This window comes from Python bivittatus, unplaced genomic scaffold (assembly GCF_059951505.1).
Source record: "Python bivittatus isolate LINGU-HERP-01145 unplaced genomic scaffold, Pbiv_v1 ctg000570_np1212, whole genome shotgun sequence".
NCBI lineage: Eukaryota > Metazoa > Chordata > Lepidosauria > Squamata > Pythonidae > Python > Python bivittatus.
This window is the reverse complement of record NW_028277097.1, coordinates 11,450,767-11,719,432: the sequence shown is the minus strand read 5'-3', so window position 1 is coordinate 11,719,432 and position 268,666 is coordinate 11,450,767. Positions and strand designations below refer to the sequence as shown.

The following is a 268,666-nucleotide window of genomic DNA, read 5'->3' as shown; positions in this document are numbered from 1 at the left end:
ATGCGAGCACATGAGCCCCATGAGCTGTGGGCTGGATCATAACGTAGCAGCCGTTGACACGAGCAGAAATGTTTTAGGACGGATCGCTGTTCATCACGCTGCGAGGAAAGTTTTGGTTAGTAATGTCCCCGGGGCAGAGACCTCCCTTTTCGACACCAAGTACCGGGCACTTAATGAGAATGCAGTATCCATTGGGGCAGATTTCCCTGGAAAGGGCTTTTTAAGGTGATTTCATTTGGCTTTCTGCCGGAAGAGCAGCGCGGGGCGACGCTGCGCTCGGATCCAAAGCAGCTCAGCCCAAGGCGCGCCTCTGCTTTGCGCCTCTCTGGAAAGGGAGATCCCCTTCCAGAAAGAGCACCTGCCTTTACGCAGCTTCACCGGCGCGGTTGTTTGCCGTAGGGATTGTTGGAGGACCCGGCCAGCCCGCGTCCAGCTGGAAGGCGGGCACGGCGCGCTCCGGCGGCTGTACGCGGAAGCGAAGTTGGGCGAAGTTCGGCGCCGCATCCCTTCCAGCTGCCGCGAGGAAGGCGCAGCCGAGGGAGACGGCGGGGCAGCGCTGCGCAGCCCCGGGCCGCCCGCCCGCCAGCCGCGACGCCTGCCCAGGGAGGAGAGCGCGCCCGCACTGGGTGGCCTCGGCGGCCCGCGGGGCTGAGCGGGGGACGTCGCCCGCCGACAGGCCAGGGTTACAGACTCGCCCTTGGGCGGCCCGTGGAGAGAAGGCGAGCGGGGAAGAGGAGCCCGTTTGCCACAGCGGCCAAGATACGGCAGAAGGAACAACTTCCGTCCGCCTCCCCTCACGAGAGGCAAGTCTGTCGAGACCCTGCGAAGCGATTACTGCTACTACTACTGCCATTATTATTAGTAGTAGTATTACTATTTAGCTCCGGGGCGTGGCTCGGCCGCCCCTCCACGATGCCACCGTCTCCCTCGCCTCCTTTGTGCGAGACACGCGTCCTGCTTGTGCCCAAGCGCGGGCGACCTCCGGACCCGCCACCAGTCAGAGCCGGAGGGCGCTGCATCTTTAAATCCTCTCGCGCGGCTTCTCCGGGGCGTTTGATACCAGTGCCTGGGAATCTTCAGGCAAGCTTGAAGCCTCCCGTCGCCGGCCCCTCCCCTGGCGGCTCGCCATTGGCTGGGCCGCCGCAGCTGCCCCCCTCTCCACGGCCGGCGGCTCGGAGGGCTTCCGCAGACTGGGCAGCAGGCTCGTCAATCGACCCGGAACGCCCGCCCCCTCGCGCGCGGGGGCTGGGCTAGAGGGGTGGGTGGGAGGCGAGGCGCGAGCGCAACTCTGGACAGCTCCCGCTAGCCCAGCAGAAGACGGAAGGGCAGGCGAGGGCTCGGACATGGCGAGGAGGCAGCCGCGGCGCTGGCCAGGCTGAGGCGCGGCAAGGCCGGGGGCTTCCTCCCCCCCCCTCCGCGGGTACAACTGAGAGGCCTTAGAGCGACCCCCCTCCCTGCGCGCCCCAGCCGTCAGCCAAGAGGCGGCGAGAGCCTCGCTCGGTCGGCTGGAAAGGAGCCGCCGCCGCCGCCGCCGCCGCCGCCACCGCGCGCCCGGAGCGCTCCCTCTCCCCGCCCCCGCCCAGCACACCCCTGGAGCCACGGCCGCCGCCGCCGCCACCGCCGGCTCGCCCCATGGACTGAATGAAGGCTGCCTGCACCCCCTATCGATGCCTCACCAAAGAGCTGGAGAGCTGCGCCATGAACCCAGAGCTGACAATGGAGAGCCTGGGGCCCTTGCACGGGCCGGCCGGCCCTGAGCAGGAGTTGATGGGCAGCCCCAGCCCGCACCACCACCCGCCGGGCAGGAGCGCCGGCCCGCTCCGGGTCCACCCGCCGCCGCCGCCGCCGCCGCCGGCTCCGCCAGGCCCGCCGCCTTCCCACCAGGAGCTGGCCTCCGCCTCCTCGCGCTCGGCCATGGTGAGCAGCATGGCTTCCTTGCTGGACGGGGCAGGGGACTACCGGCCGGAGCTCTCCATCCCGCTGCACCACGCCATGAGCATGCCCTGCGACTCCTCGCCGCCCGGCCTGGGCATGGCCAGCACCTACACCACGCTGACGCCGCTCCAGCCGCTGCCGCCCATCTCCACCGTCTCGGACAAGTTCCACCACCCGCACGCCCACCACCACCACCACCACCACCCGCACGCCCACCACCCGCACGCCCACCACCCGCACCAGCACCAGCGACTCTCGGGCAACGTCAGCGGCAGCTTCACCCTGATGCGCGACGAGCGGGGGCTCCCGGCCATGAACAACCTCTACGGGCCCTACAAGGAGATGCCCGGGATGGGCCAGAGCCTCTCGCCGCTGGGCAACGGTCTGGGCTCGCTCCACAACCCCCAGCAGGGCCTCCACAACTACGGGCCGGCCGGCCCCGAGAAGATGCTGAGCCCCAACTTCGAGGCCCACCCGGCCATGCTGGCCCGGGGCGAGCAGCACCTCTCGCGGGGCCTGGCCACCCCGCCGGCCCCCATGATGGCTCACCTTAACGGGATGCATCACCCCGGCGGCCACCCGCAGTCCCACGGGCCCGTCTTGGCCTCCAGCCGGGAGAGGCCGCCTTCCTCCTCGGGCGGCCAGGTCAGCAACCCGGGCCAGCTGGAGGAGATCAACACCAAAGAAGTGGCGCAGAGAATCACCGCCGAGCTGAAGCGCTACAGCATCCCGCAGGCCATCTTCGCCCAGCGGGTGCTGTGCCGTTCTCAGGGGACCCTCTCAGACCTTCTAAGGAACCCTAAGCCTTGGAGTAAACTGAAATCGGGCAGGGAGACCTTCCGAAGAATGTGGAAATGGCTGCAGGAACCCGAGTTCCAGAGGATGTCAGCCTTAAGACTTGCGGGTAAGTGGCTCGCCTTGGGGGGGAAAGGAGGTCGCCCGCGGCCCCCAACTTCCAGAGGCGACGCTCGAGGGGAGGGGGGCTCGTGTTCACGTGCTGCGGGCTGGCGAGGAGGGCGCCCTGCACGTGCGGACGGGCGACTTGGGTCCTCCTTAGGAGAGCGCCCAAGCGAGCGTTTGAACTTGGCTGCGTATCCCGTGACCCTTGTCTCGCGGGTTCCGCTGGGGATGCTAACAAGACAACGCCTTGGTGGCTGCCCCGCTTCACGTGCCTTCCTTTAACCTGTCCCCGATCTTGGCTTAGCGGCTGGTGCTTGTTGTTCCGGAGGGGGACACCTTCTCTCCCGCTGTATCCCTGGGGGTTAAACCTTCGAGCCGCCTCGGTCCGAAGGCAGACATCTCCGGAGGAGCGAGGGTTGCGCTGCGTGAAAGGTGTGCGTGTGTGTGCATTGTCCCAATTCCCCCTCCGCAAACTTTTTGAAGGGGGGCGGGTGGTTTCTTTCCTTTCCTCTCCTCGCAGGGCAGAGGGAAGGCACGTCTGCGCGTGCTTTAAAAGGAGCGCACTTTTCTCCCAGCCTTCGCGATCCATCCAGCAGCGCGTGTTTACGTGTGCACACTTAGACACAGATGCAGTGTCACGCTGAAGTCCAGCTTCACCTTGGCTAAACATGAGTACCGTGTTTGCAAGATTAGCCGGGACGTCTGAGGTTATGCGGATAGGTGTGGGAATGTATATTTCCCCCAACGACTCCCTTTCCTCTTTGTCCCAGGTATTTGTGTGTATCGTTTCAAAGTCACGGGGGCGGGGGGGGGCGAATCAATTAAAATTCGCGGTTGGGCTGTGAAGAATGAGGCGTTGAGCGTTTAAGCCGCCAAATAAATGCTCCAGAGGAAGGGCTTTTAGGGAAGGGGGGGAGGGAGGAAGAAACGAGCGCTATTTTCTGCAGAACAGATTGAATATATTGGAAGCGGCGGGGGAGAAGAGTGAGAGAACAATCACTTTTGTTATTGTGGGCACTGTATATTGTTCTTTTGATGTGTGCCGAGTTGTTTGCGAGCGCCCTCTAGTGGCAGCGGCGGGAAGTCGTCTCTCTTTCTATTGTTCTAGCCCGGCAAGACGTTTTTCGATCATTAGCGGCTGCTCTGTGTGTCTAGCGAAAAATACCGCCGTACCAGTTTCTGACAGTGATCTGTTTTGAGAAAGAGTGACTTAGCGAGGCTACGTGGACTCGGCGACCGGCTGTCTTCCTAGCGTGATGATGCGGAAAGGTCCAACGCTGGGAGACGCCGTTCACTCGACCGCTATTTGGCCTCTCTCTCGCCTGCTCGGAAAAAGCAAATAAATAAATAAAATAAACGGGGGAGGGAGGCGGCAAGAATGCACGCCGATATAGCTACAATTCTTCCACCGCCTTGTCTTCCTAAGAGGGTCGCCGCTGTCAAACTCAGCGCGTTGCCTTCTAAATCCAAGGCGATCTTTTGTTTATATCAGTCCCAGTTCCTGCAGAACGAGGCGACCCTGGAATGTTTACAAATGTATTTAAGGAAATGCGGACGGGGTGGGGTGGGGGGGAATCCCGCCTATTTCTGACAATTGCTTCATTCACCTGCGTTTGATGGATTCTGGCCTGTAGCAATTAATCGTTGGCCGATATTGATTAGTGGGGGCAGGGGAGAGAAAGCGAGCGAGCGGCTTCCAGCGATACCTTTCGCTGAAGCGAGCTGAGCTTCTAAATCTTTCTTCGCCTTCCGTCCTCATCATACCCCCTCCCTAATTATCTCTCGTGCATATGTAGGGTACTTGCCCATCGGCTGCCTTGATTGGTCTTTTCAGGCGCTTGCAAAGCCTGCCCCGGAGGGAGGGAAGAGGGGAGTTTATCTGGCACGTCTACAGTGATTTATTATTAATTAGCATTCCTGCTCGTTTAATTATGAGCCCAGTCGCTCGCTTGTGGGAAACTTACGCGGGTGGTAGAGAGATGGAGACGCCGAGTTTTGCTAAGCTGTAAGCGTGAGCGTTAAGGGATAGATGTGGCTAGATAGACGTCCTTTGTTCGGGGGTGTGTGTGTGCACGCTTGTCACCCTTTTCCTAACTAGACAGTTTGGAAACACCGAGTGTCCACAGATAAGCTCCAGTCTCCCTCCCTCCCTCCCCCTCCCCCCCCTTTCCGCTTTCTCATTCAGTCTTAGTGATGATAATTAACGTGAGAAACGTCTGAAATGTCTATCGACCAGACTTTTGCATGGTGTTATCACCAAGCCTAATAAACCAAGCGCGAGGACGAGGAAGCAGATCCTTTCCCCCCTTTATATTCGGTCCCTCGTTGTCAGGTTAACACCTGGTTTTCCCCCTGCGGTGCGAGCTGGGATAAGGATGTCCAGATTTTATCTGATTTCTCGAAAAGCCACCAATAAGGGAAATGGAGCGGGAAACACACACACACGCCTATTCCTTTTTAGGGTTCCTCAAACATTCCGGATTAGAAGTCGGGGTCTTCGGTGGGATTAGTTACAATTGAGAAGAAATCGTCTCGGTTTGCTTTTTCGGAACAGCTGACCTTCAAACGGCCTCATTTGAAGGCTGAGGAAAAGGGGGGGGGGAGTGGATCTCGCGGCTGCAGGTCAACCATTTGGGGCTGCGACGTGAGGTTCCCTGGAGTAAGCGCCGCGGAAGACGGCTCCATTTATGGCGGAGGGTTGTGTGGCTCGGCGGCCTCCACCTCCAACTTCCTTAGGCCGAAGTAGGAAGGTTGAAATCCATCAGGAACCCCCACTTTGTCTGCTGGGCCAAATGTCTGGGCTCAGACGGTTTAATTTTTACCGCTGCAATTAAAGTCATGCTGTTTGCTCCGTAGAAGACACTGCGGCCCTTAATCGATTGATGAGGGCCAAGGTCGTCCGCTCGATCCGGATTGTAGATTCGGCGTGCTATTCGAATTAGCCTCGGCCCACTTGTTCAGACGGCCAATGCTCTCCAGTTCAGGGTTGCCATCCTGAGGGCAGAATCTTCCTTTGTGCCCCCTCCCGCCCCCATTCCTGTCTAAGTCAATATGTGGTTTGGATCCCTTGTCGCCGTGGCCCAGAAAACAGGTACGTCCAGGGACCGCTGAAATCACTCTTCGGAGGATATTTGAACGGAAAAGGTTTTCTGCGTTGCATGCAAAGCCCTCTGCCATCCGATGGTCTCCTGGGACCATATGGTGGGGTCCCTTTCTTGTGGGGCCCGGGACATCTGCTCCATTCTTCCACCCCGCTGTCATCCACGTAGTGAAATTTGCAGAACCGATTCAGGGCGTAAATAAATAGCGTCGTCTGAATATAGTCTCTGCGAAGATCAGCAAAACAGGGAGGAGAAGCTGCGGCGGGGTTGGGGGGGAGAACCAAAGCCCTTTTTCTATGAATTATTAAAAGAAATCTCGGTGATTCTGGCGAGCTGGGCCGAAGGGGGACTAATTGGAGGGGGGGTGAGCGCGCGTGCTGGTTTGGATTGGAGTTGGCACCAAACTGGAGCATGACAGCCCTAAAGGTCGAAAGTAGGTCGTGCCTTGGGGGAACCCATCTTTGGGGCTAGTCAGTTTCCACATTGCTTCGCCCTTTGGCGAGGGCTGGGGTGGGGCAAGGTTGCCGGACTGATTCCATTCAGCCGCCGCTTTGGGGCGCAGCGTTGAAGAAGGGAGCCTCGCTTTCTCTTCCTCTCCTCCTCCCGCCCCCCCCCCCCGGCCTTTCCTGGAGCCATTAAAAATGCATGTTCGAGCCCCACAGGGCGAGAAGAGCCGCTTAGTTGGGGCTGGTTTCTTTTCATATTTAATGTCGATTTAGGCTCTGAGCCCGGACAGAAATCGCCCTTTTTAAAAATGAGAGCGTCTGGTAGGTGTCATTTTAATAATAATAATAATAATAATAACAGCAGCAACAACAAGATAGTGCAGCTTTATAGCCGCCTTGTAGGAGGGGGTGGTGGTGAAAGGTCCCCCGAGCCTCCAGTCGCTCTGAGAAAAGGCCAGTTAATTGTTTTCACCTTTGCGATAAATAACACTTATGCAAAACTAGCCCCGCCGCTCTCCCCGTCCCGGTCCTCCCCTCCCCACCCCCTAAATTTAACGATTTTCAATTAGAAGGAGAAACATCACAAGGGGAGAGGAGGGAGGGAGGGAGAGAGAAAGAGGGTCATATAATCACAGTAAGGTACGCACAAATTATATATAAGTGTGGGTGCGTGGGCCTATAAGGTAATAAGGTAAGGGCAAATTCCCTCTCCATTATCCCCAACTTCGGGGATAGCGAGGAATACGAAAAGAATCACTCAGAGGGAGTCCCTCACCTCCGCACACACGTACACGCGAGTCCTCCCACACTGCTGGCCCACGCTGATTATCAAGGAGTGCCACCTCCTTTGCAAGAACGACGCATAGTATCTGCGCCCTTAAGAAGCTCTGGCTTCGATCAACACCGGGGGTGCCTCAATTATCGCCGTCTCATTAGCCCTCCCCTTCTCCCTCGAGGGAGGCTGCGGAGCGGCAGAAAGGCTCTCCTCTCCTCTCCTCTCCTTCCGCGGCGCAATTCCAGGGCATTCAGATGGGCGCTTAATTCGCAGACGAACCCCCGGTCCCCTTTTGACCCACGCAAACGCAGAACGTCTGCCGTCAGGACGCTAGCCTCCTCGGCTCCCAGCGTGCAAACTCGCGCATACTTCGCACCCTCCGCGATGTTTACACTTTATTCTAATTATTTTCTTTTGCCCGTGTTTAGCTTATGGACTCTTAAACTGTGGTCTCGGATTACCGTGTGGAGTTGAGAGGCAGAGAGTGCTGTGCAAACGCTATGTATATATAGATGAATGCGCTCACGTAATAATGCATGGCACAGTTTCGGTCGCAATTAGGCGCGTCTAAGTCCCATTGATTGTGATGGGAGGATTTAAAGGCACGCTTCCGTCTTCCCCATTGAAATCAATAGGACCTGAAAGTAAATAGTAACTGAACCGTGTCTGGGTTTGTTTATAGCATTTGTTCCCCTGAACCCCGATAGCGCCCTTCCAACTGGCTTCTTTGGGGGATTTTGTTATAATATCTGCATCGTAGTGCAATCTGATACCATCCGCTCATCCAGGGTCCTTCAGACATACATACATACATACATACAGCGCAGCGCAGCGTTAGGCACAAGACACGAGTCTTTTTTGCTGTCTGCCACTTTGAAAGTAAAGGGCAGCTGGCAAGAGCAGCGTGAGAATACTCACTAAGACACACACAGATCTGTTTGTATACAGAGATCCATTAGCGACACATAATCTTATGGGAACCTATGTCGGCCATCCACTTTTGCAAAGCAGTCCAGAATCCTTACACACTCATTTCCCTGGGGTTTGGGCAGAAGCAGCTATCAAAAATGCCATTTTAAGAATGATTACAAAACAAGTTTTCTTTGCTAATGCTAATCTGGATACTGCCCCCAGAATCTAGATTTAGATTTGTGTTATCTTCCAGTTGCAGTTGAACAACACTTTTTAAAAAAATAGTCACAGAAATTGTCCTTAATTAAGGTTTAAAACTAAAGCACACTTCCTTGCTACCAATTTCTGAGCCATTTCAGAAATGGCCACAGCCCAATGAAATTTTAAGCTGACCTGGGTGCAGTTCAACAGGGTGTTTAGAAACAAAGTTCTAACATTGTGTCCTCCAGCTTGGTCACTGTTAGGACTGCCACACTAAGCTGACTTCACTGCTTGATTGGAAAGGAGACCTCAAACTATCCAAGTTACAGCATTAACTATTGTATCTGCTTAGTGAAGGTGTAGCTGAGTGTGATTATGTCTGTCCAAGATCTTCAGTGTACATATGTATACACATTTCCAGACCCCTTTCCCTTTCTGTGGCTATATTAGACAGACCGCTGCAAAATCTGTGTAGGTGATTGTTTTTCATTCATTCTTCAGACTCTCATAAGAACCTTTAAATATACGTAATCAAAATATGATGAGAGAGAGAGAACTTTAGAAGTACCTACTTATATTAACATCTGTATGTGTCCACCTCTAATATTTTTAGAATATTGCATAGAAAGAGCCCCTCACCGCCCCCTAACAAAAGTCTTGATATACCATACTGTCCAATGTATATTTTGCCTTTTTGTCAAGGTGTGAAAAATTAATTTCTTTTCACCATAGAAAGTGTTTCCCACAGTATCTATGTGTATTGTAGAATTACACTAACTCAAGCAGCCAAGTGATGGTTGGTGATTATCCCACCATGGGAGAGGTGCTGTTAACAAATAGATCAGCTTGTTCTCTGGATGTTTGCCCTATCTGTGAACATTATTTGCCATCACACTATCTAAGCTAATGGATGACAGAAGATTCATTGCCATGTATAGTCGAATATTGATACTTGTTGTAACTACCTTTTGTTCATGGTCCAATGAGGAAAATATTTTAATATATCAACAGCTGCCTTTAAACAGATTGATTGAATACATTAAGTCAATGGGTACACTACCCAAAACTCAGTATAGATATTTTTGATTTCTTGGAGATTGTGAAATAAGAAACAAAGCAACCACTTATTATCAAAATGGACATTATGGCTCCAGAAATCATAATGCATAGACTGAAGGCCAAGATGGTGTAATTTCTATTCCTCACCTAGTTGTTAAATGACAGCAATAATGGAACAACCCCATACCTGAGAACACCTTAGGGCACTCGGAACAGAGTTACCTGTCTTTGTCCTCCAGTGCCTAGCATCTGCTTCCTGAAAGAGCTGGTTCATTTTGGTTCATGGTAGGGCCTAATCTTTTCTTTATCCTTGCCCGATCCAATAACTCACCAGTATCAGAAACAGTCTGGCATGGAGAAATAAACAGATGTGCCTTTAACTTTCAGTCTCAGGCATATAAAAATGGTCCATCATTAACAATTAATTATCTGGAGCGCCAATGAAAGAACACATAAGGTTTGTTTTGGGGGTTGGGTTTCCTTGTTTTTTGTTAACTAATCTAATGATGAATCTGATGAAAACTTGCAGTTTTTCCATAGCTGAAAGATTTTGTTTTACAGATGCCAGTGCGAAGTTACATTAAATATGTCTTCTTACATATTTTTACAGTGTATTTTCTTCTTACAATGTATTTTGAAATATACGTTACCCATGTATAATAATAATGAAGGTGATGATAATGCCCCTTGGTTATTATTTTTCTTGTCTGTTATTGATTAAAAAGCAATAGCATAATTAACTAAAAAAAAAGAATTACATCAGCGCAAGCCTTTAACTTTCAAAACTTGTATTTTATAAAAGTGACCACAAATGGGAGGACCTTGGGTATCCAATATCTTGCCTCCCTCTAGTCACCTAGAAGGAAGATTAATAATAACAATAACAATAATCCACTCTTGCTTTTATTTCCCAGCAATTGGCACTCAAAGATGTCTGTATCTACAGTGAGCCACAGTAATCACGGATAACCTCTTCTTGCAGGAGAATAACTCTGCAATATTATACGATTCCGTTCCACGTGGTGAAATAATTGGAAGCAAATGCTTAATCCCTTTCCCCAAGTCAATTTCCTTGTTTCTGATTCTGAGCAATTCTTCTAATTATGTGGGGAGGGGCATACGGAAGATGGAAACTGGAAAATGATTTAATACATGCTTCCAAGAAAAGCTGCTGCTTGAATTAGGGCCATAGGTCAACAGCTGAGCATCCATGTGTATGCAGATGCTCCCCAGTGCACACTCCCGGTAAAAAGAGGCCTGTGAACAGCACAGTAGGACCACTGCTGCCTTCAAAATACTGAATTAGGTGTTTGGCAAGGATTCCTAGTGGTCAGAATCAGCTTCACTGGGATGCATTTGACTGGGGGTGATGATTCTTAAGGATGGCACTTCATGCATGTAAACCCATTACCTCAGTGGGAAACATCTTTCACAGCAATAATTCCAGGTAATTTCCATGGGAAATTATGAAGGGCTGCTGCGACAATGTCTCTGCATATGCGCCTGTTGTGATTTGTCTGGGAATAAGGGTTAAATTCTTAACTCCTTTTTGAACAAGGGCCTGTTTCTCGCCCTTACCTCTCCTGCTGTTGCTGCTGTGTTTATGGTTTCCTTACCCAGTCCTAGAAAACGTTTCTACTCAGGCTTCTGAGTTTTGAGGAAAATGGCATCTAAAGGTCCCAGTGAGGAAATTTTGAAACAGTAACCTTGTACAGGTCTGGCTTTTGTTTTCTGCTGGGGGAGGGGGGAGAGGTTGGCTAATTTTTAAATATGAGTAAACATTGCCCATGTCTGAGTTGCAATAGTGACTTTAATCTATGTCAGTGGCATCTGCGTAACTCCCATGTCAAGATAAGGGGCTCTGCTCATGAACCTTGGCTAGCTTGCATCCTGTGTATTTTCTCTCCTTCTTCCTTGCGGCTCTTCTAAGGCTCTAAATCAGTGTTCCTCAACCTCAGCAACTTTAAGACGTCTGGACTTCAACTCCCAGAATTCCCCAGCCAGCTTGGGGAACTGGCTGGCTCGGGATTTCTGGGAGTTGGAGTCCACACATCTTAAAGTTGCTGAGGTTGAGGAACACTGCTCTAAAGGCACTAATTCACGAACCGACAAGGAAGCTCCTGGAGTATAAATTCGTGCAGGGCTTAGGCGTTGCAGCTAGAGCCCTTGGCTTCGTTCACGGGGGAGGGGGTCACTTTCTCACAGCCCCGTCAAGATGGCAGCCACAACTGTGCTTCTGGCAGCAGTCCGATTGCATCTTTGTGCTGCCATTTTTGACCATGCCCTGCAGAGCCCCCCCCCCCCCTTCCAGGGAAAGGCAATAATGTAATTAATGAAATAATAGAAGACAAATATGCCTGCGGGTCCCTGATTCTTCTCGGAGGTATTTTTTTCCGCTGGTGGCTTAAAACTCCCGGAGCTAAATTAGTGAGAAATGGACTGAACTGGTAATCTCGTTCTTTCTGATTCTCCTAAGTTGCTCCAAATCAAAGCACAATTAGCCAAGAGTAAACAAACCACGGCTTAGCGTGATGCCTGAAGCCACCCCTTGAGCTGTTGGGGCAAGGCCACACTTAGCGCGGTACGGCAGCCGCCGGCGCCCGCTTTCTCCGCAGAAAGTTCGAGGTGCGAACCCCACCTTTGGCATTTGAGGGGAAAATAATGACCGCTACGCAGAAGGGGCGAGGTGGAAAACCCCTCCCCGGACGGACAGCGCTGGGCTAGGCAGAGAAACCGCCGAGCGACTGCCTTTTAAGCCCCCCTGTCGGAAAACAGGTTTTTGCGAATGAACCTTGCGGGGGGGGGGATCTCTCCGGGCGAGCGCATTTGCGGATCCCTTGACGGAAAGAAGGGAGAAAGCAAGCAGATCCTCTGGCTGGACGACGCAGACGCACTTCGGCTGGAGAAAGTGACACAAGCGCAGGGTGCAGAGGCGGACGAGAATAAATAGAAACAAATGGGGGAGAGCCCTTTATTTTCTTGGCTTCCCTCCTCCCCCCCCTTTGCTTCTATTTATTCTCGTCCGCCTCTGCGCTTGTGTCACTTTCTCCAGCCGATGTGTGTCTATGGAGGCGGATCGATGCTGATAATGTTGCGAAGATTAAAAGCGCATTAATGCTGGCAACAACAGAGGAACGTGCGGGTCTCCGCTCCCATTGATCGGCAAAACGGAACCCGAGAGCCCGGCGCCTTTCCAGGAAGAGCGAGCGAGCGGCCGGGCGCGCGCAGCAGCCGGCGGCGCGCGCCTTTCCCAGCAAGCGCCTCAGAGGTCTCCGCCGCCCGTCTGGTTCGGCGGCGTGGCTGGCCGGCCCCGGCCCCGCCGACCCCTTCTCCGAAATTCGCGCGCCTACAGCGGAGCCTTCGCTGCGAAGGACCCTAAGCGCGCTCCAGAGGCGCCCGGCGCCCCCCCCCCCGGCAGTCTCTCAAGGCGGGTTGGGGGTCTTTAGAACAGTCCCGGGCCTCAGACATAGAGGGGCCGCCTCGGAGGCAGGGACGGCCCTCTCCTTCCCTGGGCCCTCGACATCAGTGGGAGGAAAAGCGACTCGGATGCCGCGAGAAGACACCTGGGAGGAGGCTCAAAAGGAGCAGTCTACCCGGGGGCCTCTCAACGCCTTGAAAAGGCCGCGATGCCAGCGGACTCATTCCCCACCCCAGCTGGTTCAATAATATTAACGCGTAAGAGAAGCGATTCTTCAGCATAAGCCACTGAGTTCACATATCACCTTAAGCCATGGCTTATTTAACTGCAGTTTATAATAGTGTAGCCTTCCGTACCTGGACTGCCTGCCCACGCAACTCCTTAGTTGCCATTGCAGGACATGCTCTGCCATGTTGATTTATTTAGAGCTTAGCGTGATGGTGAATCCAGGCTTTATGGAAGAGTTATGTATTTTCAAAAGGAAGCAATGAGGTTTCCAAATCGTAGCATCATCTCTCTTTCCTCTTAACTGATATCCAAATTGCACAATCCTCCATCTCTCCTCTTAATCATTAGCTAAGCTGCTAGTCCTTTTAAAGCCGTCTTACTTTCTTTAGGTTTTATTGAGATGTGGCACTGATTCAAAAGTAAATTGTATTGTAATGTGCGAATCTGGTTTATGACCGAAAGCTGATCCCTACTACTACTAATACCAAAAAAAATTCTACAGAAGGAAGATGGAGTTCAGTGCCATTTATTTTCAGATTCGCGTGGCAGAGATGGAAGACTTAATTGCCTCTGCAGCGTGTCATAATATGAGTGGTTCAAATCCAAAATCTCCAAGTAGCTTTCCCCAAACAGATTCTCCCAAATGCGCCCAGACCATCGCTTTTGGGAGTTCTAGCCAGCGGTTGGCCAAGCTCAAGCTGGCTGGGGATTCTGGGATTTGAAGTCCCTGCAGACCCGGGAGCCCTAACAAAGAGACACCAGGAGAAAAGAGAGTGTGATACTGTCCCATTTCTTAGAAATCACTTGGCTTACCTCAGTTGTGTGCTTGGGCAAACCTCAGATGTGTTTCGGGTGGTAATCCCCACTGTGTATGTGGGAATCGTCTCCCCAGCATCATGCTACAGGCAGGCATATGCAGCTCTTCCTACACTAGGTAGTAGGGGTGTGTTGCAAAACTGCAGACAGTCATGAGATGGCAGCAGAGAAAAGACTTTGCTGCCACCTAACAGTCCTTTGGCGGTCTGCAGTTCTGGTCTGGTAGCCTAGACACACCATTTTATTGAGTCAAGGAAAGATGAGTTCCCATTCAAGCCAATGAGAGTGAGGTCTGCTTCAGATCCAGATGATATGTCCCAATGGGTCAGGGTAACTTACCTCTTTCAGTCCAACTCCACCAGTTGAACTGGCTGAATGCTTTCCTAGAAGCAAGGGCCTGGGAGCTCAGCATCAGAGATTGCCTCCAAGCCGGGCTGATCCCCCTCTAGTCTCTTCTAAAGTGAGGTTCTTGCTCTGAAGAAAGCATAGTAGACCAGGGTTCACACAGCCCAGAAGACCAAATGCATTTAAGGCATTTATGGCGTGTGAAGCCAGGTGTGTATGGGAATGTGGAGGAGGTTCATTGCTAAGTTAAGCCTATTCAGAATGGGGGGGGAGGGGTGGTAATGGTGGTGAAATTCACAAGTGTAAAGCTGCAGTGTGTGTGTGTTTTACAAAACCTTCAATCGTAAAGGGACAAGCAGTCAAGAAATGTGCTGCAGACTAGCACTTGGTAGAGCAGTCATGAAGGCCTTGGAAAAGATAATTAAAGGCCATGATGGGTCTATACCTACAAAGATCAGAATCATGCAAGTCATGGTATTCCCTGTGACACTCTAAGGAAGCAAAAATTGGATTTTGAAGAAGATAGGAAGGGTATTGACTCTTTTGAACTTTTGGTGTTGGCGAAGACTCCTGAGAATACAGTGGACAGCCAAGAAAACAAACCAATGGATTATCCAACAAATCAACCCAGAGTTCTCACTCAAGGCTCAAATGACAGGCTCAAATTATCCTACTTTGGACACATTATGCGAAGACCCAGCTCTCTGGAGAAGGCTCTAATGCTGGGAAAAGTGAAGGAAAGAGAAGAAGAGGACAACCAGCAGCAAGGTGGATGGACTCAGTTACAGTAGTGATGAGCGCAGCATTGGAGGACCTGAAAGACCAGGTTAGGAATAGACTGTCATGGAGAAAATCCATCTATGTGGTTGCTAGGAATCAAAAATGACTTGATGGCGCATGATCAATCAAACAATCAACCATAATATATACTTCTCAGGGCAAGTGTAGTTCAGCCTTCCTCCTCCTAACGTGAATTCCTGGGTTTGGAGGAATTGCAGTAGGGCTGCCAGATGTGGGCAGCAGAAATCCAAAGGACTGTTAGATGGGAACCAAAGGGTCAAGTTTCCTGTATTGCCTTGCTGCCATTTAGAGGGCACCTGGTTCTGAGAGCTCCAAAAGGTAGTACACTGCATTTGAAGGCACCTGGATTGGAGAGAGCAAGCGGAGCTACCTGTAATGCCCCATAAAATAGCAGGATGGGGAGTCAACCAAGCACCCTATGATAGCTGCTCTTCATGGAGGGTGGGTTCTGTTACAATGACACCCAGCAGTTGGGACTGGGATTGGCCTTAAAGAGAAAGTCAAATGTTTGCGTGTCTTGGTCTGTCCCTTTTAGCAGCTAGTATTTCTCAGCTGTTCAAAAGGAGGGCATGAAAGATTTCCCATCCAAGGCTCAGCCCCATAATTTCTGCCCCCAGGTGGTGGCTGGTATCTTCCATGATTGGCTATGTGCTTACCCCATGACCTGACTTTCCACCTGTCTGCAGAAGTGGTCTGAAAGGGGAAATTATTTCAGGGCATGCACAGAACCCTTTTCACTCAACCCCGCATTATTGCACTCCTGCACTAAATATTAGATGCTGCAGCTTCCCAAATTACGGTTAAGTATTTCATCAAATAAAGCTTCGGTTTTAGACAACTTGAGCCATAAAATCACTATTTATTAAACAAAATATGAAACACGAGGCGGGGGAGAGAGAAATGGGAATAAGGAAAGCATATGATACAAGTTCCCCAATCAAAAATACCCCACGTCTCTTTGTATAACTCAAGCATCGTCATCATCATCACTATTACTACATTTCTTCCTTGTATCCCAGCTGTTGAGAATGTAAGTGCGCTGCTTTACTCAGGAGGACGGTAACGATCCTCTGGAAGGTCAAATAGGTTAGAAAAGAGCAGCAGAAAAAGCGAGAACGCTTTGGTAAATTTCAGCCTGCCCTTCGGAATTGATTACTTTGTGTCACGTGGGATATCCTAGTCCAGTTGCACCTACAGCAGGCAGCTCTAGCCTCCTCCCTCCAACTGACTTAAATTGAGGGGTTTGGAACTGAAATCATACCTGGGAGTAAATCCTATGTAACAACCACCCCCCTACACACACACATTTTGAGTAAATATGGCACAAGGGAAGCGGCAGGATTCCTCTGATTTCCAATAGGCATCTAATGGGGCTAGTAGAACCCAGACCCAGGAAACAAATGTAGGCTGGGCAACGTCAGGCTGCAGTGAAGAAGTCATGTTTTTAATCCATTGGGTTATGTAAGCCTTCCTAAATATAAGAAACTAGCATATAAAGGAGAAATTATTTTTCTGGACTAGCCTTCTGTTTGCAGGCAAGAGTTATAACTTCAATGAAACTTGAGTATAGGTCTTACTGAAGGTCCTTTGGGAGTTTCTTCTAAGTAGACACATGTATAGTAGATTATATAGAACTGTGATGTAGGTGGGAGAGAATTCACGTTGGTGATCTTCTACTTTAGGACTCAGAAACTGACATGTAGCTGAATTTGGTTTCATCTAAATTTAAGCAGCCACCCTAAATGTGCTCAACTGGAAAGGTAATTTTTCTCTGAAAACCAGCCTAAAGTGGGTTTAGTAGGGGTGTCCGTAGGATATGGTCAAAAAAGTTGAGATAACAACCACAATGTAGCAATCAAAGTTCTGCCTTTTTTCTGTATGCATTGCATGTTTTAGAGATGCCAGTTTAACTGAAAAGCTGCAAAAGGCAAAGTCAATTAAGAGCAATTATTATTTAATAGATAATTCCCAGTGCATGTCAGCAATCTTCATTATGGGGATTAACTCCACATGTTAGTCATGTTCAGCAGAACAGCTCTTCCACTCACATGTATTCTATCTGAAGGGCCTGCAGTCAACTAACTGCTAAATAAATTCTTAGTGACGGGCAGCTGTAATGTGTTGAGAATTATCTATTTACTAATTATAACACTTGATGGCTTTACCTCCTGCGTCTTTCATTTGATTAGCAAGTACTCTTTTGGTAGGTCTCCTGGGGAACTAAAAGGTAAAAATTTCCCTAAAAGGCAAACACCCAAGAAGCTGTGTATACACCACACTGTCAACCTCTTGCTAGAGCTCACTCAGAGCATGTAAGAGTATGAAGCTCAAAACACGTGCTCCACAGCTACCTCCATGTGTACATCTACCATACAGCGTACTCAAAAGCAGCAATACTATCTACCAAAAAAGCATCTATCATTATCATGATCATTAGCTTTAACTTTGTCTAGGTTTAGGGGTATTAATAAGTTGTGTGAATCCTTTGTGTGAGTATGACTCATGAGTTAATTCAAGAAGTGGGTTAAGCATGTTGTCTGAACCCAGCATCATTCCTGGTTAGGTAAAATCCTCTCTTTGGCCACAAGACCATACAATGTGTCCCAGATCTTAGATAAAGTCCCACAGGAATCCTGCAAAAGTTGACTCCAATTTTTAATATGAAATTAAATTAAAATAGGGAATAAGTAAATGAATTCCTTTCAATACTTTTTTTTTGGTGGGGGCGTCAACCTTGCTTTTTGTTTGCAAATGACATGGATAGCACCAGTGAGACTTGGGAGTAAGTCTTACTGAACATCATTTTGGAAATTTCTAGACCAGTGTTTCTCAACCTTGGTAACTTTAAGACGGGTGGACTTCAACACCCAGAATATAGCTGGCTGGGGAATTCTGGGAGTTGAAGTCCACCCATCTTAAAGTTACCAAGGTTGAGAAACACTGTTTTAGACAGTAGCATTGTAGACTTGATGGGGCTGTACCATACGTAGAAAAGCATTCTGAAATGTCATTTTCCACTGTAGGAGACAGAAAATATATTTGGCACATTACTTTGTCTTGACCCGGCTTGTTTTTATGAGTGCCACTTCTGGCATGTCCTTCAAACTCCAATTGTGGCCCTTGAACTTTGCAGGGTTTTTTGGTAAGTCTTTCCCATGATGTGACCACAAGCACATCGACAGAATAAGCATAAGTCCTTGTAAAGATGTTGAACTCCGGCAGCTGTGACTGGACTTCATATAGCGGTGCAATCTGAATAGCGCATTCTATCATGTGTTGTGATATTACAAACTCTGATCAAGTTCACAATCATGTTAGGTTATGGTCTGCTAAATCATGGTTTACAGAAGAAACCACAATCAGTTCCATTCATACACACTGCACTAAGTTGTTACCATTAACAAGCCACCCTGGCTGAGTTCTCATGACACAATAGGCCAAACCCAAATAAAGTACACTATGCCATACTAATCCATGTGTATGGTGATTGCACACCTCCTGATAATCTGTAATCAGAAATAGACACTTGGGTTGCTTACGCATTTGAACCCATTATTTAAAAGCAGCAACCATAAGCACATTTATTAGACAGCAAATCCCAATATGTAAAGATTTCTTTAGGAATAAACTCGTTTAATTTTGGGCTACACCAATTCTCTTTGAGCCTGTGAACAATATGATTAGATGAAGATGATAAATCCCAATTTCAAAAAATGCATTAGCTCTTTTTTTCAAATATAGTGAAGTCCATTTATCATTGCCCTCTGGTGTGTACCTGTATTTTAAATTGGATTCAACATTTTTCACTTTTAATGGGCATATTAGAAGCTTCTACTTTTGCACTAAAGATTTATTAAACTAAATAAATGCAGAGATAGACTCCTAAGTCTTCTCTTACTTAGAGAGTAAGACTTAAGACTCTTTCTTTTAAGCAGTTTATTTGAATACCCTAATCCATTTAATAGATTGCTTACTGATGGATATTGGGGGAGCCACTGGGAACTCAGTCAGAATGGTTAGTTCAATGTGCTATGCACATCCAGAAAATTGGCTTATCTAGTAAGCCATGGTGAAGTGAAATTTTTGTGAATGTGAATTGTTGTAGGTTTTAATTGTATATTTATTTATTGTTTTAACGTGTTGTGAGCTGCCCAGAGTCCCCCATTGGGGGGAGATGGGTGGGGGACTGACTAAATAAATAAATAAATAAATGGTGAAGTTAACCATGGATAAGCATGTCCTACAAATGCTGTTATCAAACAAATACTGTATTTCCATAACTGCACATTAAACCTGTGTACCCCTGTAACTTTCAGCAATGTGCCAGTGCTATTCCTTGTATCTAGTTCTGTAAATAAGGCCAATATCTCCTGTATTAACAGAACAGTACGAAGGCTTTAGTTGGACAATCAAATGAATCTGCCAGACCAGCAACAGGTAGTAGGTGGTAGTTCAGAGAGCTAGAGATAGTTAAGTTCAAACTGGTTTTAAATAAGGCATCTGAAAGACACTCCAATTGTTGCATTAGAACAAGATGCAAAATTAATAATAAGACTGCCAGTTTGGTCTAGTGGTGAACGCTCCAGGCTAGAAAGCAGGAGATGGTGAGTTCTAGTCCTGTCTTAGGCATGAAAGCCGGTTTAGTGACTTTGGGCCAGTCCCTCTCTCTCAGCCCAACCCACCTCACAGGGTTGTTGTTGTAGAGAAAATAGGAGGAGGAAGGAATAGTAGGTATGTTCGCCACCTTGAGTTATAAAAATAATAAAGGCAGGATAAAAAAAAATCTAAAAAAATAAGTATGAGACAATTTGCTTGTGCGATGCTTTCCCTGATGTTCATCACTAAATGAATTTTTCTTACAATGATATTACAAAGTAACTTTTCCCGTCTTTCTCCCAGATGCTTTGAGACTGCAAGTCTTAGAATTCCCAGATAGAATAACAATTGCAAAAAAAAAAAAATTGTTATCAGCCTCCCAATCAGTTAAAATTTCCACAGATGCTTTGAAGGCTTATTCTCTAAGTAAATTACATTTTAAAAATGTGCAACCAAACTGAACACTTTAATTCCTACTGATTTCCCACCTCATCCCACTTCTTAGTTCTTGGATTTTCCTCCTTCCTGAAACTCAGGTCTCATTGCATTTTTTTTTTTTTTTTTACATTTTCATTTTTGGAGCAGGCAGTTCTTCATGGATAGGAACTCCCTCCTCATCCTCCATTTGATTTCCCTCTCTTGAAGCCAGGGTGTTATAATGCCTTGATACCACCCCTCCATTTTTTTTTTTTTTTTTGGTACATAGACTGGAAAGGTGGCATTGCTGCTTCTCTGCACCGTTCTCAAGTTTACTCTTCCTCACTGAGAAAGCAAATGGAAGGAGGAAGCAACAGGGTAGGGTGGGACATTCAGGCTTGCATTCCCCAACTGGGGAGATGGATGCCCTTTCTATCCTTATCCAGCCTCATCCTCCCAGCCCCAGAGAGCAGCAGTCGAGACCCCTGGAAGATTGTGTGCATCTCTGAGGTTTTGCACAGTGGAAACGGAGGCCTGTCCTTCCCATAAGCAGCTTTTGGACTTGGGCATCTTTGGAGAAATTACAACTGTAATAAATAGATATGCCTTGCAAGAAGGCCAAAGGAAAATTCAATGATAAAAATTGAGGATAATTAAAAATTAAATATCCTCAGTGACTGGATGAACCTTCCCAATGAAAAGTTTTAGTTAGAAGACCAATAATGTTACAAATGTCTTAAGGCTCCTGTCCCCAAGGGGTTGCCTTCCAGATGTGTAAGGACATCTCCATGGGAATATGATGTTCAGTACTAGTTGACCCATATCATTCATAGATACTGTGAGCACTGAACAAGATTAGAAATAATAATAAAAACAATCAAGGGGTTGGAACATCTTCCCATTGAGGAAAAGCAATCCATTTGATGAATTTGATTGGAGAGAGAGAGAAAGGGAGGATTGAGGTAAGACATGGTAGAGAATTGTAACATTGTGAATGGAAAAAGTGAAGTAGAGAAGACATTTTGTTCCTCTTCCATAATATTAAAAAGTGGGTGCCTCCAACAGAAACTGAATACAACAGTATATTTGGGGTCTGCAAAATATAGTACTTTGAGTTCACAAAGTATAGTAGTTTGTTTCACAGTATAGAATTAATTTATGGAACTCAGTGCTGCAAGATGCAATAAGATTGGAGAAGATAGTTACAACATACTTAGCCAGATCAGTTAAAGACTAGTGCCTACATGTCTTTACCGTTGTAATCTGATTAGTTTTAATCTTAATTAAACTGAGTTTGTCCTTGGCTTGTTTTTTGCTTAGTGAGATGCACAGACTCAGCCCATTTGGTTATTTCATAGTGTAGCATATTGGGCTAATCCAGAAAACAGATTCTGTAATCAAGGAAAGTGTTTTGTGTGAATTAGCCAATAGGTTTGCAAGGCCAGCAAAAAACAGGCGGCTGCCTCAGAGAAGATAATGTCTTCTTTCATATCTATAAAATGCAGAATAAACTGTGTGACTCTTACATAACTCTGTCTTCTTGAGATGCAGTAAATTGTCCATGGAATTCAGGAAGAATAGTCAAGACATATACTATTGCTGTCTTCTAGCATCTGTTACCTAAGGCACTTGTCTGCTTTACCTTATGCTAAGGCTGGCCACATAGATTTGAGACGATGAGAGCCTGGTTTGTTTGTTTATTTTGATTTATGTAGCCTCCTCTTTTGCCAAAGTGACTCTGGGCAGGGAACAGAATTTAAGATTAAAACAACCGTAAGTGCATTTGAGAGCTGAGTGCACTTGGGAACCCAGCTGGCATTCAGGCTCCAAGACTGTCTGGAAGTGGGAATGTTTAGAATGTGCCTGAGAAGAATATGATAGTGCTGTTCAAATACTTAAGAGAAGAAGACGGTGAAGGCCTCTTTCTCTATCATTTCAGAGTGAAGGTCATGGAATAATAGATTTAAGTTTTAGCAAGGCTGATTCTATTTGTTAGGAAAAACTTTAAGAAAAACTTCCAGCTGTTAAGAGCTATCCAACAATAGAAACAATTACATAGAGTGGTGGGCTCTCTTCCAATGGATATATTAAACCAGAGGCTGGAGAGCCATTTGTTGGGGTTCATCCAATATATGGCAAAAATACTAAGGTGCCAAAAAAAAAACCAACCCCTAACCAAAATTAACACTAACTGAGTGTGACATGTTCTGTGACTGCCATCACTAGGTACATCTCTCCTGGTGGAATGTGTTAGTGAACTTGGCCCATGATTCTAATTTTCTTTGTCCCACCAAAGTAATGAGATCCTTGTTTGGTGATTATTATGGTGGAACATCACTGACAGGTCTTCCTTTCCTGGAGTTGCCTTCTCTACTGTTTGGTTCAGAATCCTTAAATTCCAACTGCTGAGCCTGGTTCGCAAAAAGTCCCAAAGTAAAATTCTGAATCCAAAAGCATCTTTTTGATAAAGGTGGTTCCCCCCGCCCCCGCCCACCCCCACCCTTGGTTGTGCCATGTATGTATGTATACCTCAATATTTTTCCATTTTGGGAAATGCAGTTGATCATGTTTGAGGACATAGGCAGAAAGTTAGGGCATTTCCCACCAGACTGAGATGGATGCCACATTCCTGCATTCTCATCTCAAAGCTCGTCAGTAGCACTTCTGTAGTTGAGCCAATTAAGTTCCCACACAATTGTGGCACAGGAGAAAACAGTGTTATTTGCAGTGTTAATGCTAATGCTGAGGGATGCATAGTTTCCCACCAGGGATAACTCTTGCTTCACCCTCTTTCCAGGTTCTTGGGTTCTCTGTTGAAGTGTGTGTGTGTGTGTGTGTGTTTTTCTATAATGTCTCTTTAAATGAGTGGCTTTTTATTCCTCACTAGAAACATACATGCAAAGGGGCAATAGCAAAAATTGCTAACTGCATGCCAAATTTCCCTTTCCCCAAATGTTGGCTGAAGGGACCTCTGATCAGCTTGTGGAGAATGCTAAGCACTGGGAAGATAGCAATGGAGAGGTCGCTCAGGGAAGGCAGGGAAGAAAATGATTATGGGGTGAAAATGGTGTCTGCACAGAAGTGGCCTTAGTTTTTAAACACAGCTCAGCTCAGTAGCTATACAGTACAGTAGCATCAAAGAAGAGGCATCAGAATAATTATCTTTTGGCTTCTTCTCCACATTGCCTTTTAAAATGTCCCTTTCCCTTTTTGTTTCCAATGAATGCATTTGGTTTGATTGTTGAAATACTCCTACTATTGTCCTTTAAGTTAATCCAGATGCATGAATTACTAAGTTGATTTGATGAGAGACAGCTGAATGAGATCATGTATAAATTGAGTGAAGGTCACAGACTTGGGTCTATGATCCTTCCTTGGAAAGACAGTCCTTCCCACATCAGTGGCTATGGTGGTGGAAAGACAATGGCATGTTGGAAAAGGCTGGGATAGATTAAAGGGACTTATTAGTAGCAAAATCTCTTTATGACAAATTAAATAATAAGATTTTAGATCAGAACTGTTAAGCCTTAGGACAAAAGAAGGTGATTGAAACTTGTCTGGTTATCATACCCATGACTTTGGGGTCTACAGTAATTGGTTTCTCTCCACTGGTGGAAGGTTCTGATCCATCTGTCAACTGAACAGGGAGGGAATTGTCTGATGGAGAAAGGGAGCGGGGAGGACTTGTTCATTAGTAGAGCTGGGTGGGAATTATGTAACAATGCAAAAGACTCTTCCCCATAGCCGAGCCTATAACCTCTCCAGGGGTCTCCGTGTGGGGAGCTTCAGGAGTTGGCAAAAGTCACTCTCTTCCCATCCCACCAAGAGAACCTTAATTCAAGGAGCTTTCACTAAGTGGAAAGACACCATGGGATATTACCCATTATGAGCCTTGATTGCTAAATAAATATCTGTGTTCCAGGATGGTATCTCTAAGAAGCTAAGAACAAGCATGAGGTAGCTGTTGCCTTCTTATTTGACTTGTAGGTTTTCTTGAAACTCGTGCCTTGTCATCTGCTATAGGACACTTTTTAGACTTTCACAAAGCACTGTATAGAAAATCATACTAAATAATAGGGCAAATGGCAGTCCAGCAGTTTTTTAAGGATTTTATAAAATATAGAGTGTAATAGTATTTTTACTGAGTGCTTGAGGAATTGGCCAAAGTATTAATATGGGGGGGGAGAGAAGGGAGATATTAACATTCATGCCGTGATGCACTATATCATGTTTAAGATGAATTATTCTCATGAAAACAGGCAGACTTTGTTGAGGTTATAAGCATACCTCCACCATAATTTAATCATATTTGGACTTTGGTTCCAGTAATTGAATATATATAAACATTCTGCTTCAGGAAGAGAATAATTTAAATGTATATAGCCAGTATTGACTTTGGAGCATGTTGTAGGTATTAATCATATGAAATCAGGAAGGAGCAAAGTTATATTAAGGGGAGGGGAATAACTGAAGACATTTTGCCGAGGACAAATGGACTACATTTCCCCCCTGCTAACAAGGCAGAAGTGATTATTTCTTGATGTGTGTTCTCCAAACATGCTATAGTATGATCCTTCACAAAGTCCACTTTCAAGGCTTCCAAAGTTGTTGTTTTTTTTAAAATCACATCTGAAACCAAGCTGCCTTTAAAAAAAAGGTTATATCCTTTTGTTCAGTCCAGTCCCAGCTTCCAACTTTGAGCACATAACTCCTCAGGTAAAGTTAAAATATATGCTATAGCTTGGAAGAAGCAGGGCTTAATACTTGACCATAAGATATCTTCAAGTACAGCTACCATCAAATTAATTGCTTCAGACAACCAGAGAACTAGCTACGTGTGGTCCTTTTATTTATACCCCTTTTTATTTTCGGCCCCCATGGTCCAGTACAATTGCAGTTGCCCCCAAATGGCTATAATGTACTTCCTCAAACAAACAGAAGACTAAACAGAGGAAAAAAAAAATCCAAATTCAGTGTGTGATCCAATCTTAGTTGATCCAAACTGGGATTTACTGTTCCACCTGAGATATACAATTTGGGCAGTTCTTCACACACAGATTTGGGCTGAACTTGATATCATTTTGAGCAACATCATACCTAAAGTGTCCATCGAGTAACATCTATTTGAGTCAGCTCTGTGGTTTATCTTCTGATAGAATAGATAAGGTTCTTGGACTTGTGTGTACCACTAGTATGTTAAAGCTTGGCTTTAAAAGGTCTCTAAAGACTTCTGCCTGATGACTGACCAGGTAATTAATTCTTCTTTCTTCTATGTGGAATTTCTGAAGCCTTAAAGGAGGCAGGGGTGAGGCCCCTGCTTAAGAAACCATCTTTGGATCCAAACAGTTTTAACAACTTTCAGCCCATGCCCAATATTCTATATTTGGCAAAGTGGGTGGAGAAAGTAGGGCTGCTGCTGCTCCAAGAACTTTTAGATGAAATGGATTGTATTGATCCCTTTCAGTCTAGATTAAGACCTAATCTTCACCTTGGTTGCCCTAATGGATGATCTATACTAGGAGAGAGACAGAGTGCAACCCTTGTGTTTTCTGGCAGCTCTTGGTACAACAGACTACTGTATGCTAAAATGTTTGGGAGAAATGGGATTTGAAAGACATTCATCCCCAATCATTCCAGGGAATTAAGTAGAACTTCCCCAGTGTTGCTCAGGAGATGTCCGCTTTATTCCCTGGAATGATTTTCTGTGAGACTCCTGCAAAGTTGTCTTGTCTTCTATGTCATTTAGCACCTAAATGAAGCCACTGGGGAGGATCCTTCCCAGGTTTGGAGCTAAGTGCCACTTTGTGTGTGTATTTGTGCCTTCAAGTCAGTGTTGACTCCTGGTGACGGCCTGGATTAGTCCCTGCAGTTCTCTTGGCAAGATTTCTGAAGTGGCTTGCCATTGCCATCTCCCTAGGGTTGGCCCAAAGTTACCCAGCTGGCTTCATGCCTAAGGCAGAACTCATGGTCTCTCAGTTTCTAGCAAGTGCCTTAATCACTACACCAAACTGGCTCTCTTTGTCACTTCCATGCTGATATTACTCAGTTATACTTCTTTTCTGCTCTATTAGATGTCTCAAGAGATTGGTTGTGGGAGAATAAACTGACACTAAACTCAAACAGTTGGAGCTGCTACTGATTCTGAAGGTTGGACTTCAGGATTTAGGAGATATGTTTGTTTTGGATGGAATTGCACTCTCATTTAAAGAGCATGTTTTCAGTCTCTTCATTCCAGCATTGATAGATAGCCACCATGGCAAGGATAGCCTTTTTCAGCTTTAGTGATAAATCACCTGTGTCCCTATCTGGAAAAGAGAAAGTTGGCTGTGCTGTCTTATGCACTGGATTAAGACTGGATTACTGCAGCACTCTCTTCCTGAGACAGCCCTTGAATATTATTTGGATTCTGCAGCTGACCCAGAATATGGCAACATTATTCTTGAGCTGTTCTCTTTAAAGTCCCAAGTAACTCTCATTTTGAAATAGCTTCACTGCTGGTTGTCTTCTGAACCATTCACTGTATTCATGATTGAATGTAAAGTCAACTATTGCTTATGTCCAAGCCAATTACAAAACCACCTCTTTCCATACCATCCACTCTGTGCAATCAACAGAGTGCCTTTTCAATGCCTCATACATATCAGATTTCCCATATATAAACCTAGACTTGAAATGGTTAATCCAAGATTCTCAAAGCTCTGATCAATAACATTTATTAGAAAGAAGGTTAAGGAACAGCACAAGAATTTTAGCAAGTCCTCTACTTTTAAATGAGAAACTATATATAAGCAAACTAGGGTGGCCAAGTCTTCTCAGGCTCTTTCTATGTAAGGGGTGGAGGGCAGATATTTGTCTGAATCTGTTGTTTTGGAAATGTCAACTTGACTTCTTATCAATTTGAGAACTAGCTGTCACACCATAAATACATTTGTACTCAACAGCCAGTTTGGCTCTTTCCATAGTTGGCTCTATGTAACTACTATTAGAGTTGAATATTGTTTAGAAGAGAGCTGAAATCATATTTATTTACCCAAGTATTTTAATATTGTTGTCATTTTCATTGTTTAACAATTAATAGTTGTTAATTGATCAATAGTTTAGTGGATTGATACAAGGTTGCCAAGATGTAAAAAATATGGGCAATGTATAAATCTTTTAAATAAATAAAACACTGTGACTCCTAGCGTTACACACATGTGTGCAACATGCCTCTGCGGCTTTGCATCATTGCCTACTATGGCTTCAGTCATCTCCCAAAATGTAAAATGCAGCCCCTGGCCATCAAAGGTCTGCCCACCCCTGCCTTAAGGAAAGATTAAGCACTATTGATAGCCTGTATTAGTCTCATGATGTCTCTCTGTAGGAGCTATGTTGGCCCAAGATAGTAAAGATAATTGGTGGATATGATTCATCCCTATTTTTCCCACTAGGGCAGGTAGAAGTGGGAAGTGAGGAAAACAATAAACTAAAGGACATGCCAGCAATCTGGGAGTGAGGCTGGAAGAGACAGAGGTGAACTGAATTGCCCTCTATAAAAAGGCTCTGGAGCTGTTTTCCGTCACTGAAACTCTGTTGCAGTGGTTGAGGCTGTGGATCTCATCTTACATTCAACCAGTACATCTGTAAATAGACACATATTACCAAATGCCAGTACATCTCCAGTTATTTGGAGGAAGCCAAAGCTGTGAGAATATATATTCACATCTACTATGTTAAGTGTCTGGAGGATTACATATTGAGAGGGTAGCATTGCTTTATTTGCTGAGAAGCTCGTATCATGCTCTTCTGAGAAGAAAATCAAAATACAGCCTAAACTCCTAGAAATGTCTTTCTGAAGCACATATTTCTGTATTAATGGATTACTTAGTAAGCTTCCAGAATGGCCTATCCTTATTTTCAGCCGACCTTGAACCAATGCACGTATTTTTAAACCAAGTACAATTGTTTATTTCTTTCTCTGGTTGAACCACTGGGAATGTTGCCTGACTAAACAGAGTAGGATAGGTTGGTTTAATAATTAAGAACTGATTGGCATATTGTCATGGTCCAGTCATACTGCAGACCATAGTTTACCACCACCCATCTCCTTCCATCAGTATCAGCTTCTATTAAAGTAGATTCTCTAAACCAAATTCTGCATTTAAAAGTAGAATAATCAGATCAAAACTGAAAAAGTCAGTACCTTACTCATAGGGAACATGACATATTTGCTATAAGGATTCAGCTGAAAATAATGCTCTTAGAAAAACTGATCTCAGTCTTGACCACAATATTTGAAGTTTTTACCATGTGGGCTTGTATAGAGTCACCAAATTTTTATAGGAAAATTACTGATATCCAGAATGAGGCTACATTCAAGGGATAGAGCTAAGATAATATGTTTAAAGGATAATCTGGCTGGCGAACTTGGTGGAAGCTGGTGAGTTAGAACAAAATCAAGAGGATATTTTCCTTTGGTTCAAGGTTCATATTTGGACTTCAAGTGGTATGCTGGGAGCTGGTTTCCATAAAGCATGGGCCAAACTAAACAATTACAACCATTACCAGTCCTTCTAATCAGTACAGGTATTCCCCATGTATATAATCATTTCCTTTTTGTGTGCAAATTTAAACATTTGGCAGCTATTTTGGAGGCACACAAAAACCCAACATTTTATGGCCAGTAGAAGTCCATTCCAGAGAACAGAGAATAAGGGATGTGGGGAACACTCTAAACTTCAGGGCTAGGAAAATCTGGTTCAAATCTCTGTTTATTCAGGATCATTTATGTCAGATCTTAACATACCTCCCAGGGTTGTCATAAAGAGAAAAAATGAGGAAAAGCTTATAGTTCCTTGGACTTAATGAGGAGAGGGAGTTACATAAATTAATAAAAATAACATACTGAACTTGTCATGAAATAGTTTTAAAATAAGAATTGTGATCCTTTTCTTTGACTTTTCCAGTTTTTCTGGGGAGTTAGCTCCTCCTCCAAAAATATTTAGACAAACAATTCACTCAGTGTCAGCATCTGCAAAGAAGGGTGATCATCAAAGTTGGAGATCCATTCCTAACGTCATTTAATATTATTCTAATATTGTTGAAGGAAGTATCAGCTTGGCTCTTGTTCTGCCCAGTTCTCTCTCTCTCGTAATCATTATATTAGTATTCCATCTTTCTTTAAGAAGCTCAGGATGCCATACTTAGGGTCAATTGTCATTTTATCCTTATGACAACATTCCTTAAGGTAAGTTGGCTGAGTTAAGTGACTTACCCAGTCAGCTGGTGACCCTTTTGGCTGAATGGAGACTTGGACTTGGGGCTCTTTTGCCCCAACATGCTAACTACTAAATCATACTTGCTGTCTTGACCCATTGTATGTTTGCTTCACCAGTATGACTTGACAATAGAATTTCATTGAATTAAATTTTTCCAGAAGAGAATTTTCAGTAAAAAGATTGGACTGTTTTTAGTGATTCCACCAACACAGTTGAAGAATCCTGCATCTCCAATAAGAACATTCAGCAAAATCCACAGTATGTTTCTGTTGGCAGATAAAGTAGAGAATTGGGGGATGCCATTTTCAGCCAACTGCTACTAAACAGCCTAAGTTGGTTCAGAACAATAAAATACTGACTGGTTTGCCACTCTAGAGATGCCCCATTTCAGAAGCTTTACGGCTTTTGGCTAAGTTTGCTGGGAATTGAAATTTGAGTTGAACTGAAGCTTGAGATACTAAGTTGGGATAGGTTGATATAATAATAGTTGTAGCAGGTGCAATTTATTCCATCACATCTGTCGCAGTTTATTTCATCATAGAATCATAAATCTACATCCAGATTTCCTCTTCTATATCAATAGAGTTTTAAAACCAAGAGCATCCTTGCACTTTCCCCCCCTTTCTAAATAATTCTCTACAACTTTCAAGCCGTTAAAGCATATTCTGCAGCAATTCCCATATTTCAGGGTTTCACAGCATAATCCAACGTCAATGCTATTCTGTGACTGCACAATAGCTTAGCCACTCACAGCCACCTGGTAGAGACCATGACGATGTCATATGCATCATGTCGTCATGCAGATGGTGCAACTCATATCATTTGCACTATCACATCATAATGCATGCAGTGTCATTCCCCCATCCCATCTTTTTATTTATGTATTTATATGGCTCTAAAACTCAAATTATGTGACTCTAGGCAGCATTCAAAGATTTAAAAAATCCCAAACCCATAAACAATTAGTACAAAATAGCATAACGCATTAAAACATACTAAGCAAAAAATGGTGTACAGGAATCAAAACTTCTACAACTTCAACAGCTCATGCGGGCATCTCTTCCCATAAAATTTCTTCAGACTTCACAAAGTGGCTAACCAGAGTCATAAGATCTTCTTAATATTCTTCCAGCTTTCTCATGAGACATTTAATTTTTAGGATTTGGGGGCAGTGTTTGGGGGCAATGAAACCCTTGGCACCTGCTAAACGCCGCCATGTTTCATAGCTGTACCCTTAGAAAGTCCATTACAGTGAGCTTCTGTTAGCTCCTGCACTCTACATATGTTGTCTACAACTTCCATCATCTATGACCAAAGACCATGCTGATTAGGGTTACCACCCAGCTATGAATCATTCTAAGTTTCTAACAATGAAACTTTGGCCAAATTCTGACCTGCTATTATGATTTGAAATCTGGCCAATCCTACTGAACAGCAAAACAGATGTGTGGAATATAATGGAATTAGGAAGCAGTGAAAGGTTGGCATCTGTGATACAACCGTATCTTCCCAGAAAATCTGTCCTCTTTTTTGGTAAAGGACCAGTTCTCTCCAGAAAAAGAAAGATAGCGATTTATCAGTCATAATGCTAATGCTGACTTGCTTGTAATAATATACTGTGAGTTCTTTTCTATGGTGAAGAGCTAATAATAAAGGCGACCTCATCCATACAATTTTGAGTTTCCATCCATATGGATGGTCTGCTCTCCACTGATGAGTATTTTGCATATAAAGATCTGCTTGTTTTTCTTAAGCACATTAATGGCATGAGTGCAAATTGTTCTATGTATGCATCTGTTTTGGAAAATCCAGATTGACCCATTGCCTACTAAATGCTTTGGAGTTGGGTCAGGGGGGCTTTTCTCCTCTCTCCCTGGAGCCTGGAGCTTCTACACTTTCCATTTTATGCAAATTGGCTGTGACCCAAAGGCTTCTGGCAATTGTCCAGTGCAATTGTTTTTCCTGGGCTTCCCTCCCCTCCCCCTCCCCCTTTGTTTCTTCTTCCAGCCATTGGCTTAAGTGATGGCATTCTCTGTTAGAAGGATCTGTTGTAAACACACATTCATTGATTTGCATTTGTTGGAGAGAGAAGTTAAAATGAGCGAGAAGGTCTCCTTGCTTTTTTTTTCATGCAGAGCCAGGGAAACCTTTTCTATTGATCCTATTGATCCAATCTTTCCCTTTAAGGAAACAGCCTAGTTAAAAGGCACCCCTCCCCCTTAACCCCTCCCCTATGTTCAATAACTTTAGCCTTTATGCCTGCAATATTCTTTTAAGTGGTTTCATCCTAGTAACAATGAATGGTATTTAAACAAGCAACTGAAAGAGAAGGATCTTGATAATATTCAGCATGGCTTCCTGAAAAAGAATGGTGATATATCAAAGTCAACATCATGGTGCCCATGGATGCGAGTTTGCCCCTGGCCACTATCCATGATGCCTTTTTGATCCTGTTGATTTTTTTAAAATATTCTTTTAATAGAAACAAACTAAGTCAGAGACAGCAGATATGCAAAATACCATTCTCAAGTTTTAGCCTTATTCAAAAGAATCCCTTTGGGCTCACAGAGACCCTATAGGCAGTCTTAAGAAATAAAAATGGAGGGTTGCAATGTCATTTTTTGCATCCAGAATAAGCTGTTCTTTCTCATCAGTTGCTAATCAAGATAACAGTTTTTCCTTATTTATGGACAGGAGTGTGGCTGTCAGAGGCTGAGTTAAAAGCTGGTGGGGTAGAGGTTTAGTCCCCACAAATCAGCTAAGGTCTGCAGCCCAATTGCATCTTATGCCTGCTTAAAAACAGCACATACTTGACAGGCAAAAGAAATAAACATTTCTTTTTATCAACCAGGAAAACACACACACACACACACACACACACACACACACAGCTAAAGAACAGGGAATCCATGCTACGCAATGGATTTTTTTCTGTATTATTGGTGCAGGTACTGAGAAAATTCTGGGTTTAGGCTCCAACAGCCATGCCTTGTACTGGGTAGGTAGCAAATTCTTGACAGCTATGTCCACTCAAACCAAGATTCTCACAGATGTTTCTTTAACCAAAGTTATTAAAAGAGACAAGGGAATAGATTACATAAATCTCAAGAACTGTATAATTTCACCTCTAGCACCCAATTTATCCCTGAATTTGCTAGGGTGGAGCTGTTTTTATTCTTATCTGTAATAACCCTTTGATGAACAGGAGATATAGCTCTCCATTGTCCAAACAGTGGAAAAATGTGCTGATATTCTGAACTTGCAATACTTTCTGCCTTCCTCTTTCTCAGGCACTGAAAAGACCAGAAGGATAGAGAGAAGTGTTTCTCTTGAACTTTGGCTAGCAGAAAAACACCATTTTGGTTTATAATCAGTCCCAGCCATTTAGTACTGTAGAGATCATCGCCAAGCTTTTGAATGGGTTTCATAATACCATAATTTCAGCACTTCGTCATGGGTTTGCACTCTGTAATGTCCTATTCTGGATCATTTGCAGTTTCCAAAGAAGCAGTAATCTTTCATGGACAGAGCACCTCAGCCAATCAGAGGCCTTTCCAATTGGCCAGATTCTCTGCAACAGGCAGACAGCTGAGAGGACAGATTTGACAGAGGAAGCTTGATTCCTGCCCCTTCTTGTTTCAGAATCTTTCCCGGAAAATTTTCTAGAGGAATCATTCTGGGAGAATACTAATAAAGAAAAACATTTAATCTGGCTGTATTGTGGAAGATGCTTGACCTTGCCAGGTATTTTAAGTCCATGTTTTAACAACAAAAAATACTTAAATTTCTCTGGCAACAAGCACTTGAAAATACAGCTGGAATAGAGGAAGAGACCACACTGTTCTAGTACAACAGGGAAAGGTTTTTGAGCCCCTCTTCGTTGAAATATCTCTGCTCCTGACTGCTCAGATTGCTGGGGGTGGGGAGGAGAAGGAGGAGGAGGGAGTGTTCTTCTGCAGCATCTCTTGATACTTCCTCCCCTCCCACTTTCCAACAGCTGGCATTGTAGCAGTTACAGCCCCACCCCCCAAATATGTTGGAACTTCACAACCACAGGTGGCAGCTGGCTCTGAGAAGCTCCCAAACTGGCACCATCCACATTTCTGTTTTCTCAGGATCTTTACCCTTCTGAATCAGGATTAGTCACTGGAAGACCAGTACAGTCCAAGGTCTCATTCCAGAAAAGGGCTACTCAAAGTTAGAGACAAACTGGAGAGAATAGGTACATCTGTCCAAAAGTCAGCAGCCAAACCTGGTTGAGGTTCTAGTGGGCAAAGACAAGAAAACTAAGATATTGGATTGAAACAAACATGTTATACCAAGGACATCTGCCAGGCAGTCAGGATTCAAGGCAAGCTTGCACACACTCATAAATGTATTGCTTCCATACTGGAAGCATTGCTTCCATATTGGAAACTGAAACTACCCTGCCCTTACTTAACTGATGCTCATTAAGCTTGATTTGAGTGCAAGGTCATTGAGATATGTTGGAATAGTCTTCAGTACACCTGTACTAATGAGCACTTCATTGCCTCCTTCTGTTCTGATATTCAGTTCAGCAGCAACACTGATTACATGATTAGATTGGCGAGGATTGATCCAGGATCAATGTGCTAGAACTTGGGTAGTAGGGACTGATTCCGGCCCAGGTCCTATGCTTGGTTCATCTTGTAGAGTGGGCTCAGTGGATTGTTGAACCCCTCTTCTTCACCTAGGTTTTCCGTAACAGTGCTAAAACTGCATGGCTGTTCTTTGTAAGATCCCCTTTCCATTAAGTGTTCAAATAAGAGGAAAACTATTCACCAAAACCTGGAGAAGCATCTTATTCCTGAATTAAATGAGTATGTTCCTATTTGTAAAATCTAAATAGTTGCTTTTATCCAGATTACTTAATTGTTCAAACAGAAGAGCAAGCTGAGTCCCGTTGAATATTCCTGAGCTAACAGACCAAGGGAGGTTCACCCCCAAACGAATATATGAAATGGAGCCTGCATTATTGCTATTCAGCCTCCAGTTCTTGGCTCCACCTCTTGACTCTGTGCTTCAATTACCCTGTCCTATATTCCAAGCCAGATATCTCTACTCTGGGTAAAGTTACAGGGCAATATTTACTTGATAAACAGATCTTTCATACACAACCTGCCCATTGGCTTCCCACAGACTTTGTAGCCACCATCCAAGCCAGGTAGTACATGAACCTGCAAGAAAGAGAGGAGCAATGGTGGGGATCTATTGTGGCTGTAGCAGAATCCAACTGCAGGAGACAAAGACCTTACCAAACCAATCTAACTTCTGGGACAAATAGCCAGGTCAGACAGAGTCAGCTAGAGGGTCTTGAATGATAGGCATCCTGTCTGCCCTGTGAAGTCCTTGCAGTACAAGTCAGTGTGAGATAACTTGGTCAAAAAATGATGTATACATGAATCTGCCCAGCTTCTGGTAAATAGGATTGGTAGGAGATTTTTGCTTGAAAGGCCCATAAAATCAGCTTAAACAGAAAGAAAATAAGAGCACTATTCCAGTAAGACACAGGATCCCAGGAAACATGGCTGTGCATAGAAGCTCTACTCCCTCACATGCCATTGCTATGCTAACAGTGCAGGCTTTACAGAATTCACGCCATGCTTGTTTGCAAATTGAAACTTCAGGGCAAAATCTCTGATTGAGTAGCAAGTTCTACTCATGATCGAGTGAATGAGCTATCTTGCAGAGACTGCCATTTAATGCAGCAAGGTCAATATTTGAACGCCCATGCAGACATCAGATTTGGACCAGTATGCACATCCCCATTTTTAATGTGCATGCTTTCAAGATAAAATATGAACAGACTTATAAGAAGCATGTATCGGGGTAACAAGTACCTTTAGCTGGACTCAGAATCAGGGTGGAAAATATATGAGCACCCCGCAGGGCCATTACAGTTGTTTGCACTAGGAATCCTTTTAATTTGTGTTAAATAAGCATGGAGTCTAGAAGGCCATATTTTCATTTCCCACAATGAGCCAGCACTGCAGAGCTCAATGCAAAATTAAAATAGCTGTCAGTCATTTTTTGCCCATTTTTCCCACTCATGCTACACTGAGTCATGGTATCCTATTCAGTGGCAACTGTTCAGATATGGAGCTCTGTCGCATCACAGCCACCTGACTTGTCAATGATACCCAAGACATGCTCAGCCAACATGCCTATCCCTCCTATTGTTATCGCCCAGGACATTTTCTAATCATGATGTTAAAAATCAGCTATACTGGGTATGGGAGGAGAGAAAATATTCTCTGGGGAAGGGAGAGGATTCATTGTATGAATGGCTGGTTCTTTTCTCCCCAGGTTTTTCCTTCATGAAAAGGAGAATGCAACCTAAGAAGACAGTACATAGTTAGCTAGCACATCCAAACTTGCATGTGTACAATGAGAAACACACACACACTCACAAAACCTGCTTCTCTGAGGGATTTTGTGATGGATCAGTGCTGGCTTCCTTGTGCTGTCTTGAAATAATGAGGAGCACGTCCTAGGGTATGTGTAGTATAGTATCAGCCTTTCACAGTGGGCCGGGTCAGGAGACATACACCACAAGGACTACTCAAACTTTATTTATTGTTGTAGGGCAGTGTTTCTCAAAGTGTGGTCCGAGGGTGCCTGGGGGTCCTCCAAGACCCTTTTGGGGGTCTGTGAAATCAAACTTACTTGCCAGCCTATGTTGAAAAATAATACAATATTAAAATCCCATAAAACAATTATGAGAAGGGGTAGAGGTGGCATCAGCGGCAGAGGAACAGCAGAGCCCTGCCTAGACCTAGCTGAGGAGCGGCAGATTGACAAGCGGCATCTTGGCATCAGCAGCATGAAATTATGTGGAATGGCACAGCAGGCTGGTGGTGGAGCCTGGTGGGGCTACGGATTGGCTGTTTTTGGTGCAGCTGACTAGGGGTGTTTGGCCAGCCTCTGAAGGTGCAGTGGCACAGTGAAGCAGAAGTCGAGTGGACTGAGGCCTGTTTTCCATCCTCTCTTTTGTGGCCCACTCTGGAAATAGGATGGCAGTTGGAGGGACTGGCTGTCTGTGGTAAAGTGGCTGTAGCTATAACCCCAGGAGCAGGAGTGCTGGCTGACTGGAGGACTTGGATGCCCAGGTGGACAGCAGGAGCGGGGAGTCGTGCTGCAGGAGAACCCACCTGCTTCCTGTGGCTGCCAACTGGCCAGCCAGATGGTCCAGCAGCCACCTCACTGGCTTCTTCTTCCCTCTTTGTGGGACTCAGGACTTGGATGGACTGTTTTGATTTGATTGTGGTGGCTGGTGGCTTGAAGGGAAGACTGGACCAGCAAGGATACTGTGGGTTTTGGACTGTTTTGTTGGAGTGGGGCCAACAAAATGAAATGTGTCCACATTTGGAAGATCTACAGAACTCAGTGAACCACTTTTTTCCCAATAGTCAAAGCATGATATTACGAAGTCATGCATGGGTAAAATATCCATTTAAAGCAGGGTTCCTCAACCTCAGCAACTTTAAGATAGGTGGACTTCAACTCCCAGAATTCCCCAGCCAGCCATGCTGGCTGGGGAATTCTGAGAGTTGAAGTCCACCCATCTTAAAGTTGCTGAGGTTGAGGAACCCTGCTTTAAAGTACAAAACAGACCACTAGGTTTTAGTGTAACCAAATACAAAAAGTTCTCTGATATGTCAGATTCCACATTGCACCTAACATTTGAGAAACTACCACTTGTCGAGTTTTGGTGTAGTTCAAAGAAGAATATCCACAATTATCTGAAAAGGCTGTCAAAATACTTCTCCCCTTTCCAAGTACATATCTGTGTGCAGCTGGATTTTCTTCATACACAGCGGTACCTCGGTTCACGAACTTAATTCATTCCGTGACTCTGGTCACGACCCGAATTGGTCATGACCCGAATCAAATTTCCCCATAAGGTTCAATGTAATTACAGTTAATCCGTTCTGAACCATATGTATTTTTTTTTTTAAACCACAAAAATATGACACAAAGTACAGTACGAAGAGAGAGAACGCCAACCTTGCTCGACGCGACTTCTGGTGTGGAGGACAGGAAGGTGGGTGGGGAGGCGGTTATTGCTTGGAGGGAGAGTCCCCCTCCCTACAGGAAGCCACGACCACATGTCACGGCAGGGAAAATGGCCGCGGATCCTGTTCGTCACCCGATCCGGCGTTCACGAACGGAGGCAAAATTTTGCGAACGGTGCTGTTCGTGACCCGAATTGGTCGTGAACAGAAGCGTTCATGACCCAAGGTACCACTGTATTTCAATTAAAACAACTTATTGCAATAAGTTAAATGTGAAACCAGATATGAAAATCCAGCTGTCTTTTATTAAGCTGAATATTGAAGATATTTGCAGAAATTTTAAACAATATCACTCTTCTCAATTCTTTTATTTGTTAAAAAATATAGATTTTTCATGAAAAATATTTATGTTAATATCTAATAGGTTTAATATTGTTTTACATGATTCAATAAGTAAATTTTCTACAAGTGTATCAATTTTAATTTTTAATATGGTAAATATTGATAAATATAACCCATACAAACAAAAGTTCTTTTGGAGTCCTCCATAATTTTTAAAAGTGGGAAGGGGTGCTGAGAGAAAAAAGTTTAAAAAATGCTGTTCTAGGGCATAATAACAAAACCTTGCCAGAGTTTCCCTCTGTCCCTTCTTACACCAAACAGAATCAAAGTGGGGTTATCTTTTGATACTTTCTCACTCCTTCTTTCCCAGGACTAAGTTCACATTCACTTAATGGTTCTTGCATTCTGTGATTTCTGCACTTTTCTACAGATAGTCTAGGACTCATTTACCTTTAAGGCCATCAGGTAAGGCTTGCCAAGAGGGCCTCTGATGTAGAAAAGCCAAATAAGTCCACCTAAGGATTGTAGCTGACTCCAGTCTCTCTCGTACCACCTTTCCCTAGAAGTAGTCAATACTTTGCAAGAGGTGGGAAAAGATTTGAGTGACTCATTTCCCACGATGTAAGATGCACTGAAGGCAACTAGGAGTGGCTCAGTATCTATCACATCTCCTGATGGCTCCACAGAACCCACAAATTCAATTAATTTTTTAATGGTCCAAATTTCGCAAGACTACCTACTCTGATGAGTACTTTCACCAGGAATCCCATGAGATTTTGAGTGAAATCACCAGACAGCCATGCAATTTAACATGAGAAAGTGAAAGTCGTGAGAGAATTTGAGCCAGAATACCATAGTTGTGGAGAATTTGGTCCAGAACCTCAGAACTCATGAGATTTCAACTCTCTTTAAAGCATTTGCATTTTTATCAGATTGAAGACTGATTATTTTCTTTCACTTTTCCATCATCTTTGATTAAACATGGGGTGTTTTTTGCTTTGTTTTGCTTTTTTTTGGTGTGTGTGTGTGTGGGGGGGGGGGAAGAGATTAAAAAAAAAACTTGCAAAGGATGGTAGACCAAAGCAACAAATCAAGCCTATGCTGCCCTCCATGCAGTCCAACACTCTTATACTTCTTCCAGTTCTCTGTGGAAACTGTTGTTTCTCTCTACCTTTCTTTGATGTGGGTTTGTTTGCTCCATTTTGGTTCATTTTTCTCCATTCTTCTGAAAGTGGACAAAATACGGTTGCTCTCTTCCTTGGTCAATGCATTGATGGTGTTTGTCCAAAGAGTTCAGAGGCCAGGGTTCAACTGTGGTTCAGGTTAATTACACAGAAAGCCATTTCCTAAGGTCAGCATGCTGTTGCCACAAAAGCATAAAGAAATATTCAGGTTGAAGGAGTTGTACCAAATCAAGGCCGAGCAAATGTTTCCTTATTGGGCAATGCCATAAGGAATTCTGTTTATAATGAATTGCACTGTGAAACTAGTAAGCCTGCCTTCTTCTGCTTACTTTTGCATTTTATGCTTGACTTTGTTTGGTAATTGTGTATCTGGTACTCAGTAATTACTTTTCTGAAGGGCAGAAGCAGAAATTGGAACAGAGAGAAGAAATTAAAGAGATAAATAAAAGTATTTCTGAAATAAACCAAGTGTTTTGTTTGTACAGTTAGTGGTTCCAGCTAGTGTAGTTAACTGAGGGACCATTTTGCAACAATAAAACACTGAGTGATCAACTGTACAAACAACTGATAGTTCATCAGAACTGCCAAAGACAGCAAGTTCCTGTTCTGCAATGTACAAACACATCTTCCGAACTTAGTTCTTCTCTGGTTGATGAGCAAAATGCTTGCATGATCTATTTACATCACTTGATGGCAAAACATGTTTTTGGATTTGAAGAAAATCTCCAAAGGTGCCTGTCAACCTTGAAATGTTCATGCACCATGCTAAGTGTGTGAACCAATGACATCATTCTAGATTTTAAGTATAAATTGTGAGCAAAGGGGTTTTTTTTGTTTTGTTTTGTTTTGTTTCTTGTGATGTTGTAGTTTTGTAAATTAAGTTGGAATTTAGGGAGATTCAGATCCTGGAGGCATTCAGGGTTAAACTGGGTGAAAATAGGATGTTTTAAGAATATATTTGGGTTTCTATATGCATTTGTACACGTCCCAATAAACCCTACAGTGTTAATAACCCCTACAGTGAAAGATAGAAATTTGTGTATGAATGTGAACTTATCAAGTTTTGCATTTTTGAACCAACACATGAGCCAGCATACAATTTTCATTTAAAATTAGCACCTTTCCAAATGTTCCAATTAACCAATTTTTTAAGAAATGTTTATTAAAATAAACCCTACACAAAATTGCATTGATTCATGGAAATACACAAATTCTATCAATTGCATTAGGGACAACTGTTTGCAAAAACTGTGTATATGAGACAAAATCGCATATTTGTAGAAATGAGACCAACAGGACATAAAAATAAAAAATGGTAGACAGCTGTGATTCATTCTGAGTATCTTTTCCTACCCAGGAAAAGGGAAAAGATAAGTTGGTGAAAAAAATGGGATTACAATTAATACTGTATTAAAAAGGCAAAACTAATGACAACAGATGCAGTAGCCAGTCTTAGAATTGATGATTTAGCTATTGAAGTGGTGGACAGCTTCTGCCTTTTAAGAGAAATACACCCAGACCAGCACTCGGTAGTGTAGCAATGAAGGTTTTTAAAAAGATATTCAGATGCTGTGATGTATCTATGCCTACAGAATCATGCAGGCAATGGCTTTCCCTGTAACACTTTATGGAAGTTAAAGTTGGACTTTGAAGAAGCAGGGCAGAAAGAATATAGATGCTTTTGAACTTTGTGTTGAAGAAGGCTCTTGAGAATATCATGGGCAACCAAGAAAATGAACAAATAGAACATAGAATAAATCGCTTGAGGCACAAATAACCAGACCCAAATTATATTTTGGACATATTATAAAAAACCCTACCTCCCTGGAGAAGATAGCTAGGTCTTCTTATAATGGTGGGATACAGAAGAAGAGGACAACCTGCAGCAAAGTGGATGAACTCAATTACAGGGATGATGGGTGCACCACTGGAACACCTGAAGGGCCAAGCTGGAAACAAATCATCCTGGAGACATGTGGTTGCTAGCAATCAGCACCAACTTGATGGCACATAATCAATAAAACTTAGTGGGAGGAATCTTGAAGAACTAGGAGAATCAGCCTGAGTAGATGGAAAGAAGAGAAGAAGGGTACTTGTGTTTAGCTATTTTTGGTTTTCATGTCATGATGCCTTTGCATGTTAGTTTCTTGTAATCTGATGTTTGCTTTGGCTAGTTTTCTTGGTTTGGTGTATTTTTATGAACACCACCAGCTTGCTTTCAGTGAGGTATTTTGTTGAGCTTCATTGGGGGATATATAAGATTTGACACTGGAGGCTCAGAACTTGTATTCAGTTTCTTGAGAAGGTTAGAGTTTACAATACCTTCTGTGAAATGGCCACTGGAGTAGAAAGCGATGGATACACATGAAGCGTGTCTTGGAGGTCCAGTTCTCCCCTAAGCCTTGAGCTTAGGTCCTCAAACACATTGCTTTTGTTTTACCTTTTGTTCTTTAACACCAATGTTTCCTTAATACAAGCTATGTGTGTGTGAATAAGAGGTTACTGGTGTAACCCCTTATTAAAAGGGTGTGTATGCAACATTTAGACAGCTTTCTCAATTCAATGAATTATTGAAGTAGTAAATGTTGGGCTTGGCATCCATCTGTTAACTCCTAACTTAGTTTGGACTGTCATGAGCAGGTTGTGATGGTATAGGGTTCTGTTGAAATACTAGTTTGCAGTCTTACTAGGAATAGTTGCGATAGCTTTATGGAATCCTGTTCTAATGGTTTAACGGCCAGTCTCTCTAAATTCCTAGAGAGTGTTCTGCAATCTGGTGCTCTCCAGATGTGTTGCACATCTAGAATTCCATAAGTCTCAGCCCAGCTGGTCAAAGGTCACCTTTCCCAATCTTCTAAATGTATGAATTCAACTCAGGAGAACTCATAGAAGGGGCTGGGAAATACTTTGATATTGCATCTTGACCCAACTGAATTCTCAGATTTCTTTGGGGAAGAGGACTACTTTATATACAGTAGTATTAATCCAGTATGGTATCTGTGTCTGCACCTACATTAGTCTTCCCCAACCTGGTATCTTCCAGATAGGTTCAACCAACTCCCAGAATTCCCAAACACCAGCTTGCTTCCTGGAAATCTGGGCATTATAGTCCAATGTATCTGGTGAGCATCACATTGGGGAAAGCTGATATGTAGAATGACTTGTTAAGGAAATCCTGCTGAGCTCAGTGTTGTTGTAATCATCCTGGAAGTCTGCAGACTCAAGACAGACTTCACTTTTGCTAGGAAGCAAAATAGTGATGTAATAGGGAGGACTAAGCAAGTCCTGAGAATGGAACAGGCCTGTGCACCTTAGAATGGGTTCTTTCCTTTCAGCCTCTTTTTTCTCTCTTTTTCTCTCTTATTGATTTCTGGTTGAGATTTGCATGTGAAATGTGTCTGGCACTGCATTCTTATCTCAAATAGCTCCAGTAATAAGGCAAAATATTGAAAAGTCAACTGCTGTCCATTGATTTCAACTGTAACAAGAATGATTGCTGGTTATTTGGGACAGAGTGGGAGATATGGACTGAAGCTGCTAAGCTGTTAAAATATGGGATAGCCAACCCATCAGGCTAATTGTGATGTACACATTATATAGAGGCGGAGCAAGGAGCAGGAATCTGCCCCTCCTTACCAGCATCAAAAGTTGGCTGTATTCACATATCATGCTTGATGTGGGTATTGAGTGAATCCATCTTCTAATGTTCATACTGAGCCATGAATGAATGGAATGGGTTCACAGAATGCCCTAAACCATAAAAAGACTAAATAAAGTTCACACTGGGAGTCAGTTTGATGTAGTGGTTAAGGCACCAGGGTAGAAACCAGGAGATCGTGGTTCTAGTTCCACCTTGGGCAGAAAGCCAGCTGGGTGACCTTGGGCCAATCACTCTCTCTCAGCCCTAGAAAGCAGGCCATGGCAAACCACTTCCAAAATCTTGCCAAGAAAACTGCAGGGACTTGTCGAGGCAGTCACCAGGAGTCAAGACTGAACTGAAGGCACCAAAAGAAGTTTATGCTAGCCAAACTTAACATGTGTAAATATATCTGCTCTGTTTGTAAGTGAACTGGTTGTTGGATGAACACAGCTATTCAAAGGTGTCCACAGGGGCACACAAACTCCACCCCTTTAGTACATGTGCTGTGATGTCACAGACATATACAAAGGGGACAGAGCTTGCATTCCAACAGTACAATGCAGATTTTATCATTTTAATGAAAGCACTGGATCCTGCAAGTACTTCTGCAGCTATTGTGTCATTGCTGTGCAAAACACTCTCAGAGCACATTCAGTGTTGGACATTCCAAAAGGAGATGGATGTGGAACTACAATTGATTTACACTTCCTGTCTTTTCACTTGTGAAAGCACCCATATCAGGAATTCCATATATTGTTTCAATGTGAAGGGTCATAACTCAGTAATATAATAAAAACCATCACTACCACCCCCAAAAAGTTAACCACTACTGGAAAGAGTTAGGAGAATTTTCCTTCTGCAACTCTGGAGACCCATAACTTACGACATTGCACCAAATCATACTGTGGTCTTTAGCTTCATGTGATGTATGAATCTAGCCAATATAGTTTATAACCACTGGGTTCATGGGTTACAGTTGTGTGAATCATAGAATCCTAGAGTTGGTAGGTGCCAACTGGTCTATCAAGCCCAGCCCCCTGCCCAGTACAAGAATCCAAATTAAAGTATCCCTGCCAGACAGCTGTCTAGTCTCAGCTTGAGCACATCCAGGGAAGGAGAGCCTACCTCCTCTGAGTAATTGCTTCCTATGATTTAGAAACAAGAGTAGTAGTCTAAAATTAGATTTTAGCAGCCACATCAACTGATTATTCATATTCAGTATGATCAACTTTGATTCCAAGATCCTTTTCATAGATACTATTACCAAGCCTCAATGGCTTATTCAACAAACTATGGCTTACTGTGGTATGTGACCCTGCCAATGAAAGGTTGCATCTTTGGCATTTATTACTCACAGTCCAGGGGCTGGTTCCCCTATCACACTTTGTTTAACCATGGTATGTTGAATAAAACACAATTGGCTAGGATTCCACAGCACACTATGTCATAAACAATTTTTATAAACCACATTATGATTAAAGGTTCCCACCACATGCTGAACCAAAACCTAATGACATAGGAGCAATGGCTGATTCAACTGCCCAGGATTTCAGCCACACAACAAGTCTAGACAGGCATGAGGGGGTACAAGCAAGTCAAACTAAGAACTGACCACCACTGATGTCCTGCTGTGCACTGTGCATGGTAGCATTATTGGATAAAGATTTTTAGCTTAGGGGTATTTCAAAGCTCTTAGGGACTAAATAGTCTGGATTCAAGCCATGTAATGGAAAACAGGAACATTTGAATCATACCCAGGTAAAACTGGCAACCAATGGAAATGTTTCAACCCAAGGATGAGAAATGTCCTTGGTGCTGAATTATACTTTCCATAATCACGTAAAAGATGGAACTTTGTGGAGTGCATTGTGATAATCCAGCCTGACTATCATTATGGTATTTTTCACGGTGGCCAGCTCATACCTTTCAAATCAAGGAATATCCCCAAACTGCAAATCTTATTTTTTCAAAGGAAATATTGCCCCTCCACAAAGGGTTTCAGGAGCACCTCTTACCTGGATTTCACTCATCATCATTCTTCAGGATTCAGTTAAATTAGTCACATAGAAAAACATGGATGCATTTTGTTTTATTTATTTAATTTGTCCCCGCCCATCTCCCCACATGTTTGTAGTGAATATGTCTTACAAATGCCACGCAGTGGGTAGAATTTGTACAGGGTAGGGGTTGTTAGACGGAGCTATGAATTGAAGGGCCTGGTTGGGAGCCGAGGAATAATAAACACTGACTAGTCTTACAAAATCTTTGCAAGGATTGCATGCATTTTCAATGCTTTACTGATGTTAACACTAATGATAATTTGTATTATTATATAAAACACAGCCTGCCAATTCACATATTGAAACTATTTTGAGCAGGTATCATATTCCCAATATACATTTTTTCAAGTATATAATCAGCTAAACCCCATATTTTGGCTTCGAAACTTGCAAGAGGAAGGCGACTAGTTTAATCAAAGACATACAGTCGTGTGAAAAAGAAAGTACACCCTCTTTGAGTTCTATGGTTTTACGTATCTGGACATAATAAAAATCATCTGGTCCTTAGCACTTCTCAAAAGTAGGTAAATACAACCTCAGATGAACAACAACACACAACATATTACACCATGTCATCATTTATTTTACAAAAAGAAAGCCAAAATGGAGAAGCCATGTGTGACAAAGTAAGTACACCTTATGATTCAACAGCTTGTAGAGCCACCTTTAGCAGCAAAAACTTGAAGTAATCGTTTTCTGTATGACTTTATCAGTCTCTCACATCATTGTGGAGGAATTTTGGCCCACTCCTCTTTACAATATTGCTTCAGTTCATTGAGCTTTGTGGGCATTTGTTTATGCACAGCTCTCTTGAGGTCCTGTCACAGCTTTTCAATCGGGTTGAGGTCTGGACTTTGACTGGGCCATTGCAACACCTTGATTCTTTTCTTTTTCAGCCATTCTGTTGTAGATTTGCTGGTGTGCTTGGGATCATTGTCCTGTTGCATGACGCAACGTAGGCCAAGCTTTAGCTGTAGGACAGATGGCCTCACATTTGACTCTAGAAAACTTTGGTATACAGAGGAGTTCATGGTCGACTCAGTGACTGCAAGGTGCCCAGGTCCTGTGGCTACAAAACAAGCCCAAATCATCACCCCTCTGCCACCATGCTTGATGGTTGGTATGAGATGTTTGTGCTGATATGCTGTGTTTGGTTTTTGCCAAATGTGGTGCTGTGCATTATGGCCAAACATCTCCACTTTGGTCTCATCTGTCTAAAGGACAGTATTCCAGAAATCTTGTGATTTGTTCAGATGCAACTTTGCAAACCTAAGCCATGCTGCCATATTCTTTTTAGAGAGAAGAGGCTTTCTCCTGGCAACTCTTCCAAACAAACCATACTTGTTCAGTCTTTTTCTAATTGTACTGTCGTGAATTTTAACATTTAACATGCTGAGACCTGTAGAGTCTGAGATGTAACTCGTTTTGCAATTTCTCTGAGCATTGCATGGTCTGACCTTGGGGTGAATTTGCTGGGACATCAAATCTCCTGGGAAGATTGGCAACTGTCTTGAATGTTTTCCACTTGTGAATAATCTTCCTGTAGAATGATGGACTTTCAGTTGTTTGGACATGGCCTTATAATCCTTCCCAGACTGATGGACAGCAACAATTACTTCCCTAAGATCATTGCTGATATCTTTACTCTTTGGCATTGTGTTAACACACACCTTAGTGCTTGAGACCAGCAAACTCCTAACACTTTGGCTTTTATAGAGGTAGTCACACTTGCTGATGATCAATTGATCAAGGGCATTTGATTAGCAGCACCTGGCTGCTACTTAGCCTCTTCATACCTATGGAAGCAGAAAGGGTGTCCTTAGTTTTTCACACATGGCTTCTCCATTTTGGCTTTCTTTTTGTAAAATAAACGATTCCATAGTGTAATATGTCATGTGTTGTTGTTCATCTGAGGTTGTATTTACCTACTTTTGAGAACTGCTAAGGACCAGATGATTTTTATGATGTCCTGATACGTAAAACCATAGAACTCAAAGAGGGTGTACTTTCTTTTTCACATGACTCTATTTATTTTATTTAAAGCATTTTAACACCCCCTCCCTATTTTTCTGCCAAAAATGCTACCGAAGCATCTTCATCTCTATTAACATTCACAACCAGAATCTGCATATTAGAAGGAATGGTGGTTAGGCTTCTAGTGAGTGCCTTTGACTTAGAAAAGAAGAATATATTTTAATATGAAAGAATAAAATGCTCATAAGCATCTTCCACTGGAGATGCAAATCCTATTCTAAAAAACACTCATGTAGGTGGGGACTGTAGTAATCAGAAACAGGCTTTTGTTACCAATGCAATGGGTGAGCTGACCTTGGAAGAGAAAACTGGCTGGATGGGCCTGTCCAGGACCTATCTTCCACCAGCCTCTGCAACCTGGAGTCCTTTTGTAGGGTTGGATCACAATCCCCATTTTCAGGAGGTTTGGAGGCCAAAGCCCAGAAGTGTTATTTTTCCATGGTGGGGCCAGCACTCTGGAATGACCTCCCATTGGAGATTCATCTACCTCCAACACTTTCCACCTTCCTGAAAAAGTGGAAGACACCACTTTTCCATGGGGGTTGGACACCATGCACTGTGTTGGGGCTTTAAGTTTTATACTTTGTTGTACATTTTTATTTTATGAGCCTCCAAGAATTCTGTGATTGTGCCAGGATACAAGTCTGGTCTGGTCTGTCTGTCTGTCTGTCTATCATCCATCCAGCCATCTCAGCCAGCGGAGCTGCGGAAGGTCCATTTTACAACTATATATAAAGTGCCTTTGGAGAGTATTTATTAAGTTAAAAATAACAGGCATGCTTAATGCGCACCTAGCTGATGGAAATAAGCAGATATGTTTACCGTCCTAACCTCCCCCTCATGCTATGTTTATTTGTGTCTCCCTTCCCATTGTTTCTTGTTACATAATGGTTTTGTACACAGCGGAGTACTTAACCTAATTTATATCGATCTCAATTGCTCTCATTTGTGCATACTTAATTCAGAGAGGTAATCAAATTGATTTCTGGGGCCCACATTTTAAGAGATTGTACTAACACAGATATACAAGAGCTTGCTGTAACTAAATTACAGGGAAAAGGAAAACATTTTAAACCTTTAGAAGCCCTTTTTTGACAGTCGTTTCATTGCACTCAGCATTACTGACGTAATTGAATTTCCCTTCACGTGGAGGTCTGTTTGAAATCAAATTGAGAAACAGGGTTTTTTTGAGTTCCATCAGGCAGATAACTCAGTTGAGCTATATTCATTCAGCACACATATAAAACAACATACAATAAATCAATATGCAAGCTTTTCTCTTGCAAAAATGTAGAGTGCGGGAGTTGGAATGAATGGCCTATGGAAATGATTGATCTGGCCACAGTTCAGTGAGAGATTTAAGCACTGGAGTAAGCTGTACTTCTTAAGCACACTTCCAAGGGATTAACTGTGCAATTCCATACATGTCTACTGAATTTAGTATCTCTAATGTCATCTTGGATTCAGTGCATTGATATGTGTAGAACTATGCCACATCTCCAGTGATGTAGCTTCTCTCTTAGTCCTTTAGATGATAATCTGAATGACTTAAAAATGAAGTAAATGGTCCACCTGAATGGAGGTGCAACCTTGATTTCTGATCCCCTTCCATTTCTGTTCACGATTGTTTGTATGTTTCATCTTGTATGGAAGATCCCTTTTTCCTGTTGGGTTTTTCCATCTCTTTTCCATTTTCCACAGATAGAACTCATCTTGCTCTTTGTGCTAATATCATATTTCTTTAGCTAATAAACAAAAATATATTGATACACATAGTAGGACTACAAAGTAGGACACATACTAAATTGTATGTCATAGCTGATGTTGGATGGTTTTATTCTTCATGATTTGAGCCTTACTCAAGAGCTTGGAAATCATAAATCTTGGTGTGGGAGGTGTCCAACAGTGAGATTGTTTGCAGTTGGGCTGTCCCAGGTTGCAGTTTGGCTGTTGTAAGTGGTTAGTTGGGCTGTTGTTAGTTGTATCATCATCATCATCATCATCATCATCATCATCATCATCATCATCATCATCATCATCACAGTCTACCAGTTAATTCTGACTGGATTTGGCACTTTCAACTATCACATCTAGGATAGTCCTAGGATCTAGGATGGCTAAAGATACATTGTAACGTATGTGCTTTTCCAAGTAATGCAACTTTTTGTAACTTTTGGGTCAAGATTCTGTCCATTCTTATTGTGTCCAAGTATTTTTCCCAATAGTTTGGTATGGTATCAAGCACAACAACCACTATTAGCACCAGTATGACTTTCTTTTCCCACATTCACTTGATCTCTATTTGAAGGTCTTTATATTTCTCTATTTTTTCTAGTTACTTCTCATTGACCCTTCTATCTCCAGCTCCTCCTCCTCCTAATCTATATTCCACCTTTCTTCCAGGAGCTCTAAGTAGTCCACACAGTCCTCTCTTCTCCAATTTTCTTCCCACAACAACCACCCCGTGTGATAGGATGGGCTGAGAGAGAGAGAGTGACTGGCCCAAAGTCACCCAGAGAGCTTCTGTGGCTGAGGGTGGACTTGAATTCAGCCTCCCTAGTTCTAGTTCAGATCTGAACCTCTATACTAAACCACCTCATAAAATAGCTTGCTTTGCTTCAGCGGAAATGCCTTCTGCACACAGGCATGGCTGCACAGCAGATCCACTGGTTATTGAAGCAAGGAAATTACTGTGGGTTAACAGCTCTGGCACAATACAGTGGCTCTGATGCTAGACCTTAAAGTGGATTGCTGCTTTGCTTCACAGAGGTGCATCAAAGGCTGTACTACAAGTCTTCATCCAGGTATAATAATAAAGCTTAACCATTTGCTCCTTGAAGATGGAGATGCCTAAATCAACTAACTTCAATTAAAAGGAAAAAAAAAAGCCAATAGATGTATATATGGCTATTGAAACAGAAAGATCTATGATAAAAATCTAAAAATAATTAAGGTCTGAACAACACAATAAAGATTAACATAATGCCTGAAGTGAGTAAGTAAGCCTGTCCTCCTACAGCAAAGTATGTAAATATTTTGTGAAGATGTCATGACGCAAATGATATCACTGTGGTTTCTACTTGTCTCCCATGTCTTTGTCCTCCTTCGATGTTGCTCGCATTTCATGTAGAGATTATTTTTTACCGGGTTGGAAGAAAACCATATGCAGGCCCAGAGGCTTCAGATATCTCAAAAAGATAGGTTTATGAATTCTGAACTTCCCTGCTGTCCATTAATCTTACAAGATCAACTAATGTGCTAACAGTTTTATTGTCAGCATTAAATGCTAATTTTTCTAGCATTCTGCTACAGTGAGCCTGTTTCATTAAAGATTTTGTGGTAATTGAACTCAGTTTCCAGTTCATACTTATAAAGTAATACATTAATCACTCATCATTGTTACATGTCTGATCACTTCTCCATAATATATCCAAGGACATGTTAACTCAGGAATGGATTATGCAAACAGTTGTTCACAGTTGGTGGAGAATTTGCAAAGAGATGTCCACCTACTTCCTATTGTCCAAAAAACTAGCTATTGTGGCCATCAGTCAAGACACCCATTTTGTCATTGTCTCTGCACATGTGTACACATTCATGTCACACAGAAGAGTGGTAGCTTGCATGCATGAATAGGCCACCATGGATAAAGCAGGACAGGAAGGGTGTTCAGTCCAGCTGCAACAAAGCACCTTTCACACCTCTCATTCCAGGTCCCAGCCATCTGGAGACATGCATCTCTGGGCTTGCTGGCCTGCGAGGATATGAAAACATTAAAATGTTTCGCAGCAAGCGCAAACCAGAACTTTGAAAGGCCAGAATGGAAGCACATAATAAGTTGTAGAGAAGTTTCTCAGGATTTAAGCTTTTGTCTAAAATCCAAATCTGGAGGGCAAAAATTTTAAATCCACTTTTCAGTTAAAATAAATTGCCAAAGTTGAGGCTCATAGTGAACAGAGGTTCACTATGCTTGTGACTTTATTCTGGGAACTTGCACATCAGATGACAATTCAACTATGGTACGTGCTTGTTTTTAATTACGGTTTTAATTAATTATTATCTGTAACGGCCTTGAAATGTTGACAGTAAGGTAGGATATACATTTTGAGAAATGAAAGGATTGGATGCTGGCTGGCCAGCTGGAAAGGGCTCTAGTCCAGAGGAAGGGGTGGCTGGTCCCTTCTGGGGGAAGGGGGACTATCCAATTTCTTTGTAACCCCCAAGTTATTCAGGAGAGTCCTCCCAGCCTTGCAGAGGACCATTTTGAAGGACATGGACATGATTGTCCCTGAGATAAACAGTGTGACAAACCCGTAGCTAGTGCAAGCTTCCTTTCACAGTATCTTGGCTGTTAGATATTAAAGTTTGAAAATTAGCGCAATTAGCACACGCCCGAAACTCTGTTCCGTATTAGGGTGTTTAGCCCATAGGTTAAGTGAATGGCATCTTTGATATACAAGGTTTCTTTATTGTTGATTTCTATTATTATAAATGTTTAATGCAATTTTGGGACTTGTTTTTTTGTATCCTGTCCAGCATCCATTAAGACTGGGGTAGGCTATGAATATTGTACTAAATAAATAAATATGGACTCTATTCTTAACCAAAGAGAGCTCAGCCCAGAGATGAGTTTGCCAGCCCACATCCATTGCTGTGGCCAGGCATCGTGGCAGAATTGCTCAAAGCCTCCTATTCCCAACGTCCTTTAGATACGCAGAGAATGATAGATACAGTTTTGTGTTACCAGTAGTATGTCCAATCATTTAATAGTTTTCTGAGGATGCTGACCAGCCTATGGGGTACACTGGAATTCTACTGCAAAGATGTCAAGGAGCAGAGCTGAAAGTTTTCACTATCATCTTTGGAAACTGTCATCCGACCAACAAGAGATAGGCAACTTGGTGTCCTCCAACTGCTTGGGACCTCAACTCCCTTTAGACCCACTGATTGTGGTCCATGCACAAATTTCACACATATGTGTGAAATTTATATCCATGTGCTCATGATTCCTTTTGTTTGCCTGCAGCCATGAGATCTGATCCCAAATTTGACACTTCTAAAATCAGAGCAAGCCAACTTGGTGCCCCCAAGTCCAGTTTTTGCAGTCTTCCAAATCCCCCCTTCAGGACTGCATCACCAACATGTAGACAAATTGCAGATTTATAGTACTGTGTGTATTTTAGAAATAGGCATGTCTTTTTCTTAAAAAAAAAAAAAAAAAACATGCACTTCCCTGCACGCCAGGTCCTCAGAGATGGTGATGATGATGATGATGATGATGATGACGACGACATTCCTTTTTGGCAACAAGAACCAAACAAATAACTGAATGTCTGCTCAGTCTTAGATTCACGGCTAAGAGCTGGCCAGTGGCAGAAAGTGATTCAGTCAGAATATTATATGCCATGCCCTCAGCATGAATTCCTCTCCACTTCCTCCATCATAAAATATCTCACCATAGACAAATGCTTTCTCTTTTTCCCTTTTAGAGTCTCACATATCTGTGGCACACAAGGGAAGGGAGGGCAATGGAATCAGAGCTCAATGATTTCTTTTCCAGGGTAAACTTAACAGCTAAAGGAAAGTATTTACCGAATTGCACTGAAAAGCATGTGGGTGTTGCATTATTTATTATTAGCAACTGATAAGTATAAGATGCAGGATGCCTCAGGCCATGAATTAGTTATGTGATAAAATAAGCTCCCCAAAACCCTTTTAGGAACTACCGTGAATAGGTAAGAGCTCCTGATCATATTCCATAACTTCTCTTGGCTTCTGAAGGAACTGTATTGGACGTAAGCATCATAAATAAATAACCTAACTGAAAGCAAGAAGAATGAGGCCAGTGGGGAGGGGGATGTGGGGAATTTCATATAACCTGATTAAACCTGTAATAATCCCACAGACCCCCTGGATAAGAGGCTGAGAGGTTTCCTGGAACAAACAGGAGCCTTTCCCAGTGCCTGGCCCATCTAAATGGTAACTCTCAACCCCAGAGCTGAAAAGTGACAATAAATAAAAGCAAATGGTCATTTCTCAGAATTTCAACAGCCTTTATCAAGAAGAAAGCAAATTTCCACACTGCCCCCATCTTGTGATGTCACATAACCAGGCAGATGCTTCCGGGCAGGGGGGCCAGGGTGTTGTTAAAAACTCAAACATCAGCCATGGTCACATGAACAAACTCCCTGCCACCTTTTTACATTTATTTATTTATTTATTTATTTAATTTATATTTCAAATTCAGTCACCGACCATCTCACTAGGAGGATGCTATGTGCATCATATGAGCAATATATGCAAACAAAAAGCAGGGTGTCAATTGCATGGGTGTGACTTCCATCTTGACTTTTTGACACCCAACCCCCTTGGTGGATCCCCCCTAAGAAGCCTTGCAGATGTGCTGGATTTCAATATCCTAGGAGTTAATCTTCAGCACCTTTAGAGGGTATCAGCTCTAGCAACTGGTTCAAGGAAAGTGGTTCATTAGTTCTGCATCCTGTGAAAACCTTGTCTGTGCATGAAACAACTCAGTTCTAATTCTTCCCTTGAGCACTAGTCCCACTGAAGCCTATTTAGATTCTTTAGATCCATTACTATACTTAGCAGACCAAACAACACAATCAGAACAACTAAGGTTGGCAGAGTTGAGGGCGGCTGGATGCTTAAGTCGAAACTGCCTTCCTTCCCGATGCAAGACAGTCAGACCTGGCCATGGTCCTACAAGCATTACAACCTGATTGGATTTGTACAATGCAGTTTAGGCAGAGATGCCTCTGAGACTGTCCTCAGTGTAGAATGCAGCTGCAGGAATTTTGACTGGGACAAAGTGTAGAATCAACTAACCTCTTCACCGGCTTGGAACGTGAAGGAACTGTTCCTCCAGAGAACCTCCACACCCTGCAAGGTCGAAGTTGCATTCCTGCTTGCAGGACAAATGCCTTCGGAGAGGCCTTCTCTTTGATGCCATTCCACATATGGAACACTCATCGGAAGGTCCTCTTAATTTGTATTCCATCCACAATTTAAGACATTTGTCTTTGAGCAAATGTCTTGAGGTTTTTGCATAATTTTATTGATTGGTTATTAGGTTGTTAGGTTAGATTTTGTGCTTTTTATATTTTGTAAGCAGTTTTGAGCAACTCTGCTTTCAGAAGGGGAAAACAGGGGATTCAATAAATAATAAATAAATGTTAAATAATAAATGAATAAGGCCAGAAGATTCCTTCCCCTTCTGACACCACTCATTGATGGCAGATAAACACTGCATTCAGCAGGCATTCGTATACTGCTGCTGGAACAGCTGCCAAAATTATGAAGAAATATGAATTTCAAAATAGATGTTCCTATATTCCAGAATTAAATGTCTGGATCATAGTGTAAAGACATTTACTTCTTTTAAAACAATTGAATGCAAAATTCCTAATTCTAAGGGAACTGAAGCCTACACAGCTGTACACACTGTGTCCTGAAGATTGTTCCCTCTCATACTAGCAGGCTATCTAATGGAATGGGCTACAGACTCAGAACAACAGATGGAATGAAAAGCCTTTTCACACCATGCATGATGCACTTCAGGATCTCAGCAGCTTATATGCCTTTGAGAAAAGAATTAAACATGACTGTGGAAGCAAGGAGCAGCAATATATATTTAGCTATGGTAGCTTGATGGTGCATCCATGTTCAGAGGGATTAGGCCTCTAAACATCAGGTGTGGCAAACATGCAGTGGAGGGAGGGCACTGCCTACACGTCCCACTTTTTTTTTAACCATATGTTAGCAAGCAGGTTGGCAGCATATATACAATTTCACATAAGTATCATCTGCATTCACCTATGTTTGGGATTAACAAGAGGTTCATAGAACTTTCCCCAGCCAAGTAGTTTCCAGATGTGTTAGACTACATCTCCCAGAATTCCTAGCCAATAAGGGAGGGAAGAAAAGAGGGAAGGAAGGAAGGATCCTGTTCCAAAATCTTGGCAAGAGAAAAGTCAGAACTGAGTGTGATGAGCATTGCTACCACCTTAGTATTAAAAAGATGCCCAACGTGGCTTCCATCTGAGTTTCTTAGTCACCAATAATTACTTTATACTACCCTGTACACAGTGTCTAATTTTTAAAATCAGGTTTGCTAGGAAAATCTTGGAAGTTTAGAAATTGCAAGCCCTTGCTTATTTCCGCTGATCACTCTTCATTCTATCTTCCCCCACCTTCATTCAGTTTATAAGTTTTTCAAGGGGAAAAAAGGTCTTCCTTTGTCCCCTTTTCTCTCCCTTCCCTAGTGTTTTGCCTTTACACTTCTTTTTTAAGACAGCATAACCTGTGGCCTCCCAGAGCCACATAAACAGTACCAAGTATGTTATAAATCTGTTATGGAAGAAAAGGGCAAAATTATTAAATATCCAAGGTGTAATCATACCAAGAATATTTCATTAACTTAATTTCATTTACATTAATTTAAAGCAAATTTAGTTTTCACCTTGGCCCCATCAAGTCCTTTATCTTAACTCTGTATACATCCACCCAAAGGTGGTTGCAACCCTCAGCCTGAAAATGCTGTGCCTTTCTCTTTCACGGAAACATGCGGTACCCCAAATATTCTATTCTCCGGATTCCTGTGCTCCAGGGCTACTATGACAAGACGCTGAGTTAATTTTTGAAATCTAATTAATGGCAAACAGGGCATCTCTGCTCATCTTTCCCTTTCTGTTCTAACAGCTGTGCAGAACTGGGTCTCGATGGGAGCTGTTATGTCTATAAGAACGGCCATTGGCAATATAAGGAGATTTGCAGATGCACAGAATGGGGAATGAGTTCATGCAGAAAAGCCCTTCATAATTCTATAACCAATCATGGAAGGTCTTAGGCCAGTGTTGTCCAAACTTGGCCACTTTAAGATGAGTGGACCAACTCCCAGAATTCCCCAGCCAGCCATGCTGCTGGGGAATTCTGGGAGTTGAAGTCCACTCATCTTAAAGTGGCCAAGTTTGGACAACACTGTCTTGGCCTTATAGCTTTCTAGACTGTAGACAATTATATGAACCTTATGCTTGTACAGATTTTTGGAACTTTTCTCGAATTGTGCTAGAGAAGCAATGTCCAGATGCTGCCTAAGGACTGAATCCAACTTGTGAACTGAATGTTCAGTTTCAAGGAGGGACTGAGGTCATTAAACAAAGATTTTCAAGTATCCGTTATGCAGCTAGGATTAAGGAACTATGAGTCTGTTGGTAGAACCACGTTCCTATAAGCAATTGGGTTCAGTCCAAACCAAACCTCAAACTGAGCCATTTCCTGAATTTTCAGGGCTAATTTTTTTGGGGGGTGGGTGGGTGGTATGTGCAGGTTACCAGATTGTAAAAGACTGATGCTCCACACTAGCCTTCTTGATTAGAGTCCAGGGAATCTCAGGTTTGTAAATGTGCATTTGGCAAAGCTTTGGGTGCTCAGAATAAAGGGAAGAAGAGGGAGAATCATATCAGCTCAGTTTTGTTTCCAACTGTGTACATTAATGTAATATATGAATGTGGCCTTTATTTATGCTACAATGAAAAGAGCAGGGGACAGAGCATGGCTGAGTTCACAGGAGTAGATATAAAATACTAGGTGGAGAGTTTGACCTGTTATGTTAAAATAACTGTTCTGAGTGCATTTCAGGGCCATTTCAATTTGTATTCACTTCCTTTGAAAAGGCACTTATTCTATATAATTTGTTTAACCTCCACTTTGGCAAAAGAGTTTCTCTAGATTTGTGGTGATGTGGTGACCTGCCAGTGTCAGATATGGGCTGATGGGGAGCATGGTCCATCTTTTCGTATTTCATATTCTTGACTGTTATGTTTTACTTTTTCCTGCTGGACCTGTGCACCTCTGTTACTGGTAGAGGAAATGTGAAGCACCATAGCTAGCTTATGACACAGAACAAGTTTAACTGATGTTATGAAGTACTAAATGACTGTTCTTTTTGGAAGAAGGTGTCATTTATATCATGCATAGCATTTCCCAGATAGAAGGAGAAGTTAAATGTAAGTCTAACTCACATCAACTCATATTCAGAAATTTCAGCTCATTATTGGATAGTTCAAATCAACCTATGTCAATGGCTCTAGAGGGTTGGTGGATTTGATGGAAAAGGTCATGCTGGAAGTTGCAGAAAAAAGGCAAAAATGACAAAAATGACTTCTCCACCCCCACCATCACTAGTGGGAACTTCCTGAGCAGAACTTTCATGCCTGTGGAATAAAAAATCTGGATGCAAACTGATGGCTAAACAATATTTGAAGTGATGGTGCTTCCCATAGTTTTCTCTATATGAAATTGTAAAGATCTACTCTCAGCTTCTTTTCTTGAGGATTGTGTGCTTATTTCTTCTTGTGATGTACACAAACATATGGCTGATAATTCATGTCCACAGGGACCATTTTAGTACTTGTATGGTGCACATATCCATTCCATTCCAAAAGGTTATTGCACCCAACATATTAGGACATTCCTGCTGCCCTTTCTCAGTTATGTAGATATGCGCACAGCAGATGTATGGAGCACCTTTCCCCAACTCTATATGTTTTGGCTATAATTTACAACATTCCTGGCCAAGGCAGATACTAGGAGAAGGAGAGAAGGCTGGCCCATTATTGTAGTAAGTACATCTTTTAACAGTTGAATCAGGTCTATTTCATCATGCTGCTTGTCAGCAATAATTTTAAGAGAATGAACCTAACCTCTGTGTGCTTACTTAGAAGCAAATCCCTACTAAACGCAGTGCAAATTATTTTGTGTAAATGTGCACAGGATTGCACTATAAATTAATTTAGGGCAATATGCCAAGTGTGCATGACTGGCAAAAAGAGTACCATGAATCATCTCCAATTCTGTCTCAGTCTTTCCCCACAACCTTCTCTATTACTGCTATCAAGCAAGATTATATGTACATGAACGCAGTGTTATTTATGTATGCCACTATCAACACTGTAAAAAGTGAGGCAACTAGGCTGGTATTCTGTATATCACTCACAAAATGCCTGCAGGAACTCAAAGTACCTACCACCTCCTTCAGGACAACAAAAGCTGGAGAAGAGTTCCAGTGGAAAAAATATGGCATTCCTAAAATTGGTGAGTGTGGGGTGGCTGCGGGAAAGAGACAGAGCTGTTCATCCTGAGCCTAAGGATGCAGCATATACAATCCTATGTCACTATCTAGTTTGCCTGGATGGTACTTCCTGCATGTTAATCACAGATTTGGTATTAATTGAGATAGATAGATAGATAGATAGATAGATAGATAGATAGATAGATAGATAGATAGATAGATGACAATGCCCACAGTCTGCATTAGCCGTTCCAATCAGAGGAGTCACTGAGGAATCTGCAGTTTGCAAAATCTAGTTACTGTGACAGTGTTTATCTAGTTTCCAGTTTCCTCGGAGTTTTCAATGTATTACCTGCTCTGTTGATTGGTTCGTATGCATGCACTGATTCTTTTCTTCTTCTTTTCTCTCTCTCTTTCTCTGTGTTTTCCTTCTCCAAGCATGCAAACGCAAAGAGCAAGAACCAAACAAAGATAGGAACAACTCCCAGAAGAAATCTCGTCTGGTTTTCACTGATCTCCAACGCAGAACACTTTTTGCCATTTTCAAAGAGAACAAACGTCCATCGAAAGAAATGCAGATCACCATCTCCCAACAGCTGGGCTTGGAACTTACTACGGTCAGTAACTTCTTCATGAATGCTAGGAGGCGGAGTCTCGAGAAATGGCAAGATGATCTGAGCACCGGGGGATCCTCCACAACCTCCAGCAGTTGTACCAAAGCATGATCAAAGAACCGAATCTGAATTGGGCACAACTCAACCAATATCTATTTAAAAGGAATGGATTCTAAATGGGGCCCTTCACTGGTGATTTGAAAGCACAATTCTCCTAAACCGTAATACTACTTTGCAACACAGGGCATTTAATTTAATTTAATTCAGATGAGAATTAGGCTTTGGGGTTCTTTCTTTCTTTCTTTCTTTCTTTCTTTCTTTATCGTGCAGGTCAAGGGTATATTCAAGGCAGGCTAAGCATGTCAGAAACAGGAGGAGCTCTTTCATGCCTTAGATTAATTCACAGACGGTGTGACAGAGCCAAGCAAAGTTCATTATCTCTGGGGCCACCGGGAGCAGCCAACAAAATGGCACCTAATTTAACAGATTGCTCACTACAGAAAGTTCAAAGACATCTGACCCCATCCATTTTCTGAATGCTTAGATTCTCCACACTGCTACACCAAAGCAAACAAACACTGAAATAAACAAATACTGAGCACAAATGTTAACTAGACCTAAGAACACTGGGTTGTATGGTAGAGACTCAGGCAATGTTACACTGAAAATTTTCAGAATAATCCAACTTAGCCTATTTGGCTTTTTTCTTTAAAAAGAATTGTGTCTAAGAAGAAGGATCAAGGATCAGTAGAATTTGGTTCCTTGAAGCCAAATTATCAAGCACAAAGACAATAGATGTAAACAGCTGTGGATTCTTTGCCTGTTCTTGTAAGACGTGCTCGGAGTTGGGGGGGTTGTTAGTGAACATGTTGGTTTCAAGCACACTTTTTCAGGTTTTCACAATTTCTATGTGTACATAGTGCAGACTCACACTCAGGAAGCCCGTTTAGATGCTACCACACAAAGAGCAAATGCAACAAAGATCTATTTTTTTTAAAGAAACCATTAATTTCATCATGCCATTGTTATCCAAGTATGTTAAGGTTACCTTTTTTGCCACATAATTTCTATATTTCAGTTAGTTGGTGTTTAAGCAGGAAAAAGAAGCAAATGCCTTCAAGCTGTCACTCACCACTGGCGCACTTACTTAAAAGGTGTTGTCCAAGTCTGTTCCATGGATGAAAACCATCTTCACCTACCACTTCATGTCAGAGAATGCAACACACCAAAGATGCAGGATACTGCAAACCAAAGACCATCATAACTTTCTATTTTCTAACATCATTGCCATTTTGTTGTCATTGTCAATTTTGTCAGATCTTGCATACATTAGCCAACTATGTTGGTCAAACTATGGCTCTTCCTGCTCACCTTCCCAGTGAGCTGAAAGAGATTAGTTTCTCAAGTGAAGTAGCAATGCTAACTTTTAATCGCACTAGGGTACCGTGCTCACCTACTGATACATAAACACTATCTTCCTCATCAGAATTCCTCTGGTCACGCAATGTGCACATTTACCAGTGAATAGCCCCTTTCCTTAGAACACCACTTGAGTGTTCACTAGCAAGCCAAATGCTGTAATGATCCTTTAAAGACACTTGAGACTCTTTTATGTACTACTTAATCGAAACCAAAGAAACTTTTTCTGCACCTATTTCTTCTGCAACAAACTGTTCCGTTTAAGGGGAAAAATAAAAGAAAGAAATGAATAATAATTAAAAAAAAACAAACAAAACAAGGAAACACGTCAGGAAAAAAAAAACCAATGATAACACACTGTGTTTTGACAGACATCTTGGGACATTTTTAGGAAGCAGAGTTCAAAGAAAGGGTTGACAAGAAAGGAAATGAATGGAAAAGCCAACAGGATTGCTGCTTCATTTGACAACTCAGTAATCTTAAAGTTGAAGATTGTCTTTAATTTGTGCCTATGCAGTTTTTTCAAAAGAACAAGGAACAGAGCAACCGAGACCTCAACAGCTACAATACCAAAGAATGAGGATTTCTCACAACTTTTAATTCAGTTCATTCTCTCCCCTTGCACAGCTAATAATGCTTATAGCACCATTGATCTGTGTTAAGGTAAATGGTTTCTGTTTCTTTTGAGCAACAACAAACAAACACACACAAAATGGATGACTTTTAAAGTTCTTTTCTTATTTTTCCTAGTTTCTGCTCCCACATGGAATCTTCTAAGGATTCCATGAGCTCCAAGTATAAGGTGTTGGGATACTAAGCTAGCCTGTAACCAAACCTGGTATAGGAGAGAAAATCTCATCAGTCAAATGCTAATTTTGAATCAACAGGGCTATGTAATTTTTATGCTTTTTAAAATGTTCATCTAAGGGATGGGGGTTGGAGGAAAAAGTATTGTCAATCTAGAAGACAGTATATTTGTATTCACTGATACAGGAATAATCTCATTCTGTTAGAAAGAACCCTAATATCATATAATATAGCCAGTGAACAATTAATCCTTCTGGCAGTTTGACTTAGTAATTCAATGAGATTCTTAAACTGTTGAGACATGATGACCATCCAGGTCTTTCTGCTAGATCAGTGCTTTTCACCTAGAAAATCATGCCTCCCTTCTAAAGCTACTTCAGTTTATACCCTATTTCTCCTTTCTACCCATATTCTGTTTTACCTGTCTGCCTAGCACGCCCCTATCATAAGGTCTCATCATTGTTCCATTTAGTTCCCATCTGCTGACCTCAGGAACTCAACCTACAGGAGTCAAAGATGTTAGTCTTTACTGATACTAGTAAGCCTATAGCCCTTATTCTAAAAATCCAAAATACCGACTGCTGTTTCTAACTCATAGTATGGATCTACTGATGTGATCTTTCCATCAGCCAGAGCACACACACTTGCAAGATTCTGTTATTATAGCCAATCTCAATAAAAGTAGTTAAAACCTTCCTATGGAGTTAATTTCCTGATCTGGTCTAGCTAGTGGGGCTGACATCAATCTTGCAAGTCTGATTGTGCTGTACTTTCTCCTCCTCCTTATAATCCAGTGAATCAGGGAGGCATCTGCCTGAGTCACTTCTGAATGTTATCTCATTGTTCTGGACTTTAAAAAATGTTTCAGCCCCTTTTGCCTAGGTAACAGTTCCTGCATATTTCAGTCAAGGTCTTCTTGCTTACTCTCTACGAATTTAGAGCCCTTGTAGCGATAGAGCAAACTGGATACAAGGGGCTCAGGAACAAAAAGGTGGAGTTTGCTTCTTATTATACATGCTGTTTTGGAGCAATAAATAAACTAAAATCAGAACTTCCCAGTTCAGCAACCTGCCCCTAAGAAACAACATGGAAGAACTTAAGTTTTTCAGTGGAAGTCTAACCATTTTGCTGATATTTATCTGCATATGAGTATGACAAAAAGACGATATAAATGAATACAGTCACCATTAAATTTACAGAACCAAGTTAATTAAATGTGTTTACTTACAGAGCTAGACCTGTGAGCCATCCATTCATACATGCAGTGCTGTTGAGTAGTTTTTATTCATTTTTATTTTATTCAGTGCTTCTCAGATTATTAACACATCTCAGTTACAGGATTGCACAACAAGTCTTTAAGGGGTTTGCCAGGGCAACACTCCGCAAAGTGAATAGCCTCAAGACAAAACCAGTGGGAGATGTCTGGAGCAAAAACTAAGTTGGGTTTAGTTAAACCTGATTTGGAAATGAATGTCACTCATTAGAAAATGTTAAAATGATTACTCTCTATGTATTTCTTGTAGGAAGAAAGCCGTGTTAATCTGCAGTGCAAAAAATCCAGAGTCTAGTAGCACCTTTTCTAACTAAATTTAATGTAGCCCCCTTCATGAAATGCATAGAGTGCCACCGTAGAGTGGCATTCTGTATATTTCATAACTTCCCCTTTCTGTTGTGCTTCTAATTAAAATTTGGCAAAACCTTTTGGAGGAGTTCTGGGGGCCCCTTTGGGGGCCTTTGGTTGTACCTCCCTCTCTTACTGAAATGAATGTGCTATTTCAGTCCAAGAACCAAATGCTTTTGCCTCTTTTCAAAGATGATTCTTTGCCTGCAAGGGAGGGTGATATACATATAGGTTCTCTGCTAAATACTTGCTAGAATGAATGATCATAACTCTGTAGAAGGACTGCCTGGTTTCTTTTTAGCTTCAGAAAATATTTTGATGTGTCTTTATCTACTGAGTAATGCCCATAGAACCCGGTACTTACAAGGAATTCTGGAGAATGGCTTTGGAAAACATGCTCATTTCCACCCAACCAAACCTAGATGGTTTCACCCTTGCCCTTCATCAGCCAACCCTGCACTTTTCAGGGGTGCTGTATTCCCACCCTCCTCATCCCCAAGCAGCATGATTGTTGGCCACTTTCACTGGAAATAATGGAAGCTGTAATCCAACACACTGGAAGCACCCTAAGTTAGAAAGGCTGCTCTGCATGAACTGCAATTGTAGCCTGGACACAACTCCTCCACCATGCTGCAGGGAATCATTAGCAGTGATAAGCATGCTATTTTTCTTGGATTGCTTGTTTCCCATGATATACCTCTGATATAAGTTCTAAGGAATCCAAGGATTTTCTCCAGAAAGCAGTTTAAAAATCACAGGTCTAGGATCTACTGATACTTTTGAGGTCTCCATAGATTTAGATCTAATGATATCCTTGACAGCTTGATCTAATGATATTCCCAGTTGTTAATGAGGGGTTTTCATCATTATCATTATTGTTAAGAGCCTGAATCAATGCACTGCAGGATGGAAGCCTCTGCATTGAAAGTTATGGTAGTAATCTACAATGTTGGTCCAGTATAGCACCTACCAACTTGCATAATATTTCAAATTCTTTCTCTATGTATCATTCCTCTTTTCCTATCTCTCAGTGATGGTAAGAGGAGAAATTTGTAATAGCAACGGCAGCAGCACCCCAGTCCTGCCATGTGCCATCCTGTGGTCTAGCAGGAAGAAGCTAAATAAGATGATTAGTCAAAGACAAAAACATCTGCGGGGCTAGGAAGGGGAGAATTCATCTCTTACTCTGCTCCAAGAGACTCTTGCACTGGTATTAAAAGCAATAGAGCAATGGAGGACTTCACAATGACTCACATTATCCAACAGACATAACATGGACATCCTGTACTGTCCAAGATGAGTTGACGCTGTGGCTGAGCCAGAATTGCCTCACAAAATGATACCAGAACAAATTGATCTGGACCTGTGAGGAGAGGAGATAGTCACTTCAGGTCTAAGCTTTTTATGGAAAAAGGTAGAGAAGTTATCCATGTTTTTCAGTTTGGGACTGATTTTCAGTCTGGTAGCCATAATAATCAGATCTCTTGCTGCAAAAAAGTACTATTTGAAAGGCCAACACATTATAGATAGCAAGGGTGGATTCCTTTGGCTTTATCTAAGCACTCATGTGTGTTAGGTGCATTAAAAAAGACTTAATTAAAAAAATCTTACCATGAGACAGGAAATGATGCTTTTTGTTCAGCTAACCACTGATTTTGTTCTCATTAATTCACTTGCCCTATCTTGAGAGGAGCAGCAGGGGCAATTGCTCTGGGCCCCATCCCAAAAATGATTCAGTGTTTGAAATGATCAGATCAATTAATACTTTTAATTCACGTCCGTGTTTTATGAAGCACTTTTTTCAAAGGATGGTACAGTATATAGTTGTCATACGTAGTACATTATTCAAAACAGTAGAGAGTAAGCCAGTCTGACTGAGATTTCTTAAAAGGTTCGAGGCAGGCACAGGGCATTCATAATTTATCCAAAGGCCAGACCTATTTGTGAAAACAAATAGGATTTTAAGATTACCACAGCTTCGGTTTCCTTCATCATTTCAGCTTTGTGTTAAAGCTAGGATTGGTGGTATGGAAGATTTATGGTCTACACTGTATGCAGGAATGTTCATTTTTATGTGGAATGCATTTATGTTTATTGTGCATGAATATATATAGATACAGATATTCACACATATATACTGTAGATCTACCACTAATCTTTACTCTAGAGCAATTTTCTCAACCTCAGCAAGCTGGCTGGGGAATTCTGGGAGTTGAAGTCCATACGTCTTAAAGTTGCTGAGGTTGAGAAACACTGTTGTAGAGGAATGGTGATTTCATCTCTGAGCCCTCAATTGTAATGTTGAAGGAAAGATATAATAAACCATTACAGGGCCTGATTAGAACCTGAGGGCTGGGCTCTGTTTATTCAGACAAGAAGCATATTCTGGTTTTCATGATACATGAAAAGTATTAAAACTTGGCATCCCATTATAATCACAGTTTAGAGAGCTCCTTCTAACCCAGACAGAGTCTTCTCTGGGACTTCCTGGTTATTCACTCTCTTTCCATCCCTTCCCACAAAATCTAAATGGCTTCTCCTCTCCCTAATCTGAATCTGAAATTATTTTGCATGGTCTTGCCCTGATCAGATGTTGTATGTTGCAGCTGCCTTGCTGGTCAATGTCACATAACGATGGTTTCCCCAGGCAGCAACTCAATGGGATTTTAGGGGATGGTGACCGCATTTTAAGCATGCTATGTGTCCGTACTGATTTAAGCATCTGTCTGCTTGCCTCGAGTACCGCCTATTTTATACACTCTCTTTCTCAGAGGAATTAAGGTGTGATAGTATCCCAACATTTCTTTTTACCTTTATACTTGGAGTTATTTTTCATGGGCACATCCAAGATGAATTCAACTTTCAAGAAACCTTGGATATTGTTTAATCATCTGTGGAGGAACAAAGAATGTGCTTGATTACTTCGGTTGAATAGCTTTATTCTCGATCTCTCTTAACTAAAGCTAAATCCAAAGACCTTACGAAGGACAAAAACCAGCAAAATGTAAAGCTCAGACCGACTTATGGGAATAGCAACCTCCTTTTCTTTCCTTTTTTCTTTTTTTCGAACCCAAAACAAGACCAACAAGCATGCAAAACGACAAGATGCAGAAATGACATAGCAATGGGGGAACAAAAATTCTGCAGCTTCTTTCTTGCTTGTCAGAATATTTACATATTTTGTGATCTTTCCAGATGCCGCTTGGCCTAGTCTATATTTATTACGGGAATTATTTTTTCTTTGTTATTCTTTAAATGTTCTGCCGGTTAACTACAAAGCCTTTACTTCTGTCCTGGTACGTTTGGGCTATAACCCATTGTGTTGTTGATCAGTTCTGAGGTTTATTCTAATTAGGCGGGGATCCAGATCTGAAGTCTTAGCTCTAGTTAAGCGTTCGTTCCATAGACGATCCTGTTGTGCAAACCGAGTCTAGGTACCATCTTGTACTGTAAATAGGAGTTTAGCTGGAGCTAAAGCTGCAGGGATGGGGGTCTAATTGATTGATTTTGGTGGTTATTTTGATGACGTTCTTGTTTATTGTAGTTGCAAATCACCTGGATTTGCTCCTGAGCATGTGCCATTGAAATGAATGGAGGCTGTACCTGAATATGTTGTATATTTCAATGGGGTGTGTTCATTGTCATTTGCCAGGATTCTGCCTTTTATTTGCTAGAGTTAATTTTTGCTTATTTAATGAACCTAGAATTGTAGTGCATCCTAGATGCAAATCTAAAGTTAGTTCAAGAAATTTTATTTGGGGGCAGCAGGGAATATTGGTAAAGTTTCCAGATTCTGTTACAGTTTCAGGTTACCAAAATAATAATAATAATAATAATAACAACAACAACAACAACAGCAACAATAATAATAAAATTATTAAGGAAAAAAATTAACCTCTCTCACATCCCTCTCCCCAAACTGAGGTATGTTTTATATATTTTAATCAGTATCAATGGTTTATAAAATGATCAACCCTTAAGTTATTTAAATTAATTCCTCCTTTTCATCTCACTTAAAAGATAAAAGAAAAAAATAGTGAGGTATACCTTTTAATTATTATTATGGCACATAAATGCCTTCATAATATAACTTATTTATTTAACTTATTCAGCATCTACTAAAGGTGCCCTTGTATAGTTTATATTTTATTTTTTTTAATAAATCAATTTAAAGCACTACAATTTATTTGCTGTCAGAACAATAGAATTTTTATTTCTTTTTTTTTTTCCTTTTTTGGACAAGCAAGGAATATTTTGTCTAAAACTATACATTCAGGAACAACAGGGGATTAAGAAAAAAACCAAAACACTACAACACTTTGCCTGAACTTTGTGGCTTTTTAAAAACCTAAGCTGGGGGAAAAATATAAAATAACAACAAGCAAAAAAAAGTAGATAATTTTAAAAAGAGAGAAACCCTTAAAGTAGCTGCTTCCAAGAATGAACTTTGTGTGTGTGTGTGTAAAACAAAAAAACAAAAAAAGATTTAAAAAAACAGGAAAAAAGGAAAAAAAACTTTCTATTTCTAGTGAGAACCAAAGAGGCTACCTCACTGACTTTTTCCATTTGTAATTTTAATCGTGTTGATACCAAAGATACCAAAGATTTCTTTCTCTGTGCGGTCTGCATTTTGCTTGTGCTCTTTATAGTTTTAACGTTTTCTCTTTTACATCCAGTATGTACAGCTGCAACTCAGTTACCCACCCACCCAAGAAACAACGTTAGAGGGACCTGCTAATTCTGAAGGAGTTGGTTTTTTTGTATTTATCTTGGCCACTGCCCTTCCCACCCCCGTGTCCCTCCCCTTCTGCCTCGAAAGGGAATTCTACCAGCTTGATCTTAAGCACAGTCTTCAAGAAGAGAGATTCAGGTTTCTGTGTGCTCACCTATCCGCCTAGAATGGGATAGGTAGGAATGTGCATGCCTTTCAGGAGCAACCCAAATGGGACAGACGAGGATACGAATCCCTTTGTGCAATCACTAGTTGATATCTGAGGTTAGCTACTGTACTTTTGGCTAAACCTGGGTGGGACATTGGCTGGAATTCCCCCCAGAATGGAGGAAATTTAGTATCTCCTTAGCATGGAAAAGCATGTTTGGTGGATTTATAGTTTTGGGGTATCCACTCAAAAAGATGTCGGGGAGAAAGGCCCTCAACTCTCACCATAGAGAGCTGTACTCAGACTCAGACTCAGACTACAGACTACAGACTAATGAACTGCCTGCTAAATGCAACAAGGATCTGACTGTGTAAACTTCATGTAACTTCTTAGCCCCTTTGACAAGTACCCAGCCAGATCCTACAGCTCAAGCCACTTTTGAAGTCCAGTTGCAAAAGCAGTTTGTGATGGGTCCTACAGGAAGATCTGCTGTTTACAGAGGAAAGAGTGCAAGATCCTATTTGGTGAGCCATAAGTAGATTTTTGGATCCTAGCCATCAGCCCCATCCAGCAGACAGGAGGCACAACTGGGACTTCCTTCCTCCCTACTTCCTTCCTTAAGGACTTCTGTAATTATGTGGAATTAAGTGAACCTATTGTAATGGAACTGAAATAAACTTGAGAGAAGCCATCCAGAAAGATCCCTTGGTGCTTAAGACTATGGGCCAAAGTTCCTACATCTAAATTTAAGATTTATTGAAATCAGTGCAGTTTCAAGGAAGACATATTTAGCATTAGGATTTTTTTTTTAAAAAAAGGTCAGACAGGCTTAATCTTGCCATTAAGCAAATGCAGGCGACATGCGCCCTTCAGATGGATTCAGCTTCTACTCCAATAAGCCCAAACAGTATAATCAAGAATGGGGGCTAAGTATGCTTAAGACTGCAGCCTCCCTCAAAAATAAATAGAATTAACATCACTCAGACATCACTCAGAATATTCAAGGCTGGATAACTGGGCTATATCTTCTTTCAGTTGGTTCAAAGTGCTTCTATGTTTCTCTGCACTCTGCCCATCTGAAAGTGAAGTTTAAGACATAAAATTCTAGCACGACCCCCTTTCCCCTTTCATTCTGGTAGAAAAGAAAGCTGCCCCAAAAGTCTGTTCAAATGCATGGAGTGGGTGGCAGCACTGGAATGATTAGGGAAGCTCCAGCTGGCCATATATTTGCTCACAGAGCGCACACTGCAGTTTTTGGTCCAACTCGTTTTTCGGCCAGCTGTTAAATTGCTAAACAAATCCTGTTGGAGGCTTCTGGGAGATTTCACAGAAGGTTCATGAACCCACAGAGGTGCACACACATGTACACATACATACACACACACACACACATATACACACATATACATGCATACACATACACTTAAAAATGTAGTCTGACTGCTGCTGCCTTAGATGAGAAGTGTATTAATTTTCTCCTGAGGCAATATACCAAAATGAGATTGCTACTCCCTTCATCTCCTTTATGTGGGATTTTGAGAGCATCTCATGTGCTTAATGTGGTGAGAAGCAAGATACTGGAAAACAGGTCTCATGGATAATACAAGATCTTCTAGATGTATTCGAAAATGGATAAAATGAAAGTTAATACTACCATATTAATTACATTGAATCCTTGAAGAAGTTTTGTTAAAAATGAACAGCAACAAAAAACCAACAGTGAATTAGATTAAATTATCTCGTTCAACCTTCTGTTATTTATTTGTAAAGTTATAGTCTTGGGGTTTAGATGATTATAATAATAATTATGCAGCAGTGAAACAAACAGGAGTAAAACTATTGAAACAATATAATATACTGAATATGCAAAAAAAAAATCCATAAAATACACCTAAAAAATCTTTTTTTAATCAAGAACTTCTTAAATTATGGCCAGATAATTGATCAAAAGGCCTTGTGAAACCAAAGTGATTTTTTTGCAAGTTTCATCCATGTATCTCACATCTGATCCTCAGAAAGAAGCGACGGTCTCTCGACCACCAATTTGGACTTCCAACAAGAGCATTTAAAAGGGGAACTTCAATGGAAGCCTCCCTCCCAGGGCTGGTAACAGAGAGGAGATATTAATTGGGAAACTTTTTGTAGCCAGCTTCAGGAAAGAGATGGAGCCAGGTCATTGGAGAAGGCAGGGGCAGAAGAACAGCCTATTCTAATGAGTTTTTATAGAAGAGTTTTTATAGAAGAGTTTTTATAGAAGAGACATATTAAATGAATTGGAAAGCAAACACAGTTATTGGAGGCTTATTTTTCTTTTAAATCAAAATCCACAATGCTGTCATTTAGTCGTTTGCAATTGAATGTCAGCAGTACAATCATGGGGGAGGCCCTAGCGATCCATTTGTAGCTGAAGGGCCGCAAGATACCCATCGTGCTGTATCCGTACTATAGCCTCCAGCCTACACTGCTAGGAAATTGTTGTTTGCTTTGTTGAACAACGTTAGGAAATAACACGTTTAGCACTATGGCAACTTTGACCGTTATAAGCCCATGCAACACCATGTTCAGCTTTTTCTAACTCCACCCTACCTTGTTTCATCCAACAGGAAAAAGAACCCTGAAAGATTACATAACTTTGCCCAATCTGTAGCTTTTGAACAATTTCCTCAAGGACCAATGTGGTTACCTATAATTTTAATCACAAAAGTGATCCTAGGGTGAGATTCAGGATAGCAAAATATAAAATATCTATGGGCAAACTGAAAGGTGGTAATTCTCTCCCCACAGGATTTTTTTTCCCAACAAGGTGTTAGCAGTGGGAGCATGACCTTTTAATTCCCATACTAAGCGTGCCCTTCGTCAACACAATAAAAGCCCATCCTTCAACAATTCAGTTTTGCCTTGTTGCGTCCTTCTCTCTAAATAGCATCTTCCTCCTTTCTTGGATCCTACTGTGTATATTTTATGGCAATATGCCTTCGACATAGAGCTATAACGATTCTCAGGACGCCTTCCCTGGGTGGAAGGCAATGCTAGATCTTTGCATTAAGCCTCCCAGCCTCCGCTTCCTCCTCTCCCACACACTTCCTGCCCCTCAAGGGAATGTCCAGGAAGGGCCAAACATCCAAATACAAGAAAAGCATCAAAATTAGCAGGACTTTTTGACGGCAATTGCGTTTTCTATCAGACCCATGCTTCATGTGCAAAGTGTGAGTTTACCACAGGACGAGTGCCTTGCTTGAACCAAAGCAACGATTTTGCCAGTCTAGACCTCTCTGTGCTTTTTTTTTTAAATTCTTCCTGTGAATACCTCAGCGTCAACTGGGCCGCCATTATTGAAACTGGTGGTCTTATTGTACTGTGGTGCTTTGCGATGCAACCCTGCAAAGAACATGATTTGTAATAATAATACCAAAGGTCCTTTTTCTCTTTTCTCTCTCCTTCTCTCTCCTTCTTTCTCTCTTCATGGTTCCAAAGCTTTAAAATATAAACCTGGGCATGTTGGCAACGCAGACCGCTCAATTCCTTACCGAATTTTCTCAGATATACCTCATAGATAATAGTGTTTAGAGTAATGTTATTATAGCGTATGTAATAAATTATTCACTTGTTTCATTTTGGTAACTGTGATTTAAAAGAAATTTTAAAAAAGCTTTATACGTTTTAGGTTGTGCTTTTGTAATAGACAGGAAAAAAAACGGTGCGCTTAAAGGTGTATGTAAGTCTTCTTCCTTTTGGATGTTTTATTTATTCCGGATTGGGGAAAGTTGCAGAATGAGCCCAAAGTTTACAGTTTTCATATTTTGCTGAAGAAACAATCTGTGTTAATTTGCTCTGTTGGAAAAAAAAAAAAGTATGATTATTTTCTACATTTGTGCTACTTGGTCTGAACAATTAATTGTTCTGTGTTTAACAGTGTAGTATTATAATTAGCAACTCCTATGATTTCAGTGCTATCATTTTGATGCATGAAGCAAAAGAAAAAAAAACTTAGCAGTGTAATGCATTGTGGTTCTTAATAGCAACTTTTTTTTCATTTGGAAATAGATGTTTCCTTTTCATTTAATGAAATTTTATTTATGCATGAAGCCTGTTATCCGTTAGCGGTTGTGGAGCAGTTTTGTGTATACATGCATTTAGGCTGTGAAAATGTGCACAGTTCTGTCTCATAAAGTTGAAATAGCGGTTTGCAAACAGAAGGCATTTCCATTTGAATATGCATTTTTCAGAAATAACCATGTGTCCAGTACAAATTGAATTTGACTTATAATATTGGAAATTAATATTAACAAATAAAATTAGCCAATAGCTCCCCTGTTTCTAAGACAAACGTTGTTTATGTGTGGTAGTTTGAAAAGTCACCTCTTACTGGAAATGTGAGTGAGCTGTGCATTTTTTCTAACACAAAAGGAGTTCCTTTGGCTTTATGGTAAATAATAACAATAATAATAACTAGCAATATAGGTCATATTATTGCAAATTTATACAGCGATGGTGAGAACTGGCAGTGTTTTCCAGCATTTGCAGAGAAGGACTGACCATGTTCACATGTCCCCTTTTGGGCAGGGAAGCATTGTAATAAGACAGTCAACATTTAGCATGAACCAAACCCCACCAGAATTAGCAGAGTCTGTTACAGTTGTGTTGCCTGTTGTGACTGGCAACAGACTGTTTTGATAGTTCAGTCTAAACACACACACACATCACACACACACACAAAACCCTGCACAGTTCTAATGGTTGTTCATCTACCTTGCCTATGCAACTGGATCTTAGTTCTCAAGCATGTTTGAAGGGTGTTTGTTAAATTTTCTACCTTACTTTCCCCCTCCCCCCAAAAGGAGTCTTTTTTAGACCTTTGCCAACCATGTACAGTATCTAGGCCTATAAATTAAGATTTAGCTATATGTTGGGGGCTGTGAAGAATAATGAAGAGTATTATATTTATCTGGTGAGCCTTTGTTGACCTGAGTTCTTAATGCAAAAGCAGAAAGTTCCAAGGGGTTTCTGGTGAGCCAGTCCACTGTCTGGGGATTGAAGCACTAGGTTGGCCTAACCATATACACGGGATAGGCTGCTCCCAGGGACCGTCCAAGTTAGAAATATTACTTTGGACACTCTTGTGCAAACTGAGAGTGCACGTCAAAATGCTTGTGACTTAACAGGAGTTGCAGGGCACATTCATGGTTTATGCAGGAGGCCTTGAGCGTATACCTGCACCACATTGCCTCCCATACTAAGGCACAAGATTTAAACCAGCCTGGATGATTACAAGCCTAGTCTAAAGCAGAATTTGCAAAGCATATGGATTGTCCTTTATATTTGGGCTCTCACTGATACAAATTGCAAACTTTCTTCCTAAAACCTACCTATTCAACTGCGCCATAAAGCCAAAAAAACTGCTAAGTACACTTTACTTTGTCTAGGAGGGTGCAACTTAGGAATAGGGCTGTGTGGAAAACTGCAATCTGCTATACAAAACAGTGTCCAGCCTGAACATCAGTAGCGTGTTTATATGTCTTTTGTCATTAAGAATATACTGGACGTGTGCTTACATTAGTGCAAAGGAGCATATTTTTTATTTGGCCTTATAATAGTAGATTGTGATAAACAAAACTTTGTACTATGGTCTGTTTATTTTTGTTTTCCTATTTATCTGCCAAAGATGGTAATGGATACAAGGATTTTAAATAGGTTTTTTGTAAGACAGTTAATGATTGTAACAGTGTTAAAACTTCCCAAAAGCTTTATATGTTCTTCCGCAATAAGCAAATCAAATATTTCTTTCAAGTAAATTCCAGTTATACTAAAAACAGACTCACAAACCATCGTTCTTAACCAAAATGCAGTTGTTGTAATGTTCGCATAATCTTCAAATGCATTTTTATTCTTTCAATCCAAAGGAAATAAGGGGTATGAGAAAACGGCCAAGCCTGCAGCTGTTGAAGCAGAGAGCAGGTGGCCCAGCTTACTATGTTTTGCCAAGAATACTTGTAATTTAAGGAATATTTTATAATGCCATTATATGTCTTGGGGTTTCTGCTTTTGCTTTTTGTTTTGTTATTTCTGTTTTTTATTCTTTTAACTTTGTGAAGGTGATATGTTAAATCGAGTGTTCCAAACAAATAAAGTAGCTACAGAATGAATGTTATTTTATTATTAAATGGTTTTTACTCAGTTATTTGTGCCAACAGACATCCTTTACCTTAATAACAAATTACTGTATATGTGTCAAAGTCTTAATTTATAGTTCTTGATGTGAAAAATAAAGAGAAAAACACGTATGGTTTGTCAAAGTTGAATAAATGAGGAAAAGTCTGCATTTTTTTCATCCTTGCACAGTGAAAATGGTACTCTCAGGTGGGGTTTTGAACTTAGAAGAAAAGACACAGCATGTGCTACTTATAGGATGGTCTGGGATTAGGAATTAAGTGCCTCAACTGAGTAAATCCAATCTCCGTAAAGGCTCAGATACACCAATGGAAGTGTCCCTGGACACAAGGTTTGCTCTATTTTAGACAAACGATGTGCCAAAAATTTCATCTGCGGTCTCTTTTTTTACTAGTTTCTCTCAGTTTGATCACTCTTTTCAAAGAAAAACATTTCAGTGAATATTTCCTGAGCGGTCAAGCAGGATCCTTGCATTCACTTTAGTTGGAGGGGAATTCATAAGTATCCTGTCTTCATCCCCTCCCCACGCCCAGCTTCAGACATGAAACCATGATGGAATTCTTCTATGTGGGACTTACTCAGACAGAGGTGTCTGCAGGGTGTGGTCAAAAACATTGAGTTGGTGGCCACAGTGGTGGGATTGAAACTCCGCCCACTTTTTATGTGTACGCAGAGCTTTGATCACACCATTGATGGCCTCCATCTTTTTTAATCACACCCTGCGGACACCACTGTACTCAGATCAAGAAACCTAAGCATTTAGGAAGACTCGGAGCAATGGAAGGAAAGGTAATAGGGGGGAAAGGGGCAGCTTCTGTTTGCTGGCCAGATGACAATAGTAAGGTAGGCTCAAAAACACTATCCAAGGAGCTCTAAACCACCGAGAATAAGCAAAGGTCTCTTTTTCAGAGCAAGACCGTTTTTGTGGATATTCCTGACTCCTGATACCTTTTCTATTAGGCTATCAAACTGAGTTGGGAATATAAGAATGATTTTTTTTTTAAAGAGACATTTCCTGCAAAACATCACTCACCACATGGGGTCCAGCCTTGAGTGCTTTCGTTTCATGGTGAACCTAATAGCACTGTTGCAAAAAGGCTTCATTTTACTCTCCCACTATTGAAAAGTTCCATCAGTTGCAGGGCTTGCTAAAGGTAGCTTCCTTGAACTATAGATGTATTTGTAAAATATATAAACAGAATATATTGGAACCAAGCAGAATCCCAAAGCAGAAAGCAAAGAAACGGGGAAAAAATGTACAGTATCAGATTCCCACCTTCCACCCCACCTACTGAAATACAATGACTGCAACAGCTACTGTGTTGAATATATGAAAAAAAACAAACATAGCAACATCTAGTAAATGAGAAAGAGAATGGGATCCACAAGCTTTATTTCCTCCATCCCTTCAGGGAAACGGTTCACTCTTCGCAGTAGTTACACCGATCCAAAGACATAGAAAACCCTCCCTGTCAGCATAGTAAGTCCAAATATGCAGAATGGAGCTGGCTGGACTTGGCCAAGCATCTTTTCTGGGTCCTCAGGTCTTAATTAATGAAAGTTAACTAACAATACTGGAATGGATGGTGTCCTGGATACTCCTTTGGCTGGACTGCAGTCAGTGGGGGTTGCTGATCCTGGCAGAGATGAGTGATTTTATTTTCAAAGGACTTGACAAACAGTCCACCAGGGCATGACCAAGGGCTTCTTCATGTTCCCAACTGGGCTGGCTTACAAGAGACCCAGACCTTTCAGAAATGCTACATTGCTTGCAATGGAAATGCAGTAGCAGCAGAGAATTGTTTTTAAAAAGGATGACCCCTTCCTTCCTCAAAGGAACTCAGAAAAGAGGGCATGGAGTTAGCAAACCCTAGTTAATTTTCCATCAAAGAGGTTAGGCTGAAAGATAAAGGCCCCACATCCCCAGCCAGCTCTGTGACCCAACAGAGATTCAGCTAGTTCTTCTGGTGTCTTCTGAGCTTCTCCATACAGCAGCGGTGTTCACAGGGCATGGTCAAAAAAGTCAAGATGGCAGTTCCAATGGTGCAATCAAATCTTGATTTTTTATTTTTATTTTTTGCAACTCCATGCAGACCCTTATGTCTTGTTAGGCAAAACACGTGAAACGTTTCAGAAGAGAGACAGTGAAGGTGAACATTATTTCTACAGGCCTTTAGTCATGAAACTTATAGAGTAATGAGAAAAGACCAGGAAGAGGAAGGAAGAAGTAAAGAAAGGGTGAATTTCTTGTAACAGGGAGCTTCATTTTCTATTTTTAAATAGATGCCAGTTTTTACTTGCTTCCTCATCAGATGCAATGTCGACTAAATGGCTGGGTTCACACTGCAATAATAGCATTTGTTGGTCTGAGTGCTGCATATTATGTGAAGATAGGTTTTGCATTGCATTTGGTGATTGGCATGGGGCCACTGAGGCAGAGAAATATGGTAAAGGTCCGATTGTTCTGTATGCATTGTTCTTTTACATCAACGATTAAGTAGTAGATATGCGTACTCAGCATCTTATTTATAGAACTCCTGGTTCCCACCCCATGCTCAATCAGAAGATCCATCATCGTAGACCATAACATGTGATCAAGGATGACTAGATGAAGCTACTATCTTTATAGATCTCCCAGCCACCACAAAGGAGACAGGATGGTTATCATTCTCTGTCCCACTTCCCTGCTAATTTTTCTGAGAAATAGAAAAGAAAAATAAAATGAACAGAATGGAAAGGTTGAGGAATGCACCATTATGGACATTTCAGTTGCTCCCACCTCCCACCTATTTCTACTCATTTTCCCCCCTCATTTTCTCCCCTCATTTTTGTTTGTTGCTTCTTTCTTTCTCCTTCACATGAGGATGTGAAAACTGAAAGAGCCATACAAGTAGAGTGTCTAGAAAGACTTTGTTTCATAGGGCTTGTCTAGGACTTCATCTCGATGTTTCAAGAATTAGCCCATAATCAGCAAAAGGGGGGTTCATTTAAGTCTATGCATGATTGGGTCCGTTTAGGATTAAATCTAATCTGCTTGGAATGATGTTTGGTATTATGAGGACACATTAACACCACCGGCACCCACACCTTGGCACCCAGACAGTTAAATATGCCATGGGCGCAGAGCCAATAACACTACCTTATCTAATGGCACAACAGCTTTGGAGAATCTATAATGAAAGGAGTATCTTTTAACAGCTGAGTGAAGCCAAAAAGGAGGAGAAGCCAAGCAGTTACCTAAAGTTGAGTTTTAGATCTACAAGATCTGGACTGCAAAAATCTGGATGACCACTGAGGGCAAGAAGTGTAACCCTTTGCTGCCATCTATCAGTCATCTGGATTTTTGCAGCCCAGATCTGGGAACCCTACAGAACCTTCATTTTACTTTGCATAGGAAAGCCTCATATTTGTCTCAAGTGGCAAGCAGAGCCTCAACAAGCAAGAGAAAGTGCTAGTAATAAGCTTCCTTTTTATTTCAGTACTTTTTTTTCATGAATCCGTATTTAAACAAAAAACATCTGTAAGTTTATCACTTGTAAAATAGCACATGCACATAGAAACTCATGCACATTTCCTTCACTTCTTTTCTCTCTAAAGAAAGGGAGTAGTACTGTCTGCCTTGAAAAAGGTGGTGGTATAACCCCTTCTCAAGAGCCCATGCTTAGCCCCAATAGTGTTGGACAACTTTTGTCCAATCTCCAGCCTTCAACTTCCAGCCTTCACCTCCAACCTCTAACTTCCAACCTTCACCTTCAGAGGATGGTGGGCACTCAGCTTCAGAGGGCTCTGGATGAAGTGGATTATCTGTACCCTTTTCAGGCTGGGTTACTGTACTGAGATGGCATTGGTCAGGCTTGTGGATGTCCTCTGGAGGGCTTGGGACAGAGGAGTACAACTGTCCTGGCCCTCCTGATTTCTCAGCGGCTTTCAATATCATCGACTCTGGTATCTACTCCCAGGGATTGGGAGTGGGAGGCACTGTTTGCAGTGGATCTAATTTCTTCACGGTTCAATTTGGCATTGTGGGGGAGAATTCCAGCTGTAGACCCCAGAAGTGTGGGGTGTCTCAGGGCTTGGGTCTCACACCACTCTTTAATATCTACATGAAATTGCTGGGTGAGGTCATTCAACAGAGTACCCAGTTATAAATCTCCACCCCTGGCTGATCAAGTGATACTGTTGAGGTGCTGACCCAATGCCTGGAGGCTGTGAGTGTCTGGATGGGAAGGAACTGGCTCCAGATCAACCCTAACAAGATGGAGTGGCTTTGGGTTTTTGCCCACCCCCCCAAAGTTCTTTTGATGTATCACCTTTGATTCTCAATGGGGTTGCATTTCCCAACAGAGTTGGTGGCTAAGATTCATCCTGTGCACCAACTGTGCCCATACCTGGACAGGGAGGCTTTGCTCATAGTCATTCATGCTTGGTCACTTCCCAGTTGGACTAATGCAACACACTCTGCATGGGACTGCCCTTGAAGGCCACCCAGAATTACTTCTGGTCCAGAATGCGGCAGCTTGTGCAGTGTTGGGTGCCCCTCATTTTGCCCATATTACACCACTATCTCCCGGTTTCTTTCCTGGTGCAATTCAAACTGCTGGTGATCACCTTTAAAGCATACTTAACATGGGGCCAAGTTATCTGTGGGAGCACCTCTCTCCAAGTGTATCTGCCTGCCCTAGCAGGTTGAATACAGTGGGTACGCTCCAAGTCCCTTCCGTTAAATTTTGCAATCTAGTGAGACCTAGGAAGCATGCTTTTTCCCTAGCAGCCCCTGCCCTTGCTTCCAGGATCCAGCAAGCCCCATTCTTTTAAATCTTCTGGAAAGCCATGAAGAGCTGGCTGTTCCCCCAAATGCTGGGGGCATTCAAAGAGGATGGCTGAACAGCCCGGTTCTTGTTTGTTGTTTCCTGGTTTCAATGGTTGGTGTGAGCCACCCAGAGTTGTGTTCTTAAGATAGGTGGCCATACAAATCTTTCCAATAAATAAATAAATAAATAAATAAAAACAGAGACGTTGGTTTGAAGGCCTCAGAGAACCTGCTGAATTAAGATTCAAAGCACCATTTCCAATAATGTATGCCAACACTTTTCCATGTTATTTGTCTGTTTATTTACTTCACATTATGCATGTGCTGTCCCAATCATAGACAATATTTCTATGTCACACTAGATGGCAACAATTCCCTTCTGGGAATTACAATCATCAGACAAAATTATAACACCATAAGACCACATAAAAACAAAAGATAATGCATAGAGCACTGTCATCACCACCAACTAAGCTCCCTAAGACTGGCAGATAAAAGTAGTTCTCATTCCTTTCTGAGGGGAGAACAAAGCGTCATTATCCTAACTTCAGTGAGGACGGCATTGCATAAAGGGGGGCAGCCACAGAAAAGGTCTGCTTCCACCCTAATCTCACAGACAGTGGAGGGAATCAAAAGATGAAGGACACAGGACAGGCAGAGTGGTTGGAGGACAGTTCTGCAGATATCAAGGGCTTAAGCCATAAAGCACTATACAGGTAGTCCTTGTCTAGCAACCATAATTGGGACCAACAACTCAGTTGTTAAGCAAAGTGGTTGCTAAGTGAAACCGTGACTGTGGATATGATCTTACTTCAGCTTTTCTTTGCTTTACAGACCTGCGAAGGTCATAAATGCAAGGATTGGTTGTAAAGTTACTTTTCCATCACTGTTGTAACTACAAATGGTCACTAAACAAGGCAGTCATCAAATAAGGACTACCGGTATAGATCATGAGCAGCACTTTGAATTGTACCTCAGAATTTATTGGTAACCAATGCAGCTCCCACAGTATATGTCAGTCCTTTCAGATAGACCGGGTCAGGAAACAGACTCCACAAGGACTACTGAAATTCTATTGTTGTGGGGTATCATAACAGAACCTCGAAAGCCTGACAGAGATTCTCTCAACTCCCTGTTATACCAAGAGAATCAAGGTGGGACAATCTTGAGCTTCTTCCTCACTTTCTCCTCCCTTTCAGGGTTAAGCTGGTATATATGTAAGGGCTGTTGATTTCTTTCTTCAAGGTCATCTCTGTACTCCTCTATAATGTAGGTGCTATTCTATCAAAACCGGTCCCACTGCGTTTTGAATCAGCCAGAGTTTCTGAGTCATCTTCAAAGTCAGTCCCATGAAGTGTGCATTGAAGTACCCCAACTGCAAGGTGGTGAGGGATGAGTACCTCCTTATTCAAAAGCAGTCATATCTTGTTCACCAGCCTAAGTTTGGCAAAAAGATTACATACCTGCTCCTTCCGAGGAACTGCAACCCCATCAAGAACCAAAGTTTGAATTAATCTAGGTTAAGAATTCTGGGTTGGCTTTCAAATGAGACTCTATTATTAATACCAGGGGGGGAAACAAGTGTCATTCAATTGCCAGATTTAGGGAATGCTTTTTAAAATCTGATTACTTGTATTTTAAAAATTATGTAATTATCCTTTATTTGGCATGTTATTTTCTCCAGTATTAATGGTCTCAAATGTTGAATTTTAGAAGAATTCCAGTATCCAGAACCTTCGCAAAGCTCAGGAATGAAAAAAATGCAGTCACATCTGCTCCTCCAGTATCCCTTTTGTGACACCCAAGCTTTTCCAGACTGAGTGGGACGGAAGATAATACAAGCTGTAGAAGCTGTAGAAGACAGCAATATATTGTTATAGCTACAGCCATACCTTTCATGAAAATCCATATTTCATCAGATCACACCAGCCTTGTATTCAATCACTCACTTTGTAACCATGAGTGACAAAGAATTGCATGTAACCAACTCCTTTTTGGATCTAAACAATTGATAGTAGAGTAAATAAAGCAAACTGTTTTTATTTACTCCATTGGAACAGAGACATTTACAATTAGTCAAGAAAAGGTAGGAGAACCTCCCACCTAGGACTGCCATAGAGATGAGCTGAAATCTCGGTTCAGCAAAAGCTGTCCTCAATGAAAGGAAGTTTAGGTTTTACAGACAGGGTGGATTATCCTGATTGGATTTGAATTTATTATACCACCTAGAGAATGAGGCTGGCTGATGATTTCCAAGTCAGTCACAGAGTCATAATCATAAATCTGGTTGCCTCTGTGTTCTTCATTCAGGGCAGGGCTAATAGAATACAGATTTGGTATTGATTGACAAATTTGAGCCCAGTTTTCTGATCTCAACTGTTCTTGATAACATAAATTGGTAAACAGTACCCTGGCATTTAAAGCCACCTCTCTCAATATTATAATATTGATTTATTAAATCCCATTGTTGTAGGTGGTAAGGCAGTTTCTCTCTATAGCAACACTGCTGGGACCTTTGTCTGATGAACTTTTTTTGTAGAATCTCAAGAGCCTTCTTATGGCTTGCTTCCTAAATCTCTGAGCTTGCCACACAAAGATTTAAAGTGCAGGTTGCACCAATCATCCATTTTCGGAGGAAAAAATAAATAAAATTTGAGTATCTCTTCTATTATAGTACAGGCTTCATTTTTCATTACTTCCTTGTGAGAATTCCATGCAAGTTGTTTATCAAAATATATACCCAGACCTTTATTACTTATTCATTGCTTATTACTTGTAGAATAATTAATAATTAATCAATCACAGTATCAATTAATTGTTAATTGATCATTAATGATGAATCAATTATTAATGCATTAATATTAACTCTTCCACCTTTCTTCCAAGATCTCAAGGGAGCATAGTCTAGGATTTGCTCCTCAATATTTTTCCAACATCTCTGTGAGATAGGCTGAACTGAGCTGAGCGAGAGGGGCTGGTTTAGATCATTGATTAGTTTCCATGGCTGTAGACATGACTGGACTTCCCTGCACCTATTCCAGCATCTTAACCACTATCCCACCACGTCTCTCCAATCTGGAAAATGTTTAAAAGGATATGCTTATGTCCTAACTTCCTGCACACCATTTTTTGTATTTTGCCAGGGACAAGCACTCTGATCACAGGGATAGATTACAAATTTCCCTTTCTTGCAGGCACGATTCATCTAGGTCAGCATCCATGTACATTTAAGGAACAATGACTATATTATGAGCATCCATCAGAATACAGCAAAACCTTGATTTAAGGGACTAAAGGAGGGAAAGGGTGTCCATTAAAACCAAATGTCCATGAAATGGTAAAAGGGATTTTACACTTGCATAACATGGACATAATATGTGTAAAACGACATGAAATGTATAAAAACACACATGAAAATGTACAGTAATGTATGAAGAATGTATCTAAAATGTATGTCTTTGGAGTGGGGCGGTGATAACAAATCAAATCAATAATAATCTAATGCATATAACATAATAATGCATGCACACACATTGTCCGCTATTGGGGCAAAGTTTGTTATTGCCCAAAATACACATTTTGTCCTTTACACTGAAAGCCACTGAATCAAGGTCCATAAAATTAAAGGTTTACTGTAGCAGCATAGGGGGCAAGAATTCTAATTCAGCTATGTTGATATGCAGATTTAAAAGAAAATGGGCCAATAAAAAACCTCGCTTTGTGCTTTTGTTAGGGTTTGTTAAAGCTCTATGGGGTTGTATTTGTATTCATAGAGTGTTGTTCAAAATATAGGGTTAGGATGAGGCAACCATTGCCTATCCACTAAATCAAAGACAGAAACAGATCCACAAAACCATCATAGAGATTCTTTCAAGGGCCTTTTGTGTATTTGATTAAATGCTTAGCATAAAGCAGTGATCAAATGTGGGTATTCCTTTGTAAAGGCAAACAAAAATCACTGTTTTCTTCTTCCCACTGTTCCAATGTAGAGAAGATACTTATTGTACATGTTGGAGACTACATCTAATCAGCTGATTTGGCTACAATGTTGGGGTCCCCTCTCTTTTTTTTATTAATTTGAATAGTTAAATTAATTTAACTAGCCTATAAGAATGCTACAATATTATTTATGTAGGTAAACAAACTGGCAAGTAAAATAAGCACCATTCTGGATTCTGTATGTTTATTTCTGGAGTATCTAAGGCCTTCTGTAGTTTTAAAGTCCAAATTAAATCTTGCACATTTAAAGCAGTTACTGGCAATTATAGAGGGAAATAGGCAACCCCACGTTGATTTTCTTTATCAGAGGATCATCAAAAATGTCAGAAAAAAAATGATACCTCTGTAATTCACCTAGTATCTGTATTGTAAAATTGTTTATTTTAGAATTGAATCCAATTAACTCCCCAAATTTATGGTCATCTTTCTCATTGACTGCTGAGTCTAACTCATTCCACTTATATCTGTCATAATCAAATTTATTTGCTTCAAAGGTATCTTACATTGTTTGCATAGTTGCAGCAGCTCTTGAAGGGAATCCATTAATCTCTTTTTTTTTAATGACATTTTTTCCTATGGAGTTACTGCTGGCATTCTTTACTTTTTTTTTATCAGTCCAGGTGTTATAATTGCATAGTCCTTTCTTGACAGGATAGAGATTATGATTTAGTATAAACCATTATATCTCTATCTTCTGTAATAGCCTTTGGTTTTATGTTTTGAAGAACAGAGCATATAAGGACATCAGCCAATTTTTGGTCCAGCTGTAATGACCACTTGACTGTCTTTCTCCCTAAAAAGATCTATCTGCCACGAGCCCCTTTTTATCCAGTGGAAAGCATGCCTGGAATCATAACTGATGTCGCATTGTGAGTGGGGGATGATGACTCTGATATAGATCATTCTAGCTCTCCTTCGTATCTAGGTAAAACCCAGTGGGTTGTCAAAGGAGAGAAGGTTCTCTTTCAGGTTAGCCATCGAAACAGAGTAAGGTGCTACAGGAGAATCACATTTCTCAGCCCAGCAGGCTAGTAAGCATCATTACAGAATGGTAACTACTGTGAACATGACTACAGAAGAAGTTCAAAAATCATGCTGTCTGAAGGAAGGAAACCTATCCCTCCTACAGACAGCAATTAAATTATTTATCCTTTATATGTGCCTAGCTGCTAAAGGGCCTTTTGGTGGTCATCAGAAATCAGCTTGATTGCCTCCTAAGTAGAAATAACAATGGTGGAGAACAGTCACCCATTGTAACTTGAGAACTACTTTACTACATGAAGAAAACCACTCCATGATTTTCTGGAGTGGATGACTGGAAGTAAACAAATGGCCTTGCAGAGGATCTGAAGTGGCAATTACTGACAAGACCAATTCACTGCATTAATTACCCTGCCTGGCTTCGTGAGCCAAGATTGGCAGGTCCCTTTTCTGAACATTTCCTTATCCTGTTGGGAGCAGTATTAGGTCAAGTCTACATATGACATGAACGTAGAGACGATTTGAAAAAAAGACGTGCAGGAGTAGCATAAAATGTCTCACTCCAGGCTTCAGGTATCACTTCTGTGCTCTCTTTGCTAGGGAAAAAGTCATCAAAACCTAACATTAATTAAAAGTTCCAGCCCTTTTTGGTCTTTGCTTGGCTGATTTCCTTGATACAGAAAAGTTTTTGTTTTGTTTTATACAGAAAAGCATTGAAAAATGTAATCCCCTGTCTGCAATCCAATTTCGCTATTACTTCCTTCTGTATATTTTTTTAGGAAGGAAAAGAGAAGACTTTGAAGCATTTGTCCATCACATTAAGCCTAGCCTATATAGCCCTCACTTAACGACTGCCCTGTTTAGTGACTGTTCAAAGTGACAACTATCTGAAAAAGTAACTTTATCATTGGTCCTCATACTTATGACTGTCGCAGCATCCCCGTGGTCACATGATCAAAATTCAAACATTTCACAACTGGTGGGCATTTACAACTGTCACAGCATCCCACAGTCAGGTGATAACTGTGTGCTTCACAGCCAGCTTCCAACAAGCAGAGTCAATGGAGAAGCCGGCAGTAAAATTGCAAGTTGTGGTCATGTGATGTCTTGCTTAATGACCACAGATGATTCATTTAATGACATTGATGGAAGTGAGAACATAAGTCCAAAATGGTCATGTGATATCTCATTTAATGATTACATCGCTTAGAGATGGAGTTGCTGGTCCCAACTGTGGTTGTTAAGTGAAGGCTACCTGTAGTTAATCATGCTTTGTTGTCCTATCCATTAGATGCTTTCCAGCAGTACTTCTCAACCTTGGCAACGTTAAGATATGTGGACTTCAACTCTCAGAATTCCCCAGCCAAATCTTCCTAGGGCTGAGAGAGAGTGACCACCCAAGGTCACCCAGCTGGCTTCATGCCCAAGACAGAACTAGAACTCACCGTTTCCCAGTCTCCAGCCTGATGCCTTAACCACTACATGACAGCCAGTTTGGTGTAGTGGTTAAAGCATCAGGCTAGAAACCAGGAGACTATGAATTCTAATTCTGCCTGAGATACAAAGCCAGCTGGGTGACCTTGGGCCAGCCCCTCTCTCTCAGCCCTAGGAAGGAGGCAATGGCAAACCACTTCTGAGAAATCTTGCAAAGTAAACTGCAGGGACTTGTGCAGACAGTTGCCAGGAGTCAAGCATATCAGAATACTGCCTGCTAAGGAATAAGATGATGCTCTTGAGATGTATCGGACCATAACTCACAAAATATCTTTCTCCTTGCCAGACTGGTTGAGACTGATGAACCATAAAGCATCTGGAAAGTTCCAGGTGTTGGTTCCCAGAGAAGGCAAAATTGGGCTACATTCATCTTCCCCAGCTTGGCACCCAGCATATCCCTTCTGGCCTCCCCAGATTGCCAGCAGTTCTGTGATTTTATGGGAACAAACTATTTCTTTTTACTATTGAACTAAAGGTGCCATCTTTTCTTCCTAATCAAGAATCTCTGCCTTTAACGACAGTCCAACAGACGGAGGCATCATGTCTTAGAAAGCTTTGCCTTAATTTTCCAGATCTTTTGTCAGGAAAGGGGAAAAAATGTAGTCACCTTAGGCAAAATATATCTTCTTTGCCAGCAGAGAGACAAGAGATTGGACAGAAAATCTTTCTGGAATGTTTATAGGGCTTCTTTATATGTGTTGTCATTATAAACCACTTAGCATTAGACTTCAGAGTCTAATTAGTCTCCCTTCAATGTATGTATTTAAAAGCCAGCTGATGTGAAATGTTTTCCATGCAATTACTTTCACAGTCCCCACCCTATCTGAATAACCCAAAGACTGGAAATCTATTTATTACAGATTAGGAGACAATATAAAGTACAGGTCACTTTACACCTGAAAAAAAAATTACACTATTTCCCTGGATATCTTAAATTAGAAGAGCACAACTAGGGTGAGAAAAAAAACATGAGCTACCCTTGATTCGTTGCAGACTTGAAGAATTCCCCAGCCAAACCTTCCTAGAGTCAAACCTTTTAAAGAAAAGAGGAAATGCAATTCAGAGTGGGAAGGATTGAGTAACGGTCTAGGGAGAGATTTCCAAATTCACCTGTCCCCTGAAAGACTACCTGCCTAAAAGGAAGAATCATTAATAATCAATAATCAATTTTGTTGGGATATGGATACATTCCCTAGGAAAAGTAACAGCTTCAAGTGGAAAAATTATGTAGGTGGAAGGAAGTGTTTTTAAAAATCTACTCTGACCTGTACAACTTCTTGAAACCTAAAAAATAAAGCCATATTAGAGATCCAGCATTTTTCTTTCTGTTATTTTTTTTTTTAAGTTTCTATAGACCTTTGTTGTTGTTACGGCCCACCGTTCACCCCTGACTCCTCAAGCAAGTCCATGCAGTTTTCTTGGCAACATTTTCAGAAGTGGCTTCCCAGGACCTTCTTCTTAGGGCTGAGAGAGAGTGACTAGCCCAAAGTCACCCAGCTGACTTTCATGCCCATGGCAGGACCAAAACTCCACGTTTCCTTCTAACCCAGCACCTTTAGCCACTATACCAAACTGGCTTCCTTACAGAGCTCTATCTCTGCAAACAGTTGTTCTGTGAGATCTGTGCACAGTTCCTGCAGTTCAGAAGATGTCAAAGATTTCCACATGAGCGATTTAGAGTTTCATCCACTCACGGCAATATAAAGGCCATCCACATTAGTGCTATATCATCACAGGATAGCAGTGATAGGCTATAAATAGTTAATGTGGAAGTGCTTATAGATTGTTGGAGGCTGGTGATTTAAGTGGGAAGTTGGAAAAAGGCAGCACTGGCAGAACCAAATTACTTTCTAGTGAAATCAGAAATTCTAAAGAACAAGTAGATAATCTTTTGCTTACAAATGTTTGGGTCTCTGGTTCTCATCAGACCCAAATAATACAACCAGTGGAAAGGGACTAGGGAAGCTGAAGCCAGAAAAAGCTGTGGTAGCTGTGTTAAGGAAAAAAAAATCCCAAAACCACAGAGTTGATACCTTTATTAGGTCAACTGATTTTTCTTTTTTTATAATAGTTGCAAAGGTTTGAGTTCCATAGAACTTTCCATCAAACAAGACAGTTAAAAACCAGAAAAGGGGGGAAAGAGATGCTGATCTTCAAGTTATATTTGTATCTATAGCCTTCACACATGCAAATTGCAACTCACCAGATTCAACATGGGCATCTCCCATTCTTTAAAATAACAATTCCATCTATAAAAGTTAAACATGGTTTTGTTTTTTGTGGGTCATATTGGGCCCTTCCCCACGACCACCATTGTCCCTCCCCAACACCAGCAAAGCAGTCTGAGGGGAACCTTTGTTTTTGCCAACTTCAGCTGCAAGCATCAAAACTCCCTTCATTTGATAAGGGCATCTGCAGGTGGAGGTCAGAAAGGTCACAAAGATGGCTGCATTTGCACAGTTGTGACTGCCATCTTGACCTTTTTTATGCCACCTGTGGATGCCCCTGCTTCTTCTGCACCACCCGCTGCACACAAGGGGAAGAAACCAATCACCCGGCATTGCAGACAAACCAATTCCTCATGAAGAGACCAGAAAAGCTGATAAAAAGCTTGACTATTTTACCCCTGTTTGTTTTGTCTGAAGGGGATCTGAAAAACCACCAAGCTAATCCAGGAGCTACGATGTGGGATGATGGAAGAGCTCTTTCCAATGGGAGAACAGAGTCACAGCATCACCCCAAACAAACCCCAAACAAACAAGAAGAAAATCTTCACAGCTGCTTTCAACTATATCATAACTTAGCTGAAAATAAGTAGGCTCTCAGCTTTCCAAACACTGCTGACTTCACATGAGCACAGATTTCAGCAGCACAGAATCCTCCTGTGGAGGTGCCCACAGATTCCTTGGTTAGTAACCTCTCCAACCAACCTCAATCAAGGATGGGGTTTCTGTATTCTTGGGAACAGCCCAGTTTTCTGAACAGTAACCATTTCTACATGTGTTACTTTTATTTGAATCCCAAGTCATTGTTGGAAAAACTTGCTCTGTAGTGAGATGGGATGGGTGGTGACAAATTGGAAGGAAGGAAGGAAGGAAGGAAGGAAGGAAGGAAGGAAGGAAGGAAGGAAGGAAGGAAGGAAGGAAGGAAGGAAGGAAGGAAGGAAATTTGAGTTGGACATAGTGGAGGAATAACTTTAACACTCACAGAAATGTTCCCAAATCCATAACTCCCTATGTAGTTTGAGTTTACATCAGTTACTCTCATTATATATCATGATGGTGAAATATCCTTGATTTAATAATGCCTTGCCTGCCTGCCTGCCTGCCTGCCTGCCTGCCTGCCTGCCTGCCTGCCTGCCTGCCTTCTTTCCGATTCCCAATCAACTGGGTGTTTACCAGATTATAGGGAAATATTTCTTTCCACCAACTCTGTTGTGTATCATTCAGATTTTTATAAATGCATTCTTTTTGCCATTTCCTATTTAGGAAACAAATCTCCAATTCAGATTATCATCCTTTTCAGATCCTTCTCACCATAGTCTTCAAAACCTGGGTACCAATCTGAGGACTGTAAGAATAATTTTCAGTAACACCACCTAAAATAACATAGAAAGAAGCATCCATTCATCACCCAGGAAATGCCTTTCCCTCTTGGCTGGCAAACATCAATAATATTTTTAAAAAAGAGCCTTCTAGGACAAAAATTACATTTCTGTCATACTGTTGTTTCTATCAGTGTAAGGTCATGACATTTATACTCCATTCCCCATTAACATTTTACACTCGGTGCCAGCCAGATTAACTTCACTTTGTGCAATCACTCTATTCCTGTGACCTTGCCCTGGTCTCTTTGCTTCTTGACCCGACAAGATCTTGCATGATTATTTCAAGTTTAGCTGCTTTCTTACTTTTAATAGATATAGAAAGGAAACAAGCTGAAAACCCCACAAAATGTGACCTTGAAGGAAAAGAAAGGACTGTACCATATAATAAACCCTGTACAGTGAAATATTATACAAAGGTTTGATGAGCTCTTTCAAAATGCTAAGATATTGTTTTTATTGATTTATTTACCCCCGTCGTTCTTCAAAGATAGAATTGGGTGTTTGGCTGCAGATGCAGTCAAAACAGAGAACCGGGACAGTGTTTAGAGTGTCAAAAATGGATAACACCAGTTCTTATTTTAATTTTTAAAGGTAGGCTTCTGCTCCTGGCAATTCAGCAATCATTTGTAAAAGTATGGAGCATGCCTGAGGAAATGATGGTTGCCATCAGATAGTCCTTATTCAATTACATAATGAAAAAAGAAACTAATAATCTGCAAATGCTGCCAAATTCCAACTGGGATCCATCTGTACCTCAACTCAGAGTTCCTCAACCTTGGCGACTTGAAGATGTGTGGACTTCAACTCCCAGAATTCCCTAGCCAGCTGCTGGCTGGGGAATTCTGGGAGTTGAAGTCCACACATCTTCAAGTCGCCAAGGTTGAGGAACCCTACCTCAACTCATTTGTTTAACCAACAAAACATTAAGAATTTCAACATTGGGCAACTGTGTGTGAAATCTTAGGGCTCTTCCAGATGAAGGTACGGTTCCATTTTTCAGTGAAATTAATCTCCTTGGTGATCAGATGAAGTTCTTTGAGGCTTGCAGTTGTGTTAAATTACATCGTATCCTTGTTATTTCCCCAATGATTCTGAGAAGGGGCAAACCAGAGAAGCTTGTCGTTGGCATGTTGTCTGCTCTTCTGTTAAAGAGAAGATCAAACTCTGATTAATTTCATTCCCACACCCTTTGTCTGGACCACCCTGCAAGAAGAATTGCAAAACTCTGCAAACAAGTCAAAATAGTTTGCCCAGAATCAGTTTGATTGAGGCAGTATATAAATACAGAGAAAGAAAGAAAGAAAGAAAGAAAGAAAGAAAGAAAGAAAGAAAGAAAGAAAGAAAGAAAGAAAGAAAGAAAGCCGCCTATCTTAATCCTTTTTATGTTTTGAAGGCGAATGATGGAATCAGAGTTGGAAGTTCTCCAACCTGCCTTTGCCCCCTGCTCAGTGCAGGATCCACTAAAGCAAAAGTGAAGACGATCGAAGATTGCCTTGAAACAGTGTCTTTGGTTGGCAGGAGTGAAAACAATGGCGGTATGGAAGTGTTTTGTATATCTCGCATTAGATGGAGCCATGTTTATTGTTTAAAGATGGGGTTTATATTTTAACAAATGGGTGATCTCCTAATGCAACTACATCTTGTACCTGAAAAGTCTCAATTTGTATGTATAGAATCTCTTTCTTGCTCCAGCTAAGAACGGATTCAATTCTTGAAGATTAGTTCAATAGTTAATGAACTAGTTAATGAAGGCATGCAATGTAGATTTCCCCATTATGGATCCTAATTAATTGGTTATTTTTCTAATCTACTCCATAAGTAAAGTTATCTAGGCAGGTTAAAAAATTACTTCCAAATCAGAAGACTTAGGAGATGGAAAGGTTGCCTGAAAGCTCTTCTAGAAGTGAAGAGGCCCACAATCAGCATACAACACCCATGGACAGTTGCCAATGTCCCGTTGTCTTGTGGGCTAACAGAGGGACTCCACACAAGTAGGTGTCACCTTTTGAATGGTGAACCCTAAATGTCTCTGAGTTACCATTACTGGAACAGAAATGCTGTCTCTACTATACAGGGTTTCTAGGTTAGTAAAAATTCAGATCATGTTATTATCTGCATTCATAGGACAGTTTTCAACTCCTATGTTTGTTCATTTTACAGAGCTGCATCTTTAAACACACACACACACGCACACTTTACTTCTTATGCTTGCAGCATCTGCTAACATATGGAGGTGTGACATGTATCTCTGCCTGATTTACATAGCTCTTGACATAAATTGCCCAAGGACCTTTTTCTCCGATAGATTGATATGCAAGCTTTGCCGATGTAAACTCTTTTTTAAAAAAACACTAACAACAACAACTAGTTGTATGCAATACTTAATAATATACTTTCTTTTCATATGCATGTTTTTGGATGGACGAAGAAAGATTAATGCTAGCAAGATTCAGTTCTTGCTAGAGTTTGTGTTACTATAAAGTGCTGAGAAACTGGAATACCCAGATTTGCTCTCTATAGAAATTCTTCTACACTTCTACTTATTGTGTGAATTTGCATAACACACTCAACCAAGTCAATCAATGTCCTAGCATGTGCTCATCATCCTAAACTTGTATTTTAGCTTGGGAGGGGGGAGACAGGTTAATTTTGTTGTGGTGGTGGTTTATTGTACTTTAACATTTTGTCAGAACCCAGCCTGTTAGATTAATCTACGATTCGATATATTGTGCAAACCTAGAAAAGGGTTCACTGATCCAGTTTAGCAAGGGGTGCAAGCATAGCCAATGTTAAGCCAACTGAGCTATGAGACAGTTTGGGGCCACCTTCTAATTTGTATGTATGACCAAGATTAAGAAGTACCTTTTAAAAGTATGCTTCAATAGGGGTATCAATCAAGACAGGGCAGTAGAGGAGAGGCAGTCATAATATGGGCCCCAAGAGGGCATTTTGTTCCTTTTAAATTCTCCTCCAGCACTTATCTACATATCCTCAGAGTATGTCTTTTGAAAACAACATCAGGACTGGCAATCAGGTTCTTTTCCCTCTCTATCCCTCTAAATATAGGAATGGAGAAGCAATTATAAAACTTGGGATAGTGGTTGGATGGTAGAGAAAAGAAGTATTAGTTGTGACAGCTAAATAAGCCATTTTAATTTCAGATTCTTAAATCTGGGATTAGAAAATCACCCAGATGGAACCCTGATGGTAAGCTACTGTAGCAAGGGCCTTCTTGAATCTGGCTTACAAAAGATAGAAATCTTTTGTTTAACATTTGCCTTCCTCCCATCCCTCCCATGGTTTATTTTGAAAATGGTAAAGAGAAATAAAGAAAAGGGCTGTTTGCCTGCCATCTGCTAACCCATGGCATCCACAGGAAAAAGTCAAAATGGTAGTTGTGATCATGCGATCAAAGCCCTTTGGATGTGTGTATGACATCAACACATGTACAAAAGGGGTGGGGGATTTGATTGCATGGTCACAACCACCCTCTTGACTTTTGGGGGCCCTGTTGTGGACACCACTATCGTACTCAACACAACACAGGCAAACAGAACAATTCAGACTCCAGAGAATTACCTCCACAGAGCAGGATCTCCTCAGAGAATAGCTGCCTTACAGTGTCAGGGTCCTAACCATGATGCAACACGCAAGCCACACAGTAAGCCCATCCTCTCCGTTACGTAGCTCTATCTCCTGCTCTGTATAGAAGCAAGAATAGCTTTTCCTCTCATTGCCCATGGCCTTCTGGAGAAAAAAGGGGGGAAGGGCTTTCAGCCTAGATAAAACCCTTCCAAATTACTCCAGGGTCCATCTCTTGGAGAAAGGTAGTGGCAGGAAGCCATACTATATTAAAACAGTAGATTAAAACAAACAAACAGCCTTTTGGATCAGATTACACATTACTTTCCTAACGTCCGACAAAAACTGAAATCAAAGGCAGTAAAAGACAATCGTAGGACGTAATGGTCTAATAACTCTGTGCTAAAAGTACTTGTGGGAGTAGACTGCTCTCAGCTCAGCATGGGTTCCAGGATGCACCACAAGCTTTAAAATCCACAGCACTGAGCACTCAGGAGCATTACTGCATAAGTGCTCCTCTAAGACTTCCTTCGAAATGCAACACGCTCACTTAAGAAACGTAATTAGGCCTCAATTGCGGGTGAGGTTCACACATTGTGGATCATCCTTAAAAATGACAGCATGTGGGGAAGTTGGGGGGGGGGTAAATGACCTAGAGAATTCTGAAAGGGGCATAATGCCACTTGCTCAGTTACGCTGCCTGTAGAGAAATCTCCACTTTATGACTAAAGCATGGATCATCCCAGCAAACAAGGGAAAGGCCATTGGCTTCTTCCCACATCATATGTGTAGGGTTGCATGTTCATTCCACAGGAACATTTAAGAAGTTTTCCCCCCTTTTTTTCCTCACATCAGCACACCATAGATTTCTTCCCAGAAACAACAGGAGTAGCCTTTGTGTTATGTGACGCAGATAAAAAATGGGCAGAGCTTCAATCACACCATTGTGGTGGCCATCTTGACTTTTTTTACCACACTCTGCAGACATACCTTCCTCTCATCTTTTCCCACAACAATCCTGTGAGGTAGGTTGGGCTGAGAGGTAATGACTAGCCCAAAGTCACCCACTGAGCTTTAATGGCAGAGATGGACTTGAATCAGGTCCTCCATAGACCTAGTCCTACAGCGTATCCATCAGCTCACGATGAACAACTCAGAACCCACCAGATAGGCTGGATTCCATATCTGCATTCTACTGTAAATTATACAGTCAAGGAATTCTAGAATTCAGGTAAACAATGGAGTTGAGTATATAGTTTAACCAAAGTACAGCATTTGAAATTGCTTTGCATAAACCACAGAGCATTTCCTTGGTCTCAGGATTTAGGAGAACCCAGCCTTCATATCACGATACAAAGAGTGTAACAGTGAATTGCCCTGATTCTTTTAATTTCCTCTGGTAGTGGCTGGTGGCACAGAAAAGATATATGGCTGTGTAAATAACAGGTTGTGAACAGGACAAGAGCAGAATCATGAAATCAGGAAGTAAAAATCAGGTTCATCAGGCTGTCCTAGTGATGCTGTAAAGCACTAAGAGCTATAAACTAAAAGAACAAAGAAATTATATTAACATGGCTAATATATTGTTAAATTACATTAGATAAATATGTTTTTGCTTTTACTTTTGTGAGTAATTTTTAAATCTGCCCAGAGAACTTTACTTATAGGGTGGACCAGAAAATTGATGGAAAATTGATTAGAATTTGTAGTGGGAATTCCTACATTTTCTGCCTTTGTTAATTAGTTCATTACATGGGTAACATTTTCTCCTCGCTTGTGTAAACATTCCAAAGTAGAGGGATATTGCTGGCTTGGAAATGGCCTTTTATGAAATTATCTTTCCACACCAGAAGAAGAAGGCATGGCTGGCTGACGCGCTTTGTTAGAAACAGCACCATTGGAGCTTCAAGGAGTCGATGGATGATCATTCTCATCCATCCATCACTGATGATCGTGATGCCATTAAGTGAAGAAGATTTTCCTCAATTTCCTATCCTGTATTGACAGGCCTTAATGCTGGGTCAAATGTATCAGTTTCTGCTGGTTGCTGGTTTGGAAGCATTATCTGTGGAAGAGCTTAGAAGAGAAAGTTCCTGGAAGATTACTCTAAGGGCAACATCCCTGCAGAGGCTTCTAACTCACTTCCCATCAGGAGGTGTTTTCATACATGCATACTCCCTGTTACTGTGGACACAGGCACATCAGAGGAGAGGAAACAAAAATTCTCCTCTGTTTCCCACAGGGGTTCTGTCATCCCAGGAGGTATTCTCTGACAAGCTGAACTGGAAGAAAAGTATAAGGCCTGATAGAAAATGGGGAGCTAAAGTGGACATGGGGGAAGAATTCAGTTCCCCTCACCCATGCAACCTTTTCAATATCCTTCCTTCCTGCTTGATATGTCTATAGCAGGGTTCCTCAACCTTGGCGACTTGAAGATGTGTGGACTTCAACTTCCAGAATTCCCCAGCCAGCAAGTCGCCAAGGTTGAGGAACCCTGGTCTATAGGACCATGTGTGCAGAGCAGAAATCTACTCTGATTCTTGTTCTCCTGTTGAGCTTCCTCTATTCCAGGTGTTTTCACTTACTAGTGATGTAGTCCAGCTTTATCAGTATTAGGCCATGGAAGAGAATATTTTTCAAGGATGTATTTTTAAAAGTTTGCATATAGGTCCACAATGAATCCTCCTCTCTATTTCTTTGGAGTTTAAATGAGGCCAGTCCATCTTAACCTTAGTGCCATATCTGTCACCAAAAAAACCAATAACAACCCCACACTGGAGGGCATAGGAAACCATTCTGAATCTTTGCCCCACATGTTAGATTTCTGAAATGTTAGATGTATATCCCACCATTTGTATAAGAGGTCAAGACAATGTACAGTACCTAGAACTCTGTCCTCCTCCAATTATCTTTGCAACAAGAACTCTGTGAGGTAGGCTGAGTTGAGAAAGAAGTGGGGGGACTAGCCAAAAGTCCCCCCAGGACCTTCTATGCCTGAGGGACCTGGGTCTCCTCACTCCAATATCTCAACCACTATACTATGCTGGCTCTCTGTGAGGAGAAAACAGTGAGAGAGGGAGTTACTATATGCAGAGAGATACAATAATCTTTAAAAAAGATAATCTTGATATGTGGTATTAGTCTAAAGTTATTTTGAAAATTCTTGTTCAGTTTTACACAGCCTGTCAATCTCTTTTTTTCTTGGTTGGGTTTTAAAATATCTGTTAAAATACAAATACAATTTTTAAAAAGAGTGATTCATAAGTCACATATTTAAGCTTCGGAATTTTTTTAAAAATTGAAAGTGATTTAATCATATGCATCAGTAGACATGATCTCTTTTCTTTCTTTCTTCTTCTTTCTTTTTTTCTTTCTTTCCTTCTTTTCTTCTTTCTTTGGCATTGTGATGGCTGATTGGAGCACCACCATGAGGTTAAGCAGTAGTATGACTTTTTAAAAACATTATTGGTATCTTGGGTATGTGGTGAAGGTGATCACCTACCTAGGGTTGGTTGCAGCCAAATTAAAATGGTTTGGGCCAATGAAAACTTGCAAACTGCTTGGTGCCAAGATAGGAAGCAGGCACAGCTATCATTGAGATGCAGGCACTGTGTAGGTGGGAGATAGGAATGAGTTGAAGGAGACAGAGCATGATGTGGTAAAGGGAAATTTATTATGTGTTTATTATGCTTCTATACTGCCAAATCAGGAGCAACTCCTAACAGGTTCCAACATAAATAAATCATAAAGATACATAAGCCTAAGCATAAATAAGCCTGAAGATGATAAATGCCTCTTTGAGGGAGGAAATGGTGCCTACTACTTTGAAGAAGATGGTGATACTTTCCTGCCTAAAGACACCATCTTTCCATCCATCATCAATTTGGACAACTTCTACCCAGTCTCTTTTTAGAGAAAGATTTTGGAGGAGGTGGTTGGGCTGAAGGATCCTGGAAGAAACAGATTATCAGGATCCCCAGCAGTCAGGCTTCAGATCCAAAGGTGGAACTGAAACTTTATTGGTTGTTCTTGGGGATGACCTCTGCTAGGACCTGAATGGAGGGAGTATGGCTCTCCAGTTCCTTTAAGATGTCTCAGTGATGTTTGATAGCATTGACCATGGTATCTTTCTGGATTGTCTATCAGGGTTAGGACTCTGGAGCACAGTATGGCAATGGTTTTGCTCCTTCCTGAGTGGGCAGTTCAGTGTAGACTAGTGAGAAAGAAGTGCTCAGGGCTCTGGATTTTCCAGTGGGGGATGCCGCATGCTCTCCTCCATGTCATTCAACATCTACATGGTGCACACAGAGGCAGAACAACCAAAAAACTGTATGATAAAATGGATGCAAAACTTCAAAGAAACAATTGCAGCACAAGAATGGGAAGAATTATGAACTAAATCTATAAAATTTACACCAAGTTGTAATTTAAAGGAAAATTGGTACAAAATGTTTTACAGCTGGTACACAACTCCATCAATAAAGATAGACAAATCATACAGCAACAATGCTGGAAATGACATGAAACAGAAGGAATGTTTTATCACATATGGTGGATATATAAAAAAGCCCAAAAGTACTAGAAAGACATATATAGTATAATACAGAAAAACTTGGAATTTAAATTTGAAATGAAACCACAACTTTTCCTCTAGGTATAATCACAAAAAGAGAAGAGAAGAAGAGAAGAGAAGAGAAGAGAAGAGAAGAGAAGAGAAGAGAAGAGAAGAGAAGAGAAGAGAAGAGAAGAGAAGAGAAGAGAAGAGAAGAGAAGAGAAAAAATTAACAAGAAATATCAGAATTTAATGAGATATATGCATACAGTAGTGAGAACAAATTTTGCTCAGCACTGGAAGAAAGACACAATTCCAACAATATCTGATTGGAAACTTAAACTTGGAGAATATGCAGCAGTGGCAAAACTAATAGTATATATACACAATAGTGGTTTAAATAATTTAAGTAAGAACGGTTCCCATACATACAACACATCACGTAGCATGGCAAATATAATAACGTACAGACTGGCTTGTGAAGGAGCCTAAATGTCTACAAATATTGCAGATTAGCAGATATATAAAAAAACGGAGGGGTGAATCAGAAACCCAGTAGTTCTTTTTTATTGTGGTTGGACACACAGTCAGCCAGATGTTTAGATTGGATTTGGCATTTTTGTCACCTATCAAGTCCTTCAAGGATCTGTGATAGGCAGATGTTGTTTAGTTATTTTAGAGGTATTGTCGCAGGATGTAAATTGTTGCAAGTAAAGCTGCCTTTTGCAATTGACTGATGGTGATTTTATCAATGTCGATGGTGTTCAGGTGGTGCTCCAGATGTTTTGGGATTGTACCCAATGTGCCTATTACTGTTGGTACTATCTGTGCTATTTTTTGCCATAATTGTTCTACTTCTATCTGCAGGTCTTTATATTTTGTGATTTTCTCCAGTTCTTTCTGTTCTATTCTGCTGTCTCCAGGTATCACAATGTCCACTCTCCACACTTTTTTGTCTTTCTTATTAATTATTTACTATTATTATTATTATTACTATTATTCTCTTTTTCTCTTTTTTTCCTTGGTAATTAATTCTTGTTAAATTTGCTCTGTTTATTTATTTATTCCTTTTATTAACATGTGTGTGCGCGTATATGCGTGTGTGTGTACATACACACACACACACACATACATGCTAAGTAACAATAGAAGGGAGACTTTAATAAGTAATCAGCTTAAGATCGAAACCTCTAGTATACAACAATTATTTTGCTGTGAGTTGTAGCGGTTCTTTTTCAATGTTATACTCAACTTTGGATGAAAAAGCCAAATAATTCTATGCTTGTAATATTGATACCCTAAACTGTAATTAACATTGATAGAATATTTTTTCCTTCTCTTTTATATTCTCAATATTCTAAGCTATCTAAATAATAAAATTTTAATAATTTTCAAACATATTATACAAACATCAATGTATTGAAACAACGTAATAAGTTTTATAACAATATAATAAAAAGGGGGGGGAACATCTACATGGCTCTGTTGGAGAAGTTCATTCATCAGTTTGGGATGCGGTATTCATCAATATGCAGTTGATACCCAGTTGGGCATGACCACCTCAAGCCAGACAGAAGATGAGTTAGAGATTCTATTCAGGTATCTAGAGGCTATCAAGATCTGGATGGGATGAAACAAACCGAAGACAAAAACCCACAAGAGTGAGTTGTACATCAGAATACTTCAGATCAGTGGCAGCCTCTTCTTTTGCTCTGCACGTTCCCTGAAGGAGCAGGGTCATGACTCAGGAGTGCTCCTGGATTCACAGTTACCGTTAGAAGAGCAGGTGGAATCTGTAGCCAGAATTAGTAGCCTGGACTACTGCAATCCACTTGAAGACTTCTCAGAAATTTCAGTAGCTACATAAGCTGATGATCCATTTATGGCCCTGCTTGGATGGGAAGACTTAGCAGTGGTGACTCATGCCCTCCTTACTTCCCAGTTGGATTACTGCAACACACTCTATGTGGGCCTTCCCTTGAAGACTTTGCAGAAACTTCAGCAGCTACAAAATGTGACCCCCTTCATACTAGTGGATGAGAGATGCTATATATTGGGTGTTGCATGGGCTACTAGTATGTTTCTGGGGACAATTCAAGGGGATGGTTACTACTCATAAAACTTTAAATGGCTTAGGCCCAAGATACCAAGGAACCAACTTCTCCAGAGAAACCCTAACTTTCTTGTTCAGGCCGGGAAGAGATACTTTAGGTTACTCTAAGGAAGCTACACCAAGAAGCAGACTAAGTGCTGCAGCTCCAGTCATATGGATTATTGTACCCCCAAGCCCCTGCTGCTGGCATTTTGGAAAGCCCCAAGGACCCAGATTTTTACCATAGTGTTTGGAATATAAAGCTGTGGTATGGGTTAATTTTTTCCTGAAGATAGTTGACAATGATTCAATGTTGTTTTATGATTTATCTTATGCTTTTTCATTATCCTTTTTATGTAGGCCACTCAGAGCTATGCCTTTAGTAAATAAAGAAATCAAGAAGTAATACCAGTGAGTTTGTTAGGAAGAAAAAAGGCAAAAAGTTAAATTAGTCGAATAACATGAGCTGATTAACCCTAAAACAGGGTTAGGGTTAATCAGCTCATGTTATTCGATTAATTTAATTTTTTGCCTTTTTTCTTCCTAACAAACTCACTGGCATTAGTTCTTGATTGTTTCACTGATTCACCAAACATAGGCTGTTGCAGATCCCACCTAACACAGAGGAGGCAGAAAAAATTCAACCCCACTACAGACCAACAGAGAAAGGTACTGATCTACAGCGGGGAAACAGGAATATAAGAAATAGATAAAATTTCCCCCATCTGTGAAATATTGGAGAATGCGCTCTCTCTCTCTTTCTCTCTCTCTGTCTCCCGTGCGTGTGTGTGTGTGTTCCAAAGCCCTTTTGGCATAAGCAGTTGGTCCTCTGTCTTGACCATCACGGTGTATGGCTAGAGGAGAGATTTCTATTCATAATGGCTCTTTTCAGACCCGGCTGCGTTCTTGTGGTTCTTACAATCTCAGCTTCACTTGAGGATTTCACTTTTCTGCTGCTGTATAAGGTTTTCTAGACCTCTGGGGAGTGCAAATGTGCCTTCCCATGCATTTCTGAAAGGCTTTGAAGCCTTGACATAAATCAACAGAAGTTAATTTTTTGAAATTGGGGGGAGGAGGGGGTGGTAGTAGGAAAACAAGAGGTTTCCCATGTATTCCACAGAGAGCCGGTTGCCCAATTCAGAGCACCCACGGCTTCCGTAAAAGTCTTCCAGACGATCGGGATCCTCAGCATGCCCTCCCAGCTTTCTTTTTCATTAAACACCTTTTCTGAAGAGCCTGAGTTCAGGTTCTTTCATTTGTTTGTTGCTTTATTTTGGACTGTCATTTGTTTGGCTGTGTGTAAAGACGTCAGGCAGTCACCAAGCAATGAATAAGATCTGCCTCTGTGATTCCAAACAGACTTTCTTTTGCCTCACAGCAGATCGGTAAGTGCTACGGTTGGGCCTGTGGCCAATCCGCTTGAGAATTTATTTCATTATTTTTAAAGGCAGCTCTCATCTAAGATAGCACTTCTTTAAAAGCTTGAGAAGTGAATGGTGTTTTACTCCCCCTCCTGCCCCTTCCTTTTGCTTCTCTTCCCTCCCCCCCTCCTTCCCTTCCTCCTCCTGCTTCTGTCCTTCATTTCACCCATTATCAGTAAAACAAATCACTCCTTAGGAGAGCACTGAGAACCTCTATCTTCTGGACCCGGTGACTCTCACAAGATATTTGATCAGAGAGGAAATGTATGGATGGAGGGGGTGGGCAGGAGGATGGAAGGAAAGGAGAAATGTGCCTTCACTCATTAAGGAACATCTCAGTTACCTAGCAAAACTGAGAGGGCAGAAGGAACAGCCAAGAGGGAAGAAACAAGAGGGAAACATTTGCCCCTAGATTAAACAGCACTATTCAGTATAGTATAGTATGATCTTCCACAAGCTGACGCCCTTGAGATGTGTTGGACTTCAACTCCCCTCCTTCGCACCCACCTGATTCTAACTGGGAAAAATAGGAATTGAAGTCCAACATATTTTGAGGGCACCAGGTGGGATAGGATTGGTGCAGTGGGTACATGACCAAGTGGAATCAAGAAATGTCTGCAGAAACTCCACCTGTCTAGGATGATCCTGTGTCTTATTTTACAGAAGACAGTCCTTGATTGAATTTTGCACAGAGTGTTGTAAGAAGGGACAGTTGGAGCTGTCCACCAGCTGCTGGCCCTTGGACCACAGACTTAAACAAAGAGGCACTTGGTCACAACCTTCTCATTAGGGTGAGTGAGTATTTCTGTGTAATTACAGGAATTCCTTTTCAAACTGTATCTCTAGGCTAGCCCGTGCAAAAGTTCTGCATTTACTTATTTATTTATTGTGCTCCATGCCATCCTTGTTGGCAATATATTAGGACCTCCTCTATCCCCAACCGGAAAGTGGCTGGATACTTCCTTTCTTCCAACTCACCTTTTCCAACAGGGTGGTGATAATATGCTTTATCTTACTGTGTAATTATGGGTATCAGCCTGCCTCTGGATATCTCCCTTGGCAAAGGGAAGCACCAACCTCCAGCATCATCTTTATTTTCAAGTATGTTTCTGGGCCTCTAGCAAGTTTTAGAAAACAAAAATAGTGCATGGCTCTGGCAAAGTCCTGTCAAGCCCAACTCCTCTTTCTTTGAGAGTGTTTGTCTTCCCAGACAAGAGAAAAAATTAGGGAGCATTCTAAGGAGATTAGCCTTTTTTTGTGACTGGCTGTGTCCATCATGCTAGCTCCTTTGTTTGAATGTCCAGTATGCAAAAAAGATCCCTGCTCCTGCAACTGAATGCTAAGATGGTGTATGAAGAATATTCATATTGCTTTGCCTTGTATGACGTACTGCTTTGACCTCTGGAAGGAAAAGAGAGAGATAAATCTAACAATAAATAATAGCAATTAATGAAGTAGGTGGGTGGGTGAGGGAAGGATGGAAGGAGATATATTGGGATCCTGTTATGAGCAGATCTAACTCTTTTCTCCAGTCACAATCTCCCTTGCATCTGCAGGAAATTGAATATTTCCTCCCTGACTCATTAAACATAAGGAGATAGTCGAAAGTCCTTCTAAGAGCCATGCCATCATACAACACCCAACAGACTCAATAACTTTGCAACTGATTTGGGCTTAATATATATTTATATATAAGATGTATGTTTGTATATGTTGGGCATATTTTCTATGGAGGATCATGAAGAAAAAAAATGTGCAAATCCTACTTTAAGTGTTCAAAATATGATAAAAAGTGTTTTCCTTCTCTCTTTTTTATCTGCACTCCTTTAAGATGTAAAACATCAGCTCACGTAGGAGAACAATTGCTCTTTAGCCATGACTTCATTGTGCCTCTCTGGGCAATTCTGACAAAACCCAGAATTGCTTCTCACAACGGTATCTTCTTCATTCTTTATCAGTGAGAGCCACGTGAGCATTATGATGTCTTCTAATCAGCCATGAAGCTGCAAAGAACACTTCAGAAAATAATGAACATCTTGTCACAGCCTTGGTCAAAATGGGGAGCTTTCAAAAATACATACGATGGGCAGGATGGAGCCCAAGGTCTGTAGCTAGCACTTAATTGCCATGCTCCGGTGGGTGCCATTCCCCCCCTCCACACCTCGGTACATTATCCTGTTATTCCACCTAGAGCGGATCATGTGATGCGGCCTTAAACTCTTCTCCTTGGAGAACAATGGGAATTACACCCTCGGTGCCTTTGCCTTCTTCATTGGCCTCACGACCTCTTGGCCTCTGCAGTTCATAGGTCATCTCAGGCAGCAGGCAGGCAGTTTTTGATGTAACCTCTGAACTCCAGAGGAGAAAAGACTGTGAAGCCCTGAGAGATGATCCATCTCTGCACGGTCACAATAAAGAATGCCATTCAATCAGAGCACAGCGCACAAATTAAATGACACTCCTTTCCTCACTGCTCACTCCTGCATTTCAATTCGCCTTGTGTATTGGGGACCGAGAAAGGGGATTTGGGGGAAGAAGGAGATGCAAGGGAGGGTTGTCCATGTGTTCCAGAAACAACTCTGGGGATGCAAAAGAGTCCCACGTACAACAATAGAAGGGTTTCACATCCGAGACTGGCCAGCACAAGGGCTTTATGATCAGTTCGTTGCAGCGGTCAGTTTGAGGAGAGAAACTGCACATTTGCTAGAGCTTATTAACGTGGCATCGCTGTTGTTCAGGTCAAAACAGACTATCCGCCATTTCCAATAGCGGCTGCATCATTTCTGGAGCCCCAAATATCCCCTGTTAATGTTTGAAAATAGAGAAATGCCCCAATTCAGATGTAAGGCCGGCTCTGCCATTTGAGAAGGTGAGGAAGCCAATCTGCAACAGGAAACGGTCAAATATTGAGCTGAATTCGAAGAGGCATCAAGTAGAGTTGGTAGTTCAGGCATCAAAACAGGCCAAGATTTATTTAGCTGGTAGACTTGTAGGGTCTCTGAGCCATGGGATAACCCTTCATAATCTGTCTGGGGCATTATGCAATCTAAGCAAGAAGAATTACTTCCTGATGGGGCTTGGCCGGTGCCACGCAGAGAGATTCCCAATTCATGCTTTCCTATCAGGAACGGCTAAAGCTTTGTGGCATCTTGATTTCATTCAAAGGGGAATGTGTATCCCAAATTGGCATGATTGAAGGGCAGTGAATGCTGTAACAAAGTGTGGTCTTGTGGATCATCTGCCGGCCTCTTCCGCATATGGCTGACGGCCTTTGTGTACAGGGAGAAACATTGACAATAATTCACCCTTGTTGCTTACTTGGAATCAGGTCCTCCCAGTGAGACTCATTCCCACGTAAGTATGCCTAAGATTGCAACCTACATCTTTTATACTACCTTACAATAAATGCCATGACAGCAGGACAAGGAGGGGAAATAATTTATCACAAGATACATTCACAGAGGAACATTATTATTGTGTCTCCTATTCTCATATAAAACAATTCCAAACCAATTTTCTGTGATAGCTGCTGTTTTTTTTTTTAAAATTATAACTTCTCAAGTGCTTTGATATTTTGGGTACTTGTTTGTAATTTTCTATTTTAAGTTTTTTTTAAAAACTTGATTCAAAACGGACAGACAAAATTGTCTGTTAATAACATCTTTAACCACTGCAACTAGCCCAATAATTTATATTCCAGGCCAACCCATTGTGAATAAAATCCTGCTTTTCCTGCTACATATTCAGTGTGCATGCAGAAAAAAACAACTTTAAATCCTAAATATTTCTTGATCTTATTGTTATCCCATTACAATGAAATTTGCCTTTCTGTTTTTAAGGGAATTCTGTTCTATAGAATAGATTGAAAGATGTCACCACTTTTAAAAATAGAACAACCAAGTAACCATGCTAACAATTTGATTAAAAGAAAACAATTATGCATTGAAAGCATTTTGGGGGGAGGATGTCAAGAATGGTGAGGGTAAATTGATCAGATATCTGAATGCTCAAATAATGCATGCATCCATGGGACTTACATTTGTATCTGAATACACATCCTGTCCAAATGCACTTCTAGATGTCCTGGTCATTAAAATTAATTCCCTATTTGCATTTGGCTGCAGATCCCAATTATGTAAGTTGCTCCTGATAGACATGAGTAAGTGTGCTTCATGCATTAAACATCTTCTGAGTCAGGACATAATATGCCACCTCCAGTGCTATTTTGTACTTTATCAGACTACCATTTCATTTTTCTCAGACTAAAAATTCAATGGATTAATCAAATATACATTGAAACTCTTTGATACAATTTTTTTTTTTGCAAGAATAGAAAGAATGACCATCTCTTTATATACTACCATTCTTCTTCATTTCTAAATAAGGTTCATCAGTGTGACCCACCGTGCTCATGTTAATTTGCTTGAAAAAGCTGTATTGCATAATTTACCGAATTCTTTATAATTTTTACAGATATCAGTCAAACTAAGCGGCAATCTCCCTTTATCTTTCGCTGCTGGCTCTTGGAATATTGTTTAATATTGTTACCAGCAATATTCCGGAGTTAAGACTATGGCTACTGGATTGAAGCTGCAAGGAAATGGAGGACCGCTGGATGGCATCAAAGAGATGCCCAAACTCTAAATGTTTACTGCCATCTAGTGGTCACTAAGATCTCTGCAGTTTTTATCTGGCAGCTGTAGCTGAGACTTCTAAAATCCTATGAAGAACGTTCAGTCATTGTTTCTAAAGGGCTTAAGCAGATTGACATATCTAGAAACAATTAACAGAAATCCTGCTTTTTCCCTCTCATTTCCAGGAAACCTATGATCATTTCAAATTTTCACAGGGATTTGCATACAGGAAAATTCTGAGCAATTGTTAAGACACAGCCTGAGTTTGGCTATTACATCAAATATATTATTAATTACTTATTTATTTTATGCCCTGCATTTCTTCTCTGGTGAGCACTCAACCAACAAAATGCAAAATCAAAATAGAGTATTAACAGATTTTTAAAAAATATATTAAAAATAGCAATAGAATAAATCCTAACAATTGCTCCCTCTAGGAAATCTAATAAATTAGGAAACATACTTGTAAGGTTAAAAACTGCAGTGGGAGTGAAATATTGTTTTCAAATTCTTTATCTGATCCCAAGAAAGGAATTCAAGCCTAGAGTCTAAATAAGATTGGATTCAAAGGCAGTATATTATTTTTTTTAAAAAAATGTTTTTAATTTAAAGGAACCATGAATACACGAATGCCTTTTACTGTACTGTAACTCCTGAAACTACTTACCACAGAATTAGTGTCAGCCTTGCCAGGTAGACCAGACAGGAAACATGACCAGATAAGCTAATTCTACTTTATTGTAAAGCTACATTAACAGAGTCTTGCGAGACTGAAAGTATATTCCTCCCCCCACTATAGCCCAAGAAACTAGAGAGAGCCCCTTCTGAACCCCTTGCTCCACCCACTACGCAGCTGTGGGCTATGTTCCCTCTTATCTGACCATTCCCTGGGAGTGTCTCTTCGCCCCATCTCCCAAGGTCATTCCCACATACCATTACAATTAGGGAAGCTTTGGGTAGATAGGGGTGACCCATAAATGACGGTGTGAAGGCTGCAGGGATGCAAAATGGCAGCATCTCACAGACCTAGATATGGCCAAAAGTTTCTCTTGGTGTCATCTTTTTGGGAAAGTCATGGTTTTTACATTGTATTAAACCTACTTGAGAAATACACTATAGGTTCTCATGTTTCCATTTCAAAATGCTGAGAAACTCCATGCTGCTTCTTTATAAGACTGTATCTGGGGGCTGCAAAAAGAAAGAAGACTCACAATTCTGGTTGCCCAACCCTAGTTTAAAGCCATGGAACAACTAATGTACTCAAGTACTACTGAAACCCAAGTAGTCCTGAGCAATAATCTGAGGTTGCTAGGGTGACCATGTGTCCTCCAAAGACTTCCAGAAACAGCCCTCTAATAAATCTCTGGTCTAAACATAGAAGATGAGCAGAGACCATGCCCATTATAGGAAATGCAGTTCCAGAAGCATCAACTTCACAGCTTCTAGCCTACTAATAAACCCTAGTGGCATTAGAGGTAGAGATAGCAAGTAGACACTCCTTCTTGATTCTTCTTGTTATCCCTGCTCTATCTTTTTGTAATTGGAAGAGTGATACTCTTAGCTCCGATCATCAGGTCTGCTTCCTACAGGACAGACTGAACACTTCTTCCTTCTCCTTCTTTTCCCTACCAGGAGGAGAAAACATTCAGAAACGCAGGCTTTCTACTGAAACGTTTACTTTCTTATTGTTCTGGACTTTAAGCAACTCTCTCTGGGTAGTCTTAATGGGCTTGGTTCTATTTTCACATGTATGCTCTGTTCAATACTCTTCTATTTAACAGAATATAGGGGGAGGGGGAGGGAGGGGGAAGGAAGGAAGGAAGGAAGGAAGGAAGGAAGGAAGGAAGGAAGGAAGGAAGGAAGGAAGGAAGGAAGGAAGGAAGGAAGGAAGATCCCAACCAGGATTGTTTCAACAATTACCCTGTATCCCTGAAAAGTTTGTAACTCTTTTTTTTTTTTAAACAAACAATATCAGTTTGATAGGAGGCAGGTCACCACTTAGTCAAAGTTTTCTCCATGGGCCAAGATATACTGTACTGAGAACCCGCATCTGTACTGATATCCGACACCTTTAAATCAGCCTGTACAATTCTCCATTTACATTTCTCTGACAGTGTATGAATGTGGATTGAAATTAGGATGGGTGGGCAAAGTTAGTTCTCCATGTGCTCCCCAAATGGTGCCGCAGAGGCTTTTGGAATATAGAAAACAACAGAAAACCCACTAGCCACTGTGTTGGCAGGAGACCCGAAAAGACAGTTGAAAAGACCATTAGATCATGATTCAAGGGAGTAGGCAGAGACTGACCCAGGGCAGCCACAGACAACGTGGATGCAACCGAGCTTCTTCTACCTGCTTGAGAAACAACAGGCACTGCCTTGTTCCATCCGTATCAGCTTGGAGGAATAAGCAGGAACAGACTTGCTCTTCTACCTTGGACAGCATCCAGAGCTCCCAAAATTAGCCAATGAAGGTTTCAGCAAGCTGAGACTATGCATGGTCTATCTGTTGAACCTTGGTCTGGTTTTCAGCCTCAGAACATTATTAAAGGGGATTGTGCACAGTCCCTTCTTAACACAGGCCTGTGGTAGGATTTTTTTCCTTCTCTCATCTGCTGTCATCAAGATATGTTGGACTATAAACCTCTAAACCACAATCATGACCCGGATTTATGGGAGTTCTGCTTCAACATATTTGCAGAACATCAAGCAGAAGAAGACTGTTCCCTGTTAAGGAAATGGGGTAGGTGGAAGTATGATATTGGGGAGATATATAAGGGATCATGCCCAAACGACGCTCTGTGCTGTGACTGCACTGTGTAGGGATGTGGGTAGCTCCACATATTTTATTACAGTAACCAATTTGGCCGTGCCAGAATTAAAGACAATATACAAGCAGACAACATGACATGAATTCTTGGTTAAACATAAAAGGCCATCCATGGCTTAGTGAATCTGAATTCACCCCCAGAATGCCTTTGCTCCATAAACACACAGAGCAGAGATCAGTAACGAGAGTTCGCTAATGGATTGGCTTAAGTATAGGACAACATCTCATCACTGTTCCAGAAAATAATCAATCAAGCACTTAATTTTAAACGTAAAAACTAAGCTGCCTAGAGACTGTTAATAGATAACCAAATAAATTAACAGTTGTGGGTGGGTTTTCATTGGAGACAAGGTCAAACGGCTTCCTCTCCCTCTCCCCCCCTCCTCTGCTTGCCGTTTTTTAAAAAGCTCTTTGTGAACACTGTCCTTGGGGTGAAGCTGATTTTTGATAGGAGGCTGGGGGTACCGGGCAAGGTTTCCCGTTCTAGAGAGCTCTTCCTGACCGGTCCACAGAAGCCAGCAGTGTGAAATTTAGGAGTGGAGGACCAGCTTCCCAGAAAAAGAGCTCCCTTGCCCCTCTCTTATCCGTTTTCCCATGCCAGCTTCAGCTTCAAGGGGATGTCAGAAAGCTGGCTGGGGAATTCTGGGAGTTGAAGTCCACACCTCTTGAAGTTGCCAAGGTTGAGCAATACCAGTCTAAGGGCTGCAACCCTTAAGTCTTTTCATCCTGTGATAAAAAATTTCAGTGAGTCAAAAAGGCAGGAAATGAAGAATATCAGGAAACATGCCTTTATTAAATTAGAAAAAAAAATGCTGCAAAAGAGAGTTGCTTGGAAAACAGCTGTGAAACAAAGCCATGTCACTGTAGCTCTTAGCTAGCAGCATTTTTCATTAACCATTATGCCAGTATCTGGTTTTATTACTGAGATGATACCCAATCTTATTTCCAGATGATATATAAAGTGATATAATCTAGCATACCCACCCCACAAAGAGCTGCCTCCACAAATCCTGCTTTTCTTTTTCTTCTCACCTTTCTTTCTGTGGAACTTTTTTCTGGTCTGCCTTTCCTTCTCCCCATTTTCCTTTGTCTAGCAAGAAGGGCGTCCATGTGTGTATCCGTGTGTGTCAAAAAAATCAAGATGGCGGCCAAAATGATGTGATTGGAACTCCACATCTTTTTTTATGCGCATCATGATGCACATAAAGAAGGGCGGGACTTTGATGGCATGGTTGTGGCCACCAACTTGATTTTTGACCTCCTTCCTGCAGACACCCTTGCCTAGCACCAAGATCTTGCTTGCTGGTTTACTGTCTCTCCCACTCTTTGCCCAGGAAGGAGTCCCTTCTGGGAGAGCAACTGGACCAGGATGGCCTCTTTGGCTCCCTTCTTGGGGAGCCCCAGCCTCCACGCTCTTGGCCCCTAGCCAGGTGTCACCTCTCTGCTCATTCTGTCTGGTACTGTCTCAGAAGCAGCACCCACCATGCATTGTACGTGTGTGTGGGCTGTTCCTGGATGGTGGCAGTGCAGGCACTGGTGGAGAGGGCGATGGGAGAGCAACCAATCAAGATGGCACCTGCCCTGGTGTGAGCAAGATCCCTCTGTTTTTTATGTGTATAAATGATCACACCATCACAACCGCCATCTTAGCTTTTTTGACCATGCCCTACTGACACCCCTGCTCATCATGGTTGCGGGTGTATAGCCGGGCAGCACCCACTGCCACTGCCTTGCCACCCCTGGCCATGGAGGGCTTCCTTGGTTCAGCCAGAGCATCTATACAGTACAGTACTTGGAACCATGGCTGTGTTAGGTGGGGCCTTCAGATCCTACAAAATATTGTAGCAGGCTGTAGAAAAGGAATGGGAGGGTCATGACTTTGAGACCCATCTCTAAAAGCATATTTTCAGTAAGGTTAGGCAAGGCCAAATAGGCCTAATCAGGATTTCTGGTGATTGTATCATATGCAGCCACAGTTTGCTTAACTATAATCCATTGAATGGAACCATCATCTGGGTTCACTGTTCATGCCAAGTCATATGTCACAGTTTATAAATCACAGTGGCATGACAGGCTAAGCTGACACCAAGCAAACCACACATCATGATTTATGGAACCAAATGCAGTCTGTTTTATTCACCCCACAAACTGAGCGCATGAAGCCCCTTATAATGTTTGAATTTCTACACAGAGATTCATTCACACACCCATCCAATGTGTGAATCCATCCTGGGGAAACTGTACAACTGAAAATATGGTCCAGAGTCCAACTCCACTGCATGTCAGAATCTTCCAGAGGTCAGAACAGGAACTTTCTAAATAAATTAAATAATGGCATTGTCCCACCAAAAAATCAGAGACTTCAGCAACCGTTAGATCAGCGTTTCTCAACCTTGGCAACTTTAAGATGTGTGAACTTCGACTCCCAGAATTCCCTAGCCAGCATGGCTGGCTAGGGAATTCTGGGAGTTGAAGTCCACACATTTTAAAGTTGCCAAGGTTCAGAAACACTGTTAGATGATTGCTGTTTACATTTTTCAGCCAAGGATCTGAGAATTTAGCCGGCTGAGAAAGGATGGTCACCATCCAGCATCTTCTAAGATACATGACTGTTTAGGTAGCTGGGAAGATGTCTGGCTCCAGCACACTAACAGTCTTTTCCCTGCAAGCAAGAACATTTAAAAGAGGAAAATATTTGAAGAGACAATTCACACTGTGCTCACTCCTGGCTTTCCTATCTTTTTTCAAATACAAATGGAGCAAAGTCATTATATTGAGGCTGCTGAAAAGATGCCATCCACAGCCCTGTGGCAAGAGAAATGTGCGCACACTAATTACATGCTCCCTTCTAATCAAAAAGCCACCAGCAATCTTCTCTCTATCATTGTCTTGTCTGCTAGAAGCTGGAAAATTGCTACCTACTGTCTGGGATAATAGCAAAAAAGTAAAGCAAGGAGACTGGGATTAGATCACTGGTGGGGAATCATACATAAAAATGGGACCTTGACTATCTCTGTACCCTCATATAAACCACAATTGTTCATATCTAATGAATTATAGTTCATAAATAATAAAACCATGAAATTCAGGTCCCTGCCTGCCTTTCCTAAGGTCTTGAAGACCTGGTCCCCCCTCCCTCCGCATCTCCTGGACAGGTGTTGGGTCAGGAGCATTTGTGAACCCATCTGGACTGATCGTTTCCGTTGCTGAATTGCTCTGGGCATCATTTGTTTTACATTTTATTATATTTTATGATGACTTTTTTCTAGCTTTTTCGTTGTTTTAATGACATGCCGCCCTGAGTCGTTGGTTGGGAGGGCAGCCGTCTAAACTGACTAAATAAACAAACAATGCAAAACCGATGCCAGCTAATTCTTTCTCCCCTTTTGGCTGCCCAGATAAAAACCCAGTATGTTTTTATGGCCATTAGGACATTGCCACACAACGTAGCCTTCACAGGTCAAATCTGCATTGTTTCTAAACTGATTTGCCATGAAGTCAGTACAAGTCACCTTTTTGATTTCCTTTGGTAAGATCACCATCTAATGCTGGGAATGGGAGAGGAGGAGCACTCTTTAATTTTTTTAATAAGACTGATCAATTTATACAAGTCCATCTATTTACCATATATATGTATACAGTACATATTTATATGGTATAAACTAAAAATCCCTACCTATCAGTACTCAAGGATTTAAATATACTCTACAAATGCATTGCAACTGGTCATTAAAATTCCATAGTCAAAAAGGAGCACATGGCATACAAAATGAATATGTAAATATAACCTCTGGATAGTATTTCAAAAAACATCCCTTTTAACTGGATTAAATAAAAATGGAAGGAATGACATCAAACTCTTATTATGGAATTTACCAAAAAATTATATACAGGTAGTCCTTGGTTAATGACCACAATTGGGACCAGAATTTAAGTCACTAAGTGATGCGGTCATTAAGTGAATCATCACGTGACCAGACCTGATTTTACCACCTTTTTTGCAGTGGTTGTTAGGCAAATCACCGCAGCATTAAGTGAATCATGTAATCGTTAAGTGAATCACACAGTTTCCCTTTGATTTTGCTTGCTGGAAGCTGGCTAGGAAGGTCGCAAATGGCAATCATGTGACCCAGGGACACTGCAACCATCATAAGTGCAAGCTGGTTGCCAAGCACCCAGATTGCAATCACATGACTGCAGGGGTGCTGCGAGTCAGGCGCTGGTCATAAGTCACTTTTTTTTAGCGCTGTAGTAACTTCGAAAGGTTGCTAAGCAAGCGGTTGTTAAGCAAGGACTACCTGTATAAGAACTTTTTTTATTGCTTTGCCTTCTCAACATACAAGAGACATCTTGTACCTCTCCTAAAGATGCTGCAGTGGGTTCCCCACAACCTTCCCAAGAAAATTTGGGAGAGCACTGGGAATAAAGGAAACTCAAACTCTTTAACTTGCCTTAGGAACTCTTCACTTGCTCAGTTTCTGCTGTTCAAGGTCACGGTTAAAGTTGCAAGATCAGAATTAGGAGAGAAACTGCCAAACTTTCACAGAGCTGGAAAACCACATTTATGGCCACTGCAGAGTCCTCAGCTCATTAAAAGATCCTGTTTTTCACCCAGAGAAAAAGGCATGATGGGAGAATCTTGCTTTTTTTTTTTTAACTAAAAAAAATCTAATGTAATTACTTGGCATTACAGAGACAACACCTGGAGTATTGTGTATTATTCTGGGCAACTTATTTCCAGCAGAATATTGAAGGTTGGAGAAGGTTCAGAAGAAGGCAACAAAGATATACAGGTAATCATGTCATCAGGTAAGATGGCCAAGAACTATTTTCTATGACCACAGAAAGTAAAGCCAGAAATAAAGGGCATAAGTTGTAGCTCCCTAGATTTCATTTAAATATAAGGAAAAAGTTCCTGATAGAAAGATTTCTACACCAGCACAACAGGTTACCAATGGAAGTTGTGGTTCCCTATCTCAGAAGGTGTTTAAGAAGAAGCTGGACAGCCATTTCTCATGGATGGTTCAAATGGTTTTTCTGCCCTTTGCAGATAGTTGAACTAGATCAATGTTTTTCAAACTTGGTAACTTTAAGATGTGTGGCTGGCTGGGGAATTCTGGGGGTTGAAGTCCACACATTTTAAAGTTGCCAAGTTTGAAAAACACTGGACTAGATGATCATAATTCTATGATATCCAACACAAGCTTTGCTTAAATTAGGATTATGTAACCCGCAGCCCACCCCATTTCCAGCTTCCTGATTATAATGCTGAAATTCAGAAGCACCATTTTCCTGTTCTTTTTCAAACCAAATAAGAAGTAAAACAGTGCATTAAAGCTTCACTAGGCTAACACAGAATGACACAGTGGTATTTACTGATTAAACATTCATTGGTATTTATTGATTAAACATTCACTGGTATTTGCTGATTAAACATTAATCTTTCATGCCAAAATTAATAACATTGAATATTTTGGAGATTTTTCTGGATATAATAATAATTAGCCCAAATCTAAAGTAGCACCTTTGCAAACAAGTAAATGAGAACTCATTTTTCTATGCAGACTTTCAAGCAACACCCAGAGAAAATAACCTGGGGTAAGAATGTTTACAGATACTTCTAAGATCATTTTTATATTTTTTCTGTTTAAATAGCAATATATTTAGGCCTTACTTGCATTGAGGATTTGGGATAAAACAATACTTTAAAAATAAAAATTTTGCCATAAGTAATGTATACCACACTTGGCATTTCTCTATGGATTTCGAAAAAAATATTTTCAGAAAATGAATGCCCTGTTTTAAAGGTCTACTTCTCCCTTGTTTTTTCATGAGGACAGTTTGTTAAAGAAGGCGGCTTTAATTTCCAGATCTAGCTTTATAGCAGAGTCATATTTTCTTCAAGTTCTTATAAAGCAGGTCTTCCCTCCTGAAAACTTACCTTTACAGGCCATGTTGGAATAGGCATGTTTGATTCTTCTTACAGTTGGGTTAGGGTCTACCTATCCTGGTGTGAAACTCTCCCGCGCCCTACCACCACCATTTTATTACCTACTAGGGAAGTCTGGCTTACAAATTCCAACTCTGGCTTGATGCTTATGGTCATGCTAAATTAAAATTGTTGAAGAATCCAAGCTTCAAATAGAAAGGCATTCCTTTTATTGGAAAACTTGATTGTAATAGTGGGGTTATGTGAAATTCACCAGTCCTGGAACATTCTGTACCCCAATCTGTGAGTTTCCCGCATTCTTAATTAATAGAATTTGATTATGACTTTTTTTTAATTTGAAGAGCTACAGTATCAGATGTCAAAAGGTGCAGAGTGACAGTATCTTCAGTTCGTGTACTTGCCCTAAATCTTTTCTGTTTCAAGACGTCTCTGACTGTGGATCAGTGGAACCCCAAAGCTTTTGGAAATGGTTTTATATCCTCCTCCAGACTGATTGACATCGATAACATTTTTTACAGAGGTCTTCAGAAATTTATTTTGAGGGAGGCAAGGCATACCTGCAGAAGTTGTGTAGCGGGAACTTCACTGTCACGATGGGAGCCAAACTCTGTGAGATTTATATAGGCAGGTCTAACACATATCAGTCCCGATTGTATAATAAAGTACACAACTGGTCTTAGTTATCATTTTATGTGAATTAATTGAACTAGAAGTACAATTGGTTTTTCACTCTGGTACACTGCATATTGGGTGGTTGTTTATAAAATAAATAAAACAAGTCCAAAACTTACTTATTCACTGTTATTCCCTTTATATATCATTAGGGCTCACATGAAGCTCTTTTATGGGCAAAGATAGAAAAACATTCAGAAAATCCAGAAAGGAGTGAATCGTTTTTCACAGAACTGTAGATATGGGTCTGCAGCTCTAAGTGTTTCAGTATCCTGTCTAGCACTAGAAGATACTGTGGCCTTATTATTTTTAGAATAAATAATAAACCTGGGTAAATTATTCTTAATGGTGGCTAGAATATACTAAATTCTGTTTTGAAGAGCATAGGGAAACATGGAATAAGCAACTGGAGCATCCAGTAATCAGTGCAATACTATTTTGTTGGAGATGATGTACTGAACATGCAACGTAGCCTCATATAATATGGCTATACGTTATTTCACATGTTCATTTTGTTCTAGGAAACTCATTTTTTTGCAAATGCCTCTGTGCTTTTGAACTATGTATCAACGGTTCAGAACTAACAGGAGAGCAGAAATCAATGATTGCACGCTTTTATGATTGCAGAAAAGAATAGATGCAAGGCTGCACGGAGACTCATTCTCTGCCAATTGTACAATGCTCGAAGAATCCCCTTCTCTATATTTGAACAATACATTTGAACATGTCTGCATCAGACATTTGGACCACATATTCTAGTTTATATACCTAATTTCTGTTTTTCCCATTGCTAATAAGCTGACATGTTAATTATGTTATTAGATAAGTTCACATATATATAGATTAGTCTTGTAATATATGAGATAATGCTTTGTGGCTTTTCCCCCATTTCTTCTCCTCTCTTCTTTTTGCAGAAGATGATGCTGATGCTGTTATGCCTTCCTAGATTTAGCTGTTTTCTGTATTTAATAAAAGCAGCCCCACTCTTCCAAAAGGCAAAACATCACTTCCATTCTCCCTCTCGAGACTGCACGGTTCCAACGCCACTCACCTCCTTCTGCCATTGGCTTAAAGAAAAGGCCAAAGTCAACAAGACCACCGCAGCCAGCACCGGGCCATCAACGCCAGCCACCTTCTGTCTACTCCTGAGATTGCAGGATGGACGGGCATCAAGCCTTATCTTGGCCCCTTGCTCATTCAGTTCCCCTCAGGGCCCCAACATCAAGGACACCATGGGCAATTGAAGTGGCAACTCTCCCTCAGCACAGATGCCAGCCTGCTGTCGACAAAGAGGGATTACCAGAAACCCCTTTTCCCAACGGCTTTCAAACCTGGAGCCCGACTTAGCTACAGTCAATAGGACAACAGCAAAAAAATCAGGAGTCTAGTAACCCCTTCTCAAATTAACGAATTCGATTAAAAGGCACAAGCTTTCATGAGCCACAGCTCATTTCATCCAATGCAAATCTTTTTAAAAAGCAGGTGGTTTCATGAGCCCACCATTCCACGCATCCGATGAAGTGTGTTGTGGCTCATGGAAGTGATGCCTTTTAATCAAACTTGTTAGTCTGAAAAAGGGCCACCAGATGCCTCCTGATTTTTGGCTGCCATAAGCTAACACAGTCTCTCCTCCCAGGTGGTCTACTTTGACAGCATGTCACAAAACACCAAAGGATTTGTCATCACACTTGATTCGCTCAGAAGCCCATCTCCTCTGCAAGAGAGAGTCAAGGCCTGCTGTATTTCAGAGCGCTCTGTTTTTATTTATTCAACAGGCCACAAGATGAAGCTGTTTTGCAAACGGATGGTGAAAATTTCTTTCCTAGGTAAGATATCTCCCCAAAGCAGGAGGCTACTGCTTCCCCTTCCATCGCTCCCACATCCAACAGTTATTTAAAACACAGGATGGAGGAACAGCACATCTAAATTTGGAGATTGGTGGGAGCTCAGCCTCGATGGATGTTTTTGAATTCTTTGCTAAAGGCATCCACCAACTAAACTAGTCCTATACCAGTGTTGTCCAAACTTGGCCACTTTAAGATGAGTGGACTTCATCTTAAAGTGGCCAAGTTTGGACAACACTGTCCTATACAATTGCCACCAGGGGCGACAAAGCTCCTGAAACAGAGCAACAGTCAGCTCAGCACTGCAAAATTCCCCAAACTGGGTTTCCATAAGGCATTAAAAATCTGGCTTTGCCATCTAGTTTGGGGTCCTGGCAATATGTGAGCCTGGTTGATTTGAATGTGGGATGTTGTGAATGTTCTCAGCAGCTAATCTATGCTATTGATGTTGTGTGTGTGTGTGTGTGTTTAATTTTGGTGGTTTTATCCTGTTTTAATTTTGTCTTTAACTGTCAGCTGCCCAGAGTCATGTCTATGAGATGAACTGCCATAGAAGTTTATTAAATAAATAAACAGGATTCACATGGGACAATGCTAAGGACACCACAGTGATCCAAAATAAAGTAGTTGTGGAAACCCAAGTTCTACTCCATTGAGCTTGGCAAAGCCTGGCTCAAATCCAATTCCTTCCCCACAGTTGTAAAATGAATAACAGCTGGCATTTTGAAGGTTGAAAATCATGTCTGATAAGTAATGCTGGAATAGGTACACCAATCTCGTAAAGTACGATGCTACGTCTTATCTACATAGCAGAGATGGGAAGCAGAAACCGACGCTGACTTTCCAGATTGCACTAATCCATTTGTTGAATAAATTACAATTTGCCTATCACACACAGTCAAAAACCATCGTTCACAAACCACAATGGAATTCACAGTGCTAAACTCTAATGGGGCTCGTTTGGTTCTGACTTAGCACCAGTGTGAATTTAGCTACTGAAGCTTATAATGAATGGGTTATAGTTTTGTGTGACAGATGAAGCCTGCCAACTATATCTTACTCTACAAATCAGGGGTAAACCAACCATAGATCACCACAATATAAAATCAGTCCAAATTAACACATACCTACCTCAATTGGCTGTTCCAGCCCTTGGGATTTCAATAGCTACAGACAAGGCTAAGCTGGTTTTGGAACTGGTTTGGACCTATCCTTTTTTTTTTTTTTTTTTTTTATGAACTAGTTGCTGATCAAGTGACACAAAGACAGAATCTGGCTCCACCTTCCATCCCACTTCATGCAACCTTCTTGCCTTCTCCTTCTCCTCCTCCTCTCCCATCAAACTTAATCAATTTTAAATGCACATAGCCCAATGTTATATTTAGTCACATTGCAGGAAATGTATAATCCTCTGCTTGCCAGGTACAACCTTCCAGGCAACCACAGTCATTGGGGTTGGTATAAATTAAATCCCAGTCAATCTGCACCCCTAGAAATCCCACTAAACCCACAGTGGCTTGCCAGCTTGAAAGTGGTAAGTAGATCTATGAAGCAGCTCTGAAGAACCTCTTATTCTTGTTTACTCAAAGAGGAGGAAGCTTCTACGGTTTCTAGGAGGAAGAGAAAGCTGGCTGTGTAGAAGAACCGTTTATATTATAAAAACTTCAGTGTCAGGAAGTAACAACAGTCAGTTCCAAACACATCTGACATTAAGATAATCTGAGGGCCAGTTTCACTGTGGGTGTTACGGTGAAATAGTCAGGGTTTGATGAATATCTGTACACATGTTGGTAATTCTAAAGAGATCCTGAAAACACTGACCTTTACCAGCAAATTTCTAAGTCTCTAAAGAGCATTGTTATTTTCATCATTTACGTAGAAAGCTGCAAGGGGGATGTCATGTTTAAAAAAAAAAAAAAGGCAAGCTTTGTAATATCAGCTGGGAACATGTTGGTGACTTTGTGGTACTTTGAACAAAGGATGATGTTTTCATCCAGATTCCCCCTTCTGGATGAAACAGGATGAAATCATATTCATCCTGTTTCTTCACTATATACTGTTGATACTGTGTGGGACCACTTCTTGGTCAATGGGAGTCTAAAAGGAGGATCTGGAAGGTCTTGCTGCTATGCAAAATGTCAGAAATGAGCGCTCGTAACAAGCATGTCTTGCCTTAGCTACTGGGTCCCCTTAAACCAGTGTTCTCCAAACTTGGCCACTTTAAGATGAGTGGACTTCAACTCCCAGAATTCTCCAGCCAGCAATTCTGGGAGTTGAAGTCCACTCATCTTAAAGTGGCCAAGTTTGGACAACACTGCCTTAAACTTTAAGACCTACCAGCAAAAAAGCTAACATTTACCAATCCCCATATCTTGTTTGTAAACGAATCCCCCAAACTGACCTGATTTAGAACAAAGGTCCACTCAGACATTTGACCTGAGGTCTGAGAGAGTTTCATGTAAAGTATATCACACCCATTCCAGTGATAGGCACACCTACATATATTGTGCTTGGATAGCCTTTCCCTACCTGGGCAGCCTCCAGATGTGTCAGTTTCAACTCTCAGAATTCCCCGGTCACTATGAGAATTCTAGGAGTTGACATCTGCACATCTGAAAGGCAACCAGATTGGGGAAGGCTGCCTAATACAAAAGTGTATGTGGAGGGACATCAGTAGCCATGCATGCCATGTGAGGCATGGAAAAGGTGCACAGATTGTCCATCATCCATAGAATACTTCATATCCTTGAAGTAATGTTGAAGAAGCTGTAAAAGCTGACAGTGTTATTCGGGTTATGTGAACAGAGTCTGTATTATTTCCAGGAAACAAAGATCATTTACATGAAGACAACTGGGCAATGTGAAAAAACAAAAGCTTGTTTGATTTTGTTTGGTTTGTATTTTTTGATTATTCTTATATCCAATCAGTTTGCACATATGCAGAGGGATACAATGACTGATGTTTATGTCAGTAGGTAGTCTCTACACATTGCTATAAATTGAAATGTTCCGTACAAACTAATCAGGCACAAATATGTTGTGTGGCCACAGCATTTCCATAAGCCACACCAGAAACTGTGAAGGCACTGCATGTTGAACTCAGATACAGATAGATGACAGATGGATAGATAGACAGACAGACAGACAGATGATAGATAGATAGATAGATAGATAGATAGATAGATAGATAGATAGATAGATAGATAGATCGATCCACCTCTAAATAAGAAGGCATTGTAATTTCATTTCGCATTACCCTTTCCAAGGAATAAGGAAAAAATCCTTCATATAAACACTGAAATCACATAAGTTTAAAATTTTCAGAAAAATAACTTTAATCTCATGACACCTTAAAGACTAACAAATGTATCCCATAAACTTTCATGAATTACAGCCCACTTCTAATGAAGTAAACAGGTGTCCTTGAACCCTTTCTGCAATAATGGCTGCATTCGCACGATGTAATTAACTAGGTCATGAGCAGGATTACTGTACTTTGCAGATACCTACACCCAGACAGCTGTGTGTTTAGAAAGGGGAGCTTGAACCACAGAGACCTGGTTTGGTTTGGATTAAAGTATTTTCCCACCTCATGAGCCTTATCATGGAACATCATAACCCAGTCAAAGACAGGGCAGTTACCCAGTTCTGCCTAATCAGTCCTCCAAGGAAAAGAGTTAGTGTTCTAGAGCAACTAGATAGACTTCCATGACTAAACTCACTGCCAAAGGCTTGACAGCCACCAACCTTGCAAGGGAGGGAATCTGAAAGGAGACAACAGCAGGGACAAGCAACCACAGTGAGTTGGAGAGCTTGGAGCACAGAAGTCATTTTTATTTCCTTTCCCTTACAAACTTACCACCCCCTGAAGCTTTTCCAGCACTTTCCTGCTACAAGGTTGATGGGATATTAGGCACTTCTTGGAGGATGTGGGAAAGGATCCTGCATTTGAAAAAAGGCCATTGTTGACTTACAGCGGTGCTTAAAAGTTTGTGAACTCTTTTTGTGTGTTTGTAGCTTTGGATCCTTTTCTTCAATGAATAAATGAACAAGTATCATGTTTTTACTCGGTTGTTTAACTGGGTTCTCTTTATCTAGGTTTAGGACTTGTGTGGAGAACAGGTCACGTTTTAGGTTATATTTATGCAGAAATATTGAGAATTCAAAAGGGTTCACAAACTTTTAAGTGCCACTGTAAGTACTGTGATTGTCTGTTGCCAGAACCATTGACAGTTCAACATACTACACAAATACAGTTTGTTAGTCTTTAAGCTAATGCAGTGTTTCTCAACCTTAGCAACTGTAAGAAGGGTGGACTTCAACTCCCAGAATCCCCCAGCCAGCATGCTGGCTGGGGAATTCTGGAAGTGGAAGGCCACCCATCTTAGAGTTGCTAAGGTTGAGAAACACTGAACTAATGCAAAACTTTCTGCTGCTTTCACGACAAAATACTAATACAGCAATCCCTTAGGAAAGACAACTATGCAAACACAGTTGGGATTATGCTTTTGAGAAAAGGAACCAGATCTGCATGGTGGAAATAGGGAATGGAGAATGCATACAAAAAGAAATATCAAATTAAAAATATATATATCTATTGTTCTTTTTAAAAAAACAATTCTATATCTATGTATTAGATGTCAGTTGAAATCACTGGAAAACTAAAGCAGAATATTACTATATTAATATTAATATATTAATATATTAATATATTAATATATTAATATTAATATCAGAATATTACTAGTTACAAAGCTCCAATGCCGGGTCTATGCTGTTTGTTTAAAAAACCACCCACCCAAACGGTAGCATTTTACCAGGAAGGTTTAACTTGAATATTTTTATGACAAGGTCATGCAAAAAGCTTTCTGCAAAGACACTCACATTGCATCCTTGGATCAAAACCTCAGCAGCAGTCCTTTTGGAATCAAGCTTCACCATTTTGAAGAAGGACCAATTCCTGCAAACTGAACAGCCTTTTATTCAGCATCACCCTGGCAGAGCAAAGCTAGAGAACCTGTTTGCAACCAAGATTTTGCTCATCTGACAGAGTCCAGTGTCTCATCAAGGGCTAAGAGCCTCATGCATTCCTGTTTAATGTATTGTTGAAGGCTTTCACGGCCGGAATACGATGGCTGGTGTGGGTCTTCCGGGCTGAGTGGGTGTGTTCTGGAAGTTTTGTTTCCTAACATTTTGCCAGCACCTGTGACCGGCATCTTCAGAGTGCAGGAGCACAGACAGGAGCAGTTCTCTCTGTGCCCAGGAACTGCTCCTGTCTGTGCTCCTGCTCTCTGAAGATGCCGGTCACAGATGCTGGCGAAACGTTAGGAAACAAAACTTCCAGAACACAGCCACACAGCCCGGAAGACCCACACCAGCCATTCCTGTTTAATTTTATAAGATGAGGGTTTTCAGCAACTCAGAGGACAAGGCCCTTAATGTGGTGTCCCTTTCTAATGCAAAATCCCTCAAGAGAAATCAAACAGTGGAAAAAGATCTCCACTGTATCTCTTTCACCCCTATGCAAATCCCACTTGGGACTCACTTCATGCAGGACACCAAAACGCAGACTTGGGAGGAGCAAAAGAAGGCAGAATAAATGGGCCCATTTCACAGAATCTGTGTTGTCTACTCCAGCCAATGACACGATGCATCTGCCAGGGTACATTTTCACAGTGTCTGGCTAGTGAAGAATGATTTGGTCTTTCGGCAGGTGGGATTCACACAAAGCGGGCAACTGAGCGTTAACTGTTTGGAGCATACTTCGTTCGACTGGAGGTGTGAGCAGACCAAATCTGCCAGGGCCTGAAAATAAGAAAAGCACAGAGATATATTTAAATAAAATGGTCACATTAAATTTCCAACCTGCTAGCAAGCTATTCTATGAGCAAGCAATGCTCTAAGTTGTTGTAAATGATGATGCTTAGTATGATTATAGACATATGCATACATATACCCACATACCTGAAATGGAGAGTGAGGGAGAATACCAGTGAACAACTAATACAGTGGTACCTCTAGTTATGAACTTAATCCGTTCTGTGACTCTGGTTGCAACTCGAGTTGGTCTCAAGTCGAGGTAAAGTTTCCCATAAGGTTCAATGTAAATACGGTTAATCCGTTCCGCCCTCCGAATTTGGTCGCACCACAGGGTAAATTTCCCCATAAGGTTCAATGTAAATATGGCTAATCCACCCTCCGAATTTGGTCGCACCCCGAGGTAAATTTCCCCCATAAGGTTCAATGTAAATACGGCTAAACAGTTCTGAAACATATGCATTTTATTTTTAAACCTCAAAAGCCTTCCAAACGCCACAAAAACCTTCCAAACGCCATAAAACACACCACAAGCCTCACCGAACGCCTCCTTGCTACCGCGATCTCACCCACAGGAAGCCGCGACCGCGTGGCAGCAGGGAAAATGGCCGCGGATCCGGTTCGTAAGCAGAGGCAGAGTTCGCAAGTAGAGGTAAATTTTTGGGGCCGGAGCTGGTCGTATCTTGAAAAATTTGTAAGGAGGGGCATTTGTAACTAGAGGTACCACTGTACTTTAAAACAAGGAATTAGCAAGAACTCGCTAATTCAGAATTTTTCAACTGTTTTTCAATACAATATTGAATATTGCAATCATGTATTTATCCTGTATCCTCCTTTTCATGTTAAGAACAATGATTCCTATTTTTACTTTTAACAAACTTGACAAAATAGCAATTAGTGAGCCAGAAGAAGCTCTGCCCAAGTGCTTCTGGGATTGGGAATTCTAATTACAGATCCAATACATCTGGAGAGGTCCAAATTGGATTCAACTCTGACAGAGCATATGCAAGATAGGATCCCATAAATATAAAAATGCAACAGGTCCCAAAATAGGAAATGTGAATGAGAGTGAATGGTAGACTTAGCAAGTGGAAGAAAAAATGGGGCAGTTCTAGGAATCTAAGGTATCCCCGGGTCCCATACTTGTAGCCATCAGAGCCCCTCTGATCTGAGAACTGATAGAAAAATCACCTACCACACATGAAAACCACTGAAAAACCTGTAATAGGCATATCATATTTTAGAAGAAGCAAAGCAAGCTGCCAGGATTCCTCTCCTCCAAAAAAAACAAAAAAAAAAAACCAAGATCTATCTCCATGGATAAAGTGGTCCCATCTACTTGGTGGCCCTCAGCCCTCCAAAAATGTTACATGCGGCCACCAAAGGAGATCCATTCCTGCCAGAGAAACAGGAGGGGTTTCTCTGGAGAATGTCACACATTTCACGGGAGTAGGGGACCAGTACCTTGGCGAACAATGGATTTCCATTCAAGGATTCTGCTCTTCTGATATTTTCAACTCCACACTGGAGAAAAAGAGAAGGAAAATGGCTGAGACATAGTATCCTATCTGTCTCTAGCTAGGGCAACAGGAATGGAATTAGAGCTAAATTCAGCTCATTTTCAGAGATGGAAAAGAGCAACCTTGCCACATTTCATTCTCAAGCAATTTGAGAGGGCCTGCAAAGTCCCTCTTCACAGTTCAACAGCCTCCCTCCATTTGATGGGGCCAGAGGCTGACATCAATCCTTTATCCCATCCAACTCACCCCCACTACCAAAAAAACAAGGTCTCTATTTAACACATGGATACACAAGATATTTGTCAATATGCTTCAATGCTGTAAGTTTTTAGTATTTACAAGGATTGAGGAGATCTGGGTTCAAGTCCGGCCTTAGCCATGGAAGCTCACTGGGTTCAGCGGTTCTTTCAGCCCAACCCATTTCATAGGATTGCTGTTCTGGAAAAAAAACTAGTGTATGCTATGTATGTGATTTTGGACTCCTAAGGAAAGGTAGAATAGAAATTTAAATAACAGCAGTAGGAATTGTAAAGTAGTGCTACTAATGCTAATATCCAACCAACAGCATGGGAGTAGGAACACAGGCCCAGGATACTACCACGCCTGCAAATACTTCCTTTGGCACCAGCCAGATTCTGTGCTCCATCTGACTGGTTTTTTAATGTTTAAAATAATGATAATAATCTAAAATGGGAGGCATTCTTAAACAATATATACAGTGAGGGGCTACAGACCACCTGTCTGCTTTGACAAGAAAGCACCCTCTACAGCAGTGTTTCTCAACCTTGGGAACTTTAAGATGTGTGGACTTCAACTCCCAGAATTCCCCAGCCAGCCATGCTGGCTCGGAATGCTGAGAGTTGTAGTTCCAACGACTACAATTTAGAAAGCCCCAGACTGGAAAAAAAATTAATCAGAAATGGGATTGTGTCCTCAACTGTCTGAGCCCATGCTCAGTCAAACATGCACCTTTTATCTTTCAACGTACAGCCCCTTTGTGTAGTATTTCAACTGTTGAAAAGGCAGTGGGAAAACCCAACCTGTAATAATCTTAAACCTTTTTATTTGAAGTTTGGGAACACTTGCTTCCTGTTAAGGAGGTAGAGGCAAACCATGGATGCCACTGGTGAGAAAAATAATGGCTTTACCTCATTGGCTAAGACCTGCGCATATTCAATATCAAGCTCGTAGAGTGTTTCAATGTGGTCACTGGTGAATGCAATTGGAACTAACAAAATGTTCTTCTTCCCCCTTTGGCAAAGTCCCTTAATAGTCTCATCTGTCTGAGGACCCAGCCAGGGCATCGGGCCAACCTAAGACAAAGAAGGAGAGAAGGAGTTCTTAGAAAGGGCAATATTACACTTTATTTTAATAAATCTATGCCTTCTCTACCCCACCTCCCAAAACATTCTCCCTTCATTCCACAAGAAAGGTGGTAAGGGGCAGATAGGGAACTCATTCTTCTAGATTAGCCATGGACCTTTGTCCCCAAATCTGGTTCTGACTAAACCACAAGGTCTGCGTTATATCTTGATGGAGATGACAGTTGTCTAAAAACATATGGATTAGGCCAAAGCCAGCACAGCAAGGAAAAGAATTTTGCTCTGGCCTTTACTGGTAATGCAAAACTATATCTTGTAATGCAAAAGATTATTTGATGCAGGAGAACGTGCAAGTATTCTTGGGCGCCTGCTTTACAAGAAAGAGGGACCCCAAGCAATGGAAAAGCAAAGATGTTTATAGAAGTTGAGGGCTACAAGGCTGGAAATCCTAGGGATCTGATATGCTGGCCAGTTTGGGGAAGCTGGGCAGGTCCTTGTCAGTGTACTTGGGGTCATTTCTAGTGTTAGGCAAAGTGGTCCGTTCAGGAGGACAGCAGAGTTGAAGAAGTTCATTGTTAAAGGAGATGGAACGTTGAGGTCATCAAGGGATGGAGGATAGAAGTTGGAGGTTTCTCTATGTCGTAATTTCCTTTATCAGGGCTGCCCTTGGGCTGTGCTGTGAGATGGCGGGGAGGTGTCAGGTTCAGCCAATAAACTCCACGAGACAATACTGGAACAGCTCAGTTACTTTATTAGCTTCCACCTGCAAGACAGAATCTCACCAGACTAACTCTAACTCCCAAGGTCTGCAACTAAACACTACGAATTCCTTAGGGTGGTGCCAGTCTCATCCTCTTCACTTTCTCACGCTCAGGCAGTGGGCTGAGGAAATGTTTCTCCCCGTGACCTTGAACCTCTTTGTCCAATTCGTCCATCGCAGGAGGCTTCTATTCTTTGGTCTAGATGGGATTGCAGGGGGCTTTGTCTGGGGGCAGAGAGGGTCCATTTGGGCCTGATAGGATTAGGCAAAGAGACAAATCGAGTTTGACCCTGATCATGTCCAAAAGACTGTGATGGGGAGGGAGGGTGCAGCCTCCTTTTTGTTTGTTAGATTTACTTTCTCTACTACAAAGGAAACTTCTTCAAGTCAAGCTCAGTTGCTGACAACTTCATGGGACAAGTCCATTCAGTTTTCTTGGCAACAGAAGTGGTTTTTCCACTGCTTTTTCCTGGGAAGTTTTTGTCAATTGTCTGGTGAGAATCTCCCATCCAATTATTAACCTTGCCGGACCCTGCTTAGCTTTTGAGCCCAGACAAGGGTGGCCAGGTGCTGGACCCACTGAGATAGAATCAAATTGGTGACTTTGTGGACATGTTCTTGAAGTTTCCTTGGTAGCAAAAGGTGAGTGGTGTATCATTCCCTTCTTCCATTATGTTTTTTGACTTCCTAGTCTAGCCTACAACCCCAATATTCCTTCGTAAGTACTTAACCAGGCTTAACTTCTGCGCCCATCATCTGAAACAGGCTAGCTTATTTGACTGATGTATAGCACCAGGACATACTTTGTAACAATTGGCAGATGAAAGCCAGATTCAGGCTGAGTGAACCCAAAACCCAAAACGATGCTTAACAGAGTTACCTTGGACTGCCACACAAGCCTATATGGATTACAATAGCCAAGTTTCTCCATCACCTTTTGAACTGTAGCTCCCACTTCTTGTGGATATGGATCACCACGATTAACTACCTGCAGCATGCAGACAAGAAAGAAGACAAGCAACTTTCTGAAAGAAGAAAAGCACTTATTCAATTAAAGCAAAGAACTTAAATTATTTCCTAGCCCTGGTGCCCCAAAGTTCCTTGATGTTTATGATTTTCACATGCTTAAAAAGTTAATTTTAAAATCAGGAAGTTACTATGCTGCAGAATCCTAGTCCAGAGCTCAGGTGATCCAGAAGAAGCAGAACATAACCCTCTACCTCCCAGGCTATAGTGGAAAGTTTCAAGCTTGATTCTAGAGACCCACACTCCACTAATCTTCACCACTTGCACAGCAAAGCTAGGATCAAAATGAAAATATTTCAGGGATGGTTAACTACCCACTGAAGCATAATGGAATATGCCCTATGGAATACTCTCCCCCCAGAGGTGAGGTGGGCCCCTACCCTCCTAATTTTCCAGAGGGAAGTGAAGACTTGGCTCTGCCAACTTGCGTGGGGGCGAGGAAAGATACAACTGACCCTGAGGATGGCTGGCGCCTTGAAGATGTCCCCCGAGTTAATTAATACCTAATTAACATCAGCCTCTTGGAAGTATTATATAGGAAGTTTGTTATTGCAGCTTATTTTAATGAATGGATGAATATTTATCTATTTTAATTCATGTTTATTCTGATTTTACTGTAAACCGCCCAGAGTTACTCTACAGTGAGATGTAGAGTAGACAAAACAGCCGTCTGTGGGCAAAGAGCAGGCCTGCCTAACCCAGTGTTGTCCAAACTTGGCCACTTTAAGATGAGTGGACTTCAACTCCCAGAATTCCCCAGCCAGCCATGGCCTAACCAAACAGCTGCCTGTTTTTTGTTTGTTTTTTAACACCTTGCTCATCCTTTTCCAAAGTTCATTAAAAACAGCCACAACTTCTCCTAGCCTTGCAGCCACATTGATTAGGAAAGAAATGTGTTCAGAGATTTTTATTTTTAATATGTAGGATTGCTTTAACTGAGTTCTTCTCTAGCAGCAGCATTATTTGCAGTTCAGTTCTCGAGCCTATTTTGGATCTACTGCATTACTGAGTTGTTTCTGCTCTTGCCAAAGACCACTAGATGGCACCAAATGTCCACAAATGGCAACATCTGGGGTGGCAGATTTTTGTTCTTTGGACAAACAGAACAAAATCAGTTCTGCGCCATCACTGTTGCTCTCACACAAGCTGTTTTGTTAAGCTATTAAAACTGTTTGCAGATTGCTTCCAGAAAAACAGAATTAACATCTGGAGTTCACTTTCCCTTCTTCTGTGTCTTTTAAGTTCCAGCAATAACTCTAACAAAGAACGTGGATCCCACCACAATACAATGTAAAACCTATTTTTTCTAAGAAGGATATGAACAGCATAACCGAATATCTGCAAATGTGTATCACTTACGCTAAATTTTAAGCACTGAAAAAATGTTACCTGCTGTGACCATTTGCAGATTGTTTCCAGAAAAACAGAATTATTCTCTGGAGTTTCACTACATACCCCCTTTTGTATCTTAAGTCCTGGCAATCACAGGAACAAAGAAAAACTATCAAACATTAAAAAAAACCCTAACAAACATGCACATTTTATAAATGTATATGTATAACTTTAATGCACACACAAGGATGTTCATCCAAGACTGCTCCAATCCCAGATCTCAAAAAGCTGTTCAATCCCATGTTCCACCAGACCTGCTCTTGAGATGCTGGGTTTCTTCTGCCTCAACACATGGAATTGGAGACTACCTGCTCCTCCTCTGCTGATTCCTGCTCTGTTCTCACTCTTTCTCCCATGAGCTTCCTATCTGAGGAAGGGAGTCACATCTCAACCAGGTTACTTCGGTGTATCACTGGTTGAGAAAATGTCCTCCACCCCTTGTTTCCTTCAGGGCTGATACCCTGGCTGAAATAACCTCTAGAGGAGGCATCTGCTATAAAAGGTTAGGCAGAAGGTCTTGCTCTGATCTTCAGGGATTTGGGCGAGACCCTATGCTTGGTGATATTCACTATGAACAGAGGTCTGTCTGAGTCTGCTACCATAATGAAACATATGGTAGAAGCAGAGACTTCAGGGTTCAACAAGGAGGGACTCTACGCAGGTTCAAGTTGGAAGCAGGAAAATGAGGGGTGTGGAAGCTATTAAAGAGAGATGAGGAGCACATCAACATGACTTTTATTACATTATTCTGTTTATTCCTATTTCTGCAGGCATCTCTCTGGCCTGCCATCAAGAACAGGGCACCTATAGGCATTAAAGTTTCCATGTACCTTTAGGTAATGTTCTTCAGAACTGTTAAACTTTTTTTTAATCACTGAAATCTTGCAAAACTTCAGCCATTCTCACAGGACATCATGAGAAATTTCTGAAGTGTACAGAGAACAATGTGAAAACACAGGACTGAGACTGGTGAAGTCATAAGAGACCCAAGAATCTCATGAGATGCTAACATTTTGATTTTTATTTATTTTTTTAATGCCTGGACCATTATGCAGAGCCAGAGAAGAGAACTCATTGCTTAAAAAGATGGCCAAGTCTGACTATACTTGGTTCTTCTTCTGCCTTGGTTCAGCATCAATCTTTGCTATTCTACCCTGTTTCAGTGCTCCATCTTAACACAAAAATAAGTGAACAGCATAGTTGCCATATTCTGTTATCCCAAACAGGAAAACTGATGAATGGATCAAGTACAGGGTTGATTTCTATACAGACAGACAATACTTACATCTTTAAAGCAAAAATTTAACAGGGTCAAAAAGATTGCTGTTACTCACTGACATTGGTAGAGAATGAGCAGAGAAAAGGATCACCACGTCTTTTCTCTTATCCGGTGGAAATAAGTCTAGTTCCTTCTTTATGTGATCTGCAAAACACTGAAAAGCAAAAATAAGACAATTAAGAATTAAGGACATTAGACACTACTTTTCACTTTTAACTAAAATCAGCTGTAGGTTCAAGACCTTGAGGATCACTGTTATGTCGGAAGACAAAGCCTACTTCTTCCTCATCCTTTGCTGATATCTCACATCTTCCCAATTTAAGAAACATCTCTTTTTCCATATTTGCAGGCAGAGAGGTAATAGAGCATAATATTTCCTCTGGGATTCCTTTAGGGAAATGACATTATACTGCAAAGCAGTTTATTTGAAAGTGGTCAGGCACCCTGGTAGACTGAATGATATGTATCACTCAAGATTTATTTTTAGCATGTAACTGTCTATACATTTCCAGAAAACTGGAATGTTTTCTTCCAGATCACACCAAGCCAGCTGTTCTGAGGATGTCCAGCAGTTTTCTGGGTATAAATATTCTGGGCCAGATAGGCATGTTAGTAAAAAATGTTCCACTACAGAGTTCTCCAGAACAGAATTTTTGTACATCCCGAAAATACAAATACTGTAAATACAAATCTATCTCAACCTATGAGATTTCAGCCATGTTCACATTACTTTCACATGTTGCTTTGCCTAAATAGGATAGGAAAAGTTTTTTAAAGCCAAGGGCAAAAAAACCTTACAGCAGTATGCAAAGGGACACAATCTAAAAAGGGCTAGGGCTGTGAAAAACACTACATCTGACTTTAATCAACATTTTACATTTCATTAAATACCATTATTATGGGATTCTTCCCCATATATTTAACACTTCTCCCCCTCTCTAATATGAAAAATTACAGATCTACGGCAACTCTCAAAGAACCACACTAACGGTTGAGTTCGGAGCACAATGTTTCAGTAAAGGCCCAGGCAAAGCAAAGGGCATTAGAGAAGCCCTAGCAGGATGCAGAAGGTTCTGGAAACCCATTCTGAGGAACAGTGCTTAGAAGAGCTGGGAGGTGAGCATTCCAGGAAGACGTGGCAACACTCTTGAAAAATCTGAAAGACCTTTGTGTAAAGGTTCCCTATACCTGAATCAGGAGGGGATGAGTTGGCCACCGGTCAATTGTACTCCATTTCATCTTTGGCTTTTCCCCTTTTTGGTGATAGTAGCGATAAATTGCATTCAGGCTGCTTCCTGAAGGATGCAAAATAATGAACTCAGACAATAGGCTAATCCAGGAATAGGTCATCTCCTCCCCTTCCTATAAGTCTTTCTTTCGCCTCTCTTACTCCAAATCCTCTACAAAATATGGCCAAGTCCAAGCCCCAACCAACAACTCACTAGCATGGTGTTTTGAAGTGGGATGGAGACAAAAGCTAAGTGTAAGCCCTAAAACAGGCTACACCTTTAAAAAAAGAAAAGAGCTAAACTGCTCCCAAGCTGTAAGAACATGGAAAATGCCGATTTGTCCCATGAGCACCATTTACAGTGTTTCCAACCTTGGCAACTTTAAGACATGTGGACTTCAACTCCCAGAATTCTGGGAATTGAAGTCCATAAGTCTTAAAGATGCCATGGTTGAGAAACACTAAGTGACATCATCACCCTGCCCACTATAAACGCCTGTGTTCCAGCCCCTCCAAGTACATGCTACTGATATAAGCAGAAACTCTTCCTTGGAACTAAATCTGATAGGAGGCAGGGGTTTGTTAAGGATGCAGACAGAACCCATTGGGACAGACCCCTCTAATTCAGCATCCCATTACAGTCACATCACCAACCAAGAGCTCTGCCTTATTCAAACTGGCCCTACTCAGATAAGACTCCAAGTCCCTTCATTCTTGGTCACTGCATCTAGAAGTCCTGTTGGTGATCCTGCATCGCGTCACTGATTCAAATTTGGGGATTGGCTAGTGTCATGACTGCTTCAATTCTCTACGAAGCACATTTATGGAAACAGTAGCACCAGCCATGGGATTCATGAGAAACATCAGCACAAATGCACTTCTTTGCATGCAGAAAATCACAGGGTCCATCCTCAACATCTCCAGTCTCCAGCATGTCTAAACCTGAAGTCACTGCCAGCCAGTGTTGGCAACACGAAGCTTATAGGGCTAAAAGTCTAAGTCAGTAAAACTCCTTAAGTACCCACAAATATACTTCTGATTTCCTGAACTGCAGATGAACAAAAATATACAGACAGTCTGAGCAAATCTATTTTTTAATTAAGTTTTAATCATCCTGGCTGTCACTGTGTAACTGCAATCCCCCTTAATACCAGTTGTACAGGTCAAGCTGGGATAATTCAACCAGAGGAAAAACCCTCCAGATATGGACAGAAGTTAATACCTTGCTACTATTTGCACATTTAAGGATTGAGCTATTAAAGTCTTACCTTGGATTAGATAACAGACAATGCTGAATTTTGAAAGGACCCAAAATAGAACTTGAAACTGAACACACCCAGAAAAAGCCCTAATCTATCACCCCCTAAGTAGACAAGCAAGCTGAATCCACATCTACCCTCTGTCTGGTGACACTGCTTCCCACAGCTGAAGATTTTAAGTTGCCCATCCCTGGTTTTGATCAACCCCTCCTTTTTGAACTTAGCAAATGACTTTACTCTGCAACTGGACTCACCGGTGGTGGAGCAGCTATACTGTGGATACTGGGTAAAAGCAATGGCTCTTTCAACACCATCTTTTTCCATCTCTTCCACTGCTTTTTCCGTCAGAGGATGGACGTAGCGGAAACCGATGTAGTACTTGTGTGGGGCTAGAAGCAGAGGAGAATGGGTGGCTGTCTGCCAGTCCATGAAACAGTTTCTTCTTTGAGGTATATCCACTTTCCTCAATCTACACCCTCCAGCTGTTTGGGGACTGCTACTCCCCGAGACTATTGCCTGCCCTGCCAGTTCAGATAGGGTAAGCACACTCCAGGTCCCTTCCCTGAAATCTTACCATCTAGTGGGACCTCAAAAACATGCTTTTTCCATGGCTGGCCCTACCTTATGGAACACCCTCCCCACAGTGATCCAGCAAGCCTCCCCCCTTTTAAATCTTCCGGAAGGCCATCAAGACCTGGCTTTTTACCGAGGGCCTGGGGTAGGGTGGGGATGACTGGAGTTGGCTGTGGGGCATCCCAAAGGGATGATTGAGGTGCTGGGTTTTGTTTTGGTTTTATGATTTATGATTTTTATAGTTCTGGGGTTTTATTGTTGTTATGAGCTGTCCAGAGTTGTGTTAAAACAGGTGGCCATACAAATCTTTTAAATAAATAAATACCCCAACACATCTGGAGGGATGGGAAAAACTGCTCGGAAGAGCAACAACTCAGTTGTACGTTCTGGAGGTCACTTGAAATGAGTCTGCTAGGAAAACAGGATCATAAGAAGCTGCTTTGTCTATAAAATGACGTATCGGTGGTATATGACACCCCAAAGACTATCAAAGATGTATGGGACAATTTCCAACGTTTGTTGGAAATGTAATCAACAAGAGGGGTTGTTTTACCATATGTGGTGGACATGTAAAATTGCAAAGAAATTTTGGACTCAAATACAAACTTTGATGCAGAGCATACTACAAATACAGAATCCATTTAAACCAGAACTATTCCTGTTGGGGATCATGGACTTTCAAATAGGAAAACATCTTATTAGAATTACTCAATACATGATTACCGCAGTAAGACTTCTTTATGCACAATTTTGGAAAACCCAGACACTACCAACAATAGAAGAATGGTTGTTAAAACTGATGGAAATGGCAGAAAATGATAAACTGACTTGCTTATTAAAAGAAAACTCAAATAACTATTACCTTAAAGAATGGAAACCACTGATGGACTATTTGCAAAATGCAAGTGGGGTGAAGCTTACATGGGGATTTGAAGATTAGATTATAAATGTAATGGGATATGTTTAGACACCCCTTCATGGATCACTGCCTTGTCGTGGCGAAGGGGCTTGCGTAACTCAGTGAAGCCATGAGCTATACCGTGCAGGGCCACCCAAGACGGACAGGTCATGACAGAGAGTTCTGACAAAATGTGGTCCACTGGAGAAGGAAATGGCAACCCACTCCAGTATCCTTGCCAAGAAAACCCCATGGACAATGTTAAAAGGCTAAAAGATATGACGCCGGAAGATGAGCCCCTCAGGTCGGAAGGTGTCCAATATGCTACTGGGGAAGAGCGGAGGGCAATTCCAAGTAGCTCCAGAAAGAGTGAAGCGGCTGGGCCAAAGCCGAAAGGACGTTCAGCTGTGGATGTATCTGGAAGCGAAAAGAAGGTCCGATGCTGTAAAGAACAATATTGTATAGGTACCTGGAATGTAAGATCTATGAACCAAGGCAAGCTGGATGTGGTCAAACATGAGATGACAAGATTGAACGTCGACATCTTGGGAATCAGCGAACTGAAATGGACGGGAATGGGTGAATTTAATTCGGGTGACCATTATATCTACTACTGTGGGCAAGAAACCCTTAGAAGAAATGGAGTTGCACTCATAGTGAATAAGAGAGTGGGAAAGGCAGTAATGGGGTACAACCTCAAAAACGACAGAATGATCTCAGTGCGTATCCAAGGCAAACCATTCAATATCACAGTCATCCAAGTCTATGCCCCAACCACTGATGCTGAAGAAGCTGAAGTTGACCGCTTCTATGAAGACCTACAACACCTTCTAGAACTAGCACCAAAAAAAGATGTCCTTTTCATCATAGGGGATTGGAATGCTAAAGTAGGAAGTCAAGGAGTAATCGGAATAACAGGCAAATTTGGCCTTGGAGTACAAAATGAAGCAGGGCAAAGGCTAATAGAGTTCTGTCAAGAGAACAAGCTAGTCATAGCAAACACTCTTTTCCAACAACACAAGAGACGACTCTACACATGGACATCACCAGATGGTCAATACCGAAACCAGATTGATTATATACTTTGCAGCCAAAGATGGAGAAGCTCTATACAGACAGCAAAAACAAGACCAGGAGCTGACTGTGGCTCAGATCATGAGCTTCTTACTGCAAAATTTAGGCTTAAATTGCAGAATGTAGGGAAAACCACGAGACCGCTCAGGTATGACTTAGATCATATTCCTTGTGAGTACACAGTGAAGGTGATGAATAGATTTAGAGGATTAGATTTGGTAGACAGAGTGCCTGAAGAACTATGGACGGAGGTCCGTAACATTGTACAGGAGGCAGCAACTAAAACCATCCCAAAGAAAAAGAAATGCAAGAAAGCAAAATGGCTGTCTGATGAGGCTTTACAAATAGCTGTGGAAAGAAGGAATGCGAAAAGCAAGGGTGAAAGGGAAAGATATAAGCAACTGAATGCAGATTTCCAGAGAATAGCCAGGAGAGATAAGAAGGCCTTCTTAAATGAACAATGCAAAGAAATTGAGGAAAACAATAGAATGGGGAAGACTAGAGATCTCTACAAGAAAATTGGAGATATGAAAGGAACGTTTAGTGCAAAGATGGGCATGATAAAGGACAAAAAAGGCAGGGACCTAACAGAAGCAGAAGAGATTAAGAAGAGGTGGCAAGAATACACAGAAGAACTCTACAAGAAAGATCTTAATGTCCCTGATGTCCATGCTGGTGTGATCACTGACCTTGAGCCAGACATCCTAGAGAGTGAAGTCAAGTGGGCCTTAGGAAGCATTGCTAACAACAAAGCTAGTGGAGATGACAGTATTCCAGCTGAGTTATTTAAAATACTAAAAGATGATGGTGTTAAAGTGCTGCACTCAATATGCCAGCAAGTTTGGAAAACGCAACAGTGGCCACGGGATTGGAAAAGGTCAGTTTACGTTCCAATTCCAAAGAAGGGCAACGCCAAAGAATGCTCAAACTATCGCACAATTGCACTCATTTCACATGCTAGCAAGGTTATGCTCAAAATCCTACAAGCTAGGCTTCAGCAATACATGAACCGAGAACTACCGGATGTACAAGCTGGGTTTCGAAGAGGCAGAGGAACTAGAGATCAAATCGCCAACATTCGCTGGATCATGGAGAAAGCACGAGAGTTCCAGAAAAATATCTACTTCTGCTTCATTGACTATGCAAAAGCCTTTGATTGTGTGGATCACAACAAACTGTGGCAAATTCTTAAAAAGATGGGAATACCAGACCACCTTACCTGTCTCCTGAGAAATCTGTATGCGGGCCAAGAAGCAACAGTTAGAACCGGTCATGGAACAACCGATTGGTTCAAAATAGGGAAAGGTGTACGACAAGGCTGTATACTGTCACCCTGCTTATTTAACCTATATGCAGAGTACATCATGAGAAATGCCAGGCTGGAAGAATCACAAGCCGGAATTAAGATTGCAGGGAGAATCATCAACAACCTCAGATATGCGGACGATACCACCCTAATGGCAGAAAGTGAAGAAGAACTAAAGAGCCTCTTGATGAGGGTGAAAGAGGAGAGTGCAAAAGCTGGCTTGAAACTCAACATTAAAAAAACTAAGACCATGGCATCTGGACCCATCAATTCCTGGCAAATAGAAGGGGTAGAAATGGAAGCAGTAACAGACTTCATTTATTTGGGCTCCAAGATCACCGCAGACGGAGACTGCAGCCATGAAATTAAAAGACGCTTGCTCCTTGGGAGGAAAGCTATGGCAAACCTAGATAGCATATTAAAAAGCAGAGACGTCACCTTGCCGACAAAGATCCGCATAGTCAAAGCTATGGTTTTTCCAGTAGTAATGTATGGCTGTGAGAGCTGGACCATAAAAAGGCCGAGCGCCGAAGAATTGATGCCTTTGAACTGTGGTGCTGGAGAAGACTCTTGAGAGTCCCCTGGACTGCTAGGAGGTCAAACCAGTCAATCTTAAAGGAAATCAACCCTGATTGCTCATTGGAAGGATCGATAATGAAGCTCAAGCTCAGATATTTTGGCCACCTAATGCGAAGAGAGATCTCTTTGGAGAAGACCCTGATGCTGGGAAAGATTGAAGGCAGAAGGAGAAGAGGACGGCAGAGGATGAGATGGTTAGATAGCATCACTGAAGCAATGAGCATGAAACTGAGCAAACTCAGGGAGGCAGTGAAGGACAGGAAGGCCTGGCGCAATATGGTTCATGGGGTCACGAAGAGTCGGACACGACTTAACGACTAAACAACAACAAAAAATGTTTAGACAAAGAATTATTCCTACTTAATGTATTAAAAACTAGCACTTATGATAGCCTTATTATTCCTAAAACCAGAGATAGATTGGAAGTTATCTATTTTTCATATCTTTCCTTTCTTTTACTTTATCTCACTTTTTCTTTCCTTTTTCTTTATATTTTGTATTTCCAATTTTCTTTTTCATTTCTAACTTTTAAATTTGTAACTTTAAAATTTCAATAAAATATTATTAAAAAGAGAAGCTGCTTTGTCATCCTTTTTGCCCAATATCTGGGCCATCCCCTACCATTAGGCACAGTGAGATGGCTGCCTCAGGCAGGAGATCTAGTGAGAACAAAGCCTTTGGGGACACTCTGTATGACGAGACCAGTTCTGCACCCCTTAAATTAGCCCGCGCTCTCAAAGACAAGGGGACACACTGGGCTGTTGCCCGTACTGAAGGAAGATTCCAAACATGCGACCTGGTCCTGCAGAAATTTCGAACCAGGACTGCCTCAGCATCAGCCCTTTTCAAAACAGGTTACCTCTTCCTATCAAGTGGAAATGGCAGAAAATGGATCCAGCACTAACAACTAGAAGGATCTGCTACAAAGCTCCCCAAGTGCCGCTGTCAATATTGAGGTTAATGGACTGGCTGTTTGATCTGGTTTAGGGCAATTTATGGGCTTAAGGACTGTCCAAGAAGTCGGATTGTAAGCTTTCTCTTCTGCAAGACAACAGCTTTGGTTCCATTCCTTCTAGATCAGTGCTTCTCAACCTTAGCAACTTTTAAGATGTATGGACTTCAACTCCCAGAATTCCCCATTTTCCAAAGTTAAGAAACGCTGCTCTAGAAGCCAGGAGGTCAATTATTGGAGGTGGTAAAAACTCTGATCTAGAAGAGAAAGGTGTACAGCCCATTTTCTACAGGGGAAAGAGGTAAGAAATTGACACATGACACAGTCTAATCAGAATTAAGTCCTTCAGTGCTCAGCTCTCCTATTGAAATCAATGGGATTCAACTGCTAGAAACTGCTTTGAGTCAGTCTTCACTTCTGGTGACTGCCTGGACTAGTTCCCACAATTTTCTTGGCAAGGTTTTTTTTCAGAAGTGGTTTTCCACTGCCTCTTTCCTAGGGCTGAGAGAGAGAGGGACTGGCCCAAGGCCATCCAGCTGGCTTCATGCCCAAAGAGGGACTAGAACTCATGGTTTCCCGGGTTCTAGCCTGGTGGCTTGAACCATGACACCAAACTGGCTCATATATTCATGAATGAATGAATGAATGAATGAATGAATGAATGAATGAATGAATGTTAAGTAGAATCTTACTGGGACTGGATGGGAAATCCCAAGTCATAGGCTAAATTGGGATTTAAAAAAACAAACAAACATAGATGAAGGCAATGCAAGCCATTCCCAAACGGCTTCCAAGCAAACTACAAGGATATGTCTCTGTAGTCATCAGCAGTTAAGCTCAACTTGAGAGAGTATTTACCTTTTTCAAATCCTTGGCCCAACTGCAACACAGAACTTTAAACCTTCCATTTCCACCAGAAGGAAAAATGGTGGAATTATGCATTTCTTTTTGGAAGAGCTACATGGGCATTTTAAGCAGGTGCAAAATATAATGTTGTAAAAGCTTCCAGCAGGTATAAAATGTGGCTAATAAGATAACACATTTTTTAAATTCAGTGCAATGAGCAACCCCCTAGCTCATCCAAGAAAAGCATAAACCATGCCTCGATCTAAGCACTGCTTCTTCTCACTGTCTTGAAAATTCCCCCTGCAAAGTCATTAACATGCTTGCCATGGTAGAATTAAGAAAAATATTCTGTGACATAATCAGAGTGCGCGTTAAGATGCAAGGGATGTTCAAACAGATAAAGTCAGGGCGGATTTCAGTTGAGAAACCACACTGTGAAGTAAGAAGGAATGAGGAGGTCTGACAAGAGCAGATAATACTTCCTAAACCATTAACTTACCGCTCTGGTGTCCCCAACCCTTTAACTGCCTAATTTTATGAAAAGGTGAGTGGCTTGCCTGTTTAAGAATGCTCTGAAAATGATCCTGCTGTTCTTTCAGTTTACTTCCCTACATCCCAAAGTTAGAATTGTCCACTAGGTCGATATTTGCAATTCATACTTGCGTTCATTGTCCCTTGCTTGTTATTGCCGCAAAGGAACTCAATCTATCAAGAAGCATTGCGTTCAATGCAGTATCAAAAGTTCTGTCTGCACAAATAGAATGGGCTGAAAGAGAAATATTCATGTACTCCCATACCTATGAGATCAATGTACAGGTAGTTCTCAAGTTATGACCATTCATTCAGCAGCCATTCAAAGTTATGACGGTGCCGAAAAAGTGGACTTACAACTGGTCCCCAAAGTTATGGTCACTGCAGCACCCCCACAGTCACATGATCGTGATCTGGGTGCTTGGCAACCCATTCGCATTTACGACTGGTTGCCCAGCACCCCACAATCATGTGATTGTCATTTGCAACCTTCCCTGCCAGCTTCCCACAAACAAAGTCAATGGAGAAGCTAGCAGGGGAGGCCACAAATTGCTCAGGTAAGTCTCTCCCACCTACCCCAGCCTTTCTTCACTCACATGCACCATGCCTTCCTTCCCCCTTCACTCACTTGCTTGCTTTTTGGTACTCTGTGAGCTGCAGCGTGGCAAGCGGCCCCAGAGCCCAGTTCTGGGGCTGCTTGCTGCCCCACAAGGCAGGGTTCAGGGCAGCCAAAAGGGCAGAGATAGGGGAGAGATAGGCAGGTGGGGGGAGATGGAGGCAGTCCCTTACCTTACTGAGGCTCAAGGCTGAGAGGGATCAAGCCCAGAATGGCTTGGATTGGAGCAGGTCCCCGGCTAACAACCAGTGGAACTTGCTTAACCATGATAATGGGGAGTGCCGGCTTGCCATCACTAAGTGATGCAATAATGTAAAGTCTCACTTTATGACTGCATTGCATAGCAACAGAAATTCCAGTCCCAATTGTGCTTGTAAATCGAGGACTACCTGTAATTTTTTTCCTCCAATATTCTTTTACTTGATTGGAGTTATTTATGTATTAATTGCTTTGAATGAAAAGATCAATTCATCCCACCATTTAAAATACTGAACCATGCTTTGGATGTTAACCCATTCAAGAGTGGAGCCTGGGACAACTAAAAAAGTCAAAACAGAATGTTGGATAATGAACTTACTTCATGCAGACAATCTTTATACAGCTTCTAAGCGCTAAGCTTAGTTTTACAAATCAGCTGGATGGAAAAAGAAAAATCTGATTCCTGAGGCTTTCTGCAAGAAGTTATTTGAAGGTCCCTCAATTGATCCTCCATGTTCTTTATGTGGATCTCTTTCATACAATTAAGCCAATGGACAATTCAGGCCAGCAGTGCTTAACTATACAGGATGTGTATATATGTGTGTGTAAACCACAGCCAAATGGGAACCTTGTTAATCACACAGATGCACACACAGACATCAACATTCTTAATAAGAACTTCTTCACATTTTAAGAAGAGATATCTTTAAGAGATGTCTTAAAACTGTCTTTCCCAGAAAACATTTTAAGGGAAATACTTCAGATATTTTTCTCAATCACATTTTCTGCAAGATCTTATTTGAACATTCTCTCAAGATAATGATTCTTTCCCACTGCACCTATATCTGGAGCATAATGGGGAGTGTGAAGTAATAATTAGGTCACCAACAGAGCTGAAGGAGGAAAGAAGAAAAAGGAATGGCTGCCCTCTTTACAAATAGCTGGAACATGTTCTTCCTCCTGGAAAAATTAAATAGAATTTTACTTCCCTGCCCACATACTGATTGGATAATTTTGAAGGATCACACAATTCTATGAACATACAATGCTCTTGATTAGAACAGATCTATTATGAAGGATATTGGGCAGGGAACGGGTGGTATGATATTTACAAAATACATTGCAAATAATTTTATACTAAATCTAAGTTGAGCAAGGTTTTCTGGCAGCCCCACTTTACAATGTTAATAAATGGCTACATCTGGACATCTCAAAAACTCATTGTTCCAGCAGATCCGATCTACTGTTATCAAATAAAGAATATGTAACAGAACTTCCATATTCAGAGGCATTACATTTCACCTTTGTTGTGGATTTCTAAGCACAGCCTAGATGGGCACCTGTAGGAAAACTGTAGCAATGGTGGGGGGGTGGGGGGGTTGCACTGGCAAGGAATTAAAATTTGGGGTGATCCGATCAAGCATCCTTATTAGATATGAAAGTGATGTCACCCATAAGAAATTCTTTGCCCAGCCATGAATATTGGTTGCAAAAAGCTGAGTTTACCATAATGATCTACTATTTTCCAGGTTAGGTTACTTCAATGCACACTAAGTGAGGCTGTCCTTAAAAAACATCTGGAAATGGTAACTGCTTCAAAAAGTGATGGCTAGATTACAGGTGGGAGATATATATATTTAACCATATTAAGTTTACACATGGAGTACAATTTACCCTTGAAAGTCAAAGTAATCTTTGTTGTCATTGTACTACTTGTACAATGAAATTAAATGCCACCCCAGTGCAGCTTTAAAAATATAAAAACCACAGAACACATAAAACACATAACACACAACCTTCACATTCCATATTGCACAACCCCTGATGCTGCATTAATACTGCACTATACGGTAGAGTTCAGCAACCCTCAGCAACGTGGGACCTGAGGTAAAAGGACCTTCTTGTAAATACATTCCTTCTTCCACTCTGCAGGAGTCACCCAAGGGACTACTTCGGGTGCTCTGATTTCATGAAGGTCACCAAAAGATCTAAAACAATCCTGTCCAACGTGGAGCCCTCTAGATGTGCTGAGACACAACTCTCAGAGTTATAGCCATTGGCCAAGCTGGATGGAATTCTGGTCCCAACACATCTGGAAGGTACCGGATTGGGAAGGTTAGAGCTTCACCAAGTAGTTGTTGCTGCTGGGAAACTAAATTAGCAATTTGTCAGCCACGTCTTTGCGGGGGGCAGCGTCAAGGGACAGAACATGATGAAGGCAGCAAGCCCTGCTCCGTTTGAACATGTGTCATGGAGTTTGCAGTACAACAGTGCAACACTGCTTTTGTTAAAATGACAAAAGCACCCAGAGCTTGCAGATACCCAGGGAACTTGTAGTCATGGTACCAATTTAACCAACTAGTTTAGTAGGTCCCAACAAATGCTACAAACTCTATCTTACAAGAGTAAATGCAGGTGTACTTTAAGTGCTCTGAAAATCTTTTTTTTGGTTGACTTTCCACTATTTTTTTCATCATTATAGTGGACTGTTGCTTCAAGATTTACACAAATGGATAGGGATGGATGGATGGACGGATGGATGGATGATAAATAACCTCCACTGGAGCAAAGATAAAGCAACGGTTGATTTTGATTGTGTGGCTCTAACAAGATTGCTTGGGTTACATGAAGAAAATGTGAGAAAAGTGGCTTGCTCTTCTTCTTGGTAAGAGTTCCCATATGAGATCTCCCAAATCCAATTTAACCGTAAATAAATAAATTATCTGAGGGCTAGGGACAAAACCTTCCAGTTCAATTTCAACCTTCCAATCCAACTCCAACTTAATTTAACTTTAAAATCAACTTTGCATTATTACACTTCACTGAAACCTTTCAGTAAGGGTGTCCACCTGCTGTTCAGATTTCTGAACATTTTTGCTCACAGCAGTAGCTTCAACAAGAAACATAAAAATCTGAAATACCAGACTGGGGAGACATTTCATTCAGCAACTTCACCATGCCTTCCCCCTGGGTCTCAGTCCACTTCTTGATAGGTGATCCGCCCCCAATCCGCCTGTACTGTTCTTGGATTTTTGGAGCGCGGCGCTTTGCAATAAAAGGTCCTAATTTACTGAAATACATAAAGGTAGGTATGGTTAATAAGCATACCATTTTACCATCATTCCCCTTGATAGGTTAAAAATGAAATGTATTGCTAAACACACATACACACTTAGGGTGCTAATATAGCACCTCTGTGAAGTCTCAGTGCTGTCCATGAAGTCTGTGAAGAATCGCTTTAAACGTGACTCCAGTTGCAAATAATAATAAGTGGCAAGTTCTTCCTGACTATTTTGCCATCTGGTACTTGCCTAGAAGCTGTAGCTCTTTCATGTTGCAAGGACTGACATAATCTGGAAAATGATGAATGGTTTCTAATACATTTATATTAATGTGTAATAAATGTATAAGAAACTGAAAATAGGTAAGCACAAATAGGGGCAACTAAATAAGAAAAAAATGTGCACACCAGCATTCATCCATTTATTTAGATGTAAATGCATTCTCCCTTCTCCAACTTGGTGATTTCAAGTTAATTTATACAATCCCCAAATTCCAGGTAATGGCTAAGAATTCTGCAAGCCTCAGGTTGGAAAAGGTTAGCCTACAAAATCATCCTGCTAGCATAGATCCTGAAGTAACTGGAATGCACTGTCCATGCACGAGGGGGCTTAGAGGAACCCATGAGGCTGCAGAAATGCAAAGGAAAATATTTTTTTTAGAGAAACGGATTAATTGTATTCATTTTGTTAAATTAAGCAAGTTCTTAAGCCTCCCTCAAGAAATTCAGCAGGATGTCTGGTAGCCAAAGGATTTTCTTACTTTTGCACTGGAAGTGTCATTAGATCTCTATCAAGAAAAAGTCTCAGCAGGAACTCATGGACATCTTCCAGGGTCTCTGGACCCCCCATATTTAACATTAAGATCCCTGTTTTAGGTTTCCTGCAGAGAAAATAAAAGAAAATAAAATGCATTTCATATACCACTTATAAATTAAAGTCAGACTCTATTTCTCAACCTCAGCGACTTTAAGATGTGTGGACTTCAACTCCCAGAATTCCCCAGCTGGACACATTTTAAAGTCACTGAGGTTGAGAAACACTACGGTAGAGTCATATTCCCGTAGTTTTCTGGGCAACAATTTGGAAGTGGGCTTCTCATTACCTTCTTTCAGGACTTTCTTCCTAAAGGTCTTCTCTCCAAGTCAAACCTAAGTTGGTCTGACCCTCTTCAAGGCCAGCCAGAAGCATCTGGCACACCTCTCGTGGATTACCAAATAAAGATCGTTTGTGTCTTTGCTATTTTCCTAGGAGGTACCCCAGAGTAATTTTGACTCTCCACTAGGGAAAAAGTGCTACAGCAAAGTGAAGAAAGAGATTTTTGATAGCGCTTTTTATTCTCTGTTAGAATGTTGTAGCAGCTTCCTTCAAGAAGAATGGACAGGGATGGAGGTACATTCAGCTTCAGTAACTCTTCTACCATGCCTTTGTGCCCTCAAAAAAGCTCCTTTTACAGATTCTCTGGAGACTGGAGAATATTTAGAAGCATGACCTCCAGGTGGAGAATCTGCTTAAAATATTCCATCAGAAACACCAGGCTTGCTAACGGTTGCTGCAGAGATTAGTCATTAGAACTAGATGACATTCTCATGTACACGACTTTATTTCCAATATTCAGAAAGTAGCTTTGCTTACTCCTCCAAAAAGTGTTACCCACGTACAAGAGGGACGAAGCAGGAGGCTCATGAAAATCCCAAGGCTGGGAAAACTAAAATAAAAAATCAATAAAGAAAAAATACTAAAAATGGGAGGGGAACCAGAAGCACCCCAATGAAGACTGAACGTGTTCAAGGCGTGCAGAAGGCCAGCAGAGGAACAAGGTGATGGGAACAGATGGAAATCTAAACCAGAGGCCCTTCAATGCTGCACGTCTGGCTTGGTTGTGTGAAAACAAGAGGATCCAACAGGCGAGGAAGGCTAACAGATCTGGGTGGCTTGCAGTCTGGTTCATGTAGTCAACCCAGAGTTCAAGCTTCTGTCTACATACTCCTTTGGCACTGAGAATGTCCAAACAGGGATTGTGCATCAGGCACACCTAGTTTCCAGGTAGACAAAAAGAACTGAGAGCAACGCCCAGTTTAAGGAAAGCGATGGTCGCAATCAGTTGGTCAGAGTTCAGAAGGATAAAATCTGCCACCTCCTATTTCTGCCCCATCTAACCTGTCCACCCCATGCAGCTGGAGTCTATAACATGGGTTCTCCTGGCTGGGGAAAAGCTCAGCGGTCAGCTTACACACTTACACAGGACTCCATCCAATCAAAGCACAGAATGGATAGTAACTGCTACACTTGACAATGTCTGCAACTTTTAAAAAAGTATTAGAACTTTCATTTGCTTGTCACCCATTTGTCTCTGCCTTTCAGTAAATGACTAGTCAGAAACCTTTAACATAAAAAGTTAGGAAACTAATAATATTGTAACCTCGTTTATGGCATAAAGACAACAAAACATTTACAAATATGCAGTAATTAGCACACTTAAGGAGCTGGGGCCTGCCTTTCCTTGGGATTTTCTCTCTGGAACAGCTACATTTCAAGCAGCAGAAATCTGAGTTTTATTTCAAGTCCCGGGAAAATATCAACCCATTGAACACTAATCTTACAGCATTTGTGTCTCACAAAGTAACAAATATAATGAAAAGCTGATTCCAGGGAACAATTCTAAAAATAATAAAAAGTTAATTCCTTTAAATAACCTTCCTTTAAGTCAATAAGCTTCTTCCAATTGCACTATTCCCTTTTAGCCAAACAGGTAAACCTTCAAAACCCTTTTTCCCAAGCAAAAAGGAAATTGGCTAAAGTTTTTTCCTGCGCTAGCTTCAAATCCCCAAGATGAAAGAAACCTGAGATATTCTTCAGAAGTCAAGTCTCAGAGCAAGTCACAGGACAATCCTACGCTCAGAAGTAAGTTCTACTAAATTCACTGGCACTTATTCTCAAGTACATTCCTAACAAGAGGTTAGGATAAAAAGCATGTGGAGTTCTTGTTCTCTCTGAGCTTGGTTTTTGCTTGGAGATGTTTCATCACCCAACTAGGCAACATCAGTGCGAGTGAGTGTGGAAACTACACCCCCACCAACCCTGGCAGGGCAAGCCACTGCATATAAACAGGCAGTAAACCCCACCCTCACTTGCACTGAAGATGTTGCCTAGCTCAGAGAGACCAAGAACTCCACAGTTCTGTCCTGAGCTACCGGTATTCAATTCCATTGGAATAAAAAGCGTGTTCTTTCTTGATCTTTTGCAGCAAGTTTTCTCTGTATGGAGCACTGCAGATTTGGGACAAACCAGGGAGGAAAAAACAAGATAGTGTTTTAATGGACAGGTTATAAAGGTAAGAAAAAACTGAGATTTTCTTCCTTCTGTACCAAATGGCTCATTCCCAGTCAACTGTGGCTGGGAAGCCATCAAACGCTGGGTGAAATTAGGGCTATATATGCCATTCCATTGGTGCTTCTTACCTCTTTTCAGGCTGAATCTCCAGCCTTGCTTTTTGTACAGCTGCTGTTGACTGCCATCTCCAATGCAACTGGACCCTTGTTTGATTCCAGCTGTTCCCTTTTGCAACTAAAGGGAACACAAGAGACAAAGCAAGGCAATTTACTTCCTAGAATTTTACTCGATGTTTAGAGAATATTTGGGTCATATAAAGCACACACCAAAACCTGTTCTACACAAATCAGATCAGTGTACTATTGACCATGGTGTGCACAGTTTTGCCTTTGAGCAGCACTCCAGAACCCACATTCCAAGATGCAGATGGAGCCTGGAGAAAGAAGTGGGTAGAGAACTACATTTGAGTTTGATTTCATTGAACTGACAGTGAAACAAATGCAACTAATTATAGTTAATATGCTTCCTCCTAAAATCTAACCATTTGCCCCTTCTGTCGTGTTAAAATTTACAACTTGATGAAAATTTCTGGAGATGCTGTCCTGGGACCCAGTGATGAAGCTCTGATCCATCTGGGCTGGCCAAAACGGAAGCTGGTAACTTCTGCACACAAAACAATGAACTGTGTCACAAGGTGACTCACAGATGGACATTCCATGACTTGAGAGGACCACTTTATTACGGACTTTAACAGTAGGAAATACATTAAACACAAGCAGCTTATCTAAGGAACGACTTATTTTGGCTGCCTTTGGTCACATTAAAAGGATTATGTATCAAAGGCTGGAGAATGTAGAACCACAAGCTGAAATCAGCTCCCTAACCTGGAGGTCTAGAATCTTCATCAATAGGAATACCTGTATTTTACAAAATATCAGAGTCCCCTACCCTCCTCCAGCCTAAAGAAATAGTTATTTAGAGCTGGCATAATATTTTACCCTCTTCCCTCCTAAGGGGCAGGTATTACAAAATCCCTATAGACCAGCTGGGGAATTGTGGGAGTTGAAGTCCACACATCTTAAAGTTGCAAAGGTTGAGAAGCACTGCTACAGCATTTATGGCCATATGACTCTGGGGAGAGAGAGTCAGTTCAGCATGCATGAACAGACTGTGACTGCTACAGAGACTCTTGAAAACGCCATCTCATCTTCCTGCCATTCCCAGACAAAACAGGTGAGTTTTCCACTAAACCAGGGTTCCTCAACCTTGGCAACTTTAAGATGGGTGGACTTCAACTCCCAGAATTCCCCAGCTGGTCTACAGGGATTTTGTAATACCTTGCTGGCTGGGGAATTCTGGGAGTTGAAGTCCACCCGTCTTAAAGTTGCCAAGGTTGAGGAACCCTGCACTAAACTGCCACTATTAGATACTAATCAAGATACAACAAGGGGTGTTGCCACCATCTACCGTTGGGCTGCAGGGAAGACTTGATAACATCTAATTTCTCCAACTCATTTTATTTTATAATTCATACTTTACAACTTTCCTCTTAGTTATCATGAAATGAAATCTATCGTATCTGTATATTAAATGAGTTTTGAATAACTTCTGATCTTTGGTTGTTATAAAGATTTGATCTGATGACCCCTCTCAGACCAGGAACTTGGAATGATTAAGTGCTCCATGCCTCTTTTGTAAGTGTGTGGTGTGTATGTGTGTGTATGTATGACTATACACATAAAAAGCCAGTTTGGGGTAGTGGTTAAAGAGCCAGGCTAGAAACTGGGAGACTGTGAGTTCGAGTCCCACCTTGGTGACCTTGGGCCAGTCCCTCTCTCTCAGCCTAGGAAGGAGGCAAGGGCGAACCACTTTTGAAATCTTTCCAAGAAAACAGATTTGTCCAGGCAGTCACCAGGAGTCAACACTGACTCGAAAGCCCAATAAAAACCAACCCACAAACTTTTGTTCTGCAGGAACAAATGATGCACATGAGGAGCAGCATCAGCCTACGCATGCAATAAAGTCAGCCAAGACACTCACTCTGATAATACATACAACCATTCAAGGTTGTATCCAGCCAGCTTTTTCTGCAATAAGCCGAAAAACAATTTGGCTCTTCCCCCACCTGTCAGCTTCTTTTTTAGACCACTGAGCCTATTCTACATCCTGCCAAGCGTATGCATCCTGTTTCTCAAGGGGAGGGGGTCTTTTGGGCTACTACAATACTGTGGGCCCTCAGCATTAGACTTGCATTAGCATTTTGGGGACAGGAGGGAAAGAAGGGAAGACATGCACTCAAGGAGACTGATATGTATGTTAAGGTTACCATTGCAGACTGGCTAAGAGGCAGCTCTGCAGGGGAGGTGGTGGCGTTATACTGTAAGGGTCTGTGAGAACATCCTTGAGAGACAGGAGGAGGAGGAGGAGAAGCCACAGACTAGGCAACGGTCAGATAAGAGACATCTCAGCCTGCAGAAGGAATGGGGACATGGTCTCAGAAGGGAACCTCCCTAGTTTCTTGGACTGTAAAGGCGAGGGGCCAGAGAGGCACTTTCTGACTTGCAAGATTCTGTTAACGCAACCTTACAGCAGTGCTTCTCAACCTTGGCCACTTTGAGCTGTGTGGACTTCAACTCCCAGAATTCCCCAGCCAGCAGGGACTGTAAAGGTGAGGGGCCAGAGAGGCACTTTTTGATTTGCAAGATTCTGTTAACGCAACCTTACAGCAGTGCTTCTCAACCTTGGCAACTTTGAGCTGTGTGGACTTCAACTCCCAGAATTCCCCAGCCAGCCTTGCTGGCTGGGGAATTCTGGGAGTTGAAGTCCATACAGCTTAAAGTTGCCAAGGTTGAGAAGCACTGCCTTACAGTAAAGGTAGTGCTGGAGATTCGGTTACTGTCACCTTACAACAAAGCTCATGGCTGGAGTTCCTTGTCCGGGCTACCTCGCAGGGCTGACCTACAAGGGCTCCTTGCGGCGTCCAGCCTCTGCAGCAGAACTCCTCTCCCCTCGCGGCTGGGGCACCCCCGATGCCCCGTCCCCGAGCAGCTCTCCCTTATGCAAACTCCCATCCCCCGGCAACCAACCCTGCGGCCGGCCTTGCTTACTCTCTTTCCCGGGGCGAGGAAAGCGGGGAGCGCCCGCGAGGGCTTCCGAGCAGCTCCCCCGGGCTTGCAAAAGCCCAGCCCGCCAGAGCTCGGGCGCGTTTTGCTGCCAGCGATGCCGCTGGCCCCGGCAGTTTCACAGCGGCCCGGCCGCGTGCAAACACCACAAAGGCACGCAGACCCCAAGCTCTGGCCATTGCCCCCGCGGCAGGGGAGGCAGGCAAGCGTCCCAGCCTGCTGCATTCCACGAGGTGGCTCGGGAGAAGAATGCGGGGCTGGAGGACCCTGCAACATTTTTTTTTTCTTTTTAAAGCAAGGCGATCGAGGCACTTACACGGATGCAAGAGTCGACTCGCAGCTCTGAAGGCAGCAGCCATGTTTGTGTAAACTCAATGTATTCCCCTCCTGCGCGGCAGCCCCAGGGTAGAGTCGCTTTCCAAAGGGAACCGGATTGTTCTGTTGCATCCCCTCTCTGGAGTCTCTTTAGGCTCTCCCGGGCGCTTTTGTTCCCCTCGGCCAATCAGCGGCGGGGGCGGAGCCCTCAAGAACGAGGAGGCAGCCCCTCCCTCCCTCTCTTGGTTGTTGCCGGAAGACAAAAGAGGGCGGAGTCACGTGGTGAAGCGGTGAGTCAAAGAGCGGCCCGAGTGACTCAGCGCTTCGGGTTCGCGTGGGACTTGCTGCGGGGAGCCAGAGCTGGTCGCTCTCGACAAGCAAAGCGGGGCCGGTGCGCTTTAGTATGTGGATGAGAGACCACTAGGAAATCCATACCTAAATTGAGTAGGCGAAAAACACACAGCAAAAATCCAGATGGCCATTAGAGGGTGGCAAAGGAGACGCAGAAACCTCAAAACCCCTGCCATCTAGTGGTGGTGCAGATTTTTTCAGCCTGACAGCTCAAATTGCTGAAGTGGCACTGAGTCACTAGGAGTGGAGCTTGAATGAGGGAGCCTGTCTTGACGCAGCAAGTGCAGAAGCTGGATTGAGATCCACGGGCAGACGCAGTAGATTTGCTAGGTATTTAGACGCCCAGTTGGCCAACAAGGGTTGTGCTTCTCCAACGTGTCAAACACAAACCTGGTGTGGGCAACCTGTGGCCCTAAAGTCAAATACAACCCTGGAACCATCTTTTTTTAGCCCATGATTATTGAAAACGGTAGCATAACCCTTTCTTAAAAACAAAGCAGAAACATCAGTGTTTATCTTCCCCTGAACTCTTCATCCAGTCGGATGAATTACTTATTATTTTGAAGGTGGAGATAGGAGCAAGACTTTTTTTGCTGTGAGAAGGCTTATAATGGCCTCACCCTTATCAGTAGCTGCCTTGAAAGTTCTGTTGCAATGGAACGATGAGATAAAAATGCAGTAAGCCTGCAAGCCGTTGTTGCAAAAGGCTTCTCCAAAGATTACATGACATTTAGTGAGGTTATTGCCCCCATCAATACAAATTAATAAGGTTCCATATTGTTGGGGTTTGGTGCTGTGGGAACATTTATTCTCAGTAACAGGGAGGGGAGATCTTTGTCAACACAGACACTCCTTACTCTTAATTAAAATCAGCCAATCCTACACATATATACCTACATTTTTATTATTAAGTGTATGATGTGTTTTCCAATAACACATCACACATAGCTTGATCCATGTATCATGTCTAAAAAGTATTAAAAACATTCTAAAAGGCCAGATCAACCAAAAACTCTTAAGTCTTCACTGTCGAGAAGGGATGCTGCAGAGGTAGAACAGGCAGTCCCACTTCTACCGCAGGAAACACCTTGAGGGACTGCGTATGGCAACTTCTATAAATGTAACACACCATACATTTATTCATGAGCAAATCTGGTAAAATACATGGAACTGCCAAGGTCCAATATGTTTCAGGAAGGGTTGCGTTGTATCTCACTGAGAGACTGTAGTTCCTCGTAATAGAGAAAAACAGAATGGCTGAGTTCACAAGTCATACTAAGCCATAATGTGGTTTGGTTGAACTTGGTATGTTGTTACTCCATAGATTTTGGACAGCCAGTGTGGTATAATGGATAAAGTGTAGGGCTGGCACTGGGGACACCTTTCTCAATGATGGAAACTCTTGCTTCACATGGTGGTTGGGGGGTAAGACTGGATGACCTTGAGCTCTTGAAGAAAAGGCAAGATGTATCCCTACACAAAGATGATCAGAGTTCCCGATGACTGAAGCAGCATAAAAGCGTCCCTAATAAATGTTGGAGAAAACCTATCTATACGGTTGCTAAGAGTTGACACCGACTTGATAGCACATAATCCGTTTTAGGTTGTAAATCATGGCTAATGGAGTCTTTAATATGGTGCAGGTCCCCAATTAATTTAAAATGTTCAAAAGATAAATGGGAAACTGGCATGTTGCCAAGTACAAGCCTGCATCACAGGTCATAATGCCCACGTCTTGCTTTGAAAATGTGGCCTTCTCCTCAGAAAGGTTAACAGGAAGCAATTTCACCAATACGCCCGCTCAGCAGGTCTTCTGTTGTGACCAGCAGGGATGGGCCTCAGCAGGGCTACGTTTGTATTCCCACCCTCCACCTTCACCTTTAGTTTCAGGAATGCCTCAGAGCCCCAGGTAAGCCTTTATGCTCAGAAAACAACACTGGAGGATGGTTGGCAGCTCAGTGCTTTATTTGAAAACGCCCTGAAAGACGGCAAAGCTTAATTGGGTAGAGCATTTGGGGGGCTTAGATAACAAACCAGACTGAAGAAAACCAATGTTGACCGTTTTAACTGATTTTTAAAAATCTTAAAAAAGAAAATGTTGGTTCTGCCTTATCACTTGCTTGAAGGACAACTTCAAACCACTTGGGTTGTTTTACCATCGTTTTCCCTTGCTCATCTCACTTCCCTTGTGTCTTCTGCCTACTGGAACATGAATCTTACACAATCCCAGTTTGAGGACTCATTTATGTGAGCCCTTTTGGGAATCCTTTTGGCTAGCAAGTAGGAAGACGGCACTTTCAAACACATTAAAAATCCTGCCTGCTCCAACTTGAGTAGACATGGGGACTGAGATGTCATCATAACTTGCCCAGCTGCAATTCCTGTGCCCATCTTGTGGCCAGGCCAACATGGCTGACTGCGAAGGAGTCAAGGGACATCGAGTCTCAGAGGGCAGAAACGTGTCCAAAACCCTTTCTCCATCTCCTCTTTCAGAAATCCCTTTAGTTGCAGAAATTTTAAGAAATGGCAAAAGGAAGACACATGGGGACAGTAATGTGGAAGTTTTCCCCCTCCAATGCTCTGAATTTATTGATTGCTGGTTTTGGAATGGGAACATACACAACAGTTAACAGAAACACATAAAGTTCAGATAAAACATACATCAAAGAACGCTGCCAGACCAACTCCCCATTCAGGAATCCAGAATCCCCAAGGTTCCTCCTACACTTTTTTCCCTGATCCATTGTTTTGGGGATTCAAAGGTAGTTTCCACTTCAACTGTCCTATGTCAGTAAAGACATTGATAGAAAAGCTAAACAGAAGTCAGTTCAATTACTTGCAGGCTAGGAAATATCAAGGATGTATCAATACATTTCAGCTGTCTTCAATGCCAGTTCCCAGCTCCTTTGGGGGAACAATGATCTCAAGTATTTTTTCTGAACCGTCTAGGACAGTGTTTCTCAACCTTGGCAACTTTAAGATGAGTGGACTTCAACTCCCAGAATTCCCCAGCCAGCTGGCTGGGGAATTCTGGGAGTTGAAGTCAACTCATCTCAAAGTTGCTAAGGTTGAGAAACACTGGTCTAAGATAACCCATATACACATATCTTGAAAAGCAAGTTAATTAGCTGTAAAATACAGAAGCTTTCTCATGAAAAATGATGGACACTTAATTAATAGTCATCCTTATGAAAATACTCAATGCTATTAAGATTGCTCAGCCTTAATGCCCTCTAAAGAAATGTTCTGGGCAGAATTCAGTAGACTGTTTCTGAGACCCCAAAGTTGTGGGTTAGAACTGGGCTAGAACTGTCCTTTTTCCACTGGATTTCTCTTTAATTCCCTTTTAAAAACCAATTTCTTTGACTGCAACTCACATTTGCTACCTGTTTTGGCATCTGCAAAAAGTCTACCACCCAATATTGAGTAGTTTATTTTCAAATCAGAAATCAAATCCTGAATCCAGCTCCTACTAAAAGTTATCAGATGCCTTGTATTTTTTTCTTTATGGTTTTCTAAGAGCCCAGGGTTAAAAGTGTTGTTACAGACTGTGTGACCTCAAAGTACAGCCCACAGCTTGTTTCCACTAGCAATCAATAATTTCAAATATGCTAAAAGAATACATGAGGGTGGAAGCAGGTTAGGCCGAAGAAAGGGGACGAAATTTCTGGAATCAGTAGACTGGAATTTAAATTCCAATTCAAATCAATTGATGTTCTTCATTTGAAAAAAGAAGAACATTTGCAGGCATCTGTAGGATGAAGACATGAAACTATGAGGAGGAAACTGCTTAAAGTTGGATAGACTTTGTCCATCAAGAAACTTTTGATTAGGGTTTGCATCGCTGAACGAAGCGTGGGTAGAGACATACATCTCGAATATGGTGTCTGTTCAGAATCCAGGTGAGGAATCGCTCCAGGCCTAGCCCATAGCCACCATGAGGACATGTGCCATATTTACGCTGCAAAGCCAAAACAGAGAGAGGTGTCAACAAATGCCTAACAAACAAGCCACCTTGCAACCCTAAACCCAGAACTGTGATTTGATAGCATGGATTTACATGTCATGTTAAGCCAATGTGATTTGCTTGGTTTTTGCTTTTGAAGTCACCCCCCCGCCATTTGTAAGCCATGATTCCTGGCTTAGTGTTGTGCAAATCGGACATCTGGGATTATTTAACACATCATGGCTGGGCACAAATTAACCTTCAGTATTTATAATGGTATTCCCATGCTTCTTCCAAAGAGTTCAGGGTTGTGGTGAACTGATTCCAGCCTCACACAAACCGGTGCTATGGGTTAGTCTGAAAAATGCTACCTTGACCAACGCTCAGTGAACATTCATGACTCTTGCAGAGTTGAATTTAAATCTCTTCAATACTAGCTCCAGCAGCATTGGTTGGTGGTTACTAAGCCGTTATTCCCCACCCATGCCGAGAAGGGACCTGGGACAACAGCATCTTTCTCCAACAGCCTGTTATATTGATTTCTGGGAAGAAAAGGGGGCCCTTCCCTATTACAAAATGCCTCTGTTGCTCAAGTCAACTGAGCGGTGTAAAGCACAGGATCCTTTTGGAGCAACTGGCAAAAGAAGAGGATCCTCTTATGCCTCATCTTAAAGGCTTGACTAGAGTTTCATGAGCTTATGATGCTTGTCTAACAACAGCCAGTTGGACAGCCTTGTATTTTGCTAGAGGTGGCCAGAAATACCATTCCGAGGAGCATGCGGGATTTGAAGCAGCTACGTGAATGAGCTAGCAGAGGAGGAACAATGTGTCCACTTGCTCTCTGCCCCTCTGCTTGACTTCCATGAGGGAGGGAGGGAGGGAGGGAGGGAGGGAGGGAGGGAGGGAGGAAGGAAGGAAGGAAGGAAGGAAGGAAGGAAGGAAGGAAGGAAGGAAGGAAGGAAGGAAGGAAGGAAGGAAGGAAGGAAGGAAGGAAGGAAGGAAGGAAGGAAGGAAGGAAGGAAGGAAGGACTCCACCCCCACAACCAGCAGAGGAATACAGTGGTCTAGCACAGTGTTGTCCAAACGTGGCCACTTTAAGATGAGTGGACTTCAACTCCTAGAATTCCCCAGCCAGCATGCGAAGGAGTCAAGGGACATCTTAAAGTGGCCAAGTTTGGACAACACTGGTCTAGCAAAAGCGAAACAGAAAGGTTAATCGCTTCCATCTTCAGCAGCCTACTTGGCAGAGGTGATATCCTTTCTTTTCATTAGTTATTAATCTCTCCTTTTATGCTGGCTGTAGAAGATGGAGCTTCGTTACTCTGCAGCTAATATGGAACTGCAGGTAACTGTCCTCTCTTCAGGATACTAAAATCTTTCCAAGTCATGGATGTGTTCAAGGATGGTAAAAAAAAAAATGCAGATGGCATTATTTGGAAACGACTGTCCCAAAGGATACCATGGATGTTCCATCTATTGCTCTTGACAAGGGTGCACTTCCCCAAAGGAGCAATTGTGCAAATGGGGGCTTATCCTGGACTTCCATCTTCTGCCAGAGCAGCAGGTGAATAGCACAGACAGGATTTTGTTTGGCCAAATTCAGCTGGTCTGCAAGTTCCAACCTTTTCTGGACCAGGAGGTGCTGAAGAAGTGACTGGTGTCCTTGTTATCCCTGGTTAGACTACTGCAATTTGCTCTACTTGGGGCTTATCCAGCTGGCACTGAATGCAGCCATCTACTTGGCAACCAGAAAAGCAGAGTAAAACCTATACTTTGAGAGCTACACTGGCTGCTGGTAGGCTTCCAGGTCTGATTCACGGCCATTATCTATAAAGCCTTCTATGGCTCAAGGCTCTGCGGTCCCTGAGACTATCTATCCCAGGTAGAATCTGTCCATCCAGTGCATGTTAGCAGGGAAGACAAACTGCAGTATTCACCCCACCCCCACGAGACTGGGTTGGGGGGAATGGCCTGGGGGGGGTGGCCTTCAAGGTAGCAGCTCCTCATTTGGGCAGCTTGCCCCCTAAGATCAGAATAGGCCCACCCTGTTAACTTTTCAGAAGGCCATCACATCTTTTCTTCCTCGGAGCCTTTGGTGTAGAGGACCCCAATTGGCCAGGCAGCAGCAGCGGAATTGTAACTACATTTTTAATGGATTGTTATTATCATGCTTTTATCATTGTAAGCTGCCTAAGCTTTTGAGAGTGAGCAGCTTATAAATGATTGCATAAAGTAAACAAATAATACACTTGGTTGGAATCCTAAGATTGTGAAGCCCCAACATGAGCCACCAATCTCAACATTCCTCCTGAAGGAGTTCTCCAAGACCATTCCAAAAAGCCTTCTCCTTGGAGCTCTGCCCTCCAACCCATATATGCCCCTAGGACACCCACCCAGCATCAGGAGCAATCATTCCTGGACCATCATCTAAGCTCTCCCAAATCCACCCATCCAGCCTTGCATGTGACTGAGGATGAATGATCAGGATGATATTTCTCTATTCCCTGTGCTGCCAGAGATGGAGTATGCTAGGCTCCGCAGGGAAAAGACAGAACACAACGGGCGCGGGGAAGCAAAACCCTGTGAGTATACTGCTGGGGCCACACTGCAACATATACCTAGAACCTTCTAAATTTCCATTTTACAAAATAACATTATATTAATGATTATTGATAGGATTGCCACCCATGTATTTAATGATTGGCACCTTTTTTCAGACTGATAATTATAATGTGCTGGCAACTGGGAGAGTCTCTCCAGGACTGTTCCAAAAGCTTTCTGGGGCCTATTTTCAGTATTTTCTACACTAGCTGGTCCACCAACACCTGTTGATCTGTTTTTATCTTTGATTTGCCCGCCACGAATATTGTATTTCTGCCACAGCCAGTAAACGAATGACAGGCCACCAACACATATGACTACATACCTGGTCTGTATACCAATAATAAGGGGTGGGATCAATTCCTTCTCTCTTGTAACCTTCTAGTAGCTCCTCACTGTCCCAAATACGCATGGAGCCTCCCACAATTTCACCCACGTTAGGCATCAACACATCAACCTAGAAGTCAAGACAAAAAACCATTGAAAAAACCACTGAAAGCCAGAAGATGAATATGAATTAACTTGGTTTATAGTAGGTCTTCCAAAACTGCAGCTCCAGGCCCACTACAATTCAAAGAACCTTATTTTAGGCCACCTAGCAGAAATGGGATGCCAAACAGAAGGTGCTGGTTGTAACATGGATGGCCCAAGGATTAAAGATGAGCAACACATCGGTAGAGCAAGGTTTCTCCTCTTCCCCTCCCCTTGCCAAATATGGGAGAGGAAGAGGAGATGGGACTGCAGGCCTACTGCCCATAAAAACAGATCTTCTGCATGTGAGCTTGAGTGACATCTTGTGGTCAATGCCCCATAAATCAGCCTCCTAGGAAGAACATCCAAAACTTTTAATCGTAGGGCACCCACACATTTTTCAGTCTGAAGGACTGCAAAATTTAATCACTTAGAATGGCTCTTTCCAAGTTAGGAATGGTCCATTTCAGTGGTGGAATGTTCTTTTTACCCCCTTTGCTACAAGCTAGGATTACAAATGGTGCATAGGGCATTCCCCCTGAACCACAACTTAACTTTCAGCATGGGTTTAGACACCACACTAGACCAATCACATTATGGCTTAGCCAGTCAGTCAATCTAATACCTTACACAGGACTATCTAGTAAGATTCTACAGCATACCATTTTGGGTGCCATATGAGTCATCACTTTTGAATACCTCTCACATATATAGATTCTCTCTCTTTTCCCAATGTGCCAATTCTTTACAGTGTAGGAAAACAAATGAACACCAACAATCTGAAATAACACAGCCCAGGAGAATTCAGCAGGCATGTGGATGAGATCTTGTCTACTAAGAGCTGTCAGAAATCAAGAGACTGGGGGGCGGGGAAGAAGGTGCAAAATGACAGCGTAACATAGCACCCTGAGCCCTACCCCATAAGCTCATGACACAATGTTCTTCCATTATTTTGATAAAAGCAGCAATATCCTGCAAATACTCGGGAATCAAGTCTTGGTTTGTTTTTGTTTTAATCCTGTTTTTGAACAGGTTTCAAGGCCTTGCTAACCACTTGGGGAGTTCAGACTCCACATTAGGAAGTCTAGCAACCCCCCACCCTACCCCACTCCCACGTCTTGCATGCAATACATGAAGGGGAACACAAACTGACAGATTCAGTAAGACGGGAGTCCTCGGGGCAGCGCTGCATGTAGAAGGATTTTATCTCAGCAGGAAATCGACACAGCAAGATTGGTTCATTAATAGCATCGGTCATCTGTCTCTCTGGAGCTTCTGGAATATCCTATGGTTCAAAACAGCAATAATTAATTTCTCCTTCTGCCTAGAACTGCTCTGTTCCACCTCCACTGGACTTTCTATCTAAGGAGTCATATCTTTAGCAAAGCATTCTTTTGAACTAGCCTAAAGCCTTATTTAACTTACTGGTACATTGGAGTCCTTGGTGCTCTGAGTTTGGTTGTTTGCTTGCAGACATTTCATGACCCAACTAGGTAGCATCACCAGAGCTAGTGAGTGTGGGGTTTCCTCCCTGTTTGTATACAGTCGCTTGCCCTGCCAGTGTTGGGGGGGGGGGGGGTTGTTCAACAGTTCAACCCTGAGCTACATAAATTCTCTTCTATTGTTACTGGCACTTTAACAGCCAGAACTGGGAATGATCAAGTGGTCAGATCAAATATTAGGGTGGTCAAAACAGCAGTCACAGTAGAACGGTCGCTTGTCCATGTAGACAACCTGAGCAAATCCTTCAAACAGCTGGACCGAACCCTTCAGAAACCATGGCTGTTTCAACCTTTTGAGGGATACTTTCATCAGACCCAAATGCTTCCATTCAAATACTTTGCTCAACCCTACCCAACATTATCAAACTCCTTGTGAAATCAATTCAACTGCATACAGATGGCAGGTTCTTTTTCCACTGAATCGGTTTAGTGTCCAGGACAAAAGAAAAAAATAAATCAGTCCTAGATGTCATCTTTCCTCATCTGGTTGCCCTCTAGGGAAAAAACAAACAAACCACCTTTATCCCATACAGTTCTGTCCAGGCATGATGGTTCAATTCATTCGAAAGGTGTTAAATTGAGAAAAATGGCACACCCAATGGTGAATGCATTGTCTAAGTGTAGATCCTTAGGTAACAAGCAGAGGCTTTGTTAACTTAAATATGAGATGACATCATAATATACATTTTTTATGGGATGCTCTGTTTGCTTATTTGTTTTATACTGTAGATGTGCTATCACTGTACCATGGATGTTTTATATTCTATTTTTGTGTACTGTCAAGAGTCTTTTGATTGCAGGGATGCAGAAATCACATATGTAGTGGTAGAGATACACAAAAATAAGGAATCTGAAAGTCTGGATCCAGCCACTGAAAAGAGCTTTTTCCCTTGCCTTCCAAACGTACATCAGATGTTGACAGAATGAAGAGGTCTTCGGAAGATCTGAACATCAGATAAGCTTTTGCCGTATTTAAATCAACCTGGCCCACGGTAATTTACGGCTTTACAGGTCATAAATAATCAACTGAATTCTCCTGGAGCTTCACATGCCTCTGTGACACATTAGATTAAGATAAGCCTTCCTTGACTGTCATTTACTGAATAAACTACCATTGGCTGGGCTGGCATGACCTGCCGAGCCATAAATTGTGGTTTATAAATTGCAATCTGTTTAAATGACACATGAAGCCAAAACCAAACAAACCATGATATGGTTTTGGACAATGCGCAACCAGGTCCATAGCCAACCCCCATCCAAAGCATTCTGCGGTTTCCCAAAAGACTTCCGAGGTAGCCTCACACAGAACGTATTACAGGAATGGAAACCTTCTGATGAGGAACACCCACCCACTCACCTTTGGGGATAACCTACTATAAGCCAAGGATGGGTAGATGGATCCTGAACCAAAGGCACAAGAAGGGGAGACTATTTTCCCTCTTTCTCTCATTGCCTTTTTTTCCTCTGACAGATACTTCTTTTCTCTCTTTTATTCTCTCGTTCTCCTTCTCTTTCTCACATCCTTTCCCCCACTTGGCAGGCTTGTCCAGAAAGAGACAGAGACCTGAATGTATTTGATTGCACTGGGCCTTGGGAATTAGAACAATAGCCACAATTTGCTGGCCAGCTTGACGGCTGATAGCTTGATAACTTGTGGAATTTTCTGATTTCTTTCAACTGGGATTTTTTTGACTTCCCAGTCTAAGCTGGGATCATCTTGTGGTCTTCCATCCAAGCTAATCCAAACCATCCAAGATCACCTAAATGCTGCTACCCAGTTGGGCCGGATGTTTAACTGCTTCTTTTTAAAGTACAAGAGTAGGCATGGACCCTTAAAAACAAAACCAGAAGCTTACGTCTCCAAACTCGTAGTAGGTGTCATCTTCCTTTTTCACCTCATGTTCCTTGAGCCATACGAGGGCATCTGTGTAGTTCATCCGCTTGAAAGGGCGCTTGGGAGGCTCAAAGTCCTGCAATGAGAGGTGAAAGATGCACTGATAAAAACTGCAAGACTTTGAAAACTATACCAGTTGGGTGCTGCGGAAAAGGCTGGGCACCCTGCTTCATGTCTAGACCAGTGTTTCGCATCCTTAGCCATTTTAAGATATGTGGACTTCAACTCCCAGAATTCCCCAACCAGCCATGCTGGCTGGGGAATTCTGGGAGTTGAAGTCCACATATCTTAAAGTTGCTAAGATTGAGAAACACTGGTCTAGACCATAAGCCCCTTAGAGCAGAGATGAGCCCTTTTTGTTATTTGGGGAGGAGGGGGATAAGGCATCAACTATAGCACCCTAAAACCCTGCCCGGAATCCTATAGAAGGTGCCAGTGTTCCATGGAAAATACACTCAAGCCAAAAAGATCTTGTCGAAGGTTCAAAAGAGAAGATACTGTGCAACAGGAAAACTTGCATTTTTTGTCTCAGCCACTTACCGGATTGAGGGCATACAGTATATCAGACACTGGGGATTTTAGGACCCGATCCACCACATCACAGACGAGATCCTCCAAACGGTTCAGCAGGTCTTCGTAGGACATGAAAGGGCATTCAGCTTCAATGTGGGTATATCTGGAAAAAGAAATCAGTGTCTTCACAAGAAAGACAAGGAATTACCATGCAATTCTTCGCCCCCTCCAGGCATGACCAGAGCACTTTTTCATTGAATGCACCTTTGCAGATATATCTGGAGAAACTGTTATTCTCAATATACCCAATTTTTGACTGGACGCACACACATTAGTTAACCGTTTTCTGTAGAGTGGCAGACTGAAAGGGTGGGGGAAGAAGGATGTCTATCTAAGCCTCTCCCAGCAACATAATTCCTCTTCTGATACGATCTTGTGACTGTCAAATTAATTTCATTTCATTTCATTTCATTTCATTTCATTTCATTTCATTTCATTTCCAACTTGTGTTGCTTTATTTCCATCCCCTGCACCATTTCAAATGCTTTCTGCGAGCAAAAACCCTTTAGCCTGCTGCGTAGAGAAAGGGAAGGAAAGACACGCACAGACACACAGTCAGGAAGAAAATAAGGAGGTCAAATTGGTCCTTTTGCTGTAGAGAAAGAGCCCAGGGAAGATTAGGAGAAAAACAGGATGAACCTAGTAGGAGTAACCATGAAGAGATGGGAGACTTGGAAAAGAAGGAAAGAGAGCCATCTTGTTTTGAACTAAGTAGCCAGGTTTCTGACAACAGGCTTGCTTGCCGTCATGCAGTCATCTACAGAAAACGGGGAAGTCTGGTTTATGCTCTTGGGAAATAGGCCCCTTACTCAGAGAGGTGCCTGCGTGTCCTTGACTGTTCAGCTCGGTAGGACTGGGCAATGCAGAAGGTGTCTCCCAAGGCTGGGATGCAAGTCTCCAGGTACAGCTGGGATGACTGGGTCAGATAAGCTTCCTCGCCAAAATAATCCATTTTGAAGAGAGTTGATCCTCCTTCTACCTGGGTTTGAACCAGTGTTGGTGGGGTGATCTAAAAGATAAAAGAAGGCATTGAACAGAACATTTAATTTATTCCTAGGAATTCCATTTTGTACAGAGTTCACATAGGGAAAGCTGTACTTGTTGGGGACTTTGCCAACAGAAAAAGACATCTACCTTAGCAAAAAGCCAAAACTCTCTTAAAAGGTGGAGGCAGGAGGAAAGAAAAAAAAATTCTCTGTTGTCAGAAAAACTAACAAAAATAATGTGGCATAAACTTTTGTAGAGAGAGATTCTCCCTCTTTGAAGCCATAAAATATAGCATAAAATTACAAGTCACATTACATCTGCAACCAAAATTCTCCTGATGGTTCACAGGGATTAAACAAAATAAAGTTGAGCTCATATTTAAACTATGTGGAGTATGATCTAAAATTAAAAAGCATTATAACGGAGGACAGGATAGGAAAACTTTGCAGCACCAGATCAATAAAAAACAAACACAATCTCCTAAGTTGCAAAATATATTTGGATGGTATGCAGGGGCAAAACTTACATTTGTACAGCTAAAATGCAAGAAAATTTTCATTTTTTTCTACACTGAAGAGAAACAAGGGCTAGAATGAGACTGGTGAAACCAGCAATTACAGGTAGTCCCTGGGTTAAGAATACCTAATTTACAGATGACCCATAGTTAAGAATGGAGCCTACTTTAGCAACATTCAAGTTAAATACACAATGATTTGAGTTAAATACACAATGGTTCAAGTTCATTGCACAATAATACTTACACAGTATTATACAGTAATACTGTTCCGACTTACATACAAATTTGACTTAAGGACAGACTTTGGGAACAGAAATCGTTCTAAATCCTGTATCTATGATCAATGAACAAAGGCCAGAAGAAACACCTCACTCTCTTCTGTTTTGCCAAACTGGAGCACTAATTTTGGGTTTCATGATTTGTACATGAATGGTGTGCGTATTCATTACAAATAACTAACCAATCTACTTTGGATGCTATTTATCGTTCATAGATCTAATGTTAATTCTTCTGTACAACCTGGAGGTTGGGATGAAAGATAATGACTCCTCCCCATGCCTTGATTCTGGACAGGGAAGATTCGTACCTCTCCCTCTAGTAAGACACTTTGGCACGATGCTCTTACAGGCTTGCAAACTTCTCCTTTTACTACAACGGAGTAACATGACAAACCAACAGCTTGAGGCCAACAACATACAGGCATACTTACTTCATAATATCCGCGGTCAAAGAAGTGGTCCCGGAAGCACTGGATGACGGTGGAGCGCACCTTTAAGATTCTGCTCAAGGTTTCCCCCCGGATCATCATGTGCCGGTTGTTCAGCTGCACATCTACATCTGACTCTTCGTTGACCAGGTTATCAGATCCTCCAGCCGGAGCCAGACCAATGAGTTCCCAGTAGTCACAACTTAGCTCATGGCCTCCTGGAGCCTATGGGAGTGTCAATTTTTTAAAGGCAAAAGATACCACAACTATGGCATTCACTTAGCACAACCTGAAACTCACTGCTGCCAGCAAGTCATATTAGCAATTATTTCATTGAACCAGTGGGGATGGGTGCTGATCTCTCTACCCTGGAATGATCAGCCAACTTGACAGAACATTGAAGTCTGTAAATGTACAATCAATATAACTTTAGAAGGAAAACCTGTAACAGAAAATCAAGCCAGCCCAATGACAACTGAATATGCTCATTGACAAGGGGAGGAAAATGGGAGCCATTCCCAATAGTTAGATCATTAATAGTAAGTTAAATCTGACTTTTACTCAAGGTTACAACAGCCCTCCCCACCAGTGCAGGTTTGAGCTCATATATCAGGCTAAGCTGTAACATGGCTTGGTTTGTTTGGACTTAGTATGTTGCCTGGACCCCGTGATGTTACTTTATAAAACATGGTTTACAACTTATTGCACTGGACAAGACTGACAAATTGTGGCTTATTCAAAAAACACCATTAAGCAAACCATGGCTTAGTGTAATTTGCCAGTGCAGCCATGCTTTGTAACTGAGATAACCCAGCTATATTGCTGGGAATGTTAGCAAGAGTCTGATCTCCACATTATTAAGAGAAGAGTCATTCTGTCAGCAAGAGCAAATTCCAGTGCATTTAAGTTCTACATGGGCAAAATCCCAAGAGTGAATATTTTGCATTCATTAAAATTATCTACTCAAAACGTCAGCAGGCCAGAAAGTCTAAAGTCCTCATCTTCTCACCTGACCTACTGGTTTGCATGTCCCTGTTGTTCAGTGATTGGACGGAGAATAAAGAAGTAAAGAGACAAACACCCTGCCTTCTTGGGGGACAACATTCAAGCAAACACGACAAGGTCCTTTGAAAAGTAAAATGGACTTACCTGCTTGCCTTCAGGAACAAGGCTGAGGGTGCCATATATCGCAACACTGCTCTCAGTTGAAAGGACCACACCATTGTAACATTGACACTGCAGGGAGAAACGAAGGAAAATTCAGCCTGTGTCACCTGAGGTTTAAAAAATAGCAGCTTTGTGCCTTCAAGTCAGTCTTGACTCCTGGCACTTGCCTAGACAAGCCCCTGCAGTTTTCTTGGCGACATTTTCGGAAGTGGATTGCCATTGCTGCCTTCCTAGGGCTGAGAGAGAGGGACTGGCCCAAGGTCACCCAGCTGGCTTCGTGCCTAAGGCGGGACTAGAACTCATGGTCTCCTGGATTTTAGCCTGATGCCTTAACCACTACACTGAACTGGCTCTTAAAAAATAATAATCAAGGGGAAACCACTTTTCTTATTCATTTTTAATGGATTCAATCACACCACTTCATAACAATATTTGTCAGCCACTCTGGTCACCATCCCAAAGTTGACCGTAGTCACCGATTAGGAAGGAAGGAAATAGCAAGCAGAACTTCATATAGGAGTACAGTTGTATACAGTATAGATGACAATTTTTAGGCTGAAGACTGAAGAACACAGAACCAAAATAAAAATGAGAGTTGACTTAATTCAGTCATATCAATTACATTTAATATGATTGTTCCTTATGTGTTTAGGTTCTTTTCTATTCTTTCACATTGAAAACTACAATTTTGTGACAAATTTGGAAGGGTGCTGGATCTATACCCAAAGCCTCTGAGGAAGGGGTTAAATGTTGTCCAGGAAACTGGAATGCAAGGTGATCTGGCATAGGAGAAAAGAAACACTGAATAAAGCTGCAGGCATTAAGCAGCCAACTGGGATATCATGGAATCAATCTTCTGGGAGAAAACAGAAGCTGTGAGAGGATCAAAAGTTGGAAGGGTGGGGCAAATGTCACCAATAAAAGACAGCAAGGTTGCGTGAGGCCAAGGCTATGCAAAAGGATCTAAGATGTTTGACCCACAGTCCTTATCCCACAAAGGCCAACCAATGTTGCCTCCTCAACCATCCTATTTCGTGACATCCTGCCTATAACCATGGAGGTTCTCCACAGCTATGTTAGTGCAGAACTGTAGAGTTCAAGCAAACTGAAGGATGTTGTACATTCAGAAAGCCTTTCCATCTTTCTTTCACCATGTCTTCTCTTGACTTTCAATTGATTTTAGGACTGCTGGAATAAAATTAACAAAGGTATGAAACTCTGACATGCTTCAGAAGGGGCTGAAAAGGGAGCTTACCAGTTCATCTGACAAGACACACTGAAGATAGCCTGTGCCATCTCTTAAGACAATGAACATCAAGTTTTTCCCTAGTATAACAAGAGAAAGAAAATAAATTATGTAATCATTTAATTTCTATATTAGTGAAAAACTGCTTAACTTCCGTCCCATCATTTCAAAACTCATTCTACTAAAAGCCTCCAGAAGTAGATAAATACTTTTGACAGAAGCCGAAAGAAAGTCTGCTGGCACCCGAAGAACCAGTCTAGGGGATTCCAAGCTTTTACGGGTGGCAGACACACTGAGACTTTTGACAGAAGGTTGGTGAGGTAGGTTAAGGTTAGATAGAGACCAGGACATATTACACTGAAGCTCAAATTGGTTAATTGACAGCACTGGAGACAAAGATAGTCCTGAAGAGAGGAGGGGTCACAGTCCCTCTTTATGAATTGATGCCAATTAAGAGTGTACATGTGATTGGATATAGCAGCAAGGTGTATCCAATCACACTGGATATAAACAGCAAGTATTGATGGGATATAGCACATCATGTGCCTAGAGCAGTGTTGTCCAAACTTGGCCACTTTAAGATGAGTGGACTTCAACTCCCAGAATTCCCCAGCCAGCCATGGCTGGCTGGGGAATTCTGGGAGTTGAAGTCCACTCATCTTAAAGTGGCCAAGTTTGGACAACACTGGCCTAGAGTGATTAGTGAGGCAATTAGGGCATAACTATGAGGCAGGGCTACAAAAACAATTGGGTTTTGAAAGAATAATGAGGCAGTTATTCCATGAACAGAGTTTCTTTCTAGGGAATTTACTTCCTTTTGTTTTCCCAGAACTCTGGTCACCTCCCAATATCTTTTCCCAACTTAAAAGAGAAGGAAGTAATTTCTTGGTTTTCTAGTTCAATGTTTCTCAACCCTGGCAACTTTAAGATGTGTGGACTTCCACTCCCAGTATTTCCATGCTGGCTGGGGAATTCTGGGAGTTGAAGTCCACACATCTTAAAGTTGCCAAGGTTGAGAAACACTATTATGCAGGTAGTCCTCATTTACTGACCACTAAGTGGCATGGTTATTAAGTGAAATGTCATGTGACTGCGCCAACTTACGTCAGTTCTGGCTGTGATTGTTAAGTGTGATGTCATGTGACTGCAACTTACTGCCAGCTTCTCCATTGGCGTTGCTTGTTGGAAGCCAGCTGTGAAAGTTGCAAATGGTGATCACATGACCACAGGATCCTGCGTCCCTTGTAAATGCATGCTAGTTGCCAAGTGCCCAAATCAAGATGATGTGACTGTGGGGACACTGCAACAGTTGCAACTTCAAGGACTGGTCATAAGTTTCCTTTTTCAGTGCCATTGTAACTTCAAACAGTCGCTGAACAAGTGGTTGGTAAGTGAGGACTACCTGTAAATGCTTATGGCTGAGCTGGCAGGTTTGGCACCATATGGCTGAACACAGACAATTTACCCTCATCAATTCATCTCCAGTTTATATTCTATCACAACACAAGAGAACTGATGCAGATGGGGCAAACAAACTTTACTTTCCTAGTTGGGAATCAGTGACCCTTGCAAGTGTCCAAGCACCCAAATCTTCTGGAAGAACCCTTCCACGGCACCAGATGGTACTCACCTTGCCTACGCAATCTATGGACCCAACCAAACACCTTTACTCTCTCCCCTCTGTGGGCCTCCAGGGCACGAATCTTCACCTGTAAAAAGATAAGTAATTTAATATATAAAGAGATCGGCTGCCAATTAAGAATCCTGAAGAAATGTGTCTTGTGCTCTGACTAGCCAGAGTTTATTCAACATCTTGTTCAAAGCTTATGATGCTGATGCTTCAAATGCTACTGTCCTAAGCAGGAATCAGCTGATTTCTCTCATTAATTACACAGGCTAATTACACAGGCAGACATAATAACAGTTATATGCTCAGAAGTCTTCTTTATCATTAGAGATGTGGGCTTTCCTGGGCAAATCCATCTAATTTGCATCAGGGAATTTCTACAATACAATAGGAACATCTGATACACATAAACATTGCTCTCACATTGTATAGAGAATCACTGGGAAAAGAAATCAATCAATGTGGATACTATCAAAGCATCATTATATTATAACTATATAAAACTAGCATCCGTTCATATCACTAATGACATTTGACTTTTTCCAGGGAAAAATTAGGGCTGGAAATGTTCTTTTTTCCCCCCCATCTCAGATCACATGACCAGTGGAGAGGGTTGCTAGGTGTTGTGGTTCAGCACATCTGGAGAGTCAGACTCCAAAACTGCCCAGACACTCCATTGCCTTATTGCATAGTAGGATGAAGCCACTTAAGCAGGCAATTTCCATTGGTCAGCAAGACAGCACAGTTCCTTCTTATCCATTCTGCTGTTTAAATCCAGCACATCTTGCTTTGTGTTTCTCACACTTGGTATCTAGGTGGTAGGTGACTGTAAGGAGTTACTGATCTACAAAAAGAACCATTACCAAGTAATGTAATGCAGTGTAGTGTAACGATATGTGGGAATGACCATGGGAGACAGAGGGAAGAGCCGCAGCCAGGGGAATGGTTAGATAAGAGGTAGCTTAGCCCACAGTAGAAATGTGGGCATGGCAAACATCTCAGAAGGGACCCTCCCTAGCTTCTTGGGCTGTAAAGGCGACAGGGGGGAAATGTACTTTCAAACTTGCAAGATTCCATTAGCGTAACCTTACAATAAAGTAGAATTAGCTCATCTGGGCGTGCTTTTCGTCTGGACTAACTCACAAGGCTGACCAGTAGAGACTGTTCTGACATAGATCCATGACCTGAGTTGGTTAAACAGTCTCTTCTACTGACTTCCTAGTGATAAGTAAAAGCATTGCCATTCCGGGCCATAAAGTTTTCATACTGTTAACGTAGAAGGAAGGACTTTAGATACTGAAGGATGGGGAAACTGAAAGTCCATGCAGCCTTTTATATCATAACTCCTGCATGATAAAAAGACTGTTATTGTTTCCCACCATTTGAAGATAGGCAGCTCCCCTGACAATGCTGTTGTATGGATAAAATGAAGGGAAACAGCCAAGTAGGCCACCTTGAGCTTGAGTAAGGTGGAATATAAAACTAACCAGTAAATAGGCTTAGCATATTTTAAAAGCACAGAGACACGTCTGAATCTCAAGGAAATTATGCTTCTGCTCCACTTTCACCCTTCCTACTGCAGCCCTTGCCTTCCTCAAAAAAGGTCCCCCCTCCCCGTTTTATGTTTTTGCTCCAGCTAGAGAGAAAAAATGGCTAAGCTAACAAATGGATTTCCTGAATCTCTGCAAGGTCATTTTGGCAGCTTCTATGAAGGCACCCAGCCAAGGTGATGCAGCAAAGATGCCACAGCAGGAATTTGACAGAGCCCCCCAATTACAGTTTTCTGAGTAAAACTGCACAAGATCCCTCCTAGGTCATCCAGCCATGCCGTCAGGGGAAGATCCTGTTATTTCGAGGGCATAAACACAGTGTAGATTTTAATCTGCACTGAGTAACTGCCGACATGAGCTCAGGATTTGTAAACAGGGGCATCCAGAAGGGGAAGACTTAAAAAAGAGACAAGATGGTGGCTGTATTTAAAAGGGATGGAGCTTCAATTGCAATTGACTTTCTAAATATCCTCCCTGTGGGCACTCTGGTCTGAAAGTGCACTACAGGTAGTCCTCAGTTAATGACCATTTAATGACAGTTCGAAGTTACGACAGCTTCAGAAAAGGTGTTTTACGACCTGTACTCGGACTTATGACCATTGCAAACTATCACACCACCCCCATGGTCACGTGATTGTGATTTGAGACCATTTTTACGACCATCATTAAGTGAACCACACGGTCCTTGAGTGAATTCCAGCAAAAAACATCCATTGGGGAAGCTGGATTTGCTTAATGACCATGTGAGTCACTTGGTCGTAAAAATGGTTGTAAAATCGGGTCTGGTTGTAAAAATGGTCGAAAAATCGGGTCTGGTCATGTGAGGATTTGAGTAATGACCAATTTTCCAGTCCCTAATGTGGTCGTTAAGCAAGGACTACCTGTACATTCCTCTTGAGGTTACTTTCAATATAGCTGGGTTTTTCGCTTTAGAAAGGGCTATAGAGCTAGAGATACTGTATACTAGAAGAGCCTTCCTCGATCTGATGCAAATCTTAACACTGCCAACCATCCCAGACATCTGGAGACTGCCAAGAAAGCAGAGGCTGTTTCATATTCATAGTTTTTTGCAAAATTCTTCCAACATCCCACTACCTGGCTAAAAATTCTAGAACTTGCAATCCCAAAACATTTGTTGGAATCAGTTGGGGAAAACTTGACCGTGGTTATCTAAAGTCAATACAGAACTGCACAGCTCTTCTGTCTCTCCCTCCCATTGGAAAAATTAGGAGTAGGCAACTGTCTGGGGCCAGGGTAGATCTGGAATTTTGGGTGCATATTGTAAATACACCCTCATAAAATGGGTGCCACAGAAGATGCACCAATATATCAAAGGGCTGCCATTGGGACACAGCCAACCACAAAACTCCCATTTAAAAGACAAAGCTAGTCCTCCCAAATGTTCTTTCCCACCATAATGTGACCCAGAAGAAATTTTGCAAACATGAATGATGCCAGAGGCTAGCACTTGGCTAGGCAGTATCCCCACTTCCTAGTCAATTATCTATATATTACTAAAACTCTCATTATGTTTATCTGTTTGCCTGTTTGTACCCTCAAGTTAGCTCACACAGTGCATTATACCACAACAATTTTTGAATCAAGGTACCTAAAATCCACTAACTTAAAGAATACATTAAAAATCCAGGACCTGTTACTCCTGTGGAATTGAAACTTCCACAATGTTCAGACCACTTTTATTTGCAAAGTTGTGGCTGCTGCAGTGTCCCCACAGTCATCTGATCGTGATTTCTGACGTTCCCTGCCAGCTTCCCACAAGCAAAGTCAATGGGGAAGCCAGCAGGAAGTCGGAAGTCGCTCCCGCTCCCACTGCTTTTTTGCCCACCCATGGTCACTCTGTTTCTCTGTTTAGGTAAGTAAATATTGACTTATTACTGAAGTTCATTTGCCACTAGAATTATTTTTATATTTATGATATATATTCTTCTTAGATGATCACAGGACCATCCAGCATTGGGGTAAAAAAAAATACAGTCAGCCTAAAATTTAATGTTCATTCTGGTCACATCAGACTGTACTACCTTCCTCTCAAAGGATGACCCAATGGGTCACAGGGTTGCCTGGTGTTAATTAGAAGTATTTAAGAAAATCTGGTGGGATAGGGAAGAACATGGAGGCAGACTAGGGCCTGCAGAAACCATGTTCCCTACCCCTTTGCCACTGAGCAGTCAAGGTAATTCCCACCCCCCGCCCCATTTTCCCCAGCAAGCTGCAAGTTCACAATGTCACTTTGTTTTCCTGAGGATTTTACTCACGCATTTGGGCTCCGGGAGGCTGAGGTCTTTCTTAATGATAATCTTCTTCGCTTCCTCTAAGTTCTTTTCGCGGCGCAACAAATCTTCTGCCTATAGGTTGGGTTTGGGGATTTGATTAAAAAAGAGTACCTGGGTCTACACTCTATATGGGAATAAAAACAAGTGGGCTGCAGTCTGGACATCACTGAATTCATGGGGAGCCCTGGCACTAAATTACAAGGGAATATGGACCATTACATGGAAGTGGTATAGAGATTTGGTAGTTGAATTAGAACTCAGGAGACCCAGGTCCAATTTCCCATTTGGCCATTGATCTCACAGTGCTGTCTGCATCTTGTTGGGTTTTGTCTTATAAATAATAATTTGTGGCTTATCAGCTATGATATATGGCTTATCCTGAAGTGAGAATGAGGCCACTGTAACTTTACTAAAACAAAGCATGCCTTATTAGAGGATTCCCTCCCAGGGTGCCATTCAGATGTGTGGACCAACTCCTGGGATTCCCTGATGGTCATGCTCACGAGAGATTTCTGGGAGTTGTTCCACACACCCAGACGGCGCCAAGTGGGGGAAGGCTACCTTAGCATGAAGTGTAACTTCAGCCATAGCAAGCTGGTTCTCACATTATTACAAGGCATAACGGATGGGTTTGCACCTCACTGCAAGCCACAAGGAAGCAAATCCCATTATTGCTTCGTCTTATGTCTGAACCAGCTGTGGTGACTTGCCAAATGTTTCCCTACAAGTTTAATGAATAAGTGAACTTGACACTGAATGGCCCAAAGGTAACTATTTGTTACCCCATGATAGTTCTCGACAACTGCTTCCTTTCTGATGGTTACACTCATAGCCTTGTTGTCACTGCCAAGAGTACAAATGAAAAGGTCTGAGATGAGCAGGTAAAGAGATTGTTAGCATGGGCTAACAATCTGGATGGTGATGGCCCTCCAAGAGGACTATATTCAAAGCAGCGTCTGCTTGGATTAGAAATAGCATTGGTTTGGAATGCTGGTTTATGCAAGCATCAGCAGATGACTGGGTTGACAGTTCATATTAAGCCATGATTTGCCTATCTGTGGATTGATAAGGTTCACACAACACATTAAATGAAAACTAATGCTATGGTGGCTCGGGGCAATGCTTCAACCCAACTGATGCTTTGCAAGAACCCCTGAGGTGTAAGGTGGCATGGAAATCTGTGAATTTGGGGACCATTCCACAATGGTTCACTCCCACACCACTCGATGCCACAGAAGGCTCAGATTCATTTAAATCTCTCTCTCTCTCTCTCTCTCTCTCATTTGCTGCAATTAACAAATTAGAGCATCTAGAACACTTTCATCCTTGAGCGTTTCAGAAGATAGACATCTTAGTTGCCAACTGACCTCTTTCTTTTCTCTGGCTTCACTCTTCTGCTGCTCTCTCTGCCACAGTTTTTTCACATTCTTGAGCTGGGTCTTAGAGATAGTTTCCCATCTCTAGGCAGATTAAAAGAAAAACAAGAGTCACGCGGCTGATTTTTGAGGTGGACAAGAAAAACCTTAAGCCATCATCCCATTTCTAACTTTGACAAGGAGTCCCTTTTGGCTGCTGCTTCACAGAGCAGGTATTCAGTTGGAACCAGAATATGAACATTGATTCCATCACCATTCCCTTTTTTCCAGTGCCAAGGCCATTGGAAAAGTGCCATTCCTTATGTAGCCACTGATGAACAGAGAAGTGTCAGCAGTAGAGAATCATCATCACCACCACCACCATTCCAAATTACTGGTTTCTATGGCCAAAATACTTCAACAAATGTTTATTAGTTGTCCTCCTTGTCCATCTTAATTCTGTTTCAGCTGAAACTTGGAACAGGCCAAGCATTCCAGGTTCTGATTTTGCTGAACCAGGGCTGAGCCAAAATGGATCAGCAGAACTTTTGGAATGCATTCCTAAATTTTCATATAACTATAAGACACTGCACAACTTCCGGGGTCTAACCTTTGGTTATTGGTGACACCCAATGATTTGCAAATGTACCAAGCATCGCAACCCACACCCCATTAAAAATGAGCTGCATGCTCAACAGAAGGAAACTTTGGGAAGAGATCAGAAAATGAAGAGGGCAAGAGAGGGAACAAAATCACGCCAATCTTGAGAAAACAACAGCCACATTCCACACTTCAGCATGTTGTAGCAAGTCTCGGTTTTAATAATTAAAGTGGTTTTTCCATGAGTTTATTTAAGACCCCAATTTTAAAACCATCCAAGCTGAGACCACAATTACATCTTATGAATTTCAGAAACGAGCGATGCATTCATGCTGGCTAGCTTCTGAACTGCTTACCAATATTTTTGGTGCTTCTGGAAAAGATGGTAATTATTTGTTTTAACCAACCTGGTTTTCTTTTTGAGAGTCCACGTAGATAGTAGGAAAGGGTTCCTTTCCAGTAGATATCAAAGCCTTTGAAATAATAATTTAAAAAAAGGACAATTCGTTATTAGGTTATTTTTTTAAAGACACCTATGGAGTCCCTGGGGTTCTCTGAGCTCAGTTCAGAGTCCACAGTTCAACCCTGAGCTACACATATTCTCTTCTGTTAAGACACCTGTTCCTAAAGTGTTAAGGATTTCCTTGTTAATAGATAAAATGTATTTAATTTTAGTAATTGTTTCTATCTAGCAACCTAAATCAGGGTTTCTCATCCTTGGCGACTTGAAGTCCACGCATCTTCAAGTCGCCAAGGTTGAGAAACAGTGACCTAGACTTTCTCAGAAACACTGCTAGAATTTATCACTGGACCAACTTTTTCCTGGAAGTTCCCATTACAATCACCAATAACCCTGGTTACACATTGCAGGTTTGTAATGGGGCATTTACTCCAAAGAAAGTTCAGAACCGTACAGCCTGTCAAAATGCAGTTTATTTGAAAAACTCTCAAAGGCCAAATTTGTTTCTTTCTCTCTAAGCAATTAGGGTTTTTTTTCCCCTAATCACGACAAACTAATCTTGCCTCTTGCATTTTTCGTTCCTAGGGTCTGGTTAATACTGGAATAGAAACTAACCCAGAAACCCAAGATAATCAATTAGATGGAGAAACAGAAAAAATGTCCGTGATATAGGGAAGAGTAAACCATTATTGTCTTGCTATCAAGAAAACTGCATGGATATGTCAGTGAAGTCCTGGGAATCACATTCAATTCAACAATACCTACTTTATGTTTCATTAACACACTGCAGAGAAAGACAGACTTGTTTGTACAAGTTTCATTTTGATTTTAACCTTTTTTTCTTAGTCTTCTTGTGTAAATTGTGCTCTTATTTGTATTTATGTGCTTATCACCAGAAAACTTTAGTTATTCGGCAGCCTAAAAATGAGGCCGGTAAGTACATTTTTTAGAATAGTAGTCCCTGAATTTTTTGATCCAGATTTGGAACTAAATATCAGATACGGAAGATGGGCCTGTTCCAGGATAAAGGGATACCTGATAATATGTGTGCTACTAGTTCTTCCCCTGAGATTGTCTTTTTGGACAATTTAATTTAGGAGTAACAAGCTGGTCCCAACACATCTATCAGCACATTCCTTCCTGTACTACTTTTTGTAATGCCCAATCAACGTGCTTATCATGAGCACTGCACTAAATATTTTGTATGGAGAGACTAACTTTGGGAAATGTTTGCCTGAAAATTGGGGATGAAATGGGGCAAGTAAATTAACTGACTGGGTAAAAACATTAGTTCCCTGGAAAATGAGATGCTTACCTTGTCATGACCCCCCACCCAAAAAATAAGATCAACGATACCTGCAAAGCTGTTTTGAAAGGTTTCTCCTGTGTCCCGTCACCTGTGCTGTCACATCCTTCTCGGTCAGACACATAAACCTCTCCTGCAAAGATACAAATAGAATTGTTCTTTGCTAAACACAAAGTATATACACACACACCTGGACAGCATGTATCACTGGGTCACTTGAAGGAAAATGTTGACTTGCACTCAACAGACTCCATTTGATTTTCCAGATTTCAGGTGTGCCGAAGCAACAAGCAATCTACAAAACTTCTGGCCAAGGAATTCAGCTCGATCACCTATGGCAGTGCTGTCCAAACTTGGCCACTTTAAGATGAGTGGACTTCAATTCCCAGAATTCCCCAGCCAGCCATGCTGGCTGGGGAATTCTGGAAATTGAAGTCCACTCATCTTAAAGTGGCCAAGTTTGGACAACACTAACCTATGGTATCAGCAGGCCTTTCCAGTGGGGTAAGACCCAAAAGCTCTTGGGGAGCTGTGACTTGATTAGCCTGCCCATCTGACACCAATGGATTCAAAACTTGGTGAGTTCAGAGAATCTTAGAACTGAAAGGATGCAAAGAGGTCATCAGGTCCAACCATCTCCTCAGTGCAGGAATCCAGTTAAGACACCCCTACAGAGAGCTGTCCAGCCACTGTTCAAAAACTTCCCACAAAGGGGAGCCCACCGCCTCTCCAGGTAGCTGGTTCCAATGTCAAATTGCTCGTTCTGCTTTTTCTAACTTCAACCAGAATCTAATTTCCTGTAATTTAAGACCATTTGCTTTGCTCTTTGAAGAGACTAACAGAATACTGATCTTGATCTTCTTCTGTGCACACCCCTTTTAAGTATTGAAAGTACTTAAATTAAGTATTTTTCAATACTATCATATTCCCCTCTTAAAGCTAAACGTCAGTTTCCTCAAGTCTCTGATTGCAAAATTTAGTTTCCAGTCTGTGAACATCCTTGGTAGAAAAGCAGCCATGGGAGAATGTCCTGGGCATCTTCTTTATGTATTCTCCACACAAGGGAGGCCCAACAGCCTTCAGGAGTTCTGCAGCGTCCTTAATATTCCTTCTATCCCAGAATTATTGATTCCAAGTAAGGCGGGTACAGAAGAATTTCTAAGCAAACCCATCTGTTCGAAATAAATTCCCTAGGTCAGTGAAGTTTGCTGTTAAATGTGACTGTTGTAGTTCATCTCTCATGCTCTCCCTTAGGGGCTTTATTAAATGCAACTTATAAATATATTTTTAAGGAAGCAAAGATTCTCATGCTTGTTTGAGATCTCTTCAGGTGGCAACACCAGCTTGACCTTCTCCTGGTTCAGCTAAGCAGAACCAGGCCTGATTAATATTTGATGGAAGAGCACCATGAAATTTCAGAGCTGTCGACTAGGCTGAGATTCAAAAAACATCACAGCAGAAGGCAACAGCAAACCACTGTTTGTGTTCATTAAGATACCAGTGGACAAGCTGGCTTTGAAGGAGACTTCTTCCACGTCGGAAGGTTAATATTGATTGTTTGTCACTATGCATTTTCTGCTACAAGAATGAAATGGGACAGGTGCAACAAAATGCTGCAGTGTGAAGTTGCAGCACTGAAGCTTCCACGTTACAGTAACAGGAGCCAGTGGAAGGGGGCTGTCAGAAAAAAAAAAAAAAAGACCAATCTTATTTCCTTGGAGCAAGTTACTAGTTTAGTAGATAAAGGGAATGTAGTCCTAATATATCTGGAGCTCAGCAAAGCCAAAATTGCTCATGAGATTCTCCTTAATAAAACAGTAATTTCTGGGTTGAATGATACTACTGTTAGTGGCTGGAAGGCTGCACCCAGAGTGCTTGTGAATGGCTTCAACTGGAGAGAAGTTTGAGTGGAATGCCCCAGGGTCCTGTGCTGTTCAATATTTTTATGAATGACTTAGATCAATGGTTCTCAAACATTTTGGTTTAAGGACCCTTTTACATTCTTAAAAATGATTGAGGACCCCAAAGGTTTATTGGTTTATGTGAGTTATATCTAGCAATATTTACTATATTAGAAATTAAAATTGAGAAATTTTAAAATATTTATTTGACCCTCTGAAAGGGTCTTGTGGACCCTCAGCGGCCCCCAGACTACAATTTGAGAACCATCGACTGACGTTGAGGGGAAGCTTATCCAATTTTCAGGTGGCAGATGGGAGGTGGGGCTAATAGAAAGAGAAAAGATTCAAAAAGATCTACCTAAGCTTGAGCAGGGGCTGAAATGAATAGGTTGGAAGGTAACAGATGAAATGTGAAGTTCTGCATCTGGGGAGGAAAAATGAAAGGCACAAGTCTAGCATAGGGGGAACATGGCTTGCAGTCATGCATGTGAAAGGGCTCTCAGTGTCACACATGAGCCAGAGTGTGATGCAGCTGCTAACAAAGCAGATGTGACCTTGGGGTGCTTTAACAGGAGCTGAGAGTCCAGAAAACTGGAAGCAATTCTTCCACTCTGGTTGACCCCTGTTTGGAGTACTGTACTATGTCCAGATTGGGGCACCATCATTCAAAAAGGACAGTGACAAACTGGAGCAAGTTTGGAGAAGGGTTACCAAGATGATGAGTGGTCTGGAAATGAAGCCCTATGAGGAATAGCTAAAGGATCTGGGTATATTTGGCCTACAGAAGAGATGACTGAGGAGAGAGATGATAGTTGTCTTCAAATATCAGAAGTGTTGTCACATAAAAGAGGGAGAAGACTTATTCTCTATTGCCCCAGAAGACAGGGGCAGAACCAATGGGTTAAAAATGTAAGGAAGGATGGACATCAGGAGGAACTTCCTAACTACACATTGCATGAGTTGTCCTTCTCTGGAGGTCTTCAAACAGAGACTGGATGGCCATCTGCCAGAAATGCTCTAGTGCAGTGTTTCTCAACCTTAGCAACTTTCAGATCCAGACATCTTAAAGTTACTGAGGTTGAGAAACAGGGCTCTAGTGGATCCTACACTGAGAAGGGGGCTTGGACTAAATGACCCATAAGGTCCTTCCATTTTGTCTACAGAAGCAATGACACATCATAAACACCAGGAAGGTGGTGGTAAAACCTCTTTCAAAGCACCAGCCTGTCTCAGCCAGGAGGGACTCCAGATTCGGTCTCCCCTTCCCACCAACAGGAAGTTAAGGAATTTTTCCTTTCCTTTCCTTTTGGGAGAAAATGGGCTTGATTCGTTCATGATTCGGGATCTATTCAATTCCACCGAAGACGGAAGGCATGGATGGATGGATGGATGGATGGATGGATGGCCCGCCTAGCGCTGCCTTCTGCATTGGTAGCCCGGAAGGCGGAACTAGGCGTCCGGACGCGCCGGACGCCACCCCGCTTTCTCCTCTAAGCGTCCCTTGCAATGCCTGTTTTCCTCCTAGCAAAGAGATCTAGCGGGGGGGAGGCAGGCGCCGGACCCAGGTGGCAGCAAGGCAGACTTCCCGCTCTTCGTCTGGCGTTTATCCCCCACGAAAGCGCGTGGAAGAGACGCGGCCACGGGGCGCGAGCGTGCCCAGGTGTGCCCGCTCCCCGCACGCCACGAGGCTGCGGCAGCGGTGGCAGCGGCTGCTCGCAGGCCCAGGCCGGCCGGCTGGGAACGCTGGGAGCTGTATTCCCAGAGGGTCCAGGGCGGGGAGGCTGCACCCATCCCCGCGCCAGGTTTTCCTTTCGCTTCCCGGCCGGGCATCCGCTCCCGGCTGGGTCCCAGCTGCCCTAAGCGGCGAGGGGGCGGCCAGGCCTCTCCCTCCCGCCGCCGCCGCTCGCCAACTCACCCAGGCTCAGCCGGTCCGCTTTCTCCAGGATGAGCGCCGACATGACGGCGCTTGGAAGGGTCCGCGGGAAGGCTGGGCGCGGCTGACCCGGCGGCTCGAGCTTCGCTCCCCTCTCCGGTTCTGACGCCGGCTTGCCAGCGATTGCATCAGGCTGACGCGGCCGGCTCTGCCGCAAAGCAAGCCCGCCCCTTCCACCCACCGGCGCTGATTGGGGGAGGAAGCGCCGTCAGGAGAGAGGCCGGGAAAGGGGCCAGCTGGGCACCGCGGAGACGCGCGCCTGCGGCTGCCCGCGCTGTTGGTGGCTCCGGGGAGAAAGCGGGATAAGCTCAGCGGGCGGCCTCGGGTGGAAAACTGGCCAGCCCTGGATGGCATCCCCGGGATGCAGAACCCTCCGGGGGTCGTGGGAATGTGTGCAGCCCCAGTCGGGAGCCAGGTCGGAAGAGCCCTGCTGGGTCGGCCAGAGGCTCGGCTTCTATATCATAGAGCGGAGAGTTGGAGGCGTCTGGGGAGCGCACAGACCCACCCCGTTTTGCTTCCCAGCCACCAGTATTTAAGGCAGCGTTTCTCAACCTTGGCAACTTTAAGACGAGTGGACTTCAACTCCCAGAATTCCTCAGCCAGCCGTGCTGGCTGAGGAATTCTGGGAGTTGAAGTCCACACGAAGTTGCAAGGTTGAGAAACACTGATTCAAGATGTGCGAGATAGGATCCAGGGGGTAGTAAACATTATTTTGTAGTTTGTACAAACCTTATTTGTAGCCACATCCTCCATAAACCCATCCAGTTTGCTTTTTAAAGTGGCCAAACTGGCAGCACATTTCATAGTTTAAGTGTGCCCTTGTCATACAGGGTGGAAATGGGGGTGCCCCCTTAGCTCCCCTCTCCAACTTTGGGCCGCCTATTTGTTGGGATGGTCACAAGATCTGATAAAGCCAACAAGTACATCCAGGGATCAAAGCATTTTTAAAAAAATTTTAAAGTACATTTATTAAATTTAAAATTTACATACTGTGACTTTGTCATGATGTCTGATACAGACCGTTACAAGCGTGCTTCTCTCTTGTGTAAACAATAAAAACTTTCCAGGCCTCCTAAAATGATGATCTGCTAGTTTGCAATGACAAGCAGTAGATATTTTCAGAAATTCTCCAGTCTATGGAGCGTGTCTTACCATACCATCGTTCCACTGAGATATCTAGATATTCCCATATTTTATAGCAATAATTAATCAGGTTGCTATAAGTAGAAGTGCTACATTTTCTTTTACTTTGCAATGTTTTGTTCTGACCGTCAAATATATGTGGTCAACCTAATTGGAGAAAACTCAGTCTTCAGCTTCATGATACAGGTAGCCCCCAGTTTAAGAACGACTTCCGTTTCCAAGATCTGTCCTTAAGTTGAATTTGTATGTAAGCCACGACAATATTATTGCATAATACTGCATAAGTAGCATTGTGTAATGAACTCGAATCGTTGTGTATTTAACTCAGATCATAGTGTATGTAACTCAATTTTTGCTACAATAGGCTCCGTTGTTAACTATGGGTCTGTAAACAGGGCATTCTTAACCCGGGGACTACCTGTATATCATCACACCCCAACCTCTCTGTGTTTTCTTGAAGCTTTGATCTTCAGCCATGCTCCTTCAAGAGGACAGGAGTTTCAAAAGGCTTTCTGAATCTGGCTAGCATTAACGCTGCATCCTGCCTGCCCTGGAGAGCTGTGTGAATCTCGTTTAACATCAGGCTTTCCCCACTGAGAAGAAAGGGGAAAGAAGCTGAGTAGGAATGTGCTACATTTCCGAAATCCTTTTCTGTTGGGATCTGAAGCAAAAACAATTCATTATTTCTCACATGCAGTTCCCTCTTGTTCTTCTCTTAGCAACTCTGGATCACTGTTAGACCATGCCATTTCGTAAACTGAAGTCAGAACTTTACCATCACTTAAGGTCTCTTTCAAGCACAGAGGTTTCTTTCTGCAGTTTGAAAAATGAGACCTCGGTCCTTATTCTACCATGTCTCCTCTTACCCACCACTCCAAACAAAAGAGGACAGTTGCATTCATGGCTTGCATGCAAGGCCCAGGCAGGTCCCATACATGCACTGTTGCCCCGTGTCCTTTGACTAATCGTAGTGCAGCTTTTTCATCTGATGTGTCCGTGATGGTTGGACTGCGACTCGCATCATAATCTCCAATCAGAACATTTAAGATGTGGTTTAGCACTTCAACTAAAAAATTTATTTGGTTTCAGCTTAGCACATTGTGTGATCCCAGCTAATGTGATGTACTCAGCAAACCATTGGTTAGCATGTGGTGAGAATTAAGCCACAGGGTGTATATAAGGTATTAATTTACTTAATGAATTCTATTTATGCTTATGATAATTAAAGTCTTTTGTAATATGAAATTTATAGCAAGATTTGCTTTATGCATGCACAGTAAGCCAAAATTAAACAGACCTTGTCATGGTTTAGTGTGTATGAGAGCTAGTCCATGAATCACAAACACCCTATAAAACATCTTTTACTACTGCTATTAACAAGATTCATCTGTTTTCTTGTCTTTGTTTTAAATGAAGTTTATAAAATATGACTTATAAACCCACTGGTTATTTTCCTCTACTCTGTATCCAGGTAAGCGTTCCTAAGATTAAAGTCTTTTGCAATATGGAAGTTATAACATCAAGATTTGTTAAAATCCAAGTTACAGGTAGTTCTCGATTAACAATGGCAATTGGGACCAGAATTGCTGTCGTTAAGCAATGCAGTCATAAAGCATGGTGTCACACGACCACACCACTTAATAACAATTTCAGCATTCCCAGAATCATGCTAAGTGCCTGGATCGCAATCACATGACCACAGGGATACTGCAGCATCCAGAATTTCAAGGACTGCTCGTAAATACCCCTTGTTCAGTGCAGTCGCAAGTTTGAACAGTCACTGAACGAGCGGTTGTTAACCAAGGACCACCAAGTAAGTACTTAGCTTACTTACCTCATTTGGCTCTTCTAGACCTCACTCAGAGTGAAATTTACAAATGTTTGATTCAGGAATTTAGATTAAAAATAAATAATTGATATTGGAAGTTAGTTGTGTTTCACTGTTATTATTATGAGTATCTAAATCAATTTGTATTTAAGACTAAGAGTAGGATTTTGAATAACTAAATATCCTGATAACTTTTTAAACAAATATTTTAGGTTGACTCCAACCAGACATTAGAATTTCCTTCCTCTTCCAGTTAAATTAAGAGAATAGGGGATGTGGGTGATTCCTCTTTTACCAATCCCAATTTTATAAAAATCAGTAAATGTTACATGGACATGTATGCACACCTGCAATACCAAGGACACTTTAATAAAAACATTCAGAGCAATGAAAATACTTTTTTTCCACACCAAATAAAAACATTAAAAGTGAATCTTTTAAGAAATAAAATATTTACACTTTATAATTGAGATACAAGTGTACAATCAGAATATTAAAGATGCAAATATTGCACTTAGATTAGAAATCTGAAACGTAAGGCTAACCTCTTCCTCAACTTTGAGCAGAGAAATCAATCTCTGAATCAAAATAGAATCTGCTATCATTTACCGAAAAGCTGTAAACTTTTCCACATTCAATAGTAATAAAGAAGGAATGTACCAAGTCCATGTTCCTAACAGATGAGCCTACCCAAATGTGAGGAACAGTTGCAAATATTGAACTGGATCAACTGGTGCATGCTGAGAGTCTTGAAATGTAAACCATTTTTAAGTTCCAGCACAATGAAATGTGTAGCTGAATACGTTTTTTAAAAGAACACCATACTTTTCTTTTTTTTTTTTTACTATTAACAAATCATGCAATGGATTAATCATAAATGTGAATTATTCTCTTCCTCCAGGCTGTGCTTCAAACCATTCTCCCCACTCCCACAAACAAGATGTTTGGCCTTCTTTCACATATTTCATTAGTTGTATAACCTGGGAGCAGTTTTTGATGTATGATAAACCTTCACACATCTGTTTTGCTACATAAATGTGGTGAAATTGACAATATCATCTTTAACCATGACGGTGCCCAGATATTGTTCCTCATGATTCCAGTATAAAAGACAAGGCTATATAAGAATCACTTCATGATATTGTTTAACTGCTCGTGATGCTGTTTAACTACTAGATGGCCATTTACCTCGATAAAGAACAAGCCAAATATGAAATCAACCAACATATCCAAGAGGAAGCTCTTCACTGATTAAATCTGTCTTTCTTATTTCTCAGACCAATACATATAACACAGTAAGATTTATAGTAAAGGTGAAAAGACTGGGTATAAAATATGTTGCCAGAAAGGCACATTCACTCTTGCTGCTACACAGCTGCTACACATTTGGAGAGGGGGGTCCCCCAAAATGCCCAAAATGAACATATATAACAAGCCGTGGTTTCCCTGGGAGGAAACTCTGGTGAAGGCGCACCTGATTAAGAACTTGAACTCTATTGAGCTTTCTCTGCCCAAATGTCTGAGTATTATTAAAAGCATGCAGCCCCTCCGCACCAGTACAATCTTTGTTAGATAGTGCATTATGCTCTAAATGCTTACAACATAAAAATGCATAGCTAGTTGAAAATACATCCTCAGGTTGCTGAAGAAGGATGGCTATTATAGCGGAATAAATTAATGGAATGAAATGGCACTCAGAATAGTGTTGCTGCTTCGTGGCCCATCGTTGGTGCTGAGGCTTAAAACCTCTGATGGAATTGTTGTTGTTTTTTTAAAATACTAAGTACCATTTAAAAAACCCTTAAAATTGTTAGGCTTTCAGTCCAAGGAATAATGATATCCTTCAATTTCAAGTGGAAGCAATGTTTATGCAAGGATGAAGAATTAAAAATACTCTGCAATTTGGTCCCTCCAATTATTGTCCCCAACACAGTAACCCTGTGGAAAAAAATAATTAAGACTCTCTTCATAATCTTGCACATGCTTTCGAAAAAAGAATCCGCTGCCCTTTGTAAAAAAATAAATGTTTTGTGCTGTCCTCCCTCTGCTTTCTGTGGGATACAAGAAGAAGTCATCAACTGGTTCCTTCAGCTTGTCTGACTTCTGCCAAATTGTTGCCCAGAACTGCAGTGAGGGACGCCCGTCTTCTACGCATGATCCGCCCAGAAGCAATCAGGTCAGCGTAACCTCGCTGATGGGAGAAGGCATACGCAGAACGACGGCCAGTTACCCCACGACGGAAGACGCTCTGTCTTCGTTTCCACTTCTCCTCTTCAGCCTTGTACTTCTTGCGATTCTTCTGAATCTTAAATGAGACAATTGTAGAACAAATTAAAATTAAGAGGTAGAACAAGATTCAAGAGCAGCTATTACAGAAGATGCAACTTGGAAGCCTCCTGTGATTAATGGAGCTCTATCACTGATTTTTAAAAATGTACAGTACATCTTCCTCTGAAGCCTTGATTAGAAACTTCCTCCTTTTCGATTTGGCCTAAGTGACTCTCAGTCAGCCCTTTGAGGTAGTCCAGACAAGAAGCTCCAACCATGAGTACCAACCCTACCTTTACTGTAAGGTCACAGTAACAGACTCTTGCAAGTCTGAAAGTGCATCTCCTCCTCCTCGCCTTTACAGTCCGAGAAACTAGGGAGGGTCCCTTCTGAGACATTTGCCACATCCCCATTCCTTCTGCAGGCTCAGCTGCCTCTTATCTGACCATTGCTGAGTCTGTGGCATCTCTTCCTCCTCCTCCTGTCTCTCAAGAACGTTCTCACAGACCAATACACTCTCATTCCCGAAATCCCAATATTGCAACTTTTTAGGATTATACAGGAAGAAAAGCCTTCATAATGTGGTAGGTGTTGGAAGAGATGGGGGGGGGGGTATAATGGTTATAATGTTACAAAGAATTCTCATTTCCTTCCTCTCCCCACCATGCAATCTTCTGCTCAGCTTTAACGCCAGTGCTGCCTATATTGATATAACTTCCATTTGGGGAAATGGAGCAAGAATGTAGGCATCCTGTTGAAAAGCTGATGGGATTACAAATCTACTCAGTGCTGATCACCTTGAATGTAACAGAAAGGAGATAATCCTGTAAGGAGTCCTAATTACATCTGCAAGACTATCATAACCTAGGAAGCTTTTCTGTACTTAACTCAACAACCCTTCCAAATAACCCACACTGGAAAAATGACATTTAAAACCCTGGCTTCATTCTGAGCATTTCTTCTCATCTCTAGCTGAATACATTCAAGGGGAACTACACCAGCTGGGTGTAGTCTGATCTGAGCTCTCCTTGTTTATCCTAGAGAAACTCTTTGAGCTGTCTGAGCCCAGGTCTTAATGAGCTGAGCATGAGTCCAGCTGATGTGACTAAAAGCAGTGAAGGGCTGTTAGGGTCCTCCACTGAGCTGGACTTGCAGTTGCAGCCTCCCAAGGAGGTCACTGGGCATTTCTGGAGCTGAACTTATTCTCTTTAGTGCATAGCCTTTGGAGACCATCAAAGCACCACCTTTGCATGTCTCTGCAGCAACCCTTGCTGAGTTGGGTTTCACAGCCTGGAAGAACCAGCCAGCTTCATCTGATCTGCTGGATGCAAATTTGACAAGGGGGCAGTACACCTATGTTCACCCTCTGAGAAGTCTGAGCCCCAGCTCCAAGAGGACCATGGGTTTAAGAAGCCAAGGAGCATGATGAGCTGACCCAGCCAGAAGACCCTGGTGGGCAACCCTCCTTTCCTTTCTCCTTCTTCCACAAACTTCTAAAAGCTCTGTCTGCCACTATCCTCAAGAAAAAGAACCATGGGACAGAAAGGTACACCAGTCTTCTCCCCTCTTCCTGCTTTATTGTCTTCTCAGCCTCCTTTTCTTTCTCCCTCAAAATTCCCAACCTCCAGTCTTATGTCTTGGCCATCTCTCTCTCCCACTTCTACAAAATGCATCACCTCTCTTTCTCCACAGGTTTTGGACCTGCTGTCTCCTGAAAACTGCACTGTGTATCCTGTTCCACTATTAACCACCAGGAATTATTCACTGCTGTTCCCTCCACATTGCTATATGCTGTATCTCCATTGAAGGCTTCTTCCCCAATGGCAGCTCCTTTCCCCTGCAATGCCATGCCCCATTTACTGTTAATACTCCCATGAGTACTTCATGAACATTGTTCATGTTTTATCGCTATTCCCTCACTGCTATTGTTTTAAAAGCTATTCTCCACTGAATATTCTTTCCCCAATGAAAGTTCCTTTCTCCTTTGCTGTCATTTCCCATTGACATGTTTTCAACATGTTGTCTCTCTGTAAAATTCAATCCCATTCTCTGAGTTCTGAGGGGCCACCATCTCTGGACTCCATATTCTCTCTGGAATGCACAGCTTTTAAATTAATGGAGTATTAATGTCCTGAAATTAGACTATAATTAATCTAATTATAAATCAAATATATTGCAATTGAAATCAGAACATATTTGCGATCAGGGTGTCTCTTTGCTGAAGCAGTTCCCCGCTGTAACCGGCTGTCTGAACCACAATTTTTCAGGAATAGATAATATAACAAATGCTCAGTCAAACTTAGAAGTGAAAGCTTCTGAACTTCTCCCCATGGTTCCACTGGTGGAGGAGCCACAGATAGACAAACCAAGGATCCCATGCAGCCAGGGATTATGGCTATAAAAGACCCACCCAACTCTTCTGCAACTTGAATTAATAAGCAGAACTTACTACATACCTTTTCACTTTTTGTAGGCCAAATAGTCATCAACAAGAATCGAAGGGCAACGACAGGCAGCAAGCAAAGAGCGACAGAGAGTATGATCGTCAACCAGATATAGGGCTGTCGGAGGGCATTTGGAGCAGTACCTAGGAAGGAGACAGGGCAGTTACAGTAGGTGGCTGACAGATGGGGAGTCCCCTCAAGCCAGCAAAACAAAAAGCAATGATAGAGGCATCCCAGGGGCATTGGCAAATGATGAAAACCACATCATGCTGTGAGGCCCACTCCTGTACATGCGAGAACAAAGGGCCGAGCTTCCATGACAGTGGCGCCATGTTGCCTTCATTGTTTTGACAAATACATCAGATCCTGCAGAGCCCCCTGCACAGTGATGATCAGAAATGGTACTGGCTTTGCCCAGGGGGGTGGGGGAGGAGGTGTAACTTTCCATTTGTAAAGTATATGCTTTAACACTAAGCTTTTGATCCTTCTGCACTTTTTCTGTGTCCACAATTTTTGTACAGCTGAGAAAGAGGTGGTCTTTCAACATAATGGCTGGTTCATGCATAATCTACGTAAAAATATCTGTTTGCAGGTTTGGGGCTTAGCATTCTGATTTGTAAACCTTATTGTCTGGCTTTATTGGAATGTATGAATCAGGCCACTACAGCTTCTTCCAGAAATCATACTCAAACCAAACTGTGGCTTATGCAAAGGTTGAGTCTAGCTAATTGCTTTTTTAAAATATTTTTTATTGAAACCTAACAAGATCTTTTAAAAAAAGTAAACTCTCAACTCATAAATAAAAGCAGTGGTTAAGATGTTGGCATAATGCCAGGGAGACCTGGGTTCAACTCAGTCCTCAGCCACGGAAGTTTACTGGGTGACTTTGGGCCAGTCACTCTCAGCCCAACCAGCCTTATAGGGTTATTATGTTGGGAATAAATATGTAAGGTGCCTGTGCTCCTGCTAGGAAAAATGGGATTATGGACCTAACTACCAAATCAGAACAAAACAGGTATGAGTTCAAATATTAAATAACAGACCCATAAAATGGCTAACATATATTATTATTCAGCATTCTAGTTTCCAGAATGTTTCTGATATTACTGTCAGTTTTATCACATTCTTTCAATTATGTAGAGTCATTTTAGTGCTTTAGCTTTTGAAGCTTACAACCTTGTTCAGTCCAGCCTGAGGCACTAAGCTCTTTTTTTAAAAAAAGATTTGCTGGGATGCATGATTTTGACATTTTTAGGGAGTAACTTGTTCGCAGCTAGAGAGACAAAAATCCGTACCAACCTGTAAACTGAAATGTAAGAGGAAAAAGGACATGGATCCCAGCACTGTGCAGGTCAAACATAATGCCAAAGTAAAGTGCAATACTCCCAAATATTGAGAAGGCATTAACAAATGTCCAGTACGATGTATCCATTCCAATCTACAAGCAAACAGGATAATGAGTGAGAAAGAAATGGGAGTTTGATAAACAACAAGACAAATGCTGGGAAGGAGGAATGGGAGAAAGCAACATTTCTGAAACTGTGGATCACTCAGCTCCCTGGGAAGATCATGAGAAATTTGGAAGGGATGGGGGAATGTCATGATTTTTTTAAAAATCTCATCAGCCAAGTGGGAGAGCTACCAAAAGTAGTTCCAGGTTTTGCTTGTGTAAGTCCTGATGAGCGATGGCAGTTTGAAACCCCCTAAGATATATACGTTAACTTTTAATGTTTAAAAGAGAGCGGTATATTTATCGCTCGTCCTAATCCAATTAAATTATTAATTTTTATTTGGGAGGAGAGAATCATACAAATTCCTGGAGCCCCTGGAGTAGAAGCAATCCCCTTTATGGCTAACATAGAAAACTGATTGGCTTCGTTTATTGTCCAGCTTCCACTTCAGCTTGAGCAGGAAGAAACACAGGTCTGCACATTTTCCTTCCTACCGACTTTGTCTCTAGTTCATCTCTCCACACCAGTGAGTTCCCCAACCAGCATTTTTCCTCTCTTGACTCAAATCTTTCAGGTTTGTTTTGAAGGGAGAGGAGGACTTGTCTTGGTGAAGGCATTAGCAAGAATTCCAAACTCTCTGAACGTGAACTGTGAATGTCAAGCTGGCATCTTAAAAGAGTTATTGTACAATGAAAGCTGATTGACTTGCCTGAAAATTGACTGCAATTATGAGGGAAGACGAGGCAGTGACAGCAAATGACTGGTAATCCGAAGGAGCTTCTCCATCTTGCCCCATGGTTTGTAGGTAAGCACCGTATGGTATGAAGAAGATAATCAGTGATGTTATAATACCATGCAGCAGGCTTAAGAAGAACTTCTTGTAGTTAAAAAGCAAGTCTTTTTGTCCCGAGATGTACAAGGCAGGAAACCGGATGCTCAGTTTATCACTCACATCCTTAATTGAAAGAATTATGACAAATTACAATCCAGTTGTGTTTTTGCTTGAAAATCATTTACAATGTTGTGTATTCCTGCAACAGATATGCGATATCTCATACAATAAAAAAATAGCCACATTTCAGCTAATGCATCAGTGGGCAAAAATGAGTTGCCAATGCAAAACATTCGCAGAAATTTAGAAAAAGAAGCTAGATTCGCCTTTCTGCTTTTTGAGAGGTTACACCTTAATTTCCTGATAAGAGTTCTGCATTTGCTTGAAGCCTTCTCCATACCCAACTTATAGAAAAAGTAGAGAATCTAAGTCCTATGTTGCGATGTTCATGCACAGGCCTTCTCCCTGTGGATGTCCAAATCAACACAAGGGTGTTCAGAGAGGACCAGTGACATGCCCAGTGCTTAGGATGGGGCCAGCCACACTCCCAGTCATCACAAAAGCCCACAACACATGAAGGGATCTCTAGCTTTGTTCAAAGAATTTAGATAGGTCTCTTAAAACTGCTTGTGGCAGTTAGTAATCAGGGATTACAGTTGAAAAAAGTCACATATATAGGTAGCCCTCATTTAGCAACCACAATTGGGACCAGCAACTCGGTTGTTAAGCAAAGTGGTTGCTAAGTGAAACAGTAACTGTGTTCATGATCTTACTTCAGCTTTTCTTTGCTTTACAGATCTGCGAAGGTCGTCAGTGGGAGGACTGGTTGTAAAGTTACTTTTTCATGACTGTCATAACTGCAAACAGTTCTTAAATAAGTCAGTTGCTAAATGAGGACTACCTATATTCCCAAATTGAACCAATACAAGAAAAGTAATTGTTAATTTCCGCACCATATTTGATAAGTGATGAGCTCATGTTTTACTCTGTTCTTTCACTGAATTAGCATTCAAGTACAGGTAGTCCTCGCTTAACAACCATTCATTTAGTGACCATCTGAAGTTACAACAGTGCTAAAAAAAAAAGTGACTTACAATCAGTGCTCAAAGTTACCATTCCAGCACACACACATCCCAGTCATGTGATCACAATCCAGGCACTTGGCAACCAGCTCGCAGTTATGATGGTTGCAGCATCCTGGGGTCACGTGACCACCATTTGCTTCCCAGGGGGCTTCCAACAAGCAAAGTCAATGGGGGAAGCTGGATTCGCTTAACAACCATGTGATTCACTTAACAACCACAGTGATTCGCTTAATAACTGTTGCAAAAAAAGTCATAAAATTGGGTCCAATTCGCTTAACAACCAACCCACTTATCAACCAATTTTCTCATCCCTATTGTGGTCATTAAGCGAGGACTATCTGTATTAGCAATGTTGTAGAGGCATGAACAGATTTCCTACAAAGGGTTCTAATGATATGACTTGCATGACATGGGTACTTCATAGGCAAATGACAGCTCCAAAAGTATGCCATTGATATAGAAAGCAGCCACATGATGGCACTATTTCTCCAATGTTAATGCAATATAGTGCCAACCAGTGGGAAATGGTCTTGCAACAGAATGGTTAGCTTGACACAATGGCTGACATGTTGCTCACATTCCATGCTAAGCAAAGTTTAACTGGTTTGTGGGATAAACCACAATGGCTGGGTTCAAACAATATATTAAGCCATAAACAATTGTTTACAAATCACATAATGTACTAAGCCAAAACCAAACAAAGCATATCACAACTTCACACATCACTGTGTGAATTTAGCCAATAGAAAATTCAGAGGCAGTTTTCATGGCACCCAAGAAGCCACTATCAGTTTTTAAGGATTCACTTTTACTTTATTATTCAGATATACCTGATCAAGTAATCCAACAAGAAGAACTGGGAGGCTGGAATATAATACATTGTATAGTGTGATGAACCAATCCTCGTAAGCTGTCTGTAATTGCAAAGAAAATATATTACAACTTTTTAATCCAAAAGGCATGAGAGTGTTAAATGATGAAGTCAAAACCAAGCAAAAGTATAGTATTTCTGGCTCTTAATGGCATTAGGCATACTTATGGGTAATGCTAGAGGTAAATTGGTTGGGGATGTGAATAGATGTGTGCTTTGCTATCAAGAAGATGCCATATTGTTAGATGATAATCTAAATAATCTGCAGTGAAAGTTAGACAATGTTAGTCTAGGCATATAGATCTGAATGTTCATGTGTCAAAGAACACAGTAATTGATAGGAAAAATGGAACAAGCAACTACAAATCATACCTAAATTATGAAAAACTAGAGCAAATAGATTCATTCGTATTCCTTGGTAGGACGCTTACTGAAGATGGGGAAATGGATGGACGTAATTTAAGATGTGCAAATAATGAAGAAATGTAGTGGGTAGTATCTAGTCTTTTGCAAGGAATGAAGGTTAGTTGAAATAAACACAGATCATAATATTTTGTGTATTGCTGAATACATTCTATGACTAAGCTGGAGGTAAGTGTAGAGGAAAATATACTTAAAGCACTTCTAGCCACTAACTTAATCAGAACTGATTCACAAGCTAGGTTGGCTCAACCAAAATGAGCAAGATAAATTCTATAATACCAGAGCCGGATAGCAACCAGGGTGCTAACATGTGACACTTATTGTCATTTCTGTTGTAATTTCTGGAGAGAATTTAAAGGAAACCACACAATGGCTGAATTCACATAACATGTTTAACCAGGTTACTGAATTAACCCCTTCCCTGGCCCACATAACACCTTGAGTCCTAAACAGATCAAATGGGTTTGGTTTGCAGAACAAACTAAACCACAAAAAAATCTAATCAAATCAATATCAGCACTAAATAAGTTTAGCCTATTGTGCAAATGCAGCTGCTAGATCAATAACTGATTTGACTGAACGCACTTTGTGAATATAGCCTGAATTCTTTGCAATAATCTGGTGCAGGTATTACAAGATTATGGATAATGACAACCTGGTCATATTTTTCTCCACGAGTGATTATTGCCTGGTGAATCAGCTGAAGTGCATTTAAACAAATATATTATACCTGAAAGTATAATACAGGTAGTCCTCACTTAACAATGGTAATTGGGATCAGAATTTCCATTGCTAAGCAATGAGGTCATAATGTCACATGGCTGCACCGTTTAGCGACAAATTCCAGCACTTCCGGTTGCTATCTTGAAGTGAATGACTGTGGGTTCTTAAGCAAGGACATCATGTGGTTGCCATTTGCGACCCCCTGCCAGCTTCCCCGTTGACTTTGCTTGTCGGAAGCCAGCAAAGAAGGTTGCAAATGGTGATCACTTGACTGGGGACACCATGATGGCCAGAACTTCGGGGACCAGTCATAAGTACCCCTTGTTCAGCACTGTCGTAAGTTCGAATGGTCATTGAACGAGTGGTCATTAAACGAGGACTACTGTCAGGCCCAGCCCAAGAACAATGGTGAACCAGTCCAGTTGAGTTAAGTTCCTTTATTTGCTTACACTTTATAGACAGAATCTTGCCAGACTAAATCTATATTAATGCAACAAGTGGCTATACCCTGGGAGACTCTAGGGAGCAGCTACCCTTAACTTCTTTCACTTTCCACGCTCCTCCTGCAGACTGTGCTGTCTTTTGTCTCCTTTCCCTTCCTGGGATGTACCTCCTCCTTCCTGATAGCCTTGCTCTCTGCTGCAATCCACCAGATCGCTCTCCGTAGATACATTCCATCACAACTACCTGTACTTGAACATCTATCCCCAAAGCTGATATAATAGCATTCCAATCTTTTTTTATGGCACAAATCAACAGAAATACATAATTTCATAAATATTCATAAATGCTGATTGCTGTGGAGTTTCACAAGCCTTTTTGATCCTTTACCTGAGCCGAATAGCCATTGAAGAAGGAGTACCAAAAGTGCACTAATGTAAAAGCAAAGTTTTTGTAGAAGAAATACCGAAGGAACTTGCACATTCTAATGTAAGACCATCGACCATGAACCAGCAACAGCCTTTGGAGATATCTGAACTGGCCAAAAGAGTAGTCACTGGACATGACAGCTTGCATTCCTTCTTGTCCACTTATCCCAACACCAATATGGGCAGCTACAACAAGAGGGAAAAATACACACTGTTGAGTTAGCTAATTTATGGTAAAGCACCTGGAGAGCTTCAGCTATGGGGCAGTTAATTTTTTAAAATAAATAAAATAATAAATACATTTCAAGAAACAGTATGGAACAAACAAGTTTAATTCCTGTTTTTGTGTATGTTAAATCATTTTGTGTATGTTATCATTTTATGTCAATCATCTCTGGGGATGACGGGCGGCATACAAATTTAATAAATAAATAAATCTCTGCATTTTCCCAAAAGTGTAGAGTGCTTTTTGTAAATGTACAGTGCATTTCAGGAATGCAAACAGCATTCACTCTTTTTAAAAACCTTTCCAATATTAAAAATGTTAACAAAACTTCACTTTGTAATGTAATGTGAAATTCAGAAACAGCAGACCAAAAAAAAAAAAAAAGTAAACCCAGAATACAAGGAATGTGTAGGCTGAGGAACTGAGCAAAACACAACAATAACATTTTGCATAAAGCCATTACTACCATGAGGATAAATGTGAAATGTGCATCTGTATATATGCATGACATTATTCCTTTTCTTGGTAATGAAGTTTATGCAACATGCAGAGGGAGTAAGAAATAGTAAAACGAAGAAATTAAAGGCACGATGTAAGAAAAGAAATCATCATTAAAACTAGTTTCTTCAGGTGGGCTCAGAGATATTGATCTCTGGCAGCCATTCTGGCTTTCTTTGGTCAATTAAGGATTTCAATTTTTAGTAAGATAAAGATATGGACTAAGCCTTAGCTGTATCCATGCCACATTGAGTGTTCCCTGCTAAAGGTAAAGACAGAAGCTGTCAGTCAGAGACATAATTGCTCCCCAACACTCAGGTATTATGAATCTATACTGTACAGAATAAGAGCTAAGGATGTTCTCCTTCAGCTCTGATTCAAATTTGATATTCAAACTCCAAAGTCCAAATTCATCTCACATTCCCAAAGAAAATGTTACATGCTTTTAAAACATATTTTCTGCTTTCATAGTTCAGTTGACAAGACTGGCTCTTAATCTTTGTTTTGGCAAATCAGAGAGTTGGGGGGTTGTAGGAAAGCATTTGGAATTCAATGGTGAAGAGGAGACTAAAGCAATGGAAATGCTAAGGCACAGAGAATAGGGGACAATGGTACAGAAAAACTCAGTCTCAGAAACTTATCTCAACCTTTCTCTTTATAAACTTCCACCCAAAATCTGCTGATGGATTTTTTTTTTTTATGAAGTGACAAAGCCTTGAGGAAACGTTTTAAAAAGTTTTTTTCCCAGTACACAAAGGGTGGGGTGGAATTTAAAGACGTTACTTCCAGGTGTGACTTGACTTTACTGCCAAGCCTGAGATGAACAGAGGTTGGGGTTGATTTTCACAAACCCAGGAGAATAACAGAAATACCAGCTGTTTCACAAGATATATGCAAGAAATGTTACAGCAAACTTTAACAGGTTAATATTAGAGCCAAGCCCCATTAAATGGGGAACAGGATTTTTCAAGCCCCAAAACACATTTGTACATGAGAAAATCTACTTTCTGAGGACAGTGAATATCTATTTTGAGGGAAACTGTGAACCCTGCCTGTAGCGGTTCATTAAACAATGGAGCAGGTCCATTACTGCCTCACATTCAGACAAACCCTGGATCCAGCAGACTTTTTTCATTAAACCCCACTCTGTGAGAGATCCATTAAATTTAGGGATTACTGTATTTAGAATATGGAAAGTTACTTCAACAGAACTGACACACCAATAGTGTGTTTATTTATTGCATCAACCTGTTTATCAAAGATAAGGAGTGCCAAACTACCAAGCTCAAAACAGCCAAAAACTTTCCAGACACTCCACTTTACTGTATACTAGGATGAAGTCATTTTAAGAGTGCCCTCTGTCAACACAAAGTTGAGAATGTTCTTATACCTACAATGGTTTCATTACAGTGCTTTTCCAACAGTTTACAGATGGTGTTGCATTTCTCAGCCTTATGCTCCTGTTAGTTGCTGAATTTCTGCCCTGAGAAACTCAGGCTCCCAGAATAATTCCCACAGGGAGTCATGCGTCAGATTTGACCTGCAAGTCCTCCTCACCTGACACACGAAGGCCTTTTCCTTAAGGGCAATCTATCTCTGGCTTTCGTGTCTCTCAGCCCAGAGAAAGGGACTAGACCTTGAAAATCAGGACAGAGGCCTGATTTACTAATGTTCTGTCTTTCAAGGTGTGTTCTGGGGCAGACAAAGTAGCTAATGGGCCAAGAATGACTCCCTCTGCTGTGATAACTCAAAAGAAAGCTGAAAAGTTTGTCTGAACTTTGTTGTATAATCCTGTGCAACAGCAGCAGCATAGGAGCATAATTTAGTGCCTCCAGAAGGTTCTCTGGATAAGATAGAATCTATCAGCCCATTGAAAGAGACAACAATCCACTAGAAGGGTCAATGGTTTGATTCAGTGTGAAGATACATTGACTGAGAGCCTTCATATCTTCCTCAGAAAACAGAACCCAACTACAGTATATGCAGTAAACCCACAAGAAGAGAAAATGTTAGGCCTAACTTACTTTTAATCATATTCACATCATTAGCACCATCTCCAATAGCCAAGGTTATGGCTTTCTTGTATCTCTTTACCAGGTCAACCACCATGGCTTTCTGTTTGGGGGTTACTCGGCAGCAAATCACTGCACTGCACTCGCAAGCTAAATCAACAAAGTTTCGCTGCTGTTGCTCCTTGTTCAAGTCTGCTCTTCGCTTGCTCTCCATATGCTTTTGTTTCTCTTCTACTGTTCTGGGAAATTTCAGTTTCAGGAGCTTCTTTTTCTTCTTTTTCTTCTCCAAGAGAATTTCATTCTGTAGAAAAGATTCATCTCTATAATCTTTCAAATAACAAAACACACATAATGCAAAGACATGAAAAAATTAACCGTACCAAAAGGACAGATGTCTGTTATTAGTAAAAACTGACTTTAAAAGTAAACAATATTGACTTCAATAGAACATGGGATTGGAATCAAAACAGCATTTAACCTAATAATTGCACTGATTCTTTCTTGTAAGACTTTTCTAGTCAAGGAATTGTCCTATAAACCTATTTATGGCCCAGTTATTATCATTATGAGTGATGATAATCCAATGACAACTAAGGGATCACGAACATAGATGTTCATGAGCTTCTACAAATTCAGTCGCCAAATACATTATTTATGAATGAGCCACCTGATTCATCAATATATCTTTATAAATAATATCTGCTTCAGATAAATGGATACTGATCGAAACCAACCATTTATTTGATCCTGTAAGGCAGTTAGGAAACTTTGGCAAATGACCCCAATAGTGAAAATACATATATGAAACTGTCAGCCTTTCAAAGTAGACCAGGCCAAGAAACAGACACTGCAGAGATTCCAGGAATGGTACTTTATGGTTCCAAGATATAATAACAGAATCCTGAAAACCTGTTTCTTTCTGTCCCATCTTATGCTAAACAAAATCAAGGCACGGTTATTTTGAGTTTCTGCCTGATGTTTGTTTTAATTTCTCAACTGTGTAATTGCTTCTCCAAGTCCCCCCATTAAGAGCTTTCAAATGTTTCCCAAGATCATCTCTAAATTCCTTTATGGAAGCCAGAGAAAGAGGGGGAAAAGCAACTCAAGTTTCATGACTTCACAGAAGCAACCATGAAAGGCATGAAGTCTTGATTCACTGAAGGAGAAAAAAAAAAAAAGATACCAGCTTAATAAACACATCACAACTTCTTGCAAGTATTTTGTAAGCAGGGAATGGAACTATGCTGGTTCTGTAAGAGTAACATGCAGTTTGAGAGATCTCTAGATCTTAAACTTTTATCCAGCTTTCTTCATCCTGATACTTATCCAGATGCAGTAAAATTACTGTTCTTAGAATTGCCCCCCAGGATGGTCAACACTTAACACATCTTGATGGCACCAAGTTGCAGAACTCTTCTTTTTCCATTATTAATGATTGTGGACAATCCTCTCACACCAAAGTAGCAGGTGTGAGTACCCAGTACTTACCAGCCATGATCCAGTGATAATTAATGCACGGTTTCTACCCTGCTGAAAAAAGGGTTCATTGGCTATATTGGATGTGTTTACACTGCTTCGGTTCCTCTGGTTCTCCAACCTTGTTTGCAAAAGAGCACTGAGGGAGGTGAGGCAAGGGGAGAAATTATTTTAGAAATCCACCGTGTACAACTCACTAGAATTTAGCAGATGGCTTCTTGCAATTTAAAGGTGTACAATATGTTTCAATGGGCACTTGTCAGGCCTAGCCCAAGGAACTCCAGGAGACCATGCAGAATCAATCCAGCAAGGTTTATTAACAGGATGTTCCCAGAATGAAACCAGTCCCTAGGCTCAGCCAGTTCACACCAATGGATTTTCGTAGGGAGGTGCCAGTCTCCTCCGCTTATCTCTTCCTCGCTCCTCTGGAGATGAGAGCACATTCTTTACTCCCCTCCCACCATTCCGGCCCATCACAGCACTTGACTTACAATCTGCTTTTTTCCTAGAACCCTAATATATTTTGCTAGCTACACGGTGAGTAAATGGCTTAATTTAATTGTGTCATCTCTGGATTTCACCATAAAAAATTATCCACCCAAACAAGAACTTCCAGAAGCAACACACCTTTTTTTCATATCAACAGCGAACAGCTGAGTTGACACAGAGAAACAGCAGGAGCAAGGTGATATTTAATCATACCTCCCCACATCTTTCTCATCTCACAATGTATGAGCAACTTTTCCTGTAACTAAGACTCTGAAAAGCATAATTGTGATGGGAAGTAGGAAAAGAAACACTAAAGATGCAAAATTCCACAATCAAGTCCATTTGTGTACCGTAGTACACATCAGAATAGCACAACTTCATCTATTATTCTGGAGCTGCACTATAACTTGCCAAAGAAGATGTGCTACTATTCTTTGATTGTCAATTAAAGTGACTTCAGTACACAGAAATGCCCTGGAATCTTTTTAGTAACACCACAGTCAGCAACCTAAAACCTAAGATATGATGTTTACAGTATTTCATCTTAACAACAATCCTGGGAGGTACATAGATCAAGAGTGTACAGATGTCACAATATACCTAGTTAGAAACATGACTGTCCCTGGATTCCAACCTGTGTCTCTTCATCCAAGTTAAATGTTTCACCCCAGCATTCCTCAGACTGATTCCCTCAACTCACAGAATGTTCAACCACCAAACTGTCTGATCTACCCAGCCTCTGACCATTCTGGCTTGTAATTCTCTGAGCTGTAATTCCAACATATTTGAAAATATGAAGATATTGCACCCATCTGCCACTTCTCAAAACTCTGCATATATTCTTAGAGTCAAATGCAGAGACGTGCTACGATTGTGCCCTGAGGAGTCCAAAGCACATTTTAGAATCAAACCCAAAACATTCACATCACTTTTAATGTAATCTCTTGCAATAGAATTCTTTGTTTTACCTGATGTCTTCTCCATAGCAGATAGTAGTTTCATCTGTTAAGAGTTCACAGGAAAAACCAATATTTTCAGCAGTTTCTGTAAGAGGAGAATGCCATGTCATCATTTGTTTCCTCATTTCTTCCATGCATGCATGCATGCATGCGAACATGTTTAGTCAACAATTCAACAAAGAGAAACTTTAAAATTATTTACTGTGCATATGTAGAGATTACCTGGGGAAAATAAGCAGCAACTGATTATGCAAATTACCTTTTTTGTCACCTGTCAAAACCCAGATCTTAATATCTGCTTTTGCCAATTTGGAGATGGTTTCTGGCACTCCGTCTTGTAACTTGTCTTCTATTGCTGTGGCACCTAAAAGCTGCAGATTAGGAAAGGATGAGGTTTATTTAATATGAACACAGTAGCTACGTTTTAGCTATTAACAATTTATCACTCACACAGACTACCAAAATATTAAAAGTGGCTATCCTAACATTCTGTGAGAAAAGCTACGAACTGAAGGAGATGACCATGGATATTACTGTACTGATGTAATATTTACTTATTATTGCATTTACAGTCAGGTCCAGAAATATTGGGACATCGACACAATTCTAACATCTTTGGCTCTATACACCACCACAATGGATTTGGAATGAAACAAACACAATGTGCGTTAACTGCAGACTGTCAGCTTTAACTTGAGGGTATGTAGATCCAACTCAGGTGAACGGTGTAGGAATTACAAGAGTTTGCATATGTGCCTCCCACTTGTTAAGGGACCAAAAGTAATGGGACAATTGGCTTCTCAGCTGTTCCATGGCCAGGTGTGTGATATTCCCTCAGTACCCCAATTACAATGTGCAGATAAAAGGCCCAGAGTTCAGTTCAAGTGTGCTATTTGCATTTGGAATCTGTTGCTGTCACCTCTCAAGATGAGATCCAAAGAGCTGTCACTATCAGTGAAGCAAGCCATCATTAGGCTGAAGAAACAAAACAAACCCATCAGAGAGATAGCAAGAACATTAGCCGTGGCCAAAACAACTGTTTGGAACATTCTCAAAAAGAAGGAACGCACCGGTGAGCTCAGCAACACCAAAAGACCCAGGAGACAACGGAAAACAACTGTGGTGGATGACCGAAGAATTCGTTCCCTGGTGAAGAAAACACCCTTCACAACAGTTGGCCAGATCAAGAACACTCTCCAGGAGGTAGGTGTATGTGTGTCAAAGTCAACAATCAAAAGAAGACTTCACCAGAGTGAATACAGAGGGTTCACCACAAGATGTAAACCATTGGTGAGCCTCAAAAACAGGAAGGCCAGATTAGAGTTTGCCAAACGACATCTAAAAAAGCCTTCACAGTTCCGGAACAACATCCTATGGACAGATGAGACCAAGATCAACTTGTACCAGAGTGATGGGAAGAGAAGAGTATGGAGAAGGAAAGGAACTGCTCATGATCCTAAGCATACCACCTCATCAGTGAAGCATGGTGGTGGTAGTGTCATGGCGTGGGCATGTATGGCTGCCAATGGAACTGGTTCTCTTGTATTTATTGATAATGTGACTGCTGACAAAAGCAACAAAAGTGTTTCAGGCAATATTATCTGCTCACATTCAGCCAAATGCTGCAGAACTCATTAGACGGCGCTTCACAGTACAGATGGACAATGACCCAAAGCATACTGCAAAAACAACCAAAGAGTTTTTGAAGGGACAGAAGTGGAATGTTATGCAATGGCCAAGTCAATCACCTGACCTGAATCCCACTGAGCATGCATTTCACTTGCTGAAGACAAAACTGAAGGGAAAATGCCCCAAGAACAAGCAGGAACTGAAGACAGTTGCAGTAGAGGCCTGGCAGAGCATCACCAGGGATGAAACCCAGCGTCTGGTGATGTCTATGTGTTCCAGACTTCAGGCTGTGATTGACTGCAACGGATTTGCAACCAAGTATTAAAAAGGGAAAGTTTGATGTATGATTATTATTCTGTCCCATTACTTTTGGTCCCTTAACAAGTGGGAGGCACATATGCAAACTGTTGTAATTCCTACACCGTTCACCTGAGTTGGATGTACATACCCTCAAATTAAAGCTGACAGTCTGCAGTTAACACACATTGTGTTTGTTTCATTCCAAATCCATTGTGATGGTGTATAGAGCCAAAGATGTTAGAATTGTGTCGATGTCCCAATATTTCTGGACCTGACTGTATATCCCACCCTATCTTTTGATGCTCAAGGTGTCTTGCATGGGGGTCTCTCTAATTTTATCTCTAGAACCACCTATGAAATAGGATGGATTGAGAGAAAGGTGACTGGCCCAAAGTCACTTAATCAGCTCTATAGCTGAATGGAAACTTAAATATGGGTGTCTCTAATCCAGGACTCAAATCTTCACCATTACACCACACTAGCTTTGCACTATATTCTTCTTATATCCCAATCAAACACTTTCTGATCCCCATTTGATCCTGATTACAGTCCCATGAGTTAGGTTACCCTGAAAGAGAGTGGCTATCTTAGCATCATCAAATGAACTTCAGGACTATGTGCATAGTCTGTAAATGAATAATAAACAAAGCCATAAAAGAGAAAATATGTACCTTTATAAGTATTGTAGAGATTGGAAAATCAAGGTGAAAAGATATAATGTGGGATGCACCCCATAGAAAACATTTGCAAGGTCAAATGTAGTGTCAAAGAATAAACGCTTCCCATCTCAGTTCTCCATCAGACTTACAATTAGATTTTGTTCAATTTCTTCATACACTTTGTCTAGAGCTTCCTCGCGGTTGCTTGAGACCACACTAGCTGCCATGAACTTCTTATTCCATGCTTCGTATTCACTATTGCTAATGTTCTTGTAGCAAAGGCACAAAGTTCTAAGGGTTTCACTTGCAAAGGCCTGTCAAAAAGAGGGAAACAATGGTTGCAAGAACTTAGTTGTTTCTGATCTGAAAAAGTTCTCATTGAGAATAATAATCTTAATCATCCTAATCACCATTATTATTATTTATTAAATTTGTATGCTGCCCAACTCCCAATAACTCTGGGCAGCTCACAAAAATCAAAATAAAGAACCGTATATACTCACAGACAAGCCCATCAGCAGATAAGGCAACCCTCAAATTTTTAACCAAAATACCATAAAAAATGTGCCACCAGCGGATAAACTCTCAAAATTTTCATGTTTTAATATTCACAGTTGGCTTATCCATGGATGGCACATTTTTCATGGAGATTTGCTTAAAGATTTCAGGGTCGGCTTATGCGCAGATGGGCTTATCTGTGAGTATATACGGGATATACAGGTACTTTAGAAAGTATTACTCTCTATACTTGCAGATAAGCCCATCTGTGCATAAGCTGAACCCATATTTTTGGAGTGTATGTTGGCACCTAAAATTCTCAGCTTATCTGCAAGTATATCGAGAAAACCAATTAAAAAAAGATAAAAGATGGCAGGAACGACAGAGCAGGTGGAGTGAAGCAAGGGGTCTCACTCTCCCTCCCCAAAGGTCTGAGTGAAGAGCCAGGTCTTCACGGCTCTTCTAAACAGCAGCAGAGCAGGGGCCAACCAGATCTCTTGGGGAACCTTGTTCCAGAAGGCAGATGCTACTACAGAGAAGGCTTATGGGGTCCTGATAGATGACACTATTTAACTGAAGGAACCCAGAGCGTGCCAATTCTGCCAGATCAGAACAGCCAGGCAGATACTACAGGAGACAGGCAGTCTCTCAAGTAACCAGGCTCTATGCCATGTAGTGCTTTATAGGTAATGACTAGGACCTTGAATTGCACCCAGAAGCAAACTGACAACCAGCGCAGCTTGTGAAGCAGAGGTGTTACATGGGCATACCGAGGCATTCCCATTACTGCCTGTGCCACTGCATTCTGGACTAGCTGCAGCTTCCAGTGGTCTTCAAAGGCACTCCCATGTAGACCGCATTGCAGTAGTCATGCCATGAGGTAACTAGGGAAGTCAGACATTTTCATTTGCATTAATACTGGATGTCTTGTAAAGGGAAAAAAATGGAGGGATATACAGGAAATTCAACTATGAAGAAGAAAAATTAAACTGTATATTAATTAATGCTTAGTCTGGACCTATGGTAAACAATCACCAACAACAACTTTTCAAAACAGTGCAATTTTATGCTGGTACAAGGAAAATCCATTGTCTTCAGGGGATGGACTTTTAAAAAAAAATTAATTAGTTTATTTATTAAATTTCTCCCCTGCCTATCTCCCCCCAGTGGGGGACTCTGGGCGACTCACACAAAACATTAAAACCATAAATACATATAAATACATAAAACATCAAAATTTAAAAACTGTTTATTAAGTCCTTCTACTGTACTTCAGTCTCAGAAAAATGTTATATCGAAACTAGTTCATAGTTCGATATAACTAGTTCATAGCTAGTTTTAAGAGCTCACACTTCTGATAAGAATACTAGAAATGACAGCTTCTTAAGGGAGACAGAAATTCTGCACAAATCCAGGTAGCTGTGCAGGAAGATTGAAGTGGGAAGTTATCCTGGTAAAATTTGTTCAAATATATTTTGACTTACACCCAGTGCATCTTCTGTATCCTGTTTTTTAGGGTTTTTTGGTTGCAGCCGTTCAAAAATCACTGTATCAGCTCCTTTGCAATAAAGTCTGATGGCCCCATTGGGGTCTCTTGCTACAAAAAGCAAACAGAAAGAATTAAAAGATAAACCATCTCTATACTGAAGCTACGTAATCAAAATATATACTTTGCAGAAAATACATTCAGCCTTCCACTTGAGAATTGCCACAGGAATCTTTGCAGCACTCCAGAATTATTTCCAGAACTTTTTTGTCATTGGTAAGCAAGCCAATTATTTTCTAGTTCAGCTGCAAGAAGAATGACCTTCCAGCTTGCAATTAATGAAGCCCTGCAGAGTTTGGGAGGCCGTTTTCCCACAGGCAGGAACTTTTTCTTCACTCTGCTCCAGAACTTCATGTTTTCTGTTTACAGGTCCTTTAAGGAGAATAGTGGCTTGACAGCTTTGTAGCCACCACCACCACTTCACAATGACCACACAGATTTTTTTTTTTTTGGCATAGCATTAGACAAATGTACAGTACACCACCTTACTGATTCCACTTTAAAATGCAATCAGGATTGATCTGGGCTGCTTTGACTCTTTCAGTTTGTGGCAATTGTTCTCTCAAAGTAGCTTAAACAAAGGGAGTTGGGATAAAATTGGTCGGAGGCCTGTTTTTCCCTTCTTTTTAGTAGAGGACGGATGCAGAATGGATGAGGTGAAGATATTTTTTTGTTGCTCCAGGAGCAACTTTTTCTACCTTCTCCTCCCAACCTGTTTGGGAGCCGTGTCTGTTTCTAGCCATTTTTTCGACCAGTGTTTCTCAACCTTGGGAACTTTAAGATGTGTGGGTGGCATAATGGTATGTGGGAATGACATTGGGAGATGGGGGAAGAGCCACAGCCAGGGGAAAGGTTGGATAAAAGACAGCTGAGCCCACATTTATTTAACTCGAATCATTGTGTATTTAACTTGAATTTTGCTACAATAGGCTCTGTTCTTAACTATGGGTCATCTGTAAACCGGACGTTCTTAAGCTGGGGACTATCTGTATTACCTTTTTCTAGAACTGGAAAAAAGCAGGTGACTTACTGATAACAGACATTCTTTTTCTGTCACTATTGAAGTCCAAAATGGCAAGCACATCATATGTTCTTACAGTTCCCATTTCACTTATTGTAATAGTATTTTGCGTCCGTGAGAGGAAAGCATAACCGAAGTTCCTGGCGGCAGTTACCAATGCCCCTTCATCTGGAGAAGCAGCGTGATAGCTGAGCTCACCTTGAGGATAAGACCAAACGAGAAATCCTCACAGGCAGAAGAACCACATTCTTTGTAAACTGATGCTAAGGTTGACAAACTTGGATAGAGGAGGAGAGGCTGGCATTAAGTGCTAATGGAGCCAAAGTTCCTTATGCCTAGTCTTTATTTACTGCATGTATTCATTCATTCAATTATTGCATCACAATCAGCCTTTTTTCTAGAAACTCCAAGTGGCAAACAATGGGTTGCCCTTTGTTTTATTTTCTCCAACAGTTCTATAAACTAGAGTGAGCTAAGTGAGAGCGATAGCTCAGCCTCAAGTTAGGACTTGTACAGGATTCTCCCTAGTCCAAAACAGTATCTTAACTGGTATATTACACCAGCTTTATGTGGATTGGCACACTGTGCATAGATGTCCGTTCCATATGGCTAAAATAATATATAAGGCTATCTAGAGTGACCTCTGCGCCCCAGATTTTAGGAGATCCTCAGGCAAGATGCTGTATCATCAGAATATGGTTTGGACAAGTATGGTGGCAAACAGATATATTCACTGCCACTAAACCAACCTTGAAGTTGATGTAAGAATTTGACTTATTCCAAACCTGGTTAATTATTGTTTCTCAGTTCAGATATACTGCAAAATTATAGCTAATTAAAGACCTCGCACAGGACTGAGAAGCAAGTAAGGTGGTTTTATTCATGCAGGCATGTTTCTGACTTAAGCCCAGATAAATTTGTTTAATATGGACTAGAGTTTATGGGGTGGAGAATTACGAGATAAGGGGGAATAGAACGCTTTGAGCACACATTTCAGCAAAACGGCTCCTTGGCACTGCCAATATTGACCAAACATTGTCATGTAATAGTATTACCTGAAATACTAGGTCAGATGTTCCCATCAATAATATACACTTTGGAAAAATAAAACAATAAGCGCATTCTAAAATTAAGCACTTCAAAGAGTCACACGTGTGAGATGGACAGCTACTCAAGTTGAACAAATAATTGACCAAACAAACAAGGTCCTTTGGCATTGTAAAGTGTACATTAAGTAGGAGCACATTAGACCACACCAGGCAGCACTTACCATCACTAGCATCCACCATCACTGTGTGACAAATTGCTAGGAGGAGGAAGAATTGCTGAATTTCAGCTTCCTTCCCAGATTTAATCTGTTCAATCAGATAGTGATCATAAAAATTGAGTTTCCCATCTGCGTACATATTCCAGCTGAAATCAACTTCCTATAAAATATAAGATGACAATAGGGTAATTATAGGCTTTCTTTTAAATAATGACTAATCCCTCGGTCTCATTCCCTAACATGGCATCTGTGGCACCAATCTGCCCATTTGCATGCTACAATACAAAACGATATCCTGAACTATCATCGTTATGTCCCAGAATTCTTCTGGGCTTCACGTATACTCCAATGGCACTTTCAGAAAATAAAAATGTTAAGGGGCTGATATCCAGCACTGCCTTGAAGTGTGCCTATCTTCCCAAAACAGAATACAGGGAAAAAACTGAGATAATAACATCGTAAGAGGCTAGAAGAGTATCTCTGGAAAAAACACCCCTTGATAGCCACTTGGTTCGCAAGGCCATAACTTCTTAAAATTCCTCCTGGGGCTGCCAGCCCCAGAAGATTGAGAGCTCCCAGCTTAATTAATTTATATCTAAGGTGAAACATAAGCAGTTCCTGTGATTAGTGTGATTTATTGAACTGGGAGGCATCAGTAATCCACCAATAGAAAAATAGGCACCGGCTCAGCTTTGCCATATAACACATTTTAAAACTTGCCATATTCAACCCCACAAACTATATACCACATGTAGCAAAATCATCATCATCTTGTATGGGTTCATTGAATCCAGGTAAATAACTTTCTTTAGGGCTAATTAAAATGGTCCACCAAATTTGTGTCCCTTTACCCCCCTTCCAATTTTATTTTCATTAATTTTAAGCACCTCTTGCCCTGACCCCAATCAGGACCAGGATATGCAAGGTGAGAGAAACTAATCCTTTCCATTTCTCACATGTGGCCCTGTCTTTTTCTAACCATCCCCTACTCTCCTTTAGATACTTCCATTGGCTCCAGCAGAGAGCAGAATTTGAGAAGAAAAAGGAAGAGAGACCAGGTTTTCTTCATGTCCTGCATGACAAAGTCAGTCTAGATTGATTCATCAAGTACTTAAATTTAATGCAAGTAAATAAGGAAATGGAGCAAGGTGATACATATTCCTAGTATTATCTAGTTTGTCTCTGAGATAATAAATACTGACTCACAGATACTGGCTCACCATCTAGTGCCCAGGGTTCAAAAAAACACCTGCTTCCCCTGCTTTTCACAGTCTTAGTCCATAGTCTACCCAGTTAGAAACAGCATGAACCTGCCCCCCTCCCCTCTCCTTGAAGTTACTAAGAGACATATGCAGGAGACCGACTCTCTTTCCTGGAATTCTGCCAAATTTAGATAAATTGTTTTCTACTGAAAATTACTTACCTCTGGATGATTAAGCTCCTGGCCTGTTTTATCCCTACAGTCTCCTGAAAAACAAAACAAAATAAAACATCAGCTATGGTGCAAGCACTATCTTGTTTTATCACAAGAACCTATCTGTTTCAACAATCTGCTTCTAATAAGAGGCAGTCAGAGATGCAAAGAAACGGACCGTGAAGGGAATCTTACACAGCTCAGGCAAGATTATCAGCAATTTCATCTTCCAGCTGCAGCTCCATTAGACAGAGCCAATAATATCTGGTAGATCAGCCTGAGCTTCTGCTGAGGGTTTCCAGGAGAAAGGGAAATACTTGTTTGCACAGTTACCATCTGGTCTTGCCATATTGTAAATCGTTACTTTCATTTGCCTAATATTTTATTACAGTCACTCAAGGCTATCTTATCGTTGCGGCAGTCAATCCTGTAAGTTAATTATACTAACCAGTGAAGGAATAGTTCATGGAATCATACAGGTGGGGAGGGCCATTTAGGTCTTTGAATTTACCCTTCTGCTCACCTCAGCGCAGGAATCCAAATATACGCATCCTACCTAGCTTTCACTTGAACACTCAACCATCCAGTGAAAAGGAACCCACTGCCTTTTCCCTAACATTCAATCAGAATCTGTCTTTCATTATTATTCCATATCCTGCATTTTGGAGAAAAAGAGAACAGGTCTTGACCTTCTGCTATGCGGCATCCTTTCAGGTATTTGAACAGTGCTATTATATCTGTCCACTGTAGTCTTTTATCACAGCTTACCATAAACAACTCCTTCAATTTCTCTTCATAGGTCTTACTTTCTAATCCCTGAACAATTCTGCTGCTCTTCTCAGAACCTGTTCTAATTTGCTGAATCCTGCTTGGGATTGAGGTGTAGTGCCCCAATCTGGACCAGTGCTTGAGCTGGGGTTTGATTGAAGCCAAGCAGAGGGAAATGAATAATTTGGAAATTATAATTTTGTTGATGTTGTTCTTAAACCGCACTTGCCCTCTTTCCAATCACATCACACTTCTGGCTCATATTTAATTTGAAATCAACTATTCCAACATCTTTTTTTCACAAGTACCTAACTAGATATCCCACATCCTATACCTGCACATTTGACTTTCTTTCCTAAGTGAAGAACTTTGCATTTGCCTGTCCAATTTCATACTGTTACTTTTAGCCTATTTCTCCAACCTATCCGCAACCTAGTTCTGAAATTTGTTTCTATCTTTCAGGGAATTGCTATTCTCCCCAATTTCTTATCATGTACAAATCTGATAAGCATTGCCTCCACCTCATCATCCAGGTCATTAATGAAAATACTGAAGAGTGGGAGACTCCTTGTGGCACCCCACTTGATCCTCAGATCTCCTTAATCTGATGAGGAACATTTGATGAGCATTCTTTCAATATGATTTTCATGCCAAAGAACTGTTCAGTTCTTTCTTCATACCATGAATGTCTCGGTAATCAATTTCATTTGTAATGAAACCTGGGTTTACCATAAGTTTGTCCATTTATGCTACATTTTTTGAAGGTCATGATATTCTGGGTCAATGTGCCCGTCTTGTCTGAGAAGATGTAGGTGATCTGTCCCAGTTGTTCATTCAAAGTGGTAGTTCTTGCTTTCGCAGCTGTATCCTTCTCTGGATAATACATTTGCAAGTCCCAGTTGATAAAGTAACTTTGGCCCAGACGGATCACTTCAACACTAGTGAGTAAGAAACAACAAAGTTTACCCAGTTTTCAGAACTTCACTACACAAAAGACATTTAACAAGAAGTGCAGAGTTCTACAGAAGTACTGTGGAATGACCAATGAATCAAGCAACTTCTGAATCTGAAGGGGACATTGAAAACTATAGAGTTATGTGAAGGCTTGATACTGTAGATGCATTTTCATATATAAAGCAACTTGGATTTTTAAAACTAGGCCAATTCCTGAGAGAGGTGGTGAGTTCCCCTTCTCCAAATGTGTAGAAATAGGAGCTGGACAGCCATTTGTCAAGGATGCTTGGAGTCCTGCACTGAATAAATAGGGATGTGTCTCAGCAATCCACCTTCCAACTCTTATGATTCTATAAATGCTAAGAAAAACTGACTGGTATTCTAAATTCAAAACAATATTTTAATCAGAATACCCATTTCTTACATTAGCATTACAAACCTGCCAACTATCACATCCCTAATAAAAGAGAGACATTCTTCTGCTTCTCTTTAACCACTGTGGATATGCAAAGAAAAAAGAGAATAAAGACAGCTGCCAGTGGCTGTGTTCATACAATATGCTAAATTTGGATAATTTTAGCCTTAGTTTATAAAATTAATCCAAGTGTGTCTGTGAATATGTCATGTATGTCTTTGCTTCTTTTTAGCTTTTTCCCCCTTTCTTTATAATTTTGTATATTCCTTTTCTTTGCTTTTTGTATTCAGTTAATAAAAGAAAAAAGATTTTTTGAAAAAAAGTGAACCAAGTTATATCTCCCTTAGCTTGTACAACCCAAGCTTGTACAACTCCCCAAGCTTGTACAACCCCAGCCAGGATGTTGCCCATCCCTTAGTCCTGCTTAAAGGATAAGATCGCCCCCTATTGATTATGGTATCAATGTGGAGACCGTCCAGTTCAGCCAGTTAATCTATAAAAGTAAGATTCAGGACCAACCGCAGTGACCTAGGATAATGTACTCCCTCTGCCCTCTCCTCTCTTCTGGGAAAAAAAGGAGTGAAGAAGAGAGTGAAAGGAGATCTTGGTGTTCATAATTGTTTCTAATCTCGACTGTTCCTCTTGGGGTCATCTTAAATTCAAGGTTGCCTTCCTTTTAGGTAAATGTCTTACTGTGGGAAACAGCTTTCATTCTTGCTACATCTACCAGTTTCCTGTCCTCCATGATTTGTGGAAGAAACAAGATATGAAAAATTATTGTGGGATTAAGCCTACAATCTCCATGACTCACATTTTTTTAAAAAAATATTCTTTTAAACAAATAAATAAATACTCTCAAGCAGAATTATAATTTCCATGAACACTTTTGGGCCCCACATATGCCCAGATGCATTTTTATATAAGTTGAAGTCTAGCCATTTGTCCAGAGAAAAAGAGAAGTCAGCTGAGTTAGTAGAGACCATCTTCAAAGACTAGAAATGGTGGTGGGGAGCCATCTCACCAGTTTGCTTTCTAATAAATGGATATTTCATGACGACCCATGCCATCCTTGCAGCCATGTCATAGCATACTCTCCAAGCATTAATCTTTTATTGACCCCCAAAAGATTGGGAACCCCTGATCTATTAGAACACCTTTATTGCTTATACTCAAATCATAATGAAGGTTCATGTCTTTCTTACCTCACATAGAGGGATATGGGAACCATGGTGTTAAGCACAATGATGTAGCCCCAAAAGTTAAGGAAGCCACGGTATGAAGGGTCATTATTTAGACCATCATAGAGATACCAAGAAGAATTTCCAATCTGTTGTTCCCAGTAAGTGTGTCCAATAGCCAGACCAGAAGACACCAAGATGAGTAATACGAAAATCTGAAATGTAAACACAACAAAAACAATGCTTGTGAAATAATATTTCTATCCTCCAGATATCATGAAAAATCTCAGTTAGCAACTGGTGCTTGAAGAGGGGAAAAAAACAGATTTGGTCACTGCTGGTACAAATGAGTTTAGGAAGCACTGTTCTAAGAAGTGACTTAGAGCATCTAATGGTATGGGCAACTCAAAGCACAGAGACTAAATTAGTATCAGAAATAAATCTGTCACCACCTTGTATCTGCACTATTGATATAAATCCAAAACAATTAGGTCAAAATTGCATAATTTTTCAATTTCTCAAAAATGCACAAGAGAAATAACAATAATCAGATGCATTTCTTTTTATTTCCAGAATCTTCACAGTGGCTTCCCATGACTCACTATGCAAACTCTGCAAGAAACTGCTGAAATAGTTGGCCACTCTTAGCTTGAAAGGCAAGTCTAAAGGTAACTCTGATAATAATCTGATAACAATCATTAAATAACTGAGGAAACTTGTCACAAAGGACAAAGAGCAGAGCCATTTTCTGTTGCCACAGGTGGCAAGACAAGGATCAGTGGGATGAACAGATTTTAGGAAGAACTTCATAAATAATAAGAGCTGGTTGTCTTCTTTTGGGAGCAGTAGGCTCTCTCCTGCTTGCATTTAAGAAGAGGTGCAATATTATGAAAAGCAGAAAGCAAGTCTTTTTTTGTTTGTTTGTTTTTGCTATACTTGCTAAATAGGCTGCCGCTAAAGAGATAGAATGATGCATTGAAGATGCTTCCTCATAAATATGGATCCTGGATTCTCTTTGTCAGTACTGGCTGCAAGGAAGCATATAGCTTACTTCCTGATAACATAATAATACTTGCACAGATTAACAATCAATTTTGTGGTACAGCTTTCATTAACTCTAAATGCCGAAGAGAAAAAGTAAACTAAAATAGCTTACCGTGTACACCATATAATTCATAAGAGAGTCAATTTTCGTCCTTTTAAACCATGTTTTCCCACTGTTCTTCATTATTTTTGTGTCTCCCCCTAAAATCACATAAAAATTAGAGTGTAAACATCATTAAATTTCAGACACATATTAATAATATATATTTATTTTCTTAGATGCATAATAAGAATATTTTGGCAATTTATTAAGTATGTTGTATTATTTATCATAGTCTTAGCATGTCTAAAACTCTACTGAATGTAAATTTGTGAAAAACTGTTTATTTTTACATCAGAAAGGCAACAGTGATATTCCATTCACTACATAGATACCTGCAAATATGACAAGTCCATGACACACATCTGTGTTTCGGATTTTACAGCCACGTAACAAAATTTTATCAGCATCCAAAGCATATCTGTTTCCTCTCCATATCAAGGTGCCTGTAAATTTATCTAGACGATTGTTGGGCTCTTCACACTCTATCAAGCCTAGAAGGTTGTTAAAAAGAGCAGGAAGAGGAAGGAAAAATTCTGGATCACAACATTGTATTTAAATGTAACATCGTATTTAAAGTAGAGAAAACTGCTCTCCTTAAAAGTGATCAGTAGATAATACGCAATACAGGTAGTCCTCGTTTAGCTACCACAACTGGGACTGGCAACTCGGTCATTAAGCGAAGTTGTCACTAAGTGAAACCGTGACTGTGCTTATGATCATACCTCAGCTTTCCTTTGCTTTACATACCTGTGAAGGTTGTAAATGCAAAGACTGGTCATAAAATTACTTTTTCATCACCGTTGAAACTGCAAATGGTTGCTAAATGAAGCAGTCGCTAAGTGAGGTCTGCCTGTACTTCACAAGTAGGAAGGGATTCCAGGGATTCCTCCTTTTCTTGACACATTTTAGAGCCTCTTGAAAACATTATCCAGAACACTGGAAGACCTCTGGAAAAATGCCTGCAAAAGACCTCATGCATGCAAAATCTGAAGAACCCTAGTTGGAATCCTCCAGATGATTCATCAGGGGTCTGTATTTAGCCCAGCCTACTTAAACAGAAGCAAGCTCTTGAATACCATTTTAGAGACAGAGGCTTATGGTCAAAATGACAAGTAAAGTTTATTACTAAAATTACCTTCTGCTACAGAAGGCTTGCATCTCTGAGCTTTCTATCTCATGGTAGGAAAAAAGGAAAAAAAAAGAAGGAACTAAAGTTTTCCTCTAATAGGAGCCAGGCTGGAAGGGTTCACCTAAGAGTATCTGTCTTTCAGAAAAAAGCAGAGCAAAGAGGAACCAACAGGTAATCTTTGCTTGTGATCTTTATATTAATGCTCCTAATGGTCAGTAAGATAAAAGGTGCAAAGTATCCCTGCTTCTGGAACTGTGTCTAACAAACAACAATAGCACAAGAACACCACCCTCCACAAATTAGATGGAGACTTCTTATATTGAGTGGGAGTTTTTTTCAAAGATAGTGAATCCAACCAGGGATTCCTCCTCATTCTACGTTCATGTCTATCCTACTTAAAGAGGCCTTCAAATGCTCACTTCCTCATGGGAGGGCTAGAAGACTATTGAGAGAATACAGGGAACCAGTTCCATGGGATTCCCATGAGGTTAGATGCAACCCACTGAATTTTGCAGAACTGTAATACTTGTCTTAAGGACTAGACAAATTGGATTTGATGGAAAAAACATTTCTAAAGACCATTTATACATTAACAAAAGGAAAGTATGCTTGAACAAACCATCAAATGCTGCAAGTGCACTTTCTTCTTGAAGGCATCTGTCTGTTACCTCCAGTGACATTTTAAACTTTAAGTTGGTTTCACTAGCAGAGAGGGGAAAAAAATAACATCAGTTGCAGTTGCGGAAATTTAACAAGATAAATGGAATATTTTAGTTCTTTTTTAAGTTCGCTTAAGAAAAGACTGCATATATTTACTTTTGCTTCCATCATGTCTTCCCTATTCTCTGATTATTTTATTTAACAAGTGATAAATCAACATATGAAGAATACAGCAACAGTGGCAAAATCTACAGAATTCCCCTGCTTGGTATCTCAAAATGAGTTGAACTCCAACTTCTAGACAGGCATGAGTTGAACTCCAACAGCCAGGCAATTAAACTATAGATTAAAAGTTGTTCTACATTTTAACTCTGTTAAGTCTAATTAACAGAAAACATTTGATTAACAAGGTGCAAAAATAAGTTGCATAGGACGACGGAAATATGTGGTGGTACATGGTCATTTTTGGAAATTATATCATTTTGCTATAACAAAACAGGTTTTCTTAACAAACTTACTGCATATAGACTTGATGAAATTAGGTTTGGGATGGGAACTATAGACAGCCAACTCCCACATCCACATGGCTAATTTTCCTTTTATTTTTATTTTTTTTGGTTGCATCACAATGGCAAATGGCTGCTTGTGGCTGTTTATGTCACCTTGCTCAGGCTACTTGTGCTGTGATTATATGGGAGAACTAAAACACACACACTCCCTATGGAACCCGATTAGAGAGCGACAACTAACCAAACAAATTGATCCCCAGAAGTGATGAATTCCTCTTTAAAAGAGGAAGTTATAAGCAGTAGCCTCGCCACAATGTACAGAAAAAACATAACTTATATGTTTAACAGATGGGTTATATATTTGTCTCACTTATATCTTACACTCTTCAAACAAAATTACTTGTGGAGTTCTTAAAAGCAAGATCTATGTATATTCACAATAATGAACTGTAATGTACAACCAAAATATAGTTTTCAACAATAATACTTCAGGTTTACTTCTTTCCTGTCCTATGCATGCAAGTGGAATAAAAAAATAAGGGACAAAACAAGCTTAAATATGCCCCCTAAAATTATCTCCATAAGAATGTAAATTTGTTGTTAAGACAAGCAATGTTTTTGGCATATTTGGGGAGTGAAAATGAGAATAAACAGACTTACCCGTCTAATTCAGCTGTTTCTACGTAACAAAGACTATTGGGCTCTGAACTGGACAACAATAAAATATCAGCCTGGTTAAATAAATAAAATGAATTAAATATACATAATCATGACATTAAATTTTCCATGCAAATTTAAACACATTCAAAGCTTTTCTACTTACAGGAACAAATGCATTTTTTCTCAAACGGATGACATCACCAACTTCAATGTCTTTCCATTTTGCGTTCTGAAACCTAAGTAGCAAGATATTTATATATGCACATGAAATTATAAGTTAATAATTATTAAAATGAAGCCTCCTAGCATTTTGCTCAAAAAACACGAATAATGCAAACTTCCTTATAAAAACTTTAAAAAGTATAGCATGCATAGTGAACACTGCATTATTCAGGAAACAACAACCCTTTTGGGCAGTGGGCATTACTATGCAATTCTGCATAATACAAGAAGTGTGAAAAGAAATAATTAGAGTTTATTATTTTTTAAAATCTCATATTCTCTTTCTCATTTGAATGTCAACCTTCTTCTCATCACAGAAGGTTAAAAGATTTGTGCTTACATATCCCTAAACCTGCAGGATTGCAGAAACTGGTTTAAAATGTGTAAGTTCAATTTTTCTTCCTCATTCTATTTCTCTAAAACTTGAAGTTAAAATCATTCATCTTATAATAAAGGGAACCTGTTTACTTATAGTTATTTGTTATGCATGTGGGTGAAGATTATCTATCAACTGACATTAACTCACCACTGTGTAAAACATTAGATTTGTACAAATTGGATGTGAGTCAGATCACCAGTTCAATTCAGATTAAGCTAATCTGATTCAAGACTTTGATTTGAAAAACTGATCCAGCCTGGACTTCCAAATCAACTCATATTAAATCAAACTAGTTTGAAAGCTAAAATTGTGTGTTTTGACAAAAGGCAGTGCAGTTGGTTAAAGTGAGCCATCTGACATACTTCAGAAACCTGTTTCAATTCAGAAATTTCCCTGAATCTGAGAGTCAAACATTTGCATAGCCCTGATAGACAGAAATAAAATGTTTAACAATTTCAAGTATCATGAATATTAAATCCTACACTTGGATTATGAATAATTTGCACAATCCCTGATACCTGATTCTACACCAGAATGAATCAATCTGCTTCAGATGGTACCATAAGAAAGGGACAATAAAGAAATAAATTGTTCACTAAGGAGCAGTTTCTACCAACCACTACATGATGCTACACAGTTTGGCTTAGATTTTTATACATACTGTACAGACCAAAATTACTCTCTGGACTCATTGATAAAAAGGTTGATATAATGCGTTGAATTCTCCATCAGACCAAAATACGGGCTGTCCTTGGCAAAAAATAGATGGAGAACCATAATCTTTGTATTATCATAGCTGGAGGGAGCAATTATTCCTCTGTCCTGATGATTCTATTATCTGACCACCACCACCAACACACACTTTATTTTTGTAAATCTTCACAGAGGAAGATCTGTGGATAAATGAAAATTTGCTTTACCCTTTTCTGATGTGGACTCTGAATTTTTCCCATGGAACCCGAGGATGATGATTTGGTAATGGTCCTAATTGATTCCTGGGGTGGGGTGTCACTTTATCTCCCTTTCAAGAAACAATATATCTTGAAGTAGCAATGTGTACTCTTGATTACAACAAAGTTTACTCTGAGCGCACAGCATGTTTCAGACACGCAAACAATAGTCTGTAGCAATTAAAGGTTTTCCATGCGGGGTGCCCCAGGTGCCCTCACTTTTCCTGCTCCCCCATTAATAACCATTGCATCTGTAGAAAATAATACAGATTGGATGAAATATCTCACTGCAGTACCTCTTGCCCCTGATTACATCACATGTTCGATTGTTAATTTCGTTGTCCATCCGATGGCGTGCCTAAGAGGAGTGAATGAACAAAGATTAAAAAAGATTCTCATTATTTCCCATTAAGAAATAGTAATAACAACCATCATAACATTAAAAGTGTCTCTCCTCCCACAAGATTCCTTTCAGTACAACTTATACTTTTGATGGATGGGGATGATATATCCAATACTTCATAGGCCCATAGGCAGAAAATAGTAATCCAGGCAATTAATTAATTTGTTAACAGCAAGGTATGAGCGTAATAATTGCAGAATATTTACACACAATGTTTTGAGAAGCACAATCGAGCCTTTCCTTTTTTTACTTTAGGGAACCCAACAGTCTGCTCTGGTTTTTGTTTGCTTGCTGCCCTCTTGAAAATCTTCTAACACTCTTAATAGGAGGCTTGAAAAAAGGTGAAACGCAACAGAGAAAAATCCTTACAATGTCATCCACTAGATCTTTAATTGCAGTGATACCCAAGACCAGGAGTAAAGGGAACATCGTAGTATACCAAGACAGAGTTGTTATCTGAGGAATTGTCTGCAATCAAAAGAACAAAAAACCCCAGTTATTTATTTGTGTAAGACACCACAAAGATATCCAAGATGGCTTACGTATTTGACAGATTCCTAACGGCAGATTATATTATGCCTGCTTAAGGTTCCAGGCCCTGTTGCTGCAATGTGTATGTATACGGGAGGGACGATAACTCAATGCTGGTCAAAGTTAAAAACAATGTAGAATTTGATAATTGCAGTAATGAATCAGAGTCCTAAATCAGGTTGAGAATGCCACCCACAAACCAAACACTTTACTCACAGTTCTTGTATTTAGTAATTTTAAATGCACTGCTATAAAATAATCATTATCCCAGACAGATCCAATTTAAGTACCGCATAGTTACACTGAAACATTTCCTTCAAATATAGTGCATCCAGATGATTTGAGTGAAAAATACCTCCTAATTTCTTTTTGCATAATATTGTTCTAGTCTGTAGTATCTGAAAAGCCCATTCAGCAAAAGTATGTAGTATAATAAGATGTGTAAGTATCTTAAATTACTACATTAGGTATGAATACCTTTTAACTGAGCATATTAGGGGATTTATAGCTTGGAATTTAGCTATTACAACAGTCTCCTTTATGTGAGCTGTGATAAATACTGGATAGAGCTAGTAAGCAGTGGTAGCAACTCAACAGAGAGGAGCGCTACTAAAAGGAGATGTTAAAGGTTAATAGTCATGAAGCAGGAAAACCCCGTTCCCATATCAGGAAGTACTGATTTGCTATATCAACACAAAACTGCTCCATTATTACATACATCCTCCAGGGCAAAAATGTTTGTACGCTCCACACTATAGTAAGCTAAACAAAGAAATTTGGATCAGCTTATGTTCAAAGGTAGCTACAGCAATACAATACCATAAATTGAATTGTGTAATGTGTCATGCACCCAGACGCAAATTGTTCATATATGTAATTTGTTTTCTGAAAATTAGCATTTCCCAGATGAACATGGAAAATGCCTCTTTAGTCAAGAACTTCCTTGATGCGATTAAAACTACAAAGTATGTGTGTAAAGTCAAGAACCTACAATCCAGTCTCCCAGATTGTTAACCAGCTTGTGTTGGTGGTAAATGTGTACCGAGTCAATCTGGAGCTCTAAAAATTGATCAATTTTTAGATGGAGCATACTCCATAATAAATTCCAAAGACATGTTATACCTGTAAAATAAGTAGAATAAGGAAATAGAAATTGGCTACTCTTTTAAACTGTTCAAACAAATTCAATGGCAAAAAGGTAATTGGATTATACTTGTAGGTTTTGATTGCATTCCCCTGTTGAAAACAAACAAACAAAAATTTAGACAAAGCGTTAATATAGAAATCATATAAACTCATTTTGCATTCCATATAAAACATTATCTACCAAAGTGATTTTGTACACAAATGCATTATACAAACCAGACTACTTTGAGCAAGTCACATGAAACACATTTTGGGATTTTAATGTTTTGAAAAAAGTCTTATCCCACTACATTATTATTCTATTCAACGCTTGATCAAGTATTGAAAAACCAGCTTGGGAAGCCTAAACTACTTCCTTTCCTGTTTGTCTCATAAATGGGTTTTGCAAATATTCCCTGCAATCAATACTTTTGGAAGTGATGAGCTTTTTAATTATCCAAAGGAATTCTCACAAATTCTGCTGCTCAATTTGCTTTCTAACAGTTCCCACCAACAAATAGTCTCAAAACTGGGAATTGGTTGCTCTGTCGGAAAAGTCAGAATACAGAGTTTGATGCTTTTAGGATCAGACTCAGCATTGCTTTAGAAGACACAGTGATGGAAAACCTGCAATGTATGTAACTATAATTAATTAGGGCTAAGGCATAGCTTCATAATTAACCCAACAGGGTTATAAATTTTACAACCTAAATCTATGCATTTTTTCCCAGAAATTCTATTCAAAGGACTTACTTCTAGCTAAAGTGTACACATTACTGCTACATTAATTTACAGTGCATTCTGAAAGTATTCAGACCCCCTTCACTTTTTTCCATTTTGTTATGTTGCAGCCTGATACTACAATTGTTCAAACTCATTTTTTTCCTCATTAATCTACACTCAGTACCCATAATGACAAAGTGAAAACAGAATTTTAGAAATCTCTGTAAATTTATTAAAAAGGAAAAACTGAAATATCACATGTACTTAAGTATTCAGACCCTTTACTCAGTACTTTGTTGAAGCACCTTTGGCAGCAATTATAGCCTCAAGTCTTTTTTAGTATGACAGGACAAGCTTTGCACACCTGGATTGGGGGATTTTCTGCCATTCTTCTTTGCAAATCCTCTCAAGCTCAATCAGGTTGGATGAGGACCATCGGTGGACAGCCATTTTCAGGTCTCTCCAAAGATGTTCAATAGGGTTCAAGTCAGGGCTCTGGCTGGGCCACTCTAGGACATTCTTGGCTGTGTCTTGGCTGTGTGCTTAGGATCATTGTCACGTTGGAAGGTGAATCTTCAGCCCAGTCTGAGGTCCTGAGTGCTGTGGAACAGGTTTTCATTGAGGATATCTCTGTACTTCGCTCCATTCCCTCAACCCTGACCAGTCTCCCAGTCCCTGCTGCTGAAAAACACCCCAATAGCATAATGCTGCCACTGCCATGCTTCACTGTTGGGATGGTATTGGGCAGGTGATGAGCAGTGCCTGGTTTCGTCCAGACATAACATTTAGAATTGAGGCCAAACAGTTCAATCTTGATTTCATCAGACCAGACAATCTTGTTCCTCACAATCAGAGTCCTTCAGGTGCTTTTTTGCAAACTGCAAGAGGGCTTTCATGTGTTTTGCACTGAGGAGAGACTTCCGTCTAGCCACTCTGCTATAAAGCCCAGATCGGTGGAAGGTTGCAGTGATGGTTGTCCTTCTGGAACTGTGTCCCATCTCCACACAGGATCTCTGAAGCTCAGTCAGAGTGACCATTGGGTTCTTGCTCACCTCTCTTACTGAGGCTCTTCTCCCCCCATTGCTCAGTTTGGCCGGGTGACCAGCTCTTGGAAGAGTCCTGGTTGTGCCAAAGTTCTTCCATTTGAGAATTATGGAGGCCACTGTGTTCTTGGGAACCTTCAGTGCAGCAGACATTTTTTTGTGGCCTTCCCCAGATCTGTGCCTTGCAATAATCCTGTCTCTGAGCTCTGCAGGCAGTTCCTTTGACCTCCTGGCTTTTGCTCTGGCACAGTGTGCATTGTCAGCTGTGAGGCCTTCTATAGAGAGGTGTGTGCCTTTCCAAATCATGTCCAATCAATTTAATTTACCACAGGTGGACTCCAATCAAGGTGTAGAAACAGCTCAGCAACGATCAAGAGAAATGTGAGGCACCTGAGCTAAATTTCAAGTGTTGTTGCAAAGGGTCTGAATACTTATGCCAACGTGATATTTCAGTTTTTCCTTTTTCATACATTTGCAAACATTTCTAAAATTCTGTTTTCACTTTGTCATTATGGGGTACTGAGTGTAGATTAATGAGCAAAAAAATGAATTTGAACGATTGTAGTATCAGGCTGCAACATAACAAAAATGAAAAAAGTGAAAGGGGTCGGAATGCACTGTATCAATTGGTTAGAAAAAAAATTAATCTGCCAAATGTAATGTCCCCAAATCATTCAAGCAAAAGATTGTTAATATATTTTTAAGTGCCTGTATGCTAAGATCAAGCTATCTAAGAGTTTGGGGCCTATAGCCTTTTTTCTATATTCTGTTAAAAGCAGGGGTGCATTTAAAAAATGCCTGAAACAAGGTTCTTATTTACCCAAACTTCTAATGTTACTTATTATTGTGTAATCTCTTATAAATGTTTATTTCTGCCTATATCAGTTCAAAGATATTTGTGCAGACCATATGAGGGTCCTACTCCCTCAGTGGAGGTAGCTCAACCTTAAAGTTACGACGGTAATTGGAACTGGAATTTCCATCGCTAAGCAATGTGGTCGTAAAGCACAATCCGATGTGACCACACCGCTTAGGAACAGCAATCCCGGCAATCCCCATTGTCCTCGTTAACTGACTCCCACCAGTTGTTAGGCGAGGACCCACCCCGATCCAAGCCATTCCCAGCTTGGTCCCTCCCAACCCCCAGCCTCAGTAAGGTAAAGGACTGCCTCCTCTTCAACTCCCCCCACCTGCCTATCTCCCCCCTCCCTCTCTGCCCTTTTGGCCACCCTGTGCTCTGCTCACGCTGCTGTCCTGCCGGCCTTGCTGGCATAAGGTCAGGCCAGGCGTGCCTCTCCATTCACTGGCCCTGTTGCCCTACCTGGCATAAGGCCAGGCCAGGTGTGCCTCGTCAGCAGTGGGAGGAAGACAGCGAAGCTCAGGCTGGGGGCAGCAGTGCGAGCAGTGCGAGCGAGTGCAGGGTGGCAGGGGCGGCAGGGCAGCAGGCCCAGTGAGTGCAGGGTGGCAAGGCTGGAGGATGGCAGGGCAAGTGGAGCACAGGGCGGCGGGAGCGGCTAGAACCTTGTACTGTGGCACTGGGGTGGCTGGCTACAGCGTGGGGTTTGAGGTGGCACTGGGATTGAATAGAGGCCTGAGGGTGGTGGTGGGCAGCTGAGACTGCCGAAGGCACAGGCCTCTACTTCAACCCCAGCGCTGCTGCTGTCGCCGAGAAGTACCGCTGTGCAGGGCAGCCAAAAGGGCAGAGATGGGGGGGGGAATAAGTGGGGGAGGAGTTGAAGTGTCCTTGCAGTCATAAGTGTGGACGGGCTGCTAAGTGTCCGAATTTTGGTCACATGACCATGGGGGTGCTGCAACAGCCGTAACTTTGGGGACCGTGTGTAAGTACCATTTGTTCAGTGCCACCATAGCTTTGAACGGTCACTGAACAAATGGTCGTAACTTGAAGTCTACCTGTAGTTAGAGGCTGCCAGATTCCCTTAATTTTTCAATGTAAATGAAATGTCTTTGTATGTCTTAAATTTAATCCTTGGTCTTTTATTAGTCCACATAAAATTAATCGTCTCTGCCACTCATTTAATACCTTGTTTTCAATTTTTATTGAAAGCATTTGGAACAGAAATTAAACCTTGGTAGAATTCTTCTTAATCAAGACAGTTTTAACTTTTTCCATCTTAAAAAATCTGTATATTTTTCCAGATCTCTGAGTAGTTATTTTTAAATAGGAATTTATTGGGGTTTTTTCCTCAAATAAATTCCCAGCTATTGAATCTTTTTACCATGATGTTAAATCTCATTATTTGGTAGAAGCATTGCTTGTCTTCCTCAGTTAAATTCCACGTCAACCTATGAATTTTATCCTTATTGATCTGATATCTTGACACCGTTCTATTTCATTAATTTTAATTTAACTAAAGTACAATTTGGCTCTATCCACCAATTTTGAGAGTGTAGCTTCCAAATTGCCACTGAAATGCAAATTGCCTTCTGTGGCACAAAAATGGTTTAACGGCATTTAGTAAATAATTAAGTAATTAAAACTGCAAATGGTAAATATCTTTTTAGATGAGATCTTATTTGAGAATGAAAAAGACCAGAGCGACCTTAGGATTTTGATGGGAACTCCAGTGCAGCAGGCAGGCAGGCAGGAAGGCAGGAAGGAAGGAAGGAGAAAGAGAAAGAAAGAGAAAAGAAGAAAAATAGCTGTGTTGTTCGCAAGGCCTATGACGGTTTTTAGCAATGTTAAACACTAGCTGGAATGCTTGTGCGGTATATGAAAACGAACGTAGGTTTAACTGAGGAATCCAGGATTTCTCTGTTTGTTCTCCTTGAAACACGTTGGACAAAGTGGCTAACTATACTGTAGTAAGAATTGCAATTAAATACATCTAGAAAGCGCTCCTTTTGCAAAGCCTGGACTAATCAATCCATGATTGTACAAAAATTCAAATAATTAACCAATTAAGCTTGCTTTCTTTAGATGAGAAGCCTAAGAAACATTGGAAACTATTACGTACAGAGATGTTTACTTACCGCATATTTACTTTTCTGAATACAAAGGAATGTTGTTTTCTGAAATTGGGGTTGCTCATAGAAAGCTCTGTCATTTGCTTTGACTTGCCAACTGCAATCTGAAAACACAGCAAAACGTTTAATATGTAAATACCTGGAAGTAGAGAATTGGTTCCCTTGTATACATGTATTATGTGGGAGTGTGTAGGACCCACCTTGTTTTGAATTCTCAAAGCTGCTGCACCATTTGCAAAGCTAACAAGGCTGCTAAATTTCCTGGCTGTATCCCTGTGCATCTAGACAACATGCAGGAACACCAGGAACAATTTCTGAAGCAGCGTCATAGGCCTTGCAAACGACACAGCTATTTTTCTTCTTTTCTCTCTCTTTCTCCTTCCTTCCTTCCTTCCTTCCTTCCTTCCTTCCTTCCTTCCTTCCTTCCTTCCTTCCTTCCTTCCTTCCTTCCTTCCTTCCTTCCGTGTTAGTTTTTATGTTGCCTGTAAAACTTTTAATACAATTTATTTAAAAAATAAATATCTAGATGTTATCCAATTTTGCTTCCATAAATGTAAACTAGCAGTACTAATAAACTAACAAAGCACTATTGACAGAGAAATGCTAGAAGTGGGAGAACAAGATAGCTGTTGAATGGCAAAACTAATTTTACCAGGAGAAAAAAAAGAACACCTTACTAAAAAAAACAAAGCTATATCATCCATTTGTATTTTTTTAAACTAAAATAAAGACTGAAAAGCTTGCTAAAAGGTTATTGTAGTGACACATCTACTTGCTATGCAGTTACTAAATCCAATTGAAAAGTTGACATAATCTAAAAACTGTTTTTCTGTGCCTTAATCCTTATTCACAGAAGTATTTGCTGCCACTTGTTCATGAATAATGTCCCCAAAATATACCTCAATTAATGTACTGAATTTTGGTGGGAGACAATCTCCTTAATAATCTCTTCCTTGTTGCAAAAGTTCTGAATTAATTATTTATTGATGAGGGAATTTTCTCTCTTTTACTCAAAATGGGCAAGGAAGAGTTAAAGATCCCAGACATCTAGCAAGACTTAAATTAGATTAGCTGTCATTTCTGTTAAATCTGTTATGGAGCAACTAATTGATCAACCTAAATATCTTGTATTTCCAAAAATATTGAAAATGCATTGTATTTTTGGTGCTATGTTTTCTGCAATGTGGAAACGTGGAAGAAAGCAAGATGGAACAAATATGCTGGTAACAGTGACTGCTTCATAAACAATTCCAAATGTGTGTGTGTGCGCGCATGTGCACCTAAGTTTGGTGGATATAGCCAGTAAAGAAAAAATATCTTGGGGTACTCTACCCAACTTGCCCAACCATGCGTAATACTTCAATCAGTTCCAAAACTACTTTGATTACACTTTCTCTAGTCCAGTAATAACTTTGTGATCCTTTGCAAACAAGTCAGTAAATAAATTCCTTCAAAATAATCACTTCCCTCTGGTAATAATTTCTTGCATTCTCACCTTTTCGGAGTGTCTCTCGAGTTGCTTCCACCTCTCTGTTAATACGGTTTTGCTCTGGCTCAATGTCTGGTTGAATATCCAAGTCATCTTCAGTCTCATCATCACTGTATGGAACCTCTTCATCATTGGGCTGTGAGTCTTCATCAAAGGTTGTTTCAGAATCTCTTTCTGAATTCATCCTGCTAACAGTTCCTGAAAAACAAAAATAAAAGTAGATCAGTATCAACCTGTCACTGAATTCCTTTTTGCCATGTTTCATCACACCAAATTTTACCAGCTAGAACAAATTTATTCAATATACGCTTTAAAAAGAACCTACTCATGAAATCATTTCCATTTGTATTCAGGGCCTAAGTGCACCACAAAGCCTCTGCAGCTAATTAAGCCAGTCATGCTTGGCAACATTTAGATACCACTTCTTTTTAAAAACTCTCCAGATCAACTTATATGGCAAATAATCCTACAGATCAATGAAGATTTTCATGATGGCAGGAGAAACAAGAGGAGCAGAAATTAGATAAAAGCAAGCAACCCAAAATTACTATCCAGAATGAATTCCTATTACTTGATTGTAAGAGTTGATGAATTAAAGTATGTTAACTATTGGACACCAATGATCATGCCTCATAGTACTTTCAGGAAAGCATTAATAAATGACATCAACCATTGAAAAGTTCACCTACCGTCTGATCATGGTGATATTCAGGACACTTCAAAGTACAATTAAAAGATAGGCAGAATTCATACTGAAGAAAGCAGATGTTTGCGTGCCTTAGACTTAACTGTTTAGGTCAGGGGTCTTTAATATTTTTGGGCCAGTGGACCAAAGGCATAGCTTGCAGCTTTCCTATTCCTGCAACAAACATCATCGCTAGTTCAAGCAAGATAAATGCCTGGTGAATTGAGCTTTTCTGTTCCCTGACCAATTTCCATAAACAAATTTGCTGAACATTCACCTCATGACTAACTTCCAAAGTTGTTAATACTTTTGTTCTCTTATCATAATACTGGTTTTGTTTTTCTGGTCTCAGTCTCAATTGTTCTGATGACTTTGAGGATGTAACACAACTTTTGGCAAGAGTAGTTCTGACTTCAAACATCTACCCATTAAACGCTGGGCTGGTGATTTGCCATCAGCTGAAAGATTATTCATATAAAACCCAAAGACTAAGATTTAAATCTGACTTGAGTTTTAAACATCTTTTTACAGTTGTATTGGTCTTCCTGACATAACACTGGACTGAGCACAATAGGGACTGGAAACAATGCATATAAAACCCCATTCCTTTGTAAACCGACATTCTTCTGAACTAAACTAAGAATCATTACTTACAGCTTAATTTGGAATAGCATATCTTGCAAATGCAAACTTTCAGTGCATAACAACATTACTAACAAATTTTTCCAAATGACATATTTCAAAATACTTTGAACAGTAGTCCATAATACAAGATATTCTTTACTGTGAAATTCAAACATATCAGGCCCTACTTTCTGCCATGATCTTATTGGTACTTAATATGAACGACATGTCCAGAGTCCCCTCATTTTTAAAAAGATCATGCTGTCCTTTGACCTGTGTTTTAAAATAACTAGGAGGGGAAATCATAAAAGGTAAAGGGGGCAAGCTATTTTCTAGACCCTCTGAAGTTGTGATGGAATGGCATGGGACTGGAAGGGGGGTAAAGAACGTGATCTCGTCTCCAGAGCAATGCACTGGAGATAAGAGATCACGTTCTTTACCCCCCTTCCAGTCCCATGCCATTCCATCACAGAAGTTTAAGCATTGCAACCAGTATCAACATCAGTGTAAATTTAAACAGTATTCGCAGTTGACAATCTTGCATCATCAGCAATGGAATTAAGTGGACTAACCCTATCATATCTGGGCTGCAAAAATCCATATAGCCACTAAATGACGGCAGAGAGTTTCTTTTCTGCCATTTGGGAGTTGTCTGAATTTCTGCAGCCCAGATATGGCGTGTCTAAATTGGGCAGACTTAGAATGTGAAATATCTAGGACTGGTTCCAGTTTGGGGATCCTTTAGTAAATGACCCTGTAATGGGCTCTCTTTGGCCAATAGGTTCTTTCCTGTACTGGTGAGGAAACAGGCTATAACTCTGATTAGCACTGGATTGTGAATTACTCTTACAATTTCCTGGAGTGCCCCTAACAGCCTCACTAATTAAAACCTTGGAAAATTACAAACATCAACTTCCAGATCCAGCCAATTACAGAGGGGAAAACAAAAGGGGGTCAGGATGTGAAATTATGAAAGGCTGTAGCAGGATGATGAAGATCCTGGTTATTTCCCAAAAAGATCATGCACTGACCTTGCCAGAATGCAAGTGTTCTTTGGGAAAAGTCAAGTAATTATGGATTCCTGTGAAGTCAAACCTTTCTCCATAACTCATTTAACCGCTGTTGGGAAAAGCCAAAGTCTATCCAACTCTGGGTCTGGTGTGAGTACACAATACAGAAATGTAATTACCCTCTTCAAACCCTACTTTTCTGCATGAATTTAGAGATATTTTAATAAATATATAAAGTGTGCTTTTTATTCTTAATTAGTATCTTTGTAAAATACCGTTGCTCACTAGTGGGACACAAAATCCCAGATTTTGAAGCTTTCCAATCTGCTAGTCCACCTGACTCCCAAGCCTTTACAATACACATTTAAACGAATTAAAAATACTTGCAACTTGTCTTAATGTTTTTCACTTCAGTGCAGGTATCTGTAGTACAGTAATCATGGCCGTGATGTATGCGTGAGTCTAAAGTTTGTCCAAAACATCAACCTATAAATGCTCACAGTACTGTGTGACATTATCCCATGCCACTAAAATAAGTGGCAAAAGCTTATTCCTCTCTCACCGTAATCCATGCACTTCCCTAGGTTTACTTTTTTTTAGTTTTAATTCCATATTTTAGAGAAGGAGGAGAAACAAAAAGAAATAAAAGAGATGTAAAAAGAATAAAATACAAATAGTAAAATATAAATTACTAGACAACTAGTAAGGATAGAGGATGGCCTTGAAGGACAGAGGGAAGATCCACTCCCAAAGCAACGATGATAACAAGGTTTGAGCCCAGGCCAAAAAAGTGGTTTATGAAAATGCCTCAGAGAGCCGCCCCACTCCCCCTTAATTCACACGAAGATAAAAGATGCAGGAATGGAAACACATTCTGATTGGCAATATTCTGTTACTGTCAATGTTCTAATAAAAGTAGCTTTATGTCTGCAGGGTGTCTGTCTCTTAGTCTGGTTTACCTTATAGGCAGACAACCTTCCTTAAAGGCAGACAACAAGGGATCTAGAATATCGTGGAGATTATAGAATTCCAATATATCGCTTCTCTAGGTTTCTCTGATGGCTTGCAAATAATTATAACAATTCTATCTGAGATCCAGTTACAAAGGAAGATGGATTTTAAGAAATATAAATAAATGTCCCTGGAGGTGGAAAGTTCATGGTGATACAGCAGGTAAACCTGCCTTTCTGAGTGATTCTGTGCATTTCTCAGCAATATCCATTGCTGCACGGCATTAGACCTCTACAGTATTTCAGAGCTGAAGTGGGATAGTGAAGTAAATTCAGTTGTAAAAACATCTTATAAAGTAATGAAGTCTTAAGGCTCTAAAGCTCTGGTGTACTACAGGAAAATAAACAAAAATCATAATTAAAAAAACTACAGATAAGAGAAGAACTACAGAACTGGAATTATAGATCTCTCAGGACAAGCACAGTTTTTCTAACATCTAACCTCATTCTACCTAAGCAACGGAGTGGGTGGTTGCTGGCAAATAGCTCTGGGAAAGAGGTAAAGAAAGTTGGAGATTGGGAAGTTCTGACATGCGGAGTATTCCCTTCTTAGAAAGAGGGGATCTCAAGGGATCCCCCTGAGGGAGAGAGAGGAAAAGCTGGGTCAGCTCCCATCATATGGTTCAAAATGTGTCATAGTTAGAGACAGGGATATTTGGATATTCAGACATGCTAGGATGAAATCAATTTGCATTTCAATAATTAACAGGATAGTTTTAGAAATCTTTATATTATAGGTACAAAAAAGTGTGGACACTAAACCCCTCTTTCAATTGATAGATTGAAATTTTAATTATGCATGGTCACTTTATAAACCATGATCAATTGTAATAATAAAAGTAGGGAACAACAAAAGAGGTTACAGAACCCAAGATAAATAATTTAAGGATCTTAAAAATTCAATTAATGTGGCTGTGCTGTACCATTTCCTCTCTACTCTCTACTCCCTCTCTACTAATGTTGTATACAATGTCATGAATATATGCATGAATTCAAATTTCCAGTCTAAAAGCACATGGAATATGCAGCAAGAAGCATGGATGAATGAATGGGGTCCAGTACCAGAATCTGGTCATTTTTCCATCACTACATTATACACCTTCAACATAAATCAAGGATGCTCAATTTTAGAGAGATGTGGCTTTTGAAAACCATAGGAATGACCTCCCAGAAACCTTCAAACAGTTCACTATGGAAGAAAGTGGAAATATTAAATACATGGTGAATCATCATATTAAATACAGACAGTTAACTTAATTAAAGTTAAATGAGGTTAAATCAAACTTTTGTCCTGGCCCCTTGGCATGCCACCCAAAGACCAAGTCAGTTCTGGCCAGGCCCATATATTTGTTTTAGAATAACAAAAACTGGTAAACACTTATTCTAATTAAATAAATAGTATTCTGTAATATAGCCTTCTTCAGACTTGGCCATTACAACTATTTTGGGCTACAATTCCCATCAGTCTGATTGATTATGCTCACTGGAACTGATAGCACTTGTAATTCAAAGCACATTGATAAAGATGGCTATAATGGTCAACATTCAGGACAGACAGGCACCACAAGTTCCTTCTGTGTAAATACTTCACACAATACTTTAATCTTTACACCAAACTGTTTTAACTTAAGGAGTCAATATTAAGCAGTATGGTGTAGTGGTTGAAGGACTGGACTAGGACTGGGGAGATTCAGATTCAAACCTACCCTCACCCATGGAAACTCAGTGGGTGAATCTGATTCAGGCACTGGCTCACTCACAGGGTGGTTCTTGTGGAGAACGTTTGGAAAGAGAACTACATACTATAGAAAGAGAATCATGAGTTTGTGAAAGAAAGAGGAGTCATCAATCATCAAACAAACAAACAAAAAACAAATGCAAGCTGAACATTTTAGAAATTTGCAAATCAATACTAAAATGAACAAGAAAGCAAATAAACAATGTGTGTGTGTGTGTGTGTACATATACATATGTTGTAGAAAAGAAGATTCAGACTGGGAAAAAAGCAAACAGGTTAAGAAGAGGTCGGAGGCTCTTGCTCCAGTACAGTAGTACAGTAATTAAATCTATCATAAAGATTAATATTATTATTAGTATCTGTACTCTCCTCCCCTCCAGGAACTCAAAGGGTCTACACAGAATTCCATCCCAATGTGATTTTCACATCATGATAAGTTGGAAGAGAAAGTGTGACTGCCCCCAATTACCCAATGAGCTTTATGCATGTTCAATCTGGGTCTCCCCAACCCTAGTCCAATGCTCTTACATTGTCCGCTTTGGCTGAAGATTTTTAACATTTCTCTAACCTTCCTCAGAAGTTCAAAGGATGATATAAAACTAGGAGCCTTATTCGTCTGTCCAGCAGAATATATATTTCCATATCATCAGGAAAGAGTGCAAAGCTGAAATCTGGAGCTCAGCTTCTAGCAACTTCATGGACACATTCATGCAGTCTTCTTGACAACAATACGATTTTTTTTACATCAGCTGAGTTTCCTAATTCATATATAGAGAGATGGACTTTTTGAAATAATTACTATAGTTTAAAATAGAAATACAGCTCACCTCGGTGGGGCAGCTGTAATGACTTATTTGCACATGCAGATTGCCATTTGATAACAGTTGTTATCATGTATCAATTAGCCCTAAATTACATGTGAGTGACTTGGAAACAAACTCACTTTTTGCAAATACAGTGGAACCTCAGTTTACGAACTTAATTCGTTCCGTGACTCTGGTCGCACCCCGAATTGGTCGCAACCCGAAGCAAATTTCCCCATGAGGTTCAATGTAATTACCATTAATCCGTTCTGGCGTGGAGGACAGGGAGGCGGCTATTGCTTGGAGGGAGAGTCCCCCTCCCTACGACCACATGTCAGGGGCGGAAAATGGCTGCAGACCATGTGTCAGAGGCGGAAAAATGGCCGCAGACCACGTGTCAGGGGCGGAAAAATGACCGCGGACCACATGTCAGGGGCGGAAAATGGCCGCGGACCACGTGTCAGGGGCGGAAAAATGGCCGCGGACCACGTGTCAGGGGCAGAAAATGACCGCGGACCGTGTCACGGGAGGGAAAATGGCCGCGTATCCTGTTCGTACCCCAAGGCAGAGTTCGCAAACCGAAGCAAAATTTTGCAGCCGGAGCTGGTCGTAACCCGAAAAGTTCGTTAACAGAGGCGTTCGTAACCTGAGGTTCCACTGTACCAAGGGATGCATTTCACTACGTAAAGTGTGGGGGGGGGGTAGCCACTGTACAAAGTTAATTATAAAAGTTGTATGCACAAGAAAAATATAGCATTCCAGAAAGGCACACTGCCCTGTTGGCTGAGCAAACTCAGTGACATATAAAAAGGTTTGTACAATTTATATCTTTTTCACAAAATGATATATTATGTTTAAATAAATATATATTTTTAATTGTAAGCCACCAGAATCATTGGGAGTCGGGCGGCCTATACATCATTCAAGTGTTGTATACATATATAATTACAGCAGCTATGACATTTTTAAAAAGTTCATATAATTCCATAAACAAGTGCTATAGGATCACTTATTCCAACCAGTAGCAGCCCAACCAGTTAGATGAAACTGAGAGAAATGGTTACCGTTCACACATTTTTCGAAGGTCTGGGGGAGCTGGAGCAAGAATGTGCTGCTTTTCCACAGGAGCACTGACACTATGGAACAGCCTCCAGGTAGAGATCACGTTAGTTTATTTATTTAAATAATGTACGCGGCCACCCATCTCACAAAAGGGTCTCTGGACAGTGTACAGAGATTAAAATAAAAACCACAGCATGAAACCCGTGATGCCCAGTAAACAGTAAACACGTCAACCACAGCAGAGCTCACCTAATCTCCTGGCCCAAATGCTGGTCTTCAGAGCCTTGCAAAAGGCTAACAGGGTTCATTATATTTCCTTAATTGTGGTTTGTTACATCTCATTTGAACAGGTTCATAGAAGATGCTAATTCGTTGTTTGATTATGTGCCAACAAGTTGTTTTTGACTTCTAGCAACCACATAGATAGATTTTCTCCCTAACCTTTTCTTTCAAGTCTCCCAATGGTACAACTCATTGCCACTGTAACTATTTCACAAATTCAAGTGGTTCCTTAACATCGGCCTTCACCTATCTGTTTAGTCATTTTGGCTGATAAATTGCAAATCTTTAAAGTGATCTATGTACTAAAACTGTACTACTTAAACCAGACTTCCCCAATCTAGTATTCTCCAAATGTGATGGGACTACATATGCCAAAGTTCCCAACTAAATATCCTAACTGTAAACTCTACAAGATAGAGATCCAATATATCTATAAAGTACTAGGTTCAGAAAGGCTGGCTGAATATCTGGATAATACTTGGCACCTTCAATTATATCTGAAATGTTGGCAAAGTATTTATCAAAGACACCAGATGTGTTGAAAAGAGATCTTGCATGAAGCTCCACACCCTTGGTCCATAGTCCTACTCTGCAAAGAGATACGTGTATCATAATTCAGGTCTTCCTTTTCTATCCTTCTGCTGTACAGGACTTTAATCAAGGTTTCATGCCCCTATTTTATCTCTACCCTATGGGCTGCTTTCTTTCTGTTTGAACTCAAATAATCCACATAAATGCATTCTATGTTTTCTAGAAACACTGGTGACTTATATTGTAGGGAGTGGCACAGTTAATGCCTAACAGGGTGATTTAAAAAAAAAAAAGACCTAGCCAACTGTTTTGCAATTCTTTGTGCTGCCTATTAAATGTTCTCAAAGAAAGGAAAGTGTGACCTTGACTGTTTCTTCAAAAGATACTGAAAGAAGACAATTCAGCTATGCAAACTGTCCACACACCCACCCACAACCAGATCCTCCTTTTCTATTAAATATTGACACTACTGTAAAAGAGCAAACAGCTGGCATGCAAGTGGGCAATCCTTTTTAAATTTTATATAAAATTGCATACTTTTGGAATGAGAAGAATTATGTTGTTTTTTTCTTACTAATGTTTCATGTAACAGATTAAGACACAATGAAAAACACTGCCTCCAGAAAAGCTTGTCTTAACTTGTATCTCTCTTTCCTCAGCAGGGGAATGCTTGTGATATATAAACAGCATGCCCAGTGACCCTGGATTCAAATCCCTGATATCTCTCAGCAGGTTTAGCACACAGCTCTATCCAAACCCAGAGGAGCTGCTGCAGGGGAATTCTGGGAATTGGAGTCCACATGTCTTCCAGCTGCCAAGGTTGAGAAACTCTGAACTAGACAGAGCAAGGATATTATATAACACAAGGCAAGTTCCCATGATCTGGGTAGTAATAATCCAGAATCAGGCTTTTTCATCTTCATAATTTTTCAATTTTATGAGAAAGGCTACTCTACAGTACAGTGGTACCTCGGGTTACGAACGCCTCTGTTAACGAACTTTTCGGGTTACGACCAGCTCCAGCCACAAAAATTTACCTCGGTTTGCGAACTCCACCTCGGGGTACGGACAGGATACGCGGCCATTTTCCCTCCTGTGACACGGTCCGCGGCCATTTTTCCGCCCCTGAAATGTGGTCCGCGGCCATTTTTCCGCCCCTGACACGTGGTCCGTGGCCATTTTTCCGCCCCTGACACGTGGTCTGCAGCCATTTTTCCGCCCCTGACATGTGGTCCGTAGCCATTTTCCGCCCCTGACACGTGGTCGTAGGGAGGGGGACTCTCCCTCCAAGCAATAGCCACCTCCCTGTCCTCCACGCCAGAACAGATTAACAGTAATTACATTGAACCTTATGGGAAAATTTGCTTCGGGTTGCGACCAATTCAGGGTGCGACCAGAGTCACGGAACGGATTAAGTTCATAACCCGAGGTTCCACTGTACAAGGGAAAAACTGTCTAATTCTAGGAACTTCTTCTAGGAAAGGAGTTTTGCTTTCTTGCTGGATAAGTTAAGCAGCTTTTTTTTTAAAAGAACTGCTGTAATTTATTTTTTTTTAAAGGGGTACAGCAAAAATGAAGATCTGTTCTGTATCTAAAAAGCAAATCCGGTGTACAGAGAAGTATAGAATTCTAAATGTGAATTCAATAGTATCATTCACAATGATGTTTCTCAGCCTAGCAAAATTAGACTGTAAACACCCATTTACAAGAGGAACAACACATTATGCTATTTAATGCAACAGACATGAATCCCACTATCTGACCAGAACAAGCAGCTTCTTCCCTCCTGAAGCTTTGCAACTATTTAGTACAGGGGTCCTCAAACTTTTTAAACAGGGGGCCAGTTCACGGTCCCTCAGAATGTTGGGGGGCCGGACTATAGTTTGAAAAAAACATGAACGAATTCCTATGCACACTGTACATATCCCTCCCGCGGAGTATGAGGAGAGGAGGAGAGCCGCCGGACCCGGCATACCTGTCATGTAGAATAGTCCGGCTCTATGATCTCCCTCCTCGTGCATTGCCTGCAGCTCCCAACACAGCCCCGACACTTCCGCTTCTGACAGACAGCAGCGGCGGCCAATCAGGCAGGCAGGCCGGATAAATGACCTTGGCGTGCCATAAACGGCCCACGGGCCGTACTTTGAGAACCCCTGATTTAGTAGCTTTCCACCCCATATTGGTGCACAAATAAAGCATCAGCACAAATCTCCATTAGAGTAACTTACAGATAGGAGAGCCTTCATTGCAGATTACGTGGGAATGAGGCTCCAGTTGTGTGCATGTGTATATATTAGAACTTGGCTATCTTATGGAAAGAAATCAAGTTCTGGGACATTATTTGAAGGGACTAAAGATCAAGATTGTTAAAAGGAAGGAATATAAAGTTGGTTTATTTGATCAGGGTTAAAATGATTGTCTCTGGTAATCATTGATGGGCTTTTGCTGATCAGGACTAAATGGTGAGGGTTTAAGGATTTGTTCCTAAATAAGAGATGAGATATGGGAAGAAGAGATCATTTGTTGCATTTTAAGAGAAGGTGATAAGTTACTAAAATTGTTTAAACTTGTGATGAAGGGAGAAGTCATTTATATATTTCTTTTCTTTTTCTTTACTATATTCTTTTTTCTTTTTTCTATTTTTCTTTCTATTTCTTTTCTGCACTGTTTTTTTCTTTTTTTCTTTTCTTTTCTTTTTTTTAGTTATTAGTTTTTATCTTTTTAATTGTAACTTTTAATAAAATTACTCTAAAAAAGAGAACATAGGTATATTATTGGTTTGTTCTGACAAAGTTAAAGCACAAAATAAATAACTCATAGCAATTATACTTTTACAACACACAATTAATTATATTTTTATGCTTTTAAAAATGCAATGGGGGAGAGCTGAATATATTTTTCTATGTTTACTAAATTACTGTATTTCTATGCCTGAACAAGGATAATAACATTTGTCCTCAGGTGCAACTATTGCTTTATATTTAACAATTCCTTTTGGAAGTGAAAATAAACACTTCTTTACACTGAATGCATGAAACGTGGCTACAATGATGACAATTCAGAAGCAATACCAAGGGATTTCACTGACAAACAGCAAATGGACTTTGTCCCACTATAGATTCGTCTAACTTCCTTTTAAAATCCTTTAAAATGATGTCCTTAATTTCAGCTGTCAGTAGCCCACTCCTCAGCTTAACTATGCAAAATTATTCTTTTGAGAAAAACTTCCTTTAATCAATCATGAACTTCCTTGCATTTAGTTCCAACAGAGGACCCCAAATTCTAACATTGTGAGAGAGGAAGAAAAAGCTTTTGTCTACTTTTTCTCCACAAATGTTCCTTCCTCTGAGCCCCTCCTTCAGGATTAACTAGTTGGGAGCGGATACTTCATTTTCCGCCCCCGCCATCCCCTGCAGATCACCCCTTCAGTTTGCATAGAGATAGTACCGAGTAACTAATGACAGATTAAACAGTTTAGAGCTCTGAACCTCAAACATCAGAGGAGTAGGTGAGAAGGTAGGCAGTGAAAGTGACTCCAGGTTAACAGAAGACTGTTTGCCGAAGGTACAGCAACGTTGCATAACCACTCCTCCCAGGACTGCAAACATAAATGGCAGTTACACATCCTTTTAACACCTGTGGGTGTGCAGCAACAACTACAGCTTAAGACATCCAAGCAAAGCACATTTTTACTGTTTTTCAGTCATTCAGATACTTCCAACTTGTTGTGACCTCAGTGATTGTCTATAAGCTATTGCTTGAGTTCTTACAAACTCATGTTTGAGTCAACAGTGACAGTATTTAGCCAACTTAGTAGTAGACAACTGTTTCAGTCCACTTCCCAATTTTCTGAATGCTGGTCATCATTGTGTCTATTACTTTTACCCATACACATTTTGCATGCCTATTTTAATTAAAGAATTGTGCAAAATTAGGAAAAATACCAGCACCAGAGTACGGCTGATATAGGTCATCAACAGATTGCACATTTTTCCTGCAGGAAACCCTAACAGACACACAAATCTGTTGCATTAAGTTTGCTCGTGCTTCAACTGTTCAGGAAAAGAAAGATCTCTGAGTTCCTATGCCGAGAAAGGTCTCACAGATAGTTATTTCATATTTTGCAAACAATGAGACCAGGAATAATAGTACATATTTATTGCAATTGAGAAGATCTGAATACAGAAGGGAAACAAAAGGGTAAAGCTTGTACTGAGACGTGCAAAGCTACTAAGGAGATTCCAGAAAGATATATGTCTGTTTTCAGACTTTGCACTCCGTAGGTTTGCTAACATCCTGGCACTAAGTTAACATAGTTTGTTTCTTATCAAGCATTTCATAATATAATTACTTCAAAGGGAAACTGGGAAAAAAAAGAAATCTACAAAGCTAAACTTTATGCTAATATGAAAAAATTGAAAATTGGAAGTTGTTCTTAATTCCCAATTACATGTCCAATTATTTGCCATCAAATTGGTGTCAGCTTTCAGTGACCAAATAGATAGATTTTCCTCCATGAAGATCTGACATGTCAGATTAAGATAGTACAAAGAGAATCAGTTATTTGTAAGATACCCACTCCATAGTGTCTAATACTATTATTATCTTGTGCTCTGTTCTGGATTGGATTGACCTATTTTATTTATCTCTTACATTTATATTCCATCTTTTCTCCAGAACCTCAGTGTGGCCTCCATAGTATTTCTTTCATTTTATCCCATCAACAACCCTATGAGACAGGTTGAGTTGAAGGAATGCATGTCCACAAATCCCCAGTTACTTTCACGGCTGAGTGAAGCCTTGAACCTGGTTCTCCCTGGTCCTAGTCTAATACCTGAGCATTACACCACGCTGGCTTTCACAGTGTGCTTGGGGTCATGTAAATAAATTCAGTAATTTAAAACCATGGTTGGTGTACTGACTCCAATTCTGGTTTAAAGTGCAGAGGGAATTGTTTGCTTGTGAAAACACAGAAAGTGCAAAGAAATTGTGGGAAACAAAAATGAATTGGTCAGAAAAATATAAACTGTTCAGCCTTGTTCATCTGCAGGCTTTACTCTGGCTTGTCCAACAAACCAAGGAAGTAAACCAAGAAATTGCTTACTGGAGGTACAGAGAACAGTTTCATTTTTGTTTTATCACAAAAAGCACAACCAACATCCTGACATCCCCAGAGTGATAGGACTGACATTTTTTGTCTTTCTTTTTAACCTACAGCTTAACATATTTTTTAAAAAACAGAAAATTGCACTGCTAGTACATAATGGTGCCATTAAATTTCAGTACTAAAATACTGGAAGTGGAGATTATGGGATTTGCGAAAACCAGGGTGGCTTAATATTGATGGGTGTATGGATAATAATTTTGCAAATCTGGCCAATAAAATGTTCTACCAAGAAATCAAACAGATAAATATCCAGTGTAACAATGCCAGGACATAACAAAAATTCTACCAAAGGTTAAGAGGAAGGAAGGGGTGGTGTTCGTACAGTATACATGGTCAACCTTTGGAAGAGGGACGTAACCCTTATTCATTAAGAATTGGACCCAAGAGCTACAAGGCAGTTCCATCTAGCTTTTCCCACTGGCCAGATAATCAGTATGATCAGCAATACTGCTGGTTTCCTGCTGCTATTAATGGCAAGAAACGAAGCAACCGAATTTCCGACAGCGAGTGGTTTGGTGAAGACTGGATGACTGTCTATGTGAAAATATATGAATTGGCCTGCACTCAACAATCAGTACAGCTTTCAGAAGCTTGCCCATCTATGTTCTACATGACAGCTCTTTTTCAAAAATTACCTTTGTTCTTCTTGTGCCACAGAAGAAAGAATCATTTCTGGCTTATTCCTTGATGCCTAAGAAGATCCCTGTCCTGTTTCTTTAGATTAAGTGAAAATAAAAATATGGAAAAGTAGCAAAGGGAAGCATAGCCTCAAGCTTAACTTTTATTTCCAACAATGCTCTGTGGGCCCAGAAATATCCTTAGAAAACACAACGGCATTGTTTGTTTTCTTATATATGATTGTTTTGTGATTGAGTACAATCAGTCATTTGTGAGATTGTGAAACCAATAACATGCTTCCCAGCCCAAAAAGATTGGGGATCCCTGATTAATTCAACTGCAGTGAATTAATACATTTGCAGAGCCACATCAGTAATAATATACTATCACAACAGCAGTTCCCGATTTAGCTCCGATTGTATGCTAAGTCCCAGGATCTATAATTATTTTGCATAAAGAAAGGTCTTGTCCCATCTAGTATGTTCATGGGGGGTGGCAGCACTTTCCTTAGAGGGGGAAGATGATATAGTCAAGATGAGATGAATACAGCAATATAGGAATTGTTGCAATGCCTCAATATTTTGTTAGTGTTTTTCAAGTTGCAATGTTTTTTTAAAATTATATTTAGTATTATTATCTATGGACCTCTAGACAGGTCTCCCAAGTTCCATTCCAACACTTTAACCATTACTCCACACATATATGAGTATTGAAATATGATTTACATCACAGCCTCTCATTTCCTATGTTGGTGAGGCTCATATGTGTCTGTGTGTGTGTGATTAGTAGAACAACGTTTACTGGGCTCCAATACAATTATTGCTAGCATTCTTCCCACTTTGCCCCTAAATTATACAACAATGTAATGTTTTTGTATGTGAGGATTCTGAAGTTTCATGATACTCAAAAAGAAAGGATGAGGTTTATCATTCTTTTTTGCAAGGATATATTTTTCTCCTTTTCAATCTGGTTGGAAGTTTTAGTAATATTCCACAAACCTTGGAGCAAGAGAAGAAATTATATGCAGAGAAGGTAGATTTTGAGACAAAAAGGAATATAGAAAGGAAAGCGGTATAACACACAAGGCAGCATTGTAAAAAGATCAAAGATATAACTGGAAGAAAATAAAGGAGGCTAGCTGGAAAACTTTACTCTTCGTCAGACAACATCGTGACATCTCTAAAGTAGTAAATGGCATCAAAGTATTAAGCAGGTAACATATTTCTGAGAGCCAGTTTGGTGTAGTGGTGAAGGCACCAAGCTAGAAAGCAGGAGACGGTGAGTTCTAGGCCCGCCTGAGGCACGAAAGCCGGCTGGGTGATGTTGGGCCAGTCCCTCTCTCTCAGCCCAACTCACCTCACAGGGTCGTTGTTGTGGGGAAAATAGGAGAAGGAAGGAATATTAGGTATGTCCGCCGCTTTGAGTTATTTATAAAAATAATAAAGGTGGGATAAAAAAGGTTAAAAAAAAAAGGCAGACAATGGCAAACCACTTCCAAAGGTTTTGCCACAAAAACTGCAGGGACTTGTCCAGGCAGTCCCCAAGAGTTAAGAATGAATCTAAGGCACCTAAATAAATAAATAAATAAACAAACAAACTACAGTTCTTCTTATCCTTCTACAGTTCTTATCCTTTTTAACCTTGGACAAAGGAATCTGCCAGATTTGTAATATACTAAGATACTGCTCTAAGCAATAGAACAGTCATTTTCAGCCCTATCAACCAAGCAGCCACATGGAATATTATCCTTCATTAAAGCTGTGTTAGATGCTTCCATTATTGTCTTATTTGTTCCTGTCTTATTTGTTCCTGTAACAAGAGATTGTGCCAGAAAGAGTCCAAATAACAACTACTTCCAAAATATTAACAAGAGCTCAATGCAGGCAAATGCAACATTCACTGGGTCAAGGCAAAAACATGTGTTCACAACTCTTACATTCATTACTTGAATCAAAGCAAGGAGTTCTGATAGGCAGAGCAACAAGATTGCTGCATATTGGTCTAGACTTGTAATGCTATATAAGGTATAATATGAGATCAGCCTTCTTCAACCTCATGTGGAACCAACGTAGCCATATTGATTGGGGATAACATGAATTGATGTTCAGTACATCATAAGGAAATTAGATTAGGAAGGTTTAAATTTTGAGATGAAATTTATCCTTGCCTCTTTGAAATCCCCAAGCCATTTTATGCATAAAGCAACCAAACAAAATGAAGAAAAGGAAAAAAAAGTGAATCTTAAACATACAAAACTGTTATTCCTGGGCCAAAACACTGTAATATTTCCATCTAAAGTTAAAACAAATTGAGTAATTCAGTTCCCTTGTGATGGTTAAAATTAGTCCTAACTCTTCGAATATATCCAGAAATTATGGCAAATCCCCCTTTGGTTAGCTTGGTTTCTGAATAAAACAGTTTTCATACAATAGATCAAACAGGCTGGGATAGTCCAATACACAAGGTCATTAAACACACCCATACATGCACGCACAGAGAAATACAGGAGGTTAAAATCAGCCAAGCTCAGCAACAGCTGCTAGGTTTTTAACTGATCTGGTACAAACTTTTTTAACTGATCGTGTACAAACTTGGCCATTGTGCCCTAGTCTCAAAAGGCCTGCACAGTCCAGATAAGAAAGACTATTCAGTCCAAGTCAATATGCAGGATTTAAAAAAAAATACAACCATATGAAGAACTCTGAAGTCACCTCCAAGCACTGAGCACCTGGACAGCAGGTCAAGCAGACTCAGGTCCAATTAGTCAGTCTTCTACAGTATGATGGGATAGATTTCTATTTAAAGTATATAATCTACAGATCTAAATGAAAATGTATGCCAACTATATGCAGATTGGGGCTGCGCATGCTTCAGAAATGATTGGGAAGATGTGATTCACAATATTTGGGAACGTGAACACAGCCCCTCTTTAAAGCAGCCCAGTTTTATGAGCTTAAAAAAAAAAAACTGGCTGCTTCAAAAAAATGGCCATCCTCAATCCTGGACTCAGACTCTGAAGCAAGGATCCAACCACCAAGTTCATGAAAGCAGTGCTGCTTCTGAGATGAGCAGCACAGAGCAGAAAATTGCCAGACTGAAGTAATGGTCTACTGAGAAATATGGTCTACTTGTTCTCCCATAACTCAGGCACTGACACACCATGTGACTGAATGAAGACCATGAACTTTTAAGACAAAATACTTTGCCTGGGTTCATTCAAGCACTGAAGCAATGACTATGACTATGTGGTTCTTAAAGTCAAGCCCTGCTATGACTCCCTGGATAAGTTGACCTCTGTCAGAATTTTGACAACAGATCTTGCCTAACCCTTGATCTTTCTACACAGACTGGAATCTTCTGCCTTGAACCTTGGAGGAGATCTTGATCATGTCCTTGCCTATTGATTGCATTATTTCCTGCTGTTTTTTAACCAAGAATGGTCTCACTACGCTTCTTACCCTGTTGTGAGACATACTGGATAGGATAGTTGCTATAACTAATTATTATGATGAAATAATAATTTTTAAAGGAAAGGCCTTTAGACCCTTGAATCCATTACCCGCTGTGGCTGTGTTCAGGTCAGCTGCTAAAATGTCATGGGCGCTTTGTATCTTCACTATCTCTGTGGCACATTGTCCTTTCATTCTCCCTCTGCAACATGACCAATCCCTACATGGTTTTGATGCAGCACAAAGCATCCCAACCATTCACACAATGCCAGAAAAAAATTCCCCGCAGATTATTGTTATCCAGAAGGCATGAGAAAAGGATATCTCATTTTTAAAAGCTTATAGACAGACAAATGCAACAGGTCCAATTATCTACCAGCAACAGCTGACATGGAGGAGAAGCTCCAAACCTAATAGTGGCATTTAACAGCAGTCCCAGCACTTCCAAAAGATGAACTCTTCTCTCCACAAACCCAACTAGTTCCAATGTGAAATATACACAATATTGACCTGAGCTGGGCCACTCATTTCAGAAACTGGGAATGTTATGGTGTTCTATTCTTCCATGCTCTGTACAAGAGGATGCTGTTGCACCTGGCAAACCCAAAGCTGCATTTCAGCTCCTTTGCAAGTTGGCATGCCACACAATGGTGGGAAAACAGAGAAGGGGAAAATAGGGTGTGCTGGATTGCCAGATTGCCAAGTGTGGGGGAATAACTTCTATCATTATCATGGCTTTCCTCCAAACCACAAGAACAGTGGGAATACAGAACATACCACCTAACATCAACGGATCAAAAAGAGATTCATTGTGCTCCTTTGTCAGACTGGAATCCTCATCTAGAAATACCTAAGATACCACAGCTGTACTTTCTGGATGCTACCAGGTTTATCTTTTTTCTTTATTCATGTTGTTACCCCAGAATGTGCCACAGAAACTTCCCAGAAGTATGAGTTAACCCAGCTAGTGTACAACAGTTTGCATATACAGTACTCAAAAAATGAAGGGAAAAAAAGTGTTTTGCTAATGTGAAGAGGGCTAAACTCCTCATTCTAGATTCTTCTGCCAGAGCACCACCTTGAAAGGGAGAAATCGCATGCCTGGGATTGCAGAAAGGAGCTTGAAAATCTAGTCTGTGACTATTTAAAAGACATATAAACACTTTTTCAGCTTAGTTTAGTGGTGCTGACTGCTTGTAAAACTATTTGTCTAGAAGAGCAAAGAGATGAGGCTGCGAGGCGTGCTGAACAATGGGATAGAATTAAGGTAACACGCTATTCTCTACTGTTAACTGGATTAAATATACTAAACTTTATGAGATGATGCTACATAACATCTATTTTTATGTTACGTGCATTCATAGCCGCATCTTAAAAATATATGAAAATGAAGACAACCACTTCAACGAGGCAACTTGAATCGCAAAGCAGTATGAGATTCTGCTAAGCGCACGCATGCCAATATTCACTCAGTACAGAATCAAAGCACACCTAATTTAGCTCTGGCAGACATACATCCTGTTAGCTAAATTTATAACTATTTATTTAGGCTTTCATATAGGAGCTCGGTACCTTCTGACCACATTTGGCAGCAAGGAATGTTGATTTTAGACTGAGTCTATTCAGCCAGAACATAAAACTTGACAAAGGTAGCGACTGAAGAGGCAAGGCAACCAGTTCAAACCTGTTTCATCCTATTTTTCTTTATGATATTAAACATTCTTCCCTCATAAGTTGGTTACTAATTTAGCATTTACTTATCTAAAATAAGTTAGAGCCTGCCCTTCCACCGTAATAGTTTTGGGCAAACTTGAAACGTAAGAGATAAAGCATTATAGCACAATAGCCCATAGAAGAAAAACATCATCACATCCCACATCTCTACCATTAGCTGAAACTCATGCTGTCGCCCAAGCAACAATCTAGAAAATAAAATTGCCATCACTGGATGCCCAAATAACAAAAATTTAACTAAAAGTTAAACATACCTCCGTGAAGAAAGTATGGCCAAGCGGCTGCCCAGCCACGGACTAAGATAGTGATGCCAATTACCACTCACTACTTGTTCTCTTCTGATATCCACCACGTGCCAAGGTAGTCAGAGGAACAAGCCTTCAGGCCCATGTGTCAGAGACACATAAATCTTGTGTTGTTATTGTCCTAGAACTGCTGGGCATTTTACTAGTATGAATATGGGAAGCTAAGTGACAGCAACTCACTCTTTTCAGCGTCCTGTGAACACAGGTAGGAATGTCTCCGTGATGTTAAAACAGCTCCTGACATAATGATTTTTGAAACATGGACTATGTCACCAGTGTTTCAAGTTACTGTTTGCCGAGAACCAAGATCTTTCTCCACCGGGGCACCAAATGTATTCATAGACTCCTTTCCAAGAGGTGGAAGTTTAAGCCAATTTAACTCCAACTAGACTTCCAGCAGCAAGTACACGTGGTTTCATTTCAGAGAACGTCTGAATTATCATGGTGGGGATTCATTCTGCTCAGTGCTTTTATATAAATAAGCAATAAATAAATGCAACTTCATACGCAATGAAAGAACAGAGATATACAAATGCCATCGTTGGGTTTCTGGTGACTACGCAGAGATGTGCATGATGACCTGTTTCTAGTATCAACTTGTAGCTCCTTCAATGACATTCTAGTAATCTCTTTGATCTCATCCATCCACTTTATCCATTGTCTTCCCCTGCTTCCCCCAATCTTGCCAAGCATAATCATTTCTTTACTTCTATAGCTGCTTGCAGCACATGCACAACATGTTTCTTTTTCCTGATTATTATGTCTATAAAGCAGTCTGGATTTGAAGTTAAAAGTCGATTTGGAGGGCACACAAGCTTGCACTTAGCACCTCTTATTATCTTGTTAGATCAAAGGTATCTTTTCTAGGGATTGTGCATGAACCCAAGAAAAAAACATCGTTTTTTTTTTTAAGAGTTGTCAACAGGTGCTATATGCTTTAAAGAACTTCTTTGAATCTGGATCCCCGTACATACTTACTAAGAACATAAAAACTGCCCTGCTGGATCAGGCTCCCAGCCCATCTAGTCCAGCAGTTGTTCTCACAGCGGACAACCAATGGCACAAGGAAGCCCACGAGTCTCCCAGCAGATAATCTCTACTGATCATCATCCCAAGAGAACAGTTGAGACTTTATTCTGTTCAGTATTGATCCACTGGGTCTTCTTGATTCCATGAAACTTTCAGTGACCATCTCCAAATCTATAAAAGTACAGGAACCTATCTTATTTTTTCCGGTACTTTTTTAGTATTCAACTGCCGCAGCTGTCTATTACCACTGGCAAGATAACTGCTGGAAAGACTAATGGCTTTAACAACTGGAAAGACCAATGCTTCTGTATTGCCTTAGAAATATCCATTTTCTTCATGATTTTGTCTAAACGGATCATTCTCTTCCTCCCTAGGATTAATCTCTTCATTACTTCTCAGCATGCTGTTCATCTTTTATTCTTCAGCCCAAGGAAACAAATCTACTCCTTTCACTTCTTCACCATCAATTCGAAGTTCAGACCAATATATAAGAAAAATAATATTCAAATACATAATAAAGAATCTCAATATAGAATAAAACCAAACAACAACCATAGCAGCTTCAAAAATGTCAAGATGCTGTGCAATTTCTAACAGACCACACAATTCAAACATTACATCTAGTACTCCTTCCAGCAATAACTCTCCAACATTTCCAGTAGAAAAAGGGGTTTTTTCCTATTATCTGTTTCCTCCTTTTGTTTTTCTTACAGCTGGAGATGCTTATTTTCTTATGGGAAAGTCTAATTCCCATATAGACTTTCTATTAGAACTCTGCCATCACTTCTGGCAGCCTAGATACAGAGCAAGAGTGGGCAAGGTTGGTGCATTAGAGACCCATAATTTAACAGAATCGGCAAAGAAACTTGTCACATCATAAAGACAAATGCATTTAGTACAGCATAAAAATCCATGAACGTTTATGAGATACTAAACTGATATAGGATTTAATTTGGGATGAGGCAAAGGTGGGGAAGGGAGGAGAAAATTTGAGGCGCCTTCACATGTTGTTCCTCCAATGTGATATGCCATCATCTGCCACAATGCCCCTCTGCATTCTACGCAGGATAAATGGGACAAACTTTGCACAAAAGAATTAATGGACACAAATTTTACAACAGGCCTCAAAACAAGTACAAAGTAGTATCATAGCCTTTCAACCTCCCTGCAGATTTCAAATTGACCATTTTGAAGTTTTCATTTGGGAAAAATGAACCTAACAGCGTGATAGAGTAAAAGATTCCTGAACTCACATACATCAAAAGGTCTCAACAAACAGAATGGGTTTTTAACACATTACAATTGTTAATTGTAACAATGGGTTTTTAACACATTACAATTGTTAACTGATAAAGTACTTGTAATCTGTCTCACATCTGCATATCTAACCTGTTTTCCCTTTCCTCCACCTTATCCCAATCTAAATCCTACATCAGTTTATCCAGTCTATGCATCTGATGAAGTGAGCCATAGCTCATGAAAGCTTATGCCTTTTAATAAAATTCCTTAGACAGAAAAGTTGCTACCAGACCCCTGCTGAATTTAAGTTGCTAAAGTGTTCTGAAACATAGTGTGTTGGGGTGTAGGGTGAGGGAGATTTGGCCAGAGAAGACAAGGAAACAAAGATAAAGTCCCCATTAATGGGAAATACATGACAATTGGTGCAAGTATACATGTCATTACAGAAACATTACCTAAAGGCTATGTTGAATTCAAACATTTTATAACAAGCTATACAAGCCTTTGGTCTAACAGAACTGCCTTTAAAACAATAGAACAAATGGACTTGCCTTTAATTGAGAATTTGTGGGGATTCTCTCTGGACTTGTTGACATCTGGGTTGGAAATGACATTGTGCATCGGATTTGCCTATAGTTTAGCTATGGGATGAAGAGTTTTATATCTGTTAATTGTTAATTAAGAGGAGGTGAAGAGATAGTGAAATTGTTTATACTTGTGATGAGGGTGGGAAGTCGTTTTCTTAGGATTTTTTCCTCTTTTCTCTTTCTCTTTTTTCCACTTTTTATTCTCCCCATTTTTTCTTCTTTTTAGTTTGTATTATTTTTTATTATTGTAGTCAAAAGTTTTAATAAAAATATTATTAATACAGCAAGACAAATCTCTTGTACAAAATTCCTTCCTTCTGTGTAATACTTAGCCATATGCACACATATGCAAATGAACACCTTCCATTTATGTCACTATAATTATACACATTTCTCAAAACACAGAGAATACATCTTCTATTATATAATGCACAACAATCATATTTTGCTTCAGAGGACTTGCTGTACACATTCATTGGGGAGGAGGCTAAATAAAGGCAGAGTGTAGCTTATTATCTGAAATGTGTCACAGAAAGTGTGTCTATAAAATGTGAGCGCTATTCACTAAACAACAAGGCAATCCAGCTAGAGAATGAACATTAGTTTCTAAAAAAGAATCTGAGCAATCTGAACTGTCATAAGTATCACATGGAAACAGATGTGCTTGCTTTTGTGTAAAAGCCAGGTACCTTCACATGTAGAGGAAGAGGGGCATTTAGAACAGAATGCACAATGTATATTTAATCCCTATACATTAACCTGTTGTGGAAGCAACTTTTGGGAGACCACCCCTTACACTTCAACTTCAGAACATCTGGGAGTGGAGAAGGAAGCAGATGTTCCAAATCAAAGCACGCCCTCTGAAAACATTGCATTCAGAAGGAGGGATTATGCAACTTCAGAAATGTGGGAGCAGTGAAGTGTCAGGAAGAATGAATGAATACATATATACACATGAAGGTAATTTATTTAAAGAAGCAACATTGATAATACTTTTTAGAGCAGTCATTAATATTTACAGATCTTTAATATTACAGACTCTGCAACATAGGACTTTCCATTAAATTTATATCATTTCTATCTACTTTTGTCCTTTCATTTTCCAAGGTGAACACACGGAAACAAGGGTAGGACTTGACTTGTGACCGCTGAAAGAACAAACACTCCCAGGTACATCTTTTCTCAGACCTGTTTGATTAAGTTACGCCTACCAAATTTTTATCTTCTTCACAAGTGTGAGAAGTACAGGAACTCTGCTTTCCTTTTATAGTTGTGCTCACACCATGCAAGCCACAAACAAAGCAACAGCATTATCATTCATCAGGCTTATTTATTTTATTACTGCAGCTTACAGTCACTCAGTTCCAATAAGGTTCTGACCGGCTTATTATAATACAAAAGTAAAAGAGAAAAAATTAAAATAAAATTTAAAGTCCCCCAAACCCTAATGATAATAAGTTTCCTAACCCTGAAACACCAAAGGAAGCAGTCTTAATATACCTATCATGCACGGCAGGGAGGAGACTCACTATATCATCAATTCCCAAAGGCTTTCTGGAACAGTCAGATCCAAGAGGGTTGTGTGAATCTTCTCTCAGCTTTGTTTCTGAAGTCAGCAAGCTGGGTTAAGGAAGACTGCCTGCTCTTCCTGTTTTTGCTTTCTCTCTTTCCTGCCCAAAAAAAGGCTAGATAAAATTTTTGATGGTGCAGTTAATGGAACAATCAATCCCCTTTAGGAATGCGATCGAGCTGTGGGTCCAGATCTGCCATCCTCTTCAATTCTTTTCTGTAAACCGCCCAGAGTCACTTTTTAATGAGATGGGCGGTGACAAATTTGATAAATAAATATAAATATAAATATATGAAGTGGGGGATTTTGATATATAAATACATATATAAAGTGGGGGATTTTATGATCTACTCATTATTATGGAGCATCTAAAATTACAAAGATAGTAGACAGATATAGCTCTGACTTCAATTTGATAGATGTGATACAAAAAGGGAAGGAAAGGCAGAACAGAGATAAGCTTTTGAAAATTATGGGACAAGGGGGTGCATCTTCATATAAGAAATTTAAAATACAACTTGAGAAGAGGTGGAACAAGGTTTGGGAGAGGGTTTTTTTAGCAAATCTGAAAGGGATCTGTGTATGTGTGTGTGTGTGTGTGCGTGTGCGTGTGTGTTTCCCTAATACATTGAATTAGTTTTAAAAAAAAGAATGGGAAATATATTTTTAAATTATTATTATCATAATGTCATTTCTCTGAAATCACATTTGGTTCATCTCATTCTGTGCTTTGTTATGGCCTAGGGCTAAAAACAAAGCTGGAATCACACAGATTGTAATGCAGGGGGGAAAAATCCCAATTTTTAAACCGTCTCCTGCAGTCCATTCCTTGTCTAGGTTCAGATGACATGCTGGACCACAGCTATGCTAGGTAAGCCAAGACAAGCCATGCTCACAAATTATAATTAAAGTGTTTTTCATCTTAATTACTATCTGGTCCTAGTCCAAATTTGGGCAACATGCTAAATGAAACCACAATATCACTTTAGATTTCTCATATAGGTGATTATGGCTTTTTGCTTAACTCAACTGAATGTTCCTAGAAGTACTTTATGGTAAATGGAGAATTTTTTTCCCTAGAGCAAAATGAAATCAGTGTAATTAACAAAGTCTCCCCCGGTACAAATCAGAATGTTTTCACCTCTTTTTCATATCTGAACAGGTACAAACTTTCCATGAGTAAACCAGGGTTTGACAAACTGATGTCTAAGATTCTTTACTTGTAAAGACTGCAGAAGGCAAATAAATGAACACATGTCTTTAACCTCATATACAGAAAGCCCACCCAAGACTTTTATAACCAAACAGAAAATACTGTTAAACTCAACGTCACTTCTAGGACAGGATTTGAGATGAATGAAAATACACTATGCTATAAATCATTCAAGACTGAACCAGCACAAACTAATCTTGTTCACAAGCATGTCTCAGGAAAAGTCACTGACTGACTTGTCACACTTTACCAAACCCATGTGAGCTGTGTTTCCACCTATGGTTAATGATAGCTTATGCAGTAGAATTAACATGACTACCTGAATTCACACAATATTTTAGCCAACACTGCATTCTCTCAATGCTAGGCTAAAATATAATTAACTAATTTGTGATTCAGTGCGTCATGCATACACAGTCAATATATAGTCTTTGTTTTTCACTTAGCATGTTATGTAAGCCATTGTGGTTTGTAAACCATTGTAGTTATGGCTTAGCATGGTACATAAACCTATCTATTATGGCTTAGTTAAACAATGGTTAAACCATTGTTAAATGTGTTAATATTATATGTAAATGCAGGTATTTATGTAATCTTTACACTACCTCTTCATAGTCTATTATCTTTGTAGACGTTATTGGTTCAATTTGGTCTTTCTTGGCAATGTCCCTTAATAAACTTTACCATCATGTTTTGTCTTTAATTTGTTTAATTGTGTCCAATTCTTGGAGACTGCCTGGACAAGTTCCTGAGTTTTCTTGGCAAGGTTCTTCAGAACTGGTTTGCCATTGCCTCCTTCCTAGGGCTGAGAGAAAGTAACTGGCCCAAGGTCACCCAGCTGGCCTTCTTCTAGTTTCTAGCCTGGTGCCTTAACCACTACACCAAACTGGCTCTCAACATCATGTTAGAGGAGTGCTTTCTTTTTGAAATAAGTACACGTGCCAACAAAGACTAACTTGTGATAAAGACTTTCACTGTGAGTTAAAAGTGAAAGTCTTCTAGGCCCCATGGTAGATATAAATAAATTCCTGGGCAATGTATATTCAAAATAATTCAAACATATTCTCATAAACCAGATCCAAGTTGAACTCACATCACATTATATTCAAAGAACCTGTAAATGAATTGAAAACTGTTAAAGAACTGTAAGCTAATAAATCACGTACAAACACGGTTCGTCTAACAACATTTCTTGGATGGTACTAACATGACTGAGCTGATAACAATATATCTTATCTCATTTTTATGTTAAATCAGATACATTCTAAAAATGCTATGATGTAGGAAGATGGACAAAGAAAACAGGACTGTAAGCATGCACAAACTAACATTTAAAAACTATTCGGTATAAAGGAAGTGAAACACTTAGCATTTTGAACTTCACATGTCTTCACAGAAAATCATCCATTTTGGAGAACATTTTGCAGGATTGAAGACAGCATTGTTATAGGATGATTTCTTGCATTACATAGTATAGCAAGAATCTACTTTATGCACAGAAGTAAAATAAACAAAAAAACTTTAAATAATGTTGCTAAGAATATTACTCAGGAGTAGTGCATACAATGTGCAAGTAGAAATTTCAGTTAAAGAATATAGCTGGAGTGATGGGAGAATCATGTGCTAAGTTCATCATCACATCATAATGTGATTTATTTGAATTTGGCTTAGCCAACCAAGTGTTTTGATTCAGCAAGCTGCAGTTAAGCAAACTATGGCTAAACCACAAGAGCTGGCAATACACAACCAAGGCACCAAAGTACTTACGACACCCCTAGATTACATTCCCAGAATGCCCAAATTAGATTAAAATAATAAAGCTCAAATCTTGAGAGAGATGAAGTCTGAATTTTCAATATTTACACATGGGTTCTTGTGATATCACATTCTCTCTCCCTCCTAATTTTTAGCATCCAAAAATATAAGATTATACCACAGCATTCAGAAACTTGATTTAATGCAATATATGGGAATTAAGAAACAATGTCATACTGTAAGAACTGGTTGATGGTATAATGCTTACCAAGGACTTACACTGAAACAAAGGTTTAGGAGTCCATTTCAACTTTCATAGATTTCAGGGATTGGTTTTTTTTAAAGGATAGTCTCTACAATAGTCTGAACTACAGAACAAAGCAGTGTGGATACATTATTCCCTTTCATCTGTGGATGTTGCATTACCATTCCCAGAATTATTTTGTTGCTTTTTAAAACCTACAATAAAAAAGATTTAACTTAAAAGTCATCCCAAAAGATAAACTCAGGATGGCTGGAGAGGGCTTTTAAGTTAAATACACAGGCAACCCTAATAATATAGCCTTCAAACTCACGTCTATTGCTGCCTCACAAATAGCTCAGGCGGCACCAGAAATCCCAGATTAAACAAGGTAGGGAAGGTATGCAGAGCAGAGCTTCTGGAATTCTTTCCAACCCCTTAATAGCAGGTCCACTTTGGATCACATGACCAGGAGAAGAAGGAAGGGGGAACCTAGAATGGAAGAGTTGTCAACATCCTGAGCTCTTGCCACCTGCCTCTCCATCGGAATTTATTGGGGAAAATTCTCTGGATTTTTCTTCTCTGAAGCCCCTAGCCCAGTGTTTCTCAACCTTGGCCACTTGAAAATGTGTGGACTTCAACTCCCAGAATTCCTCAGCCAGCATTGAAGTCCACACATCTTCAAGTGGCCAAGGTTGAGAACACTGCCCTAGTCAAATCCAGCCCTTTTAAACTTGATCTTTCTTTTGTGGGCTTCTCCCACCACACCAGGTTTTTTCTAGAGTTAGTCTGCTGATGGACAGGTAGAGTCTGAGTCTCTTTATATCATTCAGTTGTGCTGGAAAGAAAAAGAGGCCAAGCTGATCTAACTCTCCACCACGCAATACAAGCTTTGGGACCAGAATATTGGTAGAAGACTGCCCAGGGGACAATAATGAAGAAAACAATTTAAGAAATGAACGAAGTCTGGCAGCAACTGGAAAAGAAATGTTCAAACAAGCCACTAAATCTTCTAAAAGTTATTGGATATCTATGAAGACATTGTAGAAAGAGAGCCATGTTAGTCTATAGTAGCTAAAAATCCAAAGGAGTTTAATAGCACCTTTTATGACTAATACATTTTATTAAAAGGTATGAGTTTTCGTGATCTACAGCTCACTTCACACACATCACTCACTGCATCTAAGTGAGCTCACAAAAGCTAATGTCATTTATTGAAATTTGTTACTTGGAAAAGGTGCTACCAGATTCCTTTGGATTTTTGGATCTCTGTGATCAGTTCTACTTCTTTATCGCTGCTAGAACCCAAAGAATAACAAACAACATAATCTCTACAATCTGCAGAGTAAGAAAAGAATATTGTTTAACAATGGCTGGTGTGAGTCTGTCAAGAATCTTCTAAGCCCATTTAAATGTCATGTATAATTTTCTGTTTGCAAAGATGATAATATTGGTCTGCTTGACCAACTCTTGTAAGGTTTTTTTTTCAGTGCATATGAAGTTCTTTGAGTATCCAGAAAACATTATATTAACTCCAAGTAATACATCTTTGGGTAGAGATGACAAATCTCTGCACAGAGAATTGAAAAGACTGCTGAAACTGGATTAGAAATTATATATTTTTTGCCATTAAAAGTGCCACAAGGTTCAGCTACATTTTGGAGAAAGATCAAACAATGCACACAAATTAATATAACCAACTTTGTTTACTAGGATACCCCACAGACATACAAATAATTGAAGCCAAATGCAACTTCTACGTTTTCAGAAGAAGCTGAAATATAAAGCCTTGGAAGCGATCATTTTCAAATCGAAAGAGTCTCTCAATCTTAGAAGTCACCTTGATCACCAAAAATGGTCAAACAGGTTTTGATTCCCTATCAGAATTATTGGATAGATTCTACTTGGCTGAAATTCTATTTTGTATATGGATCTTATAATAAAGGTGGCCAATTGTACAAATTCACTCTACCGGATTTTCTTCCCATTATAACCTTGCTCTTAAGGCATCAGAGTAAAGCAAATCATGAATCAGTCATTCCTTACTTACCTTGCTTCTATATTTTTATGTCATATGTTTCGGCACATGAGAAATGTCATTTCCCCCCAGTGACTGATGTTACAGGTCCATGAATGTGCCATCATTCATTGTTTAAGATTGCATAAACTATGACTAATTAGTAATTACTGCTCTGATGTGGAAAAACTGCCACTCCAAATCCAGGGTTTTTTTGTTTTTTTTTTTACAATGCATCCTGAATAGAGTTTAACTATACTGTCACATTTGTCTCCTCTTTCATCTCACTGCCATAATTTCACCTTCCACTATCAGCAGTTCTTCTGAAATTTGCTACAAGACTCTAATGATGGCTATCAGGTTAATTTGGCTTAAACACAGTTCAATGTAGCCATAGCTTAAGTAAGAACAGGGCTCACATACATCAGACTATGGTGATGTGTGAATGTGACTGCTCTACCACATGCTATATCACAGTGGGTGACCTCGGCTCATCTTCAAAAAGCTAACCAGAGTTGGGGCTTGTTTCTACTTGAATGGGAGACCACTGTGCAATCTGAACACTGAGAAGTTTTTAAAAAAAAACCCAATCCTTTAGGGTTTAGAAGTTTCATTAAACTGTGGTTGGCTGAAATCTGAAGCAAGAGATTCAGAGACTTAATATATTTATAGTCACATTATCCTACACATGATCATGACTGTGTGGGATAAGAAAAGGAGGCATTCTCACCTCTCTAAACCAGAGTTTGGCCAGCACGCTAAATGTGACCATAAATATATTAAATCTCTAAATATTAGACTCTGAGTTTACTATACTAAAGCTAAGTGGTTTGCTTGTTTGTGGCTCAGAGGGTTGGGTGAACATATTCATGGTGATTTGTTCAATAAACCTTGGTGAGCAAACCATTATATTAGAATGTTAAACCAACTCCCTGAATTCACATATAATGCAGTTAATTTGTTTTTGACTTACTGTGATTTATGATTCCAGCCAATTAGCACAATGTTTGAACTAGTCACTGAGGATAAAAAAATGAAAAACACGAGCAAACCATCATTTTCATTCCATTCTTAAATTTTCAGAGACATCTGTTTAGTTATTCCTGGACTGTAGTCACAGGCAATGTGGCAAGAAATTGTAGAAACTGACTTCTGCAACAGCTGTAGAGCCAGTGGCTCCCTACTTTTGCAATAGGGGAAATCTTATTTCTTATAGCCACTTTTAATTTCACCCAGGAGAGCAGCAAAATATAGTGGAAAAGTCAACAAATTTGTAAAACAAGGGATTATTGCTATTAAATACTCTTAAATAAAACATACTCTTCAGAGTAAAGCTGTTTACAGCCCTGGTCCCATGGTTTTCCTGGGTCATGATTCCTCCTAACCCACCTCTTTAAAAGGTTTTGAAAATGTTTATTTCCTTCCATGTAGAAACTGTTCAGTTCAATTCAATGCCCCAAATGATGCAATTTACACAATCCATATCTTCCAAATTTGAACTTTCAAAGAACTATTTGTTCCATCACATTCTGTGTTAATTTACATACTTAAAAAAGGCTGTGTATGAAAGAAAACTTGTGCAATGGGCATTACTTCCTGGTCTACTACTATGTGATTATATATACACATGCTTACCTCACAACAGCTATACAGTATATAAAACCCATCAAAGTCTAGATACCTATTACTCATGTTACATACAAGTTGATTAGATCAATCGCAAAGTAGTGATTTATCTTTTTTCAAGTTACAGTTTTGATTCAATATATTTGCAACATTTTATAAGCTGAAACTGGTCTAATTAAAGAGCATCATTTGATTTATTTCAGACCTAGTAAACAGATTATTCCTCCTGCATGTAATTTATTGTCCTTTTGTTTGTAACAGTTTATTTTGCAAAAACAAACTTCTCTCTATGGTAGAAAATCTGTCTTATTGTCTTGAGTCACTTAAAAGAATTGCAGATCTAACTTCCATTGTTGGCAAAACTTCTCAGATTTCTGGTCAAACACAATTTTACGTTCAGGGTAAACTGAATGAGTTGGGACACAATTCTCATGTATTGTAATTTGTTTAGCATGTCAGATTTGCCATCTAATTCTTTGCATTTCTTTATTTAGAATACAACTCTTGTGTAATTCAAAATACTTAAAGGTGTATGGATTTGTGATTTCAGTTGCTTTCACATAAAGCTGAATATAAGTGCTTGAGTGTAGGGGAAGCATCCATACTGTACTTCCACTACTGTGTTTTGTTCCTGTTGCAACAAAGGAAATAATTGCACGCTAAACTGATGTTCTTTAAGACAGGGCAATGTGCCAAGGGACAAACTCATATCAATGTCCTTTAGTTACACAGGCAGAATCTACTACTGTTCTGAGACAGTGAACACAAAAAAGCTAATGCAGAACAGACTGGAAATCCAGTACAAACTATTCAGAACTATTTGGTGAATTCTTCTTACTCTTTGATGTTCTTCTGATCTCTGCAAACCTTCTGGAACCCAAAGGTTCTACCCAAAGGTTACAGCACGTGAGGCAGAACCTAGGCAAGCCTTATTAATCTTGAAAACTGCTGAGCAGAGTCAGAGCTAGTTAGTATTGGGACAGGAGACCACTAGGAAATCGCAAGATAGAAAAAGAGAAAAAAAACCCTAAAGATAATGGCAAACCACTTCTATATGGTTCCCAAGGAATCAACCTGGCTCTAAGCATGTCCTGATTTTAGAAAATGCTATTCAATTCAGTGCAATTGTATTATGCTAAAAATGGACATGATGTAGTTAAATTCTGATCTGATTTGTTATCCAATATAGTCTTTAATTAAAATCAATTAGCTTGGTAAGTACAGGAATGCATCTGGATACTTAAAAAAAAAAAAAACACTGCTACCAGCTATACTTCCTTATGGAAACAAAACATGAATTGTGCCAATCCCAGTATGTTTATTGAATAACGTTTCCTAAAGAAAAAAAAAAACTTAAAGAAGTTTCTACAGTTTTAGCAGCAAGGGGCAATAGCCACACAGTCAGGGACATGGGGAAGAACAATTCCACCTACCCAAACAACTTCTATACTATTGTTTAATGGAAAATAACCTCCTTTCACTTCTAAAGAAGTTTATATTTACTTGCCATGTCTGACATGGAAAAATCTGAATCTCTGGGTAAATAATGCACATATTTGAAGGTCATACTGAATTCTGGACTAAACAGTGGTATCTCCAGACCAACCTCACTTTTCAAGTCTAGTTGCAACTTGTTTAAATTCCTGTTCTGGTGAATCACCAACAGATATCTCTTGAGCTAAGCAACATCGCATCAGGAAAGGATTTCTAAACCAATCTTCCTGAACAGCTATTTTAGTCCTGTAATAAAAGCTTAAATTCTCATTATTCAGCTATGGATAAATCACTGTTTCCTGAATAAGACATCTTTGGCTGTGTTCATACAATACAAAGCCACACAAGCTAGCCAGATGTATGCAAACCGAGTCAATTACATTATGGCTTAGTATGAAGGAAACCATTCTGTTTAATTGTGCTTAATCCCAAGTAACCGTACGACGTGTGTGAATGCAAAACCTAGAATATACCCCCACACACACAAGAACAGCCCTGCAGCAAAAATTTGCAGTGTAGAGTGCTCCTGTTCAAGTTTTCAGCAACTCCACCCATGTTTCCTCACCTTGTTTTTCTTTGCAAAATTTAGTCAGACAGCATTCTATAGGGCCTTAATTTTTGTTTTCCCCACGAAGTTGCTGCCATTTGGGGGGTACTTCTGAAAACTTAAGGGTCCACTCTAGTCTACTGATGCAAATTTTGTACATAACTACTGCTATTTTTCTGTAAAAGTGATAGTGGCAAAATAATTGAATCTGAATAAAATTTAATATTATAGCTATGATCTTGAATTTGGAATTCACTTTTTTAGAGTACAGCAGTAAAGTAAAAATGTTTTCTAAAAATATGCTTCTTAGAAAGTTTCTAAGGCCACTTTTCTATGACTTCCACTCACAAAATTAAAAAAAAAATACACTGAATGTAATAAAGATAGAAAAAGCTAAGCTAATGAAGCCAGCAATAACAAAAACCTCAATTCATGCATAAAGTCATTAAACAAAGTACGGGGGTGGGGGCAGTTAGAATATGTTTCATTGGGTGCCTAATAACAGCAAGATTTATGCATAGCGAACATTCCAGAGGAGAATGTTTTAAAAGTGTGGAATGATCAGCAAAAGTTTTTTTTTCCCTTTAAGTAGTATCCCTTAAAGACTCTAAGCATCTGGAACAAAGTTTTGTCATCCTTGAAATTTCTAACTGTACTGTATTAAAAAGACTGTGTCTGCCCTTGTTTAAATGGTCCACCAGTTGTCAAAACAGGTATTGTCTGAAACAAAACATCATTCTAGGCAAAACATTCATTTTTCATCACAGAAATTCTCGCCAACAGTGACAATTTTAATTTCTCCCATCTTAACATGTCTTTCTTAATTTTGTTCCATGTCCTAACATAATTATTTTGAAATAACATACAATTCATATTTGTCATAATAATACCCAAGTACTTTAGCTTTTTTCTCAATCTTCAAACCAAAAAAGATATATGTGAATGTGTATGGCAAGGGGAAAAATCACGAATGAATCACGTTTTATAAGTTGCAAAGGAAAGAGGGAGATTGGGTTTACTGGATTTGAAATTGTATTTTGCAGCTTGTTTGATTTGGATGGAAGAGTGGGTGTTGCTGAGAAACAAAAGACTTTTAGAATTAGAAGCGTACAACCTGAGGTTTGGACAGCATGGGCATTTATGGTATGATAAAGTTAAAGGTAATGTGGATTTTAAAAATCATTTTATTAGACATGCCATATTGAGAATATGGAATAGATATAAACCCAGGCTGTGCCCGAAAATACCTTTATGGATCTCAGCACAAGAAGCATTTTACAGAAGAGAAACAACAGGCAAAGACAAATGGTTAACATACCAGGAATTACTGGAGAATCACCAAGGGGAATATAAAATTAAATCAAGAAAGCAACTAATGGCAAGAGGATATAATTGTCTCTGGTTTTCCCATTTACAGTTATCAGGAAGATTTAAAATGGATAAAAAGATTTATGGTATGGAGCAAATAAGACAGAATTTGAAGTGCAATTGTGTACCAATGATAAACATGTTGAAATTTGAAATGGAAGAACAGGTTAAAGAATGTATGATAAAGTAGGCTAAGAATTTTGATTACAAAATTACAGATGGATCAATGGGAAAATATGTGGTCAAAAGGGTTGAAAGTTACATTATGTTGTGATCTTAAAGATAATTTTTATAAAATGATGTATCGTTGGTACATGACACCAGAAAAGTTATCTAGAATGTATAAAGGCATTCCAAATATATGTTGAAAATGTGAACAACATGAAGGGACATTCTATCAAGCTTGGTGGACATGTAAAAAAGCTAAAAAAAATTGGATTCAAATATACACATTGATACAGAGGATTTTGAAAATTAATATTCAATTGAAGCCAGAACTTTTCCTTTTAGGACTGATGGGTACAGAGTTAGAAAAGAGTCATGGAAGATTATTTCTGTATATGATTACTGTGGCAAGATTACCATATGCACAAAGATGGAAAGATTCGGCGTTACCCACCATGGAGGGATGGTTGGTGAAATTGACAGAACTTGCTGAGATGGCCAAGCTGACTTCTTTGGTTAGAGAAAGGTCATTATTGACATTCATCAAAAACTGGAAACCCCTTATGGACATTTTGCATAAAAAAGAAAATTATTTTGTGACTTATGGTTTTGAGGATTAGAAAGAATAGGTTATAGAAAGAAGGAAATTATGATGTAATCTTAGAGAGAGAGGTTTGATTAGAATTGTATGTATAACTACTGAGAGGAAGATCAGAAGCCACATCTATCTATCTATCTATCTATCTATCTATCTATCTATCTATCTATCTATCTAGGTTTTCTGTTCTTTTCTTTTTCTTATTTCCTTTTTTGTCTCCTCTTTTCCTTTCTTTTCTTTTTTCTTTCCCATATTTACTATATTTTTTCTGTGAATGTGTTTATTATATATATAAAATCTTTTAATTAAAAAAATATAAAAAAAGATTGTGTTTGCCCAATACGCTAACCCACTGTTAGCTAAGTCATACTATTATGTTCATCTAATTGAATTTAGCCCACTGAGTCACAACTACACCAACTAGGGTCATATATTATACTGAATGAACCTCAGACTAAGCAACCATACTGTGTCATGTGAACTCAGCCTAAATGTTGTGGAAAAACTCAAAAGCAATGGATAATGTATTTGTACAGTTAATTCATCTGAACAATAACAAATCCCCTTGGAAAAACATAATTCCCCCAGAGACTGGATTGTCCCCAATCCCGTCAGCCTTTCACAAGGCCCTAAAGACTTAGTTTTGTCACTGGGTCTAGGGATCCGGATGAATGGCAGAGCCCTTGCAACAGTTATATTGACTTGGTGATGGTTCTGTTTTTACCACAGCTGTGGATTATATGTGTGTTGTGGTTTTTATTGTCTTACATTTTTTTAATGCTGTTTTTAATTGTGTTAGCTGCCCAGCGTCATGAATTTGAGATGGGTGGCCATATAATTTGAGATAATAAAATAAATAAAACTTTTGCTCACGAAAAAGCAAATGAAAGACATGCAAATTATCATGAGATTAGATGACCTCCTCAAGATATTCAGATCCTTGTTGAAGTGCTGGATTAGAAAAAAGGGATAATATTCTTGCTCATTCCCAATTTCTTTGAGCAGTGGAGAAGCACAGGATACTTGAGTGTGTAAATTGTTCTACTGACACACATTCAAGCAAAGATCAAGTGGTGTGACAAGATTCTGACAAGATCATCTATCCCAACATTCTTTACACCTTCAGCTATTTGTCAACTTTTTCTCCTTCTGCCTCTTGCTTTTAAAAGGGCAAAGGACAGTTCCCTAATTGCAGTAACAGTTTCTGCCCCATCTTTAACTGGGGTGGGTATCATGTCTCCTTCAGCAAATACCAAGAGTTATCTTGTTCAGAAGCACAGAGATCCTCAGCCATCAGGAGCCCATTGGCACCAGGTGCTAAAGGGCTATGTCAGCCTATTAGCTATCAATCCGCCTAATGACAGGAATAAGGAAACAGCAGCCTTAAACGTCATGAAGCCCAAAGAGAGAAAATATCCATTTGAGAAATTATAGAAGGGGAAAAAACATATTTGGCAATTGCAATTTGAGTCACAGACTCAAGAAAACAGGTTGATAACTAGATTAAATATTAAAGGAGGGGGGGGGAGTAAATCAGAGCCAGAATGTAGTTTGGTTTATTCCGCATACACACAAACTTATCTGCACTTAGCACAAAGATACTAGTTCAAGGCCAAGCTACAAGTTCTATCACATGTTCAACTGGCCGGCAGAAATAGACGCAAGGGACACAATTTTGCCTGCACAAATCCAGGCAACAGGAACAGATGACCCAAACATTATTCATACCAAGGCTGAGGGTCCCGGGATCTGAGAAGGGAGCGTTGGTGGGGGGGAGAAGGGGGGCGACACCCAGCTACAGCTCAAGTCAGTATCTGATATGCCTCTTGTTGCCGACCACCCTCGCCAACCTGGCGCCCTCCAGATGTTCCAGTTACAACCTTCATCCCACTCACGGCCCATCCCGGCGGGGAAGGGGGGACTTGCAGTCCCCTCTGGCGACAGATCCATCGGGAGAAACGGGGCGCTCGGGCTGTAGAGACTGTCAGGCGAGAACAAAGCCTGGGAAAGCCGTGCTCCCGAAGGTCCCCACCCTTTCGCCACCCGATCCGCAGCACCTTTCCTTCCCCCGAGCGCTCCCCTTTCCTTCGCTTACCCCCTGCGCCTCCAGGCGGAACCCCCCTCGGCTGCCGTCGCTCAGTTGCCTTTCATGCTCCCTCGCTCTCCCCCGGCCACAAGCGGCTGCCCAGCCGGAGGAGTTGAGGAACAAGTTTCCCAAGTTTCCTCTTCTCCTCCTCCTCCTCCTCCTCCTCCTCCTCCTCCTTCTTTCCTCTCCTCTCCTCTCCACACGAGGCAAGATGTTTTCCTCCTCCGCGAGGAGACCCAGGAGGCGGGAAGAGGCGAGGCGAGCGGAGACGGGTCCAGTTTGGACACTCCGGGAGAAGAGGAAGCAGCGCACACCTCCCTCCACGCCCCACCCCGGCACCTCTGACAAGCGAAAGCCCATCCCCTTGCCAGGAAGCGCCCACGTGACTCTCAGGTAGAGCCACGGCCGGGGTGCGCCGCCCCTCGCCTCGCCTCGCCTCGAGAGAGCGGCTCCAGCCCCGTGGAGAGCGGCCGCAGGAGGCGCGCGCGCCGGGGCCGCGAGAACAGGTGCGAAAAGCCACCGCGGGCGCCCGCCCGCACCTGGCGAGCCAGTGAACCCGCAGGAGCGCGCTTGCGCGTTGGGGCGCGGGGGGAAACTTACTCGTTTGGGGCTGCTGAGGAGGCTCCGAGGCGCATATTATTATTTCTCCCACGCTCTTTCGCGCCCTGCACCGATTTAACAGGATCCCAATGGCGGGGGGGGGGGGGGTCTAAAACGGAGGTGTGCAAAATACGGGGAAGAAGTTCGAAGCCTCCAGTGGGAGATATTGATATAAGATGAGGACGCCTAAAAGGATCTGAACTATTGGGGTGTTGTTTTGTTTTTCCCCTGTTCCTTTTCTGATTCTGGATCCATCTGTTTTACGACCGCATGAAAACAGATTACCGATTGCAGTTTATTTCGTCTGCCCTAAACGTACCTACTTCTCAGCCTTAGAATGAACCCTGGAGTTTGAATTGCTGCTGTTGCTGATATCTACCGCCCTGATCTCTGTGGTCCGAATACTGCACAAGTGTGTGAGTTGCTTAACATGGTTCGATGAATAAGCCACAGCTACACACGCTAAGCCAAAAACCATGATTTCCAAGCCACAATGAATTCACATGACCTGCTAAGCTGCTGGGGCTTTAAAAAAACTTCAGAAGGTTGCTTCTCTTTGATGCCCCAATGGAAGCACTTCGTAAAAGCTGCTTCCAAAAGGAATGAAGACCCTCTGCTTTAAAGAGCATTTTACAAATGGGTTCCCTCAAGTTAAAGTCTCCAGCAAATGCCACAGCCTGGGGAGAAGCCTCTTCTGGATAACGGAAGCATTAGAGCGAAGCACTTCAGGGAGTGAGTTGGACCCGCCTTGCACACTCCTACAGGTCAGAAGTGAACGAACCATGATACAGTATGCCTTAGCACGATGTGCAGAAGTTAAGGTAATCAGGCAGAACAAGTTCATATCTGGTGGCTTTCCCAATCGTTTACTGTACTGTACTGTCTCCATGAAATGGCTCATTACACTAATGTCTCCCAAGAACAATGTCATTGCTTAAGTATAATTCCACATTCATCTTCTTTCTGGTAATGAGTATAATGTCCTGGGCTTGAAAAGGCTTCCTTCCCATAGAAGATTTTGCCCCTCAAATCTAGCTTTGGACGGAGATGGTAGGAGAGAAGAAAACCCAAGGGGTGAGTGTACACGATACGCTGGATATTGTTTATGGCGAGCCTGTTCAATTTTAACAATATATAGCTTTTGGCAGTTTCACCAAGATAACTTGAAACCCTGGAAGAGACCATATATTGCATCTAAACTATTCATGGCTTTTGTTTGAAATTCTTGAGCTGAATCTAAAATACGAGCAAGCAATGGTGCTCAAGCAGACATAGAAAAACAAAAAAGTAATATAAATCAAATTCAGAAGCCTAGTTAAAAATACTTCCTGAAGCGTTGTGAAGAATTACAGCCTTTCAGTCACCTCCTATTCGTCTGAGAGGTTTTTATACATCTGTTTTAAGGACAACAGGAAGGACCTTGTATTCATTCTAGCATTGCTGCAGAAGAAACTGAGGGCGCAAACCTTTTCATCAAAGGCATCTAGAAAAGAAGAAAGTCATGAAAAACATGAAAAATAGAAAAACAGAAAGTCATGGCAGCTGTAGTTTTGTTTTTACAGGGAATATAAAGTAAAGGAATATGGGTGGCTGCCTTGCACAGTTCAGGGTATGTTGCAAGAATTGCAATGCATCTCCATATTTAACACTGTTCTCTATTTATAGTGAATATTTTCACTCTTATAGTGAATATTTTCACTTTGCAGAAAAAGGGTAGTTATTTTGGTCAAAACAGGAAATAGGAAGCCAACTTTTGTGGAAAACAGAATGCCCCCCACATTCCTAAAATTTTTCAGATTAAGTAATATTAATGTAAAAAGCATACAACATGGCCAAAATCTTGAAAGTCTGCCAAATCTTCTGGGAACTGGAATTATGAATTTGGACAAAACAGTAATACCATAACTAGCCTTGGGACACTGACTGCCTAGTCACAGTTTTACTTGTTTGAATAATGCAGTCCATACAAGAAAGTTAATTATGTGTGTGGATTTTTAGAGAGCCTGTTTGAAATATTTCAGCTATCCCTCATCCTAAAACAATACCTTTCATATTCCAGTCATAATCATGGGAGGTACATTGTATTCAAGATTGCAAAAGTGTTTCCAGGATTAGATCCAGCCATACACATACTGGTTTTAGAAGACCATGTCCTCCATTATGTCCTACCAGACCTCTATGGTTCTCCATAACCATGGAGACTAGGACTGCAAAAAATTAGAATGTTCCATATTTCTTTGCTGGCTTCTACTGGGTCTTTGGATTTTGGCAGCATGATAGCCATAATGACTCACTCAAAGTTGTGCTAACTTGAAAGTTGTGCGCAACAACCTGTGTAGACGTAGAATGTGTAGCAAAACCTAATCCTGTTTGCCAGGCCCTTATCTAGATAATGACATGACATCTGAGGATACAGAAGTGGACCTTCCTTGCCTAAGGCTTATTGGATGACTATATAATTACTTAATTAGGCAATTCATCTAAATATATGTTTCCACATGGGAGGTTTTTTGGCCTTTGAATATATCAAGATTACTAGTACTAAAGATGCCACGCTGAAATTTATGTGGTTCTTGCTTTGGGGTTTGCCAGTTACATGGGACTTGACAACAGTCTTGAAAACTCTGAAAGTAAATTCCCAGCCAGACTTCTAGAAAGCCAATTAAGGCAAAGTCTCTGAAATGTTTCCTTCCCGTGTCCCTCACCTATGGGCTGGGTTGCCTCTTTTTATACCCACTGTTTTCCTCCTCTGCCTGCTTCTCACAGTCTCTCACAGCGTGATCTGGACACCCAAAAATAAGCACATTACCATTCCGTTCTGGTGGGAAGCCAGAACAAAGGCTATAAGGACAGGATAAGGACTGGCAATAAAGCAGTTACCCTTGTAGAGTTTTAGGCTGCTCAAGGACAGGTGGATAGGAGAGGAGTGGGGAAAGCCTGAGACTTAGCTTCAACCAACCGTGAGTTATCCATGCTATTCTTTTTATTACATTAATGTCTTTCTGAGCATCATGATGAATTCTTAGATGCTTTCCCATCCATCTTTAACTGTTGACCAAACTCTTCATATCATCTTTCAAACTTTTCCTTCCTGTTTCTTGTAAGTAACATGTGCTCCTCTTGAGCAAAGTTTCCTCACCTACAACCTGTTTTGGTTGCTCAAACGCTATGAGATTGTCCCTCAGGCCACCAATTGACAGTAAGGCACACAAGATAATCTAATCCTGTCTCAGCAATTATTTTTCCTAGAAGTCTTGTGATAAAAGCAAGTTGGGAGGCTTAAATAGTGAGTCCAGACCTTACTTGTCCATCATTAGAGAATTAGCTAGCATCTCTCAAAAGCTGGATTTACCCTGGAGATCTTTTATTACTGAGTTCTACTGTGCTTATAACAGATAGCTGACAGAGTATTTATTTATTTATTTAATTTTATTAATCAGATTTTTATGCCATCCATCTCACTGTACAAGTGACTCTAGGCAGCTTACAAGTAAAAAAGTGATAAAAACAATAAAAGTCTGTACAAAAATATACAAATTAAAAGGCGGAGACAGCATCTTGAAGCCACCAACCAGCCCCAGCGCTGCGAGCCCCCTGTGATCACCATCCTAATTGGCAGAGGCAGGTCTTAACACCCTTCCAGAAGGCCAAAAGAGTGGGGCCAATCTCACCTGAGGGGGCAAGATGTTCCACAGGGTGGGGCAACAGCAGAAAAGGCTCTCCTCCTAGACCCTGCCGATCAAAATTCTTTAGCTGACAGGGTCCATAATGTCCTTCCTGACAGACCGCATGGGACGGGTTGATGTAACTGGGACAAGATGATTCCTCAGTTAACTTGGGCCCATGCCATGAAGGGCTTTCATGGTCATAACCAACACTTTGAATTGGACCCAGAAGCAAACCAGCACCCAATGCAGCTCATGCAGCAGAGGTGTTATATGCGCAGCCCATGCCATCACATTCTGTACCAGCTGCAGCTTCCAGATACTTTTCAAGGGTAGCCCCACGTACAGCAGATTGCAATAGTCTATATGGGAGATGATCAGGGACTGAGAGAAGGGCTTTCCGATCCAGGAAAGGGTGCAACTGGCACACAACACAGAGCAGGAGTCAATCCAGGACCAAAGATGGTAAGGCCCCAGGTATGGAAGAGCCCCGAATGCACAGCCACTCTGTCTTACCAGGGTTCACTTGAAGCCTGTTCCCCATCCAGACTCCTACAGCCTCCAAGCACCACGAAAGAACATCCACAACATCACTTAATTCACCTGGGATGGAGATATACAACTGAGTATCATCCGCATACTGATGATACCTCATCCCATGGATGATCTTACTCGGTGGTTTCATGTAGGTGTTAAAAAGGAGTGGAGAGGGCACAAAGCCCTGTGGCACCCCACAGAGCGGGGTGCAGGCTGGACCTCTCGCTCCCAATCAACATCGATTGGGACTGGCCCTGGAGGAAGGAGGTGAACCAGCACAAAACTGTGCCCCCCACCCCCAACTCCCACAGTTGACCCAAAAGGATATCACGGTCGATGATATCAAAAGCTGCCAAGAGGTCAAGAAGAGCCAGGATGGATGCACTACCCCCATCCCACTCCCGCCAGAGATCATCTAAAAGTGTGACCAATGCCATTTCCGTCCCATATCTGGGCCTGAAACTTGACTGAAAGGGGTCTAGATAATCCATTTCATCTAGGATCCTCTGGAGCTGCAGCGCAACCACCTTTTCTACCACCTTCCCCAAAAAAGGGGAGGTGAGACACTGGATGAAAGTTGTCTAGAACTGTGGGGTCCAGCAATGGCTTCTTGAAGAGAGGGTGAACCAGCACCTCCTTAAATTGTGCCAGGAACACCCCCTCCACCAAGGATGAATTAACCATCACGTAGACCCTCCCACACGTCACTTCTTGGGTGGCCTTGACCAACCAGGAAGGGCATAATCTATGTAATGCACAGGTGGCTGCACTTACAGACCCAAGAGTGGTGTTTCAGCTGAACTTCCTCACATTTGCAATCACTTTTTACAATGTTTACTCTCTATTTCCCAATAACTATCTTGCAAAAGCTTCCAGGAGAACATCACTTCCTGGTGTAGCCTTGCCTTCTCACCTAGTGTTCTGCATGAGTTCTGCTGCTGTTTGCTCAATGATATGTGAGAAGCCAAACTTGTCCCTCTCCTAACCCAGATCTACCATGTGTCAATTCTTCAACATCCTGCCTGGGGTTTTAGCTGCAACATCACCCATCCTTTGTCCTATGAGATGTTGTTGAGGCCATGGCAATGGTGACATCACTTCCCAGCTCTTCCTTGGTCAGGCAAATTGATGCTGGCTTTGAGATTCCATTAAATCATGCCCAAAGAGTGGCTCTGACAGTTTCAAAACTTTACAGCCATGGATTCCTCCTGTATGTTGCACATTTTTAGGAATGTAGCTTCTGAGAGAATAAAAAAAGGAAATCATTTGACTGGGCAGGGAGGAATCAAGTGAAAACCCCAACGCTGTAGAAGAGCTGGTTCCAGAACCAGAATCCCATTCTGATCTTTTAAATTGTTTGCACCTAGGTTCATAACTAGGAGTAAAGTTATGAATGTCTTTTTTAAAAATTAATGCACTGTTCTACCAGAAAAAGCATCTTCAGTTTTATGGGTGTCAGATATTTATATTTGTCAGGATCTCCTAAATTACTACAGAGAAATCTCATTCTCATCTATCAAATGAACAGGCTGAATTCTTGCTAGATGCAATAATGGAAATTTTTAGCCTAGTAATACTTACCTAAATAAGGTTATAAATTCTTCTTGGTATCACATATTTTAGTTTTTAAAATCCTCCCCGTTCTACAAGTCTGTTTCATCTCAATGAGTGTTTTCTGTGGCATCTACTGAACATCATGGGGTAGTTTCCCTAACTTCATTCTACTGTTAAATCATGAAGTGGAAGCTGATTCTTTTGAAACAGGCTGGGTTCATATACTGTGCCATAATGTGATTTATTTGGTTTTGGTTTCACATGCTCTGTGAAGCTCATCAGTCATGGTTTATTCCCCAGCTATGGCTAACATCAATGCAATATTCGATCCAGGATATTGTGCAGCACTCTTCAAGTTATTAATGCAATTTCTTCCTACTTCTAAATGTAACTTGAAACTCTGTTCAGACAACACACTTAACTAGTCCTAGCAGATACTAAGAGATTCAAATTACACGCTACGCTTGCTTAGGATGTGTGTGTGTGTGCCTTAGTATGTTGTCAGATCCCAGCCCACCTGTTTATGGCTCAGTGCATTGTGCAAAAAAGCAGCATTGGCAGAGGGGGAGATCAAAGCAAGCAAGAAGGCAGATCTGGCATTGCAATGTAAGCTCTGCCCCTTTTGCATGTTGTCGATGTGTACAAAAGAGTTGGGGCTTGCGTCACAATTCTGCATCCACCATCTTGCCCATGTTGATACCACTGATATAAATCTAGAAAAAAAGGCTTTACTACCCAGATTAAGTATTTGGTGCAATGACTGATGATTAGTGCTACATGAACTGAGAGTGTATTCAGTTAAATAGCTTCCCCCTATTGTATTCAAAATAATTTGATTAGTTTCAAGACCTTGACAGCCTTGGACAATAGCTAATCATGGCTTAACAAACCATGATTATTATTTTTTTTTTGCCTTCAAGTCAGTCTTGACTCCCAGTGACTGCCTGGACAAGACCCTGCAGTTTTCCTGGCAAGATTTCGGAAGTGGTTTGCCCTTGCCTGCTTCCTAGGGTTGAGAGAAGGTGATTGGCCCAAAGTCACCCAGCTGGCTTTGTGCCCAAGGCAGGGTTAAAACTCACAGTCTCCTGATTTCTTAACCACTATGTATACTAAATTGGCTCTCTACAAGATGAGGCACAAATATTTGTTTGGCACACATAACCCCTTCACTCCTCATTTTTGCAATTCAGCTGGAAAGCATTGAATTAAAACAGTTTCCAATTTTGTTATAACCAAGAAAATGTGATTATTAGCTTCATGACCAATTAGAATTGAAAAGCAACTTCAGCTCAGTATTAGTTAGTTTGTTCCAAAGCTGAAGGATATTATATTCTAGTTTGGATGATCCAAGAAAAGATGGTTCAGTAGAGGTTTCTTGGTTTGTTTGCAGCTCATGAATCTACCGCATATATCACATGCACTTAAATTAAGTCTGTGCATGCTTTGGAAATCACTCAGAAGTGCTTCAGACAGACCTTGCAGGAATACAATAACTCTTTCCTGTACCTTAAAGTAGCGGTGCCTTTTTTCAGGCTTCTGCAAAAAAAGCTGTAGCTGCTTTAAGGATTGTTTTATGAATCAGCTCCTTAAAGCAGCAGCATCTTTTTTTTTCAAACTCACATGAAGCCTCACAAAAGTCAATAGCAGAGTGATGCTGTACTTGTGTGAGATCCAAAGCACCGTGTAAATATACATCTGGCAACTTCCCCATTTGATTATGACTGTCTGGAATTAATGAGAATTGGACTCAGACATATCCAGAGAGTCCCATAACTGTATTTCTACATTTACATTCTTCTCTTCCTCCTCTTTGTAAATATCCATTTCTTTCATGCTTTGGATTTTGCAACGTAACTGGGATTAATGTATTTTGTAAAATGATTACATAATCACTTGACAAATCATCGTTGCGACTTCAAGTCTGCTTGTCTTTATTAAAAAATTTTCTGTTTTGTTTTTAATTGCCTTTTAATGTTACATTTCCTTTTAATACTTACTATTCCCACCCCCTGTCCTGGTGGTACATAGATATTTTTATTTAAATGAAAAAAAGATCAGTGTTAGATACTAACACCATAATCCCAGCTTTTAAAAAAAAAATTCAGAAAGCATGATATTAGCATATAAGGAAAAGAAGCACCTGGAATAAAATCATAGGAGCTGGCTGAACAAGATTTGTAGTGTATTAAAGGTGGGGCTTTATTGTATTGAGGGCAGATTTCTAGCATATTGAAGGTAGAAGTCATTTCTCCTGCCCCATTACTGGAAGAATAAATTATACCAAATAAACAAAAAACGGTAATTTTGGTCAGTTGAAAACATTTTCATAGCCCCAGCAAGCTAGCCTGGAACCAATTAAACAGACATAACAAAATCCAGGAACTTCTGGTAGGGAGTTTAATTATAAATAGGCTAAGAAGCTATTATGAAAGAATTCTAACAATTGGTATCTAATGCAAGCTCTATTTATAATAATCCAATGCTCAGCTTTCTTGCACTGCTTTCTTGCACTTACTCTACCTAAAGGACTAAGTAGTAGGTGTGTACCTTTGAGTCAGTGTTGACTCCTGGTGACTGTCTGGATGAGTCCCTGTAGTTTTCTTGGCAAGATTTTGGAAGTGGTTTGCCATTGCCTGCTTCCTAGGGCTGAGAGAGAGTGACTGGCCCAAGGTCATGCAGCTGGCTTCATGCCTAAGGCAGGACTAGAAGTCACGGTCTCCCGGTTTCTAGCCTCGCGCCTTAACCTTAACCACTGCACCAGACTGGCTTTCTAAAGGACTAGGAAAGAATCTCATTTCAGTGGGAGATACAGTTTCCATCTGTTCCTTGCTTTGGGAACAGCCTGATCTAGTATTAAGTTCTTTACTTCGGCTGTGTGAGAACTGATTTTCACACTTACACCAATTTTGTTGTTTCCTTAGCAAAAAGTGTTGATAAGCATAAAGTATATATAGATCTGATCCTAATACACCCAATTGTATTAGGATTAATACATG

The 268,666-nt window shown here is 41.0% G+C and overlaps 4 protein-coding genes across 5 annotated transcripts; 1 reads left to right on the top strand and 3 right to left on the bottom strand.

Annotated features, from left to right (window-relative positions):
• The first annotated feature begins 1,302 nt into the window (after window positions 1–1,302).
• On the top strand, window positions 1,303–117,784 carry ONECUT2 (one cut homeobox 2). Of its 2 annotated transcripts, XM_088153062.1 has the most exons (3): window positions 1,303–2,839; window positions 111,796–111,895; window positions 114,639–117,784. In XM_088153062.1, exons 1-2 carry the CDS (start codon window positions 1,642–1,644, stop codon window positions 111,852–111,854), a joined length of 1,257 nt encoding a protein of 418 aa, XP_088009188.1. In that variant the 5' UTR covers window positions 1,303–1,641; the 3' UTR covers window positions 111,855–111,895; window positions 114,639–117,784. The 2 variants fall into 2 exon arrangements, with proteins under 2 accessions (XP_088009188.1, XP_088009187.1); XM_088153061.1 differs by lacking the exons at window positions 111,796–111,895; window positions 114,639–117,784 and adding an exon at window positions 58,031–73,212.
• Window positions 117,785–120,843: 3,059 nt separating this feature from the next.
• On the bottom strand, window positions 120,844–148,632 carry FECH (ferrochelatase). The gene is made up of 11 exons (XM_088152746.1): window positions 148,575–148,632; window positions 145,265–145,370; window positions 142,567–142,686; window positions 141,666–141,814; window positions 131,426–131,560; window positions 129,873–129,979; window positions 128,740–128,838; window positions 125,868–125,975; window positions 124,054–124,218; window positions 122,850–122,909; window positions 120,844–121,373 (listed from the first exon to the last, which is right to left on the bottom strand). The coding sequence occupies exons 1-11, from the start codon at window positions 148,615–148,617 to the stop codon at window positions 121,239–121,241; spliced, it is 1,227 nt and encodes a 408-aa protein (XP_088008872.1). The 5' UTR covers window positions 148,618–148,632; the 3' UTR covers window positions 120,844–121,238.
• A 2,840-nt stretch (window positions 148,633–151,472) lies between these two features.
• Window positions 151,473–177,722, bottom strand: NARS1 (asparaginyl-tRNA synthetase 1). Its single transcript, XM_088152739.1, has 15 exons — window positions 177,543–177,722; window positions 173,777–173,859; window positions 172,368–172,433; window positions 171,373–171,465; window positions 169,988–170,077; window positions 166,165–166,243; window positions 164,544–164,614; window positions 163,271–163,357; window positions 162,125–162,346; window positions 160,721–160,920; window positions 159,879–160,014; window positions 159,301–159,414; window positions 157,096–157,227; window positions 155,797–155,928; window positions 151,473–152,885 (listed from the first exon to the last, which is right to left on the bottom strand). The coding sequence occupies exons 1-15, from the start codon at window positions 177,583–177,585 to the stop codon at window positions 152,754–152,756; spliced, it is 1,680 nt and encodes a 559-aa protein (XP_088008865.1). The 5' UTR covers window positions 177,586–177,722; the 3' UTR covers window positions 151,473–152,753.
• Window positions 177,723–180,879: 3,157 nt separating this feature from the next.
• Window positions 180,880–259,615, bottom strand: ATP8B1 (ATPase phospholipid transporting 8B1). Its single transcript, XM_088152639.1, has 28 exons — window positions 259,324–259,615; window positions 222,768–222,959; window positions 221,279–221,376; window positions 216,519–216,632; window positions 215,235–215,333; window positions 214,759–214,820; window positions 213,075–213,147; window positions 212,912–212,982; window positions 211,702–211,784; window positions 210,286–210,444; window positions 209,963–210,051; window positions 208,831–209,021; window positions 206,989–207,197; window positions 205,501–205,544; window positions 204,081–204,237; window positions 202,820–203,008; window positions 201,728–201,840; window positions 199,895–200,059; window positions 197,417–197,528; window positions 197,167–197,242; window positions 195,722–195,848; window positions 194,246–194,534; window positions 191,460–191,683; window positions 189,442–189,525; window positions 187,404–187,649; window positions 186,543–186,681; window positions 185,256–185,386; window positions 180,880–182,836 (listed from the first exon to the last, which is right to left on the bottom strand). The coding sequence occupies exons 2-28, from the start codon at window positions 222,943–222,945 to the stop codon at window positions 182,606–182,608; spliced, it is 3,753 nt and encodes a 1,250-aa protein (XP_088008765.1). The 5' UTR covers window positions 222,946–222,959; window positions 259,324–259,615; the 3' UTR covers window positions 180,880–182,605.
• Window positions 259,616–268,666: the final 9,051 nt, after the last annotated feature.

What these genes read in the sequence shown, in the direction of transcription:
- ONECUT2 (XM_088153061.1), top strand. Translation starts at nt 1,642, where the DNA reads ATGAAGGCTGCCTGCACCCCCTATCGATGCCTCACCAAAGAGCTGGAG. An exon ending in GTCAGCCTTAAGACTTGCGG is followed by an intron (nt 2,840 to 58,030) that starts GTAAGTGGCTCG and finishes TCCTTCTCCAAG; the next exon opens with CATGCAAACGCAAAGAGCAA.
- FECH (XM_088152746.1), bottom strand. Translation starts at nt 148,617, where the DNA reads ATGGCTGCTGCCTTCAGAGCTGCGAGTCGACTCTTGCATCCGT. An exon ending in CTCATTCTCTACCAATGTCA is followed by an intron (nt 125,976 to 128,739) that starts GTGAGTAACAGC and finishes TGCATGCTGCAG; the next exon opens with GTAGTTAATCGTGGTGATCC. An exon ending in GGCTTGTGTGGCAGTCCAAG is followed by an intron (nt 124,219 to 125,867) that starts GTAACTCTGTTA and finishes TCTTTGTCTTAG; the next exon opens with GTTGGCCCGATGCCCTGGCT.
- ATP8B1 (XM_088152639.1), bottom strand. Translation starts at nt 222,945, where the DNA reads ATGAATTCAGAAAGAGATTCTGAAACAACCTTTGATGAAGACTCACAG. An exon ending in AGGAGCTTAATCATCCAGAG is followed by an intron (nt 204,238 to 205,500) that starts GTAAGTAATTTT and finishes TATATTTTATAG; the next exon opens with GAAGTTGATTTCAGCTGGAA. An exon ending in ATACAGAAGATGCACTGGGT is followed by an intron (nt 200,060 to 201,727) that starts GTAAGTCAAAAT and finishes TCTTTTTGACAG; the next exon opens with GCCTTTGCAAGTGAAACCCT.
- NARS1 (XM_088152739.1), bottom strand. Translation starts at nt 177,585, where the DNA reads ATGTCGGCGCTCATCCTGGAGAAAGCGGACCGGCTGAGCCTGG. An exon ending in AGCGGACCGGCTGAGCCTGG is followed by an intron (nt 173,860 to 177,542) that starts GTGAGTTGGCGA and finishes GTATCTTTGCAG; the next exon opens with GAGAGGTTTATGTGTCTGAC. An exon ending in AAGCCAGAGAAAAGAAAGAG is followed by an intron (nt 170,078 to 171,372) that starts GTCAGTTGGCAA and finishes CCCAACCTATAG; the next exon opens with GCAGAAGATTTGTTGCGCCG.